The sequence below is a fragment of the Athene noctua genome, chromosome 30 (genome assembly GCF_965140245.1).
Source record: "Athene noctua chromosome 30, bAthNoc1.hap1.1, whole genome shotgun sequence".
Classification (NCBI taxonomy): Eukaryota; Metazoa; Chordata; class Aves; order Strigiformes; family Strigidae; genus Athene; species Athene noctua.
This window is the reverse complement of record NC_134066.1, coordinates 3,097,944-3,368,325: the sequence shown is the minus strand read 5'-3', so window position 1 is coordinate 3,368,325 and position 270,382 is coordinate 3,097,944. Positions and strand designations below refer to the sequence as shown.

At 61.1% G+C, this 270,382-nt stretch overlaps 13 protein-coding genes across 27 annotated transcripts; 6 read left to right on the top strand and 7 right to left on the bottom strand.

Annotated features, from left to right (window-relative positions):
• Nucleotides 1-6,839: 6,839 nt before the first annotated feature.
• Nucleotides 6,840-27,109, bottom strand: GLI1 (GLI family zinc finger 1). The gene is made up of 12 exons (XM_074929532.1): nt 26,928-27,109; nt 15,268-15,434; nt 14,993-15,088; nt 13,551-13,746; nt 13,165-13,327; nt 12,978-13,079; nt 12,710-12,850; nt 11,939-12,088; nt 11,274-11,438; nt 10,580-10,828; nt 10,149-10,428; nt 6,840-9,779 (listed from the first exon to the last, which is right to left on the bottom strand). Exons 2-12 carry the CDS (start codon nt 15,362-15,364, stop codon nt 7,531-7,533), a joined length of 3,888 nt encoding a protein of 1,295 aa, XP_074785633.1. The 5' UTR covers nt 15,365-15,434; nt 26,928-27,109; the 3' UTR covers nt 6,840-7,530.
• Nucleotides 27,110-33,897: 6,788 nt separating this feature from the next.
• Nucleotides 33,898-35,802, bottom strand: LOC141971967 (inhibin beta C chain-like). Its single transcript, XM_074929664.1, has 2 exons — nt 35,514-35,802; nt 33,898-34,681 (listed from the first exon to the last, which is right to left on the bottom strand). Exons 1-2 carry the CDS (start codon nt 35,800-35,802, stop codon nt 33,921-33,923), a joined length of 1,050 nt encoding a protein of 349 aa, XP_074785765.1. The 3' UTR covers nt 33,898-33,920.
• A 6,758-nt stretch (nt 35,803-42,560) lies between these two features.
• Nucleotides 42,561-46,448, bottom strand: LOC141971918 (inhibin beta C chain-like). Its single transcript, XM_074929580.1, has 2 exons — nt 45,517-46,448; nt 42,561-43,933 (listed from the first exon to the last, which is right to left on the bottom strand). The coding sequence occupies exons 1-2, from the start codon at nt 45,860-45,862 to the stop codon at nt 43,191-43,193; spliced, it is 1,089 nt and encodes a 362-aa protein (XP_074785681.1). The 5' UTR covers nt 45,863-46,448; the 3' UTR covers nt 42,561-43,190.
• Nucleotides 46,449-47,656: 1,208 nt separating this feature from the next.
• R3HDM2 (R3H domain containing 2) lies at nt 47,657-108,805 on the top strand. 3 transcript variants are annotated; one of them, XM_074929785.1, is made up of 24 exons: nt 47,657-47,765; nt 81,767-81,965; nt 83,077-83,118; nt 84,807-84,893; nt 86,484-86,610; nt 87,694-87,772; nt 88,535-88,594; nt 89,252-89,392; nt 89,788-89,896; nt 91,097-91,174; nt 92,696-92,727; nt 95,243-95,475; nt 98,368-98,585; nt 101,152-101,241; nt 101,849-102,091; nt 102,718-102,844; nt 103,272-103,507; nt 103,927-104,081; nt 104,395-104,495; nt 105,249-105,418; nt 105,600-105,744; nt 105,832-105,932; nt 106,431-106,515; nt 108,102-108,805. In XM_074929785.1, exons 1-24 carry the CDS (start codon nt 47,761-47,763, stop codon nt 108,440-108,442), a joined length of 3,204 nt encoding a protein of 1,067 aa, XP_074785886.1. In that variant the 5' UTR covers nt 47,657-47,760; the 3' UTR covers nt 108,443-108,805. The 3 variants fall into 3 exon arrangements, with proteins under 3 accessions (XP_074785886.1, XP_074785885.1, XP_074785887.1); XM_074929784.1 differs by having other exon boundaries at nt 47,658-47,765; nt 91,079-91,174; XM_074929786.1 differs by having other exon boundaries at nt 47,662-47,765; nt 91,079-91,174; nt 98,401-98,585.
• Nucleotides 108,806-108,831: 26 nt separating this feature from the next.
• On the top strand, nt 108,832-114,243 carry STAC3 (SH3 and cysteine rich domain 3). Of its 2 annotated transcripts, none has more exons than XM_074929788.1 (12): nt 108,832-109,315; nt 110,775-110,841; nt 111,243-111,501; nt 111,648-111,745; nt 112,017-112,092; nt 112,166-112,263; nt 112,368-112,434; nt 112,730-112,779; nt 112,923-113,026; nt 113,544-113,595; nt 113,812-113,949; nt 114,112-114,243. In XM_074929788.1, the coding sequence occupies exons 2-12, from the start codon at nt 110,776-110,778 to the stop codon at nt 114,208-114,210; spliced, it is 1,107 nt and encodes a 368-aa protein (XP_074785889.1). In that variant the 5' UTR covers nt 108,832-109,315; nt 110,775; the 3' UTR covers nt 114,211-114,243. The 2 variants fall into 2 exon arrangements, with proteins under 2 accessions (XP_074785889.1, XP_074785888.1); XM_074929787.1 differs by having other exon boundaries at nt 108,835-109,315; nt 112,169-112,263.
• A 12,805-nt stretch (nt 114,244-127,048) lies between these two features.
• NDUFA4L2 (NDUFA4 mitochondrial complex associated like 2) lies at nt 127,049-133,575 on the top strand. 2 transcript variants are annotated; one of them, XM_074929652.1, is made up of 4 exons: nt 127,049-127,153; nt 131,077-131,165; nt 132,939-132,999; nt 133,236-133,575. In XM_074929652.1, exons 1-4 carry the CDS (start codon nt 127,097-127,099, stop codon nt 133,290-133,292), a joined length of 264 nt encoding a protein of 87 aa, XP_074785753.1. In that variant the 5' UTR covers nt 127,049-127,096; the 3' UTR covers nt 133,293-133,575. The 2 variants fall into 2 exon arrangements, with proteins under 2 accessions (XP_074785753.1, XP_074785752.1); XM_074929651.1 differs by lacking the exon at nt 132,939-132,999.
• Nucleotides 133,576-134,347: 772 nt separating this feature from the next.
• SHMT2 (serine hydroxymethyltransferase 2) lies at nt 134,348-138,950 on the bottom strand. The gene is made up of 12 exons (XM_074929645.1): nt 138,842-138,950; nt 137,570-137,767; nt 137,388-137,467; nt 137,017-137,217; nt 136,859-136,940; nt 136,490-136,612; nt 136,225-136,364; nt 135,848-136,013; nt 135,676-135,775; nt 135,287-135,442; nt 134,911-135,018; nt 134,348-134,764 (listed from the first exon to the last, which is right to left on the bottom strand). Exons 1-12 carry the CDS (start codon nt 138,863-138,865, stop codon nt 134,637-134,639), a joined length of 1,506 nt encoding a protein of 501 aa, XP_074785746.1. The 5' UTR covers nt 138,866-138,950; the 3' UTR covers nt 134,348-134,636.
• A 223-nt stretch (nt 138,951-139,173) lies between these two features.
• Nucleotides 139,174-153,782, bottom strand: NXPH4 (neurexophilin 4). The gene is made up of 2 exons (XM_074929647.1): nt 153,687-153,782; nt 139,174-140,738 (listed from the first exon to the last, which is right to left on the bottom strand). Exons 1-2 carry the CDS (start codon nt 153,732-153,734, stop codon nt 139,977-139,979), a joined length of 810 nt encoding a protein of 269 aa, XP_074785748.1. The 5' UTR covers nt 153,735-153,782; the 3' UTR covers nt 139,174-139,976.
• Nucleotides 153,783-157,122: 3,340 nt separating this feature from the next.
• On the bottom strand, nt 157,123-237,299 carry LRP1 (LDL receptor related protein 1). Of its 4 annotated transcripts, none has more exons than XM_074929648.1 (89): nt 237,154-237,292; nt 221,181-221,303; nt 215,064-215,201; nt 212,730-212,849; nt 211,754-211,882; nt 211,248-211,511; nt 198,390-198,552; nt 197,984-198,206; nt 197,484-197,673; nt 196,176-196,319; nt 195,647-195,883; nt 194,887-195,067; nt 194,447-194,669; nt 194,022-194,211; nt 193,742-193,867; nt 193,425-193,565; nt 192,985-193,110; nt 192,617-192,733; nt 192,399-192,479; nt 190,169-190,336; nt 189,693-189,875; nt 189,317-189,517; nt 188,986-189,231; nt 188,531-188,728; nt 187,850-188,054; nt 187,531-187,695; nt 186,911-187,155; nt 186,489-186,620; nt 186,151-186,378; nt 185,817-185,991; nt 185,254-185,348; nt 184,955-185,104; nt 184,573-184,713; nt 184,245-184,373; nt 182,611-182,742; nt 182,225-182,359; nt 182,011-182,140; nt 181,300-181,426; nt 180,886-181,037; nt 180,603-180,727; nt 179,981-180,352; nt 178,572-178,761; nt 177,975-178,179; nt 177,569-177,761; nt 177,044-177,169; nt 176,813-176,941; nt 176,260-176,379; nt 175,493-175,606; nt 174,884-175,033; nt 174,479-174,613; nt 173,847-173,963; nt 173,498-173,626; nt 172,956-173,078; nt 172,450-172,590; nt 172,184-172,371; nt 171,735-171,918; nt 171,425-171,510; nt 170,976-171,095; nt 170,426-170,613; nt 169,967-170,172; nt 169,560-169,748; nt 169,204-169,352; nt 168,814-168,907; nt 168,308-168,424; nt 168,082-168,201; nt 167,475-167,597; nt 166,989-167,114; nt 166,632-166,748; nt 164,809-164,915; nt 164,509-164,641; nt 164,232-164,351; nt 163,672-163,794; nt 163,308-163,451; nt 163,082-163,216; nt 162,710-162,829; nt 162,182-162,453; nt 161,913-162,091; nt 161,540-161,646; nt 161,216-161,332; nt 160,672-160,848; nt 160,198-160,338; nt 159,944-160,117; nt 159,689-159,850; nt 159,366-159,540; nt 158,921-159,025; nt 158,656-158,720; nt 158,350-158,437; nt 158,061-158,205; nt 157,123-157,762 (listed from the first exon to the last, which is right to left on the bottom strand). In XM_074929648.1, exons 1-89 carry the CDS (start codon nt 237,224-237,226, stop codon nt 157,622-157,624), a joined length of 13,632 nt encoding a protein of 4,543 aa, XP_074785749.1. In that variant the 5' UTR covers nt 237,227-237,292; the 3' UTR covers nt 157,123-157,621. The 4 variants fall into 4 exon arrangements, 3 of the variants coding, with proteins under 3 accessions (XP_074785749.1, XP_074785750.1, XP_074785751.1); XM_074929649.1 differs by having other exon boundaries at nt 174,491-174,613; nt 237,154-237,291; XM_074929650.1 differs by lacking the exon at nt 221,181-221,303.
• Nucleotides 237,300-243,297: 5,998 nt separating this feature from the next.
• Nucleotides 243,298-251,974, top strand: STAT6 (signal transducer and activator of transcription 6). 2 transcript variants are annotated; one of them, XM_074929390.1, is made up of 22 exons: nt 243,298-243,499; nt 243,647-243,777; nt 244,605-244,743; nt 246,480-246,563; nt 246,647-246,764; nt 246,895-246,938; nt 247,099-247,247; nt 247,378-247,509; nt 247,614-247,802; nt 247,882-247,969; nt 248,115-248,237; nt 248,336-248,428; nt 248,578-248,784; nt 248,860-248,954; nt 249,070-249,206; nt 249,296-249,442; nt 249,630-249,696; nt 249,948-250,073; nt 250,181-250,285; nt 250,380-250,460; nt 250,716-250,838; nt 250,921-251,974. In XM_074929390.1, the coding sequence occupies exons 2-22, from the start codon at nt 243,662-243,664 to the stop codon at nt 251,114-251,116; spliced, it is 2,559 nt and encodes an 852-aa protein (XP_074785491.1). In that variant the 5' UTR covers nt 243,298-243,499; nt 243,647-243,661; the 3' UTR covers nt 251,117-251,974. The 2 variants fall into 2 exon arrangements, with proteins under 2 accessions (XP_074785491.1, XP_074785490.1); XM_074929389.1 differs by having other exon boundaries at nt 249,627-249,696; nt 250,921-251,973.
• A 553-nt stretch (nt 251,975-252,527) lies between these two features.
• On the bottom strand, nt 252,528-255,995 carry NAB2 (NGFI-A binding protein 2). Of its 2 annotated transcripts, XM_074929397.1 has the most exons (7): nt 255,677-255,995; nt 254,351-255,155; nt 253,990-254,123; nt 253,454-253,505; nt 253,175-253,307; nt 252,890-253,090; nt 252,528-252,767 (listed from the first exon to the last, which is right to left on the bottom strand). In XM_074929397.1, exons 2-7 carry the CDS (start codon nt 255,146-255,148, stop codon nt 252,673-252,675), a joined length of 1,413 nt encoding a protein of 470 aa, XP_074785498.1. In that variant the 5' UTR covers nt 255,149-255,155; nt 255,677-255,995; the 3' UTR covers nt 252,528-252,672. The 2 variants fall into 2 exon arrangements, with proteins under 2 accessions (XP_074785498.1, XP_074785499.1); XM_074929398.1 differs by lacking the exons at nt 252,890-253,090; nt 255,677-255,995 and having other exon boundaries at nt 254,351-255,448.
• A 1,754-nt stretch (nt 255,996-257,749) lies between these two features.
• Nucleotides 257,750-261,821, top strand: NEMP1 (nuclear envelope integral membrane protein 1). 5 transcript variants are annotated; one of them, XR_012635325.1, is made up of 11 exons: nt 257,750-257,968; nt 258,416-258,537; nt 258,646-258,856; nt 259,122-259,194; nt 259,321-259,414; nt 259,589-259,703; nt 259,869-260,094; nt 260,219-260,392; nt 260,652-260,863; nt 260,967-261,143; nt 261,291-261,821. XR_012635325.1 is itself a non-coding variant. In XM_074929396.1 (10 exons), exons 1-9 carry the CDS (start codon nt 257,896-257,898, stop codon nt 260,836-260,838), a joined length of 1,167 nt encoding a protein of 388 aa, XP_074785497.1. In that variant the 5' UTR covers nt 257,750-257,895; the 3' UTR covers nt 260,839-260,863; nt 261,161-261,821. The 5 variants fall into 5 exon arrangements, 4 of the variants coding, with proteins under 4 accessions (XP_074785497.1, XP_074785496.1, XP_074785495.1 ...); XM_074929396.1 differs by lacking the exon at nt 260,967-261,143 and having other exon boundaries at nt 258,754-258,856; nt 261,161-261,821; XM_074929395.1 differs by lacking the exon at nt 260,967-261,143.
• Nucleotides 261,822-263,437: 1,616 nt separating this feature from the next.
• Nucleotides 263,438-270,185, top strand: MYO1A (myosin IA). 2 transcript variants are annotated; one of them, XM_074929387.1, is made up of 28 exons: nt 263,438-263,560; nt 263,715-263,830; nt 264,031-264,125; nt 264,220-264,324; nt 264,414-264,460; nt 264,613-264,676; nt 264,747-264,845; nt 264,929-265,032; nt 265,128-265,275; nt 265,363-265,481; nt 265,565-265,651; nt 265,759-265,824; nt 265,945-266,049; nt 266,364-266,426; nt 266,574-266,774; nt 266,966-267,192; nt 267,268-267,468; nt 267,560-267,653; nt 267,853-268,002; nt 268,099-268,167; nt 268,346-268,432; nt 268,672-268,746; nt 268,843-268,977; nt 269,060-269,166; nt 269,238-269,370; nt 269,442-269,594; nt 269,667-269,794; nt 269,971-270,185. In XM_074929387.1, exons 1-28 carry the CDS (start codon nt 263,438-263,440, stop codon nt 270,092-270,094), a joined length of 3,225 nt encoding a protein of 1,074 aa, XP_074785488.1. In that variant the 3' UTR covers nt 270,095-270,185. The 2 variants fall into 2 exon arrangements, with proteins under 2 accessions (XP_074785488.1, XP_074785489.1); XM_074929388.1 differs by lacking the exon at nt 268,346-268,432.
• Nucleotides 270,186-270,382: the final 197 nt, after the last annotated feature.

Here is a 270,382-nt window from a genome sequence, read left to right as displayed (position 1 = left end):
CGCCAGCCCCGGCCCCCGCCCCGCCCCACCAGCACATGCAAGAAGCACCCCACCCCCCCCCGCCAGCCCCACCCGCAGCGCCTGGGGGGACGGAGGTGGTCAGGGGGTGTCCCCACGCGGGGGGAAGTCCCCGTGTGCCCCCCGACCCGCCAGCCCCGGGGACACGGTTCTAGAGGGACCCAGCCCCATCATATTCCATAAGGACCAGGGGGGCCGGGCAGCCCCACAGGGACCCCCAACCCCACAGTCACCCCACCCCTACAGCCCCCAATCCCCTACAGGCGCCCCTACAGCCCCCCCATCCTCTATAGGCCCGCCACAGCCCCCCAGCCCCTATAGGTGCCCTGCCCCAAGGACCCACAGTGACCCTAACCTTAACCCTAGGTCCTAAACATAAACACAGGCCCTAACCCTAACATTAATTTCACCCTAAACCTAAACCTTACCCTAAACCTAACCCTAACACTACATCCTAACCCTAAACCTAACCCTAAGCCTAACCCGAAACCTAGAATTAACCCTAAACCTAGGCCCTAACCCTTACATTAATTTCACCTTAACCCTAAACCTTACCCTAACACTAACCCTAACCCTAACACTACGTCCTAACCCTAAACCTAGGCCCTAACCCTTACACTAATTTCACCCTAACCCTAGGTCCTAACCCTAAACCAAACCCTAAGCCTAACACTAATTGTGCCCTAAACCTAATCCTAAACCTAAACCCAACCCTAATGGCACCCTAACCCTAAACCTAACCCTAATCCTAACCGTAAACCTAGGCCCTAACCCTAATTGCACCCTACCCGTAACCATAACTCTAACCATAAACCTAACCGTAAACATAGACCCTAAGCCTAAACCTAACCCTAATTTCACCCTAACCCTAATGGCACCCTAACCCTAAATGCACCCTAAACCTAACAGTAAACATAGGCCCAAATCCTAACCCTAATCCTAACCCTACAACTAATTTCACCCTAACCCTAACCCTAGCCCTAACCTAAACCTAGGCCCTAAGCCTAACCCTAACACTAATTTCCCCCAACCCTAAACCTTATCCTAACCCTAAACCTAACGCTAACTATAACCATAACCCTAACCCCTAACCCTAAACCTTACCCTAACCCTAAGCCTAACCCTAATTGCACCCTAAGCCTAACATTAAACCTATCCCTAACCCTAAACCTAGGCCCTAACCCTATCCCTACTCCTAACCCTAAAACTAATTTCACCCTAAACCTAAACCTTGCCCTAACCCTAAGCCTAGGCTCTAATCCTAATTGCACCCTAACCCTAATTCTAACCCTTACCCTAACCCTAATTGCACCCTAACTGTAACCCTAACCCTAAACCTACCCCTAACCCTGATCCTAACTTTAACACTAATTTCACCATAACCCTAAACCTTACCCTAACACTAACTCTAACCCTAATGGCACCCTAATCCTAAACATAAACCTAACCCTAACCGCATCCTAACCCTAACCCTAACATTAACCCTAACACTAATTGTACCCTAACACTAATCCTAACCTTAAACCTAACCCTAATGGCACACTAACCTTAAACCTAACCCTAATGGCGCCCTAATCCTAAACCTAACCCTAATGGCACCCTAACCCTAAACCTAGGCCCTAATCCTAACACTAATTGCACCCTAAACCTAATACTAATGGTGCCCTAATCCTAACCCTAACACTAATTTCACCCTAACACTAAACCTTGCCCCTACCCTAACCCTAATTGCACCCTAAACCTAGGCCCTAACCCTCACACTAATTTCACCCTAACAGTAAACCTTAGCCTAACCCTAACACTAATTGCACCTTAACGCTAAATCTAACCCTAATCCTAACCCTGACACTAATTTCACCCTAAACCTTAGCCTAACCATAAACCTAGGCCCTAACCCTAACCATAACACTAATTGCAACCTAACCTTAACCTTAAATCTAACCTTAATGTCGCCCTAACTCTAACCCTAACCTTTATGGTGCCCTAACCCTAATTGCACCCAAAACCTAACCCTAAACCTAACGGTAAATGTGCGCTAACCCTAACCGTAACCCTAATCCTAACCCTAACACTAGGCCCTAAACCAAACCCTAGGCAATAACCCTAACCTTAACCATAATGGCTCCCTAATCCTAACCCTAAAACCTAACCCTAATTGTGCCCTAACCCTAATCCTAACCCTAGGCCCTAACCCTAAACATAACCCTAATGGCAACCTAAACCTAGCCCTAACCCTAATTGTGCCCTAACCCTAAACCTAACCCTAAGCCTTACCTTAACCCTAACCCTAATTGTGCCCTAACCCTAACCCCAACCCTAACACTAAACATAATGGTGCTCTAATCCTAACCCTAACCCTAGGCCCTAACCGTAACCCTAACCCTAAACATAACCCTAATGGCGCCCTAAACCTAACCCTAACCCTAACTCTAACCCTAACCCTAATTGCCCCCCAACCCACAGCACAAAGGTGGCCTTGGGAAGGGTCCAAGGAGACTGACATGGTCCAAGGAGAGCGAGAGGGGCAGAAGAAAGCTCTGGGACACAATGAGGGGTGCAGGAGGGGTTGGGATTTCATCGGAGTGGTCATGAAAGGACCATGCATGCAGGAAAAGGCTCACAAGGATCAATGGGACCTCAGGACAGCTTCTGTGTACAGCACAGGTGTCCTAGAGGACCTCAAAAACCAAAGGAGGGGCGATCCAAGATGGAATAGAAGGCCCAGAGTCTTTTAGGTGATTTTTGGGGTCCCTCAGCAGTTGCGGTGCTCTCCACATTTCCCTGAGAACATTTCCCTGCACTTCACTGACAGAGCAGTTCTGCACTGTCCCCTCCTGCTACCGCCTGTCAAAGCAGACCGAAATGTAAATTTACGCTGAGCTTTTGCTGTTTATTGGGAATATAATATCATGAAGAAGCGCTGAGGATAAGTCGCACCTTATCTTTAGGTTGACACACTTTTATACATTCAGACTTTAGGTAAAGGAAAAATCACTACGGGACTAGAATCTAGACCAGTAACTTAAGGATATAGTTCAGGGATAGAGGGATGGAAAGAGCTGAATGGGGAACAGGACAGAGGGAGAGAGAAAAGGACAACAGGAAGAAGGAAGGAGAGAGAGAAAGACTGGGAGAGGGAGAAGAAGATACAGACAAAGAATAAGTACAGGGAACAAGTCCGAGAGACTGAGAAAAGGTGATGCGGATCAGGACAGCGATGAAGAAGAAAAAAGCAACAGGCTGTGGCAGTGAGATGGACGAAGAGAAAAAGGTCTGAGGAGCAGGACAGAGGATAAAAGATATAGCTGACTGGATGTGCCACCACTGGTCAGTTGCAGCGCCTGTGAGGAAAGGGCCTGGCATTTACCTCCTTGCATTTCATTAACCAAATAGCCCACCAGTACAACAGAACACACTCTCTGAACCCAAATCGACATGCTGACGACTTCCCTGACAGCCACCCTATCCTGCAACTTCTTCTACCCCTGCTCCTTGCCTCTGCCCTGTGCCCTCCCCATTATTTACTCTTTCCTTCATATACTATTCATGAGCATTATTTGCTTCCACAGCTGGAACCCTACAGGCAAGACAAACCCAGACCAGGAAGAAAAAACAACAAAAATCACAAAGCAGCATAGGAACATCCCTGAAAAAACACTGTCTGTGCTAGATTCAGGAACAGGCCATCAGAAGCACACAATAAGCACAGAAGAGAACACCAGCCAGAAAACCCATACAACATACCACTGTGTAGCACAGGTATCCTGCTGGAAAAGAAAGGCCAAAGAATGCTGAGTGTTAGAAAATTGTCAGCCGTACTGACACAGCAAGATGGATAACCCATGAGACCTAGGCCACGAAGATCGCAATGCAGATGGCACAACATGAGCACAACTAGGCAAGATGGATCGGTAAGTACTTCCCACTGGAGAAAGGCCAGCAGAGCTGAGAGGGCGGTCATCAAGATGACCAGACAAACAGAAGACACACCTGATGTGTGCAAGCTCTGGGTTGCTCTGACAGGCACGCTGAGGGCTCTGGGGCACGTGGAAAAGCACGCTGAAGGCCACAGAAAGCACGCCCCTGCCCCCATGCAAAGAAGAGCTAGCAAACCTGACACAACCGGAGCCGAGACAGCTGACAAGAAAAACCTATGACACAGGAACACCGCAACAAAACACTCACTGCTTCAGCATAGAGAGCGAGACATCTGATCCATTCAGAACGCACTGGCGATTTCAGCTAGTGCTCACACAGTAACCGTTGCAGTGGCACAACGATGCACTTACCGTGCATTTCAAGCCGCAGGAATAATGCAAGTAAGAGCTTGGAAGTCAGAAACCCCATAGGCGAGACAGATGATGCCCGATGGGCACCACAGATGGCAAAGAGGAACAAAGAAAGGCCAGAGCCTTCCTGTCAGGCCTACGCTCCCCACCTACCTCCCAACCTCTCTCTCTCCACCTCACTTAGAGTTCATATAAAACTATACTGAACATGTCCCCAGAAGGTACTCCCAATAACTGTCTTCTTTCACCCACCCACCCACGGCTCTGCCTCCATAACGTCTCCAGAGCCTCCCCAGTGACCGCAGCCTTCCTGTCTGCAACCCACCAGTATTCCTCCGCTGCACATCCACTACCCTGCTGCCCGTGTCACCAAACGTTAGACTTGTTCAGCCCCACTGAGCGTGCTGACAGCGCTTGCTTTGCTCTGCTGCTGAGCCTCACAATCCTCATCACAGGTGCTTCATTACTGAGGGGAGACCTGGTGACAAGGCTACATCAGCTCTACTGTAAGCACTGTAGTAGCAGGAAGGAAAAACCAGGGTGCCACTATGAAGGGATCTGGCCACGAACACAACACACTCCCCCTGCTCCCTCCATCCCCTAGGCCATTTCATTCATTGATGTGTATCAGACCACGATCACAAACTCTGCTCTTCTTGCAAACGTTGCTTGGTTGTTTTTTTGTATTACAGTTCCAGATCAGAGAATCCTGTGTTTCGTCCCTTCTCAAGAACAGTAAACCTAGAGCAACCCGTGAAAATTCTCTTATCCCTTTCCTAAAAAGGAAAAGGATCACTTTTATTTATTAGCGGCAGCTAATAAACGAGACCTGCCTCCCATTTCAGGCTTATGGACCTCTGCTTGCCCCCAGCAGAGCCCCCCACCCAGGTACAACGACCCCCCCGCCCCCGGCACAGATAAGCCACATCGCCTCCGCCACTACGGGAACCCGGCACCGCCGCGGTGAGGCACGGCCCGAGCCGCCCCGCCCGCGGGACCAGCTCTGCCCCGGGCGCGGCAGGGCGGCCCCTCCCCGCGCCGCGCCGCCCCAGGGCGGGGCCCAGGCCCAGCACCGGGCCGCGCGCGGCGGCCCCTCCCCCACCCGGCGCACGCGAGGACGCGCCTGCGCAGGGCGCTGCGGCGCACGCGCCAGGGTCCCGCGGCGCGGGAGGTCCCGGCCGCACGGGGGGGGCGGGGCTTCCCTGGCCCGCTTACGCCGGCCGCGAGCTACGGGCTGGCGCCGAGCCGTCCCCATGGAAACAGGCCCGGGAAGGAGCGCGGGGACCCTGGTCACCGCCCGGAGAACAGACCCGCAGGGCACGGGGGAGGAGCGGGAGCAAGCTCTGGAGACCCTGAACGGTTGTCGCGGGTCTGAGGTGCAGGCCTGCCGGGTGGGACGGCCCTCGGGGCCCTGAGGAAGCCCTCGTAGTCGGGAAAGACCCGGAGCCTGCAGCCCCTGGGGACCCACCCCGGCAGTAGAGACCCCGCAGCACCTGGAACATCCCAGAAAACCCCCGTGACTCTGGCAGGACACCTTCAGACCCTGAAAGAAGACCAGTAGGTCTGAGAACAGGCCCAGGGACCGGGAAAGATGCTCTTGAGCACAACTTGGAGGTTCTGGAAAAGCTCAGAGAATATTCAGGAGCCTTGGAATAAAAGGGAATGCCCCAGCACACCTACAGCAACTCAAGCAGCACAAAGACATCGGCTCAGAGACCTGGAGAACAGCCCCCACCAATGTACTAACAGCCTGAAAACAACCCTAAAGCATCCCCAAAGACACCAGGATGGCCTGAAACACCCAATTTATAAGCTTTTCATGCCCAGTGCTGCCCTGAAGGCACCGAGTGTGCCCTTAGGGTCCTTGGGAAGCCTATCCGTCTTGCAGAAGCGGCAAGGCAGCCCTCGGAAAGAACGCTGGAAAACACATAGCAGCTCAGAGCCATCAAAAAGCGACTCAAGACCCCAGAAAAGCCGCAAACACACCTAGAAAGTCCCAGAGATCCTACAAGAGGCCCCAGCACTCAGAGCAGCCCTGGAGATGCCAAGGTGGCACCTCAGTGCCTAAGGCAGAGCCCAGAATAGCCCCCAGAGATGCCAAGATGGTCTGAAGAAAAAGCTTCAGACCTAGGCATAGCCACAGAGGCACTGAGCCATACCTTGAGATTATGCCTTCAAGTGTACGTGGGTCTCACTGTGCCTTTGCTGGTGCTTTTGTTTAATGCTGCAAGGTCTGCAACACGGGGGCAGCACTGCCCTTCCCCCGCCACCCCACCCCACCCCACCCCCCCGCAGTGGGAATCAGTGTGTGGTTGGCCTGTGTGGCACATGCTATGGCTGGATCCCCAATCCAAAGGAAGGGGATGATTCTGTAGGGCTGGGCACAGGTGGCTCTTGGTCCCAAATGAGGGAAAGAGGGAGGGGGTCAGGCTCTACAGCACCTAGCACAGGGATCCTGCTTGAAGCCCATCTGCAGGGATAAAAAAAAAAAAAAAGCGCACAGCTCACACTCCCCTGAGAAAGGGTTTAATGGGGCAGGGAGGCACTGCTGTTTCTTTCCAACAGAAGAAAGGCCGGGGTAACACCCAGAGAAGAGACAGATACATAGGCACACTATGTACAGAGCAACACAGGCAGTGCCAGGCACTCCAAGCCCCCTACCACCATCGTCCTGGTGGTGAATTCCCTCCCCCTTCTCCCTCCTTGAGCAAGATGGAAGGGAGGGGGCAGAGGGCTTGCCAAGCAAGGAGTGATTGCAGTCCTGACAAAGACTGGGATATAAGGGGGGGGGGGTGTCGGGGGTCGCAAGCAGGGTGCAGTGGGAACATAGGAATGGGGCCTGCCCACAGGGTCGGGGAGGGTGGAACTCTTTGGTTTCAACATTAAGACCATGCAGGGCCACCTCCAGAGGGCTGAAGGAAGCAGAGAAAGGTTCCAGGCACTGGAATGGAAGGGCTCAGTAAAACCAGTTCCCCCCACAAGAGGTGACCTGAAACACCTGATCGGGGTCGCAGCTATGTCTGGGACCCAGCAACATCCCTCCCCCTGAAAGAGCCTGACACTTACAGACTGGAGAAGGGGAGACACCAGGGGTGTTTCTCCCCTCTTCCTCATCACACCAGGCATAAATCTGCACGTGAGGAGGGCTTTCACGCCTCTGCCCAAATGTGGTTTAGGCCTCCTTGGTTGCAGACGTGCCCACCTGATGGCTGGTACCTACTAGTTAGGACAGGGTGTTGAGGAAATGGCTCTCTCCTGCCAGAGTGCTCAACATGGAGCTCATGTCACCCACAGCCATGTTAGGACCACCAGATGCAGGAAGCAAGAGGCCACCAGCAGGGCTCGGGGGCCCAGGCAGCAGTTCAGGTGTCTCTTGATCTTCCACAATGGCATCAAAGTCAAGGTGCGTATTCTCCAGGTCCAGGGAATCCAGGCTGTTGGCCACCTGCTCTCCTGAATCCAGGCAGTAATATGAGCTGCCTTTGAGTCCTTCCAAGCTCCCGTCATAATGCCCAGGACCCCCACAGCTTGATGCCGTTTGGCTCAGCAGCTTATGCCCTTTTCCCACATGTGTGTCCTGGCCTGGGTAATACAGCAGGGCATTACTGGGCCCCTCGGGTGTGGGACAGGCAGGGGGCAAACGAAGCACACGCCGGGAGCTGGCTTCCACTCCCCCGTAGGAATGACTAGGCTGAGCCAGGTTGCCAGCATAGTTGAGACTGTTTTGGTGACCGGGTGGTTTAGGGCCACCAGGTGGGTGCGGCACCATCTCTGGGTTGAAGCATGGGACATTTAGGAGGTGTTGGGTCTCTGCCAGACTCTGCAGGTGATCTGGTTTGGCTTGGTAACCAGAGTACTTTGGGCTGAGGTACAGTGGTGCTTCCATGGCTTGGCACTGCCCAGGTTCACTGCCCAGCCCCATGCCCGGCTCCCCTCCCTTGGAGACTAGTTGCTCTCCCCACATCAAAGCCTGCTGAGCCTGGACATAGCTACGGACCATCACTTCTTTGGTCTGCGTGGTGGGGGTCTGGGTTCTTCTAGCACCTGGGCTCAACGTGCCCATGTAACTGACAGGTGCCTGTTCCTCAGACTGGTAACCACCAGGCCCTGCATTCATGGCTTGGCCAAATGATGCAGGAAGCTGCATGGGCCCAGCAAGCTTGGGGTTCTGGCAGGGAACAAGTGCTGGGGCAGGTGCTGGGTAGCACTGCTCAGATTTGATCTGTAGTCGATTAAGCCGGTGCGCCCCAGAAAATGCGCTGTCCTGGCATGAGCTCACAAGTTTGGGTTGTTGCCCACAAGAACTGGCTAGCGCGTACTCAGTACTTTGATGGTGACAGTGTGGCCCAGACATGGCAGCAGCAGAAACGCTGACACTTGACCGCCTGGAACTCATCTCCATATTGCCTTGGAGAGGTTCATCCCAAGGAGCCGGCACAGTCCCATTGCCAGCATGCTGGTTCATCTGGCACTGAGGGAGGGAGAACTCAGACTGAAGCAACCCCTGCTCCGTGTCCCCGTGCCCTCCCAGGTTCAGTTGCATACCCCCCGTGGTCCGGTGAGAGTTGCTGTAGAGGCCTTCGCACTGGAGCTCCACACCTGTCCCCTGGCATGGGAAGCTTTCCTCAGGGTAGTTCAAGTACTGTTCCATCTCTAGCAAGCCAGGCTCCATGCCTGGGTCAGGGCCTTCTATGCTCACGCTCTCCAGAAAGACATTTTCACTGATGCTAGGTGGGCGTGGAGAGAAGACATGGCGCTGAAGGTTGGCATCAGAACCACCCAAGGGCTGCAGAACAGTTCTGCCCACTCCTGGCACATTTACGTTACCCATGCTCTTAATACGATGCACCTTGGGCACAGCACGAGGGTCAGTCACGGTCCGGGCAGGGTCACTGGCCCGCCGCACACCATTCCGAGGCACCAGGTGAGGGAGAACGCTGCCTGAATAACTGGCATAGTCATTGGAACTGTGCCTTCGCAACAAACCGTTTGCAAGGAAGCGGGGTTCGGACAGCCCAAGGTAGTCCCCGGATAAGCTGCTGTGGCCACCCATGCCCACCTGCTCCACACTGGGCAGTGGGGTTGGGGGTGGGCCACCTGTGGCTGCAGCATATTTAGCCTTGAGACGGTAACGCTGGGCCGGGGTAAGGCTGCCCACACCTGGCAGCCCTCCACAGTGGCTGGCATCACTGGAGCGTCGCGACTCATCCGGAGAGATGGGGTCATAGCCACCTGCCAGGCCTGCCCTGCCAGGCACCGTCCCTGCCTCGCCACCCAGACATGGCCCAGCCAGGTACGGGGACACCAGGGATGAGCGCCGGCTCACTGTGTAGGCTGAGCTTACGGTACTGGTGCCACTGCTCCGGCGCTCATTCAGTGGCATGCCCATCTCTGCTGCCGACAGCTCTGCAATGCGCCGGTGCGAGGCAGCTGGCGGCAGCACGGAGATCCCGGGCACGTCCCCAGGCAGGCCTGAGGAAAGAAAAGGAGGAGTTACACCAGGGCACTCGGAACACAGGAGGGCACCAGTGGTCAGAGAAGGAACAGGCAGCCACCTCCAGTACCAGGATGTGGCCTCTCCCATGGTCAGTGCCTGCCAGGAGACAAAACAGATTCAAGTGGTGGCAACAAAGAGAGGGCAGAAGATCATTTAGAATAATTTAGATTGGAAAAAAACCTTTAAGATCATCGACTCCAAAGATGGGGCACAGCCCAGATGTGGGGGTCCACCACTAGTGAAAGGAAGGTGTGGAATCCTCTCTGGCTGCAAACCAGACCTCGCTCGACACAGTGCCCATGGGACCAGCACCACATCCGGGTGGGAGGGAACCACAGTCTCACCGGCTCCAGGGATGGCTGGCAAATTCAGGCCCTTGGTAGCTGACGGCTTCCTCATCTGCTTCAGTTTGTCAATGCGAAGATTTTCTAGCTTGTGGAGGGCCATGAGTCCTGAGGGGCCCATAGGCTCACCAGGCATCACATCCTCCAGCGTGGACAGATCCTCGTAGCTCCCGCCGGCGTTGCCCGCCATCTCCACCCCACTGTCGTTGTTGGTGGTGCTGCCGAGTGGGGAGTGGTCACTGCTGCACGATGACTGCCCACCTGGGCTGGGCTGTGGCTTCTAAAACATTAACCGAGGAAAAAGGGGTCATCCACTACACCTGCAAGCCTGCACCCTGCCAGATGTGGAGATGACTCCCCTACCGTGCAGACTGACGCCTCCAACAGGCCTGGCCAGGCCTCCCTCCATCATCACACCCCCAGCTCCTTACCAAGGCCAAGTCAGGCACCAAGAGCTTGCTGTCATCCTTCCGGGCCTCAGTGGGGCCATTTGTGTCTTTCTCCTGCTTCATGTCTGGGGGGCCACTGGGAGTGGGCAGTGCCCGGCCTGGCACCACATCCCCTCGGTGCTTCTTGGTGACATGGGCATCAGGGCCATGCACCGTCTTCACGTGTTTGCGCAGGGAACTGGGGTCTGTGTAGCGCTTGGTGCAGCCTGGAATCTTGCACACGTAGGGCTTCTGTCAGGGAAAAAAGGCAGGCACGGTAGAGGGAGAGCGTTAGCTCCGACCAGAGACCCCTCCCAACAAAGAACCAGCAGGGCATGAAATAAATCCCCTCTCCTCCCTCTTGAGTAGGCCCAAGAACTGAGGGAACTGAGGGTGGGAAGGGATCAAAGAGGCCAAGTCTCCTCGGAGGGGGCATCTCAGGTGCTACAGCAAGGCCTTGGAGGACATCATAGGGAGCCAGAGGAAGAACGTAAGGACAGCGCTCCACAGGCGTGGGTAGGGTGTAAAGGGACTCTGGTGGAAACGCAGGGGGCCATACTTGTATTAGAGCAGGCAAGGAAGGAGTTGGGGCACACAGACCAAAAAAAAAAATGCAGGGAGTTTTCAGAGTATAGGACCAATCAGGAGGCATATGGGGAGCCCAAAGGGGTGCAAAGAGCCTCAGATGGGTCTGTACCTCATTGGAGTGAGTGCGGTTTTGATGCTTGGCCCGGTCAGAAGCATTGGAGAAGGCCTTGTTGCAACCCTCGTGTTCACACACATACGGTTTTTCACCCGTATGTGAGCGCAGATGCGTCTTGAGGTTCTCCAGGCGTGAATAGGCTTTGTTACAGCCCTCGAACTGTGCAGACAGGTAGGGTGAAACATGCCACACACCTTCAACAGACCTTACTGCATCGCCCCCACACTACATACCCAGGGCACATCTGCCACAGACATGCATCGTTCCTCCCAGTCAACACACAACACACTGGCCCTCTTTCAGGTGCATGTCCTCACACCGCTGCACAGCCCTTTACTCTTCTGGCCTACGTCACGCCACCTTGCCATGCACTGGCCACACGGCCATGCTGTACCCAGCCCGCTACGTACCTCTTTACCTCATGTGCATCTCTGCCATGCCAGTGATCACACAGGCTCTGGCCTGCCACATGTGGACCCCACTCTATCATGCACTACCACGTTCCTGACCACACTGTCTGTCCCACCTCCTTTTCCCCACCACATGTCCCCCTTCAATTCCATATACCAGACGGGCCAGCTCGCACTCTGCCCTGAGCTCTGTCTGGCTCAAGGCATCACAGCTTAGCTGAGTCTTTGCAAAGGCTCGTGCCAGCTCACCGTGCATTTGTGAGGTTTCTCGCCCGTGTGACGTCGCATGTGCACCACCAACATGTACTGAGCCTTGAAGGGCCTCTGCTCCCGGGAACATGCTGCCCAGTGGCACACAAACTCCTTCTTCTCCCCATGGATATGCTCATTGTTGATGTGCTGAGGAGAGAGGGGCATCACTGGTGGCATTGGGGAGGGTACCGAGGCTCAGGGAGATGCAGGTGTCAAGAATATCATGGGAAAATGGACACAGAGGAACTGGGATGGCAGGTGGAAACAGCAGACGTTAGGGAGAAGCAGAGTGGACAGATGGTGTCTAGAGGAGGCAGGGGATACAGGACATAGCTGAGGGCAATTTTGGGATGACCAAGAGAAGACATAGGGGTCAAGGTGGTCTGAGGGGTGGTCAAGGGGATATAGGAGTTGGAGTGTCTGGAGGGAGACAAAGAGCTAAGGAGGAAGTCTGGATGCACCAGTGGTTCAAGAGAGCTGCCCTTGGGGTGAGGAAGGCCAGACTGGGTGTTCCCCCTAGGGACGTGGTATGGGAGGGTCATGAAGAACGTGCCCGCAAAAAGTGGAGAATGCAGGTCCCTCCCTTCCTAGAGGCAACTTCCAACATTGTGCACCTGTGCGGTGAGCTCCCAGGGCTGGGGCGGGAGGGGAGCGGCCCAGTATAGGACAACCTTAGAGTCAGAGTCGTGGGTTGACACAGGGGGACGTCAGCCATCAGCCTGAGGACAGGTTCTGGGACTGGGTATACCCAGGCAGGACCTAACTCACATGCACCAGCTGCTCCTGTGTATCAAACTCCTTGGCACAGCTGTCCCAGTAGCAATTGGTTTCATACACGGTTTCAGACTCAGGTTTCCCATCCTCCTTCTCCAGATCTTCCCGAACATCGAGCATCCCCAGCAAGGGGTCCTGGGGGAGCACAGCCGGATGAGCACACCCAGGAATGACCCTCTGTGCTCCCTATTACTGGGAGTAGTGCCAGAGAGAAGCACAGAGCCCTGGGGAAGTGAGGGGTGTCTCAAGGCCTGGGGATTACCTGGGTGCCTGTGGAAGCTGGACTGGAGATGTCACCCTCGGATCTCTCCTCTGGGTATTTGACAGCCAGAGGGCTGCTCAGGCTCCACTCCAACTTTAGCTGCTACCGGGGCAGGGGGAAGGTGGAAAGCAGTCAGCACTGAGATGTCCGCCGGTCCACCACCTATATGGGTGAAAAGCCCCCTTACCTGGCAGTGTTTGAGGGTCCCACGAGCTGGGGCATGGTGCAGGAGCCCTGGGCGAGTGGACATGTATTCATGGGAGCTACAAGGTGGGGGGTGGGGGGTGTGGTTGTACAGGTGGCCTTGGCCCTTCTGCTGACCCGGTGGACTCTGGTACGCCAGTGATGGACTGCAAAGAGCAAGAAGGATGAGCAGATGACACCATCAAAGGACAGATATTTAGATCTTCTGAGGTAGGGATCCCAGGCCACTCTGTCCCTAAACCACCACCCCACTCTGCTCCCACCTTCCCTAGCCCTTACCCCAGGCACTCCCCAAGTTGGAAATTGCCATTCAGGCTCCCACACTGACAGACTGCATCCATGCCAGCGGAGCTGAAGTCTGGTGCCCACCTGATGGTGCTGATGGAGAGGTGGCCATAGGACCCACTGGCAGAGGCGCAGCGGGAGTTGATGAATGCAACGAGGGAGTTGGGTGAAGTGCGGATTACCGTCTGCAGGTCAATGCTAGAGTCTGACAGGGGTGAGATGGACAGTGCGCGCTTCTTGCCCAGTTTGCCCGCACCACGGGGTGTTGAGAACCGTGAACCTGGGATGGCAGCAGAGAGTGGGGGGCACTCCTGTCAGCGTGGGTCCTAGGAGGCTGAAGAACCCCCCAAGGACACAAGCCACCAGGCTTTGGAGCCTGGAGGAGTACCCTGAGTGTGCCAGTTATCTTCTGATGATTAGAGTAGAAATAGGAATAGAATAGAATAGAATAGAATAGAATAGAATAGAATAGAATAGAATAGAATAGAATAGAATAGAAATCTTTCCGTTGGAAGGGACCTACAATGATCATCTAGTCCAACTGCCCAACCAATTTGGGGCTGACCAAAAGTTATTGAGGGCAATTGTCTGAATACCTCTTAAACACCAACAGACTTGGGCCATCAGCCACCTCTCTAGGAAGTCTATTCCACTGTTTGGAAATACTTCCTAATGTCCAGCCTAAACCTCCCCGGACACATCTCTGAACCACTCCCATGTGTCCTGTCACTGGATACCAGGGAGATCAGCACCTCCCTCTCCCCTTCCCCTCCTCAGGAAGTTGTAGAGAGCAATGAGATCACCCCTCAGCCTCCTTTTCTCCAAACTAGACAGACCTAAAGTCCTCAGCCACTCCTCACAGGCTGTGCCTTCCAGCTCTGTCACCCTTCTCTGGACACATTCAAATACCTTCACATCCTTCTTAAATGGTGGGCCCGGCACTACACACAGTACTCAAGGTGAGGCTGCACCAAGGCCAAATACGGCGGGATAATCGCCTCTTTTGACCAGCTGGTTATGCTGTGTTTGATGCGCCGCAGGATGCGGTTTGCCTTCTTGGCTGCCGGGGCATGCTGGTGACTCCTGTTGAGCCTGCTGCTAACCAGCACCCCCAGATCCCTTTCTGAAGGGCTGCTCTCCATCTACTCAGGCTCCAATTTATGTATGTTGCTGGCTTTGGACTGTGGCATGGCTCAGAAGTGTACCACTCTCCCTATCACAGCCATCAATGTCCATAGGGGGTACCTGAATCCCTTGACACACGTACTCCCTGCCACAGCTGATCCCAAGAAAAGTGCCTGATCCCCTTGGACACAGACAACACAAATCCTCCTGTTCCATCACTGTTCCAGGAAAGATACCCGAGGCCCCAGCAGCCTCCTCCCTCATCGCAGGTGTTACTGTCCCCAACACTGCCAGACCCCCCCACCCCCACTCCTGACATAATCGACACATTCCCCAGAGGGTGCCTAAACCTCCCGTAGAACCCTCACCTGCCCCATGGCCTCCCAAGACTGGAGACTTACCATCGCCACCGCCTGGGTGCTCGGTTCTTGGCACCAACCCATAACCACGGTGACTGCTCATGAGGTTTGACTGATGGCATAAGGGGAAGTCAAGTCCTAGCAGAGGGGAGGAGAAAGACAGGAAGATGTATCAGGGTGGGTGGCACAAGGGGGAGAGGAAATCCCCAGAGCATCCCCAAACCAAGGGACTGAACCTGAAGTCCGCGCCCCTCGCGCCCGCACCCGGCAACTGCTCGGGCCCAGGCACTGGCCAGGACGAGGGGGCCATGACCGACCTTCTGGCCCTGGGGCGCCCGAGGCTGGTCCATGAGGCGGGCGCAGGCAGCAATGCTCGGCACAGGCGGTGGCCGGGGGGCTGGCGGGGTTGAACATGTCGCGGCAGGGCCTGCCCGGGCTCAGGAGCGCATCTGGTCCTCGCCGGGGCGCGGGAGCCGGCCGGGGCCTGCGGAGGACAAGGGTGCGCTGGCTCCGCGCCCGCCAGGGGGCGCCGCGGCGCAGCGCGGCCGCGGGCAGCGGGACCGCGGGGTCGCACCCGCTCCCCCCGCGGCGGGAGGCACGGCCCGGTGGGGGGAAGGGGGGGCATCCCCCCTTTTTTAAACTTTTTTAAGCTCCCGCTCCCGCCCCGTGCCCACCCCGCCCTGCCCACGGCCTGGTACCTCCCGCCGAGGCCCCGCGCCCCCCTGCCCAGGGCGCAGCACCCTCTATGTGGCCACCTCTGTGCTGCTGCTTCACGGCAGCCCCGGCACAGGCCTGTGCCCCGACCCCACGGCAAAGCGGAGTCCCGGGGGCACGGCCTAGGTGGAAAGGGCAGGTGACTGTGGGGGAACATGAACAACGAGGGTCCTAGGCAGAGGAACTGGGCTCGAGGACATCCGACTCAGCAGCAACCACTGATGAACGTCTCCGCATACCGAAGAACTCTGCAGACGCCCGCCGTGCCATGGTGGCCCCTGGTGTTCTCCCCTTCCCCCCCACATATACACATCCTGGCACTCCCTTCCCACCAGGGTGCCCACCCTCTCCTTCCCTAGGGGCTTCCACTTTCTCCCTGGAGCTGGGGGCCATTTCCCACCTGGGGCACAAGCCTGTATCTACCTCGAAGGGAGAGGGGGCTGGTAAAAAAGGAGATGTCTGTGGGGCCAGGATGCAGCCCCCCACATCCCTCTCCTTGCTCGCTGGCACTGCAGAGACATAAACCATGTGGAAAATGCATGCCTCCGACAGGCTGGGTGGGCACAAGACGTACAAGCCATGGCAGCTCTGTGTCACAACAGCCACCCCCTCCAAAGCAAATATGTCTGTCCCCATGCCCGGCAGGCCCCCTGTGGCACCAGCACAGGGGAGTTAACATACCCTAAGAACCGCAGTACAGATCAGAGCACTGCTCAGTTCAAGACCACCTCTGATTGCTTGGCACAAGCAGCGACACTGCTGCAGGGCACCCTGTGGTCATCCATCACGAGCATCCCTGGATACTGACTTAGCAAGATGCCCTCGTGCTTGGCACTGTACTAAGAGGGTCCTGTCCCTCTCAGTCCCAAGAGTCCTGAGCCCACTGCAGTGTCTGTTGCAGGAGTAATGAAATACACACGTGTGCACCCAGACACCCACATAAACATCCACACTCAAGTATACACACACATAGGTAAAAACTGCGAGCCTTAACTGCCAAAAAGGGAAACTAAGGCACAGATGGTTAGAAACATACTTGGTCAAAGACCTGAGCTGGCACCCTGCTCCTCCCTCCTCATGGGTCCTTGCAGCACCTGCAGGTCCCACCCAGCCCTGCCCTGCCTTGCCCGTGGGTACCCACCCTGCCTGCAGGTCAAAACCCTGCCCTGTCCCACCCACACATCGCACCCCTGCCCACAGGGCTCAGCCCAGCCCAGCCCACTACCGCATCCCAGCCTGCAGGTTCCTGCCCTGTGTCTGGGTCTCATTTCCACCTGCCGCTCTGCCTGGCCCTGCCCATGGTCAGATCTTCAACCATGGATGTGCCTTTGACCTCTGCACCCAGGTCCTGGCCCCCAACTCCATACCCACCCTTGGTCACTGTCCTGCCCCAAGACCCTTGAGGGCTTACATGAGGGACAGAGGCTCTGGAAGGAGAAACAACCGCAGGGTGAGGGAGAGGCACGTGTGGGTGGTGCTGGAAACAAGGCCTCCTGCCCCCTTAGCCCTCCCCTTTGAGAGACCAAGGGAATCGCCCCAAACAAGGGGTCTGGGGGAGTGGGAGCCCCTCACCCCGCTGGGAAAGTGCTGGGTTGCGTTTGGAGCACGGGGGGGGTGAGGGGGGCAGCAATTCTTCCGCATGAGTTGCCCCTTTGAAAGCTTGTCTCCGGGCTTTGTGAGAGTGTCAGCCAGGAAGAATGGAGCGGGGGGGGCGGGGGGCAGCAGGGCAGGCAAAGGGGGAGGGAGGTACCCAGGAAGGTGGGGGCGCTGGGGGCAGGCAAGGGAAAGAGATGAGGAGGAAACGAGGCGAGGGGGGGGCAGGCAGAGGAGAGGCCTCTTACCTGCCTGCTGGACCTGGGCCTTGCAGCAAAGATTGGGGATTCGCTTCAGGAGAAGCCTCCCATTTGGCCCCTACCCCAGCCACAACACCTAACGAAGAGAGGGTTTGCAAGTCCCTCACAAAAGTTTTCCCAGTTGTGGAGTCAACCACAGCAACACCCCACAGCCCTTTGCGCACACAGCTGTTCACATGTGCACGCACACACACACACGGATGCATGAACATACATTTGCACATATCTGGAGAGGCAGACGTGCTGCTGGGAGATAATGTGGTGTGTTGGAGTTAAGCAAAGACAAAGTCTCTTGTCTCCCCCTCCCGAGAACCGTCACCTGAGCTCCCCCAGGCTGCCCCAACCCCACACTCTTAGCCCACCAGCTCCTTACTCTATACAAAAGCAAGCAGGTCGTTAGTCACCACGCAGTACAGTAACCGTATGTGGCCACCCCAGAAAGCCCACAGGGGAGTGTCCAGACAGGCACACCCACCTGCTGCAGCAGCAAGGGGATGATGGGTGCTGCCCTGGGTCCAGCTGGCCCCCACCAGCCTACAGGTCCCGGCCCCGAACTGCACTGGGGCCTTGCTGCCCTGAGTTCCAAGCAAATGCGGCTCTATCTGTGGGGCATCTACTGCTTTCAAGGAAAGGGTTAATTCTCCCATAGCCTTTGTGATGTCCCCTCTACCTTGCTGTTAGCCCTGTTCACCTCTCTATGCACAGCTGTGCCAGCCCCAGCCATGCTTGCCACCTGCTATATCCTTGCACACACATACACACATGCATTCACAGAGCACGTGTACACACACCTGCAGACCACACAAACTCCATGTGCATGCACACAGCACCTGTCTAACATGCAGTGCACACACATACTTACGCACACCAGAGAATACATATGTCCAGTGGAAAACAAAGCTGCATGTGCATGTGTGCAGCACACATGCACACAACAAATGCATGTGCACAGGTTTACGTAAACATGCATGAAGCACAAGTGGCACAGAGAGCACACATGCATGCACAGCACACCACCACACATGGGGAACACACAGGCATGTAGCAGGAGGCACATTACCCCCCCCTCACAACTCCCCAGCCTTGCACACCACCTCCCTGCCTGGAGGGGGATCCCTTCTATGCCCCCTCCAGCACCTACCATGCAGGCCTGGTGGCACCTCAGTGGGGCCCCGGTCCCCACCATCCCCAGTCCCTGGCCACCCAGGTACAGCAGGAGAGTCAGCGGCCTGCTGTGCCAAGACAGCCTCTCCTTCCTGGGTCCAGGCAGAGGGCAGGAGTTTGGCGAGCAGACCCAGCCTGGCAAAGCCCGTGTGTCCCTGCTGGGGCAGCCTGGAGGCAGGCGGGTGCCAGGCGGGCATGACAGCAGTGGGACGGCTCTCTCCGATCCCACACATTCCCCCTGCTGAGCATCAGCACGGAGGGGTGGCTATACAAGGCAGAAAGTGCCCAGGGCCCAAGGGTACCAGTTGCAGGATGCTCCCCCCCAGCCCATGGGGTCCGCAGGGGCTCCCCAGACCCTGGTGGCCCCCTGAGCAGGGGAAGCCAGAGGGGGCCGGGGATGCAGGGAGCCAATGGGAACTGGCCCACGGCTCCCCCACCGCCGCGCTCGCCTCCCCCGCCTGCTGCACACTACCGCGGCCCACCCAAGTCGCAGCCTATGGGCATAAATTCGAGAGCCAGGCGCAGCCGGGATTGAGGGGAATCTTCCCTTGGTCTCCTCCTGCCAAGAAACTCAAACTGAAACACATTCCTCCTCCTGTCTGCCAAGAAAACAAGGAGCGAAGCCAGCGGCAGCAGCAGTTGAAGCAGGGCTGGCTCCAGACACTGAAACACCGCACAGGAGGGGGTCAAGACTGGCCATCCCCCTCCCCCCCCAGCTCCTTGCCTTTTATTTCCTACAAACACATCTAAAATCTGTCATCTGGCTCCAGTTTCCTGAGGACACTGGGGAATGGGGTGGGGGAAAGGGAAGGAGACAGAGGAGAAGGCACAAAAGGCAGAAAGGGAAAGATGTAGTGAGCTCGTACCGCAGGATGACAGTCAGGATGCCAACACTGATGGGTGGTGGAACAGAGACGGCAGGAAGGAGGGAGAGACACAGACGTAGGCACTGAGAGGGGAACTGCACAACCTTAGGAGACCTGGCTGCAAGAGGAGGAGGAGGCGGCAGGCTGCACCCCACTGCAGCCTGTGACAGGGCAGACCCCCCACCCCAGCTCCCACCTCGCACCAGGAACACTCCCTGCTCCCGACCCGCTCTGACAGCCCTGGGGCCAGCCAGCCCGCAGCAACGAGTGCAGCATGCTGCAGCAGGGTGGCTGCCATCCAGCCCAGCACATAGGGCTTGCGGGGGTCCCTGTCTGCACCTCCGCATTGTCCCCATCATCTCCTGCCCCAGGCCCAGCCCCGGCAGGGTTAACCGCCCTGGAGTCCCACTGCGGAGGAATGTGATGTCAGGGCTGGATTAGCCAGTGCGGCCGAGATCCCAGCCCATACACCAGCAGCGCTGAGCTGTGTGTGGCACAATCCATCAACCCGCCCAGCACAGCCCCCAGCGTGGGGGGCCTGGGGGAGGGCTCTCTGTGTGCATGCGTGGGGGGCATCTGTATTTCCATGAGCATGTGTGTGAATACACAAGTTTGGCCATATGTGTCTGCATGTGTGGAGAGGGGGTTGTGTTTATGTATGAGTACGTTTTGGGGGGGTGCTTGTGTGTATGTACTCACAGATGTATGTGTTTTCATGCATGCTTGTGCATGTCTACACGTGTGGAATGTGCATATGTGCATGTCTGCATGTGCATCTGGGGAGCTACAACAGCAACTAATGGGGAGCTGCTATATGTTTGCAGGCCCCATCACCCCAAACCCTTACTCACTGAGAGAGCAAGGAAGGGCCAGAGCAGAGGGACAAGCCAGAGAGAGAACAGGATCCAGTGGTACGGCACAGGGTCCAGCAGGGTGGGGAGATGCCCCAGAAGGCCACCACTGCATATCCTTATCACCCCTCAGGAGAGGTGGACTCTAGCCCTGGGGCGAACGTCTCCTGAGCCCACCACAGACACAGAGCCCTGCTGACGCCCCTGCAGCCCTCACCTCAGCCGTCTTGCGACCCCCAGTCAGCCACATGCCCGATCGGTTTAACCCCACAGGGCCTGAGGAAAAACATTGAACTGGCTTAAGATCTGCCTTCCCGCACCAGTGCAGCAGTTCAGACAGAGCCACGGCCAGGGCACTTCTGCAGACGCAGAACAGGAACAGGACAGCGGGCCAGGCTGTGCCGCAGCACGTAGGTAAAAGTAGCAAGACTGGAAGAGAGCTACCAGGGAGCCAACGCTCCCTCATGCCAGTTGACAGTCCAGGATCACGGGGACACATCCTAGCTGCCTCCCAGGTTGGGTCTGGCAGTGTCAACATGCTTCTCCCCAAGCTACAATGTCTCCTGCATGCTCGGCAGCCTGACCAGGCCCCACAGCTGGCACGCACTGAGGGTGGGGAAAGGCCATTGATGGTGGTGCAAAGACAGTGAAATTCCCCCCCTAGAAGAAGCCCCTTTTCCCTGCCCTGGGACCAAGTTGGTATCGGGCCAGTCTGCACTGGGGACCTGCTTCCCCTGACCCCTACACGCCTTCTCATCTCTGCCTCCAGTAGAACTGATGGGCAGACCTCCCGCCCAGCTGCCTTGCTATGCATCTGACCCCACTGTTAGGCCAGGCCTTTAGGGTGAGCCCAAGCTCCTCTGCATGGGGCAGCTAATCTGCCCAGGACTGCAGCTGCCACAAAGCACATTGCTTCAGGTTCAGGGGGTCTGAAAGGGGATGATTCAGGGTCATGATCCCATGCTGGTGTGGGCTGCCAAGCTCGTTCCAAGGTGGTCCCTGGCCTGGAAAAGATGAGGCAGAGAAGAACCAGCTCTGGGGGAAGTTTACACATGTGTAAGGAAAGGGGCAGAAGCATCCATGCCAAGAGAGATTCAGGACATCCTGCAGTCCGTTCTCCCTCCCTTCTCCAGCCCTGGCTGCCACCTTCAGAAAACGTAACACATCCTCATTCCCCACTCCATGCCAAAATTCTTCTCTGCCCTTCGGACCACCTCCAGCAAGGACCAGAGGTCCCTCCCCAGCCCACCCATCCCTCCAGCAGCACATGCAAGACACAGTACACCCCCACCCATACACCACATCTCAGCAGGGGGCAAAACAATCCAGCCCCTCTCCCACATGCATCCACACCCACTCACGACCATGCACTGACATGCCTCTAGACATGTTAACACATGCTAACACACGTGTGCTTTGAGAGGAGGGGAAGGTAGGCCAGCCTGGGGCGTAGCCCTGGCTGCCCAGTCTCCAGAGTAACTCAGGGCAGAGACAGCCCACGGAGGAGGGCTGCAGGGTGGGAGCTTGTGGCTCCACGCTCCCTGCCTCTGTTCCCCCTGTAAAGCAGGGTCCACTAGCCCTCAACCACATGCTGAGCCGCTCAGGAAGCCGTGGCAAGCCAGGCAGGAGTGGTGGTGCTTGATAGGTGGTCCCAGGGCAGGCAGGCAATTGTCACAGGCTTGCATGTTGTTTGCTTTGGCCCCCAGTACACCCTACCCCTGAAAACTGCTCACATAAAGCCACTTCCCTGGCCCCTACCTTCATTGGACTGGAGTCTGCGTGTGGGTAAGGTTTTGGGGTGAAGGTAAGGGGGGTGCACACATGGCAGAAGCTTCTATAAGGAATTTTTATGCTTCCACCTTCCTCCCCAGTGCCGGAGGGAAACAGCAAAATTGAACATGTGGGACCCATAAAAGCCCAGCTCTGAGTCACAGCCATGGGAGCCCCTGCCAGGCACTGCTCCTTCCCATGGCATCAAGGCATCACCTCCAACCGAGCATGCTGATGTGTTCCATGGAGGGACACCCTCAGAACAGGGGCTGCAGTGCAGTGCAGGAAATTCTGCTGTCCTGAGGGAGAGAAGGTTAGGACACAGCAGGCAGAGGGCTGCACGGTCATCGGTCCTCCAGCTGCAGTCAAGTTCACACTGAGCCTGTTTCCACCCCAACAGCTCCATCCTGCAGGATTCCCCAGAAGATGGGAACAGAGGATGTGCGGGACCCGATAGGGACTTTAGCAGTCATTAAAGGATTAGATATACAAAAGCAATCCCTTTTAAGCTGTGGAACCACCTGTCTATTGACATACTGAGCACGGAGCAAGGTAAGCACACCACTTGGGGATTTAGGAAGCCTAAATTGCTCCTCCTTTGCGGCAGGAGACCCCTTCTGTCTGCTGAGAGGTGGTGATGGGAGTGCTCTCTGGCTGCTCCCAAAAGTCCCCAGTGATCTCTTGCCTGCTGGGACACATCGGTCTCTCCTGAAGTGTCTGCCACTGGTGGAGGGATGCCTGCTTTCCTGTTCCTTGACTGAAAACCTGCTCTGTCCATACACAGCAATCCCATCGCTTTCAGCCATGTTCTCTGCCAGCGTGGGGGGCTCCAGCCAGGGCTTTGCTCCCCCTAGATCAGGGGTGGGAGTTTGACAGGGGGGTTGCACCACATCTGGAAATATCCCCCCCCCACCCTGCATCAGCCTCAGACCGATACAGCAGAGCTGAAATCTGACTCTTGTTTTTGCTGCTTGTTCCCACTCTGAGGCAGCTATTTTATCAGCTGTTCACCTTGTTATTCTGCAGCTTCTGAAGGGTTTTGATGTGCCATAAGGATTGGGGTAGGTACACTTGCTGTGTTCCTGTGAGGATTTCTGTAGAAGAATCCCCTCAGTCTCATGAGGGACCCATTCAATGGACCTTTTTTATTTATCACATCGCTGGGAATGCTAAACACCAGGAGGTCAAGTGAAACTGAGGCACACAGGCAGAAAGACTCCAGTACCACAGACGCAAGACACCAACCAGGCAGACAACTGTGCAGATGTACATACACACACAAACGGGCCCCTCTGTATACATGTCCATAGATGTGCACGCACATACGTGCTCCTGGGGGATGCTCTGGCTGTAGGAGGATTGGCCCCGCTTCTATCAGACGCTCAAGGTTTCCCTCTTTTAGTATGTCAGTACAGACGGGATGCACTTCTACAGTGACCTGTAGAAGGAAGGAAAGACAGCACTACATCCTTTTGTGAAAGACATGTCACACATGGGTATGTGCAGGTATAGGTGTGTAAGTGTCTGTGCGCATGTGAACATGTGTACATGCAGGTACATGAGGGCGCATGCACATGCAGGTGCAAGGGTGTGCACACTCATACAGTGTGTCGGAGTGGTGGGTAGAGCGTATTCCCAAAGGACTATGAGAGGGGCAGACTCTCCAGCACTGCAGCTGGAGCCCTGAGCTGTGGTACTTCCCTAACAGCATCCCCCAGTTGCGCTGGAAGAAGGCCCTTCGTGACCTCCAGCCCATCCACTCACCCACCCTTCACACATTCTAGACAGTCAAATCCCCCTCCACGCCCGAGCGCAACACCCGCCTCTCCCCTCAGGCTGCCCTGACGCGACAGCACACGTCACAAGGTGTCCACACTGACTCACTCCTCCGGATGGAAACTTCCCTGCTCCAGGGAGATTCTCGAAGTTCCGCAAGCTCCAGCACTGCAAGGGGAATGCAATTCCACTACCTCCCACTAGACCAGCCACAGAGGCTTGGCGATCTTCAGCTCCCAACCAGCTCCTGATTTTTGTGTTTGTGATAAAAAAGACCCTGGAACATGGGGGACATGAGGAATCCCACACCAGCAGCCGGTGACTTGGCTACACGCAGATGCCTGGAGGACCTCACAAGTCCACTCACAAGCATTACTGGGAGCTCATGCATGCACACAGTGACAGCTGGGCTGGCAGACTGCATGAGGGTATGCGCTAGTGGGCTCAGGTCAGTACATGCCAGTCTCTTCAGAAGTGCTGGGATGCTTGGTAGTCAGGGAATTTGGGGGTCCTACCAGGCACAGGGAGTGTGGATGTGCTCCAGGGTCTCAATTTCCAGCTGAACCCCTTGCCCTCAAAGACCCTTGCTGAGTAGCAGTAACCTTCACCGTGCTGGGGAAAGGGTCAAGGAAGGGCATCGACCAACCCAGCTCCCGCTGTGCATTGATAAACCAGCTCCAAACACACACAACAGCATGGAGGGGACACGTAGGTGCCTTTGCCATCCCCTGCCTCCCAGAGAGGCAGCTTCTGCCTCAGCTGGACACAGCACACCTAGACACACTGGTAAGTTTTCCTAGGTCTGAAATTCTGAAGGAGAAGCTTCAACCAGCTGCTTCCTCCTACCTTCCCCCCAACCTGCCTCTGCACCGAAACCCAATGCCCACCCTCAGGATGCTACATCCACCAGCTCAGGTTTGCCACACGTAGCCTAGAGATCAGAGTGGGGGAAAACTCAGATATCTGCGTATCCAGCAGCATCTGCTGGGCCCCCACATCCCTTCCAGGGCTGGGCACAGGACCTTCACTGTGGCTGGAGTACCCACTGGTTTCCCGGACCCCAAACACAGCGTTGCAAATGCCACAGCTATCCAGCCCCACTCAGACCCAGTTGCCTGCCTCTCCATCCTCATAGGAGAGGTGCAGCCCTCAAGCTGTCACTGCAGTGCTGAGTGCTCCCCATTCTGGTTAGGGACCACCTGGACTTCACATATGTGCGTAGGGCCTGGCCCAGGGCACCATGACTCCAGAGAGACGCTTCCTCTGCCTTTAGCCTTCCCGCACTCCTGGCTCACTGAAAGCTTGGTGTAGTTTGGGGGTGCATTGCAGGCATTTCGGGTCAGACCCCAAAAGGGGTGGCCTGTGCCCACATAGGCTCCGTTAGCTCACGCTCAGCTGCAAGCTGGGCTGACAAGGTCTCGCAATGCCCTGCTCAGGGGCTTCTCACGCTGGCAATGACAGTTCCCTCCTGCTCCTCTGTGCCATGCCTGACCCTGCCCAGCCTGCTCTGCCAGCCACAAACTTCTCATGCCAGCCAGGGAGTGACACAGAGCCAACGCCGGAGCCCAACAGCCCTGAAGGGTTTAGAAAGGTGGCCAAAGGGTTGACATCCAGTGGGGCACAGGAGGCACTTGGACCCATCTGCCAGAGAGGTCAAGCCTGGTTACGGTTGTCGGGGGACTCAAGGCTGAGCTCCCTCACCCAACCCGCCTCCCCCCAGCCCCAGCTCTCTGGGGTACTAAAGCCAGAAGCAGTACTCATGCAAGAGTGCAGGCAGACTGACAGACACTGAGAACCAGCACAGGCATGCACCAAGGCACCCCATAACTGATGTGAAAAAGCAGCTCTGCCCTCGCCTCAAAAGCAGTGAGGTTTGATAAACTCCCTTGATAGGGTCCCTCTCCCACAAACAGTTGGACCAGAGGACCTTTCAAGGTCCCTTCCAACCTGGGCTGTTCTATGATTCTTGGTTTCCCAGACACAGGACACTTCTGTGGCAGCCTCTGCTACAGCCCACGTGGCGAGGGAAGAAGCACAGCCCCAGGGCCCCGTGGGATGAGGGCTGGGAAGCCAAGGTGCGCTGGGACCTAGGCACTTCGCCACGGTTTCTGGGAGGCTCCTTGGGGTGCGCAGAATCTCCCTGTACCTCACTCCTGGCAGACTCTTGCCCACATGGCCTGGCAGGCTGACAGGGGAGCAGGGGGACCCACTGTCCCAGCGCCCAACCGTCCTCCCCTCGGAGACTTGCCCAGGGCCTTGGGGACAGCGGGTGCTTGTTGGTGGGGATACAGCCATCCTCTCCGGCTGCGGGGTGCATGGGCTGGGCCTGCCAGCTCTGTGCCCTGCCAAAGCCGCTGGGTGCAGAGGCCCGCGAGGTGGCTGGCGGAGCCCCAAACAGACCACGACTGGCACAGGGTAAGAGGGCCGGGGATGGCCCGAAGCTTGCGCCAGCGGTGCAGGTGGCACTGCTCGCCGTTCATCCTGAGCCCCAGGGCAGTCCTGCAGCTGCCGCGTCACTCGGACCGGGGCAGTAACTTCCACCCGATCGCAGCTACTGGCCCAACACCCCCGCGCTGGGCACCAGCGGAGCTGCCCTGAGCCGGGGCCGCCTCCCCGGGAGCCCGGAGAGCCCTGCAGCGGCGCGGCCGGGGCAGCCGACACACCGGGCGCACGAAGCCGGCGGGAGCGCGAGGGTACGTGACGCGGAGCGCGGCCGGGGTCCCCGCGCGCTGCCCCCGCCCGACCCGGCACGGCCCCGCCGCGCCGCGCGCTCCGCTCCCGCCCCGCCGGGCCCCGCGCTGGGGGCGCCGCGCTGGGAGCCCCGGCCGACGGTCCCCACGGCGCCGACGGGGCGCGGGCGTGGGACGGCCCCGGCGAGGCCCGGCGGAGGCTCGGGTGCCATCCCGGCTCCTCCGGAGAGCGGGGGGCCCCGCGGGCGCCCCGAGCCCCTGTCCGCGGCCCCGACTCGCCCGACGGGTCCTACCTCCGAGCGGCTCCGCGCGGCCCCGAGCGGGACGGCGGGTCCCGCGGCTCCGCGCTCCCCCTTCCCCCGGCTGCGGCTGCAGCTCTGTCCGGGCGAGAAGCGGCACATCCAGGGGGACCCCGGCGGTCGGGGCGGGACGGCGCGGCGGGGCGGGACGGCGCGGCGCCCCCCGCACTTCCCCGACCCAGCCCCGGGCGCTCCGAGAAAGTTGCCGGAGCCCCGCGGGGGCGGCGCGTCCCAGCGCTGGCGGAGGGGCGACGGGTCCCGCTCCGCCAACTTGGGCGGCGGCGCCGCCGAGCGCGCTCGGGACGGAGACCCCGGCCGGGAGCGCCGCCGGCTCCGGCCACTCCGAAAACCCGGGCTGGATCCTGCACGCGCGCCCGCCACGGCCCTGCGAGACGTTTCGGCTTACACACGGCTGCGCACACGTGAACCCGTGTCCACGCACGGGGCGCTGCGCACGCACAGGTCCCGCACACGGGGACCCGCGTGGCTTCGTCTACGCGCGTGCAACATTGGCGCAGGTCGCCCACCCCAAGAGGTGGGCACACGGGCAGCGGGTGCGCACGGAACACCCACCCCCCACACACACACGCGTCTGCGTACACTCGTGCGCAAACCACGCGCACACGCGTTCATGCACGTGTCACCGGGCACGCATGCACCCCCCCACGCCCCGTGCACACCTGTGTGCGGGGCAAAGAGCGGTGCGGGCGCTCGCAGGACGCCAACGCGAAGAACGCCCGGCCCGGCCCCCCCGGGGCAGCGCGGGGACCCGGGCCCCGGCGCCTCCCTCCGCCCCGGCCGGGAGAGGCCGCAGGTCCCTGTGCGGGCGGGCGGAGCGGGGACGTCCCGGGCCGACACCGCCCAGCGCGGGCTCAGCACCTCCGGCAGCCCAGGCACGTCCGGGAGGAGCTGAGTGGGGGCTACCCTCCGGCACCAGGACCACCGCCCGGTCGGAGCGGGCCCGTCGCCCTCAGGAGACCCCGGGCAGGGGTCAAGGGAGCTGCCGGCCTCGGCGGGCCCCGCAAGCCCTGGGCGGGCTGGGGGTCGGGGGGACCTGACGGAAGGGGCGACTGCGATTGACAGGAAGCTCCGCGCGTCGCCCGTGCTCTGGACGGGCCGCCCTGGTCTGGCAGCGGCGCCGCGGGGCGGGATTCTGAACCGGAAAGTGCCGCGTGGGTGCCCGGCTCCCCGCGGGCGCTGCTGCGGCACGCGTGGCCGCGCAGAGAGGTGGCGCCGGCAGCAGCCTCGGCCGCTGGGACCGCGCACCGCCCCGGCCCCCCCCGAGTATCTAGAGCCCACCGCACCCCAACACCCCGGGAGGTCCCGGCCGCTGCGGGGGGGCGGGCTGCTGGTGGTGCCGGCCGCCCGGCGCCGGGACCGGCGGGCCGCGGTGCAGCGCCCCCTGGCGGCGACAGGCAGAGCCGCCTCGCCGCCGGCACCCGTGAGCGCTTGGGACCGCGCCCCATGCCCGGCTGGGCCCTTCCCCAGCGCCGCGGGCATGAGCGCGGTGGGGACATCCCTCTCTTCACCCGACCTTGAACGGATCGGGAGAGGGCAGGATTTCGAGCGCTACCCCCTCGAGAGAGAGCTGGAGCAGGGGGCACCGCTGGCCCCCCAGGGGGCTGGGGAGGGTGCAGGCCCCGGGCTGCTGTGGCCCCTACCTGGAGGTGTACAGTGTTCAGTAAGTGGGGGGGCCGCGGGGCTGGGGGCTCTTCTTCCACCCAGGGACACATCCACCTTCACCCACTCTGTGAGGCCAGTGCTGGGACACTCCCAGGCCTGTGATGCCCCCACACTACCCTGCCTACCAGGGTTCCACTGCAGTGGGGCAGGCAGGTGGAGGTGGGGACCAGGCCTTTCTCCCAAGAGCATCTGCACCCTGTGCATCTGCCCAAAGAATCAGAAGTGCTGGGTTCAAGCTGTGTCCCTAAAGCAGTCTTACCCCAGTGGGCATGCTCTCCAACCTCTTCCTTCCCCTTAAGCTAGCCCTCCCATCCTTGCAGGCGATCCTATTCAGACACTTAAGGAGATGAGGCCCCTCATTTCCACCTGGAAATCCTCCAGCCTCCCCATCCTGCAAGTCGCTGAGATGTCCAGCAAGCCTCCTGGGGCTGCTCTGATGGGTCCCCCAGGTGCATCTTTGTTCGGCCACAATGTCTATGGCTCAAAAAGCCTTCTCCCATCCCAAAAGCTCCCCTGGCTGCTTGCCCCATGGCTCATAGCCTGACTGCTGTCCCAGGAGTTCTCCCAGACATGTCCCAGTGTGGCACCACTGCCCGCAGTTCAACCTCCTACTCACCACTCAGAAATTTCTTTGCTGTATCAACTGTTTCTGGGCTACTGGTGGTGGAGGGCATGAGGGTAACGTACACTGCCGGACCTGAGACCATCTCAAGAGCCTGACAGTGATTGTCAGCTGCATACAGGCTGGTGCCCCATAGCTGCTGCCACAGCTGTACATCCCCATGACAGGGAAGTCAAATCCCATGTTGTGTTTGTGTCACTGCACAGAAGGCAAGCAGAGAGCTGGGGCTGTAGTGGCTCAGGAGGCAGACTGCAGAACATTCTGCTCCCTTCCCCAAATGGGTCCTGTGTCCCAAACAGCCTGCACAGCCAGCCTCTTTTCTCTGAAACAGCCTAGCCTCATCCAGCTCGCAGGGCCTGCAGGTAGCCAGGTCCTGTCACATATGAAGGGAAAGCAGAGAAATGGTGGTACCTGCACCAAGGGAGGCAGAAGACAATGTGGGTGTCTGAGTGAAAGCGGGAAACAGGGCTCGAGAACTCCAGGGATTGGGGGGGAGGGGGTTAGAAGAAAATTAATTTCTCACCTGGCGGTGCTGCTTTTCCTTGTTTGCTTTTACAGTGAAGGTCAGTCCCCCCCATGTGCCACAGTGACTAAATGTAGGGGAAGAGCCCTCGGTACAAGCAGCTATTTCAGGGAAAGTGGCCTTTGCCCACCTGTCCCTAGGCAGAATGTGACAGCATTTGTCAATGCCAGCAGGGCACAGTGGGGAGGCAGGATGACCTCCCCAAGACCTGCTTAGGCCTGGGGACCCTGCTCCTTCCTGAAGCTGTGCCCCCACCCCATCTCTCCTAGTCCTCGCACCCTGACTGCTGGGAAAGTGAGCCCGAAGCTATGAACTCCCTGCCTGGACAGCCCACACTGGAGCTCTGGGCCTGGTGGAGCCTTGCAGCCCGGAGCCAACAGGGCAGCAGGACCACCAGAACTGGGGTGGGCTGGACCAGGAGTGGGGCTTGGCAAAGGACAGTTCCCCGGGGCAGGAGGAAAGCCTGCTAGGAGGGGGCATATGCCATCCCTTGTGTGTGCACAGCTCCCCAGGTGACCCCAGATGCACTTTCCATGAGGGCATGCACATTCTCACCCTGCCTCGGTGCTCAGCTGCTCCCAGCTCCTGTTGGCTCCATCGTGCTCTCTGGGATGATGCTGCCCATGTCTAGTGTGAGCCTCAAAGGTGATGGGAGCTGTGCCACACATCCAGCCTGACCTCAGAGCCTCTTAGCAGGATTACCCCCGCTGTAGGCACTCTGCCTTCCTCGGCCTTAGCCTGTCCTCCCAGTGCCCCTGCATGTCATCACGCACCACAGATGTCCAGTGCACCACAGGAGTAGCTTTATGGCATGACCCATGTGACAGCTCTGGGAAATGCCCTCTCCACTGACTGCATGGGACCCCCGGAGCAGAGAGACAGCGTGGGGATTACAGTATGAGAGAGATTTCAGGACACACCTCAGCTCCCAGCCACGGTCTGCAAAAGACTGCTCCCTGCCTCAGTTTCCCTCCCCACTGTCCTAGCCTGAGATCAGTTCCTTTCCCTGCTTGCCACCCCAACAAAGCGAGAGGTGAGGTGGGGTGTCTCTGCCCCCCAGGGAGGCCCCAGCATGCAGGGGAGGTGTCAATACCTGCACAGGTCCCCCCTTCCTCTGGCATGAGGGGAGAACAGATAGCTGTGTCCCAGGGTGCCCCCAGACTGTTGCAGTAGATTGAGTCCCACAGAATCAGCCCCAAGGCAGGGCCAAGGTGGTGGATGCAGGTGAGAGGGGTTGCCTGCGTGCCCGTTTTGTAATAGGCATAAGCAGCTCAGCAGATTTACTCCTGAGCTGAGCATGACCCTGGCTAAGCTGCCAGGAAAGGCCCGCCCAGGCAGTGGGCACTGTTCAGGGCCAGCCTGGCCACCCACACCACCATGGCCCAGCCAGACCTCCCTCCTGGGGTCTGGGGACTTGCCCCAAGATCATCCACCTCTTCCCAAGGGGCTATCTGCATGGCCAGACAGGCCCAAGTCCGTTTTGCCACCAGCTTTGAGCCCCCTAGGTGGAAACAGAACTTGGGCAGCTCCCCTCGCAGTGGCTCCCAACTGCCAGACCCCAACCCTGCCACATCCCCCACCCCATGGTTAATCTTGGCCTCCTGTTTAGGAAAGTTAAAGCGGCTCAGAGCAGGGCCAGATGATCACCCAGATTAAAGACTTAATGGTACCACCACTGCCAGCTCAGCATCTCAGCTCTGGGCCGGTGGGTCAGTGTGTCAGTGTGTCAGTGAGTCAGCACATCACTCACACGCGTGTGGCCAACCTCCCCCCCCCCCAACATGGAAACACACGTTCACTGTGACAGGGAAGACACTGTGTTGCTGGCAAGGGAAAACATACCTGGCATTTTTGTGGGATGCCTCCCAGGCCGCCCCCACCCCAGTTGCACTGGCTAGAGCAAGAGTGCCAATACAGGGAGGGAGCAGGGAGACTATAAAGACATTGCGCACATCCCCATGCGCTTACCTGAAATCCACACCTGCAACTCTTGGCATGTGTATGGCAGCACACGCTCCTGGGGGCACGAACACTGACAAGGTGCCCTGTTGCTTCAGCAACACACATGCTGGGGCTGTGGGAGTGCCCAGAAGGCTGAGGCATCCTGCAGGTGCAGTTGTCTTTTTCCCACAGACGGAGATTTGGGGAGTGTGGGTGATGGCCCTGATGCCCGGCAGACTTGGGGGATGCCTGCTGCAGCTGGCTGATGAAAGCTGCCCTTTGTCTGCTTACAGGGTGCAGCACAGGGCCAAGCTAGGAAAGCAAGTGTGTTTGCACCCAAATAAAACAAACCCAAACTGAGCTTTGAGCAGACACTTGCACAACAAGGAACCAAGCCAGCCATGTGGGATCTCAGAGGGATGAGCAGGGGGCACCACCCCCCACTCCAGAAGCATCCCACCCCAAATTATGCAGGAGACTCCCCATCACCCACCAGCTTGGGCACTGCCAGACTCTACGACTGGCGTCACTGGGTAGTGTTCAGGGGAGCATGTGAGAGGGGATTGGGAAGGTCAGTGAAACATGATTAGGGTACAATCTCTGTTGTTTGCAGTGGGGGCACAGAATTTGGGAGTGAGCTGTGGCTTGTCATTTGAGGTCACCCCCCTGGGGCCAGAATCTTCAGAAGTGTGGTATCCTGAGCTCCATTCAGGACTGATCCATGTGGAGAACAGCATCTTCAGGTTGGGCTATGCCCCCTAGCAGTACTTGCCCTGCTGGGAAACAGCTTCTTTGATGCTCACGTTACAGGCCGCCACTCTCCAGCCCCCAGCAAGGTGATACCCAGTTCCCAGCCCCTGCCCTACCCCTGGGTCCCCCATCCACTGGGAAGAGACCCTTGCATCACCCTGCTCACACAGGGTCTCAGTGTGCAATACCCCACAGCACCCAGGGAACCCCAGAAGCACCACACCTCCCACCACAACAGCACTGCCCACAGATGCTAAAGGCTCGCAACTCCTGTGTCACTCCAGCACCCAGCATCCTTCCAGCCGGAGCAGGACCTTCCAGCCAAGCAGGATCATTTCCCCCAGCCCATTCATGCAGGTGGTGCCAGGAGAAATCAGTCAGAGCCCCGATGTTGCATTTCCACCCATTTATTGGGGAAGCTGCACCAAAGTATTAAAATAAATTAAATGGCACAGGCCGTGTGGTGCATTGCATACGTATCAGGAAGGCAAAAGCAGAGTGGGATCTTCAGCAGAGAGGTGGGTAGACAGGATGGAGTACCAGGGAGTCCCAACAGCTGCAGAAACCTCTACTGTAAAAGTAATAATAGCTGCAAAACTAGAGGTACAAAAAAAAATCTGTACCTTTAGTACGGTCTTAAAGGCAAAGTCTGAGTCCAACCTCCCTGTAAGGATGCACAGGGCTAGAAGAGTTGAGAAGACTGTTGGGGTGGGCAGCAGGAAAGAAAAGCACAAAACCCAGGGAAATAAAAGAGGAAATACACAGGACCTGGCCAGGAAACAAGGCCATGCTTCACAGCTCCATGCCCTCCTGGGAGCAGAGGACTGCGCCCAGTCATTGCAGTTCTGAGTTCTTGACAAAGTCATACCCTTCATCCTCATCTTCCAGGCCTGTTATTTGTGCCTCATTCCACCTGTCCCCAACAATAGGCCCAAATTTGATGCTGGAAGATTTACTGTAGTAGGGAAGAAAAGTAGGACTGCCTCTTGTCCTCCAGTTTTCCACTTGGAGGAAACAGACGCATATCCCACTCTGCTCTCAAGAAGGCTGAATTCCAAACTGTCACCAGACACTCTGAGTACAACCAAAGCAGAGCCGCCTCACCCCATGCACAGAGGGGAAACACAACAACCGGAAATGTAGGATCAGCTTGGGACCAGAGGGATGCTGCCAGTCAGGGCAAGGATGCCCAGTCACCAACCACCCACAGCTCAGACTCAGGCAGTCTGATGTGGCCTTGGCTCTGTCCAACATGTCCAGAAACCCCTGCCCCAGTTGCTCTCTGGAGATAAGCCCTGTTCGCTCTGATAGGACCCTGTCCCTCCCTCCCAACTTTTCCAAAGGGGTCCACTGCACCACAGTCCGATTTCAGCTCAAGGGAGCTCTCCAGCTCCCCACCCTCCCCCCACCCCACCCCCTCCCGCGACAGTCTTGGAGAAGGTGGGTACCCAGTACAGCTCCCCCAACCCTAGCTACAGCCACAGGCATCAACAATCATGTCAGGGATGTCAGTCTTGACAATGTTGCTATTGCGATCAAAGTAGAGGACAGAGAGTGGCCGGCGTCGCGTGGGCACACAGCAGGAGTGCCCTGATGCCTGGATGTTATTAGCTTTGACAAGGTTGAAGACAGCTGTGTGGAAAGAAGAGGCCATGCCAGGGCTGCCTGCCACATGTAAAGGGCACTGGCCCACACAGTAGTTTATCTGGTAGCCCTCAGGCTTAATGATCCAGTCGTTCCAACCGATGTCACGGAAATCCACGTAGTAGTCCTTGCGGCAACAAAGGTTGGAGTTCTGGCTGCAGCGGAGGCTGCGCTTGGCCACGTGGTGTCCCGGCTCCCACACCTTTGCCTTGGCCACCAAGAAGGGCTGGTAGGACCAGCTGGCATTGACTACTGCTGTGATATCACCCCCGTCCCCGTGGCTTTCCAGTTCCAGTCTCAGGGTCCTGTGCTCTCCCTCAAAGAAGCTCTGCAGGGCAGGCATGAGGGTGAAAGCACGCCAGCCACTGCCCTTAGCACTCAGTCGCCTCTCACTCAGCAACGTGCGATTGCCCCCCACCAAGTCACCGTCCCCACCGGCAAGGAAGATTCTCAGGGTGAGGCTGGCTACCAGGTCTCGGGGAACTCGAAGGTAGAGCCAAAGCTGAGCCTGCAGGATGTGAAGGTCCTGGTCTTGTGTACGGCTGAACTGGAACTGCAGCCCCAAGACAGAGGGAGACGTGGGCTCTGAGGGGAGAAAGGGATGAGGAGGTCAATGCTGCAGGGTCTTATGGAAGGTGAGGCTGCTCATCAAGGCCAATCTCCTTCAGCATCTTCCCAGGAAAGACCTACAATCTTCCCTCCCTTCCCAGGGCCCTCAGTCTGTCCCCCTCTCCTCCTTGGGAACACTACCCAGAGGTGGGCAGTGTTGGAATGGGAGACTGTCCCACACTGCCCAGCAGAACGGACACAGAAGGGGGCAGGGGACACCTGCTCTCCCCTGGCACTTCTGACCCTTCCCCTTTGCTGCACAGCACGAGGCTGGAGAGTTTCCAGTGCCCCCCCCCCCCCAACTAGTCCTTGCAGCTCCCACGTCCAACTGCGGGGAGTCCCACACACCCTGGGTCGCCCGCATCCTTCAGGAAGGGGACAGGCATTGCAGCAACGCAGACACAGGGTCCCAGCTGGCCAACACAGGAGCAAGAGAGGGGCCGTCTCTCCTCCCAGACTGAGCCTTCCTGCATCAGCAGTGCTAGGAGGTCACCAGTGCACAGCAGGTGCTTTAACTTGAATCACAGCCTGCACGGGGCTCCCGGCACCCTCACTGCACCGCGAGGAGGCAGATGGCCAAGACTGCGGCCCCAGCGGGGCAGCAGCACCCCGAGGTTCAGGGACTGCACAACCTCGTGGTCCCTGCCGGCCCAGGGCTGGGAGACCCTGCTCCAGGGGGCGGCCCGGCGGGGACTCACCTAGGGTCTCCCGCGGTCTGGCGCCGGGAGCAGCCCGGCCCTCCAAGCGCCGTCGGGGGCTCCGGCCCACGGGGGCCGCGTGGGCGACCGCGACAGCCGCGCACACCCACCTGGCTCCGCGAAGCTGATGATCTCGTAGCCCTGCTCCTCGTCGTCGGGGCCCCGGCGAGCGCCACCCGCCTGCAGCCGCCGCAGGGCGCGGGCCACGGCAGCGCGGGGCACGGAGTGGGGGAGCCTCGGCCGCTCGCGGAGCCGCAGCTTCTCCAGCAGCTGCCGCTTGGCCGCCTCCTCCAGCAGCCGCCGCTCCGCGCCCGCCGCGCACGACGGGCAGCGTGGCTCCGCCGCCGCGCACAGCACCGCCGCCAGCAGCAGCCACAGGCCCGCGCCTCGCGCCGCCATCGACTCCGACGGGACGGACCGGGACGGCACCGGGAGTGCCGCGGCGCCGCGCGCCCGCTTTGGGCACCTGCGGCCGGGGGCGGGCCCGGCGCCCCCCCGCCATTGGCCGGCTCACCTGCCTGTCCCGTCCCGTCGGCGGTGGCCGGGGCGGGGGATTATCGGGATTAGCCCCCCCCCCGCGGCGGGGGCGGGTGGTGCCCCGCGGTCCCGGGGGAAGGGGCTCCGCGAGCAGCAGGGCCACCCCACCCCCCCCCCCCCCAGCTCCGCGCGAGGGCGTCGGGTCCCCAAGGCAGGGGGGTCCCCCGGGCAGCCACGGGCCCCGAGGGGCGCCGAGCACCTACCCCCGGCCCCGGCCTGGCCCGCGCTGCATCTGTGGAGGGCCCCTCGGGGGCTGGAGACGAGTGAGGGGGCCACGCGGGAGGCTGTGCATGGGGGGTCTCTCACAGGTGCAGAGGTGTGTGACCGAGGGGCTTGCACACCTGCATGCTGGCAGCTCACCCTGGCACCTGCCTGGGGGTGCAGAGGGACCCGGCCAGTCACCCCTCCGAGGGGCACCGAGTGCCGAGCTCCTCTGCCTGGTCCAAAACCTTCAGGAAGTGAGGGCTGGGACAAATCCTGGCCAGGTGGAGGAGTGCGGGTCCTGGAGCAGTGGGTCCTGCCTCGCCTGCCTCACCTGGATCCTGGCCTCACCTGCCTGCCCATGGAGCCTAGGCACCTGCCCTGCACCCACCCCCAGGCACCCCTTAGCCATCCTAGCAGGGCCAGTCTCTTTTATTGCTGACAGCAGGACCCAGCAGGGATCGGGGACAGTTTCCAGGATGACCCTTGCAGCTCCCTGGGGACTGTTTACATCTCCGGGCCTTTGTCACTCCTACCATGTGATGAGTTTGGGGGTCTGAGCCTATCCTTTGGACTGCCTGGTCCAGCTTCACCCCAGGACAGAGCTGGGCAGGGCTAGAAAAGGCGTATACTAATGCCTCCTCCTCCCCACTGATTAAAATGGATGTTTGTATGTACTGAGGGCTCGTAAAGTGGCAGCCAGCGTCACATCAATCTGAAGATGTTCTTCAGATTCTTAGCCCCGGAAGCTGTGCTTAGAGCAGGGTGCACAGCGTGAGCCAGCGCAGGGTCCTGTAGAAGTCTCCCGACAGTGGTGCAAGGTGCTGTGTTGTTGCGGGAGCGGGAGAGCCCAGGGCACTTGTGTCAGATCGGGGAACCTAGAGAGTGCAGTGGGAACCTGAAGCCCAGCCATCCCTTCAGGCATGTCCTGTGCCCACCGTGCCATGTAGCACTGACTCCAAGGTCTTGACCACACAGAGACCCTGCCTCTGGCCAAGCACAGAGGTGACGTGTAAACAGAGTGGGCTGTCTGGGAAAAAGCACCCACCGGAGATGATGCAACCATAGTGCAAGGGGCGAAGTTCTCAGCTGGCTGGGCCTGCTGGCAGCTCCCAGAATAGCCCAGGAATGTCAACAGGGAGGAAAGAGTGGGCATAGCCTGGCCTGGGAGCACGGCTCCCACGAGGCCTGAGAGCCTTGACTGCAGGCAGCAGACGGGTAGCACTGCCTGGGCACCAGCAGCACCGAGCAGATGGCGCTTTCCTCCAGGCACAGGTGCACTGTTCATGCTCATGCATGCTGATGGTGCACACGCGCTCGCTTGTACAGATGCTCAGTGATACATACACATCTGCACACTCCCTTGCAAACACGTGTTCAGTCCCCCATCCCAGATATTTGGATACATGCTCTGTTTGTGGACATGCTCACACGTGCACTGTATGCCCATCTCCCTGCCTTTTATTCCATGTTCCGACACTGGAAGTGGAATGTTTCCTTTCTGGCTCTCAGGGCAGGTTAAATTACCCACAGCCCTCAACCCATGGAGAGAACCAGGTCCTGACACTCTCCCCACATGCAGAAAGCTGGAAGGAGTCCCAGGCTGCATCACTGAGTGGCACTGGCCCGGGTGCCAGGCCAGGAGGACTGTCTGTGAACATCTGTCACCACCACCTCCCAGAAGCCACACCACAGCTTCACACATGCAGGAAAGGGAAACTGAGGCACGATGCAGTGCTGAATTCCCCCTTCCCTGACAGATCCACGGAGCCAGGATCAGGGCTATGGCACAGCATGAAATGGGAGGCGAAGAGCTGTGGCAAAAAGGGCAAATTACTCTCTAACCCATCATCCTTTCCAGGCTGGGCAGAAGGGTCTTCCCCAAAGGGATTAATCCCTTTGAACTTGCCAGGACTCCTCTGCACCGGCCAGTACCCCACGGCTCTTGCCATGAACCCCCATTTCACCTCTGGCTTAGTGAGAGCATCCGACCTGCCTGCCCCCTCTCACCACAGCTGCATGCCCCCCCTATGCACTCTGGCCCACCAGATCTAGGCCAGGGGTCAGCATGGAGCTGTGAGTGGTTCTTGCACCCATTGCATAATTGTGTTGTTGATTAAGCAGTTCCCAGAAAGCAAAGCCCAGGGACCGTCCTGACCAAAATACCACCCCCAGGTCCCCCCAGGCCCAGCACTTGCTGCACACATGGCTTCTGGGCCTCTGACCTCGTGTCCGATGGGGCAAGAGTGGCACCTGGCGACCTGACCTAGACGTGCCAACGGACTGGGTTAAGCAGGGACCCCCCCCAAGAGCTCATGCACAGCGCCTGAGCACGATGCCAGCCAGGCAAGTGCCAAAGCCAGCGGCGACCCTCACCCGGGAGCCACGGCATAGGCCAGGTTCTGGCACCGAGAACCTTCCTCCCCACAGACTCCTCTTCCCTGCAGCACGCACTGGAGGCCGCAGGCTGGGGCAGGACTCGGGAGCAACCGCCGGGGCTGGCGGCACAGCAAGTGCTGGAGCAGGCGCGGAGCCGGGGGGCGCCGCCGATGCCCCCGGGCCGGGGGGCCGGCACGGAGCAGGAGGGGAGGGCAAGAGGCGCTGGGCCGGCCGGGCCGGGCAGGCCGGGGTCCGGCCGTGGGAAGGGAACGAGGCCAGGGCTCCCTGCCAGGGAGGGAATGTCGGCGGCCCGGCACGGGCTCCTCATGCCGCAGCGGCGGGCCGGGCTACCGCCCCCGGCGCCCGCCAAGGGAAGAGAGGTGAGGGGGCGGCTTGTCCCAGTCCTGCGCGGCCAGCTCCGGCCCGGCCCCGCTGCCCCGGCGCTGCCCCGGCCCCGCTCCCGGCCCGTCGCACCTCCTGTGGCCCGCGGGCGCCGCCCGGCGGCGCGGGGCGAGGCCGCTCCCGGTCCCGGGGTTTCCGCCAGGGCTGCCCAGCTCCGCCGCGGGCCCTTCGGGACGGGGCGCCCGGGGCGACGCGCACCGGCGGCTCCGGGAGCTGCCCCGCACGGGAATCAGCACCTCCCACCAGCCGAGCCGAAGGCGCCCGGTGCGGATCGCCGGGTGCCGTCGAGCCGGGGGCTGCTGGCTGGAAACTGCCGGTGAGACGGAAAATTAAAAATTAACCCTTTTCAAGGCAACACCGGGGGCTTTCAGGAATTCCCACCCCTCCCCTGAGAGCCAGGCCCTGCCAAGGGACACCCTGGCACACCGCGCTTGGACCTTTGCTTCGGGGTCTGTTGATATTGGCAAAAGCTCCTTCAGGAGCCACCGGCAGCAGCGGCACATCCCTGTCCCCTCCCGGAGCAGAGGCCGAGGGGACAGCACCTCCTGGAGCCCCGTGTTCCCCTCTGTGCCAGATCTGGCACAGCCCAAGGGCACAGCCCAGGTGCTGGGTCGATGCTGTCTGCACGGCGTCTCCCACGCTGGGCCGGGGTGGGGGCTGCGGGGCGGCCAGGGCGGCAGTATCCCATGGCGGCTGGGCATGCCTGCCTGAGACACCCCCTCCAGAAGCCCCTGAGTGAACAGGGGACCCCAGCAGAAGTGTGGTGTCACAGCAGGAGGAGAGGGGACACCATAATGTGAAAACAGTTCTCATCCCCTCTCTTCTCCTGCCAGCGAAGGAGCAGTGGAGGCCCAGTGGGAAGTTGCACTCCGTTGCTCTCAGGTTTTCTCTTCTGATCCCTGAAGACTCGCACTTGGTAGTCTGCCTTCATGTTTGCACCAAGATTACTTTTGCTGACAGTGGAGAAGCCTTGCAAAATAGCATGCAGCTGTGGTGAAGCCCAGGTAGTCACTTTTCCATGTGCAGTTTGTCAGGGCTATAAATACACAACTCCTGCCTCGGCCACCAGCTATGGGTAAGTGTGCTGGGGGCCCCTGCCTGCCACGGGCCCCTGCCCTGTGCCAGCCCCGTGCAGGCAGGGAGTGGACTGTGTCTGGCTCCAGGGGATCACCCTTTCTTGTCTGCACCCTCCTCACCCTGCAGTGTTCCCCAGCTTGGAGTGCTGCTGTGGGATTCCTGAGCCTTGGTCACCCTAGCCTCATGCTGCTAGTGGGGAAAGTGCTGTAGACTACACCCAGGCATCCTGTTACACGTGGGAGTGGGACAAGCCGTGTGCGTGGAGAGGAAGTCCTGTGTTGCAGGATCCTGGACCCTGCTCATCTGGGGAACTTCTGACCTGAAGGCACCGGAGAAGGCAGGTTTTCAGGCAGTTGGCAAACCCCCAGGACAATGTGTTCTGCCCTAATGTCAAACTGCCAGGGTCAGGGAGGGGCCTCAGAAACTGGGACCCTCTCAGGGGAGCTGCTGCTAACCCAGGCACCCCGAACCAGCCAGGACCTTCATGTCCATTGGGATGTGGTTCCCCTGAGGGGCTTGTGCCAGTTGTACCACAGCCCAGATGACAGAAGTCGATGTGGTGACAACTCTCAGGTCCGGGGAGGTCTAGACCAGGAGATGCCCCCCATCTCTATGCCTGAGGGCAGTGTCACTGCAGGGCTGGCAGGCAGAGCCTGCTCTGTGTCCTGTGGTGTCCAGAGAGCACACGTGCAGCCCAGAAGAGGGCAGAGCTGGGGATGGGGGGGGCAGGTAGTGAGAGGGAGCTGTTTCAGGCAAGGCACCTGTGCCCTGCAGGGGCTGTGCAGCAACAAGAGGCAGCCAGCCCTGCTCTTCTCTGAGCCCCATGGGGAGCGGAAAAGCGCCTGGTAGAAGTGCTGTGGGGGCAAGAAGCGGAACTGGGGGCATCCCAGCCCTGCTCGTGGGCTTGTGACAGATGCCTCGGCTCAGGGTCTCAGACTTGTGCTGCCCTGAGCTGAGGCATCTGGAGGGCCACAGGTGCCAGCCAACAGCTCCCCTGCCCCTTCACTCAGCCCTTTTCCGTCCATGCCTGCTGCAGCCTAGAGAGCTCAGCACAGCACCCCCCGCCCCCACCCCCCACCCCCATTTGTTCAATAAATACAGACAGTGAAAAGAGGCGTTGGAAAAAGAAGGGGAAAAAAAAAAAAAAAAAAAAACAGAAAAAAAAAAAAATCAAACTCTCTTTGGGTTTGCGCAAGTGGCCTTGGGTCCCAGACGGTATTGATCCCCAAGTCTTCCACCCTGCCTGTGCAGCAGCTGGGTCAGTGGGAACCCTTCAGGTCTGAGTCCTGCAGCACCAGGGCCTGGGAGCCTGGATCTCAGTACCATGGCTGCTGCGACCTGATGGGAAGATGGGGGTCCCCACTCCAGCAGGGCTCGGTAGGAGTGCCTGCGTCAGGATGCACTCAACGTGGGCAGACACTGTCTCCTGCTAGTGCTTGTTCCATCCCTGCTCCAGCCGTCACAGATCTACAGGACAATGTGCATCCTGGCCCCCACCCCAGCCAGAGCTGCTCGTGGCTCTGATTACCCCCAGCAGATGCAAAGCCACCCTTCAAGCCAGATGGGGAGAGGGTCTGACATCACCCTCGTCCCTCTGCCAGCCCTCTTCCCACCCAGTTCAGCTCCAGCCTCTGGGGTTGGGGTGGGGTCGTCAGTGCTTGCAGGGTGGACCACAGGACTGCAGTCACGCAACTCCACCCCAGCCAGCTGCATGCGCCTCAGGGAATCACTCCAGGAGCTCCCCTGCAAACCTCCTTCTCCCACCCCAGCACCCTCTCCCTGCTTTCTCAGCCCTCTCACATGGGGGACACGTGGGAAGCTGTGGAGAAACCTTAACAGGAGATTACATAATGGCACTGATGTGTCAGAGCCACCCTTTGCCCCCAGCTCTCACGGCATTGACATGTCCCACTTTGCTGCCAACCAGGCTGGCGAGGGGCAGGGAAGGGGGCAGCTGCTCCAGGCCGTGGGCCAGAGGCATGCTGAGAGGTTGCTCCTCAGTGAGGGAGCCGGCATGGGGTTGTAGGCAAGGGTGTGTGTCCTGGGCACAGTAGCTTCAGCGGTCTTGCCTGGCAGTGGCTGTCCACTTTAAAAGAAGAGTTGCTCAGTTTTGTCATGACTTTGGACAAGAATGGCCAAATACAAATGGTTTTGGTGGAATGGAAAATTTGGCCCAACCGAGGAATGGGGCCTTCCACGGTGGGAATCACAAGCCCCCTGTGTCCAGGGCCTCCCATATCATATCCTGGATCTGGTTGAGACAAGTCAGGGGTTCTGCATCCCCCTGGGAAAGGCAGCCAAGGGGCAGAGAGCATGAGAGCAGCGGGGCCAGCAGCACTGCAGTCTTTGGGCACAGTACTCCCTGGTGGTGGATGCCCAAACCTGCCGCCTGGGTTTTATAACCAAGTAGTTGGTTAGAAGAGGACTGCACGTGGCAGAGTGGGTCAGTTCCGTGCCAGGGCACATCCACCACCTTGCACCCTGGGAGAGGTGGAAGATGTGCGGGCCAATGACAGGGCACACATGTACACATACATATGCACACACTATGGCTGGGAGTCTTTTATTGAATACCAGATAGCTGGGATGCTTGGAGAGGGAGACACTTTCCTCCCACTGGGATCAATTTCCCCTTCTTCACCCCCCTCAATCTCATGTCCAGCTGAGGTGTGGGGTCCTGTGGATGGCCCTCTGCCCTCTGGCCTAGCCATTCCCCAACATCTTTTCAGCTTCTGTCTCCCCCAGCACCCTGAAGTGGCCGCTGCTGGGACCCATTACCTGAAGAGCCCATGTTCATGTTGCAGCACAGGACTGCACCATGGCCTTGGTATGGGACCAGCAGCAGGGTGAGCCAGGGCTGCGCTGAGCTGCCTGGGGGGTCGCGCTCTGCAGAGTCCTGCAGGTAGAAGGGTCTGGTGTCCATCAGGAGCCAGACTCAGAGGCTGTAGCTCATGGACAGAGAGGAATCCACGGGCAGATCTGAAGGGGGAAATGAGCCGTGTAGGAGGTGAGGAAGGAGAGGACTTGCAGATTCAGCATCACCGTTGATGCTTCAGCCTCAGGAGGAGAAAACACCTTGGCAGGGTCTACATCTCTCAGCAGCTCGCCAGGTCTCACACTGCCAGAGGGACGGGGAGGAGGGAAGCCCTGCATAGCATGGGTCCTGCCCTCCTGACTCCTCAGGTAGCTGGTCAGGTACAACCACAGGCATCGACAATCATGTCAGGGATGTCAGTCTTGACAATGTTGCTGTCCCGGTCATAGTAGAGCAGAGAGAGGGGGCGACGCTGCGTGGGCACACAGCAGGAGTCCATGGCTGCGTCCGCATTGTTGGCTTTGATGAGGTTGAGGACAGCCGTGTGGAAGGAGGCAGCAAGGCCCGGGATGCCAGCCATGTGCAGGGGGCAGAGCCCCGCACAGTAGTTCATGTGATATCCCTCTGGCTGGATGATCCAGTCCTCCCAGCCTATCTCCTTGAAGTCCACGAAGAATTCCTGGCGGCAGCACATCCGAGAGTCCCCACTGCAATCAATGCTGCGCCGCTGGATCTGGTGGGGCAGCCTGGCCCGGGCCTGGGCTGCCACAAACGGCCAGTGAGAATCACTGTGGCCAGCCAGGAGGGGAGACCCCCAGTCGTCTGCCACCTCCAGTTCCACAGTGAGCCTCAGGCTGCCTTGGCCAAAGAGGCTCTGGACAGCTTCGCCCACATCCAGCGTGGCCCAGCCGGCCCTCTGCACCTCCAGCCGTGTCTCACTGGCCACAGTCGTGTTCAGCCCCGTTGGGTCTGGCTGCAAGAGTCTCACGGTGACAGGATGTGTCCCAGGGCCGGGGACAGCCCAAAACAGGTAGAGGGTGGCTTGCAGGATCTCTGCACTCCCAGCCAGCTCCTGGGTGAAGCGGAAATGCAGGCGAACGCTGCGGGAGGTGGAGGACCCTGTGCACAGAACCGAAAGCAGAGTCAGGAGGTGAAGGGGGGCGGGGGGGGTGTCCCTGGCTGAGGACCACCGAGTCAGAGCAAATGGGAGGTATGTCCAAACCAGGCAGCAGAGCACAGTACACACAGGCGTCAAGGGGCCACCACTTCCCTGCGCTCCTGCTGCTACCCTTTCTTATGCCGCTCTAAATAAGCAGCATCCGGGCCCAGCGCTGAATGCAGCAACCCAGCCTGGTTCCACCTCTGGCCTGATATCCCCCTCGTCAGTGAAGCTGCCAGAGGATTCTGAAGTAGGTTATCTGGCTGTGTAAACCAGCGTTGGATTTAAGGCAGTCACGCTGATTTGCACCTCTAGCACTACCTGCGCTTTCCATGGCTGGAATCATCACCCGACATTGTTCCAGCATGTCCCACCCTTGCTGCTGCTGAGGCTGTGGAGCTGCCTCTCCTCCTCACAAAGGAAGGGCTGACGGGGACTGTGAGAGCAGTGCTGGGCTCCTTGGCACAGCTCTGCTCATGAGGACACAACCCCCCTTTTCTGTGGTCTGGCACAGCACAGCGGGGTGAGAGACTGGGCTCAGCCCCGTGGCTCACGCCAGCTCTTCTGCTTCCAGAAGACTCTCCACCAGGCCAGGAGACAACTCCCCATTGTCCCTATGTATGGGAACACAATGTACTGCGGAGGAGCGTTGTTCCCAGAGGTCTTTGAGGACACAGCAAGCCCTCGCTATCCCACAGCAGCCATGCAAACCCCACAAAGGCCTGCGAGGGGAGTGTGTGCCCCCACACCTCACAAAGCAGCAGATTGGGATGGGCAAAGTGACAGTGCAGAAGGAAGCTCTGCAGGATGGAGCATCGATTCTGCTTCTTTCCAAAGACGACTGCACTTGCCTGGGAGAAGTGGGGAGAACAGGACCCTGTTTTTACAGTGATACTTGTCAGGACCACTAAGCACATTTTCAGGAGCACTCTTGTCCCCGGAACACAGATGATCTGGAGTGAAACATGGCAGCCCACCACTTTGGGTAGGAAGTGGAGACACAGCTGAGTGCAGGGAGCAGATGAGCTTTGGAGAGCAAGTCCAGACATGGTGAGCTGATGGGGAATCTAGGCTTTAAATCATGTTTTGAAAAACATGGCCATCTGACCCCTCCACTTCTAGCACAAGTGGGGACGGGTCAACACAAATAGACCACAAATTGACATGATACAGCAGTCCAACTTTGCTCTTGCACCCACCCCCTTGCCCCAACATGCCCCATATGTAAATGAGAGGGCCCCAGAGCCTCAGTAGGGCTTCCCCTGCCTGTGGCAAGGGGCAACTGATTGGGGTAAGCTCAGGACATGGATGAGATAGTCCTGGATATAGAGCCTCTCACTGCCAGCACATCCAGCAGCAGCGTGCCCACTGGCCTGCTACACTGCCCGCAGGAGCGTGATGCCCTTGTGCAGAGCTTTTGAAATGCCTGTGCAGAGGAGGAAACCTCTCACCACCTTCCCACAGGCAAGACTTTCCTTCCCTCTGCGCCCCCAGCCTCAGGGCCCATCCCACCATGCCCACGGGATGCAGGGTCTGTACAGACCTGATTCGGCAAAGCTCAAGATCTCGTATTCCTGCAGACCCATCCCAGGATGGAGGTGTGGGGTGCTGCCATCACGGGGCATCCCTGGGGAGACGGCCGTGTCTGTGCGCTGCGCATACATCCTGCGGAGAGCGGTCAGCAAGGCTCCCCTTGGCATGGGCTGAGTGATGTTGGGCCTGTCGGGCAAGCGGAGCTTGGAGAGGATGCTCTGCTTCGCCAGGGCGATGAGCACGTCCCGCTGCGTGGTGGGGGCCAGGGCCGCCAGCCCGCAGGCTGGGCACCACACTCCCCTGGGAGCCGCCATCCGCAGAAGGCTCAGCAGCAGGAAAGCCACCGTGGCTGTCATCTCTGGGAGGTGACGGCCTGGGGGTCTCAGCAAATACCGTCCCTCCAGCTGTCCGGTAAGCCGGAGTCAAACCGGGACAGCAGCGCTGGGGCCAGGAGAGCAGAGCGTGGCGGCGGGACGGCGGCGCTGGACCTCGCAGGGGCAGAGAGCGAGGAAGAGCTCGTTCTCCTGACGTGGCCACAAATATTGGCTGATCCCGGGCAAGATAAACGCCCCTGCGGTCCCACAGGAGCTTCTCCCGGGCACGGGCCAGCAGCGGCGCCGCGCACCCACGGTTAAGGTGGCCCCGGGCGGACGGCGCTCCCGCTCGGGGGGCTCAGCCCCGGGCTGCCCGCTCGGCAGATGCTGCCGGGGGGCTGGGGCTGGGCCCCGGCAACCTGCTCCGGCCAAGGGAGGCCACCCCGGTCCCACGCCGCTGCCCGTCGGGGGCGGGCGCCCAGGAAGGCGGCAGGGCGCCCCGCGTCCGGGGTGGGCCCGGGGGGTGCCCAGGGCGCACCGTGCGGGCCCCCCATGGGGCGGGGCTGGGGCCCCCGGGGGCCGGGGAACCCCCGGGGGCGGCCCCTGGGCAGAGCCGGCACCGCGCGTGCTGCCCGCCGGGGGGCGGGGTCACGGGCTGGCTACGCCCCCGGGGGGGCGGTCGCGTCTCTCTCCCCGCGGCGCCCTCCGCGGCCCCAGAGGGCGCCGTCGCGTTCCGCGCGCCTTCTGCCGCGCCGCGTCCGGCAGGTTGCTACGGCAGCGGGCGCGCGGCGGGCGCGGGATGGTGACGCGGGCGCACGGAGCAGTGACGCACCGCGCGCGCCGCCGGGGGAGGGGCCCGGCGCTTGTCTCCTTTTTTTTTTTTTTTTTTTTTTTTAACCTTCCCCCCCCCCCCCCCCCTCTTCCCCCCCTCTCTTTCTTTCCCCTTTTCTCCCCGCTCCGGCCGCCCCCCGCCCCGTCCCGTTCCCCCATCCGGCCGCCGTCTCCGCCGCCCCGCCCGGGCGGCCCGCGCTGGCCCAGGCCCGGCCCGGGGTGGTGGTGGCGGCGGCGGCGGCCCCGCGGCGCAGGGCCCGGCCCGGCCCGGTAAGTGCGCGCCTCCGCGGGCGAGGGCCGGGCGCGGCGGTGGGCTGGGACTGCGGCTGGAGTCGGAGCCCGAGACGGGCTGGGCCTGGGGCTCGGGGCCGGCGGGGTGGTCGGTGGCGCCCCCGGGCCGAGTGGGGACGTGCAGCCCGCGGGGAGCTCGCCGGCAATGTCCTCCCCGCGTCCCCGCTCATTGCCCCGTCCCCGCAGGGCCGCGGTCCTGGCTCTGGCGTGTCCCCGGGGCTCCTGCCGCCGCGGGCCAGCGTGTCGGCAGGGCGCGCCCGGAGGCGGTGTCCGACTCCCGCGCTGCCCCTCTCGGGGTCGGTGTCCGGCTGGTTCTCCGCCATCTCCGGGCGTTGCTGGCCGGCGGGGCTTGCGGGACTCGCCGCGGTGTCGGTGCGTGGAGGAGTTCGCAGCGGGACGCTTGCCTCGGCAAGTTGGCGGAGCACATGGTAGCTGGGTGCTCCCCTGCAGCGTGCATCTCTGGCTGACCCGGATGCAAGGGGCATCCCTGTGCGATTCGAAATTTGCCTGAGCTTGCTGTGGCTGCCTTGTTTCCCAGCCTTCTGCGTGCAGTGCGGCACTTGGAGAGGCTATGGAGGAAGGGGAGCAACAGGTGGGAGAGGAGGCCTCGTGTCATCCATTCCTGTATCTGGGAAGAGCAGTAAGGTTTTCTGGTATCTTCACAGCGTCTTTGCTTTGAAACTTTCCTGGAAATATTTTTGACTTCTGTGACCCTGCCTTGTCTAACAACAAGAGTAAAACTGCTGGAGAATTGGTTGTCTTCTGTCTTGGTTGGAGAGTATTCAGGAGGGATTTCAGAGAGTCTGAGCAGGCCTCTAATGGGGTAGGTGTGAGGGTTGTCTTGCTACTTGTTGCTCGGTGTTCTCTGCCCTTTGACTCGTTCAAATCCTCAGAGGACTTTCTGGGGTACCTGTAGATGTTTGGACTATCTGCCTGAGTGTCAGTTGCCTCTGACTCCTGCCAGTGCAATATTCTGGCAGCAAGTTTCACAGGTAAGTTGATGTCACTTAAAGTTTTCCTCTATCAGACAATTTAAAACGGATCCGAGGTTGTCCTTCTGAGCACCTTATACAGTGTGTAAATAGATGTAGCTGGTGGGTTGTTACCTCTCTTCTCTCACTGTGTGAATCTTTTTTAATTCCCTTCCCTTAGAATTTGATCTAGATTATCTCCTTCATCGATGACAGCTTTTTATGGTTTTCAGTCATTGGTCTTTCTGCCCTTTTTTGTTTTGAGATGGGTGAGAAAGCTGAGCACAGGCCTAGGCTGCTGCACTGGTCTCTGGTTTTATGAAGGGCTTGATGATGCGCTGTCTTTCACAAACTGCTTGTAGGAGGGTGTTTGCCTTTTAAAAGGCCACTGTAGATCTGGGGTGCAAAGACAGTGCCAGCTCTTTAAATGGTGGACAAGGCTCTAGGCACTTAACTGGCTTACAGAGGGTGGTGTGCAGATCCCGTGGTTTTCTGCTGTCTCTTTCATTATCGATTGTTACGGAGATGAGCAGCTATTCCAGCTCTGTTATGCCACAGAGAATCTGAACTTGTTGGGAAAGTCCTTATTTGCCTCTGTTCTTTCAAGTGTCTGTACTTGTTTCTGCTACAGCAGTGTCCTTTTGACTTACTCCAACTCACTTGACCTGCACAGGGTTTGGTGTAAGATCCCTCTTATTTCATTCTGTCCCAGGATATGCCCTTTTCTGCCATGTCTTCACCTGTTTCCACTGCATCCTCAAGTTTGACTGTTCACTCTAGTGAGTGTGCTACATGTTGGTGAGCCTGGCTGACCTGTACTACAGTTAGCTTATCTATCAAAAGCAATGAAGATCAGTGGTCAGGCTATCAGGGCTGGCTGTACAGGCCCATTCTAGATGTTGCCTTGAATTTTAGTTTGGACATAAGGTTTACACTCTTGTTGTTTTCTGCCCTTCAGCAGTGCTACACACAGTAGCCCCCTGCACTGTGAAGTGTTCCTTGTGAGGCAACTCCCTGCTCCTAATAATTAATAATAATTTTTTTTTTAAGCGGGAAGGAGTGTCACCAGAATCCTTGCTATTTATTCCTGAACTTGTGACTTCCGGGGGAAGTTAAAATGCCCCCACATTGGTTTCCAGTTTTGTATCTTGGGTAAAATGTGGCATGGATGATCATCCCACCTCCCTTGCATTTTGTCTGAGATCTGTCTGCGTTGGTTTCACATAGTGTCACTGTGCCCAGACCCAGGTGTTAGATTTTTCAGAGGGGTGAATTGATTCCTATTCCTGGGAGCTGATTTACCAGCTTGCAGATACTACCAAGCACCCTACTCAGTGCATCTGTCTAATCTGAATGACCTGTTGCTTGTAGGTATCTTCTTAACATCGAGACTGATCAGCTCAGAAATGCATTAGCTTTTCTCCTGAGCTCCTTAAAGCTGAACTCAACTGCTTTAGTTCTGCCAGGTTTTTGTATACTTTTGTGAAGTTTCGGTGCTGACAAAAGATGTCTGGAAAAAGAAGGTGTATTTGTAGCTATATGTGCTGATAATGCAGCTAGGTGTGCCTCAGTAGTGGGAGTGGTAAGGGAACTAGCTTCACTGCAAGCGACACTAAGCAAGCTTCTGGCAGAAGTGCCAAGCTTCCAACTTTCCAGGACAGGCTTTATTTTTCTTAAAGCTCAAGGATGCCACTGTCATTATGAGTACGAGGAAACTTTATTATGGCTTCTGCTGCTTTTGCAGCCTCTGTTCATGCAAAGTGATCCATTAGAATCTGAACCACTCTGATGACGGTTCAGATGCGACATGATCTGGAAATGCAGAGCTGCCGTTAATCCTTCATGAGTTGTTCAGTAGGTGCAAACTGCTGGCTGTCTTCAATTTTGGAGCAAAGTCAGATCTTAGAAAGGGTAAGGAACCCAAAGGGTTGGGGAAGGGAGGTGCTGGAAAGAAAACTTGATCAAGGGAGATAACCTGCTTGGGGAGCTGGAAATAGTGCCAAGCTCTGGGGCCTGTTTATCACCAAACAAAGGGTAGACTGAAGAGTTATGTCCTAACAGTAAGGACCGTGGCGGGGGGGGGGGGGGGGGGGGGGGGACTCTTTGGTATGGTGTTGTGGCTGCTTCTTCAAGCCCCACGCAACATCAGAGCTGTGCTAAGGCTGGCTGGCGTTTCAAAGAACAGATACTCTAGAGGAGAGCACGCTGTAGGCCACAGATACCCCTCATCATTGGTCTGCACAAGATTTTCCTTCCATCTGCATAGGGAGCAGTGAGAGTATCTTGTGGGACCTGGTTTGCTTGTCAGAAAGCAGGTGAACACATGCCTTTTTACAAATCAAACGAGTGCCCTTGTTAATTCTAAATCTCTGTCTCAGTGCTCCTTTTCCTGCTTGCAGCATGCAGGGAAGTTCCACACATGGCTGGTCTTGGTTTGGCTTTCTGTCACTGGTACTTGTTGAGAATCCTGTTTCACCTCTTGCCTTGACCTGTTCTCCATCTCCCTTTAAGAACTGGGACCTGCTTCCTTGTGGTTACTTCAGATAGTTCTGATTCCTTATGCTCCATTATTTTTTATTTCTATCCTGTTTGCTACCTGTAGCCTATTAAGGCTGACTGATGTAACCTCTGGGTCCTTCTCCTTGAACTTGTGCTGGAAATTCTTCACTAAATCGTACAGGGTTGCTGTAATCTTCCTTCCTGATTAAATGGCAATTCAGTAGTTCACAGATGATTTGCTGATTATTTTTTTTTTTTCTGTAGGTGTTCTCCATTCACAGCTCTCTGTGTTTTCAACTAGCTGTTAAATGTATAATGGTAAAGATTTCCCTCTGCTCATTCCTGTTTCTTTGTAATGCAAGGACAGGTTGTATCTGCATAGAAAACTTTGGAAACTTATTCCAGTGTGTGTGTGTATTTACAAATAAAAGGGTTGGTTTGGGTTTTTTTTAATGGAACAAACTAGATGATGAGGAAAGACATTAGACTGATTTTTTTTCTTCTCTGTCCATCAAGATGGCAAAGTGTGGTGTTTGATGGCAGCTTCACTGGATAGTAAACCATTACCCCAGACTCCAGGGATTGCACAAGTGAGGATGGATCTCAACAGGTTGTTTGCAGTGATGATGCTTTGCTGGATACAGCCACCTGGTCTTTGAGGAGCTGGATTAAGACTCCCAAATCAACTCCTGCCAGTTGTGGAGGAGAAACACCCCTTGGATATGGTCCATTCTCTTATCTCTTCCCTCTGCTCATGTGTGTGGACTGACTGGGGACTGGTGCCCTAGAGGTGAGTAGGATATGGAGTCAATTGACCCTTTAGTTACCAGGCATTGCTGTTTTTCTGAGTGGTTCCTAAGGGGCAGTTTGAGCTACCTGCATAGCATGAACGAGGTGAAACCCTGAGTGATTTAACAATACTGGACAGTGGTTCATAGCATTGTCCTCCTCTTTGGCTGAGTCATGGTAGCTTTGTTTGCTTAAACCATTCTAGGATCTAAACTGAGACGTTATAGTCTGTGGTGTAGCTGCATGTCTCTCCATTCAGAAATATATAATGCTAGTTAGTCAAGTGCTGCTTTGAGCTGCAGCCATGTGACCTGTGAGGGTCAAGTCACTAGGCTGGTAGTCCATTCAGCAGAGTGGAACTAAAGGAACTAGTTAGTTTTCTCTCAGATTTCTTCTCAGGTGTCTTCGCTGGTTGTTGCTGTTTGGGGACCTGATCTGTGGTCTCCCCTGGAAGAAGCAGATACTTCTAAATCTAGCTGTCCAGCTTGCCAGAGCATAATGAATCTGTGGCCTCTTAGATCCTGTGAGTTGCAGTGTTAGAATTTGTTAGATACCTGTGGATTGTCTCTTGCCGAGATGCCAGAGGAAGCTGTTCTATTCGTGTACCGCTCATACGGTGATGCTTCTTGGGGTCCCAGACACAATCTGATTTACCCAGGCACCATGCTTGCATAAAACTAGCTCTGTTTTTCTGGTTCCAGCTTTACCTAGAGCCTTTCTCAGCAGCCTGCTGTATGATGTGCAGAACTGTGTGCTAGCTGACAGTTGAAGTTAATCCCTTATGGGGGCAAATACAATATTTCTTTCTCTGTCTGAAAAGTTGCTTCTGGCTCCCTACAGACTTACTGCTAGGTGACTATTTTAGAAGTCGTTTTGCTGGGCTTAAGTTTTTGAGTTTTCCTTATGGCTAAGAGCATTGACAGGGTGTTTTGACTGCACTGCTCTGCATCACATCTAACTAGAAACGTGATGTAGCTGGTTTAAACATCATGGTGCTGCATATATTTTTTTTGCTTGTGTGAAAAGTGTGAGGTAAACCCAGCAAACAAGGTTTAGCATGGTGTACTATATATGTCCAAAGCTGTACTGACTTGACTAATATCAGGTTTAATGCTATCCCTGGAGTTACATCACTGCATCTTTGCATTCCTTGTTCTAGTTAAGTAAAAGTTAAGGCCTGAGAGTAAGCTAACACCTTCCTAAGTAAGATGGATGTATAAGTAAGCAAGTCCCAGAGAACTTACCAAACTACATGTGGCTGCTATCTCTGTGACTGGAAAACTGTTGCATAAGGACCCAGGACTATGCTATAGCCTGCCGTAGCTAGTGTTGGGAGAAGGGGTGGCAGCATTTCACAGAAACTGAAGAAATGTTTGTTGTTCTTGCCTGTCCCTGTTGTAGCTGTCACAGGTTGTCTGTAGCAGGCTTTAAAAAGGATTGGAGGGAATAGAGAGGCCTGGTCAACTGAATTAAAGGGGATGGAAACTGCTGTACTGATGGCAAAGAATTGTCTGTGGGAGAAACAGACCCTCTTATTCAGTGCTGGCCCGTGGATCAGAGCAGTGGGTAAATGTGCATGTCAAATCCCTTCTTCCAGCTGTTCTACAGTACCTCTTGTTTTGCCTGTGATACCCTATCTTCTCATCAGAGCACAGATGCATCAAGTTCCCCTTATAGTAGTGATGCCATTTGTGTTGCTAAATTTAAGATTGTGTCAGTTCTGCTATTCTAAAACCCCATTTTCAAGGTGAAGGTTTAGAAATCGCACATTAAAAAAAAAAAAAAAAGCGTATTTGTCTGTAGGACTGGTCCCAGGCTTAGCTTCCTTTCAGTGCTTAAGTTCTTTTAGAATCACAGAATGGTTTGGGCTGCAAGGGACCTTTTTAAAGATCATCACATCCACCTGCCTGCCATGGGCAGGGACATCTTTTGCTAGATCAGGTTGCTCAAAGCCCCATCCAACCTGACTTTGAACGCTTTCAGGGATGGGGCATCCACAGCTTCTCTGGACAACCTGTTCCAGTGTCTCACCACCCTCATCATAAAAGAATTTCTTATATCCAATCTAAATCTGCTTTCTATCTTTCAGTTTAAGACACTTGTCCTGTCACTACAGGCTGTGATAGAAAAGTCTTTCTTCATCTTTCTTATAAGCCCCCTTTAATTATCGAAAGGCCACTATAGGGTCTTCCCAGAGCCTTCTCCTCTCCAGGCTGAACCCCAACTCTCTCAGCCTTTCTTCAGGTGTTGTCTTCACCTCCACCACTCTACCCTCCAATTATTTGTAAATGCGATGTGTGAACGTAAGCTTTCTCTGATTGCAGTGGCGTCTGGATTTTTCCCACTGTCTTCCAGAGTCCCAATCTATCTATTTTAACTTTTGTTTCTTGTCTTCCTTCATATGGTAGATGCTGATGGATGAAGAAGAGAGTGAGTGTATTGGAGAAATGATAACTATAAGTAACTTTGTCCTTGTATAGTGCCTACCTAGAATCAGGTGAAGGGACAGAGTTTCATGTCAAAATGGACTGCGTTGTATGAAAACCGTGAAGAACGCGTGCAGATAGTCCCAGCACCGACATTTGCAAGTGTATATATGCGTGTATGCAGTGTACTTAATCTCATTTTACTGTTTAATAGTAAACTTCAACTAGATCGGTACTCATTTTAAGAACTTGATTGGTTGGTTGGTTGGGTTTTTTTACGGAGAAGGTGGCTGCCAAAGAAGCTATACAGCAGATTATGTATCGAAACTTTCAGAATACGTTTTGAGGCTGCCTTCCTCCTCCCTGCCCGCCCCCCCCCCCAAGTCACTCCTCAAGTACAGCAGGTTTTGGGTCACTCAACAAACTACTGTTTTCTGAGTAATTCAAAGCAGGAAGACCGTTGTAATGGTGCAGTGAGAGGCAGGAAATGCAGCTTGGCACCTGAGTGCTGAAGACTTTTCAAAGGGCTATTATTTGGCTAAAGTCTTAGTAAAATGATCTTGCCAATATTCCGTGCCTCTGGTACTTCCTCTGCATGCCTGTGCCGAGTTGTGTTTCTTGCCTTCATTTCTTCACAAACATACTTTTGTGGCCTGATCCAAAGGCCCCAGCAGAGATTGAAACCCACATCAATGTGACTTGATGGCTGTTGTTATGATGAACCCACTCACTACAGGGTGAGAAAACTTTTAACTTGTTCTTCCGCCCCTAAAGTAAATAAAAGGCAGAAAACATTTGTGTCTTTGCTTGTTGATGTAGCCCAGGTAGGGAAGTGTAATGTTGGGAGGAAATAAGCCCTGTGGGCCAGGTGAGTTTAACTTTTACCTTGGTCTGAATCGTTTTTTTAATTACATATTTTGGAAGTGCCCAGAGCTGCAGCTGTAGGTGACGGTGTATCTTAAAGACTTGGAGAGGTCAGAGAAATAAGTGGCAGTGCTGATTAACGCTGTTGGGTCTGTGACAAGGGAAGGCCGCGCTTCAGCTGATGCTGCATTTGCATCTCACTAACTGAGGCGAAAGCATCAGCCTTAAATATGTAGAATAGTTAGTTTGGGGTTTGGATGCTGCTTCCATCTTATGTCAATACTAGTTTATAATAATAACAACCCACTGTCCTCCTGATTTCTTTCATCTGCGGATCTCAGTTCCTTAGGAACATCAGTTGCCCTGGGGGTTGATGACACTTCTGTACTGTTAAGGAGCTCATAGCATGGCATGGCAGCAGCTGGGCTTGAATAGAGCCCAGAGTCAGGACCTTCGATCGCCACCTCTGTCAGAATGAACTGTTATCAAGGCTGCCTCTTTCTGGTCTCAGATATGACTTGAAAGGCTGACTTTGCCTCTCTAGTGCCTTTTTTTACATGACTGTTGCTGGATTTTAAAGTGTAAATTTCTGGAAGTTAATGCTAGCAAAATAGGTACTGCTCTGTTTAGAATTATTAGATTATTTGGTTGCTGTATGTTTGTGGTTTATTGCAGAGGTGCTAAAATATTTAGGTGCTTCATGTTTGGATGCTGTTTGTTTTGATCGACTTTGCAAACGGATGCATCATCTTTGCACCTCCAGCTGGTGGTGGCATGGTCTCCTCACTCCTGCTAGAGAACATTGCTCTGGGAAGAAGGCATGGTGGTGGAAAGCAGTTAAAGCTCGTATAATTTGTGGGGTACTTTCCTCTTTTCAGTGGAATACAAAAAGAGTTGATGACCAGGTAGACTCTGTTTCCAGCAAGCAGCTGGGTTTATGTCAATGCATTCACCTTTAATTCTTGTTGATCCTTCCCAGCACTTCAAATAAGGTAAAAAAGGGTGTTTGTAATGTCTCTTCTTTTGGTTTGGTTTTTGTTGGTTGGGGGTTTTTTTGTTTGTTTGTTTGTTTGTTTTTTAAACTAGCCTAAAGGCTTGTTCTCTGGCTTATCTGTGGGATGATTTGGCTCTGAATTAGAGGTAATTAGTGCCACCTGTTAACTTCCTCTAGCAAGAAATTTTGCTTTGTATCTCTGTCCATTAAGATACCCCAGCTCTGAAGACCAAGCATGGTGACTCTATGGAAAACCAGCCAAGAGACTTACTATTACCTCTATGTTCAGCAGTCATCAGGCACTCAGAATACATTTGACTTGCTTAATGTGCGAAAGTGCTGGCAAAAGAGACGCTGCTGTTCACCCGGTGTTGTGGAATGATGCTAGTTACAACGTCCCAAATGCTGTTGCTTTCCCCACCTGCTCTGACACCATTGCAGAGACCTGGCCAAGTTCCTGAAGGGTCTTGTAATTTGGTTCATTGATGCTTAAATCCGTCAATGATCTAGTGTATATCTTGTTTATTTTTATCTTCTGGATAACTGCTTTAGGTTCACTGAGAAATTAGCTGCCTGGCAACACGAAGGTGCAGATACCTAAATGAGCTGCATGCTTTTCAACTGGTTCCATAAATGTAGCCCAAGTACGGTGGCAACACAGATCTCTGGAGACTTTAGTGAGAGTAGAGACAGGTACTATCCAGTCTCCCCAAGCAGTGGAGAGAGTTCGCCTCCAATAAACTCTTGTGTCTGCTGCCCAGCTGGCTTTGTTAAATCCAAGTTCAACACAAAAGCATAACAATCTATGTGTCTGTTCCCAGTGCAAGCTTCCCAACAGCTTGGTTTCAAGTGACAGGTTGAATTGATGACTCAGTGTAATGTCTTCCTTCTGAATCATGTCACAAGAACTTTACAGCTGGGACCTTCCTGCCTTCCGTTCCTTGTCTGTGAAAAGTAGGTGTGGAGCTGTCCAGGCCTCTAGAAGAAATTGCTTTGGGGGTGGGGGAGGGAAGCTTTGAGATCCTTTAAAGAGAGGGGCTGTGTAAGCAGAGGATGAGGTGTGTATGATAATGGAAACCAAAATTTACTCTTAATGGGTAACATCTTCAGAAGCATCCCAAACCCATTTTCAGCTGATGCTGAATTTGAATTTGGCATCTTGGCCTCTTTTGGAAACAAAGACCTTGGAGATCATCCTGCAGGTAACAGGTCCCTAAGTGAATCTTCTTGGAAACCTTTTTGGAATCCCGCTGACTGCCCTTATCAAGGAGGGCTCTTGTTAGTCTGGCCTAAATGCGAATGCTTTTGGAAAGCTATAACCAAAGTGACTCCTCACAGTGAGCACTTGCACAGACCCTATCGCTGCCATAGATGCTACAGGATTATACCCATCACTTCATAAATCTTCTCACATACATCCATTTGGAGAAATATAATGTCAGGAAGTACAGGCAGAACGTGGAACAGCGATGGACAAAATAAACAGGATGTAGTAATGCGTGGTGAGGCCAGAACCCTGCCAGAGGAGGCACATCTTTTCTAGATCTCTCTCCTCTTATAGCTGCTGCTTTAGACCTGTCTAAAAATACAGCCGTCCCTGGAACTTGAATGGTGGCATCAGGTGGATTTGGTGGGGAAAACGGAAATGAGGTCAAAATGACTGTTAGCATTTGCCAAGCAGCTGTGTGGCAGTGAGTTAAGCTGAGTCTGCTAGGCTTTGTAGCTCAGAAGAGACTGGAAGCTCGAGGAGCAGAACCAAGTTCTGGCAACTCAGGCACTAGGTGGGCTCAGGACAGAAAGGTGGCTCCCTCACGAGAGTCAGTGGGGCAGCAAGAGGGCTTTTATTGAAGACTTCTCTCCTTCTCCCAGTGTCAGCACTTGAAGTTAAATGACTTCATATGGAGTGTGCATGTATGGGGAAAAAATCGTGAGTAGAGGGCATATACCCACTGTGTTACACAAAGTAAGATTTATGTGTGGGCAATCCAGAGAGAAGCCTGTTGCGTCACAGCAGCTTCTCCAGCCTGTGTGTTCTCTGTTCTGGAGCACAAGACAAGTGCCTGTAAAGACAAGGAAGCCTGTTGAGACCCAAAGAGCTTTGGTGGCTGAAGCTGCTTGGAGAGGCCATTGGGACACAGAAATGGAATGCAGCAAAGTTCAGGGAGGCCTTCCCTGTCACTGCCACAGAGGGGGCTAATAATAAAGCTGTTTTGGTCCTACCCTCTTGTCCCATCCTATCCCTGCCTGTGACTGTGTATTGAGGGATTTAGAAAGAGGGTTTGCAGCAGTAATGTTTTCATCCTTTCTACCCCAGCGTGAGCATGTAATCCCTGTTTTACAGGTGGATGATTTGAAGACAGGGAGAAGAAATTATTTAGCTGAGATAGCATCAAAAGGCAGAGCTGAGCTAGGGTAAGAACCCAGGAGTCCTGCACTTTCCTGGCTCACAGGCTGGTGCCCTTCTGTGAACAGGTAGAAGGGTTTATAACTCAGATGTGTGGTGCTGCTAAAGTCCTGATTCCACAGGACAAGTTTTTTTATTTGCTGAGTCGCCTTCTCTATCAGTTAGTTTTGATAGGAGCTACTGGTTGCTCTGAGAAAAAGGCTGAGGGTGCCTGAATGAAGGAGTCATTCTGGAGGCCAGCACAGATAAGAAATGTATTTTTTAAGTGATGTGACAGCAAGAGTATGGGAGCAAACAGTACAGTCTGTAAGAAAGCTCTATGTTTCTTGTGGCTATTGGGCAGGAGGTGAGCTGCAGTAATTGTATACCTTGAGGTTTTTACTGGAAGTATGATTAATCCATTCACACAATGAAGCAGTTTAATAAAACCGTGCATATATTTCTCTTTTTTTCCTTTTTTTTTCTTCAGAGCTGAAGGTGACATTTGAAAGGATAGTGGGATGTAGTTGAGGACCAGAGTTAGTTTCCCTCCCCCTTCAAATATAGCGCACTCTCCTCCATCTTTTTTTGAACCTTGCCTTGATTCCTGAGCGCTAGTAAACCCACCTGGAAGACAACAGGACCTACTTCCTGGACTGAAGCAAAGGTGAGGTGTGCGTCTGCAGAGATGTTTTGGTGTCTGAGTGTGGGCAGCAGCAAGAGGAAGGGGCTGATGATTCCCCGTCTATCTGTCAGTGCTGGGATTCCCCTGCATGTGTGTTGTCAGTGGGGCACATGCGAATTTATGATTTTGTATAAAGCCCAGTTTCATTATGTATTGGGAGCACAAGCTGTCTTTGTGTACCGCAGGCTGAGTCACTGCTGACTCCCAGTGAATTTTGGTGATGATTATTGAGTGTGGGCAGATGCAGCCTACTCTTTATAGCATCTCGCTTGTATTTTTTTAATGAAGTTTTAAAATTTTTATATTGCTTTGACATCCTTTCCTTTGAGAAGCTAATTTCTCCTGAGCTGAGTTTAGACACAAGAGCCACTTTATTACAGAAGGTGTTTGCTGTATCTCAGAAACTGACCTCTTCTGGGAGGCTTTAGGCATACTATCTATTACGAAATAGGATTCTGTCCTGCTGCTTCCCCATGTTCAAATCAAAATAAACAGGTGCTCTGAGCCCCATCCTTGTGAGGGAGAGGGGAGAGCATGAACAGAAAAGAGAAAGAAGATGCGGAATGTGGGTGGAAAGCAGAGAGGTGCTTGTGTTCTGCTTCCACAACTGGGTGGGGTTGCTCCAACCTCAAATCTGCTTTCTCCCTTTTCAGCCCAAAAGCAGAGATGCTGTCCTTCCCCACATCTCCCCCAGATCAGTTTCAAACCAAGGCTGGGACTGCGGTTATTTGGCTTGATTTAAACAGGGACATGGGGTTTACAGAGGCAGTGTGCCTTGTTGTCACCAGCTGGATGTACGTGAAACCCTCTCTGTTGGGTGCATTTCAGACGTGGTCTTGCAAGAGCGTAGCTCCCTGATACTGGGAAAGGGGTACTGGCAAAAATCTCAACTTTCACATATGTGTGATGTATCCGTGGGACCTTAGCAGCCTAAGCAGGGAGGCTTTGCTGTGCTGGTACAGTAAAAGCAGTTCAGCCCTTTTGCCTGATGCTGTTTGTATTGGTGTAAGTGTTCTTCGTCTGTTACAGCTGCTGCTTCTGGGAACAAGCTACTTGGATAATGAAACCTCTGGCCTGTAACTGACTCTGTGCTGAGGGTTGTACCAACATAATTATATGAATAAATGCGCTGTTTGGTGAGAGGCAGAACTGGTGAGCCTGGCTTCTTAACTATCAGTGTCTTGTGGCTGGATTCTGTGCTAAGGATTGATCTCATGATTCTGCCTTGCCACTAGTGGGAGCATTAACAGGCTCTTTTCTCTCTGCTCACTTATGGGAAGGTTTTCTTGAGGTGTTAACTGTTCTGTCAGAGTACTCTCCACAGTGACTGCTGTCTTGAAATGTGAGTTGGACAAGAGATGCACACAAATTAGGTCAGCACAATTGCATAGGCCCTGATTATTTTTTATTTTATGTACCATGCACATACTCCACCCCACACCCCCCCAAAAGGATCCTGATAACAGCATGTCTCTATGTGATCAAGTCAACCTTGGCTGAGGAGCCTCCAGTACAAACATAGCATGTGTCCAGAGTTAAAAACTTCCCAGAACTGAAACGTAGAGCACTGCCGTGCCCTCTGTCTTGATAAGCCACAGTTGGTTTCTTAAGCCTACTCTCTATGATAATTTTAAGTTTGTATCCAGTTGACTAGTAAAATGCAGAGTGATTTTTGGAGAGGAAGCATCTTTGTGACAACTTGTTCAGCAGTAGTGTAGCTGGGTATTGTAGAAAGAGACCCTTGAGTAATATTGGTGGCTAAAAGTAATCCAGGAAAATTCTCCATTGGGGGTGCAGGAGCCGGACTGGGAGGAGAACTTGCTACCTGCTGGGACCTCAAGCAAACAATACTCTAATCAGGGGCTGGGACATAAATGGCTTTTTAACATGTGGAAGTCCATTCATTGTTCATGGGATTGACTTCAGATGTCAATTATGAGCTTTTCAATATTTTAAATGTACAAAACTTTGAAATTAGAAATTCTGAGGCTGTTGGGAGATTTATTATTTTCATATTCTGCAATTTTCATATTACAGAATATTCATATTCAATTATTTTCATATTGTAATTCTGATAATGTATATAAAATTACTAGGTCCCAAGGCAGTGTTTGGACTACTTTCATTACACCTTCCTTTAGTACTGTAAAGTAACATTACATGCTTTCCAGAAATAGTAACTGGCTGTAAGACAACATCACCCACTCTGGATAACTCAGGGCCACTCAATGCCAGGCTTGCAAGTTCTGTTTACTCAACAGTGTCCAGTAACAGACACCAGCTCGTGTGTGTGACCCCTGCTTGTAGAACATGTAAATAGGACTGCGAAAACCTCAACTTTGAGGCAAGGGAGGGAAAATCCTAAAATTTGACCTAATGTGGCAGTTGTGGGTTGGCTTTGTAAATACAGTGCGTGTTCTGCAGTGACACGGGCTCTTCCTGGCTGCCTGCGGTGAAGGAGGCAGGAAGTTTTGCAGGATGCCCAGTGCTCGTTCCTCCTCTCAACTTCCTCAGGTGGGAGCCTCCTCACAGAGAAGCTGGTCAATTGAAGCATGGGCTTTTCAGCTATAGCACAAGTTTGTGTTTCTATTTCTTCTCCCTTTAAAGCCTCTTTTCAGCATCTTCTGAGCAGCAGTTCGCATTTCAGGCTGAATGTGATCGTGTAGTTAAGTTTACCTTAGTAGTTGAATGAGGTAGGAGGACCGCGTGAAAACTCAGGAAGGCAACATACTCAGTTTCAGGCAAGATTTCCATTAAAATTGCCCTTCAGAGAAGCAGACAGATGTTGCCTTGCAGTGCTCCAGTGATTAAGACTGAGTAACACAGTTTTATCCACTGTTGCTCAAATTTATGGCAAAATACATTTTGGGAGATCATTGCTGAAACCAAAGGAGCCACTTGTTTATGACTTTCTCTTTACAACTGAGGTTCCTTGCAAGCAGGCATCAGGACTGTGTATTGAACTTCCTCTGTGTGGTCTTTTACTTTCTTTTTTTTCTTTGCTTTTATTCTCTTACATCTTCAATAACTTTGTTTTATATTGGGGGGGATGCCCCAAAATATTTATGAAAAGCTGCTTCTGTGTACAGATTTATTTGGTTTTGAATTAATTGTACACGATAGTATTTTATTTTTCCTCATCAAAAAATTACTCTGTATTTTCTTATTAATGGGAGATTACAAGTACTTGGGAAACTGGTATCATGCTTCTTCAAGAGGAAGCAGGGAGAGATTGGTGCCTTTCTGGTGGTGGTTGTTGGTTTTTTTTAAACTGTGAGGGGGGGGAAAAAAGCAGCCATCTACCAAAAGTATTTTTCACAGGTTCTTCAAAAGCTAGAGAGACCATCCTTTTCTTTAGAGCAGCCCAATGGCCAACTGGGATAAAGGGGCTGTATCTTCATAATTAATAGTAAATGTGAAATGTATTAGTCTCTACAGCTAAAAGGAGGAACCCTTGGAATCTGAACCCTTGGAACTGATAATACCCTTTGTAACCTTACTTACTTACTTCTGCTGTATTGCAGACTTGTTCAGAATATTTTTGGTTACCGCCAACTTTTTGTTTTGTGTTGTTTTGGTTTTTTTAACATGCAGTTTTGAATGCAGGAAGGGCAATGCAGTCTAGAGAGAAGAGTTTTCTGAGCTCTTTGTGCTTGTTGCTTAACAGGGTGGTGATGTTTCTATAGTATATTTATATTTTTTTGTGTATTACATATATCTTGTTGGATATAAATGTTGGGACAGTTGGCCAGCAACTGATGTTACAAATGATGAGCACAAGTGTTTGAATTTAAGGTAGCTGGATTTAGAAGAGAACAGCTGAATAGAGAAAAAGGCTCTAACTTCCCTATTAGAAACAGCGGGCACTCATTTCACCTTCACCCCCCCCCAGATTGTACCAAATAAGTTCTCAAAACTTGGCCTCCATTTTCTGAGCTTTATGTGCACTCCCCACCTGAGCGGGACGCAGAGGTCACGGGGTTTCCTGTCCCTGGTCACCGGGCAGCTGGTGCCCAAACTGCTGCAGAGTCGCTGCCGCACTTGCAGGGAGGGTGGGCAGTCTGCGCTCACTCTACGTTCTCCCACCCATGTGCTTCCTGCAGGCTCTTCAGCGTGGAGGCTCTTTCTCTTTTTTTGGGTGTATGCCTTGCTGCAGGGCTCTGATCCAGAAGAGATAGCCCTGGTTGCTGTTGCCATGTTAATAATAATAATAGTAAGTTTAGATTCCCAATTTAAAGGGTAAGCAAATAAATATCTGCTGGGATCAACATGTAGAGCTAGGTTGCTGCAGCATCCATGAGCTGCCTGGTTTGTTGACACCCATGCTTTAGTTCATGCCACCTCTCTCTGCTTTTCTCTGCTTCCCCTCCATTCTGGCATCGGCGCATGTTCTATTTTTAAACCGTGCTGTGCTCTGTATTGCGGCATTTCTCTTCCTGAATTATTTATCAGTGTTTGGAGCTGAATGGAGTGTGCTACACTTTTTCCACCGCTCATTACTGCCCACGTGTCTGTCTTGAGCCATTGACAGATTTGGTTCATGTCAAATCGCGCTAGCCTCAGCTCGGAGAGGGGCTGGAGGGGATGAGGGGGCTTGGTCACAGCCTGTGCCAGTGCAGGATCATTCAGATCTGTGTGTTTGATACGCTCCTTGCTGGGGCAGACAGGGAGGGGATGGTTGCCATGATAACACATCCTCAGATGAGCCATATTTGAATGGAAGGTCCCTTTTTTAAAAAGAAAATAAAATAAAAATTCTTTTCTACTGCCCGGAGACTGGCTTCAGCCTAGGAAGAAGATGCCTCTGTGCACGTGTGTGTGCTCGCACATGCAGAGGAGAAGACCGCGTCATAGACTGTGGGCATGGCTGAGGTTGGCTCAGAGCTCCTTGGGGGTGTGTGTTTAATTTTCACTTAATAGAAAATGTTATTTTCTGTTGCATTCAAAACTCAACTCTGTTCTACCCTGCCACATCTAGTGCAGGCACCCTTATCCATCAGAGATGGCAGCACAGCCTTTAAAGGTGTGGGTGGGCAAGATGTTTCATTTCTGAAGGATTTTTCCTTTTACTCACTAAACTTAATTTGCCCTTCTTCCTTGAGTGTCTATCAGCATTTATCTTTTCTCCTGCTATCCCTTTCTTTATTTTTCCCCTCTTCTCCTGGCTATTGCCTTTATTTTGTCCCTCTGAGCTGATGGATTTAGCTACTCTGCATCCCTGTTGTTTCTGGACTTTCTTCCTATTGGAGCTGGGGAGACTGCTGTCCTTTCAGTCAGACGGGAGGTGGGAGAGGTCTGGCTGGAGGAGAGAGCAGCCCTGTGGCTTTCCTGCTAGGGGAGGTGTCAGGGAGAGTAGAGGTGGCAGTTCTGCCTGCCTCCCTTCCCTTGCAGAGCCAGTCCAGAAACATCTGCAACTAGAAAATTCTTTCAATGCCATGTTCAGCTCCCACACTGGGAATGTCTCGCTGGCATGGAGCAAGTGTGTACTTTCCTGTGCGCTGACTCATTAGTGACATGAGGTTTTCTATGCCTTTTGTGTCTTTAGCACAAAGTGGGGGGAGGGCTGAAGAGGGGTAGAATATGGAGGGTGAGGTGGTCCCGGTAACATTCGAGCAAGAGACTGGGCAGTGTGTGTTTTTTGAATGCCAAAGTGCAGTAGATGCAGCTTGCTATGAGCACTGTAGCTTTGAGCAGCCGACCAGTGTGATGTTCTACAGTGCCCTATGAAAACACAGCTGTGATTACTGCTAAGCTAAACACTTTAGTCCAGTGAAACCCAGAACTAGGGCAGTGTGCTTTTTTTTTTTTCTGCTAGGCTCCAAAGTGATGTACTAATCCTGCCTGACAATATAATTTCCAAATTATTCTTTCTTAGGCTAAGTAACCTTCTTCAAGGGTTCTTGTATCATTTCTCTTAGTTTCAGGAGCCCCACCCCTGTCATCACACTGGTTTTAGGTCCCAGGTGTGTAAGAATAGCAGGTGCCTTTATTTTGTGTGTGTTCATGCAGCACTTGGAGTGACACTGATTCCCAGCAGCAGGGTGAGCTGAGGACAGGGTGGGCCAGGGCTTGACTCTTGGATCTTGCTTCTTTGGACAAAAGCCAAATTTGTGTCTCTTCTGATAGTAGAAGTCATTTGGACAGAAGTCTTGATGGCCTGGATTTCTCTGTCCTCATCAGAATGTTGTCCTCCTCACAACTCTGACTTGTGACTTTTGAGAGTGAAGTCTCCACTGTACAGGTACTTTCTTTTCTTCAATTCTCTTGTTCCTTTATTATGGCCTCTTCTGAGGAGAGATCTCGGGCCTGATACAAAACCATGCTGATTGTAGGACTTAGGTGGAGAGATCTTTCAGGTGGCCCTCTTTCCTGTTTGTGTGCCCCATGGAAAAGGATGAGTAAGACCAAAACATCCTTTCTTCAGCCCCAGCTGTGGGGATTCTGCTGGTCTCCTGCTTTCAGCTTTTCCATGAGTGCCTGCTTTGGTTCTGGATGTTCATGGAGCTGTTTTCACAGGACACGGTAGAATAGGTAGTTCCCAGCAGCAATGTGCTGCAGTTTGCATCCTTCCCCCTTCTTGACTCCAAACACGAAGAAGTATTTCTGCTGCATCCGCACTCCTGCAAAACAAAACAAAACAAGCCTATGGCCTGGAGGACTTAGGAAAGATCTTTGGCTTGCCATGTTTGGTAGTTATTATAGTGTCTGCCTAAGAGTGTGCCCTGTCCAAGCTGATCCCTTAGCTCAGATGCTTGGTGTATATCAGACAGTACCCTGAAGTTGAGTCACTTGAAGCAGCCAGCTCTCCACATCTCTCCTGTAGTCTGCATGCTCATAATGTCCTTGGAAGTGTATGCTGTCTGGAGAGTGTGTTTCTACCTATGCACTTTAGTAATTAATGACAGCTTGCAGCCTGCTGCTGGATGCGGTGAGCAAGATCAGTTCCAACCTAAAGAACAGTCCATGATACAGTTCTCCAGCTGCTTGAGAATCGCTTTCTCTCCCTCCTCCCCATGGCGCTGTGGTGGCTGAGGCTGGCAGAAGTGAAAGCGCTGGTGTTTGACATGCCTACAATGAGGAGTCAGTCCCAGGCTCTCTAGTATTTTTTCCCCTTTTCTAAGGGGAGAGGGAGTTTTCTGGTCTGGGCGGATAAATGAATGTGTTTTTAAGTCCATTGGAAATGCCCTTCTCCCTTTCCAGCTGCTGTAGGTGTCTGATGCAGGCTGCCTGGTACGTGTCTGTCACACGGGGGAGCCCAGTCCCTGAGCTGATGGTGGGGGTTTGCACCAGTGCCATCCCACCAGTTTGGTGTCACCAGCCTTGACTATTTTTTTTCCCCTTCTGATGGGAGTATATCCACTACCTAATTGCCATGTCTTCTCTCAAGAGAAGCTGGTCTGGCAAATTAGAGCCTAGGCTCGTTTGATACATATCTGCCAGAGAGGGAGGAAACCTGTCTTGTTGCTTTTTTCTTTGTTTGCCCTGCAATACTACTTACTATGTTAGGCATAGGCAGGTTTCCTGCAAGCTGGGAGCACAGACAATACCTAGAGCTGCTGCATCTTTTCTGTGCCCCGCTTCCACTGACCTAGTTTCATGGTGTGTGTGCATGCACACACACACACAAACACGCATGCAGTACCTCAGCAAATGGCTCTCAGGTGTGAAAGGCAGGAGCCCTCTCTGTAGGGCTTTGTCCAGGCTGCTGGTGGGGCTGACTCACTCTTCCTTCTCCTCCTCCTCCCACCCAGGATACACTGTCTCCCCATCTAAGGAGAAGGATGCAGCTTAGGAAATCCTCTCACATACATTTGCTTCATGAAAATGAAATGCTGCCGACTCATAGTGGTCATGGGCAGTGGTTTCTGAAAGAGCTGGACAAGCCTGCAGGAGGCTGCATCTGTGCTGTCTAGCGCAGGTGCTCATGTCCTAGGGCTGGAAGGCTTTCTCACTCAGAAATCTGTCCTTGCTGAGCCATCTGCCAGGCATATAAGTGCTAGAGATCAGGTTTGCAGGCTCAGGTTATGGAGCTTTTCTTTCTGTTTTAATGTCAATATTAAGAACTGACAGTGGGGTTTCAACGGAGGGTCCTAAAATGATTTTATGTTCTTGTTTGCTTAACATGCTCTGTCAGCTGGGTGTTTCTGAAAACAGGAAGACCTGGCAGAAGGGAAGAACAAGACCCAAAGTTCCTTCCTTATAGTACTAATCTTGTCACTGCGGGGCTCTTGGAATAGAGGGCACCAGCAACTGTCCTTAATGATCCCGAGTCGAAGTGCAGCAGACCACAGATGTTCCTTAGCAAAACAAAGCTCTGTTAGTTTTACTAGGTTCTGTGGAGATTTTAAGGCTCTGGAGCAAGCCTGGGCAAGGCATGCAGGAGCACTGCTCCTGGACTTGAACTCCTCTGTCCCTTTCTGTTTGTTCTTCATTTACAAAGTAGCTGCTGGAGCTGCTTTAGGGCTCAGAACTCCAGGTCTGAAACTCCAGGGGCCTGCCTGGATGCTAGGTGACAGGAATAAACAAACACAAAATAGATGAGTTAAAAAACGGGGGCAAACCCTGATGCTGAGTTGTTAACCTAATCTGCCTGAATTTTGCAGTTTTGCTGGGTTCAGCTGCCACAGGGAGTCACTCTGAGCCCATGTTTTCTGCCCGGGGGACATGAATGTCCAGAGTGACTTTCTGCTGAGCAATCCACCGAGCTGTTGCAAACGCAGTCACTTGCTACCTCTTGGGGCTCACTGCGCCGCAGACTAAGAAACTGTCCCAGCAGAGCCCGGGAGCTCAGCTGCAGGCCTTCATCCTACAGGCCTGCACTGCTGAGACAGTAGTGACTGTTTCTCAAAGAGCTTGGGAGATCATGGTTCAGTTTCCTTGGACAGGCACCTTCATTTTAAAAGTTCTTTGCAGAATTGGGAGGAAAGAACTTGAAGTGGCCATAAATAGGAGGCATAAAAGGAACTTTAATCCTTTGGATCTGTCTTCCTTGCACCTTCTAGTGGGGAAATCTCATATAACATCTATGGAGCCTTTGCCCCAGCCAGTGTGGGGGTCGATTAATTGTGGCCCTCCACTGGAAAATACTGGTATAGCATTGTAAGTGACTTTCATCTTATTACCCGCTGTCTGCCTTGCACCTCTGTCATTCCTTTCTTTGCGGTTCTCTAGCCCTGGGAACCCCCTCTTCAGATGTCAGTATTGCTGTGGGCAGAAGCAAGGAGCTGTTGACTAGCCAGGATCACAGCAGTTTCAGCAGGAAGAGGTGGACAGCTGGCCAGGAACTTGCTGCTTTTTGCATGGGCATGGCAGCCTTGATTCAGAAGGCTTTGAAGTGGATTAAGACAGAAGGTCATGCATACATTTAAACTTAAGTCCTTTGCAGAGCAGGGCTGCTTTACAAACTTGAACCTCAGTTTGTCATGGAGCTGAAATGTACGAGCTGTTGTTTGTTTCTTGGTTTTTTAAAAGCTTTATTGGACTGTTTCTTTGGCTGTAGCAGGGGATCATTTAGAAGAAGCTGCATTAACTAAAGGCAAGTCCCGAAGAGGCTTTACCAGCACAGCACTACTCTATTTGAAATGGACGCTGTCAGTTAAAGCTGTGCATCTCAACCTTTTTGCAAAAGTCTCTCCATCTCCCTGAGCCCAAAGCTGGTCCTGCCTTCTCATCTTCATCTCTTTTCTCAACAAAGTTTTGTCTTTAGCTGCCCTGTGAGCCCTGCTGCCCCTTTCTCTGCTGCCAGTTCCAGCACTGCCAGAGCTCAGCCTGAGCAAGGAGCCTCCTCGAGACCAGCTGCTGACTGAGCTGATTGTGTTTGAAGTCAGCACTGGCCCCGCAAGAGTGCCTTCTCTTCAGGTCTGGCCACACCTTGCCCAGGATGGGCTCCTGCCTGGCAAGAGCCGTTGACGCAGAAGAATGACACCTGCCTGCTGTTGACCAGTGTTTAGAGCTGTAGTCGGAAGATCTCTGTAATCCAGCAAGAAGCAACTTCTGAGCCTGGCAAGGGACAGGATGTGCTTGTGATCCATCACGGAGTCTGCCTGTGCACGACACTCATCAAGGCTGCCCTGTGCGCTTGAGCGTAAGCTTTAGAATACGGGGAGGAGACTTGATCGCAGCCTGTGTGCCTGTGGAGTCACCAGGTCTGGGATGGAAAACCCTTTCTAGGGAAAATTTAAGCAAGTGAGAGGTTTAAAGCCTCTCTAGAGCTATTTGCATTTCTTGTTTCCTGTCTCTATTTAATCACTAATAAAAGAGCAAGAAAAAAATAGCTGAATTGAAATGAAGCCATTAACAAACTCACCCCTTGGAAATGTTATGGCAGCAATGATAGGAGTGAAGCAAGGCTGCCTGTAACCTACCCCGGCATGTGTAGGGTGTTCTGCGAAGTGTAGTCCGTGCACTTGAATTCTTCTGGAAGATGCTGATATTTACTGTGGTATCTCTTCTTTGCTTCTGCACTTACACTCGTGTTGCTCCAGTGCCTGGCAGGGGAAGGATGCTGTGTCTTTAAAGCCTTCTCAGGGCTATGCGGAGGCAGTTCCATTGAAGTATTTGAATGAGAACAGGAGGGGGGTGTGCATGTGGCTATTGGCAGAGCTCTCTATGACATCCCTCCGAACAGCTGGGCTCTGCTTTGCTTCAGAGCTGCTTGTCAGAGCAATTAGCTTGCTGTAGCAGCAGCAAAGATCGCTAGCATTTTATCCAGGGTGGAGAGCTGGCGGGGGCTTCTAAGAAGCAATATTATCTTGGCAAAATTCCTCTTGAACTGGTTGTGGCAATGAAGTCTCCGTTGAAATCAGGAAACAGATGACCTGCTGAGAGTGCAAAACCACCACGGTGAGTTATTTTTAGAATAAGTCTTCAGTTATTTTGGGCTTGAGAAAGATTGACCAGAGACTTTTCTTTTCCTCTCCCTGTACCCTCACCATGCAAAATACAGTATAAATGCAAGCGAGTGTTTCAGGGATGGGGACCTGACATCATCCATCTCTGGTAAGTAAGTGACAGGATTTCTGCTCCTTAATGGGGTTAATTTAAAATGGTGCTGTACTAAAATGAATATGTGGCTCTGTGATTCCATTCAAGACTTGACAGTGTGAGATGAGCTTTCTCCTTCCTCTTTTTGTGATGGTGGGGATGCACCTACAGGAGCCGGGGGAATCCCCGATAAGCATACTGTACTCTTCCATGTCATTAAGGAGTTCCCTGTGACAGTCTCATGGGTTCTCCTTGTGTCTTAGCTTGGTGTTTATGCCACTTGTTCCTGGGTAGTTTCTGTTCATTTTGCAGACTTCCTGCTCTTCTGCTGGGTAATACATTGAAGGATTTACTTGTTTGAAGCTGGCTAGTTGATGAGAAATGTTGACTAGTTAATTGCTTATGTGCCATATGATATTTTCAGGTTAGCTTAAGCAGTTTGGTGTTCTGTAGGACTGTATTTGTGTCCACATATATATTAACCTCATTTTTTAATTACTTTAAACCTACTGCTGAATTGGGTTTGGTTTTAGTGGAATCAAGAGTTTGGATTGCCTTTAGCTCCTTCTCACACATGTTCAACATCCAGTCTTGCCTTAAAAACAAGATACTGGAAATGATGCTCCCTTCATTTGAGATTTAATGCTAGTAGCTGCTTTTCTTGGGCTTGAGGTATTAGCCAGTTACTGTACTGCAGGATCTTTGCTCAGGTGCATTGGACCTATTTTCTTTCCTTTCATGTCTTTAAAATGCTTATTTAAACTGGAAGCATCGCCTGTGGCTTGAGGATCTGCAAACAGCAGCAACAGCTGCTGCTGCGGATGGTGAAGGCTGAGTTTGTCTTGCTGAAGGCTGTGGGAAGGGGAATACCTTACCCACCCTTCAGACTCGCCCTTCACTGTCAAATCCAACTTTTGCAGCTGGCAGCCAAAAGATGGAGTTGATTTTTTTTTTTTTTTTCTTTTAAGCATCACTCCCCAATTTGTTCAACGATCAAATAAATTTCTGGACCCCACCTGAAAAACAGCCACAGTTTTGTATTTGCTCTGTATTCTTTGGCTACTTAGTGTGTCAAGTGACTCAGTATCCTCTGCCAGCGTGGTGAGAAGCAGGAGCATCAGCCTTGAAAACAGAAAGCGGGATGCAGATAGCAGCCCTACTCTTTGCCTCCCTCCCAAGGAGGTTTGCCAAGAGCTGTAATGCCTTGGGCCCAATTAGGAGAGTCTGAGGATTTGCTCTGCCAGACCAGGTCAGGTCAGGAACAGCAAGCTGAACCGGGGAATACCTTGTTCCTTCAGCCAGCTTTTTAATGTTTGTGCTTATGCTTCTGACTGGTGCAGACACAGCGCAAGAGAGTGTGCCAGCAAGAGGAGAAGAGCTATTTTAACGTTGTGCATTTTTCCTGAGCCTGGTTGCTACCTCCATATCTGCAGGTGTCTTGTACCCGATGTGGGATTTCTTTATGGGTGGGTTCAGGTGGAAGGAATTTTTTCCTTGGGGGTTTCTGAAAGAACTGGAACACGTATCAGTGGGAACTGTGCCAGGGTTTTCCTCTGAGCCATGGAAGGGTTAACAGAAATTCCTGTTCAATGCTGGCCTGTTACATCTTGACACTGTAGAAAGTAGGTGGATGATTCCTTGTTAGCTTTTCAGGAAACCCCTGTGGTGGACAGCCCTCATTAATTGTTGCTGGGAAACTGCTTTGACGTCACAGAGAGCAGTTCCCTGGTCTTCAGATGAATACAGGAATAGCTCGTGATGGGGAAAGAAAAACTGGTGTGGAATGGAGAAGGGAGCTCTCTGATGGGGAGATTCTCATCTCAGATTTAGCTTTTCTTTTTCCCATTGTTCTGCCTAGGGGCCCTCAGAAGGACTGTCCACAAAAATTTACAGCATTGTTTAGACAGAACTTAAGCCCTGTCTTCACAAGAACTGTTCACACTGATGCCTTCCATGATACTTTCACTTTTTAACTATTGACTGGGTGTTTGGTTTTTTCCCCCACATTTTGTAAGCAAGGGGTGAGAGAGTTCTTGCTTGGCTTCACTGCAGCTCCCAAAATAAAAGGAAAAGAGAACAGCAGCATCACTGTTTTGGTTTGTTTGGTTTTAACATCAAACAAATAATACTGTCTTAGACTAACAGAGGGGAGAGCAGAAGGACTGAAGATGGCTGCTGTTGCTGTGAACTTACAGGCTAAGAGTACTTTTAAGACTGAGACCGTTTAAACCCACTTCCTTCAGTATCATCTGAACTTTCTTTGCAAACCCTGCTGTGGTGTTTGTGCAGTAGGTTCCTTTCTTCCAGTGTTGTCCTATCTGTCCAACCTGTCAGCTTCTGGGAGGCATGTAGAGCTGTGGGCATCTAATGACTATGGCAGGAATTCTCTGTATCTCCTTTTCCATGCCTGAAAAATAGATATAAGCAAAGTTTACCCATCCAGTTCAAAGTGCTTAAGAGATTTCTGTACCCAGAATTGCTGTAGAGCAGCAAAGAATGTACTGGGTTGCTGATTGACTCTGGTGTTTCCAGCTAGGGCACTAGAGGGCTTGGAATGCAAGTAAACTGTCTTGCAAAGAGCTGGTATCAAGGTGCATCAGTGGTGAGATGGATGAGGCAACACTGTCGATATATTGAGCTGGCACTGCAAACGGAACTCCGTTCTCCTTTTATTGTCAGGTCACTTGAACATAAAAGCTATTCCAGTGCATGGTGCTGTAACAGTCAATACAGATGCATTATTTTAAACTGATTTCTAATGATTTGTCATGGTTGCTCACTTGCATCTTCATGTGATACCTCCTTCCACACACCATTTTCTCCTCTCAATGCATATAAAAAGGAAACATGCATCAACAGTCGGGGTGGGGAGGAGGCTTTCAGTGGGATTTGGGGATCTTTACAGCCTCTGACTTTGGTGCTGAACTGAATTATCTTCCCCAGGAGATCTCCAGCATGCCCGAATCCAATGATTGCCTTCTTTCTGTGTCGTCAACTTTTTGCAGCAGAAATGAGATGGGAGTTCTGATCTTGCATAGCATATAGGCTGCTTTGGGAGTAAAACGAAAGGACCTGAATATGCATGCAACCAAGCTGGATTCTCTGAACACATCGGTCAACTCTGCATTGAAGTTTCCTGTCAGGCATATGGCAACTCTTCCTGCTGCTACTACACCCCACCAGCAGTTTCCATGTATAGGGAAAAGACCCAGCACGCTCTTTGTCCTTTTACTATTTTCCTTTCGTTGTGAGCCCTTGAGTCCCTCAGCTGAGTCAGCGATGGCAGCTGACTGGATGGTGCAGTGGACATTGCCACCTTTGTATTACTGACAGATGAACAGAATCTGTGTTGCTTCGCTGATGTGTCATTTGTCCCCTCCATGTTGATTCATGGGGCAAGGATGTTTCTGAGCATTACGTGTGGGGGTGGCAGGACATGCTGGGTATGCTGGGATACCCTCTTAACTGTGTAGTAGGGAATCTGTCCTTGGTTTGAGACTTGCTTTGATATGTTCTGAAGGATCAGGACTCTGTTATGAATGGAAGTTACCTCCTTTGCTACTGAAATTCAGCCACCTCTGACAAGAAAGCTAGCAAAGCTACCGTACCCTGGGCTGCACCCAGAGCAGTGTGGGCAGCAGGTCGAGGAAGGGGATTCTGCCCCTCTGCTCTGGTGAGACACCCCCCCTGCAGTGCTGGGTCCAGCTCTGGGGGCACCAACATCAGAAGGACACAGACCTGCTCGAGTGGGCCCAGAGGAGGCCACAAGGATCCTTGAGGGGCTGGAGCACCCCCTGTGAGGACAGGCTGGGAGAGTTGGGGGGTTCAGCTGGAGAAGAGAAGGCTCCGGGGAGACCTTAGAGCGGCCCCCCAGGGCTGAAAGGGGCTGCAGGAAAGGGGGGAGGGACTCGTCATCAGGGGGGAGGGATAGGACGAGGGGTGATGGTTTTAAACTGATAAAGGGTAGATTTAGATTAGACATAAGGAAGAAATTCTTTAATGTGAGGGTGGTGAGGCCCTGGCACAGGCTGCCCAGAGAAGCTGTGGCTGCCCCCTCCCTGGAAGAGTTCAAGGCCAGGTTGGACGGGGCTTTGGGCAACCTGGGCTAGTGGAAGGTGTCCCTGCCCATGGCAGGGTGGTGGAACTAGATGCTCTTTAAGAGCCCTTCCAACCCAAACCATTTTGTGATTCTATGAATTCAATTTGCACAAAAAGAACAGTGTGGCCTTTGGGGCAAGAAGCAAAGACCTATTTTGAGTGGAAACATCTAGAATCTGGAGGTGGAAAGAAATTAATTTTTCTGCTTTGAATTTTTCTATCCTGAGATAAGTGCAAAGGGTTCTGCCGTGAGCTTTTCCTTCCACAAGAGGCTGAATCTACACAACAGTCACCAGGTTACAAAGTGCAGAATCCCCTGCAGAGTACATGGAGGCATTGGGTAGGTGGTTGGACGCATTCGTGTTTCAGACATGGTTCAACAGCATCTTCTGTTTCCTTCCCTCACAGGGAAGAACGAACACCTCTTCCACTCCTACAAGGACTTCTGCCTTCTGCCCAGGGCACTGTGTTGCTTACCTTACAAGATCTGATGAAGTTTCTGTCTTAGGCCCAGACATCACATCCTGTACGAGGGCCTTGTTTTCGTGTTAATGATGAAATGAAAAGCAACCATGACTTGACTTGCAGTGGCATTTTCCTGATTGTTTCATGCAATGGAACTCGTGTGGTGGAACCCTTCTCCTGCCTGGAGCTTGTCTGTGTGGCAGGCAATTACCTCTGCTGTGTGCTCCCTTCACAACAGCTGCTCTGCCTCGTGTGTTTTCATTTAAGTGGTGCTTTTTGTTTTATCTCCTGCTGAAATAGTCATTTTCAGTGAAAACTACTCCATTGTGTCTAGGCAAGATGTGTTGTTTTAATAGCAACTATCAGGCTGCAGTAATGTAGATGTTTACCCATCCCCAGGGTGACATGGTCCCAAAGGCTTCAGCAAGGGCGGCTCTGCTGCATTCTTATTGCTTCCACGCCTGCCTAGGGACTCTGGTGTGCCTGTTATTGTGATGAACTAAGATCCCTAGGCAGAGCAGGTAATTCACTTAAGTGAACCTGCCCTGGGGAGGTGCCAGCCTGCTCCTGAGAATGCCATTTGTCAAACATGCAATGAGTCTTCAGCGTCAATGCCTCTTTCCAGAGGCAGTGCTGGAAAGGCCCTGGTGCTACAGCATGTGTCCTGCTGGCTGCCTTCAAGGGCCCAGACTCGTCTGTGACAGCAGCATTCTGGATAGAAACCCTGAGTTGCATCCAGGTGGAAATGGAAGGCTATTAAAGTTTGGCTTTTTGAAGCCCATGGGCGAAGCATGCTGTATCTTTTTGTTTCTCTTTCCTCAGATGCCAGTGCACCTTTGTTGTTTTGGCACGTTTGATTCCTGTGTATCACATGAAGATGATTTTGGCAGTCCTGATGCCAGTTGTGTCATGCTCTTGCAGTACAGTAATAGCAAGTTGACACCTATCCTGATGTTAGTGCTTGCATTGATTGAAGGAGGTAACAAAATAACTGATTTTTTTTTTTTCCCCCTGAAATTGTATTGTAGTTTGAGATGTTCCACATAATGAAATCCATGCACATACTGAATAACTGAAAGCTACTGCCATGGTGATAATTCAGATGTTTCCCATAACACACCTACTGGCTATTGTGCCATTTAACAGGGCTGACTGCACCTGTACTAGTGAACAGCCCTTTTAAAGGTATTTGAAATGAAGAGCAGCTCTGGGATTACATCTCTTCTCCAGACTCCAATTCCTACATTCAGCCAGAGATGCAGAGGCAAACCACGGCCACCACAGCTAGGCTGTTGCAGACACTGGCCTCTTCCTTGGGGTTACAGTTGGTAGAACAGGCCCGGTAGCCCCTGAGTTTGAGCCCCTCAAAACCAAGTGGGCAGTAGCTCTGCTGAGGTGCAGAGATGGGTCCCTCTTAAGTGATTCTCCCGTAGTAGCCTGGCCTTACAGAACAGATGTTAGGTGAACAGCCAGGAGAGCCGTTAGCACCTGAAGCAGCTGCAGCAATTTGCTCAGCAAATGTGGAAGCAGAGCTTGATATGGGGGCTTCCTTCAGCTGTGGGTGAAGGCAGTTTAACTAATGTTGTCTTACCCTCCTTGCAATTAGTGGGAGGGACATGTTGGAGACCTGCTGATGTTATGGAGAGCTAACTTCGAGGGCTTTCTCTCTCACCTGCATTTCCTGTCTCCTTGTTTGTATAAGGTTATTTCCCCGTTTTCCACCTGAAGTCAAACCCTTCCGTCTGCATCGTAATTTTCACCTCTTTGATGTAATGTGGGGGTGGAGATTAAGATTTAAAGCAATGACTAAGCACTGGGAGCCTGTGCACTGTGCAGTCAAATACTTCTGGCCTCCTGTTGTGTTTTGGGTTGGGGTTTTTTTTTTGCTGGGTTTTGTAGGAACTGTATGGTAGTGAGGAATTAAATCCCTCTCTTCAACTGATAATAAAAAAAGCAATGGAAATAATTTGGGAAAGATTGCTTCATTGGCTGAGACAGTTGCAGTTTACAGGTGTTCCCAAGTAAGTTTTCAGGGTTTTCTCACTGAACCAGGTGCTTGTTCTAGCTAGAGGTGTTACCTCTGATAGGGAGCTGGTCTCTCCAACAGGAGGGAAAGGGAGTGTGCTTGAAAGGCTCTTTACCTCTTTGTTTTCAAGCTTTTTATGGGATGCTGGGGATGCCCCAGCCAGCAGTGTTGGTGCAGGTAGCTTACATTTTGCAGAGCAGACTGGGAGCCCAAATGGAGCCTAGGAGGGCCATGTTTCAGGAGCTATGTGGCCCGTGTTGGTCCTGCTAGCAAAGCCTTTCATTACAGCTTCTTGCTACATCTGGTAGGTGTACTTTAATACAGCAAAAATCTTACCAGTTGCTGTGTCTTGGCAGAAAAGGAGAAGACAAAAAGCCTCTCTGAAGATATTTCAGTGCAGAGAGGGAGCACTGTGCGGCCTGACTTAGTCAGTAGAACTGAGGAGGCTTTAATGTCTTGAATTTGCAGCACCCTCTCCACCTCACCGCCTCCACTTTTTCCTGTGAAAACCTTTTTCTACAGCAGACGCTGTGCTCGAGGAGGGGGAATCTAAATCACCCCCCAGACTTGTCTGGTTGCTCCTAGTGATAGAGCCTGTTGCCATGGAGCTGCGATTCCGATTGGCTGACCTGGAAGCCAATGAGCAAATTGTTTGTCAGAGCATCATCATTTAACCTTGCAGGAGGTACTTACTCTGTGATATATGATGTTAATACTAAAGTCTTACACAGAGGGGTGAAGTGACACACTCAGATGCTGGAAAAAAGGCCACTGCTTTCCCCCTTCCCTGTTACAGGCTGGATTGTTAGTTTTAATTACCAGTTGTAGCAGCAAACCTCCCTTGGGCTGGGCCAGCTCTTCCTGCCTCATTCTTTTCCTGGTGCTCAGAATTGACTTCACTGTCCACTGGAGCAATGTGGTGGGGACTGTCCTGCCCACCAGTGAGTTGCCAGCCTCGGGATGTATATTCCTGAGCCCTCAGAGCACTTTAACTCTGCTTAGCGTGTGATTGGATGTATTTTGTTTCTAAGTATGCTTTCTTTATATTTTAAAACCAGCCTGAGGATGAAGAAAGCTGCTGTTGTTACGGCTATGCAGGGTTTCTTTTTGGCAGTGAGGGTCCACAGCCTTCTCTGTAGTGAAAACTCTTCTGTTATCACTGATGACCTGGGCTGAGTCTGATAAGGTTTTTAATCCGCCCTGTTGAATGCCCTTTTAGAGTGAGTCTTGGAAAGAAAAAAAATAATTGGTTAATAACCAAGGGAGGAGATGAAGTGAGTCAAGGTTCTTGTCTTTGAAACAAATTGTGAAGCCTGGTCAAGAAGGCTGTAAGCATGCACAGTTGCTCCTGTGGTTGTTGCTTGGACCGGAACTGAGAAAGTGGAGCTCACTCACACTCGTTTCCTTTCCCCCTGAAAACTGAGAGGTAGTTTGGCTGTCTTACGTGGTGGGATGAGCTACCTCAGATACTTCTATCCTGTTGCAACACAGGAGCGTGCGTGTAGGCGGCTACAGCCAAGCATCCATATGTCTCCTTTGCACCCTCATTTAGCTCACAGGAGCGTGTCTGTGCTCTGCGAAACGAGGCCACGAAGAGAGTGTATTCAGCAGTAGGCTTCGTGCCTTTCCTACATTTGCTTCTGGATCCATCCTAACTGTAAATGCAGAAGTTCCTTGCTTTTATTCCCTGCCTAACCAGGAGCAGCTGCTGCCTGCATTGTCATGGCTCGGCAGCTGCGAATTCCATGTGGCAAGAAGGCAGCAGAGGTGGAATTCAATGTTCCTCTTCAGGGTGAAGAGAAGGATGTCAATCTGCCCCAGCTACTTCTTCACCTGGCCCTTGGCCAGCGCGCACAAAGCATTCACACTGTCACTGCTTTGACTGCCCTGTTTACTTTGCCAGCCTCCAGACCCAACCCAAAAAGTCAGTGGTGGCTCACCCACCTTCTGTTGCTCTGTTGTTCTCTTTTCTGACACAGATTTTGTGGCTTCCCTAATGTTGCCTCTATGTAATCTTTTCGTCTCCCTGACAAGGCACAGCTCAGTCCCACCCACCCCAAGTCCTCTGAACTTCCACTTTCTCTGCAAGCCACTGTCTGTCACAGCAGATCATGTCTGCCACCCCCTCACTGCATCCCACGTCTGTCCTGGGGGAGCAGGGCTGATTCATTCATACAGAAAGGAAACCTCCTCTCGGAAGCATCGCTGTTGATAATGTGCACCACCAGTGCTTCTCTTCTTTTATGTGCAGGGAAATATCCTGAAGGACTGCTGTCAGATATGGAAGCTGGGGTGGGTGGGTGGGGGGGAGCAGCCAAAAATGTCATTTCAGTGGCTCTAAGTCATCTTTTCTGGAAGAGGAGAGGGAAATCTGATGATATTCCCCTTGTTGTGATGCTGAAGTTACATTGCAGTATGACAAGAAAAGGTCCTGTTACCCTTCTCAAATTTGACTGAGGTGTGTGGCTTGGGAGTAAAAACTTGTTATAGGGGGACTGATGAGCAAAGAGAGTAAGCTGTACAAAACCTGCTCCTTTATTTTAGTGCAGAAAGTCCCCCTTTAGTTCTGAGGTGTGTGTGCTGTTCAGGTGCCTCATTCTGCCTCCCTTCCCCAAATCTGCTACTGATCCTCCTGGCTTGTTTACAAGCCAGGCCCCTGGCCCGGACATGAGGCTGGAGCAGTTTTCTAAAGTGTGGAACGTGTTGGGGAGGGGGTAAGCAGAGTTTACCAGCCTCACCCCCTGCATAATCTGGACTCCCACTAAGGAGGCTGGCGTGCAAATCAAGCAAGTGCTTCCTTTTTCTTTTCTAACCTAGTTCCTGCCAGAGGCATCGCAGCAGAGCACAACTCCCTCGTGTGGGAGCTCACCATCCCGTGCAGCATGCGTGCTATAAACCTGGGAGCTCCACTGCCGTTCCTGTTGGCAACTGCTGGATACCCAGTCTGATGGGATGAGAAACAGACCCTTGCAGCTGGAGGATGGATGGTGCCTCAGTGGTTCCCGAGGGAAGCTGCTTCCTGCAGGGGTGCTTCAGGAGACGCCTGCCAATGCCATCGTCTGTGGTGCTGCACGCTGCCCTGTGGGACTGTGCCAGGAAGGGGTGGGGAGCTGCAAGTGATCTGTGCGGTGCAAGGATCTGCACTGAGCAGCATTCAGAATAGCAGAGGGGCTCTCGCCGTCTCCTCCACCTGGTATTTGAGGCCACATACATGCTTGGAAATTGTTAGCAGCCAGAAGGGAGAGGTTCCACGGAATCGTCTTGCAGGGCTAATGTCAACAGCTGACTGCTCTCTGGTTCCTTTCCTGTAACAAGCTATCAATGGCAGCTCTTTTCTGCCAGAAGCCACCAATTTGGTTATGAGACAGCCTGCTTGGTACAGTGTGACAGTGCTGGGCTGAAGGAGCCTGACTCAGCACTGCAGCAGGCATGAGGATCTTGACCACTTGTGTTGGTTCAATATTGCCCCTCAGGCGAAAAGTAGCCTTCTGGCCCCTTGTGTCCCCATCCGAACCCTTTCAAGTGGGCTACATAGGAAGTTGCTTGTGGAATTAACAGTGGGGTTTCTTGTAAGCTTCCTGCTCCAGAATGAACACGCATGAACAGTGGCTGGGATCTTCCAGCAGTTCTCTAGTGAGAAATGCCTTGTTTTCGTACAGTGCTGGGATGTATCTGCTTGCCTCTTATCAACCCATAGCATCCACAGTCACTCCCCTGCAGATACATGCATCTGCCTTGAAAGGGACTGACTCCTGTGCATAAACTAGACAGTGCAGCACTGTCAGCTTCATCTGCACCAGTTTTTTTTGCTTTCACTGTACCCTTTTTCTGTGAACTTTCTGGAGTCAATGGGTGTATTTCCCACACAATTTCAAGGTGCCACTTACTCATCAAGGCCTTGGGTTAAGTGACTTTTTCCTTTTCTGGTTCTCCCATCTGTGATTTTTGAAGTGACAGTAGTGAGTCTTATTGGTGGGGGAAAGCTCACCATAAGTTTAGAACAGGAGGTGGTAGGTGTGCAGGAAAGCTAAGGTGAGCACAGCTTCCTCCTTTTGTCAGTAAGTGTCCTCTCCCCGTCTCTCGCTTGGATCCCGTGCAGTGCTGACGTCTCCCAGGCACGCTCGCTGCATGGTGCTGTGGTTCTCTGGCTGCAGTCTGCCGCAGGGATTCACCTGTAATACACAGCGTTTTCCATTCACAACAGCGCATCTGCCCTGGACGTCTTAACAAGTTTGTTGTAAATCCCTGTAAGAATCCATGAACTAGAAGCGGTTGATTGCGCTCTCTTGCTTTCAGTATCTGGAACTGATTCTAGTAGCTGCAGTAGTAGTCAAATACATGTTTTATGTTCAGCAGACCCACAGTTAAAGAGGAGTGAGGTTGAATTAGTTAATGAATACTAGCAGTTCCCATGCAGAGCCAAGAGCTGATAAATCTCTGTGAGATCTGACTCTTTTTTCAGCCATGTACTGCCAAAGTAATTAATAAAACAAGTTGTTAAACATCAGCTGTGTTTTCCAATGCCCAGGCCTTTTGTCTGAGCCTCTCTCAGATTTAGGCTTCCCCTTTTCTTTTTGGAAACTTGTCTCAATAGGCCTGCCTTTATCCAGCCTCCTCATCTGTCATCAGGACAAACGTCGGGTTCTGCACAGGCAGTCTCTGCAGTAGTGTTTCTCAGTACCAGAATCCCTCTGCAGTCCTACGTAAGCTTGTTTAACCCTCACTCAAGCGCAGAGAGGTCTGCTTTGAGTTACCTGAGAGGGCTGACATTTCCATTCTAGACGATCAGTTTGGAATTAACATTGAATTTGATGGACGCATGTGTGACATGTTCATTGCTCCTGTTTAAGACTGTCAGCAGACTGAGGCATATGTTGCTGCCCTGTCTAGATTCCACTCTAATTCAGACATGGTTTCAGGGGCTCTTTGGGCTGCCTGCATTCGTGCTAATCAAAAGGAAGCAATTAAACACAACTTTGTCAGGAAGCATTACTTTTTCCTCTTGATCTGTAATGTGACTTATTGTTTGACTCCCATTTTTCCTGAAGTATCTAACCATAGGCAGCTGGAGAGAAGATACCAGGCTTTTTACCTTATTTCACAGGAAGAACCAGAGCAATGTCTTAGGTACAAGGCTCAAGATTTGAGTAATAGCAATTGCTGAAGATTTGACTAATTGCAAGGACTGGGCTGGGGAAGAATGCAGATTTTTTGTTGTTTGTCCTGGGGCAGAGCACACCTCCTCTGGTTGCTTGAGTTTATTTCACCTACCGAATTCCCTGCCTCTGGGTGGTTGCTCGCATTAGGACTACACTCAGTTCCTGCCTCCCATCGAAGAAGGTAGAGGGCAGGGTGCCTGTACTGGGGACCTCTGTATATCTCAGAGGCTTTGTTCAGCCTTGCTAGTGTCTCCAGAGTCCTGCTGAGAATCACAGAGCTCCTGCAAGGTCCCCTCGAGCCAGGGGCTGCATCCAAGGGGATGAGTGGGTGGGCTGTCATTGGAGTGCTTGGTTTGGAGTCTTTGTACACAAGATGAGTTACAAGGAAGTTACAACTTACATGTGCAAGAGTTTGTGTTCCAGACAGAAACTCTCTCCACCTCCTGACTCCCTTCTATCCATTCTGTCACGTCTTCTGGCAGGTGCCCACTTTTACGCTGTAGGGCTCTGAAGATGTCAAACAGCAGCACAACACAGGAGTCTCTGGAAATAATGAAGGAGTCTGAAAAAAAGGTGGTTGAGGAATCTGTGAACAGAACCAAATATGTATCCAGGTCACCCAGCAAGGAGGAGGTGGAGAAGGATGGAGGGGAGGAGGTCAGCATGCGCCAGGAATCTCAGGTAAGTGTGCAGACAAGTGAGAAGTCCCTTCCGCCAGCTTGCAGAGCTGGGCCCTCCCCTTCTACTCGGCAAACACGAACTAGTTGCTGTCCCTTCTGAAAGGGGCCTAAGCCTGTGCTACCACCTCCCGAAGGGATGCCACGCAGTGCAGACTGTGTTGTTCACAGGCTGCTCTCTTTCTCTTTAGCTGAATCCATTCTCCTGTGAGTGGAATACTTTGAATATTCTTTGAGCCCAGGAGAAAATGAGACTGGTGTGCTCCTGGAGGCACTTGTGCTCAGTCCCCAGGTTCTAGTCCCATAGCTGTTACCTCCGTCTTACTCCTTTCTTTGACCTAAGGATCAGTTAATGATTTAACGTGAAGTGAAGGCATCCCAGGGAGATCTTGGAGTGGTGCTTGGCCATTGCTTTGCTGCTCTTAAAAATGCCCAAATAGGAAGTGAATGTTTCAAGATTTTGTTTCAGCAAGGAAAAAAAGCCATTTGGAGGGTGCTAGGACTCATTCCTGCTGCTCTGCTCTCTTGCCACATGTGCTTTTGACTTAGTGTTTAGCTTGAAGAAATGCCAACCCTCAACAACCTGCTGAATGCTTCTGCATTTAAAGCTGGTGGCTGGCACCAGGTTTGTTCAACCACTGTGTGGGCAGACACCACTGTTGCTCAAAAGGAGCCTGACTCTGGTCACTTTGTAATGTGGAATGGGGAAAGGTTTCTTAGAAGGTCAGGATAACAGATGACTCAGTGCCTCTTAAATCAGAGCAGCAGCATGTGTCTCTCATGATCCACTGTGCTAGAACCCTCTTCATGTCCCAGGAATGGTGGAAGACTATTTTCCCGCTTAGAAGTGTGTCATGCCCTGTGATCCCACGGTTGTGCTGGTTCTGTCAGAAACAGAGGAACTGGTTCTAATCCATGTGAAGTTTTTAAGCAGTTTCTGCCTACCTGAGGCCTGACAGGACAGCTCTCCAGGTGTTCCTATTTGCACATGCTTCCATTGCTGTCAGGTAGAGATTTTCTTCAGAGTCATTTTACATGCTCAGTGCTGTGCTGCCTTGCATGGAAAATACCATTTACAGATTAAGCGTCTTGCCTTCTCTTTTCTTTCTCCACAGAGGCGAACTTCAAGTCATGGACATGCCAGAAAAAGAGCCAAGGTATGACCTCTTCTGATGTCCCGTTCTTTTGGCTGCTCTGAGCCGTGATCCCAGCCTTACTCTCAATGTCTCCAGAAGCAACATGCAGCATGTGGCGGTTCAGGACAGTAACTTCCCATGCACTGAAGCACGAGTGATCCTTTTTAACACACGCTTACCCGTGAAGGAACTCTTTGCTGCTATTAACTGCCACACCTGTGCCTTCCCCAGAGCCCAAAATACCAGAATGAAATTCAGAGGTGTCAATGGAGGAACAGGGCAGCACACTCCAGTTTTTTAACTCTGAAAAAAAGAGAGTTAAGCATAACTGCCTGGTTTCACATAAGATCGCTCTTCTTCAGGGAATACCACATTTGCTCCCGTAACAATGGTACATGCATGTTAGTGAATCCAGAACTCTTGCAATAATAAGCACCAGGACACAGCTGTTCTAGAATGTTGTTTGTAGGCAAAATCCCAGGGTAAAATGTGGCCATTATGTGATTTTTTTTTTTTTTCTTTTTTTTTGTACCTTTATTAGCCTTAGCCTCAGACTTTCTTTGCAAAATCTGATATTAACTACTGAACCAGTTTATCAAGAGTTGCCATGGATTTTCCAGGCTTGGCAGTTGTAGAAACATAGCATAATTCAGGAGTCCAGCTCATTTAGTCCAGCCTCCTATTCAAAACAGGGTCAGCTATGACATCTGACTAGGTTATTCAGAGCTTGATTTTAAAACCGTGATTGGGAGGGTGAAGGTCTCTTCCCCCCACCCCCTTTTTTTTTTTTTTTTTTTTTTTATCTTTCACAAAAGTTCAAATCCAAATGAAGACAGTTTCTGCCCTGAGGCATGGGAGGGAGGGGAGACCAGTTAAATTTGTAACAGGGGTGCCGTCTGCGTTTATTTTTGATGAAAGTAACGTGTGAAAGAGATTTGTTCTTATGACCTACAGAGTCATTTTCTTTCAGAAAAAATATTCTAATGGTTCTGTTTGTTTGTAAAAGCCAGGACTTTGTGCAGTACCCGCACAGGCTGATTCCAGTTCCTGCCCTGTCTATACCTAGGACAGAATGTGTCTGTGCACCTCAAGCCTTTCTCCATATTGTTGATCCTGCCTGGGATCTCATGTGACTGGTTGATATATTTTTTTCCTATTTGTCACCCAAGTGAGTCGACTTGCCAAGAGTCCTGAAGTACAGGTTTTATTTTAAGCGTTTTCTCTAAGGATTACTACATTACCCAAAATAACCAAAGTCATCAGGTCAGACAGGCAAGGTGTAAATGGGATGACAGCCTTTTACTTAAGAATAGTAACAATCTTGGCATATTAAAAAACAAAATAGTTGGTTTCAGCTGTATCCTTTGTTAATGGTTTTAATTCTTGACAGGTGAGGAGGGGAGAGGCTGGAATTGCTCTGGCTGAAGAGGTCAAAGAGTGCATGAATTAAGCAGTGATCTTTCTCACCTAAAATTTGGTTGGTTCAAATCCTAATCAATGACTGAAAGAAGAAAATAACTGATGTGCTCTAGAACTCCAAGCCTTTTTATATTCCTGTTTGTTGCAAGAAGCTGGTTTGGTAGTCCCTCTTTTTTAGCAGTTTAATTAACAATGACTGCATGAGTGGCTTGGTAATGCAGCAGCATGAGCTCTAGTGTGTGTGTTTTGACTGAGGTATCTTAACTATACTCTTTTTTTTCCTTCCCCAGTCTAATTCAAAGCTTAAACTGGTCAGGAGTTTGGCTGTATGTGAAGAATCGTCTAGCCCTTTTGTAGATGGGCTGCTGGAGTCCCAGGTAGGCCTAAAATGAGACAAGCTGTGGAGTGTGGAAGCCCAGAAAATCCACGTTTTGCTAGAAGTGATGTCCTATCCTGGGCTTGTTCCTCTTGGAAGACAACAATTTTCCACAAGAGGCTGCTTTCGAAGGAAGCGGTCATGCCTGTGAGCACTGCTCGTATGTGTACAGTCACAACCCTTCTCTTAGGAGGAATCATCTGCCTTAGCTCACTGGGCACCCACAACTATTCAAGTTGTGCAAGTTTATGCCCCTGAAAATAGAATGACACTTGGCCTTCACAAAGCCCCTGGGGTTTTTGTCATGGAAAGGAAGTATTTATGCAAGCCCTTTCCTTGCAGCTTAGGCTGCAGTGGCTGAAAGCAGCCAGCTCGCAGAGAAGTGGTATGCGGTGTTCTGCAGAGATGGTCCCCATCTGTGGTCACTGTGGGCAGTGACAGAGAAGCTGAAGCTTGAAGGTGAGCAGCAGTCAGGGAGGCACTGAGAACCTGTCAGCCCTGGCAAGAGCAGATGGGTTGAGCTGTCTCTGCCCACACGGGCTTTGGAAGCACAGGATGGCGCAGCATGTGGAGGTCGGCTGGCTCCCTGTAGATCAGGTTGTGGGTAGCCCATCTTCGTTGTGCTGATGTAGTAGCACAGTGCACAGAATCACCAGATGAGGTCTGTGGCACTAGATCAGAGACCTCTACGCTACTTTCCCCTGACAGGGACAAACCTGGCCTGTGCCAGGGCTAAGCGCTGCCCAGACCACCTCACCCTTGTGGTTCATGGGCTGCTTGGCCTCTGAGCCTTCCTTGTGTTGAGGCTCCCAGCTCCAGAGGCAGCTTCCCTGTCTTTTGTTTGGGTTTCACTTAGAACTGTAGGGTCACTAGGGGAGGACTTTTAAAGGAACTGGTGCCAGGGGACTGCACTAGCGTAAAGGCAGAAAGACAGGGGAAGATTAATTGGCACAAAAGATAGTGGGTTTTTAGTCAGTTTTAAATTGAATTTGAGCAGTGCATCATCTGACTTTGCCTTTGACAGTCCCACTGGTGTTTAACATTTCTTCCCATGGAGCAGGGTGAATCCTCAGGCCATGCTGGGCAGTTGCAACTCCAAAGAGGAGGTGAAAGGAAATATCAGAAAGTCCCATGTGACACAAGGACCACTCATCACACCACATATGCTTTTTGCTGTGTATTCTGTTTTGCACTCGTGCCCTTTCTCTTTCCAGGTTAGACAGTAGAGTCTTACCGAAACAGTGCAGGACCTACCTCACCTTAGGCACCCCTGAGTCCAAAATGCAATAGCATTTTATCAGCTTCGAATAGGGAAGTGTGTGACTGAGATGCTGAGGTGATGTGGGCAAGGCAGGTTTTCAACAGTGACAAATGCCGTTTAGAGTCCCTGTCAGAGCCTGCCGAAGGCTTGTTGTTGGGAGGAGGGTGGGGGAGCTCTTGGAACAGGGCCTTTTATGAAATGTCTCAGGTCTGCAACCTGAATCCGCTGCCTTTCTGTGATGCCTTTCTCAGCTGCCAACATCTCCAGCTATGGCAGTGATTCCAGGGAGTATCCAAGTGACTCAGACCAGCCTGGTTTGTTTTGTTCTAGGACATCATTCAGTTGCACGTTAGCTGCCCCTCTGACAAGGAAGAGGAAAAGTCCACGAAAGATGGGGCTGAGAAAGAAGAAAAAGACAAGAATAAAGAAAAGGCGCCAAGGAAAATGCTGTCTCGAGGTCAGGTGCTCATTTGAACAGGGCAGGTCCTGTGTTACCTGCTTTGAGGATTCTGCTGGCCAGTGGTGCAGTTGTTGGAAGCAGAGCAAGTTACCTCTGCTGATGACTGTACAGGAGTGTATTTTTTTTATCCTTTCTGGAGCAAAGCATGGGGAAGGAGGGAGAGGGTTTCTCTAGACTGGCATGTACCCCAACAGACATGCAGGCTTCCTGCATAGTTCATAGTGATCTGGTGGCTTTTCAAATGTGCAGATGCAAACCCAAGAGGACCCACCGTGCTTTCAGGTTAGATTTGATTTTATAAAACCTGCCACTGGTGGCAAGGAGGTGAGCTAAGGTCCTGCTGTATGATCCAGTATGTATGATTTTCAGGCTAAAAGATACACATTTAGTCCGGTGAGCAAACTGCACCTGAAATCCTTGTACAGACAGCAACTCTGCACTGGTGCAGACTCAGTTTCACTTACTGCTTTTGCTGCGATTACTTTTCAATTAAAAATGGTGGGAGGAGAGGGGAAGAACAACGCCAGCAGGGCTTTCCAGTTAAATAGCTTGTGGGATCAAAGGTGCAGAAGTGGCTTGTACAAAGGTATGGTGTACTACACTTGCAGGGGCCTCCTGTGACAGCGTGGAATATCCTGAGTGCACTCCAGGTGGTTGGTTTTAGGGGCAAGGTTTCCTTTCGTGAACTGCTCTGATCTCCCTCTCTCTGGCATCCTCCTAACGGGGCTTGCGCTCCTGGTGCCTTGTCTGTAGCACTCTGGTCCTGCTGCTGCCCAGGGGGCAAAGGGTCCCTGTTCTGCAGACTGGAAAACTTGACCTAGAGGTTGCAGTCAGAGCCTGTGCTAGAACTGGACTTGACCCCAGGTGATATGGGTCCCAACCTGTGCAGTTTGTAACGAGGTGGGCTTTTCTTCCTCTCTTCTTGTTGTGAATAGTCAATGCTGAGGATGAGGCTGAATTTCCTCCAGCAGCAATGTGGGGACATCATGCTCATGCATGTAGTGAGACGCACACCTCTTCCCTTCAGTCTGTTCTATTGCAGTGCTTTGTTAATTTGTTCTGCTGCTGTTGTTGTTTCAGATTCCAGCCAGGAATATACAGACTCCACTGGAATAGATTTGCATGAATTTTTAGTAAATACACTGAAAAAAAACCCACGGTAGGTCCCTAGTCAGTAAAACAACTTGCTGATGGAGTGAAGGGAGGGAGTACCTGGCATCCAAGGCTTCTTTGATTGGCTCTTAAACCCGTGGTGTTTGTGTGCATGTGTGTATATGTATGTATATATTCATGTGTCTTGGGAGGAGGGGGGACTTCAGAAAGTACCTGAAAGTGTGCTTTACTTTTTGGAATTCAGAGAGCGTTACTAGAAGCTGGGGCAGTGTAGAAACAAAAAGCACGACTGTAATTTTACATGCTGCAGTCAATCAAAACATCTAATTGTATATTACAGAGAGACAGAAAGAGGAAAAATCATTTGTTTGAATGCAAGCAGGAAGGAATCTTGATTGCTTTAAAACCCTTTCTATAAATGATTGTCAAATACCAGCCTCTAAAGGAACTGCTGCTGTGTCAGTAATAAATGTAATCAAGCCAAACGCTGGCATAGGAGTAGCAAAGCTGGAGTCTCTACCAGTGGAGCTTCCAGCAGAGCAGAGATTCAGTATTACCAGAAGCCAAGTACTGTTAGCAAAACAACAACTTTAAACTGAAAAAATCTGGCAATTAATGTACTATGTATGAAAAAAATGTGGAGTTCTTTAGTTCATTCCTGTGGAGGATGTCTGAAGCCTGGTTAATAGTGTTGCTTGCTCCAGATATCTGTGACTTTCCTCTGTTGCAGGGAGGGGGGTTACCAAGCAGAGAAAGCTGTGTTTCACTGTCTCTAAAGGCAGCCTTTTGCTTTTTCTTTTCTTGACAGGGATAGAATGATGCTACTAAAGTTAGAACAGGAGATTCTGGAATTTATTAGTGACAACAAGTAAGTTATCATCAATTTGTGTCAAGCAAAAGAGTTTTGTAACTTACAGTTTAGGGGTTTGGGCACCCAGGGGAGAAGGGAGTGTCTTTTGAACGCACCGTTTAGGAGTCCTGTTCTCTTGTACATCCTCCACCTCCTTTTGTCCATACACAAGGTTTCTGAGTATCCTATTGATTTGGTCTCAGTTGCCTTGACACCATATCCACTGTGAAGGAGGTTAGTGCCATTGTGCATCTCTTCCTAGCATAAATTGGGGGTAGAGAAACCAGGGGCAGGATTCACATCCCAGAACGTGAGCTAGAATTGGTGTCTGCAGCAGAGCTTGCAAACTTCATCTAATAGGATCAGAGAAGTTGCAGTGTAAGTTTTCTGGCTCCTGTTCCTGCTTAGAAACAAACGTGCACTTCTGCACAAACTGGTCTTGTTTCAGGAAAGGCCTATTCAACTTGAGCCCTTGAATCAGCCCAGCTCTTGTCTGGCAAAGCAGTGCCCATGCTCATGCTCAGCATAAGAAGCAGCACTTGAGTCATGACTAACTGCTTGGAATAGGTCGTGTGGTCTGATCTGGGGTCTGATCTCTGGCCTTGATCTTGCTTTTGGTGTCAGATTATCTTTCTCTGTTTCAAGACCTTCTAATGCTTTCTCCCCTCTTCTCAGCAATCAGTTTAAGAAGTTCCCTCAGATGACCTCATACCATCGGATGCTGCTGCACCGGGTAGCTGCCTACTTCGGCATGGACCATAACGTTGACCAAACGGGGAAGGCAGTCATTATCAACAAGACCAGTAACACACGAATGTAAGGGGGAGGGAGGGAGGGAGAACTGGGCTGGCATCCACTTCCCTTCCTTGCATGGTGCTACTGATCTGCAGACACAGAGCCCTGGCATGGTCCAGAGCAGGATGGATTCCACACCACATTTTTTTTTCCTCCATAAGAAGGGCAGGTCCCCTCTGTAGAAGAAAAGAATCCTTCATTTCCAGTCCTAAGCGTATGTATTTGTAAGCCTTTCCTAGCTCTCTTTAGTTGTCAGAGAATGGGCAGGAGCTCTTGTTGCCAGACAAGAAGAGGAGAGAGGAGACATTTAACAAACAAACATCTTTGCACACCCCCTCACTCCCTACAAAGCAGCAGTTTTATGAAGAGAGTTATATGACTATTTTTGCCCTTCTAACAGCTGGTTCTTCTTGCAGCCCTGAGCAGAGGTTCTCTGAGCACATCAAAGATGAGAAGAATGCAGAGTTCCCACAGAGGTTTATCCTAAAACGAGATGATACCAGCATGGACCGAGATGATAATCAGGTAAGGGGTGGCAATGGAGTATATGCATACTTTATGAAAGTCCAGTGCAACTTCTCTAAGATGAGAACAACTCCTAAATTTCTCTTGGGTTTCCTGCGGTTTCCTACCTTCTTTAATAGAAGCTTCCACCCCACCCAAGCAGCAGCATCTAGATATATCATGAAAACTTGACAAAATACTGTGGATATGCATGAAGAATTTGTGTGGATTCGATGGGGGGTACTTTTCTGTACCCTGAATATCGCAGGTGGCTGGGCCAGGCTTTAAGGTGAAGCCTTTTGCTAAGGTTTCCTTGGAAATGCCCCAGAGCTGAGTGTTGACAAGCATCTCTCCCATCTCTCCCTGGGGCTTGCAGCGAGTCAAGCTGTGAAGTCATCAGGACCTCGCAGTGCTGCTGGAAGGAAACCATCGGCAAAATGAAACACTTTGAGCTCAGCAGCATTGCCAGTCATCGGAGCTAAAAACCCTCCTGAATCTCTGGCTGCCTTCATACTGCCACAGGTGGCACCACACCCGTAAAGCAGAGCTAGCTTGTTCATCTGTGGCTGTTTTCCCAGCCTGTGTCAGACAGAATCTTGAACATCAAAAATGGGGCAAGAGACAGGAGACCTCTTCACCAGGGATCTCATGCTCTTTGCTCTTGTAGCTCCTATCTTTACATCACCCCAGCATACCACTGTCCCTTGCTTTGGGTCGTGTTTCTGAACTTAAGTCGTCGGGATGGGAAGCTGGTCATTTCAATCAGTATCAGTTTCTGGTTTCCCCATGGTGGCACTCTGCAGGTGATGCAGCTACCCATGAAGCACAGAATCCATGACTGAGCAGGAGTTTGCTGTGTTGGCATGTGCTCCAAAGAGTGGCCTTTAGCTTTTGACCCCTGGGAACAGACTGTCTTTCAGAAGCACATGGTGATCTGTCCTTTCTAAATCAGGCAGAGTTCAGGCAGAGTGGTTGTGCTTGATCCAGGAGGTTGAGTGCATTGAGACCTCCAGGATGTTCATCCCTAGACGTAGGTGTCCAGAAGGTAGGTTCAAAGGCAGAGGCTGTGTCATTACATCGAGGCATCATGCACACACTCCGTAATCCACATCCACGTACACTGCTACGTAAAAATAGCAGCTGACTGCGCCCCCTGCTCCCATTGGCAACTGCTGACCCGCTGAGATGTGTTTGTCCCTTCAGATCAGACTCCCCTTGCAGGATGGGAGAAGGAGCAAATCTATAGAAGAGCGAGAGGAAGAGTATCAGCGGGTCAGGGAGCGGATATTTGCACGAGAGGTAAGCTTGGATGACTCACTTGCCAGGTACCCACCTGGAACTTTGTGGCAGAAGGTGTCCTTGAGTGTACTAAGAGGTCAGGTCTCGTCATTGCCTTTTCTACAAATTTCCCAGTGTTCTTGGTATCTACCATTGAATTCCAACTCTTAACAAAGATGTCTGAGACACTGAGATAGAGGAGCCACACCTCCACTCCTCAGTCTGCTCCTTCCCTGAATTGCCTGTTTCAGGGGGCAATAGATGTGTGGGGACTGACAGAGGAGGCAGTTTTGCTCCTTGCTGCCCAGCAAGATTATAAGCTTATGCAGTGGCATTTCTGGGATGACTAGAAAATCAGTTGATGAACCCGAAAGGAGCAGCAGCTGTCTCCCCCAGCTTCTCTCCAGTGCTGCAGGTTCGACCTCCTGACCAAGCAGTGCTGCCCTTGGAGTACCAGGCAGGGCTCTGTGCCTTTACAGGATGAATCTGGCCAGTACGTTTATTGTCCTTCTTACCAAGTGTCCAGCTTGGTTGTTGCTTCCTTGAGATCTCCACTCCCTGTGTGGAACTCCTCTAAGCTGGAGCTGTGTTCCTTGCTCACGTCTGGCTCAGAGAGGCTGCTGTGCTCTGCTGTGTTGAGTACTGTCTGCCAGCTGGAGGCAGCTCTCCAGGCTGTGCCAAGTGGCAAATGATGGAATCAGGGACGATTCCAAGGGCCCATCTGCCATGGATCATGTTCAAAGTCCAGCTCCTTGCCTGCTGCTTTTGAGCGTCTTGGGGACAATGCCTGTCATTTGTCCTAATGGGAATTGCCATGTGCCTGCCCAAGGAGGATATTAAGGCAACCACTGTGCTGACTCCCTAGCCAAGTCACCAAGCTTCAGCTGATGACTCTCCAGCCAGTTGTGATCATGGACTTGTCTTACATGCACAGGCCCAAAGCCATCCAGACACGTTAGTAAGCAGCTCTGCCTGTAGTCCTAGACTAGAGCAGGTGCTGTCCCACGTTAGCACAACACTGGGTGGGCATGGACTTACCCTCACTCTGTGTTCATGGGCTGAGCCAGTGCTTTGCATCTGACTTCCAGAGGCAGGGGTGACTATTGCACGGCGGGCTGGGCTCAGCCCTCTGCCTTTTTTTCATGGCTCTGATAATTGTACCTGCATTTAGCAAATTAGGATCATTGTATTTCTGGCCTCGATTGTTCTGTTGACAAAGCTACCATCAAAGCTGCCGTAGAGCAATGGAGTAGGGAGTGGAGGACTCAGATTTGCAAACCCTTGAGGGATCTCAGGGTTGCAGGTATCAGGAAAGGTTCCTAATGGACCTGGATGGAGAGCCAAATGGGACTGGTGTGCAGAAGGATCAGGAAGATTCCTGAGTGAATATGTAACTGGTGCACAAGACAAACTGTGTCTGAGTCCTGTATTGTTAATGCTTTGCTCTTCTTTGCTTTGAAATTTCCTGGGTTTGTTGCTTTCGAAGTTATTAAGTCTCTCTTTTCTTTCCTTTCCATCTCCATGTCTTTTCCGTGCTTCCAGACTGGCCAGAATGGATATCTCACTGACAGCAGGTTAGTACTGTTTAGCAGACACTATTTGTATCTCTGGCTTTCTCTACAGAGGACTGCATGACTCTATAATGATGCTTTTTTCTGATGTCAACCGACAGAATCTCCAAAGAAGGCTTTTCTTCTAGTTCTCACAAACGGAGGCAGATTTTTAGGTATCTCTGTGTGACTTACTTTGTACATTGTCCTGCTGAGTAAGTTTACCCCATGCATGGCTGCTTGTGAAGTTCTTCAAGTTGTATTTTTTGCAACATCAATTTCTGAGTCCTTTTTTGCTGATTCATCAATTAAAATGGAGGGGTGGAAGGTGGGAATGGCAGGGAGGAGTGGGGAAGCCAGAGGATTCCAGCAGTTTTCAAACTATTCTGCCTCTTGTTTCCCAAAATGATAGGAAAACCCCTGCTCTTACAGTGACAGGATCAGCATCCAGAGAAGGTGGAATTGTCCCTAACCCCTGATTATAAAGGCTGGATTACTTCATGGTGTCAATGAAGTGTCTCAGGCTTCCATTTCAACCAGAGTGTGCTGCAGAGGGCACTGGGAACATGTTTGAGCAGCATTTTGTTATTAAGTAGTTTTCCTGTGGATGAAAGGGCTGGAAGGATGGACTTAGCCTGATGAGTCACCTTGCACTGGCCCCTGCTGCAGAAAGCTGCAGGAGGTGTGAGGATAAAGAACAGGATGAAAATGGAGAGACCCTCATGCCTGCTTCCTCTTGTTTGACAGCCAAAGCTCTAGAGATGAAGCATCTCTGTGTATGAAGAGGACAGGAGGATCTAAGCAAGTGTAGGAACAGCTTTGCCCCTCTCCTCAGTTCGTGATATGGCCCAGGCTGTCCTTGGAGGGACGCTGTCCTTGAAAACCAAGATTCCTCAGCACAGTTACAGGGACTGTGTCCTGGACTCTGTGTGTGGCAGTGGTGTTAAGGCAGGAGGTATAGTTTTCAGATCAGCCACGGGGCTGTAGTAAAACTCACACAGCAAGTGGCAAAAAACCCCATTGCTGCTGTGATTGCTGCTGTGATTTAGGAGCTCAGCTGCAGCCAGAGCTGCACTAGGAGCTTTTCTGACTGTTGTGCCTGATCCCAACAGAGCTTGGCTAACCTGCTGTCTTTGTTTTGTGGTTCCCATAGTGGGGAGAGGGAGAATACATGGGCCTCAGGACTATTTTGAGCTGTGGACAAATAGACAAGCTCTTAAGGAGATTGGGGTTCCCTCAGTGGTGGTGCTGGAGATGACGTCTGTGTGAACTCCAGAGACAGAGACTTACCGTTCTCAAGGCCCAGCATTCAGCGCAGTACAGCTGCCTTTCAGTCACCTGGAAGTGCTGTATGAATGCTGCTGAAGCACAGGTATGATTGCAGAGAGCTCTCTGCTGGTGGACACGTTTGGAAACAGGCTGATGGAGAGAAAGGCACGGCTGAAGCTGCTAGGGCAGTTCTCTCAGAAAGCAAGGGTGTAGCAGAACTGTTAACGCTGCTGGGATAGAAGTAATCAGCTTGAGAGGGCTCTGGGTTCTCAGGGAACCAGAGTTTGCAGCTGTGTCAGAGCAGAAGCCATGACATGCCCCTTCCCTGCACATGCACAAACATGAACATCCCCAGGAACAGCCTTCAGAGTTTAGGTTGTAGAGGCCCCAAGAGCTTGACAGTGGTGTTTGTTAGGCCAGCTGTAATTTAGGGTTTAAGGCTGTGCAGTCCAATTCCTTGACTTCTTTAGGGATACAACCATTGTACTGGTTTTCCAATAGACGTATTTTCTTTGGCTCTCTTGTGCTCCCAGCAGCTGAGGACATCACCTCAGAAGTTGCTTCCAAGCCGATATTTTCCCCTCCACAACTGTGTGTGGAGCAGCTGCCAGGCTCAGCCTGAAGTGTTATATGAGCTACTTCTTCCTCACCGCTCCTCCCCAGTGAGGGCCCAGAAACCCATTACTGTGCTTGTGATCCTTAGCTGGGCTGATAAACCAGGCTCATGGCTTGGGGTGTTTTGCTGATGCTCCATAAGGTCCTGCTGTGGCCAGACCTGGCCTGAGGCTAAGGGAGGGTGATCAGTGGGAGCACAGATCTGAGCGTAGCAATATCCCAGCATGTAGCTGCTCCAGCTGGCAGAAGGCCTTACCAGGGCTGGTGTGGAAAGTGGTCTTGCACGATCTTGATCAGCCTTGTCTCAAGGCCTCTGTTAAAAGCTCCCTGTTCTGGAACAAGGAGGGCTTTAGCAAGGGATCATGCTCTGACCCTGCTGGCGTCTCTTACAGGCTGGGATCTGGCATGGGAAAAGGGCCAAGAGCCAGCTCTCAACACACAGCAAGGAAGATCAGCAGTGTCTGGGTCTTCACAGTGCATGCCCAAGAAAGCTGTGACCCAGGGTGTTTGTTTGCTGTCAGATCCCTGTGCAGAGTGCCAACATGCTGTGTCACAGAGCCGGCTGCCAACTGGGCTCACCACCCCGGTGTGGCAGGTCCTGCTGCTGCTGCCCCTTTCCGCTGGAGGTGCGGTCTAACTCCTCTGGTCTCTGCAGGGGCAACCGGGACAGTTTGAACCGGGCCTCAGGCAGCCGCCAGAGCAGCACAGAGAGTGAGATAAAGTCGCTGGAGCCTCGGCCGTGGAGCAGCACCGACTCAGATGGCTCCATCCGCAGCCTGCGACCGCCTGTTACCAAAGCCAGCAGCTTCAGCGGCATCTCCATCCTGACGCGGGGGGACAGCATCGGGAGCAGCAAGGGCAGCGCTGCCAGCAGAACGTCCCGGGCAGGTACTGTACTGTTTCCCCTCCACACCTTCTGCCAGAGGGCACCCAGCAGACATAGCCTTCAGGCTGCGGAGTGGCGCCTCCTGGTGCTCTGCTCAGAGGCTGCTTGGAATGGGACGTGGCTGGTGTCACCTGAACGTGTTCATTGCCTGGGCAGGAATGTGCCAGGTGGTTCATCTGGTTTTTCAATACTCGCTATCAGATCTTCCTTCTCTTTAGCAGAGTTGTCTAGGACAAAGGACATTGTTTAATGCCATACCCTGGAACTCAAGCTACTAGTTTTCTGTTGTTTTCTCTCCCCTGCTGTGCTGCAAGTTCTGTTGCCATTCCTTTCTGCTCCCCAGAATCCCTCACAGCCCTAAGGAGACTTAGTCAGGGTGAACCATCTGGCACTTTTCCTTGCTTTCCAACAAAGGAGGTCCAGGAAGAGTGTCACCAATTAGTCTATCTCATCAGACACACAGTCTGTCTCATAAGACAAAGGCTGTGTTAATTTGTATCTGCCTACGATGTTCTCTCAAAATGATTCACTATACTCCTGAGAGCAAACATAACAGCAGGCAGCTAGGCCTGCAGCTCTTCCAGAGCTCGAATACACCTGAAGGTTTCAGGAGCACCAAAGGGAATTAGGATCACAAGTCTCTTGGCTTGCTTCAGGTCAGTTCTTCCTTCTCCATCTAGGTAGCACGAAGGTTAGCCCATGCATGGCAAATGTTACTGTGGGGTATCACTGGTGATCTGTTACTGACAGCAGCTTCCTGAGAGGATGTGTGCTGCACTTGGCAGGGCACCAGCCCTTCTATTAGTGGGGAGCAGAGTCCTTTATTTTCAACTGACTGCTTGTGAAAGGCATTTGTGGAAGAGGCAGCACAGGTCTTTGCTCTTATTTTAATGGTCCAGTGATAACTGAGGAGCCATGTGGTAGCTGGTTACAATTACTGTGAAATATCAATGAGCAAAATTCAGTGTTGTCTCACTGTCTAGCTTCCTCCATTCTTATTGGTAGGCAGCAGGTCCCCAAATACTTGAGAGCTGTCATTTTGCTGGGGAGGGCAGGCAGATTGGTGCTTGTGGGTGATTAGACTGCTCCACAAGAATCCTTTCAAATAAAAAGGGATGGATCTAAAAGGCAGCCAGGCTGCTGTTCTAGCATCCAGGCTGGCTTTGAAAACCACACATTCATCTTGCAGTTTGAAGGTGCCTGCATCATCTCTTGGGACCCTGTTTCCATTGTGCTCAGGGCTGCACTTATTCTGATTATTGCAACCACCTCCAGGACTGATTCATCAACTGATGGGAGCAGTTATTTGAAGATCTGTCCCAGCCGTGTGCAAAGCAGAGCAAGAGAGGATCTGCTTTGTTGCTCTTTCTGTATTTTTCCTCCAGGTCTCCCCTGGGAACAGAAGCCACTTGCTCTCCAGGCTTTACATAATGGGGAGTGATTAGAAATGTTGGGGTGGGGGGAGCAAAGGAATTTTCACTTGGAGGGGGGCGGGGGGGGGAATAAACCAACACCTTCCATATCCTCATGTAGGAGGAAGTGTTTAGGTCTCTGGGGCTCTTTTCCCATCTCAGCATTTAGGCCCTGGGCAACTCTCAGCAAAATATTTCCTTCTTTGCACCATGTGGCTGATGATACAGACCTCCTTAGCAGAATGCCTGAAGATTAGCTGTTGAAATACAGTAGATCAGAGGCAGAATTAGTTAAATAGCAGCTACTGAGCAGCAAGCAATAGTCTCACAGCCCTTTTATTTCTGGAAATAAGACTGAATACTGAGGAGGGCACTTCCCAGGTGGGTGCCCTGCAGCATGTATCACACTCCTTCCTAACAATTTTTCCTACCATGGGAAGAAATTGCTTTCAGCCTACCATCCCTTAGCCTTGCACTCAAAAGATGTGCATGTGCTGGGTCTGTGTGGCTATAAAATAGGATTGCCTCACTCCCATCTCTGTTCTGGACAAGCAATCTAGCAGATCATGACCATGCCTTAGTGTCCAGGTGGGGGCCGTGCCTAGCTGCAGAACTGTGACTGGGAACAGCTCTCCAGCTTCTTTCCAGGGACTGGTTTATGGTGCTGAGCTGACATGAGTATATCCAGCAGCTCCCTCTTTTAGGAATCTCTGCCTCATGCTGGGGTGGAGAGCCCTCCACCAGGCAGGTGCTGCTGTTAACAGCCAGATTCCTCTTCCCAGCAGAAGGTCCATGCCTTTTATAGAAGGCCCTGACATGTGCCTGGTGCTTTCCAGGCAAGACAGAGAGCGTGTCCCTCCAAAGAATCAGTTGCAACAGAGATGGTTTTCACTACCCTGTGCCAATCCTGCCAGCACCTGCACCAGACATATATTGTCCTGTGGGCAGAGGCCAGATAGATTCATCATATGGGCCTGGCACTGGCCTTTTCATTTCCTGCAGCTCTGAGTAATATTGACAGCAACTGCCTGAGAATTGTGGATGGAGTCTGCTGTGTAGGCTGTCCGCGTGGAGTGAGGGTGCTAGGTTGGGGTCAGGGAAGAGAACATGCTCTTGGGAATAACAGCTGTACAATCCATGGCTATAGTCTGCAACAGGAATTGCATCCTGGTCTTCCCTGTGTGGAGCAGGGCATGCGTGGGGCAGGGGGAGAAGAAGATGCTGTGACCAGCTGTGGAGGGTCAGTGTGTGTGTGTGTGGACATGGAGAGGAAAGAGGTACAATCACCTGGAGTCCTGGGGGTGTCAACACCTTGCTTTGCTGTGAAGCAAACTAGTGACTTAGCCTGCAGCTGCTCACCCTGTCCCCCGTGGAAGCTCCCACATGGACAGCAGAGAATGCAAGCTGGGTGCAGTACAGGAAGCAGTGACAGGATCCACCCCCTGCCTTCCCCGTCAATGAATCGATGCTTTTCTCTCCCAGGTACCAACCCTGCCATGCCTTTCTCTGTTCAAGGTTTGGTACTAGGTGCCCCTGAAGCATGCAGCCAGTCCCCTTCTTCACAGCCCAGCCGTGGCCTCCTCCCCTGCACAGCCCAGCAGCCTCAAGCGCAGCCACCCCAACAGCCCCCACCGCAGCCCCAAGGACTCCCGCCGGCGGCCCAGCAGCAGCCAGCCCTGAGTAACCACATGATATCCCAGGTGAGTTGCTGCTCAGCATCCAGGGCTCCATAAGCTCCTTGGGCACACAGGTGGGGGTGGAAGCAGAGCCAGCATACATCGAGGGTGCTCTGGCCTCACACTTGCCCAGTGGTTTTGGCTGTCCTCACACTTGCTGCCTGTTTGGGAGTGACAGTCCCTCTGTGCTATTGGCAGAGAGCAGGAGAAGGTCCAGGGCCTTGCTGTGCCTGAATACGATGCTGTGTGATGTCTCAGCTGGCCAGCCTCTTCTGTATCTGCTTGGGCCAGCAGCCCTCCTGGCGAGGGGTCTGTAGCCCTTGCTGAGCGTCAGAGTTATGTTCCGGAACAAGCTGCCCTCCTGGTGAGGGACTGTCACAGTGGTAGTTGGGTTTGAGCTTCCCAATACCGAAATCCCATGGCTGGTCACCAGATGTCCTGGGGAGACAGACCTGGAACTGTGCCGGGGTGTATTCTCCAGACTCTCCCCAAGTTAAACCCGAGTGATGTTCCACAGCCTGCAGGGCTATTTCTGAGGATGGAGCCCTCTGGAAAGCACTTGGGGCTGTCATTCCTACATACTTGATTCTGCTCTGGAGGCTGTAAAAAAACACAGCACAAGAGCTGCCCTTGTACCACTGCAGGGCTGGGGAAGAGGTGGGAGCCAGCTCTGGTGGGCACGTTTGGAGAGCAAAGCTGTCTCGTATTCAGCAGGTGCAGAGCTGGGTGGTGTGCGTGGGGAGGACCCTCAGTCCCTGCCCATCCTGCCTCATTCAGAGCAGCAGGTCAGAGCTGACCTCAGCCTGCCTATGAGTTTTATAGGGATCCTTTTTGGTGCATCATCTCATACTTACGATGTCTCCTACAGCAAAGAACTAGAAGTTACACTGGAGGTTTTCAAGATGCAATTGGACAGGGAGGGTGCTAGATAATCTTATCTAGGTTCCCTTTCCCATGAAAGGTTGGACCAGATGATCTTCCGAGGTCCCTTCCAACCTGGGCTGTTCTGTGATTCTGAGTGTTTTCAGTGGGCTGGGAAGGGAGGAGGAAACAAGCCTCCTCAAAGAGCTTTTGCCGCAGACAACGTGAACAGTTGCTGTCTGTATGAGGGTGGGGGGAACTTGTAGTTCCTGGGTCCTGGACTGGCTCCAGGGTTGTGGCTCTGTTTGCAGAGGATACTGAGACTCAAGAGAAACATCTCAGTTCTACAAATGAGGTGTCTCCCTGAGCTAGCCTGGGTCCAGCACTAAGACCAGCAGGAGTATGTCTGAAGCTGTAGCGTGGCATGGGACAGAGTACAGTGCCCAGAGTGGGAGGTTTGAACACACAGCAGACTTCTGGGCTTGTACAGGATTGCTCTGTCTTGTTGAGGTTTTATTTTGTATCTTGTACTGTTTGGCAGTTCTAATGGTTTAGATCACAGAATCACAGAATGGTTTGGGTTGGAATGGACCTTAAAGATTGTCCAGTCCCACCACCGTGCCACAGGCCAGGACACCTTCCACTAGCCCAGGTTGCCCAAAGCCCCGTCCAACCTGGCCTTGAACCCTTCTAGGGAGGGGGCAGCCACAGCTTCTCTGGGTAGCCTGTGCCAGGGCCTCACCACCCTCATATTAAAGAATTTCTTCCTTATGTCTAATCTAAATCTACCCTTTATCAGTTTAAAACCATCACCCCTCGTCCTATCCCTCCCCCCTGATGACGAGTCCCTCCCCCCTTTCCTGCAGCCCCTTTCAGCCCTGGGGGGCCGCTCTAAGGTCTCCCCGGAGCCTTCTCTTCTCCAGCTGAACCCCCCAACTCTCCCAGCCTGTCTTCACAGGGGGGTGCTCCAGCCCCCTGAGCATCTTTGTGGCCTCCTCTGGACTCTCTCCAGCAGATCTATGTCCTTGTTTGTCCAGGAAAACCTTTTTTCATGTGTTTGACTGTTGGTGAAAGGTCTGAAAATGCACTGTCCCTCATGTGCGTGCACCTTCTGACTAAAGGTCAAACCAAATAATGAAAAAAACAATCCAGTGCTGACCATTACAGGTTCAGTGCCCAAAGCACAGTATGTGGTGCTTGAGTTAGATGTTGTCTTAAACAGGCATCAGCAGGTCCTCCCAGTGACAAAGTGAGAGGGGCCCCTACAGAAGGTGAGGGTGAAGGAAGGACATTACCAGCAGGAAAGGCCAAGAAGCCCTGCAGAGAGAGCTGGGAGTCAGTGCCATGCACAAGTGGGCAGGGGAGGGGGAGAGACACAAAGGTTGTGCTGGGGGGAAGTGACTCTTCTGCTGCTGTTGGCCGTAGCTGGCCTTTGTGAACTCGTGTCACTGTTCGTGCCAGGCAAGAGCTGCTTTGCGGACATGGTCAGCCTCCCCAGCCTCCGCAAAGCAACTGGCCAGGCTGTGTGTCTTCACAGAGAGATGAATGCTCCCCCATTCTGGTCTCTGTGCTTTCCAGTCCTCTGCAATGCCCTGCTCTGTGTGTTTGCAGTTGGCTCAGTTGACTAACCTTGTTGTTCCTTCTTTCTCTCCTTCCTCCTACCCTTCCTCCCCCCACTCCTTTTCCCACCTGAATCTCTCTCCTCTGCTCCCTTCGCTGCTGGTCTTAGCCGGTCCCAGCGCTGCAGCCTGTTCAGTATTCTCCAAGCTCCTGCCCCCAAGTCCTCTTGCCAGTCTCTCCACCCCAGCAGTACAACTTGGTATAAACCCCATTTCCTCTTCTGCACTGTCTCTGTTGTACTCCTGTAGTGTGTTTGTATTGTATGAGCTTTTGCTGATCATGTATGTTGTGGACGCTGCACCCAGTGGGTTTGGGAATCATAGAGGCTCTGCGCTGCAGTGGGGCCAAGGCAGTGGGATGCCTGAGACTGGGGGACCCACCAGGGCCAGGCACTGCTGGAGTGGCTGATCTTGGGAAGAGCCTGGGGAGGAGCGAGAGCCAAGCCCAGAGCTCCACCAGATAGCGATGCTTGTGCCCAGCACTGGGGTCTGGGGGCCGTGGCTGCCCTGTGGTCTCAGTCAGCCCCCATGTTGTCTCCACCAGGTCTTTTGGGAACAATGAGCCCCGTAGGAAACCCCTGCCTTTGTGGGGCCCCACACATCACCTGTGTCCACTGAGTATTTGGGCCCCCCCAGCAGCTCGCATGACCCTACCCCCTGTCCTGCAGAATGCTTTTGGTCTGTGGCTCATTTCTGGGGACCCTTCTTGGGCGAGCTCCTCCACAAAGTAGGGAGAAGGGGTCTGCAATCCACTCATCAGAGCTATGTCCTACATGCTGTCTGCCTCCATCCTCCCCACTTACACAGGCCGACGAACTCAGCAACCCCTTTGGGCAGATCAGCCTCAGCCGACAGGGCTCTACGGAAGCACCGGATCCTTCCTCGGCGATGTTCCAGTCATCCCTCATCTCCCAGCATCCTCAGCAGACAGGATTCATCATGGCAACCCCTGGGCAGCCTATCCCCACCTCCAACTACTCCGCCTCAGGGCACACGGCCCCCCCACAGCAGGTGCTGCAGCCCCAGGGCTACATTCAGCCTCCCCAGCAAGTAAGGACATGCGCGAGCCTGGAGGGGTTGTGCCCCTCGGCCCAGAGCTGTCAGGCGAGGGGCTGCTGGGGAGCACTCCAGAGAACAGTTCCTTGACAGTGGGTCCTCTCTTTTTCTGCTGCTCATTTGTGACAGACCAAAATACAGGGGTCCGGGCTCTGGGTTGGCACACAGCCTTGCTAAGTGCAGGATCATCTCTGCCCCCTTGGCCCTCTGAGCTCACAAGGCCCTTATCTCAGGACCCCTCTGACCATTCCTGGCTCATAGTGTTGGGAAAGAGACAGTGACCAGCTTCAGGGCTGATGGCTCTAAGCTCTCTTTGGGGTCCTGGAGGGCATTATGACCTCTGGGATTGTTCCCTTGAGCTGTGATGAGAGTTGTGCCTACTGTGTTCTTGCACTACTGTGCTGGGAAAGGCTTGGATGTGGAGGCTGGGAGGAGTGGGAAGGGCTGCGGTTCCCTGAGGAGCTATTTCATCTGGCCAGAGCCAAAGAAAACCAACCAGGTGTTGGTTTCCTTCAGCAGAAGCCGGGCCAGGTGAGATAGAAAACTGGTCCTGGGGGACCAGCTTTCTTGGTCCCACTCTCTCTTGTGTTCTCATCACTGTGTTTTCTTGTTTCTGATAGATTCAGGTTTCTTACTACCCTCCTGGGCAGTACCCGAACTCCAGCCAGCAATACCGATCTCTCAGTCACACAGTGGCCTACAGTTCCCAGCGCACTCAGCAGCTCCCCCAGCAGTCTCAGCAGCCTGGTAAGGGGGTGTAGAAGTGGGGAGGGGGCATCTTTCCCTTTCCTGCTGCTCTTGTTGGCTCTTAAAGATCTTCCATTCACTGTCTGGGGCCAGGCTGCTCTTCCCTGTCTCCCACTCTTTGCTGGACTTGCTGACTGTAGAGTGCCTCTTGACTGTGCAAAGGAAAGTTGAAACTTGGCCTGGCTGCAAAAGCTGTTTTAGTCTTTTCCCTCCTGCACAGCATGTAGCATGCACTGAGGTGCTGCAAGGTGGATTTAAAGCCAGGAGCTTCCTTCAAGTCTTTTTACATCTGCCATAAGGGAAGGCCTTTTCCAACTCTTTAGAAAGAGATGGGGGCAAAGCAGGATCTGAGCCTTCATATGCCAAGTCTTAGGCTGTCTCCTGTGGCCAGCTGGGAAGCTGCTCCATTTAAACACTGTTTCGACAGGTTTACAGCCAATGATGTCCAACCAGCAGCAAACATACCAAGGTGTAATGGGAGTGCAGCAGGCACAGCCCCCCGGGCTCCTCAACAGCCAGAGGAACAGCATGGGGGGCCAGATGCAGAGTATGATGGGAGTGCAGCAGGCACAGCCCCCTGGCCTTCTCGGCAGCCAAAGGAGCAGTATGGGGAGCCAGATGCAAGGCCTGATGGTCCAGTACACTCCACTGCCTTCGTACCAGGTAGGCATCGGTTGCTCTCTGATGAGGGGCTGCAGGGGAGGGGGCCTCAGCCGTGCAGGCCTTGCAGGAAGTTCCCCATTCCTGTGCCTGAGTGATGGAGCCAAAGGTGGAAACTTACTCGCCTTGAGAAGATGGTGCATGCTTGACAGCTTGGGGAGGGCTTGTCCACATTTGAATCTGTGTGGGACATGCCTTGAGAAGGAGAACTGAGTGCGGCTGGTCCCTCTGCCGTTCTGCTCACAGAAGAGCTGGGAGGATCTGCCCTTGCCTGCACAAGATTGCTCTGGGCTGCCGCAGACAATCATCTGGCATTTTTACCTTGTATGGATCTTGCTGGTGTCTCTTTGGGGCCAGTTCTCCCTGCTACTGGTCTGTGTTACCTGGCATTCCACAGGACTCCTTCTTTCCTCCCTGTTCAGGTTCCTGTGGCCAATGAGTCCCAGAGTGTGGTCCAGCAGCCCTTCCAGCAGCCAGTGCTTGTACCAGCCAGCCAGTCTGTTCAGGGGGGACTGCAGGCTGGAGGGGTGCCCATCTACTACAGCGTCATCCCCACTGCCCAGCAGAATGGCACCAGGTAAAGCTGCTGTCTCTCGGGCCTCCCGTGGGGAGGAGGGGTCCTACTGTCCTGCTGCAAGGACACAGCGTCCTGCTGCTGCAGCTAGAGGAGATGGCAGGGCACCACAGATGCTGCCCATCTTTTGAGCTTGCCCAGTCCTAGCTCCCACAGTCAGCGCTTCCTTGGACACAGCTGTCCTGCAGCACACGGCACTTCCCGTGCCCCTCCAGAGGCAGCTCAAATACTGAGGAAGCTGGTGGTTGCCCGCACGGGTGGGAAGGCTATTTCTCCCCATCCCCAACACCTCACCAGAGCACTCTCTGCTTCACAGCCCTTCGGTGGGGTTCCTTCATCCGCCTGGCTCTGAACAGTATCAGATGCCACAGTCCCCGTCACCCTGCAGCCCGCCACAGATGCAGCAGCAGTATTCAGGTATGAGGGGCCAGCAGTCAAGGTTGGAACTGATTCTGCACAGTTTGGATCAGGTTTTATAGGGCCTGCAGTGAACAGAGCTGCCAATTAAGAGCCAAGTCAGGCAGCTTCTGTGCAGTGGGTTTGTTAGTCTTATCCATCCCATGGCCCGCTGGGCGTTATCAGGACGTGGCACAGCGGCTTTGCTCCGGGCTGCATCTCCTTGCCACGGTGGGCAGGGTGGGAGCGGGTGGCAGGAGCCGCTGTGGGCTGCGGCCTCCCTCTGCTGGCAACGCGGCTTAGTGTCACCAGGGCAGCTCATGGGACAAGAGGAGCATCAGGATTCCTGCATCCTGTCCCAGCTGCAGGGAAATGAGCTGGGGCCTGGTGAATCGGTGCGAGAGCTGGAACCAGGATACTTGAGCTCTGCGCCCAGCTGTGTGATTAGATCCTCTGCCTGAAGTTTTGCTGTGATGCTCAGAGGAGTCACCCAAGTTGCCTTCAACGTGTCCCCTCTGCTTGCGTTTCTCCTAGATTAAAAGTCATCACTCTGATGTCAGCTGTGATATCAGAGAGGGATCCCGACCAGGTCTTGGTGGGGCCTTTTTTCCACCTACCTGGGCAGGCAGGAGTGGCGGAGGAGAGAGCACAGAGCGGGTGTTGCAGGGCAGAGTGCAGAGTTGCACAGACAGGCAGGCTGCCTCTTGTCCCACAGCAAGTAGCAGCAGAAGTGCACAGAACCTGGGCAATATTGCTGCTGTCGTCTCTCCCCAGGGGTGTCTCCATCAGGCCCTGGTGTGGTTGTGATGCAGCTGAATGTACCCAATGGCCCCCAGGCCCCCCAGAATCCCCCTGTGGTGCAGTGGAGCCACTGTAAGTACTACAGCCTGGACCAGCGGGGGCAGAAGCCAGGAGACCTGTACAACCCAGACACCAGTGCTCAGGTATTGGGAGGGCTGGGAAGAAGGCAGCTCATCTTTTGGGAGCAGCCTGGCGGGAGAGAGAACCCCAGCATCCGTGCTGTCTGGATGGTCTGGGAGATGGGGTGGTGTCATCCCTTGGTGGTGAGGCAGGTATGGGACTGGTCACAAGTGCTGGGGCTGTCTAATGCTCTCCCTCCCCCAGGCCAGCACCCAGCTGAACAGTCCCATCACGTCCCCCACCCAATCCCCGACACCGTCTCCTGTCACCAACCTCAACAGTGTCTGCACAGGGCTGAGCCCCCTCCCTGTCCTCACACAGTTTCCCCGGCCCATGGGCCCAGCACAAGGTAAGGGGAAGGAGTGGGGACCGCACAGGGCTAGGTCTTCCCTGTGGTTTCTTCAGACCCCTAAAACATTTTTTTCCTTTTTTGCAGGTGATGGGCGCTACTCGTTGCTGGGCCAGCCACTGCAGTATAACCTGTCTATCTGTCCCCCACCGCTGCTCCACAACCAGCCCAACTACAGTGCACACCAGGTAAAACTCGGCTAAACTCCCACCCACCCTTTCACTGTCCTGGGAGCAGAGCAAGACCACCCCCTCCCAACCCCCTGGACAACCCTCCTCTGGGCAGTTAGGAAGTGAGTCTCACACCGAGCCCTGTGCTTGGACACCCCTTGATGAGGTGGCAGACTGCCTGCCCCATGCTCTTGCCATCCATCCAGCTGAGCTGCCATTGTAAATGGATTTCCCTAGAGCCTGGCACAAATATCATCCTGCTCCCAGCTTTGTCCAGAAGCTGTGTCAGCCCCAAGTCCTTTGAGTGTCTGGAACCGTGGCTGTGCCTTGATCTCATCTAACTTACCCAAGCGTGATGTCACCTCAAAGGTGCCAGGGGGTGCAAGGTTCAGCCAGGTGTCTTCATTCCCTTTCACAACCATGGCCTAGTCCAGTCTGGTCTTGCTCCCTGCTCCAGGGATGCTCTGTGGGCACAGCATCTCCTCCGGTGACACACTACTGTTTTTATTCTTTAAGGGGCAGACTGGAATGAAACACGGAAACCGGAGCAAGAGACAGGCCCTCAAGTCAGCATCCACTGACCTTGGGACAAGTGATGTAGGCAAGTGACTCCCTGTGTCCTTTGACTGGTCCCCACTGGCATGGGCATAGCTGGCAGTGGCCAAGGCTTCAAACGCCACCTCTGCCCACACCAGTAGTACCTCACAGAACCCACTGCTGGAGGTGGTTGTGGAAAGCAGTTGCTGCCTGCCACTGACTCCCCTACGCACACAGACGCGCACCCCCCGCAGCCCACATGAGGCCTGGCTAGGGCTCAGAGATGCAGCAGAGCCAGTCCCAGGCAGCTGTGCCCGTCAGGATGGGGAGGACAGGTTGCTCACAAACCCAGTAAACGCTGCCTGCACTGAGCAAAGCTTTTGAGGAAGAGCAGGGAGAAACTGGAGAGTCGGTGATGAGCACCAGGACCCCTGGGCCCTATTCCTGCTCCTGTGAGGGTTGAAATGATGGAGCGGGTGGAACGGGCAGAACTCCTAGGATTTTATTCCTTTTTGTCAGCAGAAAGTGAGTGTCCAGATGCCTGAGGTCTTGTTCCCACCATTGCCTCCCCAAGCGACCCTTCCCTCTCGTGTTTCCGTTTCCCAGTGGGGCTAGGAGCCACAGAGCCTGTGTCTTCGTAGAGGGCTTTGAGATCTTCCAGGGGTAGCTGTGAGGGCTGAAATCCCCAGTGGATCATTTCTCTCCAAAGGGGAAGGGACTCCCTATTCCTCACCCTGGGACGTCTCCACTTGGTCATCGGCAGGGAAGGAGAGGCACATGCAATTACAAGACTTGCTAGTTGGTCCTGAGCCAGACAGCCTGGAAGGAAGGCAGGCTTCACTGACTCTCTGGAGTCTTCAGACTTGTCCCCCTTGTCACCTCCATGTCACCGCCACCAACAGCAGCTGGTTGCAGGGGGCCCTTTAAGAGCTGCGTGCTGGAGAGCTGCCCCCCTCCCTGCAGCTGGCATGTTCATTACATGCCACGTTAATATTAGCAAAGAATCCTTTCAGCCAGCCCCTCCACTAAGCCCAAAAGCCAGGGCTGGAGCCAGGAGCAGCAGAAGTGTTTGGGTACCACAGAGCAGAGGCGAAGAGGTGACACTGGGCTGGGCACAAAAGGGGATCCTCCCCTCAGGTGAAGCACACAAGGCAGCATCACATTCAGGTGCCGCACATGTCAACGTCTTTCTCCTTTCCAGGGACAGAGGGCAGGAGAACTGGGTTAGCTCCCAGTCCTGGTACCCGAGGATCAGGATAGGAAGATGGGCAGAGCACCTGGGAAAGCCCTAACTGAAAAGCCAAGCCCAGCCAAAGGAAGCAGGGAGGACTTGGTGTTGCTGGAGCAAATGGGAAATGCCGGTGTCCTCTTGGCACAGGCCACGTGGGGACCAGGATATGGGCATCAGAAAGGGCCAGGGTGTGGCACTCTAGGGAGCAGAATGGTAGGGGCAGTTTTGAAGGGGAAGAAGTGACTGGCTTAAAAAAATACATTCCTAATGTGGGGGAAGTTTAGCAAAGCGCTGCTTTCATGAGCAGAGGTGACTGCTCCGACCCCAGAGCTGCTGAGGAGCCCACACGTCAGCTCTCATTGGGCTGTTGCCACTCAGGAACCTGCTGCTGCTGACAAGTGCTGTCTTTTCCACTGCAGTGCTGGGCCGGGTGCTGGAGGTGACGGACCTGCCCGAGGGCATCACGCGGACAGAGGCTGACAAGCTCTTCACCCAGCTTGCCATGGCTGGTGCCAAAATCCAGTGGCTGAAAGAGACTCAGGGGCGCCGCGGAGATGGAGGCGGTGGGGACAACGGGACTCCAGAGAACGGCAGGCACAGTGACCTCGCTGCCTTATATACCATCGTGGCCGTGTTCCCCAGCCCACTGGCTGCCCAGAATGCCTCCCTCCGCCTCAACAACTCCCTCAGCCGCTTCAAGCTGCGTGTGGCCAAAAAGAACTATGACTTGCGGGTGCTGGAGCGTGCCAGCTCACAGTAGGGCTCACGCATGGGCACAGAGCACACTGGACTGCGGGCACTTCCCTCTGCCTTCTCTTTTCCTTTCTGCCCTCCCTTCCTCTCGCCTTCCTTCCTGGATATATTTATATGGACATAATTAAGAGACAAGAAATTGATTTTTTTTATTATTATTATTATTATTATTTTTGGAGTGATGCCCGTGCCCGCCCACCTTACCCTGTGTATATTGTTTTGTTAAGCACTGTGTTGAACCGCACATACAGGTGTTGACTGGTATGTTCACTGCACATTTTATTTAATCTGATTATTATTTGGGGGGTAATTTTGGTTTTATTTTATTTGGGGGGTTGTTTTTAAATATAAAAAGAAAACTTGTCCATCACTTTAACGCTGCTTTCCCATTCTCTGCCAGTACCAGTGCTAGGGGCTGTCTCTGCTGCCTCTTCACAGTGAGATGACAGCCAAGGAGCAGAAGGGGCACTCACAGGAGGATGCGTTCCTGCCCGGGTCCTGTCCCACACTTGGCACATACAAGGGCTGTGAGCCCGTGGCTTGCCAAGCCTGGGAGCTGAGACTGAGAGAGGAGCACTGAGCACTTTGACCTCGTGCTGGTCCCCCCGTCAGATACTCATAACCTCTTTTTCCAGCTGCTGGCCCCGTGCAAGAATGGGGGCGTGGGGTGTTCCCAGCTGTATCCACTGCCAGGAAGCAGCATACTCCTGGTGAGAGGGGAGCAGCCCTTGAGCTGACAGGTGCAGGTATCCCTGTGTCCTCCTGCCCTGCGGGTGCCAGAGTTGGGCTGGCACCACCCTCACCGTGGCATTGCATACAGCAGCTGGAGCCTCTTGGCAGCATCTGGATGTTACTTCCAAGAGCAGGTGCAAGCGGAGAGGTGAGAGCTGCGTGGAAGGGGTGGGCTCCAACCCCAGGCTTGGTGCAAACTGCTACCCCACTGCCACCCGCAGCCTGGCAGGGACATAGGTGCAGGGACTGGCACTGGGGTGCCTGTCCAGCTCCAGGGATTGGCACCCACTGCAGGGCAGCATGACAGCAGCGGGGTCCCCAGCTCTCTCCTCCGTGGCAGCTCTGTCTCAGTGGAGAGTGGACCAGCAGGATTTTCTGCCAAAGGGTATGGGACAGCCAGGAGAGCTGCCCCATGAGAGACCCCACTGCTGCCACCCTTTTCCCCTCCCAGCTGCAGGGGCCTCAACCGCAAGAGCAAATGAGACATCAAGGCTGGAGCTCTTGGTGTGCCCTGCTCTGCTGCTGCCCCATGCCAGGGGGTGGGTGGGCCTCTGGCACGCCCAGCAACCCACTAACGCAAATAGCCAGTGGCTCCTCTCCGCCCCGCTCCCCTCCTGGTTCACGCACGGGCTCCAATTTCTCGGCGTCAGCCGCCGCCAGCACTCAGCTGTCGGTTCCCCTCTGGCCTGTCACTCCCGCTCTCTACGGGACTGGGGCGGCTGCCCCCCTCCCTGCGCGCCCGGCACAGAGGGCTGGGGGCTCTGCAGGCAACGGGGTCCCAGCATCGGCCACTCTTTGTGGGGTTTTTCATCGCAGGACGAGAGCTCCAAACACAGTGTAAGTGTGTTTCCGTGTGCGGCTCCCCCTCATTGTGGCCACTGACCCCTGCAGGCCCCTGCTCCACGCATGGGGCTGCAAGACCCTGGGGCTCTTTGCCTCTGTAGCACCCCTTTCTCCAGGACTCCCCAGTCCCCATCACTGTCTCCCTGATGGTCACCCTGGCTGGTTTCCACGGGAGCATGGGGGGGCCTTCTGTTAGGCATCACGAAAATAGTGATGTGTGGCTGGAAGGACTGTGGGGATGGTTGACAGTGAGAGGTGGAATCGGACATGTTTTGGGGGATGCAGGAGCAGATCCTGCCCCCGTGGCAGCACGGGGCTTCTGTGGAGATGCAAGCAGGGCTGTGCAGTGATGTCAGACAGCATCATAGGCATGCTTGTCCTAGGGGGCCACGAGTGGCACCGTTAGCAGTGTAATTGTGGGATGAAGATGTCTAGACAGAGATGGACATGTGCAGGTAGCCCAGGGTCTGGCCCAGAGTGCTTGGCACCATGCCCACCAAGGAAGCAGCAGTGCTGTGCATGCTGGACTGGGAGCCTGCTGCTCTCCAGTCCATGCAGCAGGGCCCAGCAGTACCCCAGGGCCCTGAGACTGGCCCTTGCTGGCACAGGACCCGCAGGCAGGGGGGCAGGAGGTGCTGCTGCTGGGGTACTGGGAGGCACTGGCTTGGGAGATGCTTCCCATCCAGCAAGATCTGGTGGTTCCTGCCCCCACCTGCAGTACAAACAGCCCCAGCCAATGTGGTGTCTCTCTTTTCCCCTTATAGCATGACAGAGAAGGAAGTGCCAGAGCCACCAGCTTCACCTGCTTCAGGTGGGAAACCCAAGAGCCAGGTAAGTGGGTGCCCATCAGGCATCTTGGGTGGGTGGGGGAAGCCACCTTCTTAGCATCGTCTCTGCCCCAGCCCCAGGAGTCTTTGTGGGGCCAGGGATGCCTGGTGGGGTCCTGATCTAGCAGGGCAGGGGGTGGCCATTTCCCAGCCTGAATCTTTCCCAGAGTGCCCACATCCACATGGTGATCAGGAGCCAGTTTGTCCTTTTGTGGGGACCTCACGGGGCCAGGAGAAATGTCCCTGTCCTCACAGCTTTTCTGTCCCAGGATGCCTGGGGTCTCTTCCCCCTTGGGGAAGAAGGAGTCTCTAGATCAGAGCAAAGAGGCGGGGAGCTAGGCACCAGCTTGCCTGCCTCACCCCACATGCCTGCAGTGTGCAATGCATCCTCTCCTGCCCCAGCAGCTACGGAAGCTGAAGCAACTTTTCCAGCGAAAGCCCAAGGAGGAGAGAGTGCCAGAGCCGCAGCCCAACGGGGAGCTGGTCAGCCCCTCGGGGGGACCCATCTACTACATCTATGAGGAGGAGGAAGAGGAGGAAGAGGAGGAGGAACCTGAGCCCCCTCCAGAGCCCCAGAAACTCGTCAATGACAAACCCCACAAGTTCAAAGATCATTACTTCAAAAAGCCCAAGTTTTGTGACGTTTGTGCGCGCATGATTGTCCGTGAGTCCTGAGGGGGCTGGGGCTGGGGGCCGTGGTCAGGGGGAGGGCTGGGGGCCAAGACTGGTGAGGGCTCCCACCCAGGCGTCCCTACAGCTGCAGTGTCACATTGCCTCTCCTTTCCACCCCTCTGCCCCTGTCCCTGCTAGTCAACAACAAATTTGGCCTGAGGTGCAAGAACTGCAAAACCAACATCCACCACCACTGCCAGTCCTATGTGGAGATGCAGCGCTGCTTCGGCAAAATCGTGAGTGTTCCCACCAGCCCTGGGCATGCGGCAGCCCCTCACAGGGAAGACCAAAGCGCTGTGGCAGGGAACGGCCGGCTCGGTCCCTGCGGGCATGCCCCAGGCGCCAGGGCCCACCTCTGCTCCCGATGCCAAGGGCTGGGTCCAGCATCACGCTTTGCTGGGTGCTGACCCTCTGGGTGCCCAGCATCCCCCCGCTCCCCCACCCAGCTCTCACGGGAGGGCCTACGGGTCTGGGTGCTGGGTGATGCTCTGACCTTTTTCCTTCCAGCCCCCAGGGTTTCGCCGGGCATACAGCTCCCCCCTCTACAGTGACCAGCAATATGCCTGCACCAAGGAGCTGCTCTGTAAGTACCGTCCCCACTGCCCCATCTCCTCGTGTCCCGTAGCTGAACTACTCTCACTGTCCCTGTGCCCCAGCAGCAGCCAACAGGAGCGACCCTGTGTTCGAGACCCTGCGGACAGGCGTCATCATGGCCAACAAGGAGCGCAAGAAAGGGCAGGATGACAAGAAAAACGTGAGTGTGGGCTCAGCCTGTGTCTCCAAATGCCCAAGGGGTCCTGGCACCACAGCCTGCACCCCATTGCCACCCCCACCCCCTGATAGCTCTTTGTCTTGCAGCCTTTGGCTGCTATGATGGATGAGGAGCCGGAGGCCACAAAGCCAGAAGGAGGCAAAACTGAGGGTGGTGAGTGCTGCAACTGCAGCAGGCTCGCTGCACGGGGAGGGGTGGCAAGGAACTGGGGGGGGGACAAGGAACTGGGGGGGCCAAGCTCCAGCCACAGGGCAGGGAAGGAGACTGTATTTGGGAGGCCCACTGGGGTGGGTTTTACCCTGCAGCAAGAGGGTCTTTAGGTCTCCACCCTGGGGTACTCTCTGCTTCCCCTTGTTGACCTGGGCACAGTAAATCCTTGAGAGGAGGCTGGTTCCCAGGTCAGGAGGCAGGACCAGGAGAGATGTAACCATACTCCTCCCATTTCTAGGCACCTCTGAAGGGGACAAGAAGACCGAGAAAAGCCCAACAGATGACAAGGTAGCCGTCATACTCACATACACCCCAAAGGCCCCTGGGCTTGGAGCAGCGTGGACAGAGGCTGTAGGGATCTCCCTGCTGGGCTCCGCAGGGCTGTCCTCAGCCTCTCTGGGGCCCCAAACCCCTCTTTCCTCCTCCCCCAGAACAAGAAGCCACAGCCAGGGATTCGTGGTGGCTATCTGCAGTCCCATTACTTCGTGGCACTTTATCGCTTCAAAGCCCTAGAGAAAGATGACCTGGATTTCCCGTAAGTTCCCAGCCACACAGTGGGCCCAGGGGTGTGATGAGGGGAAGGACATGGGGTGTCCAGTGGGGAGGGAGAGAAGTCTTCACCTCAACAATGAGGCTCTACGGCCCAGAGGGGTCTGTGAATGAATGAGTGAGGGCAGAAATTAGAGCTGTGCTGGCTGTGGTTTGGGTTTTGTGGCTTTTCTGCCAGCCCCAATGGGCCACACATCAAGCAGGGGCCCTGGCTCCTGCTGGGCCAGCTCTCCCAGCTCCCAGGTTTTGGGCACAAGCCTTATCTCCAAGGCTGCTGGTTTGTCTTGATGTGGTTTCACTGATTTCCTGCACCCCAGACTTGAGGCTGAGCTGCTCACGCACAGGATCTGTCTGTTCCTGTGCGTGTTCCTTGACCTCACCTGACACAGGGCACTGGGAGCTGGTGCTGTGGGAAGAGCAATTTTCGCTGCCAACCTCAGAGTCTCCCATGGCAGGGGGTCCCTGCCCCCTCCTCACGCTTGACCCCTTCCTTCCCTTCACAGGCCAGGGGAGAAGATCACAGTGGTCGATGACTCCAATGAGGAGTGGTGGCGGGTAAGGCTGGTGTGCAGAGGGGAGAGATGTGGAGCTTAAAGCTAAGGGTGAGGTCAGCTGGGAGTGGAACTGCACTCTAAGGGTGGACAAAGCCCCTTAAACCTGCTGTGCCCTCATGCCAACCCACAGCCTGCAGGCTGGTTGTCACAGGGGAATTGGGGGTCATACAGATTGGCTCCAACACCCCCCTCGCACCCATCCGCCGACCTTTTTCAGGGGAAGATTGGTGAAAAAATTGGCTACTTCCCTCCAAACTTCATCATCCGGGTGCGGGCAGGCGAGCGGGTGCACAAGGTGACGCGCTCCTTTGTGGGCAACCGGGAGATCGGGCAGATCACGCTCAAGAAGGATCAGGTGAGGTGGGACTCGGGTGGTCACAGCCCGCGGCCACGCTGCCCCCCAGGCCCTGGGACAAAACCCGCTCTGCCCAGCCCACACCCCTCTCCCTGGGGGTTGCCGCCTTCCCCCTGCCTGGTGGGGCCCCGGCAGCCTCACCCGCACCCCTGTCACCCCTAGATCGTGGTGCAGAAGGGCGAGGAGGTGAATGGGTACGTGAAGGTCTACACCGGCCGCAAAGTGGGGCTCTTCCCCGTGGACTTCCTGCAGGAGATCTGAACCAGGCGGTGTCCTGGGGACCCCGGTGGGGAGGCAGAGGGGGCCTGGCTGCGGGGAGCTGCTGGAGCCGGGCAGGGGTGGGGACGGGGGTGCCAAGCACTCCCATCCCTGATGCCCGCAGCAGTGGGGTCTCCGGTGGGGGCCCTCTCTGCCAGGACCGGAGCAGGCCGGGGTGTGGGAGGTGCCTCTCGGGCTGTTTCCCCTGCGGGGTTTTTGGTGCCTTCAGAGATAGAGGGTGCGAGGAGGGGCACCCCCATACTCGCTCTGGAGGCCGCCCAGCCCCCCCTGCCTGCAGTGCTGGGTGCTGGGTGCCCCGGGGGTGTCGGGGCTGTCCTGTCCCGCCGCTCAGGGCTGTGTGATCCTGTGGTTTGGCAATACACGTCTGCTCCCCCCCCCCTCCCGAGCTCTCCCTGGTTTGGATTTCCTTGGGGGGGGGGGGGGGGGGGGCCGGTACAGCCCCCACCCCAGCGCGGCACCAGGATCCCGCGCGGGGTCCCCGCACCCCAAGGCTGCTCCCAGCGGCCGGGTTTCGGCGGGGCGCGGGCGGCACGAGGGGAAGGGGCCGGGAGCCCCCCCCGGCCCGCACCCCCGCCGCAAGGGCCCGGCCGCTGGCGCGGGGCCCGGCGGAGCCCGAATAGGGGCCGCGGGCGACAGGTGACGGAGCCGGGGCAGGACGAGTCCTTGGACGGGGCCGCGCCAGGAACAGGTGCCCGGGCAGGGGCGGCCCGTGACGTCCCGGAGCCGTGACGGCGGCGGTAACCACGGCGACCGGGGCCGGTACCGCGCGCCGCCCGTCGCCATGGTGACAGGCAGCCGTGGGGGGGCGCGAGCCGGGGGCGGGCGACCGGCCGGGCGGGGGCGCTGCTGACGCGCCAGGCGGCCTCCCTGTATGCAAAGATATGCAAAGATATGCAAATGAGCCGGCTGGCGCGGGGGAGGCCGCGGCGACCCCGGGCGGGCGGCTCGCGGGGCCGCCCCCCCCCCCCCAGCACCGGCCGCTGGCCCCGTCTCTGCCGCCGCTATCAACATCTAGCGCTGCCAGGGTGGGGAGAGGAGAGGGGGCCCAAGGGCAAAGCAGCCCCCCCCCGAGCCCAGCCCCTCTGGGAGGGCGCCGCCGGCTCCGCAGCCCTGCCCCGGGGGTCGGGAGGGGTCCCGATGCTCCCCCCGCCTGCAGAATAACCGGGAGATGGAAACGCATCGAGGGGCCGGGACGCGCCTCCGCGGGAGCGAAGTGGCGGTGGGAGTGACGCCGGGGCGGGGGCGTGGAGGCGGCTCCGGCCCCCCCCCCGGGGCCGGGGGGCTCCGGCTGGCACCGCTGCCGGCCGAAGGAGCTGTGCGGGGACTGCTGGTGCCCCGGAGCAGCTCCCGGTGACGCGCCGGGCACCGCCGGTCTCTGCACTCCGGAGTTCGCCGCCAGCCGACGGGGGAAGTTGGTGGCCCTCGGTCCCGGCTGGTCCTGACCCGCCTGGCGTGGCGGAGGGGGGCGCAGGGGGGCACGGGCACAGGTGCCTGGTCTCCGCACTGGGGTCCCCCCTGGTCCCAGCATCTCAGGCACCAGCTGGGAGATGAGCGGCGCCGGGGCAGCCGAGAATAACGGCAACGGGGGAGTGAGGGCCTGGGGGCGATACGCAGCTCCCGGGACTGTTTCCTCCCTGCTCGCTCATGTCCCTGCCTCCTGTCAGACAGCTTTTAAATGCCGAACCATTAAAATTTTCCACCTCATTTGCAGCTCCTCATATGGTTAATTTTACAGGGACTGTCTATTTATTTATTTGCAGAGCCCTGCGGGGGGGCGGGGGGAAGGGGGCTGGAAGCTGATTTGCTGCATCTGACAAGTAGGGAGGGGAAGGGGGGGAACCACCCGGGGAAGGGGAGAGTGCTCCAGCTAATTTAACAGCTGAAGAGAACAACTTAATTAGAGTCATCTGGAAAATTGGGTAAAACCCTTTCATCAGCCTCCCATCCCCAGACCCCTTCCCTGCCAGCACTCGGGGCCTTCTCTCAGGATAGCACATGCTTTGGGGTGGGATGGGAGTGCTGGGGCCCAGCCCTACCAAGCAGATGGCCTTCATTACATGCAGGATCTAATTGGATTGATCAGCAGTTAACGGAAAATTAAGAGGTGAATCCCTTCCCCCCTCCCAGCTCCGCCATGTGTATCCTGGCTGCCCTGGTGCTCTGCGCAGCCTCTGCGGCCGGGTGCAGCCCAGTCCCCTGCCGCCCTCCTCCTTCCCCAGAGGGGTGCAGCTTCATGGCAAGTGAGGTGTGAGGGGCAAGAGTCATCTGAGCCCGATGGGCAAATAGTTGCGAGTGGCACGGCCCTGGTGCGTGGGGGAGGATGGGCTCTGCTGGTGGATGTGCCTGCCTCTGCAGCCAGGAGGGCCCACGCTCCCGCTGGGGACACGGCTGCCTGTGTTCCAGAGGCACTCCGATGTGCACCCATCAGTATGGCTGCTGAGCAGAAGTTTAGGGTTTGGTTTTGCTTATGTTTTTCCCATTCCTGGTGCCCGCAGCCTAGCATTTCCCTGCGAAACCCTCTGCAGCTGGTTTATGCAAAGCGTCTGCCACTCACCCCAGCCCATGTAACACAGGGAATGTCAGAGTGGAGGAGCCACCCTGACCTGCCAGATTAATCACCTCAATTTCTCTCCGCATCTTGTGAAAGGTCAGGAGTCTTTGCAAGGCCCAGAAATTAATTGAAATACCACTGGTCCTGTGCTGGATCCATACATCATCCCAGGAGAGCGGTGCTGGTGTGGAGGGGATGGGGGCTCCTGCACACATGAAGTGAGCCCCAGGGAGTGCGGTGGAGGTGAAGATGTCTGGGTGCTGCACCCCACAGCCTGCCCACCTTTTGTCCCCCCAGGTGAGGCCCCGGGGTGCTCCCACCTGCGTGGCACTGCTGGAATCATCTCCTCTGTTTTAGCAGATGCAGTGCTGGGAGATTGTTCTCCATCTCAAGGCAGGGAAATAAATGTATTAAAATAAACTAAACCGTCTCTGCTCCCCACCTGCCCCCCCAGCCATAAATCAGCATAAATGCAATTTACATATTCATGGTATTTATCCAATAACTGTCCTGTCCCAGATTAAACGTGCCCTGGGGATCGCCGGAGCTCCTTATCTGTGCCAGGATGCTCCCAGGAAGGAGCAGCTCTGCTTGGGGATTCGGGGGGAGGGGGAAGCTGTGCTCATCATCATCCTCCATCTCTTCTGCTCCAGGTGTGTCCTGGGAGAGGAACTTGGAGGGGAAAATCCAGGCAGGGCTCGGCAGCAGTCCTGTCCCACAGCCCTGCCCTCCTGCCCAGAGCTCCCTCCCACCCTGGTCAGTGGTCACTGTCGCCCACCTGGCCCAACGCCTCTCTGCCCAGGGCTCCCTGCCTCTCTCCTTGTGCCCCTTCCCTCCTTCCCTGGTCTCCCTTTGGCCACAGCAGTGCTGCCAGTGGAGCCCCAGGGTCCCCACAGAGCTCCCTGTGCCCTGAATCTCACCCCATCCTCAAACAGCAGCGTGAGCAAGGATAGGGAGCCCATCCTGCACTGGCACCCAGAGGGGGTCACACTGACCTTCCTGCTTGGCTTGGAGGGAAGGGCCTGAGGAGACTTGGCAAGGTTTTGGGGTCGCTGTCCCCAGCTCTGTGGTGCTCCCCTGCCGTGTGCCCCACTGGCTGTGCTGTGCATGGGGGAACACACACACACACACACCACACCTCCCACTTTGACAGGTCCTTGTCAGCAGTAATGACCAGCTCTGGGTCCAGCGGGGCCCCAGGGCTCAGTGCTGAGCTCGTTAGGGGGGATTTAATGAGGGCAGGAGGCAGGCACTGCCTCTGGCTGTTTGTCACTGTCTCTGGCCTCACAGCCTGCCTAGTCCCTGAGCCGTGCTGCAGGTCCCCCATGGCCTAGCAGAGCATGGTGCCCTCCATAGCTCCCAGCTCAGCCCCTGATTCTTTCTGCCCTTGGGTACAGCTGGGGGGGCTGGGACTGCAGGCTCTTGCTCTGGCACCCACACAGCTCAGTGAGAGCTGGTGGGACCAGCATCCTGCCTCTGGGGCTGTCCCCACCTCCAGGCTGCACCCCTGGGAGACAGGGACCCACTCAGGGGTCATCTACATTCCTTTCCCCCACGCAGGGACTGGCATACCCGACCTTCCAGTGCTGTGAACAGCCAACTCAGCCAAAGATGGGGGTGGACGACGACGACGACAACGACGACGGACAGCTGGGCAGTGCCCTCCCACCTCCTGCCCCTGCTCTAGGCCTCTCTGGTGCTGCAGAGGAGGAACAGTGTTGCTCAGGGATGCTGATGGACTCACACAGAGGAGTTGGGGCCCTTGAGCTGTGCGGTGGAAGTGAGAGGCACTGGGAAAGCCGGATTTCAGGGGGCAGGAGAGCCAGGGGCAAAGGGGGCTGCAGCCAGGGCATGAGAGCCTGACACAGGGGGATGGTGCTGGTGTCTGTCCCACCCACAGAAGCAGGGGGGTGGGGGGGGGGGGGGGGGGGGGGGGTGTTTCTCCCAGGGCCGAGCCACCAGCCGCCCAGCATGCATGTCCCCCAGATCCTGGTGGCTGCGTCATGCTCATGGGACAGGGCTGGTCTCAGATGTGGGCTGTGCAGCACTGGGAACGGGGGGGGGGGCATGCAGGGCTGTGCACAGGGTGCCAGTGCTGGGGGGGCTTGGTCGCAGGCAGCAGTGGGGAGAGCCCAGGTGCTCCAGCCTTTCTGGGGGGGGTTCAGCTTTGTGCCTGGGGGTCCCGGCTGCAGTTTGCACTGTCTTTGCTCTGAGGCAGCCAGGAGGCCTTCTTGGCTCGACAACAAGCTGCGTAAACAGGAGCCTGCGGGCAGCATTAATTAGTTAAATATTTGGCAAAGGAGGCGGCACAGGCAGAATCTGAAAGAGCTGGGGGGGGGCTGTGCTGTCACCTGCCCCACCACAGAGCAAGGCAGACCCTAGGCAGCCGAGAATGGTCACATCCTGCTGGGTGCTGCTGGCCTGTCCCAGCTGGGCTAGAGCTGGGACCACTGCGCTCCCCAGCGCACGGCAGCGCAGCCTCCAGACCAGACCTCCATCTACATTTTAAAGGCTGATGGTGAAGAGGGGCCCCCCGGGACCCCCCCCGCCACCGCCTGTCACTGCCTCACTCTGAGCTGTGCAATGCTCCTCGCTCCAGCCCCCGAAGGGCCCAAGTCCCTGGGTGGCGAGATCCCCCTCTCCCTGGCACCCCGTATGTGCCCCCTCAGCTTTGTTCATTACCTCTGTGGCCCGGCAATATCCCCCATGGGCATTAATCAGGGGCAGCGTTAATCGGGGGCAGCGCTAAATTCTCGGGTCTGGGAGGGGCAGATTTGGCTCCAGCATGGGGGGGGGGGGGGGGGGGGGGGGGGAGGCCCCAGTGAGGGGTGAGGGAGGGGCCAGCTGGCACAGGGATCCTGGGCGGGGCCTGGGCGTTGCAGAGGGACCAGGCGTTTTGGAGCAATCCCCACTGCACCTGCTGCCCCCACCCTGACTCCTGACCTCCAGACTGTGGGGTCCGCCCTGCCAAATCATTAACTGAGGATGAAACACCCCAAAGCCTGGCTGGGAAGTGACGACCGTGTGCAGCGTCTGTCCCCACAGCCCCTGTGGTGTGAACTAAATCCATCCTAATTAGCACTGATTTGCATGGGGAAATGAAAATTAATCTAGCCTGGGTTCACTGGAATTAGTGATTCTAGTTGGGCAGATCGGAAGGTGGCAGACGTCCGGGAAGGCAGGACGTGGTGTGGCAGAAAGCTGTATGCCCCCGCCTCTCCCTGCCCAGCCCTGTTCTGGGGGCCCTTGCTCAGCACCACCTGCCCCCCATTCATTGGTGTGGCCGCACTGTAGAGCCCTGGGGCTGCCAGGGACCGTCCGCTGGGACTGGGCTCGGACCCCTGAGTTCTGCCCTTCCTGGGTGGCATAGGGACGTGGGTCTGCCCCGTGCCCCCCCACCCCCGGGTGTCCCTGGTTGTGGGATATGGAAAAGAGCACCTTGCTGACCCTGTTGCCCCATCCCACAGGTTGTTTCTGGGCACGGCAGGAAGAGAGCGAAGGGCGGGGAAGACACTGGCTCTGGCACCTCCAGGGTGGGAGATGCTGCAAAGCTCCCAGGCTGTCAGGTTGCTGTGGGGGCAGGTGTGACGTGCACACGCGTGTACGTCTATTCGCGTGCCTCCACGCACCCATCTCTGTGCCTGTGTTTCCACTGGAGCATCTGTGTGTGTCCCTGAAAGCCCATTCCCGCGCATCCTCCCCTGCGTGTCGGTACATGTGTCCCCCCGTGCACACCCCGTGTGTGTGTGTTCCCTCGCAGGAGCACATTCTCATTCTGGAGGCAGGGGCCCACCAGGGAATGGGCACAGTGGGGCGAGACCTGGCTGTGCCCCCTTTGGAGACCTCTGGCCCTGGCTCTCTCCCAACGCGGGTGCTGCCTGGCCCAGGGGTAGCACCATGGCTCATTGTTATGGGGTCCGTGGCAATGCGGTGAGCAGAATTATCATCGTGCTCATGAAAAATTAACAAGGAGCAAACAGCTGGGCAGGAGCTTTGTCTGCCAGGGCTGGGGGTGGCACAGTGTAGGCCCGTTGGTGTTGGCCACAGGATAGAGTATGGTGCCTGTCACTTCTTCACAGATCACCCCTCCTTGGTGTGATCCTTCCAGACCCAAAACCTGCCCATCCCTCTGGGATCGTGTCTCCCCACCGGGCAGGAGGACCCAGACCTTGGGAAGGTTTGTCCCCGTGCCCCATCACCACCTCCAGGACACGTCTGGATGTAGTGGACCACCCCCCACCCCCCCACCCCCCCCCCCTTGGGCTGGCCCCGGAGATTTCAGACTGGCTGACAGGAGCAAGACCTCCAGCTCCTGCAGATGCATTTGCAAGTCAACCAGAAGCTCAAGGGCTGCCGGTGGTGATGGTGGCAGGGGCCACCTGTCCTGTCTACCTGGGGACAGGGACGAGGACACCCTGGGGAGGGGCCGAGGACAGAGCAAATGGAGGGAGCTGTACTCTCCCCCGAGTCTTCTCTGGCTGGGGTGGGGGGGTTGCTTTTCTGTAGAGCTGTTGTTGCCCACCCCGGGCTGTAAACACTCAATTAAGCACGAGCGCATGGTCCTGCCTTCCCTGTCGCTGCTGGTAATTATGTAGGTTTTTCGGTGTCAGGCGCTGCGGGGAAGCGCGATTACAGCTAATTGGAGCGGCTCTCCCCAGCCCAGGCCCTTCTGCAGCTGCTGGAGCTGCCGCGTGACAGCGGCTCCGAGCCCCCCGGAGTGCGCGCCCGCAGGTGCCGGGGTCCTGCCCACCCGTGCACCCCATCCTTTGGTGCTGCGGGTCTGGGCGAGGAGCTGCTGGGGGCCTTCCAGCCCCACTCGGATCCGTGACGGGTATGGGCCCCCCCCCCCCGCGACGTTGCAGGGACCCGTTTGGGCCCCCCGGGCCCCCCCCGCCACCTCGGGGGCTGCAGCAGGATGGGACCAGCCAGCGCTTCTGGCTGGGGCAGGGGGGTCTGCGCTGCGGGCGGGGAGTAGCAAGGCCCTGCGCGACAGCGAGGGGCTGCGCGGGCCTCTGCGGAGCCGGGGAAGGGTCTGCAGGCGAGAAGGGGGCTGCGCTGCAGCCTGGGCCCCCCCACCAGACCGGGGTGGGTCTGCTGAGGGAGCCCGGGATCTGGGGGGCGCTGGGGGCGGAGCGCGAGGACCTGCCGCCGCCTGTCCCCGGGGAGATGCGTCAGGAGAGCAGCGCCTGCCATTGATTTCTTCTTATGGAGTTCAGCAAGAAAAATGAGGCGCTGGGGCTGCGGAGCAGCAGCCGTGATTTGTCGCCTTCTCGCCGTGTCCTGGCGGGGATGGGAATTGATTTTGGAGTCTCTGGCATCAGTCAGCAGGCCTGGGGGTGGGAGATGGGGAGCAGGCGAGGGGGCGGCTGCCGGGGCTCGGCGCAGGCACCCGCGCTGGGGGAGACAGGACCCGCGCCTGGCGCCGAGGCAGCTCCCCGGCGCCAGGGCCCCACTCCCGGCCCGGAGCCGCGGGGGCCTCCCGGGAGGGGTCGAGGCCCCTCTGGGCGGGGGTCGCGGCTCGGGGCCGGGCCGGCTCGCGGGGACCTGCCGGTTCTGCCTGAGGCGCCTCCGGCCCGGGCCCGGGCCCCGCCGCGGCCACGAGAGGGCGCACCGGGACTCCCGGAGGCCCCGGGGCGGCCCCACGCGGGACGGAGGCGGGGGGGGCGCCCGGCCACGAGCCCGCGCGGCCCCGCCGGGGCGGCCCTGCGTGTCCCAGCCCCGTGCGCGCGTGTCCACGCGTGTCCCAGCCGTGCGCGTGTCTCAGCCATGTGCACGTGTGTCCATGCGTGTCCCAGCCGTGGGCGTTTCTCAGCCATGTGCACGCGTGTCCATGCGTGTCCCAGCCGTGCGCGTTTCTCAGCCATGTGCACGCGTGTCCATGTGTGTCCCAGTCGTGTGCGTGTCCCAGCCATGTGCACGTGTGTCCATGCGTGTCCCAGCCGTGCGCGTATCTCAGCCATGTGCACGCGTGTCCATGCGTGTCCCAGCCGTGTGCGTGTCTCAGCCATGTGTACGTGTGTCCCCAGCTCCGTGCACGCGTGTCCCAGCTGTGCGCGTGTCTCAGCCATGTGCACGCATGTCCCAGCCGCGTGTTCCCCTGCTCGGCGCTCTCCATACCCACCAGTGTCTCTGTCACAATGAAGGAAGAGCCTATTATGTTTATTAAATTGTATCAAGGCAGCATTACAGCAATTGGCAGCTGGTGACCCCGGTTATTTATAAAACAGGCTTTGGAAATCGCAGCTCTGGGCTTGGGCTTTTCTTCAGAGAATTATAGAAAAAAAAAAATCAATATTGCGGGACGGGGCCAAGCCGGTGGTTAATTGTGGGGTCGGTTCCAGAAAATGCCTCCTGGTGCGACGGCAGCCGTGGAAGAGCTGACGTCCCCCTGCACCCCCGGCCCCAGCCAGGGCTCCTGCCCTGCAACCCCCACCCTCTGCAGTGGCTGCAGGGGGGACACCCCCTCTTTCCCAGCACCCGGGCACTGCCCAGGCTGGCGGCTCTGGGGCCAGGAAAGGCTGAGGGAGAGCGAGTGGCGCTGGGTCCCCGGGCTGGCGGGGACAGGGCAGGGAGGGGCAGCTCCTCCACCCTTTGCAGTGCTCCCGGGGTGTCAGCGTCTCGGTGTGTCGGGCTGGGGTATTCCCCTCCCACCCTGCAGCAGCTGTGGGTCAGAGAGCGGCTCTCCTGGTGCTCATCACACAGCGCCCCGTGATTAATGGGGGGAATTAGGATGATAATAGGCCTTTAAATGAAGGTGCCAGTTACAAATGACATGTGCCCGTGCTCTGTGATGGATGGTGCCAGGGTGCTGGCAGGCAGGCGTGCGCAGAGGCACATTATGGCCAGGGCAGAAGCAAGGAGGGGACTGTGATGTCAGAGAGATGGGTGACATCATGGGGTGGGCATGACATCACAGCTCAAAGTGAGGGGACGTGGGACAAGCCCAGCGCTGTGCACTCACGGTGGTCTGGCAGGGAAGAAGGGCAGTGGTTTTGCCACCATTATGTGTCTGTGCAAGTCATCATGACATGTCACGATAGTGCTGGCACTGGCTCTCCATGGAGCTGCTGGTGCTGCCCAGCCTTGCCAGCCCCCTCAGGGCCACTCGCGCCCTCCGGCGCGGCTCTGCTGGGGCCTGGGCGAGGGGTCCCAGGCCCAGTCCCCTCCTCAGGATCCAGCTCCTTCTCCCCGTGCTGGGGCTCGTCCTGCAGCGTGGCTCTGTGGGGCTGTGAAATATATCCCGTTAATTCACCATTTAATTATTGGCTGTTTGTTTATTGTTTGTTTGCTTTAGTTGGTATGAATTTTTTATGATGGTTTCCATTGCACCCCGCCAAAAGCCGGTGAGATTTACAGCTTCAGCATGAGCAGAGCCTTAACGAGGGAAAGGTCCCCGTTAGCAGCAAGGGATGACCCCGTGTCACCATCAGAGCAGGGTTTGCAGTGGCTCCCTCCAGGGCTGGGGGGGGTGCAACCAGTGGGTGCCAGCTGTGGGGCCAGGGAGGCTGGGGGGGGGGGCTATGAACTGCGGGGCAGCGGCCCCGGCACCGGGGGCTGTGCGGAGCAGGGAGGGTGGTTGCGGGGCTGGGGGGGCTGCGTGGGGACGGGGTCTGAGTGCTAGGGCTGGGAGCCAGAGGAAACAGTGTGCTCAGGTGCAGGCACGTTCAGCCCCGAGCCGCAGCATCTCCCATTAATGAAGCACTTCATCACCGCGGCGTTGCGGGGGGGGGGGGGCACCCAATTCGGAATGATAAATTCCCCGCGACGGCCCTGTGCTCGCTCGCAGCAGCCGTGATTCTCCTTCATCTTGAATAATATTTTTGGAGTGGTTGTAAAATAACCCGCCACAGCAGCTGCGCGTGGAGACACCAAGGCCCAGCGGCTCTCTCCAGCCCCCCACCCCATTTGTCTTCGCAGCTCCCCACCCTGCGGGGGCAGCTCCCCACAGCCCTTGTGTGCGGGGACCTGCCCACACGTGTGGGCACATGCCTGAGTGTGCACCTAGACACACGTGTTTGTGTGCATGCACGTGTGCAAGCTTGTGTCTGCTTGTAAAGGTGCGTGTGTCCATGTGTCCATGGGCATCTGCTGGGGGGGGGGTGGGGGGGGGGGGTGTACAGGTGTGCGCACAGGGTGTCTGTGCACATGTCTGTGCAGGTGTGTGTGACCGTACGGGCAGGTCTGCGTCTGTGCACACGTCTGTGCAGGTGTGTGTGACCGTACGGGCAGGTCTGCGTCTGTGCACACGCGTGTGTGCGCACCTCCCTGTAGTGCTGCGTTTGCAGGTGAGTGTCCACACATGTGTGCGCTTCCCGAGGGCTGCTGCTCTAATTCTTTTCTCTCCAGGAAGTACCCGTGGGTGTCTTGTTCCTCCCAGGAGCACCGACCCCCCCTGCTCTGTGTGCAGGCAGGGGCAGCCGTGAAGGAGAAGAAGCGTCTCTTCGCTGGTGTTGGTTGTGTCCCCCTCGGGGCAGGGGATGGGCAGCACTGGAGCCCCCCAGCACGCTGCAGGCTGAGACCCTCGCAGCGGCCGCAGCCCACCCAGGAGGGCTCGGGAGCAGTGGGACACACGCTGTAGTCACCACAGAAGAGGCAAGCACCGCACAGAATTAAACTATCTCTTAATTACAGTCATTAATGAGCATGGAGGCAGCTGGGCTTTGTGGGCAGGCAATCCTGCTGCATCTCCAGGGGAAGGCCAGGACTCGTTCTCAGGGAGCCGGAGCAGGGCAGGGTGCTCTGAAGCAGAGCTGGCTGTGGTGGCACTGGGACACCCTGGGCTCTCGATGCTGCTGGACGCACCTGCGGGATCCCTGCTCAGCGCGTCGGTGCTCCGAAGGGGATGTGGCACTGCACGAGTCCCACCTCTTACCCATGGCCTCCTCCCGCACACCTCTGCCGTGAGCCCACTCCTGCAGCCCTGCGCTGCTGTCCCCGTGCCGCAGCAACCGCTGGCAGAGAACACGGCGAAGGACACGCGCGTGCCTGTGCTGAGGGCAGGATGCACTCTGTCTTGGGGAGTGGCACTTAATCAATCCCATTTCAAAACTCTAATTATATCAACAAAGGCCTCAACACGGCGCGGCTGGCTGAAATTCAGGTCTTGTTTATTTATTTCCACACACTCCAGAGAAGTTTCTCCCCTTTGTCCTTTCATACTTCGCTGAAAGAAGTGAGGTTCAGGAGGAGTGGCACTGACGGGGCTGTGCTGTGCCGGGCAGAGGGTGCTGGGGTGGGGAGGGCGGCTGGACTGCTGGGCTGGGGGAGCAGCAGTGGGCTCTGGGGGTGTGTGGGAGAGCGGAGACTCCCTGGGGTGCTCCAAGCCAAAAATGCAAAGTGGGGGGCTTACAGGTCAGCGGTAGAAAGAATTGCCAGAGCTCTTGTGAGCGTGCACACACGCGCAGGGGTGTTCCTGTGCAAGCGCCTGCTGCCGTGTCAGTGTGTGTGTCGCCTCCCTGTGCACCCGCATGAGCAAAAGCTGGTCTCCAGGGAGGCCACTGGCTTTTGGCCGCCAGCCCTCGGTGGAAGGGGACTGGCCTGTGCCGGTCAGGCGGGTGACACTGCCGCCATCAGCACCGTGCTCTGCCCCCACCTGCCCCCAGACACGAGCTGCACTGGCTTCTGCCACTGCCAGAGCATGAACAACACCCCCTTGGTGAGGGCACGGGAGGCCCAGTCCCTGCTCAGTTCCAGCCTGCTGCTGTCGGCTGCCCACTCTGTCCATCTCCCCAGTCTTTTGTTAAGAGCCAGTGGATACAAATAGCTGGTTTCCATATGCACAGCAGCATCTGTTACTGCCAGGGAGATTTGCATTGCTAAATGTAAATTGGGTGTTATATCATTTATCATAAATGGGAGGGTGGAGGGGGGCGCTGAGGGGAGGCAGCAAACATCAGTGAAGTTGTCATAACAAATCACAGGACTCATCGTTCGCCCTGGCAGGAAGGTGCGGAGCACTCTGTGAAGGATCCGCATGTGGCAGGAAGGGACTGGCCCCTTGGACAGAGAGAGACAACAAGGCACGAATGCGCTCTGGGGTGCATCAGCATGTGGGGAGCTCAGGCAGCTAAAGCTCGTCATTGCTCCAGTGATTGGGACTCGCTATGGGAGAGGCTGGGAGGGGCAGGGGCTCAGGACCTGGTCCTCAGCCTCCCTCTCCCAGCTTGCAGTGTCCCTGGGCCGGGATCCCCATCCTGTCCCGCCCCGTCCCTCCCAGCCCTGCTGCAGACGCCTCCCTTGCGTCTCCTGCCCAGCCTTCGTCCTCCGACGGCACTCGGGGACCTGCCATCGCAGCCGGACCTTCCTCACATCCTCGCCATGAAGGGCCCCCTTCTCGGACCCATGTTCTCCCGGCACGTCAAGCGGCACCCCGGAGTGAGTCCCCTACACCCTCTCTCTCCAGGGCCACCCCCCTGGTTCCTCTCCATCCTTCTGCGTCCCTCTGCCCCTCTCCAATTCCCAGGGACATCCCGCAGCCTCCGTCCCTCCTTCCCACCCTCCCCATTCCTCCTGCCCTCCTCTGCCCTTTGTGCTCTTTGCGAGCTCCCTCTTCCACTCCTCAAACCCCTTCCCAGCCTCCTGGTCCAGCTGCTCTGCCCTCCCCGTGCCCTCCCAGCCTGTCCCTTCTCTCCAGCTTCCCCTTCACACCGTCCTCCTGGCTCTCACAGCATCCTCCAGGTAAGCCGGGGGATCCTGGCGGTCCCCAGCCCTCCTTCACCAAGGAGAGGTGGGACCACCCTGCTGACCCACTCCCTCCATCCAGTGCTGCCGAGGGGCCAGGGCTCCTTCGCTGAGCCGGGCTGGGCTTTGAGCACATCGACCCTTACTTACCCTGACAGACACGCCTGTGGCAGCTGGTGCAGAGTGCAGGGTGCTGCTCCGTGTCCTCTCCCCATGCTACAGCCTGCTCCGGGGGCATCTTGGAGGGTGGGAGAGTGGAAATCAAGCCCTCTCCCCACTCGCCCTGGCAGCCCCGGGTTTGAAGTGCCAAGTCCCATCCTTCCAGCCCTGATCTGTCCCTGTCCCCTGCCATCAAAATTTCAAGCTGATGGTTTTGTGTACAAAGATGCTTAAACCCTCATCAACTACAGACCCCCGAGGCAGCGGCAGCCGGGCCAGTGCCCCCGCCTTGCCAGGACGGGCCTCTTGCTGCCGGGCTGGGTCCCCTCCTGCAGCAGAGACCTGGCTCTTGTCAGAAGGTCTCCAGCCCCTGTCCCATCCCCATCCCTGTCCTCATCCCTGCTGCCTAGTGCCCTTCCTGGAGACCTGGCAGTAGCTGGTGGCCTGGGGAGGGTTTACGAGCTGCAGGCGCCGGGCTGAAAGTCACGTAAGCTGTTGGCAGTTGGGTTTGGGGCGGGTAGAGCAGCCAGGCTGGAAAGGATGATGAGCCATGGCTGCGTGTCCGACGCCTGGCTCGCCGGCACGCTGGGGCAGGGGAGGGGAGACCAGGGCTGGAGCAGGAGGCACTTCCAGGGGAAGGCAAGTGCCTGCGCGCTGCCAGCACCGCGGGCACAGGCAGCCAGCATGCCTGGGTGCTTTTCCCATCCTTGGAGAGAGCGGATGATGGACAGCACAGGCCAGGGCTCCTGCGCTATCTTCACTGATGTGTGTTTCTGTGTGGAGAATGGGGAGATTTGGGTCTTTTCTGTTCATGACTGTGTATGACCTGGGGGGCACAGAGAGGCCTCCAGACAGTACGTGTAAAGGCGGGTTGGTCCTGGGTGCCAGCACTGAAGTGCCTGGCATGCGCCCAGTGCCGTTAAGGGGGATTACTGGTGGCAGAGGTTGCTGGGGCAATTTTTGACATGTCATCCATTACACGTGATCAGCTGCAGCTCGTGCTGGTCAGGTACATCAGCACTTTCACCTGGCAATAGACTCTCCCACCACAGCATGCCCGGCTGCCTGCCCGCCTGGCAGTGATTAATGTCCCAGGCACGCCGGTGGAGCACTGGGGTGGTGAAGCGCAGGAGGACGCAAACCTGCCTGGCGCATCAGTCCAAGGGCTGCACAGCTCAACAGGTGCCTTTTGGGCACTGGGCAGAGCCTGGCACTGTGTCCCACCATCCTCTTGCCTCGGCACGTGGTCCTGCCGCTGGAGGGGAAGCTGGCTTGAGGCACTCATCCTACCTGGTCCAGGCACGGGGCACCTGCCTCACCCAGCAACTGCACATGTGTGTTTTCTCCTTCCTATTTCTGTAGCCGCAGCGGTAGGAATGGGACCGGATCCCCACTCCAGCAGAGCTGGCGCTGGCTCACTGCTGGGTCACTTGGAAGTGCTGGGTGGTGGCTGGGGCTGCAGCCAGCCTGCGGCAGGGACCGGCTGTGCCTGGCCAGGGGGCTCGGCCCCACTGCTGGCAGAGACGGGGTCCTGGGGAGCAGGATGACATCTGCCTCGCTCCAACAGGTCCCCACCATCAGGGTTAAAGGGCAAACGCTGCACGTACACGAGCAGCATTTTAATTCTCCATATGCTTAAGGTCAATCTCTCAGCACATCTTGTTTATTTCTGTGTGTGTCTCAGGAGGGATCGGGCCCTGCTGCCTGCACCTGCAGCTCTGGAGACCCTTGCCTGCTGCATGAGCAGTCCCCCAGCTCCCCCTTACCCTTAATTCTTCCCAGGCATTAATTACCCAGAAGGTGTCAGCAGCAGATGGTGAGATGAACCCGTCGCCCCGAATCTCCTCCAACAGACACCGCAATTCCCGGCACTGTGGAGTTCGTCTTGATTAGCCGGCGCAGTTGGGTAGCGGCTACTGCCAGATCCTCTTGGCACCCAGCCGCACACGGCGCAAAAGATCATTATCTGCTGATGCCTCCGACCTCCCGACTTGGCGCTGGCATCTGCCGGGCATTTGATCACCCGGCGCAGACGCAGAGCGCTGCTTGGCTTGGGCACGGGCGCTGCTGGGCTGTGCTGGGGGCACTGGGAGAGGATGGGGGGGGGCTCTAGCTGGGCACTGATGGCTGGGCAGGGAGCACTTGGGAGGGGGACACATCTGGCTGCCTGCGTGTCGACCACCTCCCCATGCAGGTCATGGAGGTGCTTGGCAGAGAGCAGAGAGGTTTGGACAGGCCCTTTCCTTCATGTTTTAGAGTCATGTCTCCCCCGGTCTCATCCAAGTGGGGAAACTGAGTCACCATGCGGTGGGTGGTCGGGTGGGGGTTCGGAGACACTTGCTAAGAGCTCAAGCTGCCAAGCAGAACTACAAATATAACCGAGGCGCTCAGGTGCTGGTAACGCAAACTGCGCGGCGCGCATGGCACTCGCAGCTCCACCGGCCCCCGCTCCCTGCTCGCGCTAATGGGCACTGCGCGGCGCCGGCCATGTTTGCCTTCCCAGGGGCGCAGGTTGGAGGGAGGTTCATTACGCTCAGACAGTCTTCCCTGGTGCAGGGGCCGCAGCAATTTGGGGGAGGTCAAAGCAGCCTCGTCTCGGCTCCAATTGAGGCCACGTCCCCCTGGGCACTGGGGGATTGGCAGCGCGAGTGGAGGGGGGGAGCGGAGATGAGAAGATGGAGCTGGTTGCCCTGCAAAGGCTCGATGAAAGCCCCTGTGTGCACAGAGCGGGGCAAAGGGACCTCCCGCCCACTGCGGGGCTGAGGCAGCTCCGGGGGGGGGAGGGGAGGGGGGTGTGTGTGCTGAGCACCCCCCCCCATGCTGTGCTGTCACCGCGTCCCCAGGACCTGCTCGGGACCCAGCTGCTCGGCCACCCACGTGATGCCTGGCCCCAGTGTGTCCCAGTCCATCTCTGCTGCAGGCACAGGGGAAGATGAACTGAACCCTCTTCATCTCATGCTTCACCAGGAGATGGTGTGGAAGGGGTGAAGGGCCTGGCAGGGGGGGCAGCTGCAGGGGGACAGAGAGACTGCCCGAGCAGGGCAGTGGGGCTCCCAAACCCTGCCCAGGCTCGAGTCTCTCGAGGAGGAAACGTTAGCCAGGGCTCAGCAGCTGACTGGGGGCACCACACACGCCAAGAACGGGGCCCCTGGGCCCTCACCCGTGGCCACACCAGGCAGTGCCAGCACCGGGCATCAGCAGGTGGAGGGGAAGTGATTTTTCATTCCAAATCCAATTCCTCTCCAACACGAGCCGATTTTTCTCTCCCTCTTTTAATTCAGTCACTCAAGCTGACAGCTACACTGTGTACTGCAGCCCAGCTACAGGATTGCTCTGCCATATTTCCCCTGTAAATCTCCCAGTGTGTCAGCTCTCCCTTTCACTCTCCAGTCGGCCTGATAAATATTCATTTTATTGGGGTATTTTTCATTTCTCTCTCTCTCTCTCTCTCTCTGCAGCTCATTCCCCTCATTGGCTTCATCAGTGTGGGCCTGGGCAGCGCTGTCCTGTACTTGCTGAGGCTGGCCCTGTACAGCCCGGACGTCAGGTACGGGCGGGGTGGCCCCGGGCCCTCCCTGGCACTTGCCCCGCGCCCCCCGGGGGCTGAGGGGCGGACGCCCCCCGGGTGGGGGTGGGCGCTGGGGTGCACAAGGCGCCTGAACACACTCTGACACCTTCATGGCAAGGGGGGGCAAACCCGGGTGCTGTGGTGCCCAGAGGGGGTGAGGGAAGCGGGGGCCCCATCCGCCTTCTCCATGCTCAGGGGTGGGGGGGACGAGGGCCCCCTCAACCTGCTGCTCTGGGCCCTGCACCAGCTGCTGTGAACCCAGCAGCGGGTGGGAGAGAACCGCAGTGAGGTTACGGGGACGGCGGAGGGAGCGGGATGGAGGGTGGATGACGAGGCAGATAAAAGCAGTATGTGACTGACGAGAGAGGGAAAGACTGTGGGGAGGGAGATTGACAGAGGAATGGGAAACCAGTGGGATGGAAGGTTGAAGAAGGAATGGGGAGAGAGGAAGAGTGGGAGGGATGGACAGACATAAAAACAGTGTGCAAGGATGAATGGAGAGGGAGAGAAGGGAGAGGGAGAGAAGGTGTGAGGCTGGATTGATGAGGAGCAGAGGGCGGATGGATTGGCACAGGACAGACAGGAACGCTGTGGCGCATGAGGCTGTTTTTTCTTTTTCCCTTGTAGCTCAGTGGCCCACGGTCCCTGCAGCCCCACGCTGTCTAATGCCTATCTAATATTTGTTTGCTCCCGGTAAAACGCTCATTGATTTAATTTGACGCCAGCTGCCCAGGGTACTTAGCTCAGCAATTAGCAGATCCAGGCACCTTGTCTTTGATGGTGGAAGCGCAGGGGTGTGCTGTGCATGTGTGTGTGTGGGGGGGATAAAACAACAGCAGAATCCCCACAGCACATTAATGCTATTAAACAGCTCCAGGGGTCTGCATTTACAGCACAGCCCCCCCTCCAGCCCCCAACGTGCACGCACACACACACACTGGCGCGTCTTCCCAGATGGAAAATGCTGCTCTTGGCCAACACCAGCAGATTGCAGGGGAACCGGAGAGGGGGAGCCATGAGCCGCTCTCCAGGGACCCATCCCACGGCTTTGCTGGCCTTCCACAACCTCTCCCGGGGCCGGATGGGACGGCTCTGCTCCGGGAAGGGTTCACCCGACCAGCACCAGCCCCCGTGCCGCCGCCTCGCACACTCACCAGCACTGCGTGCTCCGGGGGGCTGCCCGGGGCTGCCCACGGGGCCCCCCACGGCAGGAGGGCACCAGCCTCCCCGCCGAACTGGGAGCAAAGGCCCCGGGCTTGCAGGGGGCTGGGGAGGCCTTTGGGAGAGGGAAGGGGGGCAGAGCAGGCGAGGCCAGAGGGCAGCCTGTCCCGGGGGGGGCGCGGCGGGGCTGTGTGTGCAGAGGAGCGGGCTGGGGGAGCAGGGGGGGCAGGCAGACGTGCACCGCTGCACACACGACCGACAACGCGGCTCGTGGCTGGCCCCGCGCGGGGCGGCAGCCAGGTTGTGGTTTGGGTGAGTCCGGCCATGGCCCTGGCACAAGCCTGGGCAGGGATGCTCCAGCCTAGCCCCCCCACCCCGCTCCTCAGCCCAGGGGGCTTGGAGGGACCCGGTCAGAGCCTCCCAGCCTGCCCCCCCCCCCCAGCAGAACAGGGGAGCGCAGTTATGGCAGCATCTGGGATTATTTCTGCAGAAAGGGCTGGGGGCATCCACAGGGGTAAGATTGGGGGGGAGGGGGGGGGCTGTCTCCCCCACCTTCCTTACAGGTGCTGATGGCCCCATCACCCCTTGCAGCTGGGATCGAAAAAATAATCCTGAACCCTGGAATAAGCTGAGCCCCACGGACCAGTATAAAGTGAGCACTGGGTGAACCAGGGGCCTGGCACACTCTGGGGTGGGGGAACGGCCACGTTTAGGGCAAGACATGGCGTTTTCCTGGGGGAAAGGGGAGAGGTGGCATCCGCCCCGGGACAGAGGTGCATGAGCCCTCCAGCTCCTTGTGTTCAGGTTTGGGGAGGGGAGCGCTGTACCCCCACCCACAGTGACGGCCACAGGGGACACAATCCCCTCTCATGTCCCTCCCTTCTCCAGTTTCTGGCAGTTTCCACCGACTACAAGAGCCTCAAGAAAGATCGTCCCAGTTTCTGAGCTGACCCCAGGATGTGCTGGGGCAGGGGAGCGCACACCCACCCCCCAGCAGCACCGCCATGGCCCCCACCAGCCCCCCCCGGCTCTCGCCTGTCCCCCAGCTCTGCAACAGTCACTGCGCACACAGGTCCAGCCGCTTCCCCAGCACCCCCGAGCCCCGGGGCCGTGCCCCCTGCCATAAACCACATCGCTCTGGAGGAACACGCCCGCTGAGGCCAGTGCCCTCCGCCTGGCACAGGCTTTGGCACCGTCTCACCTACATGAAACGCAAAGGACAGTAATAAATTACTGGGGGCAGGGAAGCAGTGACGTAGATGATGTGTGCGGTTCCCAAGCCCATAAACAGCCGCCCCCCCCCCCGTGAAGGCTGGGGTGGGGGCTCCGGTCCCACTGGAAGCAGCAGTTCACGGCCCCCAGGCACGGCGTTTCCTCTCTCCCACGCTCCAGGGCCCCGGGGAATGCCCAGGGTCCCAACCCAGCCCCTCCAAGGGGGAAGGAGCAGGTGGGGGGGCCACACAAACACACACGCACAGGGGTGCATGCGCGCGTCCTGCACCCATGCTCAGCTCCTGCTGCTCCAGGGCTACGTGCCACGGGGCAGCGGCCTGGCTGGAGGCTGAGGCATCCCGCCTGCCCCTGTTTGGTTTGGCCAAGGCCATAGCAGGGAACTCGCGGCCACAAAATCCGGAGCAGATGACCCAGGACAAGGGGACGCGCCAGGGAACAGGCCTGGCAGGGGCGCTGGGGGGTCACCCCACAGGAGCAGGGCAGCAGGGAGGGCAGCCTGGGCCACAGCCCCCCACTGTACCCATCCTATTCCAGGGTTCAGCATGACCCCCCCGCTTCTCCCCCACCCTCAGAGCAGCCGAGTGAAGCAGCAGGGAGGAGGAGAAGTGGTGGGGACACTGAGGCACAACAGCGGTCAGCAAGGCCCAGGAGTCTGTGCCCCAGACCCACCACAGCACCCTGCCACGGTCTGAGGGGCGCCAGGGCCCTGTCCCCCACGACGTCTCATCACCAATCTCTCCTTCCCCAGCTCAGCACCCACACACCTCTGAGCTGGCAGGCTTTGCCCCCACTTTTATTAGCAATGCTCCCCCTCATAGAAAAGTGCAATACTTGCTTGGACAGAGGGGACAAGGCTGGAGCAAGGACTGGTCCCTGCCCCCAGCGGGTCAAGGGGGGGATCTCTGTACCCCAACACTGAGAGCAGGGGTGGGTCACCCCCACCCGAAAGGTGCTGGTGGGTATGGAGGAGAGTAGGGAAGGGAATGCAGAGGGTGGTTTTAAGCCTCCCCTCAGCCCAGGTAGCCCTGGCCTGGCAGGAGGGGCGAGAGCCCCTGCTCAGTGGTCACTGAAGCCGGGCATGGGGAAGGCACGAGCAAAGGTCTCCACGCGCTGGCGCAGGTCAGCCAAGCGCTGCTGGGTCTCCGTGTCCTGCAGCAAGAAAGTCTTGAACTCCTGGAGCTTGCCTGGGGGTGCACAGGGAGCCAGTGAGAAGGGCGGGGGGTGTTACAGCAGCCCTGTCCCTGCCCAGGCAAGGGGGGAGGCTGCCAGTAGCCAGAGAGGTGCTGACTGGCACCCAGGAGGGGGGGAGACGGGAGTCCCCCTCACTCACTGGTTTTGCTTTTGACATCCAGGGCCAGTGCGATGCCCTCGTCGATGAAAGCCACAACTTTCTGGAAATCCTCCTCGCAGAAGTGGCGGGAGGTCAGCGCGGGGGCACCTGAGGGACAGAGCCCATCAGGGCCGGGAGCTGCTGGGGGGCACCCTCTGCACAAGCCAATCCCACCAAGGGGGTCCCCAAGTCCCAGCCCCCGTGGGGACCTGTGCCCCTCTCCGAGACAGAAACCGGCTCCAAATTCCCAGGCGATGTCCTCAGAGAGGGACGGAACAGAGCGGGGATGCTCCAGTGTGAAAGCCTGGGCATCCCTGCCCAGGGGAGGGGCTGGGTGGAGGCAGGAAGACCCCCCCGAGCAGGGCCCGTCCCTCACCCAGGCGCAGCCCCCCTGGTGTCAGCGCGCTCTTGTCCCCCGGGCAAGTGTTCTTGTTGGCAGTGATGGAGACGAGCTCCAGCACCCGCTCAGCCCGCGCCCCATCGATGCCCTTGGGCCGCAGGTCCACCAGCACCAGGTGGTTGTCGGTGCCGCCTGGGGAGGAAGGGAGAGGGGTGAGGAGCGCCAGCCCCGAGCACCCTAGCCACCCCCCTCCTCACTGCCACGTCCCCGTGCTGCAGCGCTGCCCCTGTTCCCCCTCGCAGCCCCCCTCTGCCCCCCAACCCGCCCACGCTCGCCCCTGCTGCCTCGGGGTGCTGAGACCGGGCAGTGCCACTGTCCCCTGCCACCTCGCCCCTCCTCGTCCTGGGCAGGGAGGGAGGGGTTACCTGACACCAGGGTGTACCCGCGTTGCAGCAGGGCCTGCGCCATGGCTTTGGCGTTCTTCAGCACCTGCTGGCAGTACTGGCGGAAAGCCGGCGAGCTGGCCTGGGAGAGGAGGCCGTGTCAGCGTGGGGCCTGGGCCGCCCGCAGCCCCGAGCCTGCCGCCCTGGCACAGACCTGTTTGAGGGCCACAGCCACAGCAGCAATGGCGTGGTTGTGGGGCCCCCCTTGCAGGGAGGGGAAGACAGCGAAGTTGATCCTGTCTTCCAGGTCATAGAGCGTCTCCTTGCCCGTCTTCTTGTCCACGGAGCGCACGCCCTTGCGGTAGAAGATCAGTCCCGACCTGGCAGCGAGAGTGAGCTGGTACCGCTCCTCCCGCCCGCCTGCCACTCTCCCCACGCCACGGGAGGTGCCGACACGGCGGCCGCCATCCCACGGGTCCTTCCCTGGCCCCCGCCAGAGCACAAAACACCACCTCAGCCTCATGTGCCCCAGCCGTGCCACGGGCGGACCCTCACCCTCACGGGGGAGGGGGTGGCAGGACGCAGCCTCACCTGGCGCCGCGCAGGGTCTTGTGTGTGGTGCTGGTGACCAGGTCGGCATGCTCGAAGGGCGAGGGGATGACCTTGGCTGCCACCAGCCCACTGATGTGCGCCATGTCTGCCAGCAGGTACGCCTTCACCTCCTCGCACACCTGGGGACATGGGACTCGCGGGCTGCCCATCCCCGTGGCCACGAGGGGTGCGACCACCCTCGAGCTGCCACAGGCGCCAGAGCTCCCATCATCTGTCACCTGGGACGGAGCCCGCCGCCACGTACCTTCTTCATGCGAGCGTAGTCAATGAGGCGGGCATACGCGCTGGTGCCGGCGATGACGAGACGAGGACGGAAGAGCCGCGCCGTCACCTCCAGCTGGTCATAGTCAATCAGCCCCGTGGCTGGCTGCGGGGGACAGACAGACAGACAGCTCGCACGTGCACCACCCCTGTCCCCAGCTCAGAGCACAGCACGTCTGGCTGAAGCGCAGGCAGCTCCCGAGCGCCCCACGGCACCGGGGCGCGCTTGGGACGCGGGGAGGGTGGGGCAGGGGGTGGCAGAGCAACTCGGGAGCTGCCCGGACACCCCTGGGATTGACAGCTTGGGCAGCAGACGCCCCCTTCCCCCAGGAACCTGCACCCCTTGGCTCACGTCAAGTTTGTAAGGCATCGACTCAAAGAAGATGGAAGTTGCTGAGATTCTCTTGACGTCCGACATGTACCCATGCGTGAGGCTGGAGGGGAATGCAGAGGTGGGGGATCAGGCTGGGCCCCCCAGCAGGCTCCAGGCAGCCCCACCCCACTACGTACTGTCCCCCGTCGGGCAGGTCGAGCCCCATCAGGCGGTCGTGCGGCTGCAGCAGGGCCGTGTAGGCGGCGAAGTTGGCTGGAGACCCCGAGTAGGGCTGGACGTTGACACCCCAGTGGGCAGGATCCAGGTCAAACGCCTCCAGCGCCCGCTGCTCGCACAGCAGCTCGATCTGGTCCACCACCTCAGCCCCCCCGTAGTACCTGGGGGAGAAGGGAGGTGGTTATGGGGGGCCTTCCCCCTACCTGCGCACAGCAGACCAGGGTGGAGGGGTCGGTCCCTCCCCGAGGCTCCCCTTAACCCTTCCTGCGCCCCAACCCCCAATGCCGTTGGTGCCCTCGCACCCCCTGAGGAGCCTGCCCCCCGCCCCTACCTCTTGCCAGGGTACCCCTCCGAGTACTTGTTGTTGAGGCAGGAGCCCAGGGCCTCCAGTGCTGCCCGGCTGCAGAAATTCTGGGGGAAAAAGGGGGTCAGAAACGGGGCAGCAGAGCTCCCACCTGAGCAGGGGTCCCCCAGGACTGCCACCACCCCTCGCCCCGAGCACCCCGCACCCACCTCGGAGGCGATGAGCTCCAGCCCCCGGCACTGCCGATCCTTCTCCTTCTGGACCAGGGTCCACATCTCAGGGTCGCTCTCAGCCAGACTCTCCTGCCCTGTCCAGCCAGGCACGTGCCCGGTGGCAGCTGCCGCGGCGGTGCCGCGCTGTGCCCGCTGGCTGCCAGTGGCCACCCGGCCGCCACATCGTTGCAGGGCCTGCGCAGGAGAGGGGGGGCTGACAGGCTGTGACCCCACGCAGTGGGTGCCGGCCCCCCTACCAGCAGGTGACAGTGCCAGGAGCAAGACACTGGTGTTCTGCCTCCAGCCACCCCCAGGGAGGGCACGTGGGGACCCCCAAGGTCCTCACAATGCACACGGGGACCCCCCAGAAGGTCCCGGTGCCCTGGGCGGGGGCTGGAGCATCTCGCTTCCGCCAAGAGCCAGCGCGGAAGCAGCAGGAAGGGCCGAACCCGCTGCGGGCGCGCAGCACGTGCTTAGCAGAGCTGCACACGCGTGTGCATGTGCGCGAGCGTGCATGTGCGTGAGTGTGTCTGAGCCTGTTTGTCTGTCCGTGCACATCCCCGCGGGCCCCCGCGGGTCACACCGACCCTCCACCGCCCTGCCGGCCCCCCCCGCTGTGCCCGGTGCTGCGGGGGGGTTCGTGTTCGGGTTCTCACCCCCCGCACGCAGCCCCGGGCACAACGGGGGGGGTGGGGGGGGTGTCCCACTGCTCCCCGCGGCGCGCTGAAGAGGCACCGACCCCTCCCGCCGGGTGATGTAACCGCCGCCGCCCCGTTGCATCACCCGCGGGGCCGCGGTCAAGGCCGGTGGCGGCGGCTGCCCCGGCCCCGGGACTTTGGGACGGATGCAAAGTCCGCGGTGGCGGGGCCGGGGGGGGGCACTGCCCAGCCCGGGGCGAGGGCGGGACCGGGCACCGCTGCCCCGACACCCACCGGGCAGGAGCGGAGCCCCCCGACTGCAAAGGGGCGGGCGGGGGACCGGGAAAAACGGGCACACAGGGAGCGAACCCCCGCGCACCGGGAACCCCCAACAGGTACCGGGACCCCCCCCGTGCACCAGACCACGCCAGGGACCGGGACCCCTGCGGGCACCGGGACCCCCACAAGCACTGGGACTTCCCCGTTCACCGGGACCCCCCCGGGCATCGGGGACACCTGCGGGCAGCGGCACTGCCCGGGCACCGGGACCCCCCCGGCACCGGGACGCCCCCCCGCCGGGCACCGAGACCCCCTCCCCGGGCACCGGGACCCCCCCAGCTCCGGGACTCACCCTGCCCAGGCGGAGCGGCCACATCGCGCTCCGCGCTCCAGGCGGGTCCCGGCCGGGTCCCGGCCCCGGCCCCGGTCCCTGCCCGGCCCCGCCCCGCCCGGTCCTGCGCGAGCGCTGCCGGGGCGGGGCGGGGCCAAGGGGCTGCCGGCACCGCGGGGCCCGACGGGAAACTGGAGGTCCAGCACCCCTCCCCCCCTTCCCCGCGCTGGGGTACCCCCATCCCTGTCCCCCCCGTCCCTCCACCCCGGGGGCAGCGGGAGGACCGTGGGCTCCGCCGCGGCGGTATGAGATCAGCACACTCTACCACTTCTCCTTTTTTTTTCCTTCCCCAATGTTTTTCTTTATTTTCCACTTTTTTTCCATTTTAATTTTCTTAAAAAAATATGAAGAAGTCCCTGCCCGGAGCCAGGGTGGGGCAGCCCGCAGCGAGGGCCGGGCGGGCGGGGGGACGGGGACCCCCGGGCGCTTCTTCACGGCGGGGCGGCGGGTGGCGGCGGATCTGGGCAGGGTCCTCCGCGGCGGGGGGCGCGCCGTGGGGCACCCGGGCTTGGTTCGGAGCCCCAAAGCCGCCGCAGCCTGGGCGGCCGGGGGGGGACACGGCTCCAGATACCTGGAGAGGTGCCCTGGCACATGCAGAGGCCGGTGTGCGCACACGTGTCCTGTCCGCATATGCTGCTCATCTCCCGCGGCTGCAGACAGACAAACCCCCCCCCGCAAACAGGGTGAAGCCCGAGCTCCGCATCCTCGGCTCCGCACCCCCCGCCCCTGCCCACCCCAGAGCTGACACGTGCCCAGCTGATGCCATCGCATGCGGCTCTACCCCCCCGACTCGCCCACAGGCTGCCGGGGACCCCAGCCCAGACCCCGGCGTGTGGTGGGGGGCCCGTGCCCGTGCCTGCACCCCCGGCCCAGCGGCGGGGATGGGAGCGCAGCGGGCGGTGGGGCTGGGACCCCTGTGCCGGTTGTGCCCCGAGGGTGCTGGCCCTGGCCCTGTGCCCCACGGCGGTGCTGCAGGGATGAAGGTGGGGGCCGGTGCGGGGGCGATGGGGGGCACTGTGCAGCCAGGACAGGGTGCAGGAGCCCCTGGCCCCCATCTGCCTCCAGCTCCAGCACCAGCCGCCCCTTCCCACGGCCGTCAGCCAAAGTAGGGGTTGTCGTGCTGGAAGTTGTAGTCAGGGCAGACCTTCTGGACCAGCTTGTAGTCGATGCTGAGGAAGGAGATGAAGATGCAGATGACCTTGAAGGGCTTGGCGCAGAGCCAGGCAGCATGGCTCTGCGTGTGCTCGGTGAAGCACACCTTGGAGGGGTCGTACAGACAGGGCTTGTTCTTCCGCGCCCGGTTGGTCTTCTCATACTCCACGTGGCAGTTGAGGGCCTTGGCCGGGCGGCCCTCGGGCAGGGTGCTCTGCTGGGGGGGTGGCAGGGGGAGCGGCGGGGGGGCTGGCACCAGCACCTCGAAGCCCACCGCCTTGGAGGGGGGCACAATGCTGACCGAGACGTTGCCCAGGCTGGAGGAGTTGTGGCGGAAGTAGACACTGAAGGTCCCGTTGATGTGGTCGACAATCTTCCCCGTCACCAGGAGGCTGAACTTCAGCGTCTTGATGTTGAAGTAGAAGTCACCCCAGCCGAAGATCTTCTTGGTGCGGCCGGACTTGAGCGAGGGCTTGCGCCGGGTGCGGGGGCTCGGCAGCTCCCCAGCCGTCTGGTTCTTCTGCCAGTCCCAGGGGCTCTGCACAGAGGGCATCCCTGCGCCCTGGGGGGGCTCAGCTGGAATCAGCCGCCCAGGGTTGAGCACTGGGGGCTTCAGGGAGCCATACGGGACATCCTTGAGGAGGCCGGAGGTGCCCAGCTCCAGGTACCCCAGGGTCTTGGCGATGTGGCCCCCCGCACACACCGTCTGGGGGAAAGAGGGCAGAGACTGCATGAGCTGTGCCTGCCACCCCCTCGCTCATCCTCCTGCCTGTCCCCATGCACCCTTCTGTGTCCGCGTACCCCCCCTGCACCCCTTCTGTGGCCATGCACCCTTCGGCACCGTGTCCCCAGCCCTCCCGGAGCCAAGCAAAGCTGCACTCTGCCCATGCCACCCCCGAGCCTGCTCAGCCTCGCACAGGCCTGTCCCAGACACACCCCAGCAGCTGACGCCGCTTCTCCAGCATCACCCCAGTGCCTGAGGCAGGACGAAGCAGGATGCCAGACCACTCATAACTGGCTGCCCCACCACAGCTGAGGCCTATTAAAATGCGTGGAGGTGGCGGGCAGCAACTTGCACAGAGACGGGGAGGCATCAGAGCCCCGCACTGCCTGCCAGGGAAGCCTAATTGCATTACCCAGCGCCTCTGATCTGCCGCTGAAATTACAGAGACCCCCGCCAGGCTGCACGGCAGCCGCTCCGCCCTCCGTGATAATTGCACTGGGCGGACACGGCTGAAGAGTGGGGTGCACTGTGTGCGGGGGTGGCACTGTGTGCGGGGGGCACACGAGGAATGAGAAAGGGGACCCCTCGCTTTGCGCGGGGGTGGGGCCTGGGTTCATTTTCTGCATCCTGACGAGGGAGGGAATTTGCAGCAAAAGCAGAACAGACAGGCAGCGGAGGGGAGGAAACGCCAGCCAGCTGCAAGGCCTCTGCACTGGCACAGGGACACCCCCTCGTCCAGCCCAGGGCCAGGGGCCCTTTGCAAGGGCTCTCACAGCGTGGGGAGAGGCAGCTCCTCTCCTGGTGGGGCAAACCAGGGCAGGGATGCGATCGAGACCAGCTGCCTGGTCTCTCCAACATCGGTGAGCCGCCAGCCCAGTTAAGGAGGCGCCAACAGGCACTGGCACACCAGGACCCCAGAGGTGCAGTCAGTGCTGGGGTGTCACGTGGCAGCTCCCAGCCATGCCAGTCGTGAAAGGAACCCCCCACACCGAGGGGGCTGGGATGCCCTGGATGGGACTCCCCCCCACCCCTGACAGGCACCAGCTGGGATGGGACTGGTGGCCCCTTCCTGGGGTTTGCCCAGGTTCTGCGTGTCCGGCTGCCGGCACCAACATCGCACAGCTCAGTGGTGGTGAGCAGAGCCAGCCGGCACCTTGTCAGCCCTGGGACCCCGGCTCTGACATGTCCCATGTCCCTCTCCCTTGCCTCCCCCCCTGCTTCCCCGTCCCTCAGCCTGGCTGCTGCTGGCTCCACACCCCGGTGCCCCTGCCTGCCCTGCCAGCTGCTCCCGGTGTGCAGGATGCTGCTCCGGCGCCCCGGCCTCGTCAATCACTGTCGCCCGTGAGCTGGCAGGTGCTCGGGCTGCTCTGGCAGTTTTTGCTCTAGACAACCTGTTTCCCGAGGGGGATGCGGGGAGGAGGGGAGCAGGGAAGGAGGGCAGCGAGCAGAAGCACCAGCTGGAAGGGCCTGGGGGGAGCGGGGGGACTGTGCTCCCATAGGAAACTGAGGCACGCCTCGGCACTGAATGCGGCCAGCGGGGCTGGAGGGAGGGCAGAGGTGCCGGGGACGGCTCCTACCTGCCCTTGCTGGGGTCTCAGACTGGCACCAGCCCCCCTGCAGCACCGTCAGAACAGTCCATGCTGCTTCCCCCTCGGAGTGCAGTGTCCTCATGACCCCCATCAGGGAGGGGTGACACCCCGCAGCCCTCCTCCGCGGCCAGGCCGCTCTGTGTGCGGGGACGAGTCTCTGCTGGGCACCCACCAGGGCTGGAGCAGCACCTCGGCCGTCCTGCTCCGCGCTGGGGGGGGGTCTGCTGCCTTATCCCCGCTCTGCATGTGCCAGGCTGAGCCATAAATCTGCTCCGGCCTGTGCAGAGGAGGCAGCGCGGGCAGGAGCGAGCAGGAGCAGGCAGGAGCGGGCATCCCTGCCTGCTGCTGCCGGCACTGGCCACTCTGGGCGGGCTCTGCCTCTGCCCAAGGAACTGGCCAGTCCAGGCAGGGCTGCCTGTCCCGGGCCTGTGGGCAGGGGAGGAGGATTTATGGGGTCTCAGTCCAGCCCGGGGAGGGGGCACAGGGGCTGTGCAGTGCGAAGCTGCGGCTGAGCACCCCCGCAGCCCCCCGCTCCGGTCTGGCCGTCCCCCGGCTCCCTCCCGTCTCTCTTTGAGCACGGCGGCTGCCTTCGCCCTTATCTATATTTCAACGCAGCTTCAAAGCCGGGTGCCTTCACCAGGCAGAGAGGGAGCAAGCGCGGCAGGACCGCGAGATGGAGAGATAAATGGGGGAGGGGGAGAAGGGCAGCCCCCCAGCACCCCCCCTCCAGCCAGGAGACCGGCGTTTTGCAGGGGGTGGGGTGCGGACGGTGGCCCCAGCGACACAGGCACTTGCCCTCCACCCTGGCTGCGCTCCATCATCAACCCCTCGTGCATATTCACAAGCCAGGGAGCCCCCGTGACCCACCGTGGGGGCAGTGGGAGACAGGCGGGTGAGGGGCACTGGTCACCCTGCAGCTGGGGCGGGGGTAGCCCCCCAAACCCACCTGCACCCACGGAGCGGGGCCAGGGAGCAGCATGGAGGCTGCAGCCCACGGGAGAACACACACACAAGCCCCCACCAGCCCGGGAACGACTTCTGGGGGCTTCTCAGCTCTGTGCTGGCTTCCCACCTCAGCTGGGGCTGCAGGCCAGGACAACTGGGTCCCCCAGCAGGGCTACATGAGCCACATGGGCCTCCTCCCCCTGCCTCAGTTTCCCCCAACTCACCCCCCTTCCATGATCCCCTGCTAGCAGTGAGGGGGATCCAGAGGAGATGGGGATGTGATGGGAACGGGGCTGTGATGGGGAACTGATGGAGACAGAGGCAGCAGGGACAGGGCAGTTCCAGGGACGGGCACGCACTGGTGAAGGAGGTACTGGCACCAGGTCTCTCCATGACCGAGGCCTGTGGGTCCCCAGGCCAGGCCAGTGGGGCACGGGCAGGGCACTCCCACGGGAGAGAGGCCCCTGTCCCTGTGTGGGGAGAGGTGCCCCCCAGCCCCTCAGGGCGAGGGGCCGGGCTGGCAGCCTTCCCCCACTCGCAGGTCCCTCCCCAGGAGCTGCTGGGGAGCGGGGGATGAAAGGGAATTGCAGAGCAGGGCAGCGACTGCCAGCGCAGCCGGGGCTATTGATTGCGGCGGCTGGACCACGGGCAGCGCGGGGGCATGCGGGAGACCCTCACCACCGCAGCCCCTGCTGCAGCCCCAGGATGGCTTCCCCTGCCCGGCTGGGGGTCTTGGGGCCTGTGGGCAAGGGGCACAGTGGAGCAGGGCCCTGGCAAATGCCGAGGGGAGCCAAGGTCACCCCCCTGCACCCTGCCAGCACTGTCAGCATTCAGGGCAGGTCCCACTCACACCTCGCGTTAAATATTAATGTTTCTGCTTGTGAGTGATCGGGGTGCAGCACGCACACACGTGCACGTGAATGTCTCAGACACGCTTCATGGGCGCACATGGGGGTCCCAGAGCCTCCCGACCCTGCACGGGTGTGTGCAGAGTCCCCACCCTCCGTGGCTGCACCAGCACAGTCCCCCATGCCAGAGGCGACCGTGCCCTGGCCCTGCGGCGCTCCGGGCTCCGCCGTGATGCACCAGTCGTGTGTCTGGTATGCTTGTTTTTTACTGTTACACATGCATGCGCTGCTACATCCACGCATTACTCCAAGACAACAATATATGGTTTTGCTGCTCTCAAGACCCTTGTACACTTTTTTTGTGCGCATGTGGAGCCGTGCAGGGCTGCCAGGCGTCTGCAGGCACCCGCGTGTCGCTCCACATGTCCACAAGCAGCAGGCAAGGATGCAGGAAGGGCTGCGGGTGGCTGTGGAGGGACTGGGAAGGCTCTCGGTGCCGGCATCAATTTGGCTTGTCAGGACCAGCAGTGATGGCTACTCACATCCCATTTGCTGGCAGGGCCAAGCGCCGTCAGCTGCTCCCCCGAGACCCACGGTCACCTTGGCAGAGGTGAGCAGATCAGCGCGGAGAGGGACAGGGTGGACTGGCTGCCCTGGTGCAGGCTGTGATGAGCTCCCAGCACCCCGAGAACAGGCTGAGGCTGATGGGGTACCACCTCAAGGCTAAACAGCCCCTGCCTGCGCTGGGAGCAGAGCACGTGCCACAACCCTCCCCAAAAGCCTCGTTCCTGCAGCCAGCCTGCCCCTGCGCCTGGCTCTGAGCCATCCCCCCTCCTTGCTGCGGGCTGAACAGGCGTCGATCTGCTGATTGGGGTCTCCAGCTCTCCCCATGGGCGCAGGGTCAAGCTGGTCTCTTCCCTGTCACCCCGCTGCCTTCGTTAGTGCAAGGAGATTAATTGGAGGTGGTGAGCGACAATCCCCGTGGGCCTGCTCCCCCCCCCCCGGCGCAGCGCAGCCCGGGGCGCTGTGGCATTTCCAAAGGTTAGCAGCAAACAAGGTGCCTCTGACAGCTCCCATTTATCTCGCTGGCGCCGTGCGGGTGCTAATGCGGTGGCAGGGTGACGCGGTGCGGCGGTGGGCTCTGCTGGGCCGCGGGGAGGGACCCGAGCGCATGCCCGAGCACACCGAGGCGTGTGATACACGTCTGAGCGACTGCATGTGGGCGAGAGCACACGGTGAGCTCCGAGTGCGCGTGCTCCCGTGTCTGCGTGAGCTGCGCCCAGACCACCCAGTGCCTGCCCGGCCCAGTGTGCACCTGCAGCAAGTGTGCAGGTGAACGCAGCAAATGAACAAATGCCTGCGGTTCCTTGCGCACACAGGTGCTGCTCTGTGTGCAGCCGAATGCCTTCACGCTTCCCTGCGAGCACGTCTGTGTGCACACGTGCACAATTACACATGCATGTACCAACGGTGCCTCTGCACGTGCCTTTCTGGGGAGCCCCCACTCCTCGGTGTGTCTGTGCACCCCAGGATGACACGTCCCTGTGCTGCCGGTGCACCTGCCCCAGCGCGTGTCAGGGTATGGCCACGCACCCGCCTCTGCCATGGCCACTGCTGCTGCCGCGCTGGGCACAAGCAGCTGCTTGGCTCGGCAGGTGCGGATGGGGCTGGTGAGTGGCAGGCTGCTAATGAAAGTCCCCGTGAGGCAAAAGCACTGTGATGATTCCTTGGTGCCAGGGCAACGACTTAACCTGCTGTTGGGCACATCTGGGCTGGGCCCAGGGAGCTGGTGGGGCCGGGATGAGCCCAGGGGCTGCAGACCAGAAGCGCAGGGCGAGACCCAGCCTGGCTGCCCATCCCTGCCTGGGGAGGCTGCGGCCGAGGGTGCTGCTCTTCCAGCAGCGAGGACTCGAGGGCAGATGGACAGGGACACAGGACAGGGAGCGGGGCAGGTGAGGGGGCCCGGGATGGCAGCAGCGTGCAGCCCGGCAGGGCGATCGGGGAGGGCTGCAGGCAGGCATGGGGTGTCGCAGGCCGGGGCTGCAGGGATGGGGTGCAGGACCGTGTCGGGAGGAGGGGCAGAGGCCCCCATCTCAGCCTCTCAAGGGCAAGAGGAGAAACCCATTTGGCTGTCCCAGCAGTCACCCCTGTGCCCCACTGACTCCTAGCCTGAAGATGGTTGAAAGCCTGTCCCCAGCCCACAGCTCCAGGGTCAGGACACCCGGGGGGGGCAGCTCTGCTCAGTGCTCCCCCCCGACGCTGGCACAGCCAGCACCGGCCCTGCCATGCATGGCACACTGCCCCCCTGCATCTGTGCAGGCAGCAGCCTGCCCCACAGCCTGTCCCCTCCTCATCTTGCAGCCCCCCCTGGCGTCCCTCAGCGCCCTCCTCCTGCCCCCACCCAGCCACGGGCAGCAGCTTCAGCTGCCCCCTCACCCCAGCACCATGGGGCGGGATGGACACGGGGGGGTGAAAGGGCGTCGTGCTCCAGTGGATGCTGAACCTGCCCCAGTCCCAGGCACCAAGGGGTCGAGCGGGTGACAGGTGGGGACACGTCGGGATGTGCTCAGGCACGGCCACCCTGCCACGCCACGGCCGGACAAGTCCTGCCCCGGAGGTGAGCTCAGCCTGACCACCCAAAGGCCTCGTGGTCTCTCCTCAGCCTCTGCCGTGCTGGCGCAGTGGCCCGCACACACCCCGGCACCGTGGTCAGGCACCGGCAGAGCCCCAACACCGGGATGGGCAAACCCAGCACCAGCATGTCCTCAGCAGGGGGAGCCCGGACGCGCTGGCCAAAGTCACCCTGGGGTCATTCTGGTGCCACGGTGCTGCCGGCACCCACCCTGGGCACGCCGGGGTCCCGCTCTGGTGACACCCCTGCCCAAAGCAACGCTCGCGCAAGGGCTGGTGTCACCTCGTGCAGGAGCGTGACCTGCACAGGGCTGGGAGAAACTGGCTCCCTACAGGCGCGTTTGCCTTCACCCCCTAAACAGACACCTCGCTCCTCACAGACGGAAAAAATATGCAAATGCTGAGGCTTTATTAACGCGCTCGGCACGCGCTGGCTAATAAATATTTCATAGCCCGAGTAGGACTTTTTTTTTCCTTCTTCTTTCTTTCGTTTTGGTTCCTTTTCCCTGTCACTCGTTTCCTGCCTTTCTTTTCTCAGCCATTGTTTTATTTATTTATTACTTTTAAGGGTTTCATGGTGAGACAGGAGCTGGTAGGTGGCTGCGGGGGGAGCAGGGAAAAATGTACATCCCCAGTCTCTCCCCCCACGGGTGAAAAAGAAAAGTGCTGTTAAGAGCAAAGGAAAAAATATAATAGAAGGGAGGAGACAGCACCAGGCAAAGGATTCAGGGCTTGTGTGACTCATTGGACTCAAGGAAGAAAAGAGAATGAATGAGAAAATGAGGAGATAAACGGAGCGGGAAGGGGGAGAGGGCTGTGCAGGCGTGTGTGTGCAAGCCAGCGGCGAGGGGGCACGGGGTGGCTGGAGGGACAGGGACACGTGGGCTGGTGGGCTCGGAGGAAATTGAATCCTGCTCACCCAGGCAGCGCGTCGCCAGGCTCCCCCACAGCCAGCCAGAGCCCACCCTGCCCCGAAGGCCCAGCTCTGCTCGGCCGGTGGGACCTGGCACCATGTGGGGACAGGGCAGAAGGGGCTGGGGGTCACTGGGGAGAGGGGTTGCTCCCCTCCCGCGTGCTGCCAGGCCCGCGGCTCCCTCGGCTGAGCCCCCTCGCGCACAGGAACAGGCAGACACGGGCAGCTCACACGGATGGCGTGTGGGGAAACGGAGGCAGAACCGGCAGGGACTAATCTCAGGTCACTCCTGCATCTCCAGCAGCCAGGGGTGCCCAGCCAGGACGCCCCTGTTCCCCCTCCTCAGCCCTTGCAGCTCTGCCTCAGTTTCCTCACCGTGGAGCAGGCTGTGCCCAGGGCTCCCTCGGCCCTTCCGGAGCTGCCTCAGCTCTTCAGCACGCGAGGTCTTTCCTGGGGGTGTAGAGAGCTGGCAGCGTCCCCTGAGCCCCCCCAGACCAGAGGGACCCCAGGCCCTGAGGGACACAGCCCCCCCACCTTCTGCCCAGCTGCCTCTCCTCCCCCTCAGCCTGCCCCCACCCCCTCGCCTCACCATTTCACTTTATTATTGCAATAAATGTAGCCATAAAAGTGGCAGGTATCGGCGTGTGAGGAGATCGCTTCTCCTGAGCTATGGAAATGTAATTTCGAGTGTGCCCGGGAAATTTTATAAGATCGTATCAGGCGGGATCATAAATTGCATTTCCAGCCCCCCCTCCCCCCTGCACCACTGCCACCCCTCTCCGATGAGGCAGGGCTGGTGCGAAGGTCACCACGGAGAGAGGCAAACACGGGGCTGACCCCTCAGTGGGGACCCTGTCCCCTTACCCCCCCTCCAGCTCTGCATCGCAGCCGCTGCCCCCATCTGCCCCCCAGCACATTCCCAGGGCCAGCCGGGGTCTATTCTCCCCGGGAGGGGAAGGAAGGGAGGAGCAGCGGCAGGGACACAGCTGTCCCCCGCCCCCCCCGGCAGCAGAAGCTGATCAAGAGCCTCCAAAGGACCCAGGGGCGCAGGGGACCCTCAAGGGCATCGCTGGGGCCGCAGGTCCTCTGGGGCTGCTGTCCTGGGGTGACAAGGACCGTGCCCCACCTCAGCCAGGCAGCGGCTCCGGCCAGGAGCAGGGGGTGAGGGGTCCCTGCAGCCCGATGTCCTCCGGGACCCCCCTCGTGACCCCCAGCCGAGGACAGAGGCTCGCTGCCCAGTGCTGTCGGGGGGACAGGAGGAGGAACAAGAGGGTCTTTGCCCCCCGTGACCCCTGCCAAGGCCAGCCCAGCTGCTGGGACAGCTGCGGGGTTGGAGGGGTCTGTGCCGCCGGCACCCGTGTGTCTGGGTTACAGCAGCCAGCCCCCATCCCAGCAAGAGAGGCTGATGGGGATTTATTTGGGGAGGGAAAAATTAATCCCACGGCGAGCGCAGGGCCCTGCAGGCTCTTTGCAGCTGATCATTTCTGCAGGCTGGGCGCTCATTTCCACAATGACTTTCCTTTTGCAACAGCGATCAGGAAAAAAGGCGGGGAGGGGGGAACACGGGCACAGGGACGTGATTATTTCTTTAGTAGCAATCCAAGCGGCTGGAGAGGAAGCTTCATCTTTCCTGGGCCATTTACCTTCAGCGCCCAAGCGCGAAGGCTGAGCCAGGCACCTCTTCAGAGATGCTGGAGCTTGGCCAGGGCAGGCAGGGGGGTGGGAGCTTTCAGCTGCCGGGATCTCAGTGCGGCATCACCCCACTGTTGGCCACTGGCTGCCGGGACCTTGGCTCCCTGAGAGGAGGAGCTGTGGATGCAGGGAGGGGGGACAAAAGTCATTAATCTGGGACTGTTAATTGGCACAGGTGTGCTTAGCAGTGGGGCTGAGGGGCGCTCGGCTCGGGGCTGCTGTCGCAGAGGGAAGCGCCCGCTTGGCCGCTGCCTCACTGTCCTAGCTCTGGCCACCCCCTCGCAGCCCCCCTGCGAGCACCCGGCAGAAAACCGAGAATTAAAAACAAGAGAGGGGGGGGAAAAGCAATAAAGCAGGCCCTGGATTTCAGCCGGAGCAACACAGTGGAAGAGCAGAAACGGGTCTGGCCGCGGGGCACCCCTGGGTGCCCCCCCCCTCCCCAGCCACTGCCCCCCCCCAGTGGGAGGCTGAGCCACGCTCCAGGCTCCAGCCTTATTGAATCTCCCAGCTCAGGGTGCAAAGGGCACCACAGGGAAGAGTTATTAAAAAAAGGGAAATGAGTCGCTTGGAAACCTTCTTTCGGAATAACAGCGTGTGTTTGTTTGGCGATAGATTAGCTCAGCCATGCTGAGCACACAGCACCCGCCGCAACCACGGTCAGCTCGGGAGATCCACAGGAGCTGGGAGCGGGGGGACGCACGGAGCTGTCTCCCCAGCCCCGGCCGTCCGGGCACCATCCTGCTGGGACCGGTCCCTGCAGCTCTGAGCCTAGAGGGACCCTGGGCCAAACGGGGGCTGCAGAGCAGCACTGCCACCCAAATCCCATTTACCCTCCCCTGGCCCCAAACGGGGTACATGTCTCTGAGCCAAGAAACTGTTAAATTCTCCCCACTAATGGGAGCCGGGGGGGTGGGTGAATAGGGGTGTCCTTGCACCAAAAGGGCTGGCAGCATCTGCTTAAGAGCAAAGCCATCTGTCAGCCAACAACCCAGCAGACGTGTGACAGCTCTTGGGTGACAGCAAGGGAAAGGGAATGAAGCGGGGTGAGTTTCCCAGAGGCTGGCGTCCCACGCCACTAGTCTTCTGCTGGCACGGCCACCAGCATTGCAAGGCAGGATTTTCCTGGGAAGGGTTAATCCAGGAAGGAAAACCTGCCAGCAACACTCCAGGTGCTTCACAGACACCCGCTATCTCACCTCCCCACCCGCCGGGAAGGAGGGAAACCGAGGCATGGTGCCGGGGAGGCACGTTCCTGCGAAGGCACAGGCAGGCAGCGGGGCCGGAGTGGGGGCGAGGAAGGACACCCGGTGTCCCAGCTCCAGCCCCACTGCTGCCCAGCCAGCACACGCTGCTCTCCGCCTGGGCAGCCTGACTACACCTGCCTGCTCCTGCCTGCGCCACGTGCCTGGTCTGGATCCCGCCGCCACCCGGGCATCGGGAAGCGGGGCTGAGGCTGGCATCAGCCTCCCGGGCAGGATCGGAAGCTGCTGGGTGGGAACTGCCCTTGCTCTGCAGAATTACAGCTGCCCCTCGAGCCCAGGGATGGCTGCAGGCAGCACCCAGGAGCTACACCCGGCCTGCCCCAGATGTGGGTCTCTGCTGTTGCTCCCAGTTGCCCCTGGGGGGCTGGACGGGACCCAAACCAGCGCTACCCTGAAGGACCCCCAAGTTTAATGCTCAATGCACAGAAAAAAATCTAATGCATAACCATAAACCAGCAGCCTGAGGAAGGCTGAGGCAGGGAGATCACCCGTGGGGAGCGCCGGGCAGCGTCTCTGCCGCCTGCCCAAGTGTTGCCATCCTGAGCCCAGGCGCAGGGAGGGAGAAGCGGCAGCCGTGGAGGGTGGGGGGCCCGGGGGAGGCGATGTGCACACACAGAGCGGAGCCGGGCGCCCGCTGGGCTGGGAGAGCTTGTCCATCGCAGCAGGGAGAGCACAGCCGCACACAGACCCAGCAGGGACAATCAGCAAACACACAGCTCGGCGGGAGGGGGGGGCACCGCGGGGGTCTGTCCTCCCTGCAGCAGGAATGCTCTCGCAAACACTCCCCAGGTGCTGGCCCGGGGGGGGCAGCCACATCTGCCTCCTTGCCCACCGCCATCACCACAAGCCCGGCTCCGGGCACTGGGTGCCCAGGTCCAGCGCAGTGACTGGGGCGCAGGGGAGCCGGCGGGGGCCCCCCACCTGCCAGGCCCCCCTCTCCAGTTCCCCGAGCGGGGGCCCGGAAAGTTTCTCCCCACCAGGCCCAGAGGCTGAGGGGGCAGGAGCGTCTCCAGCTCCCTTCCCCTGCGGCCTGGCCGGGCAGCCCCCGACCGCTGTCCCCCCCGACGCAGAGGCTGGGGCTCGCTGCCCCCGCCGGCACCTCCCGGGTTATTCCACCGCACATGGGGGAACCCCACACCCACATGCCTGCCCGGCTCGCCTGGGTGTGCCCGCTCCCCTCAGCTGCCAGCCCCCACCTCCCGCACCCCGCTGCTGCCTGTGCGGGCAGGGGGGGACAGGGGCAGCGCCCTGCTCCTGATTTCATCAAAACAAAACCATTTGTCTTGAAGCGGCTCCAGCACCGACAGATGCTCTGCGTTAGATGGACACGGGGAGGGGGGGTCATGCAGAGCCACCCCCACGCACAGACACACACACATCTCTCCATCTCTACACAGAGCGGAGCTGCCAGAGAGACAAGTTGCAAGAGCCTTCGCCTGGGGGGTAGGGTTGTGCAGGGGGGGGGGTGTGTGGGGTGTCCCTGATGTGCATCCAATTCCCGAGAGGGAATTGACTCGTTTGATTTTATTCATGAAACACAGAAAGTAAAAATGGAGTGTCAGGAAATCAGATCTGCTGGGTGATGAGCCCGGCCCCCCCGGCAGGGCCGGGGGGGGCACAAATCCCCCCATTCATGACCACCACAGACGCTGGCGCCAGATGCAGCTGTAGCCCCCAGACCCGGCGGCTCCCGCCGGGGGGGAAAAGCCTCGCTGGGCTCCAAGAGGACATGGCAGAGGGGGGACACGCAGGGGTGAGTGGCTTGGGAAGCGTTTGGGGTCTGTGCCCGGGGACGTGGCGGGGGGGGCTCTGCGGGCCGGGCGGGTGTCTGGGCGTCTGCAGCCTCTCCTCCACCCCCACAGCCAGGAGAAGGGACAGGAACGGGCACAGCCCCCCGCCCGCCTCAGCCAGGCCAAGCCTGTCCCCGGAGCAAACGCCCAGCGCAGCAACCCCCCAGCTGAGGGGCGCCCCGGCGAGATGGGGGCCGAAGCTGGGCGGGAGATGCCCCCCCGGGCAGAGGCAAAGGCCACGGCAGTGCTGGAGCTGAGCCCGCACCAAGTCAGGACAGCAGTGAGGCATCACCTCTGCAGGTGGTTTCAGTGCTCACACCCTCGGCGGAGCCGGGGAAGCCTCGGCTGCCCCAGCTCTGCTTCGGGGTGCAGAGGCCCCCCCGCGCTCCCCGGCACAGCAGACCGGGGGGACTCACCCTGCTCCCTCCCGCCGCAGGCCCGGGCCCGCCGCTCCCACCCGCAGGTGCGGTGCGGGTGCGGGACAAGAGCACCCCCGGGCGCGGGAGGCCACGGCCCCCCCCGCTGCGCCCCCCCGGCACAGGGACCGACCGGCCCACGCGGGGCCGCCCCCACGCTCACACGCGGCTCCGTCTCGCGGGTCCCCCCCCCGTCCCCCCCGCACCTGCCAGACGGCGCCTTCCGCGCTCTGCAGCGGAGGGGGCTGCTCGCAGCCGGGGGGTGTTCGGGGGCTGCATCAGCGGCGGGACCCGCCGCCGCCCCCCCGCCCCGGCCCCAACTGCGCCCGGTGTCCGAGCCCGGCTCCCCGCGACCCCGCGCAGAGTCCGGGACAGCCCCGAGCCCTCGCCAACTTGGGGCGAGCAGGACCCCCCCTCCGCCGTGCGAGCCCTGCCCGGCGCCCCCCCCCCCCCGCCACACAACTCTCCCGTTCACCTCCCCGCAAACGCCGCCGCCCCCCCCCCCCCCGTGACTGCACGACCCCCTCCCTCAGGACTGCACAAGCCCCCCGGTTGCCCGCTACCTCCGGGACTGAGCCCCCGCGCGATGGCACGACACCACCCCCGCCACCGCACGTCTCCCCAGAAGCCGCACGTCCCCCCCCCTCCACTGCACGTCCCCCACGCGGAACGGCGTGGACCCCCGCGATTGTGTCCCCCTCCCAACAACTGCACGACCACCCCCCCAGGAACCGCAACCCCCCGGTAACTGCGCGCCCCCCCGAGCCGCGCACCCCCCCGGCGGCAGCAGCAACTTTGCCGCCCGCGGGCGGGTGCGGGCGGGGCGCGCCCGGCCCCCCCGTACCTGCAGCAGCAGCCAGGGCCCGAGCAGGGGCAGGCGGCGGCGGAGCATCGCGGAGCTCCGCGGGGCTCCCGGGCTGGCGGGAGCGCGGCAGGGCGGGCGGCGGCGGGAGGCGGCGGCGAGGGGAGGCAGGAAGAAAGTTGGAGACTTGCTGGGGCCGGGCGGCGCCTCCGCCGAGCCCCGCCAATCCCGGCCCGCCGCCCCCGCGGGGGGGGCACCGGGCACCGGGCACCGGGCGGCGGCGGGGGCGGCTCCGGGGGGCGCCCGGGGACCCGTACCCCGGGCCCTGCCCGCACCTCGGGGCGGCCCCGGGCCAGCCCGGTGCCCGGGGAGGGGCCAGAGCCGCGGCTGCCCCCCTCTTCACGGAGACCCCGGCACCCCCCCGGTTCTGCCCCCCTCTCCCGGGAGACCCCGAGAACCCCCCGGTTCTGCTGCCCTTTTCCAGGACACCCTGGAACCCCCCCGGTCTTTCCCCCTCTTCCAGGAGACCCCGGCAGTCCCCCGCTCCTGCCCCCCTCTTCCAGGAGACCCCAGGACGCCCCCAGTCCTGCTCCTGTCTGGGGGGGGGGGGTGTTAGCATCCAAGGGGGATGCTCCTGCCCACCCCCATCCTGCCCAGCTGGGGGGGGAGAGGGTCCCCTGCTGCTGCGACCCCCGAAGACTCTGGCAGAACCACCCAACGGGAGGGTCTTTGGGGGGGGGGGGGGGGTATTCCCCAGGCTCCCTGCCCACACCGAGGGTGCCCACACACCCTGTGTCTCAGACTGGACACGCGACCCTCGTCGCCTGCATGTACACACGTGTGCACGCACATGCACACGCATGTGCTCGTCCCCCCAGCCCAGTGCCGGGCCCCTCTCCGAGGGGTCTGCCAGGTGTTCTCGCCCCCACCCAGCAGGGATCCCTCCCCAGCACTGACCCTTCATTGTTAACACTATTATTGTTCCTGTTATTACTATTATTATCTAGGCGCCTTCCCCAGGAAGCTGCCAGCAGGGGCTGGGGGCAAGCACAGGACGGGGGGGGAGCACTGCAGAACCAGGCGAACGTGTGAGACGGAATGAATAAAAGGTAAAGGAGAAATAAGCAACAGAAGGGAAGAGGGAGAGAAATGAAGGGAAACGAAGAGAAAAGAAGGGGAGAGGAGAGGGCAGAGCCGAGGTGGAGCAGGGGGATCCAGGCGTCCTGGCACCGTGGGGCCCCAGACAGCCCCATGCCAGCGCCACACAAACGCCCAGCAGCCCCCAGAAGCCCCCCAGCATCTCCCAGCAGCCCCCAGCATCCTCCAGCAGCCTCCCCAGTAGCCTCGGGCAGCGCAGGCCTGGCCTGTGCCAGCTCCTGGCCGCAGCACCTCGCTGGCACATGGCCCTTTGTGCTCGGGGTCTGCAGCCGGGGTGCGGGGACCCCTCACTCCAGGGAAGGGCCCCCCAGCCCCCCGCTCGGGGCTGGTGCTGCTCTCCCGGACGGTGCAAGAGCTGCTGCCAGCCCACGGCCCGCGCTCCGCTCCCCACACAGCCGGGATCCCCCGACACCCCCCCCCACCCCAGTGCTGCATTGACCCCGTTTGCCCCCGGGCTGCGGCCGAACCCCGGCTGGGGGCTGTGTGGGGCCACCCTCGCCCGCACGGGACCCGGGGGGTCCTGGGGTCCGCCACGGTCTCACCGTGGGAGGTCCGGGGGGGTCGGGCGGACCCCTCCCACACAATTAACAGCCCAGGGGCCTAAGATCGGGGAGGGCAGAGCACTGCGAGGGGAAACAAGTAAAGGTTTAAAATAATAAAAATGATTGAAGGAAAAAGAAAAGGGGGGGTGGGGAGGGAGAGGGGAAAGGGAAGAAAAAAACCTCTAGAGGAGATATAAGAAACCGATAAGTGAACAAAGAGCCGGTATTGAAATAGATCTGAGGGCCGCGCCGGATCCCTTTGCTGAGGGTTTGGGGCTTTTCAAAGGAGCGGCCGCGCCCTCGGCTCCGCACCGGCGGGAGGCGTGGTGGTGGTACGGGGGGGCTGCTGCGGGGGGGGTGCGGGGGGCTGCTGCGGGGCTGAGGGTCCGGCGCGGGGGGGGGGGTGCCAGGGGACCCGCTGCGGCCCTGCGCCCCCCCCGCAGCCCGCACCGGACGCTGCTGCCGCGGCCCGGGCGCACGGCGGGGCCGGGAGGGGCCGCCGGCCCGAGAGCCCTACACCCCGAGTCCCGGCCGGCCCGGCCCGGCCCCCCCGCCGCCGCCCGGGCGGCCCCTGCCGAGGCCCCCGCGGCAGCAGGTCCCGGTGCTGCCCCGGCCACCCCGCCCGGCCGCAGCCCGGTGTCCGGGGCCGTGCGGCACCGGCCGGTGCTCCCGGGGCACCCGCGGGCGACCCCCCCGCCCCGTTCTCGGGGGCGGCGGCGCCACCTGGTGGCGACTCCCGGGACCGCGCGCGCCGCCGCTGTCCGGTGCCGGTGCCCGGGGTCGGTGTTCGGGGTCGGTGCCTGGGGTCGGTGCCCGGTGCCGGTTGCCGGTGCTCAGGGCGTTCCTGCTCCCCGCAGCGCAGGGGAAGGCGCCGCTGTCGAGGCCGCGGCAGCAGCTTGGGCCACGGGAGCCCCGGGAGGTGCCACCAGCAGTGGGGAGCATCCGCACACACGCGTGTGCACACACATCACCCCGAGGGCGCACGCACCGGCACGGGCACCGCGCCCCGGTGAGCACCCAGGCTGCACGACGCGCACAAGCACGCTCAGCCTCGCACGAGAGCGCTCAGGCTCACACAAGCTCACAAGCACGCTCAGGCTCACAAGCACGCTCAGGCTCGCACAAGCATGATCAGCTCTCCCTTCCCTCCACGCTCCCCACCCGGGGTCTGTGAGGAAAACCCGGTGCCCCCCGTGCACCCCGTGCACAAGAGGCCCCGTGGGACCCTCCCACCTTACACCCCCTGCCTGTGACCCCCTCTCACCACTCTCGGCCTCCCCGGCATGTGCCTTCCCACCAACCAGGAGCCTGCACATCAATTTTTAAAAATTTTATTTATAACAATATCTGTTTTGTTTAGTTGTAAAGTAATCCAGCAAAAATTATTAAAACATTTCCCCCCAATAAAAGGATGGGGTCGCCCCCCGCCCTCCCCCCACATGCGTTTATTTATTTCTACTATAAAAGCTAGGTCATTTCCATGTTTGTTTTTTTTCCTGTTAAAAAATGTGCATGTTGGAGAGCGGGCACAGTGCAGGTGACAAGCCGGAGTGAGGGGCTGCGGGGCCGGGCCCGCTGGGGCTGGGGACCCTCCTCACCGCAGTGGGGCTGGGGGCAGCGGTGGGGACCCTCGTCCCTGTCCCCTGTAACAGTCGGGCAGAGCCGAGAACGGCAGGGAGAGAGGAGGGGGATTGGTGGAGGGAAAGGCGGGAGGGAGGGGACCAGGGGGGGGCCGAGGGAGGTTTGCAGAGGCCAAGCCGCAGAACGGGGGGACCCGGGGAGCAGCTGATTTGCGGGGGAAAGAAACAGGGCCCTGGAGAGGGGAGCTGCAGGGGCCGGGGGGGATGGAGCCGAGAGCCGGGGAGCACGCAGCCCCCGCCCTGCCTCCCCCTGCCTGCGCCCCACGCAGGCGTGACCCCGCGTCTCCCCACAGCCCTGGCCGCGGCGGCCCCGGCAAGCTCACGCCGGCACGCCGACCCCGGCGACATCCCTGCTCCAAAACGCTGGCGTGTCCCACGGCGGGGAGGGGGAGGGAGGGGGGCCCCAACGTAAGGAGATTTAAAATAAACCAAAGCCGGATCTGGCAATGAGAGGCGCCGAGGCCTGGTACCGGGGAATATACAGGTAATAATACTGCTCACATAGAAAAGTAATAATCCTTCATTTGTACATTTATACAGTGGCTCTTGGCTCCCCCGGCCCCCGCCCGCCTCCTGCAATGGGTCTGTGCCGGGCCCGGGCACCGTGGCCCAGCGGCCCTTCGCCCCCGTCCTGCCCTTATGCCAGGGGGTCCACCAGGTCATCGTCCGCACCCCGTGACAGCAGCTCCCGCTTCTCATCCGTGCTGGCCAGCGAGTTGCGGCTGTTGTGGGCACCCATGTACAGCGTGGCGTAGACGGGGTTGGTGAAGTTGGTGGGCTGCAGGGAGGGGGGGAGCCGGTGGGAGGGGGCATGGACACCCACCTCCCCAGAGGAGCCGTCCTGTGCTCCGTGGTGCCTCGGCAAGAGCCCCCCCCATCACCCTGTGGCTGCTGCCATCCCCTCTGGCCCCAAAGCCTCCGCAACCCCTCTGAGCCCCCCCAGCCTCCTCTGCACAGAGAGTGGCCTCAGGGAGCCCTGACACTGCTGCAGCAACGTGCCCCTGCCACACCCCCCGAGCCGGGCTGGACCCCCTGTGCCCACGGTCCCTCTGTGCCACGGTGGCGCCGCTCCGCACCTTGTCAGGGTCCAGGGCGAAGTCAGCGTCCAGCAGCTCCCCCACGTCATCGTCGGGCTCCCCCTCGTACATTTTGTAGGTGGGATTCCCGATCTCCACGTTCATGGCACCGTTCGTCATCCGCTGGTGCTGGAAGCCCTTGGCGCTGGGGAGGGTGAGACAGAGGGTCAGCGGCAGCAACATGGGGTGCAGTGAGTGGGGACCACCCCCCCCCCCATGCAGCCGTCCTGCTTGTTTGCCCCCACAGTCGAGGCAATGCTCCCTCCCGGTCCCAGCAGCCCGGGCTCACCCTTTAATCCTCCACTTGTACCAGACAAAAGCCACCACGGTGAGGAGGACGAGGAGCAGCAGGATGGGGATGACGATGGAGGCCGTTCCTGCGGAGGAGAGGCCCAGGCACAGTCAGAGCGCGTGGGGGGCGGCACCGCATGCCCGGGAAAGGACCTGCCCCCCCTCCAGTGAAGAACAGGGTTCAGGAGTCACGGGGCGGCACCAGGCAACCCTGGCTTCACAGGCAAAGGGGGTCCCCCGACCCCCCTGGTTTGGCACCTGGCCCCGCAGTGCCCTGGGGCGGGGCTGCCCCCCCCACACATACGGTTGCTCTGCTGCTCGCTGACGATGAAATCCTCACAGCGCGTCCCCGTCATCCCCACTGGGCACCTGAGAGCGCGGGGAGAGCACCGGGGTTAGCTGGGGGAGGACGGCATGCAGGGGGGGCAGGGAGAGGTGGGGCACAGACCTGGGGATCTGGGGGGGGGGACACACACAGATCGGGCCTGTCAGTCACATGCTCACGCTGCTTGGAGGGGCAAGAAGCCCACCTGCAGACCCCCTGCCCCTCCAGCCCCCGCCCCGCTTACAGGCACTCGGGCAGCTGTGTCTTGTCGCTGATGGAGCAGGTGCCACCGTGCAGGCAGTAACCGTCGCAGGTCAGGCAGCTGGGCGCTATCTTGCCGTCCGGGCAGCTGCGGGGCAGAGGATCAGGCACACGTGTACCCCCTGCCTGCCCCGGACCCCCAGCACCCCGGGCTCTGCTTGCTGGAGGCTGTTGGCTCATCCCTCCGTCACGGCTCATGGCCGTGCCACCCCGACGGCTGCTGGGATGTCAGGAGGGGCTTGGGGGAGAGACCCCCCATTGCCCCCTCAGAGGCCCCGAGGTCTCCCAGCCGCCCTGAATTATCCACCCAGCACCTCAGTTGTGGCCGATCCCTGAGCATCTGGCCAGAGGGACACAGGGTTTTTTCTTGGGTCCTCGTGCCGACCCTCCCCTCTCGCTCCCTCGAGTGCGATGGCCCCGGCACCTACATGCAGGACACTTCTCCGCTCTGCTTGTTGATGCTGCACTTGCCCTCCTGGCAGCGGGAGCATTTGTTGTCCTGGCACTGGGCACCCTCAAACTGCGGGGGGCAGCGGCACTGCTTGGCACCGCTGGCCGTCATCTGGCAGATGCCCTCGTTCTCGCAGTAGTCAAAGCACTGTCCTGGGGGGACGGGGGGGTCAGGGCAGGCAGCCCCACGCCGGCCCCTCCGCAGGGCCCCCGTGGAGCAGCACGCCATGCTGGGTCCCCCGGGAGCATCACCCACGAGGGGGGCCCGGCTGCCCAGCGCCCCCAGCCTCCCGGCACTCACGGTACTGGCAGCGGTCCCCGATGAAGGTGGGCAGGCAGCGGCAGTTGGGCTGGTTGCCCTGGTTGACAGTGCAGCTGCCGTTGTTCAGGCAGTAGTCGGTGCACACTTGCTGATTGCAGCGGGGCCCCGTGAAGCCAGTGGGGCAGCGGCAGGTCGGCATACCTGCGGGCGAGAGGCGACAGCGGGAGGCTCCCCCTCGTTCTGTCCGTCCGCCCGGCACCAGCCCCCACCCCCAGCTCGGCCCGGCAGCCTCACCCGAGGGGGAAGCAGCGCAGGTGCCCCCGTTCTGGCAGTAGTCCCAGCACTGGTCGATCTGGCACTTCTCCCCGTTGTAGCGCGGCTGGCAGCGGCACTTGGCCTGTTTGCGGGCATTGAGGAAGCAGCTGCCACCATTCAGGCAGACCAGGTCGCAGGTGTCGGTGGTGGGCACTAGGAGGGAGGATGGAGGTGAGCGGGACTGCACCGGGCAGGACACCCCCCTGCCTCCTCCTCCTCCCCGGAGCACCTACCGACGGGGGAGATGGTGGGCGAGGGGATGATGACGCAGGTGCCGTTGTCCAGGCGCTTGCCGTTGGGGCAGGTGCAGACGGGGCCGCTGGGGCTGAGCAGGCAGAGCCACTCGCACTTCTTGCGGTCACAGGGGTTGGTCACTGCCGAAGGGGGACAATGCAGGGTGAGGACGGGGGAGCGGGGTGACCCACAGCCCTCCTGGCGAACAGCCCCCGCGGCCCTACAGCCACCCCATGCCCGTCCCCGATGCCCTGGGGCCGCCAGCTGACAGCCATTGCCCCTGGCCTCCCCCAGTTCCACCCCCCACTAACTCCCTCTGCTCTCCCCACCCAGATGCCCCCCACGTCAGGCAGGGAGGGTGGGTGGCTGAGGCCCCTCCTGTCCTCGTCCCCTGGCACCCTGTCTAGGAGATCAGGCCTCCGGTGCCCCCCGCCCACTCCGGGAGCAGGGGGGGGGACTGGCCCAGCACACACCCTCCGGCTGCTTGTACTGGTGGTAGAGCACGACATCGGTGGCATGGTTGAGGCCGGACGTCAGGTTGGTGACAGCCTTGTGCCCGAACTTGTGGATCTTGAAGATGCGGTTGTTGATGTAGGTGACACCGTAGATGTAGTCTTCGAAGATGTCAATGCTGAAAGGGTGGCTCAGCCCTGGGGAAGCGAAGAGGGGACAGTGCAGGCAGAGGCGGCACAGCCAGCGGCTCCCTGCCTCGGGCGAGGCTGATCAGGGATTCTGGACGGACCCGAGGCCTGGGCCTCCCGCCCTGCACAAGGGGGCCGGCGCTGGGAGGACGCCAGTGCCAGCAGGCCCTGGTCCTGCTGCGGAGCATCTCGTGAGGAAACCCCACCTGCTGCCATCCACCGAGCACCCCTTGCTCACCGCTGGCATCTGTGCTGCAGCACGGCCCAGGCCAGGGGCCCCGGGGAGCCAGGGCTGCACTATGCCCCCAGCCCAGGGACATCCCTCCCCAGCAGGTCCCGCTCCTTCCTGCTGCTCCGGGTCTCGGGCGCCACTTACCCTTCTTGTTGTCAATGGCCACGACGGGGTCGGTGCCGTTGAGCCGGATGCTGCCGATGACGGAGAGCTTGGCATCGGCCCAGTAGAGCCGCTCGTTGTGGTAGTCCACGGCCAGGCCTGAGTGGGGACACGGTCCCTGGTGAGCTACAGGCCCCCAGCCCACCCCACTCCCAGCAGAGTAGCCCCCCACCGGCCCCACTGCCCCTACACACTCCTGCCACGGGGCTCAGAGCTCCCAGGCAGAGCATCCCCACCATGAGCGGGTTGTACTCCTGTCAAGGCTTTCACCACCCCTTGTGCCCTCCTGGGACCATCTTTGTTCACCTGTTGGCCACTGGATGTTGTCCTGCACCAGGGTCTCGCGCAGTGTCCCATCCATAGCGGCCGTCTCGATCTTGGGGTGATTGCCCCAGTCTGACCAGTACATCGTCCTGTGGAGGACACAAGCAGGTCACTCCTGGCAGGGGAGCGAGGAGGGGAAGAGCGTCCTGACACCCCACTGGCAGCGAAACCCTCCCACGTTCCCCCGTAGTGTCCTACAGCCACTGACGTGACCCCCGCAGCCTGCTGACACCACGGCTGACGTAGAGGGTGACACCGGGGCACGGGGAGCTCCCACCACAGATGGGCTGGGTGGTGAGAGGGGCCGGGGCAAGGGCTGGGCTGAGGGAAGGGAGAAAGGGCTCGAGCCTCTCACCCCCTAAGCGGGTCAACTACGATGGCGTGGGGCTCATCGATCATCCCCGAGATCAGCGTCTTGCGGTTCTCGCCCTTCATCTGTGCCACCTCAATGACATCCCGCCCCGAGTCGGTCCAGTAGATGTTCCCAGCAACCCAGTCGATGGCGATTCCCCGTGGCATCTTCAGCCCCGAGATCTGCAGAGGGCAGGAAGTGGGGGCAGGTGAGGGAAGAGGACGCCAGCAGCCCGGCTCCGGTGCCTCACACCATGCCCCTGGCAGACTCACGTTCAGGTGGGTGACGCCACCGTCGATCTGGCGCCGGTTGCGGTTGGAGGCGGTGGAGGCAGAGGAAGAGGCAGGCAGCTCCCGGTACGAGATCCTGCCAGTGTGCCAGTTGGTCCAGTAGATCTTGTTGCCCTTGACGTAGATGTCCATGGCATCGATGCGCACGTTCTCGTCGCCCTGGAAGGCCGGCTCATAGGCCGAGTTGGGGTTGAAGGGGTACATGCTCCGGATCTTGTTGTCATCCGCGATGTAGAGGATCTGGTGCTCAGAGCCTGCAAAGGAGGAGGGGGGTCAGCCCAGCTCCCTGGGGCAGGGAACGGGGTGGCTGGGAGCTTGGCGCCCTCCTGGGGCTCGCTCTGCCAGGGAAGGACAGACTGACGGGGAAGGAACGACAAACTGACGGGACCGGCAGAGCCCTGCACCTGCCCTCAGCAGCAGGGGCAGGAGGAGGAGGAGCGGGGAGGGGAGAGTGGCTGGGTCCTGCCCACAGACCCACGGGGCCTGAGCCCATCCCCGATCCCCCCTGACCTTCCGCCTTGCACATGTTGTCTGTCTTCATGAAGTTCTTGGCGCAGCTGCAGATGTGGGAGCCCTTGGTGTTGTTGCAGAGCTGGGAGCAGGTCCCGAAGCGCAGGCACTCGTTGACGTCTGGGCCGCAGGAAACAGGAGTCAGGGGGGAGACTGGGAGGGTGCCCCCACGCACCCGGCCAGGGCCAGCCCCTTGCTGGCGGCTGCTTGGCACTACCCAGCGCTCAGAGGCCCCGTCTCTCCCCGCTCCCTGCACCTGTGCCCCAAGGACACCGACTCTGATGCTCCGGCCACTCCATGAGTGTGAAGACACATCTCACGGCAAAAACCAACTGTAACCCCCGAGCCCTCCCTGGCAGCGATGGGAGGTACCTTGGCAGGAATTCTTGTCTGGCACCTTCTGAAAGCCTCTGCGGCACGTGCAGTACATGGTGGACTGTGACTGGATGCACTGGGCCTCGTCTCCACACATGGTGATGTTGGTCATGCAGTCGTACGACTTGTGGTCTGGGGTGGGATGCGCCGTCAGCCCCCACTGCCTCCGCGGCCCCCCCAGTGCCTGCCCTCAGCCCCCCCGACACTCCAGCTTGGCACCCACCATGGGAGCAGGACTGCTCGTCAGAGCCATCGCCACAGTCGTCAAAGAAGTTGCAGCGGAGGTTGGCGCTGATGCACTTCTTGTTCTCGCACAGGAACTCGTTCTTGTCCTGGCTGCAGCTCTTGGGCTTGGCCGTGGGTGACTCTGCGGGAGCGCGGGCAGCGGCTGTGAGGCTCCGTGTCACCCGGCCCCACGGGACGCGAGTGGCACAGGCAGGGACCAGGCAGGGACCCAGGACGCCTGCACCCGGCTTTGGGAGGAAGGAGCGGGCGAAGCAAACCCCAACGCCTGGGCTGAACCCAGGGCTCTGTGAGGATCCGTCCGCGCCGGGTGCGGAGCAGTGCCCGCGGGCAGCCCCACTCACCGCAGTCCTTCTCATCTGTGTTGTCTCCACAGTTGTCAATGCCGTCGCACTGTCGACCGATCCACAGACATACCCGGTCGTTCTTGCAGCGGAACGGTCTGTTGGGGGGACACTGGAATTTCACTGCACCAGCAAACAGAAACAAACGGTGACGGTGAAAGGAGACGCCATAGCCAGGCTGTCACACTTGATGAGCTGCTGCTTGGCCTCTGCCCGCTCTCCGGGGAGGCCTGTCAAAGAGACTGAAGCAGACAACCACCCGGTTGCCAGCCCAGATGCAGGAGGGTCACCCCCTGCCCACCCAGCCCCTGCTCCCCACTGCCCGCCCCGCAGCCAGCTCGGCTCATCCGCCACGCCGCTCTCTCGATGGCTGCCGCCTCCTGCCCCCCCTGGCCCCACCCTGAGGGGACCCATCCAGAGGGGCCGTGCGGAGCTGCCGAAGGTACCAACAGCCCCCCCTGGGCACCCGCAGAGGTGTCACCCCTCCCCGCACGGGTGCTCAGGGCAGGCTGCTGCCCCCACGGGCCAGGAGTGGGGAGAGGCAACGAGGCGTCACTCACAGCACTCCTCGGGGTTTTCATCCGAGTTATCCCCACAGTCATCCTCCCCATCGCACTTCCAGGCCAAGGGCTTGCACAGAGTGTTGTTGCACTGGAACTCATCGAGGGGGCACGTGCGAACTGCGACGGCATGGGCAGGAGGAGAGATGTTACCCAGGGCTGCCACGGAGGGGTGTCCGTGCCGGCACCCGCACACGGGAGGGCTCCCACCCACAGCAGGGACACGGGAGACATGGGGGCACGGTGGGGAGAGGGAGCCAGGCAGAGCTGCCATTACCCCCAGTGCCGCAGTTCTCCTCGTCGGTGCCATCCATGCAGTCGGCATCGGCGTCGCAGCGCCAGCGCATGGGGATGCAGTGCCCGTTCTTGCACTGGAACTGGTCGAACTCGCAGCGCGGCGTGCAGTGCTTCTGCAGGGGAAGGGGAGGGACAGCGGTCAGCAGCGCCAGCCCCAGCCCCAGCAGCTCCCGCCCAGGGACTGCACCCAGGACTGGGCTCAGCCCTGCCGGGTGACAGGGGACCATGGCCGGGGCAGACAGGGTGGGGTGCGTCCCTGTTCCCAGGCGCGGTGCCACACCTCATCAGAGCCATCCGCGCAGTCGTGGTCCCCGTCACACTTCCACCTGCCGGCGATGCAGCGGCCGTTGGCGCAGGAGAACTCGCTCTCCGAGCAGGGCCGGGGTGCTGGGGACAGAGCACAGAGCATCCCCCTGAGCGTGGGCTGTGGGCAGGGCTTGAGGGCAGGGGATGTCCCCAGCGTGGGGGGCACAGGCTGACACAGACACATCCCGTGGCACTGGGGACAGGGTGGGGTGCAAGCGGAGCCGGGGGAACTGCCGGAGAGGGGCACGGCTGATTCCACCTCCCAGCCCCTTCCCATCCCGTTCCGGGGCGCCCAGCTCCCTGCGGGGAAATGGGGCATCCAGGGGATACTACGGCCACAACTCGCTGCTGGCAGCTCCCAGCTGCACGTGTCCCCCAGGTCATTCTCCACTGAAGGTAGCTGCGGGCAGGAGGACAGGCAGCGGTGCCCTGGCCAGGCCTGGCAGAGCCCACGCACCTGTCCCCGCCTTGCAGGGCACGGGGACAGACTCCCCCCTCGCAGCCGAGTGCACTCGGCGGGCGGCAACCAGCACAGTCGGTGCCAAACCCTCTGCGGGAGGAGGCCCCGCAACCCTCAACAGCTCCGGGGACCCTTCCCGTCCCCGCTGCCCCGGGTGGCCACGGGCATAGGACGTGTCAGGGCAGGCGGCTCCGGGGCCACGGCGCAGAAGCTGACAGGTCTGTAGGGAAGGGGGAGGCAGGGGGTGTCCAGCCAGAGCAGGGAGAGCCAAGGTGGGGACGGATTTTGGAGACAAGGATGAGCCATGCACGGGCCCCAGCAGTGGAGGCAGCAGTGTGGGACCCTCCCTGACTGCGGCTCCAGTGGGGGGAGATGCTGGCGCTGATGCTCAGTAAATCCACCTGGGTTGTCCAGTCCCGACCTCTCTGCCCTCACCTAGAATTTACTGTCTTCATTTATTTTAGAGAGACTGTACATGGGATTAAAAGATTTTGGCAGGAACCTACCTCTGAGCGCCCCATAACGACAGTGTGAAAATGGAGAAAAACATAAGATGAAGTGAAATGGCACAAACTCAAAAACACGACGTGAAATCCAACAGAAAAGAAAAAAAAGTTGCACCCTAAAGAGCTGCAGGGAGACAGAGGGACCCGGGGTGGGCACTGCATGGCGGGAGGAGGGCCTGGCTCTGGCCGGGCCCCGCAGCTGGCAGCAGACCCTGGTGCCATCCCACGGGCAGCCTGGGCCCCTCCGGAGGGGCAGGACTGGGCTCCCGCCCGCAGCAGAGCCTCAGGAACTCGCCCCCACGGGCGGTGCTGGCACAGCTCTGCTAACAAGCCGTAGCTCACTAAAGGGCAGCACCTTCATCACCCACCAGGGCATCTGGGGACCAGCCGCCTGCCTGCACGCTGGCCCGGGTCCAGCTTTGCGACCTGGGTGCCGGCGGTTCCACGGCTCCCCAAGGCTCGGTGCGTCCCCACCACCTTCCCCAGCCAAACCACTCCCATGGGCACTGCCTGCTGAGCCGAGGCCGCAGCACAGGGCAAGGGTCAACGCGGAGCCGCTGCACCGCGAGCGGGACGAGGCGCCCACGGCCCAGCACGGCCATGCAGGGCCCAGGCGCTGCCTGCGGGGAGGGTGGCGGGGTCCCCTCCTCCCTTTTACCTGTCCCCCCCGGGCCTGTGGGACCCGGTCGGTCAGACCCTGGCCGAGCCCCCCCCCAGCCATCAGCCCAACCTGGTCCCCCTGCCGCAGGGAGCACAGGCAGGCAGAGGGGCTGGGGGGACCTGAACTGCTCCCCTCCCAACTGCACAGCAAAGGCTCAAAGCAGCACGTACTGCAGCTCTCCTCATCCGAGTTGTCCCCACAGTCGTTGTCGTAGTCGCACTGCCAGCGACCTGGCACGCAGCGGTTGTTCTTGCAGCGGAACTGGTACGGCTCACAGGTGCGTTCGTCTGCCAGGGACGAGACCGGACAGGCATCAGCTCTTGCCAGCCAGCTGAGTGGGCTCTGCTGCTCTTGGCCAGCCCCCTCCGACCCAGCCTTGCCCACGGGGTTGAGAAAAGGAGCAGCAAAAACTTCCCCCAGCCCCAGGCCCAGCAGGGAGGCGGAGGGGACTGCACAGGGCAGCCTGAGCCTCGGGGAAGGGGGGGCACAAGATACCCTCTGGGCTTGTCCCCCCAGCCCCTGCTCACCGCATTCCTCCTTGGGCTCGTCGGAGCCGTCCCCGCAGTCGTCCTCTCCGTCGCACTTCCAGCGCGCTGGGATGCACCGACCCGAGTCCTTGCAGCGGAACTCGTCCACCCCACATGTCATTTGTGCTGGCGGGGAGAAATGAGATGGCAGGGATGTGGGGAGGGGCGGTGGGGTGTGTTGGGAGGCACATTTCTTCCTCCGCTGGGCTGAGGAACACCCTGTGCCAGCAGCCTGGAGCTGACTGCAGCACCCCTGCCTGGAACAGGGCGGGCAAGCTCCCCCCATTCAAGCGGTTCTTCGGGGAGAAGTCAGAGAGGAGGATCCCAGCGGTACAGACCCAGGCGGAGCCACCACCACCACTGCCCGCTGCCCGCAGGGACTGGGCAGGGACCCGCTGCCCCGCAGACACATGGACGTGACCAGCTGTGGGGCAGCTCCTGGGTTCGGTGTGTGCAGACCCACCCCCTCCCCGCGAGGCTCCTTACTGCAGTTGGCAGGTTCGTCGGAGCCATCCACGCAGTCGTTGTCCCGGTCGCACACCCAGACGCGGGGAATGCAGCGCTTGGTGATCGCACACTGGAACTGGTTGGGGGCACAAGTCACCTCCGCTGCAGGAGGGAGAAGCAGAGTCAGGAGAGGCATCGGAGTGGGCAGGGGTCTGCCGGCCACCACCCCACAGAACCGCCCCCCAGCGCCAAGAGGCATCGCAGGAGCCTGGGCAGGGCAGCACCTGCATGAGGGCAGCGGAGCAGAGCCCGGCGCTGAGGGGAGGCTCGACCAGCTGCAGGGAGACAAGGCACAGGCCACGAGATCCCTCAGCCATGTGACAGGTGCAGGGCAAACCCGCGGCAAATACTGAACCTGCCACGCGGCGGGATTTGAGGATTTTGTTTCCACTAGGAAACAAGCGCCTGCAGGGCAGCAGGGTGATGGCAGACAGAGGCTCTGCGAGGGAGGAAGCCCCACACCCAGGGGCAGGAGCCAGCCTGCGGAGAAGCCGATACCCAAGGATACGGATCCGACGCAGCGCCGCGCCCCGCAGCCCCAACCGCCTGTACTCCCTGTCCCCAAGGCACAGCGCTCCCCGCTTACGGCAATCCTTCTCATCCTCGCCATCCCCGCAGTTGTCCTGACCGTTGCAGCGGAAAATGCCGGGGATGCAGCGGTTGGTGTTGGTGCATTTGAACTGGCTGGGCAGACAGACGTGGATATCTGGGAAGGGGGTGGCACGGTCACAGGCTGACAGAAGCCGCATCGCCGCTCTTCCGGGACGCTGCAGCCCCGTGGCAGGCGGAGGGTCGCAGGGTGGGGCACCTACCACAGTTGGCTTCATCCGAGTTGTCCTGGCAGTCGTTGTCTCCATCACAGATGAAGGCTGGGTTGGTGCAGATCCCAGTGGAGCACTGGAACTGCCCCGGCCTGCACTTGAACTCAGCTGTGGGGAAAGCAAGATGGGGTGAGACATTTGCCCTGGGGAACATTTTCAGGGCAAACATTCACCTTCCACCTTCCCCTCCGGTGTCCTCAGCAGGGACAGGGCAGCCAGCCCCAGCCCTGGGCTGCGGTGCAGAGAGGGGGCAGCTCCGTCCCCAGAGCAGCCGCTGGCTCTCGTCCTCCACGGGGCAACATCCCGTGCAGGGACAGCATTGTCCCCCTGATCTCTGAGCCCTGCTCACGGGCAGCAGAGCGGGGAGCGGCGGTGCCGTCCTGCAGCCAGAGCAGTGCCAGGGCTCCGGGGACCCGCGGTGCCAGGCTGGGGCAGGCAGCACACGGGCGCTCGGGGCTGGCGAGATCTGGGCAGCAGGGCCGGGCGCTGGCACTCACGGCAGTCCTCCGGCTCGTCCGAACGGTCCCCGCAGTCGTCCTCGGTGTCGCATTTCCACCAGAAAGGGATGCACTTGTCGTTCTTGCAGACAAACTGCAACGGAGACAGGAGCTTGTGAGGAGGGCGGCTCGGAATGGGGACAGAGGACCCCAGAAGGCTTTGTCCCCCGGGGACTCTGCCAAGGGCACCCATCTCCGTGCTGGCCTTTCCCAGACACCCCCAGGTCCTGACCTGAGCCCACCCTACCCAGCCTCTGGGATTGGAGGGAGGGAGGGGGACAGGCAGAAGGCCATTGCAGAGCCGGAGTGTCTCTGGCTCCACAGGACACCCCCAAATGACGGCAGTTTGTACGTGCTGGGAGGTGCAGGCAGGGGCAGGCAGACTGTTACCTGGCTGGCCGTGCAGTTGGAGACACAGGTTTTCCCATCACCACCCAGGTAGAAGTTGGTGGGACAAGCACACTTGTGCCCCCCGCCCGGCGAGAGGAGGCAGAGGTTGCTGCAGCCGGCGTTGTTGGTCTTGCAGGGATGGTTGGGAACTAGGGAGAGCAGGGAGACAACCGCGTCTCAGACCAAAGCGAGGGACCCTCAGGGTGGCACGTGAACCCCCAGCTGCGAGACCCTCCTCACCGCGCACCCCCGTCCTGCCCCCCCTGCCCGAGCTGATGCCCAGCCCCAACCTCCCACCCGGCGCCGCTCCGCAGCCCCCAGGCCAGCCCAGCCCTCGGCGCTGGCCCGCGGCTCACCGTCAGGCTGGCGGTAGGGGTGGTAGATGTGGATGTCCATGGGCCGGTGCAGCGTGCTGATCAGCAGCGTCTTGTTGGCTCCCGTAGTCTTGTGGGCCCGGTTGATGGACTTGGTCTCCCAGTCAGTCCAGTAAATGAAATCCTCGAAGAGGGTGAGGGCGAAGATGTGCGGGATGTCCTGGCTCAGCACTGCAAGGGAAAGTGGGCAGCTCAGCCACGGGCTGCACCCCCCATGCCACCCCCCTGCGAAGCCCTTCCCCAGGGACAGCTCAGCCCGGGAACAAACCTCTTCCCCTGGCCAGAGGCACCGAGGAGCCACCGGGGCTGGGGCTGCACCCAGCGGCCAGGGCTCCTGCTCCCACACCCCACACAGGCCTGGCAGCACCCGGCAGCCCCAGCGCTCTCACCCGTGTGCCGGTTGGAGCCGTCCAGGCTGGCAAACTCGATGTAGTCCTCGCGCGCATCAGCCCAGTAGATCCGGCTGTTGATGTAGTCGAGGGTGAGGCCGTTGGGCCAAGTTATCTTGGTGTCAACGATGACGCTGCGGTTGGTGCCATCCATGCCGATCTTCCCGATCAGGGAGTGGTCCCCCCAGTCCGTCCAGTAGAGGTAACTGTGGACGAAACAGAAGAGCAGAGGGAGGCTGAGTCCGGCCCAAGCCACAGCAGCGGCCGCACTCTGCCTGTTGTGTGGCTAAACCAAGGCGCTTGGGCACGTGGGTGCAGGGCAGGGGGAAGCAGCCAGGTGTCCCAGCAGGGAGGAGGGAAAGGCTTGTCCCACCTCCCAGCCTCCAGGACTACTGCAGGATGGCAGAGGGACCACCAGCCCCCTCCCTGCATAGAGGGGAAGGTCCCTGGGGCTCTCACCCATTCTGCACATCCACCACCAGCGCCCGGGGCTCGCGCAGGCCTGAGTTCACCAGCACGGTACGGTAGGCGCCGTTGAGCTTTGACACTTCGATGGTGTCCCGGCCTTTGTCGCACCAGTACAGGTTGCCTCCCACCCAGTCCACAGCCAGCCCGTCGGGGTTGCTGAGGCCAGTGCGGTGAAGAACCTGGTGGGAGAAAAGAGAGGTTGGGGCTTCACAGAGAGAACCAGACCCCGTCCCGGTCCCTCGGGGATGACGACACCCCCCTTCCCCGGCACATCACTCCTGCAGACGGTCCTGCCCAGCTTCTCTTCCTTGCTCCCTTCCCCCATCCCTCCCTGCCCACGGCTCCGGGGCACTTGGAGCTGCCTCTGACAGGGATGGTGCTGCAGAACATCCCCAGCGCAGCCTGAGCCCAGAACTGATCCTGCACCAGGGCTTGTGCCCTCCTCCCCAGCGGCCCTGGTGCCAGCCGGGGCCCCCCCGGCAGCCTCCCTGCAGGGGGTGGGTGAGGACCGGGGGGCCCAGGGGCTGCCTCTGTCCCCCACCTGCACGTTGCTTCCGTTGATGTGCATGCGGCGGATCATGCTGCCCTGCGTGGTGACATCTGTCCAGTAGATCATCTGCTCCCGATAGTCAAAATCCAGAGCCACTGCGTTGTTCAGCCCCTGGAGGGAAGGGAGAAGCGTTGGATCAGCCTCACCTCAGCACAGGGTCACGGGGGCTTTACAAAGACCAGGGAGCCCCCCCGCCCCAACTCCTGTCTCTGCAGCAGAGTACAGCAAACATCGTGCAGTAGTTGCTACCCAAGAGCTACTCTTTACACGAGAGCCCCTGTATGCTCCTCGTGAGAGCTGTTGTTTGTACAGGATCTACTGTCCACCCGGGAAGCCAAGAGCCCGGGCTCCCAGGCTGGCTGCTTGTGCCCCGCAGGGCCCCTCTCCAACCCCCAACGCGTGGGGCCGGTGCCTCCTCCTGCTCCCAGCTACCCCTGTACCTGCTTGAGCAGTGTGTAGTTGGAGCCATCCAGGTTGAGCTTCCTCAGGTAGTACCGGTTGGCAAAGATGAGGAAGGGCTCTTCATCTGCACAGGGAAACCACGAGACACATCAGGGAAGCGCCGCTGGGATGCGGGTAAATCCCCTGCGGACCTGCCGCCCTCCTCGCCCTGCTGCTCCCCAGCTCTCCCGCGCGTGAGTCAGGAGCAGCCCTGCTGCCCCCCGGGGCACCGTGATCCACTCCAACACCGGCAGCATCACAGGGGTGCCAGAAGAGCATCCCTGCCTCCGAGCGCCCCCCAGCTCTCACCTGTGACGGCTTTGCAGCTGGTGGGGTTGTCAGGTTTGAGCTTGTAGCCCTCTATGCAGAGGCACTTGTAGCTCCCCAGAGTGTTGATGCACTTCTGGCTGCAGGGATAGGTGGTGGAGCACTCGTCGATGTCGATGCACGTCTTCCCATCGTCCTTCAGCCGGAACCCAGGACGGCATCTGCACTGCAGGAGGCAACCGGGAGCTGTGAGAGGCAGCCAGGGCTGGCAGGCTGGGAGCCGACAGGCAGTGCCACGGGACGTGTGGGCTCAGGCACGGAGCGCTCGCAGCCCAAGAGCAGCACAGGCGAGCGTGGGCCAGAGGTGCCCGTGGGTGCAACCCTTGGCCAGCTGGCGAGGACGGAGCAACCCTCACGCGCAGAGCGCCTGTGGGGAGGAAGGCAGCGGGAGAGCGTCCCTCCAGCCGACCCGTCAGTCTGCTGGCCCCTACCTTGTATCCGATCTTGAGGTCCTCGCACTCCTGGGAGCAGCCACTCAGCTTCTTGTTGAGACACTCGTTGATGAAGCAGTTGAGCTCGTCCGAGCCGTCCGTGCAGTCGTTGTTGTTGTCACAGAGCAGTGCCTCCGGGATGCACTTCCCGTTCTTGCAGAGGAAGAAGGAGTCGTTGCACTTGTTCTCTGCGGCAGGGCGGAGGCGGCAGCGGTCAGCGTGAGGCAGCCGGGCAGCCCCGCTCCCCCCGCGGCCCCCGCAGGTACCTGGGCTGCTGCAGCGCGCGTTCTTGGGCGCCTCGTCCGAGTGGTCATGGCAGTCGAACTCGCCGTCGCACTCCCACTGTCTGTTGCTGAGGCAGCGGCCGTTGGCGCAGCGGAACTCGTGGGGGCCACAGGTGGGGTACTCTGAGGGAGGGTTGGGGGTCAGGCGGCCGCCCACCCTCCCGAGCTGGTGGCAGCGACGGGGGCACCGCAGAGCTGCAGGTGCCCAAACCTCCCTGCAGCCCAACTCGGGGCGGGGCTGCACCCCGGCGGCCAAGCAGGCGGCAAACGGGTGGTGTTGGGTCTCCCCAGGACTGCTCTGCGCCAGGGCAGATGCTCTGCTTGGCTCTCCAGCACCAAACCCCTCCTGCTCCGGCTCCCCCCTCACCCTGCCCTCATGCCAAACCCCTTCCAGACGATTAACATCTCTCCAGGAGAGCCCGCATGGCTGCCAGAGCCAGCGCTGCGGAGATGTGGCCCTCATTGCACCCCGGTCCCCGGACACCCACCACACTCCGGGGACTCGTCCGAGCCGTCGCCACAGTCGTCATCGTGGTCACAGACGAAGTGCTTGGGAATGCACTGGCGGTTCCCACACATGAACTCCCGCTCATCGCAGGTGTTGTTGTACACTGCAATGAGGCATTGCTGTCAGACCCCGCCGGACCCCGCGCCCTCCTGCCTGCCCCCAAGCCCTTCGTCTCGTGGCGCTGGGGACAGGAGCTGAGGCACAGCCCACTCCTTCGCCCCCAGCCTGAGCCCGGGCCCGCGCTTCATCCTGTGGCTGTGACCAGTGCCCGGGCAACGCGGTGCCTCTGGCTGTGGCTCCACAGGGACGCTTCTCTCCCTCAGTCAGGGAAAGGCACCCAAACGGCCCCATGGCCAGGTCTGCTGCGACCACAGCCCTGCCATTTCCTCCTGCAAGCCTGGCCAGCATGACGGATCCCGTCTGCTACTGACAGGGACCCCGGGGTGTGGGGTGACCCCCCCGGCACTTCACCCAGCTCCTCGCCATCCCCAGGCCCCGCCTCGCACCCCCCCATGCACTCACAGCAGCCGGCAGCAAGAGTCTCATCAGCTCCATCCGCACAGTCCTTGTCCCCGTCGCAGAGCCAGCGCTCCGGCACGCAGACGTAGGTGCCCGGGCACTGGAAGGATCCTGTGCTGCAGGTGGTCAGTCCTGCGGAGGGGACGCAGAGAGGAGGCCGGTCACCCCCCCCACCGGGGAACTGGCACTCTTGGGCTACACACCCCCACGTCTCAGGGAGGCCCCTGGATATGGAACCAGGAGAGCAGCGAGGAGCAGGGCAGAGCAAGGGAGGGTGGGAGGAGGGATGGGGACACCCAGGGGTGGAGCAGCAGCACGGGCAGGGACAGAGGGCAGGGGCTGGAGCACTCACGGCAGCGGCTGTCCTCGTCAGAGCCATCCCCGCAGTCGTCTGCCCCGTCACACACCCAGAGCTTGGAGATGCAGCGGTGGTTGTTGCACTCGAACTGCACAGGGTAGCAGAACTTGTCTGGGAGGGGGGAGGAGGGGGTCAGAGTGAGGGCAATGCTGCCTGAAGGACACAGCAGCAGAGGCAGCCAGGCTGGGCCAGCTGGGCTTGGGGGCCACAGCCCAGGGTGATGCTGGGGCTACTGCTCGCCCAGACCCAGCCGTGCCCACACGCCATGGGGACAGGCACTGCAGCTGTAGGACTGCTGTGGGATTCCCCACTCTGGAGCTGGGGAGGTTCCCCACTTCCTGAGCACTGCTTGGGGTTTGTTCAGGGAGATTGGAACTAAAAAAATAACTCAAGTGAGCCACAACTGGCCACCGTCAATGACCGCGGACAGTCGTGCATGTGCTGAGCAAACAAACGCACAAGGACATTTGCGTCGGCCAGTCAAAAAGCCAAAGCCTGTGGACTAAAACCACAGAGGGGGAAGAATCTGGCGTCTGGTCCTCAGCAAAAGGATGTCAGAGAGAGGAGGGTCCTGCCTCCCTCCAGCACGCGTGCGCTGTCCCCCCCGAGTCCCCAGCTCTCCCCACCCTGCCGCTCACTGCAGTGCGTCTCGTCTTCCCCGTTCTCGCAGTCGTCCTCTTTGTCACAGGTCCAAGTCATGGGGATGCACCTCCCGCTCGGGCAGGCGAAGTAATTGGCTGGACACTTGGGCTTCCTCCCGCCTGGTTTGAGAAGAAACACCGGTAAGGGTGGAGGGCATCCTGCCTCCTCCCCCCCCTGCGCTCCCTGCTGGGGGGCTCCCCCCCAGAAGCTCTTGGGGGTCCCGCGCTACCAGCACCCACAGCCGCCCTGGGCAGGAGCTGCAGGGGCCAAGGACGATGGTCCCGGCCACCACCCAAACGGAGCCCAGAGGGCAGCACCCGGGCAGAGCGCTGCCGTGACACCCCCCGGCGCCCCCCAGGCCCCAGCACCGCTTCCTGCCCCACTCTCACCCGGGCAGTTCCGCTCATCCGAGTAGTCTCCGCAGTCGTTCGCCCCGTCGCACACCCAGCTCGGGGCGTAGCACAGGGATGTGTGTTCGCACTTCTGGAACGTGGTTCCCTTGACCCCCAGCTTGAAATAGCTGCTGCAGTCGGTGGCAGCTGCAAGGAACCACAGCAGGGCCCCGGGTGACCAGTGCTGCAGCTCCTGCTGCGCAGCAACAGCCCGCGCCCCGCTCCCGACAGCCCCTCCCTCGCCCGAGCACCGAGATGACGCTGCCCAGAGCCGCTGCTGCCCCAGAGCTGTCACTGCCCCAGAGCCGTCACTGCCCCAGAGCCGTCGCTGCCCCAGAGCCGTCGCTGCCCCAGAGCCGTCGCTGCCCCAGAGCCACCGCTGCCCCAGAGCCGCCGCTGCCCCAGAGTCGCCGCTGCCCCAGAGCCGCTGTCACCACACCAGGCGCTTCCAATGGGCTGGGGTGGGGAGGTGCCACGCAGGCGGCTGCAGCGATGGGCACGGGCTGACCTGGGCTGGCCCCGCTGACGGGAGGGGCAGGAGTGCAGAGGGCAGGAGCATCCCCAGAGCTACAGCGGGGCAGGGCTGGGGGCAGCGGGGACACTCACTGCAGTTCATTTCATCCGAAGCATCCTCGCAGTCGATGAACTGGTTACAGCGGCTCGAGTTCCCGATGCAGCTCCCATCGCGGCAGCGGAACTCGGTGGCAGCGCAGCTGGTTTCTGCAAGGGGGAGGCTGCGGGTGAGTCTGGGCTGGGCACCCAGCGCGTTCAGCCCCGCCACAGCCCCGCTGGCATGGCAGACGTGCACGCACACCCCACCGCTCAGCACAGCTCTCGACCTGCGCTCCCAGCCCCGGTCCCGGAGCCCCAGTCCCCTCCCGGCCGAAAGCTGGTGCCTCCCACGCTCGCTCTGCCGGGCAGCCCAAGCTCCTCTCCCCACCGGCCTGTCACTGGCGGGCCTGGATGGGCTCAGGGAAGCTCCTGACCTTCCCCACCAGTTCTGAACCGAGCAGACAGGGTGCTGCCCTTGGGGACGCTCAGGGGCCCTTTCCTCAGGAGCACGGGAGCCGTGAGGAGCAGCGACACTGTGCCGCGCCATCGCCCCATGTTCCTCCTGGGTGTCCAACCACTGGCCCGGGGATGCTACATCACCGTGCTCGGGAGTTCCTCCTCCCAGCTGCCAGGACTGAGCTTTACAAAGTCAAATGCCACAAGCAGCACAAGTAGGATTTAGACCTTGACTCTCCGCTCAGCCCTGGCTCTGCTCTGATCCTGTCAAGCTGAAGGTAACTCCCTCCCTCAGCCTCTGTCCCCATCCCAGACAGCTGCTGAGCCCTGGCAAGGGCTGGCCGGGAGCCAGCCAGCCGGCTTACTGTTACAGGGCACTTCATCCGAGTTGTCCCCACAGTCATCCACGCCGTTGCACCAGTAGCGGCTGGCAATGCAGCGCCCGTTCATGCAGTGCAGGAAGCCCTTCTTGCACTTGCGGCTGCCTGCAAGGGAGAGGAGCGGCTGAGGGTGAGGGGAGGGCTGGCACCCCCGGGTGTTCCAGCTCCTCCGGACCGGTCACCAGGGGAAGGAGCCACACAGGCAGGGTTAGGAACAAGCTCCCTCGTGCTGGCGACATCGCCTTTGCCTGGCAGAGACCGCCTGAGGAGCGAGGGTTGTGTTAGAGGGAGGGTGCTGCAGCCCCCACTGGGCCAGCCGCCAGCCTGCCCCCCAAGACTGGAAATGGTCTGAAGCCCTTAAAGCCTGGCTGGGCCCAACTCTGGGAGGGCAAGGGGGACTGTGAGCACTTGAGGGGCACGAGAAGACTCCCAGGAGTCCCGGCTGCCTGTATCAGAGCTGGCAGCTCAAGCAGGGTGGCTGCATGTGCCAGGGAGTGCGGGGGGTGCGTGAGCAAAGCAGCAAGAGGAGGAACCTTACTGCAGTAGGACTGCTTCTCGTCTGACTTGTCCTTGCAGTGGACCACACCATCGCAGGTCCGGCTGAAGTCAATGCAGTCGCCGTTCCCACACTCAAACTCGTCATGCATGTTGCAGGTGGAATTCAGGGCTGGGGAGGGCACGGGGAGTGTCAGCTCTGCCAGGCTGAGACCAGCCCCTCCTGCTCCCAGTCCCACCCCCACCAGCTCCCACTCCCACCCCTCTCCACCACCTTTGCAGGTGAAATCCTCCTGCAGGACACGCTCGCCGCGGCAGGAGCAGTTGACGTGCCCTTTGGGTGTGAGCAGGCAGAGATCCTGGCAGCCGCCGTTGTTCACCCTGCACAGCGACAGCTCACCTGGGGGAGGAGGAGCGTGGTCACACCAGGGACAGCTCAGCGCTCCCTGCCCTTGCCCTCGCCGTCGGGGAGAGCGGTTGTAGAGGTCCCTCCCCCAGCTCTTCAGACGGGGCTATGGGGGATGCAAGGGGCTGGGGGCATCCAGCCTCCCCGTATCCCGCAAGGAGGATGCCCTGGGAGGAGCAGAAATGGGGCAAATTCTCTCCTCGGCCCTCGCAGGGTTACGGAGATGGATGGGCTTTGGTGCGAGGGTGCCAAAGGGGCAGCGACTGCCTGGGAGGATGGTGGGACAGGTTCCCCCCTCCCCGGGGTGGAAGAGCCGCGCTGTCTGGCGGCGGGGGGAGTCAGGGCCTGCAGCAGTGGGGCGAGGGGTGACGGGGGGGCGTGGAGCGTCCTTACAGCTGTCGGTGTCGTTGGCCACGGCAATGATGCCCATGGGCTGCTGCGGGATGTCGACGCGCAGAAGCTTCATGTCGGTGCCCACATACTTGTTGGCGCGCTGCACGGCCCTGCGCACCCAGTCTGTCCAGAAGATGTAATCGCCGTAGACGGCCAGGCCGAAGGGGTGCACGGGCTCCGCTTTCAGGATCACCTGCCGGGCATCGGCAAAGCCTGAGTGCGAGGGAGCCTGCCCATGGGGCACAGCCCCCAGCACCACCTCGAAGGCAGCGTGTCCCCGTCTGTCTGCCCCTGGGGAGGGCCCAGCCCCCCCGTGCCCCAGGAACTGCTCTGCCTCCCCCCAACAATGCGCCAGCCCCCGTTTCTCTGCTCTCCTCCCCCTGGAGGGGGCCAGGCCTGGACTCACGTGGCGATGGGAGCCATCGTATTCACAGCGTTCAATTTTGTCCAGCGTGGCATCAGAGAAGTAGATCTTCTCAGCCTTGTGGTCAATGGCCAGCCCGTTGGGTGTCCGTATGTCCTGGTCAATGATGATGAGGACGTTGGCACCGGAGAGGGTGGCACGCATGATGCTGGGGTGCTGCTCATTCCAGTTGGTCCAGAACATCAGGCTGGAAGGGGATAGACACGCGATGCCTTTGCAGCCCCATGCACGTGTTGGCTCAGCCCCCCCTCTGCTGCTGTGGGGCTTGCAGGGACTTTGGGATGGATGGGACATTGTCCCCATGCCAGAAGGGGTGGGAGGGGGACAAACGAGGCCACTGCAGCCAGCTGGCAGACGTGGCACCCCGTGGTACCAGAGACGGGGATGGGATGGGGTTTCTCTCTGGGCTTCGGGGTGCTGCTGGACGTGTGGGGAGCAGGGGCACAGGGCCCCTCCTCCCCAGTATTCTGTGCTGGGAGCCAGCGCTCCCTCCCCAGCGGAGGGGTGTCCGCCTGGACATCGGCCCTGGGACCACACGGGCCCCTGCCTGGGCTGGCTGGGCCACTGACGGCCACTCACTTCTGGCACTCATCCAGCACGAAGGCCCGGGGGTGATCATCCCCCGACATGGTGATCACCGTCTCCCTCTCGAAAGCCCCCAGACGACTCTGGTCCACGGTGTGGCGGGTGATGGTGGAGGTGGTGTAGCTGGTCCAGTACAGCGTGTCCCAGCCGCGGTGGTACGCCAGCCCCTCCACTGAGCCCACGTCTGCCGGGGGGAGGACAGGCAAGGGTCATGTCCAGCCCCTGCTCCTGCTCGCTCTGCACAGCCAGTGCTGACTGTGACACCTGGACATGGCCACTTTGGCAGCCTGAAGTTACTGCTTTTAATTACACCCCAAAAAATCCCTCAGGGGCTCTGGCTGGCTGCTGACACGGGGCCAACGCGGCAGAGCCTGAGGGGACTCAGCGGGGCTGGGCTGGGTCTATGCTAAAGGGTGAGCTGAGACCCCGGGAGCCTTCCGGGGCCTCCTGGGCAGATCTCTGCCACCGGCCAGGTAACGGCACGTCCTTGCAGGATGGCTGAGTGACTGTCACCTACGATGAAACGAGGACTTGAACTTGGCTTTCAAGCTGGTGCTCTCATCATCTCCTCTGTGCTGCGGGTGCTTCTGACCCACAGCAGCGGTACTGGGAAGGGAGGGGTCTCCCTCTGCCAGGGAAGAGCTGAGGCAGAGTGACAAGACGAAGACTTGTGGCCTACCAGGGAGACCTTCCCTCCAGCTCCCGGGCCAGGAGCTCGCACTGTACACCCATCCTTCCTCCCTCGTTAATGATCAGCAGAAGGTTTAATGAACCGGCTACGAGAGATGGGCCCTGCTCTCCTGATCTCAGTGATAACAGCTATCCCAAGCGCCAAATGTAAATACACTCATTAGCAAGCACATCTACAGCCCTTGCTGGAGGTGCTCCCTAGCGACACAGAAGTGCAGACGAAGTCCCTTCCACTGCTGCAGGAGCCAGTAAAACCAACCAAGTGCAAATCGAGGGCAGGAGGTGAAGACAGGGCCAGGCATGGCAAGGTTTGCTCAGGCTCAACGGGTCTGTCTTGGAAGTCAAATGCAAACACAGAGCAGATCCCAAGTTTGCTGCAGTGCCTTGTTTCTAGAGCAGTGCGTGCCCACGTGCATGCCTCAGCCTTGTGATACACTCTCCTTGCCAGCACAAGCTCTGCAGACTCCTCCTGACACTTGCGTCCTCTACCACAGGCTGCTGCCTCTTCCAGAGAGGTAGAAAGCTCACAGCTGAACCCTTAACAGCTGCCACTCAAAACACCTCTCGAAAATACCAGAAAACGTTAGTTAACTGAGGATCAGAAAAAAAGCCCTCGGGCAAGGAACGAGGGAGTTCAGGAAGGGGTGGTGGGGCAGGAGGGAAAAGAGGGGTCTGAGGGCAGACGCACGCGCAGGGAGCCCCGCGACACTCACTCTCCACGATGGTCTTGCGCCCCGTGCCGTCATCGTTGATCTGCTGGATGTTGCCGAAGTGGATGTCACTGTAGAATATGCGGTTGCTGCCCTTGGAGCCGTAGCGGTAGTCGAAGGCCAGGGCGATGACGTTCTTCATGTGCTCCGCGTCCTCGAAGGGCTTGATGGGCGCGTTGAGGTTGTTCTCGTCCGAGAGGTGGATGCTCTTGAGGATGGTGCGCTCCGAGTACAGCAGGTAGCCGTCGTAGTCACGGCAGCTCACGCCGTCCTCAGCCAGCATGCCGTGGGCGCAGGCGCACGTCCTCTGCCCGCTGCCCCGGAACAAGCAGAGCTGCTGGCAGCCCCCATTGCTCTGGGCACAGATGTTGGTGCCTGGCGAGGAAAGGGGATTGTCTGAGGGCTGGGCAGGCTCTGTGCAGGAGGATGCTCCCGCTCGGCCGCTTTTCACCTCTCCCCACTCCAGGGGCTCAGCCCATGGCACGACAACAGTTCTTCGTGGAGGACACAGTGGCCGTTTGTTTCCATCCCCCTCCCCACATCTGCCGGCTGAGGGAGCCCGGCCCGGGTGGCCGCCAGCGCTCAGCAGCGCTGCACAGGGGCAGCACCCCACGCCCGCACTCACCCTTCTGCCGGGCCCGGTTGAAGACTTTGATGTCCTTGAGCTGCACGCCAATCCCTGTCCTCAGGGACACTGACTCGGTGGCGTTGTCCTTGTTGCCTCTTTTGATGGAGCCGTTCGCATGAGTCCTAAGGAAGGACAGAGCCGCTGAGCGACCGGCATGGGGCGCACCCCAGCAGCACCCTGCCGTGGGACCCAGCGCCGCCACCTGCCCCACGGCACCCCCAGCTCCCCCACAGCCGGTGCCCAGGGCACCCCCAGCACTGCCAGGCCCTCGGCACCGCACCTATCGCTCCAGTAAATGTACTCCTCGAAGACCGACACCGAGAACATGTCCATGTTGTTGCTGGACAGGACAACTTCTCTGTTTTCACCCGTCTCCAAGTCAATTCGTTCGATCTTGTCTGTCCGGGCATCGCACCAGTAAAGTTTCCCTTCCTGCGGCAACAAGAGGGTCCCCGTCAGCAATGGCACCGCGCTCCGGTGTGCCACCCAGGCACTGTCCACACCTCCCACCCTGTCTGGCCCAAGGGGGTCCCTGGGTTCAGAAGACAACCACCCTGGAGAGCCCCCCCTGCAGAGGAGACGTCAGGCCCTGGGTTGGGCAGCCGTGGCCCCAAGACCCCCAAAGCAGCCCCGAGTGACCGGCACGCTCCTGCCAGGCCCCAGGGCAGCCCCATGCCCCCGCCAGCGCCTGTACCTCGTAGTCAACCGAGATCCCGTTGGGCCAACTGATGCTGACGTTCACCAGCACCATCCGCTCAGTCCCGTCCAGGCGCGACCGCTCGATGCGGGGGTACTGCCCCCACTCCGTCCAGAACAGGTACCTGTAGGGGACAGCAGGGCCGTGACCACGGGCCTGGCCAGCAGCAGCACCTTGGGCCATTTGGCCGCTGGAGTAGAGGACAAACACGTCTTCCCCTTCTGCCCCGACAGCGGGGCCTCCGTGCAGACCCCGGAGACTCACCGGCCCCCTGTGCCGCGTTCCCAGAGCCCACGGGAGCACCGCGCTGCAGCTGGGAGCAGCCCAGACACCAGCCCCTGTGCCAGGCATGTCAGGGGCGTCCTCCATCTCCCCTGGGCCCCAACAACGCTCCTCCCTCCAAGGGCCCCAACAACGCTCCTCCCTCCAACACTGGAGCCAGTCTGGGGAGGCTCCACTTGGATTTCCCGGGGTGCTGGCACCCACGAAGTCACGGGGCACGCCCAGGACGCGCAGCCCATCAGCGACGGGGCAGTTAAACCCGACTGGGTGGGAAACCAGGGGCCTGTCCCTGGGGGTGCAGGAGACCTGTGAGTCCTTCACTGCGGGCAAACCACAGGGCTCTGCCGGGAGGCTGCGGGGGTCTCTGCGACGTGCCCACCCCCTGCAGCTGACAGCCCTCCCCGGCAGCTTTGTGCAGGGTCTCACCCCTTCTCTGGATGGACTGTGATGGCCCGCGGCTTGTCCAGCCCCTGCGAGATGACCACATAGCGGAAGGACCCGTTCAGCCTGGCCACCTCGATGACATCGAAGCCCTGGTCCGTCCAGTAGATATTTCCTGCCGAGGGGACGGTGAGCATCGGCGTGAGCCCCACTCCCCCAGTGCCCTCCCGCTCCTCCCTGCTCCGCAGCCCCATCTCACCAGCGATCCAGTCCACGGCGATGCCCTCCACACGGCCGATTCCATTGGTGACCACGTCCTCCCGCCACGTCTGGTCCCGCTTGGCCCGGCTGATGGTGCTCAGGCCCATGTCAACCCAGTAGATTGTGTCGTTCTCTGAGAGGGGCCAGACGGGAGAGCGGGCGTTAGGGAGGGCCTCTGGGTCGCCCCAAGGGTGGGAGGGACCGGGGTGAGCCGACCCCCCCAGGCCCCAACGGGGGTACCTGAAACCCTCCCTCGCCCAGGGCTGTCAAGGGGAGACGTTCGGGGGCAGAGCACGGACAAAGGGGGTCTGGGGATGGTCCCCCCGGCATTCCCCCTCCCCAGCCTCTCCAGCCCCACTGTCCTGCTGCCAGCGCCCACGTCACCTGCGTGGAAGTCAATCCCCACGGCCAGGGAGGTCCCCGACACGGGCACGAGGGCATCTGACTTGTCGTTGGGGTCCAGGGGAATGCCACGGATCCCCTCATGGACTGAATACAGGAGGAAGGAGCCAACGCCTGCGACACAGATGCGGGACAGTCAGATGCATCCCACAGCCCACACAGTCCCTCCACGGGCAGCCAGACTTGTGGAAAACCGTGACAGCAGCTCCATGAAGGGGCATGAGCCTGGCAGGGCCAGGGGGAGGCACGTCCCTGCCACGACAGCAGCTCCTCGAGTCCACGGAGAGCGCAGAGACAGGCAGGGCAGGGTAGAGTGGTTCTGCCTGGACCTGCCGGCAGGCTGTGCCCGAAGCGTCTCCGCGCTGGCAACCCCTACGCACACCCCTCGGCAGACTCCGAGGCTGACGCAGGTGAGACGTGGGCTGGCAGCGCGAGCGGCTGCTCCGCAGGCAGCTGGGGGGCGGCGGGGGTGGCCGGACACCGAGTGCCTGGTCCTGCCCACGGTGCTGCGGTCGGGGGGTGACGTGTCTGCATGGGCAGTGTGAAGGTGACATGCTCAAAAGCTTTGCAGCACCGTGGATCCTCGCAGAGGGAGGGATGCACCTGCTTCACTGGGGTCCCCGCGCAAGAGGGGACTAACTACAAACGTGAGGAGAAAACTCCTCCGTGATCAGGATGGGGTGGCTTTCACTGCCACTCTGGGCAGGGGGAGGAACAGCAAACCTTGGGGGAAGAGGGCAGGGAACAACCCTCTCTGAAACAAGCACAGACTGAGGCAGGGATGAGGTTTGTGACGGCTGGGGCAGGAACCCAGGGAACAGCCCTTCCCCACTCAGCTGTGCAAGGGGCTGCGCTCCAGCGGGCCCTTCCCCGACCTCCCTGGAGGCTGCAAACCGCGGTGTAGCCCGTTTGAGGGGTCCTGACCCACACCGGGGCACGGGGGAGGCACGAGCGAGGCCTCTTCCCAGAGCCGCCTCCGCCCCCGAGCGCTGGCAGAGGCTCCGCACGGCATCTGGGTCAGGGCAGCGCTTGTTATTCAGTCCCTGCCCTGACCCAGATGGTGCGGCAGCTCTGCCAGCCCCCTCCAAAAACACCAAGAACACTTTGCACAAAAACAGCCTTTGAGAGGCCCTGGCAGTGACCGGGGAGTGGGGGGGGCTCGTCCCTCCTGAGGGAGACGGTGGTAAACCAGACAGGGGCTGGGGATCTGCAGAGCAAACGCTGCACCAGCTGCTCAGGCCCGTTCCCAGTGACCGCAGCGAGTCAGGGACCAAACCGCTGCGACTGCAGGTTTTCATGTCTCCTCAGGGCTCCCACCACGCAGTCCTGCCCCCTCCTCCCACCAAACCCGAGCCCCCGGCGCCCGGGCAGCCTGTCGCAGGGACAGCCCAGGCAAGGGTCTCGCTGCAGCCCGAACCCCTCCTGACCCCCCCAGCAGCGCTGCTGGGTGCAGGGAGGTGCAGGGCAGCAGGGAGGAGCCCGCATGGGCCGGAGCAAGCGGTCACCAGCCCCCCCGCGCCACACACGCCTCGCTGGGCTGCACAGCACCGTGTGGCAGCAGCCGGGGGTCTCTGCGTGGGGGGGCATTGCAGGCAAGAGGCCGGGCACGCGCTCACCTTCGCAGGACTGCTGTCCGCTCTTCAGGCTGTAGCCCGCGGTGCACATGCAGGCCCGGGAGGTCTCAGAGGTGGGGAGGCAGAGCTGCGAGCAGTCGCCGTTATTCAGGCTGCAGGGGTTGGTTCCAGCTGCCGCAGGGAGAAGGGGCGTGAGGGGCAGCCGGGGGCCAGGGCACCCCGTGGGGGCTGCGGGCGCCTGGGGCACCCCGCGAGGGTGAGGGCCAGGCTGGGGCCAGCAAGAAGGGACAGGGTCAGCCAGCCATATGGCCACCGTGGGCAAGGCTGCGGCCAGCCCAGCGGAGCGGGGTCTCCAGGGCCACCCGCTCACCTTGCTGGATGGTCTCGTCGTACACCTTCATGTGCATCACCAGTGTCGTGCTGTTGCGCAGCACCGTCACCTCTGTCCCGTCCTTCTTGTTGCAGGTGCCCATCCTCTCGGAGGCCTGGTCAGCCCACCACAGCTTGTTGCCTGGGAGGAGAAGGCAGGGACATGCAGCAACTCCCCCCATTCCCTCCCGCCCCCACAACAAAGAGCAGTGGCTCCGCACAGATTTACACGCAGTGGCCTGGAAAAAGGGGCCTCATCTCAGCCTTCGGGGGAGAAGCATCCCCTCCCCAGCCGCTAGAGGTGGCCGAGAGCAGTCTCCCTTGGGCAGGGCCGGGAGAACGGGAAAGGGCTGGGGAACTACCCCACCCCTGCCAGCACTCACCCATGATGGCCAGGGCGGTCGCCTTGCTCAGCTGAGCCTTCACGGACTCGATCACCTCCAGGTTGCTGCCATCCAGGTCACATCTGTTGATGGTGCCGTTGCCGGAGCTGATCCAGTACAGTTTGCTCTCTGGGTAGTCGATGGCCAGGCCTGGGAAGGGAGGGACCATCAGTGCCCAGGTGGCACATGGGGGAGATTGGGGGGACCGGCGGAGCCGGGGGGCTGAGGCAGGGAACAGGCGCAGGGCCTCGAGGCTCTCAGGGCCAGCAGAGGTGCAGCAGGGCGGGGTGGTACCGTACCGACGGGGCCCTTCTGGTTGCTGAAGAGGAGAGTGCGGTTGCTGCCGTCCATGTTGGCCACGCTGATGTTGTCCCCGTCTGTCCAGTACAGCTTCCTGCGCCGGGGGGGGTACGCTGAGCACAGCGGCTCCGAAGGCCCCAAGGAGATGGCCCCCACGAGCCCGCCTGGCCCCTCTCCCTGCCTGCTGCACCACCCGGGCAGCCCGACAGCTCCTGGCCCCGGTGCCAGGACGGGGCATTGGTGTTCACACACCCCTGCCCGGCAAAGCCCCGCGCACGCCCCATGCGTGGACACACACTGATCCGCAGCCCGTTCCCCCCCCGCGCACGGATGGACGGAAACACTGCTTTGCGTGTGTCGACAGACGCCCCCCTGAGCTGCGGCCCTGGCTCCTCTCGCACACCTCCTACACGCGCTGACACATCGGGAGCACAGCCTGTTCTCTCCTCCATGGCACACGTGTGCTGTCACGCGCACACACACGTGTGCCTGCCCCTTCTCCTCCTTCGACGCTCCTGGCCTGACCCCAAGCCCCCGGCACCGCGTCCCACCAGAGACTTACCCCCGGAGGGGGTGAACCACCAGGCAGTGAGGCTTGTCCAGCCCCTGGATCACCGCGTTCTTGAAGGAGCCGTCCAGCCGGGCCACGTTGATCTGCTTCTTGTTGGCGTCATAGCTGGTCCAGAAGAGGTTTCTGGAAACCCAGTCCACCGAGAGGCCGTGAGCGTTGGGCAGGTCTGACAGGGAACAGAGACGGGAGACTCGTTAATTGTGAGAGGTGGGCTGGGATGGTGCTCAGATGGAGAGGAAGGGCCGATCCCATGGAGCTGAGGCCTTGAGAAGGCTGGTGGGACCCGAGGGAGCAGCCGTGCGGGGCGATGCTCCCTCAAACCCACCCGCAGAGACGACAGTCTCCACGCCGGTGCCGTTGATGAAGGCTCTCTTGATGGTCTGGGTGCGGACATCAGACCAGTAGATGCGCTGCTCCAGGGCGTCATAGTCCACCACTGTGACATTGTCAATGTCGGGCACCGTGAAGGAGATGATGTAGTTGTAGTAGGGGTTGTCAATGTCCACGCCCCGGATCTCCATCTGCCGCGCGTACAGCAGGAACTTCTTAAACTCTGGGGAGGAGGATGAGAGAGGCAGTTGTGGGACCCCAGCCTGGTCTGCGGTGCCGGCTCCGAAGCACCGTTCGTCCCCCTGCACCGGGGCGGCCCGGGCAGATCCCTACCGTAGCAGGTCGTGTTGTCCTTGTCCAGCTTCATGAGGTGGGGGCAGGCACAGGACAACGTGCGGTTGTAGTTGATGAGGCAGAGGTGGGAGCACGGCCCTTTGCCCCCGTTGGCTTCACAGGGGTTAGAAGCTGCAAAGGGATAAGGCTCAGCGACATCCCTGTTCCAGGGGACCCACCCGGGAGGCCCCAGAGCAGCCCGGCCTCGGTCGGCCCCGTGCAGGAGCTCTGAGCCATCCGCCGCATCGCCCCAGACGCGTCCTCACTGGGTGACTGGGGCCACGGCGGAGCCTCCAGCCCAGCGCGGGGGCAGCGGCAGGCCGGGGGCAGCTCCCAGGTGATGCTTCGGGCACACGAGCCCCAGCACCACCCCCCCGCGCTCCTCCCACCCGTTCCCGCCGCTTCCGCTCCCCCAGCCTCACCCAGGGGCTGCCGTGAGGGGTGATAGACCTGCAGGTCGAAAGGCTGCGTGTTGGTCCTCTGCACCACTGTCACGTTGTGCCCAGTCCACTTGTTGGCCTTGGCCAGTGTGTTGGTGCGCCAGTCGGTCCAGTAGACCTCGCCCCCGTACAGGGTGACGGCGAAGGGATGCGACAGGTACTCGTGTCCCCGCAGCACCTCGATGTGCCCCGTCCCGTCGTACAGGGCTGAGTAGATGGCGTCTGACCTGTGCGCGGCAAAACGCGGGGTGAGGGCGAGCAGGGGGCTGGGTGAGGGCTCCCAGGCACCCACAAAGGTCGGGTCTTGAACCCAGCGGCAACCACGCACCCACAGCTCTCAGCAGCCGCCTCCCCTGCTCTGCTTAATGCTGCAGAGGAGGACGACTCCTGATGTACACCAGGGATCAGAGCCCCTCAGAGAACACCCAGAGCAGAGGATGGAATGTGCTGCAGACAGACAGACCCCACAGAGCAAAGCGGCAGGTGCCAGAGCTGGGGGGACCAGGGGGGACGGGGAGGGACAGGGCACAGAGGGGCAGGACAGGGCGCAGAGGAGATGGCGACCGGGTGGCACAGGGCAGAGATGGGTGTCCTGGTCCCACCTGGCGTCAATCCAGAGGATGCGCTTCTCCAGGTAGTCGACGGTGAGCCCGTTGGGCCACCCCCCCGAGCCTGTCTCCTTGTGGATGGTGCGCCGGCCCGCGCCGCTCATGGAGGCGGCCTCGATGCGGGGCAGGCTGGCATCCCAGTCAGTCCAGAAGAGGATCCTGTGGGGACAGCGACCGGGGACGGTCGTCATGGGCACCCCGAGCTCCACCTCCCAAACCGGTGCTGGGGCGCGTGCCCCAACAGGAGCACGTGCCCTGGCCCCGCATGATCCCAGTGGTGTCGCCGTGTCCCAGTGACCCCCTCCTGCCTCACCCGTAGCGGGGGTCCAGGGCGATGGCGCGGGGATGCTCGATGTCCCCTGCCAGCAGCGTGGTGCGCATGGTGCCGTCCAGCTTGGCTACCTCGATCTGGTCCAGGTTGCTCTCCACCCAGTAGATGTTGCCAGCGATCCAGTCCACGGCCAGTCCCTCGGGGGTGGCCAGCCCGTACTGTATCACCACCTCGAAGCTGGTCAGGGCTGCAGGGCACAGCGCCGGGAGGGGACAGCTCAGGACGGTGCCTCTTCCCCAGCGTCACCGCGCCCATCCCAAACAGCCCCACCCAGCCTGACTGGGGCTGATGGTGGGGGGGATGCATCATCCCCTGCCGGAGCCCAAACCCCAAAGGGCTCAGCCCCACGTCCGCGGTGCCAGCGCTGGGCTCGCGCTGTGCCCCTGTGGTGCCCCCTCCCACGGCCCTGCAGACTGATGGGGAGGGGGCCTGGCTTTGTGCTCCCAGCTGCCAGGCTGTAATTACCATTAGGGAAGTGATGGGAATGCTAATTAATTCCTACATAATGAGCAACTCTGGAGAGCAGAACAGGATCGCTACAGGGGCTGTGGACTCTGGGGGGTGCCAGGGAGTCACAGCCGGCACCCCCCATCCCAGAACTACGCCCCAGCTTTCCCACCCACTGGCCTCCCCAGCCTGCTCCGCGCCCTCAGGGCTACGCACCCCCATTCTCGAGCAGCTTCCCCCTGTAGATTTTATCCTCCACCACATCAGTCCAGTAGAGCGAGCTCTGGTTGAGGTGGAAGTCCAAGGCGATGGTGTTGCGCAGCCCGGGGACCAGGACGCTGTAGTCACCCCGGTGCAGGTCGATGCGGCGGATTTCGTGGCGGTTGGAGAATATGATGAAGGGCTTGAAGGGGTCTGCGGAAGGCAGGGTGGGATCAGATGGGGGGCACAGCCGGGGCAGGGGGAAGGGTCCCGGGCTCCTGGCCCCAGCCCCAGCACGGGCACACCCACACCCCTGCACCGGACAGAGCCGCTTGTGCTGGGTGGGGACAGCGAGGGCTCCGCTGCCTGGCGGATCCCCGGGCACCCGGCCGTGCCTGGCAGCACCATCCTCAGCGGTGGGAGGGCGACCCCCGTCACGAGCAGCAGCCCCGCAGCCCACCCGCACGCACCCATGCTGCGGCAGCTCTCGCCATCGGGCTCCAACATCCATCCCTCGTAGCAGGAGCACTTGACGTTGTACTTGTCCTGCTCGCACTTCTGGCTGCACTTGAGGTGCTTGGCACAGTAGCTCTGGATCTGGCAGGTCTTGTTGTCAGAGCCCAGCTCCATCCCCAGCGGGCAGGAGCAGATGATGCCCTCGCCGGGGGCCACGGTGCAGTTGTGGCTGCAGCCGCCGTTGTTCAGGGAGCACTGGTCTGTGGGGAGAGGACGGGCCCGTCAGGTCCTCGCCAGCTCCCGGCCGTGGGAGGCCCCGAGTCCCGCGCCCCGCGCCGCGCTCACCACAGAGCTCGCCCTCATCAGAGCCGTCCCCGCAGTCGTCAGAGCCGTCGCAGAGCTTCTCGGGGGGGAGGCAGATGGAGGTGTTGTTGGCGCAGGTGTGGGAGGGAGGTTTGCACACCAGCGACTCACAGTTCTCCTCGTCCGAGTTGTCCTCACAGTCGCTGTCCCCGTCGCAGACCCAAGCCTTGCTGATGCAGCGGGCTGCCGAGGGGAGCCGGGGCAGAGGCAGAGGCGATGTTATTCCAGGCACTGGGGGTCCCAGCTGCCCAGGGGCTGGTGTCCCCCTGCCTGCTGTCCCTGTGCCCTCCGAGCCGAGGCGGGTCCCAGCCCCTCCTCTGGGGCAGGGGGCAGAGGCTCCCCCCTCCTCTGATCTCACCTGAGTCCTTGCAGCCAAACTTGACATTTGGGTCGCAGACATGGGTGACGCCCTCGCAGTTCTTCTCGTCGCTGGAGTCCATGCAGTCCGTGTCGCCGTCGCAGCGCCAGCGCATGGGGATGCAGAGCCCATCCAGCCGGCACTGGAACTCGTCAGTGTGGCAGCCCCCGGGCGGGCGTGTGGCTGGGGGGGCACATGCACCCACTCAGCGCCTCTGCCCCGAGGAGTGAGGAGCCGGGGTGGGGGAGGTCTGGGCACTCAGCCCGCAGGGAACAGGCCGGGGCCACCCAGAGGTGCAGGAGGGGGCACCAGTGGGGGCAGAGGATGCTGCAGGATTCCCTGCCTGGAAGGGAGGGGCTCTGCTCCGCTGGGGGGCTTTTGGCTCTCCAGGGGGGGCGGCAGCGGAGCTGGTGCCCAGGGGGGTCCGTTGCCACTTGCTCCCTCCCAGCCGGGGCAGGGCTGCGGCCAGGGCTCACCCTGGTTGGTGCAGTTGGCGTGAGTCTCGTCGCTGTAGTCCCCACAGTCGTTGTCCCCATCGCAGGTCCAGTGCACGGGGATGCAGCGCCCGCTGTTGCACTTGAACTGGTTGCTGGAGCAGGAGTGGCTGCAGCCCGCCTCGTCGCTGTTGTCCCCGCAGTCGTTGTCTGGAAAGGGAAGGGCAGCGGGAGGGGGCTCAGAGGGTGCCCAGCCGGCCAGCGGGAGGCCTGGAGACGCGGCAGGAGGGAGGAAGGCAGAGACCCCCCTGCCAGAGGAGACGGCCGGGGAAGCGGGGACCAACGGGGATCACACGGACCAGGCCGGCAGACAGGACGTGGGGCGATGGGCAGCCCCTCGGCGCTGGCAGCGGGACCCCCGTTGGAGGGCCCGGGCTGAAGGAAGAGCCCCCGGCCCTCCCACCCCCCGACACGCTCACGGGGGCAGCCACAGCACCAGCAGCGCACAAAGAAAATGAAACACAGAAACTGCATAGATCAGCCATGTACCTGGGGGGGCCGGGAGGGCGCCCGGCACCACGGGGGCCGCTCTGCTCTGTGGAGGAGCAGAGCTGGGGGACGGTGCCCTACTTTACGGGGCACATCCATGGGGAGGGGGGCTGGTATGGCCAATTGGGGGGTGTCAGCTTGCCTGGAGAGAAACCCCATCGACCGCCAACAGGCAGAGCGAGCTTTAGTCTGACGGTGCTGGGACACTGGCAATGCAGCCCCTTGCCCGCCCCACTGGCACGGGGCACAGGGCTGGCCCGGCTTGCTGGAGCCGCCCCAGGGCTCTGCTCTGCTGCGGACGCCCTGCCTGAGCTCGGCAACGGGCCTTTGCCTGCCCGTGCCTCTGTCTCCCCTCACACAGATGAGCCCACAATGGGCCCAGGGACAACGGCACCGACGGCTGCCGTGGAGCTTCACCAGTGGCCCAGCTCCTGCAGCTGCAGACCCCAACTTCTCTGGGAACCCACTGCCAGGAGCTTCCCGAGCTCGGTGAGCTGGGGGGGGACGGCACCCGGCACGTCCCCCCCACTGCTGGAGCGCGGGGGCACTGCCTGAGAGTAGGGGGCATTGCCAGCGTCTGGAGGAGCAGCCCACGGGGCTCCCAGCATTCTGTAGGGGGCACGTTTGGGGGGTGTGTTGGGCCAGGTTTGAGGGTCTGGTGCATGTTGATCTATGCACTAACCGGTAGGTTTTGGACAGTTCTTTTCGTCAGAGCCATCCCCACAATCTTTTTCTGAAACACAGAACCAACCAGACAGGAGAGTGGGCACAATGACAAACAAAACAACACAACACGGCACACGCACGGAGGGTGGCACAAAAACACGCTGACGCCAGGACGTGGACACTGACAGGGAGAGGGGCGCAGAGGCGGCGCAGGGACACCGAGCGGCCCGGGAGGCGAGACCAGAGGCAGTGGAGGGTGCTGGGGGGGGCCTGGGGCGGATGGGCTGGGCTGGGGGCCCCTTGTCGCTGCGGCTCCTGCCCGCAGGCGCCTGGCTAGGCTCTTGGCTGCTCCACACCAAGGCCGCGGCTTTTGTGAGCTGCCAGCACCGGAGGATCCCCAGGAGAAGAGGCCACCCCTTGGCGGGGCAGCTCAGAGCAGGGCCTGCCCCAGGAGAAAGAGGCCATTTGCTCAGAAGAGCCCAGGGAAGGAGACCTGTGCCCACAGCTCTGGACGTGCCTCGCCTGCTCTGAAGCCACTAATTAAACCCAACAATGCAGAGCTGCTAGGAAGACTGAAATAAACCTGTGGGGAAGGAAAGCAGCCTTGGGGCAAACCTTCTCTCCCAGGCCTGGCCCTGGAAAGAGATCTGAGGCCAGAGGTGAGCTCGCCGGGAGACCTCTCCTGCCTTTCCCGGGGCTATGGGACCTGGCGAGGCCCCGCCAGCAGCACTGGTCACTCCACGCCCATCTCCAGCACCGGGGCAGAGATTTGGCCACCTTGTGAAGAACGCCAAGGTCTGCTGAAATGATCCCCGCCAGGCTGTTCCCGCAACACACCAGGGGCAGCCAAGGAAAACGTGGGAATCGGTGTTGTGGGATGCGCTTACAGCTTCAGGTAACGCCGCCTCCGCTCAGGGCCCGGGCTCTGCCCCTCGCGCAGTGACCCTGGTGAGTGACCCTGGCAGGATCGGGCACCCCCACCGCCGGGCACCCCTGCGTCTGGTCTCGCCGTCCCCTGCTGTGCCCCCCTGGGCGGGCGCGCGGCTGTGGTCCTTACCGTTGTCACACCGCCAGTTGATGTTTATGCAGCGCCCGTTGTTGCAGGTGAACTGTGTCAGGGGAAAGCAGGTCGGGTACGCTGCAGAGGAGGCAGAGGCATCGTCAGTGTCGAGGAGACACCCCGCACCCCAGTCCTTGGCCCGGCCCCGCGGTGGGGCGAGCAGCAGGGCTCCCCGGAAGGGCCCGGCGCTCCCGGCGCTCCCCGCCCCAGCTCACCGCAGGAGGCGGACTCGTCGGAGCGGTCCCCGCAGTCGTCGTCCAGGTCACACGTCCAGGAGATGGGGATGCAGCGCCCGCTGGCACAGGAGAACTGGTTGGGAGAGCAGGTCCGGGCTGGCGCGGGGAGAGACAGACAGAGCTTTAGCAGCTGGCGGTGCCTGGCTTTGCTGGGAGAGAGGCCGGGAACAAACCCCTGGGGCTCCTGCGAGGCACCGGCACAGAAGCCAAAGCGGCTGCAAGGTGGGCGGCAGGGGCACGCCAGGCCCCGGCCCCTCGGCCTCCGCCCCGCAGCGCGCAGGGAGCAGCGAAGGCTGCAGCTCGGGGAGCAGTGTGAGCCCTCCCCGACCCCATCGCAGGCTCCTCACCCGAGCAGGTGGAGTTGGACTCGTCCTCGTTGTTCCCGCAGTCATTATCCCCATCGCAAAGCCAGCGGTTGGGGATGCAGCGGTTGTTCTTGCACTTGAAACGGTCCGAGGGGCAGGTGTGCTGGTCTGCGGGGGAGACACGGCTCAGGACCTGCCCTCCCCACCCAGCGCCCCCATCCCTCCTCCACGCCTGGCAGGGTGAAAAGCTGAGACAGAAAAGGGCAGTTTGTCCTCAGACAAACAGGGGATCCACAAGCTTCATCACCACTTCCCCCCTCAACCACGCATGCCCGCTGCCCTCCTAAGAGCTGGGGAGGGGACACAGGGGTCCCGGGTGCCCAACCCCGGTCCCAGGCGCTGGCCCTACATCTGAGGGAAGCTTCGCCCGAATCCCGCTGCCCCAGGAGCACGTCACCGCAGCGCAGGAGGCGGCTACGCACGGCAGAGCTCCGGGGCTTCGTCGCTGTTGTCCAGGCAGTCGTTGTCGCCGTCGCATTTCCAGCGCTCCTGGATGCAGCGGTTGTTCTTGCAGGCGAACTCTCCCGGCTGGCACTGTGGGGGTGGGATGTAGGACGGGTTGGCTGGCAAGGGAAAAGCAAAGGGGGGGATGATTTTAATCAAGTGACCAAGAGCAGGGCAGTGGCGATGACAGTCCTGTGTCCCCAGGCCAATGTGCCAGAGACGCTGCAGACCCCGTGTCCCCCCCATCCCCGGGGGAAAGGGGTCCCCCCCGGGTCCAGGCCCCCAGGCAGCCTACCCTGGCAGGTGACGGAGTCCAACCCCAGGATCTGGTCCTCAGCGCAGGCGCACTGACGGCCCCGGGGGGTGGCCAGGCACAAGCTGCTGCAGCCACCGTTGTTTACACGGCACTTGTTGGAGCCCACTGCGGAGGCAAGGTGGGGGTGAGGAGGAGGGGACCTCGGCACGCAGGGAACTCTGCAGGGTTCATGGTTGGAGCCCCCACCCCCAGTCCCATCCCTATCGCTCCCTCATGCAGGGCAGGTCCCCGCGGTGCCGGGCAGGGGTGGCCCCAGCACCTTGCTGCTGCTGCGCGTCGTACATCCGGATCTCGAAGATGGGCGGGCGCTCGTTCCGCAGCAGCGTCACCACCTTGGAGGCCTGGTCCAGGCGGTAGATGCTGCCGCTGCGGTACTCGGTCCAGAAGAGGAAGCTGCTGTAGTGGCATAGCCCGAAGGCGTGGTTCAGCTCGGGTCCCTCGTACACGATCTGCGGATGCGAGGAGACTCATGGTCAGCTGGGACGGGTGCACGGGGAGGCCCCACAGGGCAGGACAGAGCAAGGGACGTTGGAAGGGAGAGGGGACAGCCGCAGGGGAGCGTGGCTGAACGTGGCCAGTCACCCATTGGGCAGAACCGCAGCGGATGAGCTGCCAGTGGGACAAAGGCTCAGCTGTCCCCAGGCCCAGCCTGGGCGACTGAGAGCCTGCGGGGCCTCCACTTGCCTTCCGCTCGGTGCCGTTCAGGTAGACCATCTCGATGCGGTCATAGAAAGCATCCACCCAGTAGAGGATCTTGGCCGGGATGTCCAGGCTCAGCCCGTTGGGCCACAGGACGGTCTTGGAGGTGATGAAGATGTTGCGGTTGGAACCGTCCATCCAGGCTCTCTCGATCTTGCCCCTCTTGCTGTCCTTGGGATCCTCCTCCCAGTCCGTCCAGTACATCCACCTGCCACAGACACGAAGCTGTTGCAGATGCAGAGGAGCTGCGCCCGGAGCCCACCCCGACGTCCTGCTGCCCCGTGCCTACAGCCAAGGCCCAGCCCAGCGCAGCGTGGAGCCGCCACCATCACCACAGCTGGAGCCGCTGCCCAGTCCCACGGTCACAGCTCAGAGGCGGTGACTGGGCCCCCCCGAGCCAGGCCTGCCCGCCCAGGCACCCGCACCCGTTCAGGGGGTCCACCACAATTGCCCGGGGGTGCGTCATCTTCCCCTCGATCAGCGTCTTCCGCGTCTGGGCAGCCTTCTCCAGCCGAGCCACGCTGATGGTCTTTTTGGGGCCGTCATCTGTCCAGTAGAGGTTGTTCCCCATCCAGTCCACAGCGATCCCCTCCACGTTGTGGATGCCTTTGGGGAGAAGCAGGAGCAGGTCACCGGGACTGCGAGGCAGCGGGAAGCAGAAGCGACAGCCCCGTGTGATTCACGGTGCGTTCGGCACCACCTGAGCCCAACTCAAACCGACAGGGATGACAGGTCCCCCCAGCCCCGGCACGGGCAGCAACCCCAGAGCCTGGGCTGGAAAAAGCCAAATTCAGGAGCGTCCTTGGCTGGTTCACCCGGAGGCAACAAAATGAACTTGGTTGGCAGCGTGGGGATGGATCGGCCGCCACGCGGAGCCTTGGGACCCTCTGACTGAGGGACCCCCATCCCTCCCTCCTCCTCCTCCCATCTGAGCAGATCAGGAGGGGGACATCCAGGGACAGGGGACCCTCCTCTGCTGTGGCACGTGCTCTGTACCTGTCTCTCAACAGCAGTCTACAGATAACCCCAACAGCAGCTTCAAACCTTAAGTTTTAAGGGTCAAAGACACGAGGGAGAGGACGGAAGCGCTGCCTTTACACAAGGAAACGCACTGATGGCTGCGGTGGCTGGCTCCCAGGGGCTGCCCGCGCTGGGCAGGGCCAGGCTGGGCCCTTGGCCACTCACCGTCCTTCAGGATGGTCTCTCGCTCCGTCCCGTCAATCTTCTGGCGCCCGATGAGGTAGCTGGTGGTGTCGGCGAAGTAGATGAAGCCAGTCTCGGCGTGGAAGTCCAGTGCTCGGGGGTTCATGAGGTTCTCGATGGGGATCATGTGCTCATCCGGCACCTTGGCCCCCATGTCCATCCCACGGATGATGCCTGGACGCCCCTTCCCGTACACCAGGAACAGCTCGTGCTCGGGCTCTGCAGAGAGACGGGGAGAGCCGTTGCCCCCAGCCAGGCCAGGGCAGCGCAGGGGGGGACGGCCCCGGCGGGTCGTGGGTGCGAGACAGGGACGGCAGAGCCCCGCGGGCAGCCCACGGCTCGGGCTGGGGCGGGAAGGGGTGTCTGCAGACAGGAGGGAAGGAACTGGAAAGCTCTGCTTGCCCCTGGGCCCACATGCTCCCAAATGTCTGGCACAAGCGCCTCTGCCCCACCAGGTCCCGTGCCGGCCCCCTCACACCCCACCAGCTCTGCAGCTTGGGCCAGGACTCACTTTTGCAGGACTTCCCGTCACTGCCCAGGCTGAACCCGGAGCGGCACCGGCAGGTTCGGGTCTTGTGGCTGTTCCCCAGGAGGCAGATGTCGGAGCAGCCCCCGGGCTTGCCGAACTGGTCGGGCTCGCAGGCGTGGCTCCTCACTGCAACACAGCGCGGGCTGAGCGGCTGGAGCGGCACGGACACGTCCTGCCCCCACGGGCACCCACTGGCCCGCAGCCACAGGGAGGCCAAGACGGCCTCATGGGTGCTGCTCCGTTTGGGGCCTGGGGGGCCCCTTCCCCCCCGAGCTGCTGGCTGCCAGCCAGGGCCCGAGCAGTGTGTGGACACCGCAGAGGCGGGGAAGGGCCTGCCCAGACCAAGGATCTCTGCGGAGCAGAAACCAGCACGGCGTGTGCCAGCGCATCGCCCCAGCCGTGGGGCCAGGCTGCCGCCGTCCTGCCAGCCCAGCGCTCACGGCCCACCCAAGGACAGCGCTGGCAGGATAAGTCCCTGCCTGGGGCCAGCACCAGCCCGCAGAGCCCCACTAACCACACTCCTCCACCGCTCGAAAATCTCCTGATTAGTTTTATATTCTGGAAAATGCCAAGCAGGCTGCAGACGCCAAGAGGATTTTAAACGAGTAAATTGATTAACCGCAGGAAGGTGCTGGGGGTGGAGCAGGCAGGCAGGGATGGATGCAGGGAGGGGACGGCGCCTTTCAACTCCCTTGAAATCCCTGGGTGCGCGAGAATGCGCAGCCTGGGTCGAAGGGCAAACACGCCAGCAGCGGGGACCGGAAGTGTGTGGGCACCGCCAAGGGAGCCATTAATATTTCAAGATGCTGCATCTGCTCCAACGTCCCTGCGTTCTCCAGCGAGATGTGATCGATCAACCACGTGGTGCAGCTGCCCAGCCCATGGGGACGGCTGCCACGTCCCTCGCAGGAGGAGACAGAGCGATAGTGGGGGCCAGGGGCACCCTGGGGTGCATGGCAGCCCGGCAAGAGCCAGCACCCGGCTGCCGGGGGAGCAAGTTTCCCAGCCCGTCCTGGCCCCTCCGGCACTCGGCACCCCTGGGCAGGCTCCGGCAGCGCCCCCCACTCTGCTGCCCCCTGCCCAGGCACCCACAGCTCGTGGGGATGGCGGGAGCTGGGGCCAGGCCTGGGCTGAGCGCGGCTCCTCAGGGCCACAGGGTGACAGTGACAGAGGCTCCAGGGCAAGCGAACCCCTCCTGGGCCCCCTGAGGAGAGGGAATTCGGAGGGTGCAGCCCATCCCCGCCAGCCTTTGGGGTCCCAGAAGCTGCTTCTCGCAGGCCGGGGTCCCACCTGTGGGCTGGCGCCGCTGGTGGTAGATGTGCAGTGCCCCTCCCTTGTCCACCCGCGTCACCACCTGGTACTCGGTGCTGTTGAAGCGGTTGACCCGGATGACGCTGGTTTTCTGCTGGGCGTTGGCGTTGTCGGAGTTGGTGGCGTAGAGGTAGTTCTCAAAGACGGTCAGCCCGTAGAGGTGCTCAATCTGGAAGGCACCGCGTGGGGGTCCACCAGGAATGTAGGAGGAGACATGAGAACTGCGAGCAGCTCCGAGGCGTGCGAGGCCCCCAATCCCCAACCCTCATCCCGCCCTACGGCTCTCGCCCCCCCCTCGTTTAGGACACGAGACTGAGCTCAGCCGGCGGGTGCCGCAGGACCGGCTGGTGCTCAGCACCTTGCGCCTTCGCTGGACCAGCAAAGCCAAGCCTGTGGACCAGTGGCCCCAGCAGCCCAGCTAGGACATGCCTCCAGCCCACACCGCTGTAAGGCCCCGGCCCCGCTCTGGCCCCACTCACCAGGATGCCCTGGATGATGGTGTGTCTGTTCTTGCCCTCGTAGTCCACCACCTCGATGTAGTCCAGGTAGGCGTCAGCCCAATACACCAGCCGGTTCACCAGGTCCAGGGTGATGCCATGGGGGAAGACGATCTTGCTGTCCACCAGCTTGGTGCGGTTCTGCCCGTCCATGTCGCAGCGCTCCACCTTGGGGATCTGCCCGTAGTCGGTGAAGAACACCTTGCTGCGGGAGAAGGGCAGACGCAGGAGCTCAGAGCCTGGCAGCGGGAGGGCGCAGACGGATGGACAGGGCAAGCTCCGGCAGCATCCTGGTGACCCTGGACCCTCCTGGCTCGCTCCCCCTCCCCACATCCCAGGTGCAGGTCCAGACAGAGATGCTGAGCCCCCCCCCCCCGGCAGGACTTACCCCATAGCTGGGTCCAGCGCTATCCCCTTGGGGTTGTACAGCTCCAGGTCCAGCAGTGTGACACAGGTGACTCCGTTCTTGTTGCAGACAAAGATCCTGTCATCGATGTCATCCACAAAGTAGAAGTTGCCCGTGAGCCAGTCGATTGCCATCTGCTCCACGTCTAGGCCAGGGGAGAGGGGGGTGAGGAGAGGTCGGGCAGGGCAGGAGGGAGGGAGGCGGGGGCCCCGCACGTGCCTCTGCACGGGGTCTCTGGCCCCCTCCCAGCCCACTGGGCACCTCGGGCAGGGACGCAGCCGAGGAGCGAGGCTGTGAGGCGCAAAGGAGCTGCCATCCGCCCCACGCCGTGGCCTGGGCCCTGGTCACCCCACACCCTTCGGCCCAGCGAACCATCCTCTCGTGCCGCGGGCGATGGGACCCGCCACCGCCCTGGCCCACCAGCCGCCAGCAGCAGCACGGCCTGGAAGGCACCTCCCGGGAGCAGCAATCTGAGCAGGGGAAGGCTCCGCACGGCGGGCGCTGCAGCAGGGAGGAGGCGAAGCAGCACAGAAGGGGAAGAGGCTCAAACCGCAGCATCGGGACAGCAGACGCTGCCGAGGCTGCGCTCGCAGCAGCACAGGGGGGAGTGCAGCAGCCGGCGGCCGCAGGCAGGGCCCCCGCAGGCCAGGCAGCCGGGGCAGCCTAATCGCAAGCAGCAGGGATGCCCCAAGCCCCCAGCAGGTGAGAGACGGCATCTGGCACGCAGCGTTTAAGTATTTAATTAAACCACTGAAAGCCTGTTAAATCGGATAAACCTGATGCACCCACATTCCTTCCCTGCAAACAGGTCACAGCCCCCCCACCCACCCGCCCCAGGCCAAAGGCGGGGGTGAGGGGCTGCAGCTCCCAGAACTGAGGGGCCATCAGTGCCCCCCGAGAGCCCGTCTCGCCCTAGCGCCGGAGCAGGCCGGGAGCAGCAGCACCCCCACAGCCCCACCAGCCCGAGGACAGCGGTACCAGACAGCCCCAGCGGAGACGGGCCAGACACTGCTGAATTATTGACCAGCACAGAAGCTCGGGAGCGCAGAGGGAGGGAAAACATGAATCAAGCCAGGACGTTTTGAAACGTCCCGCACTCCCCCTGCTCGCAGAGTTCAGCCTGACGATGTCAAGCCCTTCCCTGCTGCAGCACTGCGAAGCGCTGCCTGGATTTTGATGAGACCCAGAGTTTGGGTGCCCTGTTCGAGCAGCAACCCGAGTCCCTGGGCCACCCAGGCCAGCTCGTCGTCTCCGCAGAGCATCTCGTGTCGAGGCCGTGGCCCCGGGGACAGAGCCGTGCTGCCGGCGGATGCCCAGCTGGTGACCAACCGCTCTCCCCTCCGGAAGGGCGAGGCCACGGCGCCCGCAGCCACCACCCAGCGTGATGCATCTTGTAAAAACAAGTGGAAACAGCCAGAGGCAAGGATTTATCATCAAACCGAGGCGAAGGCCCATGCAGGGCTCCTGCTGCACTGCCCAACGTGCCAGAGCCAGCGGTGGGCCCGGGGCAAAGTCGGGTCCGGCCAGGGCCCCCACACACCCTGATCTAGCTCCTGGGTGCCCAATGGCAACAGAGGTTTCGTGCTGAGCAAGAAAGTGCACGGGGGTGGCGGGGGGGTGGTGTGGGGCAGGCGAGGGCTGCGCTCTGCCTCTGGGATGGGGCTGCCTGAGTCACACTGCCTGTGGCAGCGCCCGCCCCCCCCCCGCCCCCCCAGCCCTGATTCACCCCCTGACAAGGGGAGGGGGCGGCAGAGCCATGCGCACGCACAGCCCTCCTTGGGCGAGAAACGCTTCAGCAAAGGGATGTGCAAGAATTCCCCAAAAAAGCAGGTCTTGGCTGGCGCCTGCGTGGCTGAGTCAGAGTCACAGGACCGGGGGAACGATCCAGGCTGGGGCGGACAGGAGCGCCCGGCGGGACGGTGCGGAGGCCCTCACCCCCCGCCCGGGGCCACAGACTCCCCCGGCCGCAGGCTTTGGCTTTTCCTTGCTGCCTTCCTCCCGGGGAGGGCCCAGCCGTCGCTGCCCTGTCCCCAGCACTTCCCCGCACCTTGATCCTCCTCTTCCAAAGCCCCCGGTGTCACAGGGCTGCTGCCACCTCACCAGCCACGTCCCACTGAGCCGGAGCCGCATCCGACCCATCTACCAACGCGGCGCTTGGAGGCTGCACAGGACTCAGGAGGGAACGTGGTCAAAAGAAGCTGTAGGTTTCCAGCCACTCGGTTCCTGGGGCCTGCAGCTTCCCTCCCGCCATTTCTGCCACAGTCGCCTCTCCCCGTCAGAACGGAGGGTCCCAGCCCTCCCGGGGGTCTCCCGGCCGGGCCCCAGCTCCGAGCGGGGCAGCGCTGGGCTGGGGAGCTGGGGCTGACGCAAGCACTTGCTCTTCTCTCAGGCTGTATTTTTGCAGCTGGAAAGCATTACCCTCCTCAAAGGCTTTTGTTTTTCAGCTTGCTCCTTCTCTCCTTGCCCGCCATCCTCCCCCCCTCCTTCACAGGAATCAGTTTTTATTATTATTATTATTATTTTCAGCTCTTTCTTGTAGCCTCAGCTAAACCTGGATTTCCTCTTGAACTTTCAGTGGAAGCTAATTTAGCAAATGTCTATTTTTAACCCCTCGTGTTAGCCTGCAGACAGCTCTCCCCCCATTCACTATTTGGCTTTGGGAGAGGGGAGGAGTGAGGGACACAGCCCCCCCGGTGCCACGTGTCCCCCCGGCAGGACAGTGGGTGCCTGGGGAGGCCGTGCCACGGCCACCCACAGCCAGCAAGACATGCCCAGCCCAGGGGCATCAGCAGGGACCAGCCTGTTCCTGGCATTGGAGGGGTCCTGGGAACAACCTTCATGGAAGGAAGAAGCTGGGGGCAGTGACCACCCCCCTCCTCCTGCCCACAGCCACCAGCAGCAGCAGAGTGGGGCTGGCGAGTGCATCCCCCCCCCCCCCCCCCCAATTCCCATCCCAGAGTCAAGTCTTCCTCCTTGCTCAACCATGGCTGGGCGTTGCAAGCAATTGCAACATGCAAAACTAATTTCCCAAGATTTATTTACTTGCTAGCATTTGAAAATGAGCTTGTGGGGGCAGAGAACAGGGAATGTCAACTTTAAAGGCTCTTCCTGGAAGAAGTGGACCAACCTCGCCCGGCCAGCGAGTCGCCGTCCACGCCAGCCAGCCCCGCAGAGGCACCGGCCAGGAGCACCAGTGCCTGACACGGGCTTTGACTGTTGCCCTCCTTGGGAAAGGGCAGACGAAGGGAGGACAGAGGGGAGAGGGAGAATCAAGAAGTTCATCAGTGCACAAATGGCACGTTGCTCAACAAGGGCGGGCTGGCAACTTCAGCAAACTCTGAAACCCACCCTGCACAGATGTTTCCTGGTTTCACACTCAACATGAACCGAGTGATTCTGACCAAGCTTTTGCTGAAGCCCCTGCCACAAAATAATCCACATCACACTGTGCTTGGATCTTCCCTACTCCTTCTCATGGACATCAGCTGAAGCAGCCTCCAGGGCCAAGCAGCCCTGAGGAGCCACCGCAGGGGCCAGCGGGCCGGAGGAGAGGGCTCCCACGTGCCCCTTCCAGCCCAGACTCCTCTGACACTGGGCTGAGACCTGTCGTGGTACAACCAGGGCACGCTCAGGGACAGTGACTGCCCCAGGAGGCAGCAGAAGTGTCTAGCCTCCACCCAAGAAGTTCTTGGCCCCATCAACTCCTACAAGCCTTCCCAGGCACTCTCAGCAATAACCTTCCCTGTCCCCAGTCCCAATTTCACTCTCTGCTCAATGGGGCTGGGAGCGTCTTGTCCTGCTCTAAGAGCTCCGTGACACAAGGGGTCAACACCTCAAGGGCCGTCTGCGGGTGCTCCCTCCCTTAACCTGAGCCACAGAGCATCTGATTTACCCCACGACCATTCAAGCACCGCAAGGCTGTGGGTTTTTTGGGGAACGAGCTTTGCTGACCCAGCGCATAACTTTCCTCTGCATGAATCAGTTGTTGTGCAGTCTGCAAATACATCAATTGTGGCCTGACACAAGGAGGAAGGAAACGCGCAATCTTCTCTCAGACTAAAACATGGATTTCGACACAGTTCTGAAACAGCTGCAATTAAGATGTGAGCAACTCAGCAGCTTGCCTGTGCACACTTAAGCACAGAAGAGAAGCCACCTATAGTGGAGAAGGTGCAAAGAGCGGAAGAGCACTTGGAAATAAGTGCCCGGTGCTGCAGCGGTCTGGAACGATCCCACCTCTCAAGGAGTCCCGAAGGACACTCTTGCCGTGGGGCGTCTGGAGCAGGGCGGGACGGGGATGCTGCTCAGGAGAAGTCCCACTCTGCTGCAACCCCCCTGAAATCATCGCCATTCCCAGGGCCAGGCACAGAGCTCTGGCACCAACGGTCCTCGCCCCCATTCTGCTGAGGTGCATTTTCACCCTTGCCCCAGCACGTGGGATCGATAAGGGCTGGACCGAGCCCTGCTGCTGACATTTGCGTGTTGTTTTAAGTAAAAAAATATTTACGTCCAAGCGCACCTACTAAGCACAACCCACACTTTTTGCTTCGGCTACGGTGGGTCAGACCTAACATGAGCTCCAGCAGGACACAAGCGCCTGAGGCAACTGGGGTGCAGCAGTGAGGGATCAGGCGCAGCCGCGGCACGGGCAGAGCGCGCCAGAACCGCCCAGAGAGCAGCCCTGGGGCGCTGCCTCCTCCTGCTCCCAGCAAAACCCACCCGAGCCAGAGCCCGCGGGGCGAGGGGGGGCCGTGTCCAACTCGCCACCCAGCAAGACGCGCCGGCGGGCAGCCGCGCCCCGCGGCACTGGGCACCGGCAGAGCCAACAACACGTGGCTCCTGCCGAAAAGGGCTTGGAAAAGTGGCCGAATGTTTCGGTTCAAAAATGCCTCCAGAAGAGGAATGGAGGCTCGTCAGGAATGCAGTCCCCAGGGCTTCTCAAATACATTGGTTTCCTACTTTCCTTTTTATAGGGAATGATCCATTTGATACATTTACATAATACCATAATCTGGAGGAATTTCTGTCTCTTCCCTCCACAGACATCCTCTCCCCCAGAGAACAAGACTGTTTCTGTAATGGCAACGTACTCCATGGATAAACACTGCTCCTGGGGACAATTTTCCTTAATTAGAAGTATGTTAACAGGACAGGCACGAAGACAAACTCCAGCCCCGAAGGGCGCTGGCCATGGGACGGACGGGCACCCCGCAGCCCCCAGGGGTCCAGCGCAGCCCCCCCCGCCCCGGCGCCCGGGAACAGACCCCTCCTTGTGCGAGGAGCCGCCACCTCGAGCCATGCTGGCAGCTCCAAGATGGGGTGGAGGGGACTACGGACGGGACAGACACCGGCACACGCAGCCACCGCCATCACGTCAGCCTTGTTGCCTTAGAAAACCAGGCTAAAAAATAAATAAATTTAAAATCCCCTCTGTTGAGCTGCTCAGCTCAGCGGAGGAACCGCTGGGTGGAAGCCGGTGGCCCACGTCCAGGACGTCTGACTCGGTGCTCAGAAGGATCCTCGCAGCCTTGGTGCACGCGCCCGCACAAGCCAAATGCTGCTGGGGGGTAACACCGGCCCCCCTCGGCCGCTGGGCACTGTGGGAGGAAAGTCCCTGGCCAGACGACCCCGGGGACAGGCAGAGCGACCGCCACTCAGGGAAAGGTCAGAGCATCGCCCGTCCTGGGGAGCCCCAGCTTGCCCCCACCCCCATCTTGCCCCCACCCTCCAAGTCCCAGACCCCCCCGCCATGTCCCCTCGGGCCGGGCACAGCCCCAGGCTGACACAGGCTCCAGCGTCCCAGCGGGGACATCCCAGGCAGCATTTTGTCACCCTCCTGCCAGACAGTTTGTGCCTCGGCCTGGCCCCAGACCTGCCCTCTCCCCACGCAGGGCTCAGCCTGCAGCATCCCCGCGCCAGCCCTGCTGCAGCGCTGGAGGTGGGAAGAGCAGGAACAGAGATGGAGCAAGCTCCGTCTCAGCTGCATGGAGGGCAGCCAAGGGACCGCTAATTACTCTGCCTTAATGAGGCCATTCCACGGACAAAAATATTCAGCAGAGGCCGACGGAGGGACAGGGCGCTTGGCGTTCTTCTGGGTGAGAGGAGAGAGACACAGACTCGACAGGAACCCAGGGAACTGTCATCGGGATGGTTCTGAGGGGTGGGGGGGACAAGAAAGAGAAAATGGGGCCGGTCCGGGCAGAGACAACCCCAGCAGGGCTCACAGTGAACCCAGCATGAGCGTGGCAGGCGGCGGGGTGGGACAGATGGACAGATGCGTGCTGGGATAAACACGCTCCTGTCCATCTGAAATCAAACCTGTCCCTGTGCACAAGCGGATCCCAATTACTCGGGACATTAATTTTGCCCTTTTGTCTCCAGCTACGTGGGAATGAAGCTCACCCCACACCTGACACCTCAAGACTGGCCAGAGGGAGACGGAGGGGAGCAGCACTCGCCACGGGGCAGGGGGGAACCACACGGGGCTTCTCCACCCTGGGAAGGGGGAGGCAGAGGAGACCCTTCCACGCTCCACCACCACAGCCCAGGAGATCGGGGTGGCCACGAGGAAGGGAGACCCCAGCTCGGGCAGCAGGCCCGGCCAAGCCCGAGCACCACGGAGCCATCCCCTCCGGCACGGGGACGCTGCCGCCCTCGGACTCTCCAGCAAACCTCAGCGAGAAACAGAACCCACCCAGCCCGGGGGGTCTTTGTTCCGCCAGGGGCTTTGTCTCCATCCCACACGTGGGGAAACACCGAGGGGGTAACTGAAGTCAGGGGTGCTGCGGCAGATCGGCCTCCAGGCTGCACAGAGCCCGGCAGGCGCCTGGTTAACAGACTGATTAAAACGTTTGTGGCTGTTGTCCCCTCCAACACAAAGAGCTGACGTGCTGGCGTGAGCACACTGTCCCCAGACACTGCACCCAGCCCCTGCTCTCATGCATCGCTGCTACGAGAACAGTCATAAACAGTTAAAAAAAAAAAAAGGAATCAGCAGATGAAATTACCAATCATCCTGCTTTCTTGCCAAGTAAGTTCACATCGGAGCCTCTTTCTTGGCTAGCATGAGGCAGCAAGGAAGAAAAATAGCTTTCCATGCAAAGTGGGGAAAGAAATGTACTTGGATTCCTCTGCAGAGCAACATCTCCCTGAAATCAATTTGTCCCAAACCCTACAGCTCTTCTGCTTATTGGCAACAGGACAGGTCATTACGAGTAACAGGGCTGAAATGGAGTCAATGAAAACAACCTCCTAGACATGCTTGTTTAGATAGATGCTGCCCGGGAAGGTATTTTAATAATGGCCAGATTGCTATCGTTTAGGGTTTATAATGCACTTGGGATCAAATGTCCTGATATTTCAAACCCCTTCCTGGGGGCTTGTTTTATAAAAGAAAAAGAAAACAACAAACCTTAAAACAAGAAATAATAAATCAAGGAACCTCCATGGCCCTTTCCCAGCAGCCCTGGACACGTCCCGCCCGCTCGGCCTGGGGTCCCCCACAGCAGCCCCGGGGCGAGGCCAGTGCAGCCCCAGCTCCGTCGCCCTGTGCAGGGGGAGAACCAAAGCGGCAGCACCTGGGCTTGGGGGTGTGAATCAGCAGCGCTGGCACCAGCGACCTTCCAGCACAATAAACGCATTGAGCAGAACAAACCCTGGCACCGCAGAGCTGCCGCTCTGACCGCGCAGTCACGAGTCGGCTGGGAAAGGGGAAGAAGAGGAAGAGCAGGGGCACGGGAGCTGCCAGGGGACCCCTGAGAAACCCAGGTTTCGGTCCCCTGACACAGGTTCTCCAGTATTTTTCCATAGCAGAAGCAAGAACTCCTGCCTTCTCCTGAACACCAAGTATCACTCGACCCCGCGGCGCTGGAGCCACGGCTTGAACGCCACCCTCGCAACGCTCACAGATGCCACAGCGGCGGCTGGCGGCCAGCACGGGGTCAGGCCCTGACGGCTGATGGTGTCTGATGAGGGGGGCTCCTCGCAGGGCCACACGCCTCCACGGGAGGGGTCACCACCGGGGGGAAACGGGCACAAACCCAATCTAAGGCCGCACAGATCTGACTGCAGGCCGGAGCGCTGCGTCCCTCACCCCACCCTGCCCAGCCCCGGGCCGAGGCAGAGCTCAGGGGCTCCCCCGAGAACCCGCAGCTGGGCCACGTGCTCCCCGGCCCCGGGACAAGGGGGGACAGTTCAAGCTGGGGGCGAGGGGAGCCGGGGGAGCGGGGGGTCTCCGCCCAGGCCAGGGGCAGCAGCGAGATTTCTGCGCCTGTTCATCCTGGCAGAAACGGCGGCAGGGAAGTTACAGTCGAGGCAACGGCCGCCCCGGCCAGGACCCGCCGCCCCCCCGGGACTGGCCGGCGTCCAGGCAGGACCCCCCCACACCCTGCCCCAGCCCCGCACCCCTGGCAGGGGGGAGGCAGCTCCGGCTTCCAGGCTGAGGAGCACAAGGGCCTGGAAGCAGATTTTTTTTTTTTTTTTCTGGTGTGTTGTTTTGCTTTGAAATTCTTTGGAAGCCCAGCTCCAAACAAACGAGGACATTGTCTTGGCAAACACGTGGAGGCTGGAATCTGGTTGAGAAAGCCCACGGGATCAGAAAGTCCCCAGAGGTCAGGGATTACCCTCTGGGCCAGGTGGGTCCGTGGGGACCGGCCACAGCCCCTGCCAGGAGCAGGCAGGGCGCCGGCAGCTCCTCTCCTTCGCGCCTGCACGCGAGTGCTGCTGCTGCCGAGCAAAACCCACCGCGGCCCCCAGCCGCCACCAGCCCCGTGGGCTGGGTCTGGAGGGGCCCGGACTGGCGGGGCCGGGGGGTGACGGGGAACCCCTCCTCTCGAGCGGTGACGCTCGGCTGGTCCGAGCAGGCGCCGGGTGCCGGTGGAGCGAAGCCTGGAGAGCGGCTCTGCCCTGCGCAGGCACGCGCCTCCCTGTCCTTGAGCGCGAGCGGACGTGCAGCGCCTGCCAGGATCCTCCCGGACAGAAACAGCGCTGGATTTTCACACAGAGCAGAGGAGAGGGAGAGGGAGGGAGAGCGGAAAGGAAGGAAGGACCAGACAAGTTCTCTTTGTTGCAATTCAGCACAGGCAGGAAGGACGAGCCCCCCCCCCCCCGCACCGCTCCCGCGCCATCGCACGCATGCTCATGCCCCATCCTCGTGCCCGGAGGGTGCTGGGCGGGTGCTGAGCACCCAGGGAGCATCCCCAAGGGAAGCTGAGCCCCAGGGGCTAGGCAGTAAAAGTGCCATCTCCAAGCTCCTCACAGCGATGGGCACAGACTGGACCCCTGCCCAGCGAAGGGCTGCACTGCCCCCACCACGGCCACCGGCACTGAGCCCCACGATCCCTGTCCCCTCCATGTCCCCTCCACACCGGAGAGGGGCCCAGGGCTTCCCAGACACCGCAGTCGACTCCGAGTGATGGCAGGGAGAAATAATTCAATTCCAACGTGAGGTGGTTTGGTTTTCTTTTTTTCTGTAAGAGAAATAGATGGAAGACTTCACCAGCCTCTGATTTTTAGTGTGTCCCTGGAAAAAGACCTGGGGGTAGGGGACTGGCCAGCTCAGATCAACTGAGAAAATCACTGCCTGTGAAGAATGTCCACAGGCATCGGGAACCAAGAGACAGGGACCATGAAAAAGTGCATCGGTACTCAAGACTGCGGATAGAAAAAAGGGTTTAGCAGTGCAAGGAGCAGGGGAAGAGCAAAGCTTCAGGGCACAGTGGGTCTTGCCAAGGCCTGTTAATAGCGTTCATTTAACACATCTCCCACAACACAAGTGACACTAATCTCTCTGCAGGAAGGGAGCGGGGACAGAGAGGCCGGGACGCGGGGCCGCTATCAGAGCTGGGCTGTGACATCTCACCAGCCCAGTCCGACCCCCGACAGCTGGGGGCTGCTAATTTCCAGCCCTTCAGCACCAGCCTCCCCCCATCAGATGCCAGCTCAAGCCCCATTAGCAGCAGGCACCGGGGAGGCCGGACTCCTGCTGTCAGCAGATAATGCCATAAAGAAGCGAATAAAGAGGGAAACCACTAATTGGCTCACAGGTCTCCCCAGTGTCCTGACAGAGGGAAGCAGGTGAGTGACATTATCTCCTCATCACAACCCCCGGCTTTGGACCCAGGGCTGGGGGAAATTTTCTCCAACTACTTTGTGCTCATGAACAAACCTGCCCCGGCAGGACGTTTCCCCGCACGTCGCCAACCCACGGCGGCCTGGGTGAGGCCACACCAGCACCAGCGCAGCCCCACGCCGGCAGCCGCCCGCACAGCGAAACCGTGCAAGGACCATTCCCTCGGGAAATCGGAATAAAAAGCAACCGGTGCCCACGTAGCCAACGAGCAGCTCGGGACAGCCCCGCTTCCACCCCCTCTGCGCCCCAACAGCACCCGCCGAGGTGCATCCCTGCTGCGGGCCCCAGGGGGGCAGAGGCAGCAGCTCAGAGCCCGTGAGTGGGGGGGGATAACGGAGGCCCCTCATCTCCCCTCCCCGGCAGGAGGAAGGTCTGACAGGAGACCCGCAGGAGCCGCGTTCTCGCTGGATTGTTTCTGCTCCTGCGGCATTTCCAGACGGCAGCGCTGGCCCCGCAGCACGCACCCGCCCCAGCGCAGTCTGCAGGCAGGTGGCTACCGGCACCACCACGCCACAAGCCCATGTCTGGGGCTGAGAATCAGAGCCACAGCGCGTGGTTGTGCTCCGCAGCCCAAACCCGAGGTCGCTTCACACCTCACCCCGGAGGAGGGGCCCTTCGCGGCTCCTCCGCACGCAGCCACCCCCCAAGAGGAGCTGCTGCTCCCCCAGCCCGCGGCCAGGGCAGGCGCTTTCCCCCCCAGGGCACTGAGTCCCCACCCTGAGGTATCGCACCCATCAGGAGGCCAAGCAAAGCAAGGCACCTTTTCTTGTTGGGACTCGAACATGCTCTTGTTATGAGCTCCCTTCCCCTCCTGACCATAATTAAAAGGTCACATCTCAGATTAACTTCTTGGACACCAGCACCCCGAGAGCTGCCGGGCCGAGTGCCCAGCCTGGACCCGGCGGCCGGGCAGTGGCCAGGGCTGCAGCTCCCGGTGCCACGCTCACAGCTCCCGCCACGGACAGGGAGGTCGCTCCTGCAGCCACCGCCCGGCTCGCGCGTGGGTCACCGATCCCAGCTGCTGCCGCACCCGCAGCCACATGCTGCCCGCATCCAAGTCAGGACACCCCAGCGGCTGGGGACTCTCCCAGAGTGGGGACCGAGCTGCGGAAAGGCACCAGGAACACCCCGAAGCCTCCCACAGAAATCCCAGCGGTCCTGTTGCCCAGGGCCAACCCACAGCTCACGGTTCACGTGCCATCACGAACTGCAGCGCCCAGCTGCAGGGAGTTAAACCTGACCTCGATGGGAAGCAGAAATGTGCAGCCAGGGCTTTACCCGGACGCTGCCGTCTGCCCCTCCAGGGAACCACGGGGAGAGCAGCCTGAGCCTGAGGAAGCCATAAGAGAGGAGCCATCGGGACCCCGTGAGAGCAGGGACATCCCTAGGCCACGGCAGGGAGCGGAGAGCAGAGCTGAGCCCTGGCCTGTCTAACTTGAGGCTATCGCCTGCGTGAGCGAAGGGTGAGGCCTCTCCCTAAAAATACACACTTCCCTAAAAATAAACAGCGCAAGCCCGCATCACGCGTGCTGCACACACCCTGGGCAGGGCGCCGCGGCCAGGGCTGGCCGAGCCCCAGCGCAGCCCAAGGGGCTGCAGGACCCCGTGTCCTGCCCCACGCTTCAGCCAGGGCCCCCCCTCGGCAGCTGGGCACCGCCACGCTGCCCCCGGCACAGAAACGCCCTTGGCTCTGAGACCCACCCCAGGACTTTACTCATTTGCAAAGATCCGTTCGTACACGTTCATCCAATTTGCCAGGTCAGCCATTGCTCATCACGTAACAGCACCCCTGTCTCTACGGAAGAAGGGGATCCCTCCTGCATCAGTCCCCCCAGCACCACCCCAGTGTCAGGAGGCCAAAGACAGCGGCAGATGGTGCCGGGGAAGCTGAGCGCTGCAAACCTGACAGAGATGCACTGCAAACCCCAGACACCCCCAGTCCCGCCCTGACTGACTTGGTCTCTGGTTTCAAAGGATCAAACCAGTGACAGTGCAACACCAGGAGCAGTTTCCCACGTCTTGGCTCAGGGCTACCGCATGCACCCACCGCCCCTCCCGGGGGCCCTGCCAACCCCACGGCCCTGCCCCCGTGAGGGCCCACGGGAAGGCGCCTGGAAGCCCATGGCTTCTGTCAGGGGCCCTCATGGGCGGAGGGTCTCGGGAGAGCCGGAGAGTCAGAGCGCGCTGAAATCCCAGCCAGTCACTGTCCTCCCCGTTCTGACTGCTGAACCGGGACCAGCAAGCCCGAACAGGAGACGGAGCTGTAACCACACTCCTCACGGCCCAGAAGGCACAAGCAGAATGAAACCACCATCTGCCACTCACGGTGGTGACTCACGGCCGCCTGGCAGGAGGCACTTTTCGGTCAGGATTTTGCCCTCGGTTGCTCCCTGGGGTGGGGAGCAACACCTGCTTTCGCCAGGGGTAAAAACCAGGAGGAAGCAACAAGAACTGCTATCCCGGACCCGCCATGCAGGTACCATCTCCTCTCCTCACTGGATCATTCCTCCTCATACTTACACAAAGAAACCACAAAGCTTGCTAGAAATAAGGAAGGAAAAGGAAAGCCAAAAGCTACGTCTGTGCTGAAGCCTTGGTGCCCGGCCCCGTGGAAAGCTGCCTCCTGCCGAAACCCGCCCCTGCTTCACCCACCCCTGGCTGGGGATGCTCAGGCTGCGCGGGGGAGCGAGGCTGGGGGGAGCAGCACTCACGGTGCAGGCTGAGGGAGATGTTGATGGAGCGCTCCTCCACAAAGCCCTTCAGGTTGGGGATCTTGGCACACTTGAGGATGGTCTGGGAGGCGCTGTCGCCCACATGGACCCAGCACACCGTGTCTTCAATGTAGTTGAAGTCCATGGCCGTGGTCTGCTTGGCGCTGGTGGGGGTGATGTTGGGCACCGGGGCGCCGCTCAGGTACGTGGCCAGGATGTTCTGGGAGTTGGCGATGAGCAGCACGGGAGGGCGGTCCACGGGCTCTGGAGGGGAAGGGAGGCAAGAGGGGCTGTCAGGGCAGAGCAGCGAGGCTCGTGGCTACAAAGCTGTGTCAGCCCACAGCCCAGACGAGACGGTGACAGGCAGCCCAGCACGGGTGAGGGTGGCAGCACAGGACGGAGCCCAGGGAAGGGCCCCCTCAGTGAAGAACCAGAGATGTGCGGCAGGAGGCCGGGGTCTGCAGAGCTGCCCCGACGCAACGCGCCCCTCCTGCCGTGGATCTCACCGTTCTTGGCTTTGCAGGATCTGTTGTCGGGCTGCAGCAGGTACCCCTCGACACAGCTGCACGTGTAGGAGCCCTCCGTGTTGGTGCATGTCTGGCTGCAGGTCCCGTAGATGGTGCATTCATCAAAGTCTGGCAAAGAAGGCAAAACCCTCTAGGTTTGGATGAGCAAACATCTCTCCTCAGCTGCCCCAAGAAGCCACAAAGGTTCCCCCTCTCCTCCGAGGCAGAGCTGCAGGGGAAGGGCCCCCCCCACGGCTCCGCGGCCTCCCCATGGCCAGTGTCACCCTGCGATACCTGCAGCAGCCCCCAGCACCTGCTCTGGCATTGGCGGCAAAAGGACGATCCCTGCCTCGGAGCGGAGCCTCTCCAAGGCCTAATTATCCACTGCCCCTCCCCCCGACTCTGCAAAATCTGCACCTAAATTTCCAGACTGAATTTCTCTAATCTTCAGCTCCCAAAGCCCTGCCTTGCATGCTGCTCTTTCTTCTGCTAGATGAAAGAGCAATCTCCACCAGAGAGCTCTTGCCCCAGAGGTGCGTGCGGGAGCTGATAAAGGTCCCTTTCACCTCCGCTCAGATAAATGAAAGAGACGGAGCCGCTGCAATCTCTCTCTTCCAGACTCGTTTCCAGGCATCGCACTGATCTGATCACTCCTTGCTGACCCTCTCCTATTCTCCAGCATCCTCTCCGAGGCAAGACACCGGGAGCACGGACGAGCCCAGCGATGGCCCCTGACTCCGCACACAAAGGCAAAGCCCCTTCCTCACTCCCTCCCAATATTCCCGCCTCGGGCGTTCGGGAGCCGCAGCCCCTCGGCAGCAGGGAGGCAGAGTCCCGCCCCGGCAGCCCGTGCTCCCCACTGAGGGTCAGGGGCTGCCAAGCCCCAGGTCCCTTCAGCCGCATGGCCAAGCCCCGGCACCGCTGCCGAGACATCGGCACTGTGCCGGGGGGGCATGGCTCTGCCCCCGCCACCGACCTTTGCAGCTCCTCCTGTCCTCGGCCAGCTGGAAGGAGTTGTTGCAGTAGCAGGCTGGTCCGCTCAACGTCGGCACGCAGTGGTGCTGGCAGGCCAGGGCCGTGCAGTTCGCCAGTTGTTCTAAGAAGACAGGGAAGATGCAGGAGAGAGGATGTCACCAGTGTGCGAGCAGGGACAGGATGGACGCCCAGGCCCCAGTGCTGGGCGAAGGGGACCCCCAGTCACCCCACCAGGCTTTGCCAGGGGCCTCCACACTCCTGGGTGGGGAGGGAAGGACTGAGACTCTCTGCAGAGGAGGGGGAGGCGGCTCCACAGGAGGGTCTGAGCAGCCCCAACCGCCCCCCAGAGCTCAGCACTCTGCTGGGAGCCACCGCGCGGGACTCGGCTCTGGGGGATCCTGGGGGATCCCAGGGAGACTTCAGGGCAAACTCATCCGCCACGTCCTCTCCGCAGCAACCTAAGCAGGGCTGCAGGGGGCCCGGGGGCTGCTCCCTGCCAGACACACCGGAGAGCCTGGAGCTGGCCGCCGCACCCCCCCCTGCAGAGGGGGACCGGCACCCCAGCGCCGCGGTCAGGGTCACAGTTGGGGTCACTGTCAGGGTCGGGTGGCCCCGGGGCAAAGCTGGGGACACATTTCCATTAGTGGCCATCACAGACACCGGTGAAGCCCCCACCTGCCCAGCGCTGCCCGCGGGCCCGGCAAGGCCAGGGACGCTCTCCCTCTGCTGAGAAACACCAGCAGCTTCTGACCATCAAAATCATTCACCAAGGGGCCGCCTCAGCCCGCTGCGAGGGGTGTGCCCGGGGGTTACGCTGGGTTTTGTTTCCTCTCCTCGCCCCATTTGCTGGGTCTCAGCAAATCTGCCAGCGGAGGGAAACAACGGCCGCCCAGCCATGAGCCTCTGCAAACCAAAACCGCCTGGCCCTTCCCACACCCCCTCTGCAGCGGGGCTGGAGGGGGGAGCAGCACCCAGCTGCAAAAATCCTGCCCTCGCACGTGGGACTGCTCAATGAGCCAGGCAGGGCCCGCCAGGCTGTTCACAAGGTTGAAGGGCTTTGGCAGGCCCAGCTCTTCCCTTCGGATTCTTCTCTGTCAGCGGAAGCACCCCATCACCCAAAGAAAAGACAAACCCCGCCGAGTGCTGAGTCCGCAGGAGGGGGGTGGAGGCTCCAATGGCATTTTCCCCCGTGAATGTCCACAGAGGCCGTCGAGGCTCCCCAGCATGTCCCCGCATCTCCCTGCTGCAGCGGAAGCAAGCGGCCCCGGGCGGGGGGGCATCGGGACGGGGCAGCGTGAGGCAGCCCGGAGCGGGGTCACAGCTCGGCCCCCCCAAGCCTGGGACAGAGGCAGGATGGGGCTCGCCACCAGCTGGGAGGAAATGCCTCCCTGGGGCGGCACCAGCAGCCACCCCCCACCCGCCGGCGGGCAGGGGGGACCCAGGCATCCGGCACAAGCTCCGCGAGCGCTCACGTCCCTGACGTGCCCAAACCCGCGAGCGGCAACTGTCCGGACACGGGGCCGGCCCGCACCCAGCCCTCGCCTCGTGCGCGCTGGTCACGTGCTGCCCAACTGCCAAAAATCAGATCCCGCTTAAGTAATGAGAACGATTAGTGAAATATTAATTGTCAGCTCGGGCACAGCTGCGGCAGCCGCCCCGGGCTCCTCCCAGGGGAGCCGGGACACAGGCAGGACCCGGTGGGCAGGAGGGAGGGAGGGAGGGAGCCCTTCGGGGCAGGGAGAGCCGGGCAGGAGCCCTCAACCCCAGGCAGGGGAAAGGCTGGGGGGAAAAGCGCTGCTGCTCGCCCGGAGCTTGCAGAGACCCAGCTCCCGGGGTCAGCCCAGGACACGCGTTTCTGAGCGACTAATCTGCGCACCAGCGAGCCGCACACACTGATTTAGGGAGAGTTTTCCAGCAGGATTAGCAACCGGGGACAGGACAGGAGGGGGGACAAAGCTCCTGGAAATTAGGAAAAGAACATACTGGTATCTCTTATCTGAAGCAGAACCCCAGCCCTCCAAGCTTTTAAACCCAGGAGACAATGCAGCTATTTAATGGCCTGCAGGCTCAGGAATGACGGGCATTTCACTTGCAATCGGCTCTGGCTAATCTCTGGATCTGCTACCGGCCAGCCCGGTGCCGCAAGGGGAGCAGGAGTGCGGCGGCCGCTAAACAAAACCAACGTGGGGCTCAGGCCGTGAGCCAGAAACCGGGACAAACGGGGACCTCGTGACTGTTACCGCGGCAGAGGAGGACGGGAGGCAAAGGCAGGATCTCGCGGGGCAACCCCATGCCCACGGCCCCCTCTCTGACCGCCGTCCCCCCAGACACCTACCCCGGCAGTGCGGCCCCTCGTCGGAGCCGTCGAAGCAGTCGTGGAGCCCGTTGCAGAGTTTGCTCATGTGAATGCACAGCTCCGTGCCCAGGCAGTTGTGCTCATTGGGCTGGCATCGAGACACCTTGCTCTGAGGACCTGCGAGACAGCAAAAGGCAGAACTGTCACCAAAGGAGGAGCCTGACAGCTCCGCAACCCTGGAGGAAACACCCAAAACCTGGAGGGAACTCTTGGCCCCCGCACGCTGCTCCGCCAGGGCTCCCCAGCAGTGACCATCACCCGGCCTCACACAGCGAGATTCCGAGTAAAAGCTCTTCAGGCAGACGCAGGCGTTCAGGGAACGCCACGTTCCCCAGGATGTTCCTGGAAACGTTCCTGCAGTAGCCAAGAGCAGGCTGGTGGCTGGCGGCCGCTGGGCTGGTGGCAAGTGTATGAAGGCACTTTGATTCCCTCTGCCCAGACTCACGCCAAATCCTCCTTGATCTGGATTCCTCTGCCCTGCATGCGTCCTGGGACAAAAGCAGCACCCACCTAGCAAGGCCAGTCCCAAATCCTCTTGGCTCCCGTGGCAGCTCCAGCTCAAGGCCAGAAAAGGCCACCAGAGAAGGCTCAGAGCAGGCCCTGCTGCTGCAGCAGCCCCAGGAAGCTCATTCACAGACCCCGGATCTCCCTTTCGCAGGCGCCGGGACGCTGCGTGCGGAGGAACAGCGTGACCCCTCGGGGTGAACCTTCCCTTCTCTGTTGCCTCCCAGCATGTGGCCCAAGCGGGACCATCGGACGAGCAGGACAGAGGCCTGGAGCAGCCAGGGGGTACAGGGACCCCCCGCCCAGCCCCAGAGACCTGTCAGCGAGCCAGGCTGGCAGTTGGGGTGCCAGGGGAAGGTCACCCCAGACCTCGGCAGCCCTAGGCTCCCCATTTTGAGCTCCCACAGGTCACGTCCACTCCGGGCTGCCCAGGCACACGGCTTGGGGCTCCCCTCGCCGCTGGGGGCACGCGGGGTCAGGCTGTGCCGAGCACCCCCAGCACAGCCGCCCCGGCTCCCCCTGTGGGTGCCCACACGCTCCTTGTTAAGAAGCACTTTGCAGGCAGGCTTGCGGGGGGTCGTTAAGAACCAGGGCTGCGCAACACGAGGAGACTTAATCTCCATTATTAACTAGAAAAATTACAAAGGAAACAAAGCTTTATTTTTAAGCTTCTCTGAAAAGAAGCATGGCATTGAGACAAACAACAAAATACACCATAAATCGATTAACATCCTGAAACCCCGTTAAAAACTCCACCAACGTTCTGGCTCCCGCGCTGGCACAGCGCGGGCTCAGCGTCAGCGGCCCACTGGCATGGCTCTGCAAAGCCCAACTCCCCCCACGGGCTCCCCTCACCTCCCTGGCTCCGCTTTGGGGCTGAACACTCGCTGCAGCCACCGATGCGCCTCTGCCGAGTCAATGGCACACACAAGCAGAAGCTGAAGTGCCATTTTACGGGGAGACAGTGGCTGTTTGTGCCTTGCCTCCTCCTCGGCAGGGCAGGCAGCATGTCAGCCCTGCCGGTGGCGGGGACGGCAGCAGAAATAGCTGCCCGAGGTCCCCACGGACCACCTTGTCCTTGGCAGCAGGCGACACGGCAGGTGAGCACCGAGAAGGGCACACGCCGAGCACTTTGTCCAGGCACGGTCCCGTTTTAGACACCTACTGAGACCAGCGGTCACCTTCAGCTAAGACTCCACCGGTGGAGTTTGGCCTAAATAAGCTCAAACCCTCCTTGGAGAGCAGCGTTACATCACGCGCAGCTCGCAGGGTCCAGCCCAGCGCTGCGTGTGCCAGCACAGCCCGGCCAGACCCGCTCCTGCCCCGGCCGGCAAGGGCTCCGCTTCGCTCCCCGTGACCCCGACTGCCTGACCCACGCTTGACCTCAACGCTCGGGCTCCCGGCGGGTCCCGCTCCAGCCGGGTCAAGGCTCTCGGCAGCACCCGCGGCCATGGAAGGGGCAGCGCAAACCCCGGGAGCGCCGCGGGGCTGGTGGGGGTGGACGGGACCTGCCAGCTCCCACCCCGCGGTTCTCCTGACCCTGCACCAGACCCCTCAGTGCGCCCCAGGCAGACGCCCTGGCACCCCCAACCCCCGTCTGCCCACCTATAGAACAGCAAATTGCTGCTGGAGGAGCAGACGGAGCAGGCTGAGTCTCTCCTCTGGCCTTCCCAAACACACCAACGCCTCTGAAGAACTAAAGTCCATCAGGAAATCCCCCAGGAGCCCCCCAGCACGCTGCTGCTCCTGCACAGATGGGCAGGAGGTTCCCACGGCAGGAGCAGCCCAGGGAAGCCCCCACTATGGGCACACAACCACTGCACCTCGCGGAAAGGTTCCCCAGCCCGCTGTGGTGAAAACTTCACCCCGTTCCCCTCACCCGTTTTGTATGAAGTGACTAACTCCGGGTGCTGACACATGCGTGTCCCTTCTTGCACAAGAGGTGTCCGAAGAACAGAAACCTGACGGGCTCCAGATGCCAGATCAGTCCCCCCCACACAGGCTGCATGTCAAACATGTTCCAGTACATTTCCAGTTAGCCGACTGGCCTGGTACTGGGGTTATGGGCTCCTCCAAGATGGTGACACGGAGCTCAGGACACCCGGGCTCCATCGCAGCCATGGGGGACGGGGGTTCCTCCTGTTTCCCAGCCCCAATCCAGGACACTCAGCAGACAGTTCCCAGGAGAATTTCTCACCAGGTGCTGCTTTGTGGCTTTTGTTTTTCACAGAGGGCTGGACAACAGTGCTATCTGGGCACCGAGCAATTGCAAATTAAGGGTTAATTAAGTAGTATCAATATATGGGCCAAAAGAATGAAGGCATCGAGATAAAGTGCAGTTCATCAGTCAAAACTGATCTGCCATGTCCATTATTCCCCTGCAAAGAGCCTGGATCAAACTACTTATCACAAACAGGGCAGGATTAATCTACAAGCCACTTTGTTTGCTTTTGACTGTGTTGGCGCACTAATAAATGAGCCAATTTATTACATGTGACAAGCTTGTGGTACACCCCAAGGAGCTGAATTAGACAGGAATTTTTAACCTCTAAAAATCACTCAAAAAAAGAGGAAATAAGAAAAGGGATTTTTCCTCCTGTAAATGCAGCCCGTAGTTGATCTGGCAACAGCCCAAGGAGACACAGAGGTGGGGAACACGAGGGAGCAGGAGGAGCTGGGAGCAGGACGGTCCCGCTCCCCTGCCAGGACGAGGAGAGCGGAGGCTTCGCAGGCAACGGGCTCGCTCGGGGCGCCCCGAAGCCGAGCAGAGCCCCCGCGCCGGCAGATCCCGCGCCAGCCCAGGGCGGCGAGATGAGGGATTTGAGCATCCTGAACCTCTGGACTGACGAACCGTCTGATGCCGAATCCTTGCAAACACGCAGGCCGCGGGCGGCGGCTCGTCTGTCCCACACACAGGCAAACCCCAGCCGGGCCGGGCAGCCTGCTGAGCCCGCGGAGCTCCAGGCACGAGGCCAGGCAACGGCCACAGCTCAGCCACGACAAATTCATTTCTCAGAGCCCCTCATCACCTTTGATCTGCAAGAAGATGGAGGCTCTTGTCCAAGCTTTTTCCCCCAGGAAAGCTCCAGAGCGAAAAAACAACTGACTGGGCAAGAACCAGGTATGAGCCACTCAGACAGACAGGAGCACAGTACCAAGTTCGGAAAGGGAACTCTTCCTGTGCTCAGCTAACACGTGAGCAAAGCCAGCGAGTACTTAAAAGGATTCCCCGGGGAGGAAAACCTCGCACATAATAGACAGCACTTCAAGAGACTCTGACATGAGTACATTAGTGCAATGTAAATAACCCTGCCACGCTGCCAGGGCATGAAAGGGTGCGCCAAGCAGCATGCGAGAGCTGCGTATGCAGCCTGGGCCTAAAAAAAGAGATTAAATAATAGTAATAAAAGTCATTCTGTCCCTGCCAAAGAGATAAGGAGGATGAGAGCCTGCCGGAAGCCCCGGTGCCGAAGTGGCGTGAGAACAGCTTGCCTGGCAGTCCCAGAGATACCGGGCTCCACGCCCTGCGTGTGCCAACAGGTCGGGCTCCACTCGCGTGAGCCTGGGCAGGAGCAGGCAGGCAGCAGGCAGCAGCCTCCCTTCACACCCCGTGCCCATGCGAAAGGCACGGGTGGAGGCACCAGCACCGTGCCGAGCGCTGCCCGACTGCTGCCGGCCGCTGACCCCGACCCCCGCATCCCGGAGGGCGCGGGGTGCCCTGGCTCCCTCCCGGGGGTAACGCAGCCTTGGGGCCTAAAGCAGGAAACTGGGGAGGGGCCGCAGTGTCTCTCAGACAGGTCAAACCCCCAGGACCCCAAACCCCAGCAGTCGCCTCTGTAGCTGGGGAGGGAACTGCTCCCCTCGAAAAGACCGTTCCAAAGTCTGGGGTCTGCGGTGGGAACTCCTGGGCTCTGTCCCGCACACGCCGGGAGGGCGAGGAGAGGAAACGCTGGGCTTTGCTCTGCGCCTCGCAGGAGGCTCCCGCTGGCCCGTCCTGGAAGCCCCGAGCACGTCCCAAGGGGCAGACGGGGAGCCGAGGTCCCGCACCCCCCAGGGAACACAGGGAGCTGCAGGAGCTCGAGGCCTCGGGACTCTCAGCAAACCTAAGAGCATCTTCTGACCCCCCGAGGCCACAAGTGCCGCACAGGCGGACACAGGCGCGTCCACACAGCAGCCGGACGCTGCTCCCGGACCGGGCACCTCAATGGCACCGGGGGACGCTCAGCCCCGCTGCAAGGACACCGACACCTGCCAGCTCCCCCCAGGGCCACGGGTTCGGCTCTGCCAGCCGCCACCAGTGGTGGGATGAAGAGGAAGGTGAAAGAGGGAAAAACATCTGAGGGAAAAACATCCGAGGGGTCCGTTCTCCGTTCACCTGCCGGTAGGGATGGGGGGCGGTGGAGCAAGCGCAGATGCGCAGTGAGCAGAATACGTCAGTCAGGACGGATTTCTTCCAGCTGGGGAAGGGCCTCAGAGTCCTCCCACAGTAATTTTCCAGGGCTGCTGACTGACTGGAGCCAGACAGCCCATCCCAGCCCCCTCATCCGTCCCACGGAGGGGACAGTTGCATCATTTTGCCTTAAGAAATAAATAACCCCGGTGCTGAACCAGAAACTGCTTTGGAGACCTTTATGCCTGAGGCAGGAGTCTGGGAGGGATCTCTGGGCTGCAGGACGAGAGGATTTTGCTGGTCGCTGGTGGGCAGTGGCAGGGATGAACCCAGCCGTGGCCGTCCTGCCGGCCCAGAGCCTCGGGGCTGCTTTCCTGGCACAGTAACACGACCAGACGAGGCTGCTCCTGAGGGGCGACACAGGCAGCAGGGCCTCGAGCACCCAGGCCACGGGGAGAGGCGGTTCCTCGCTCCAGCCCAGCCGGAGCAGAGCCCACGGCCCTGGCTCGCTCCCCCGCGCAGACACCCCCCACCTCGGCCCTGGGCCCCACCTCTCCCAGCGGGTTCCCGTTTGCTTCTGGAGACCTGAGTGCCCCCCCTGAGGCAGGAGCATCCCTGGGGCCACCGGCACCACCGTGGCAGAGCCTCCAGCAGCCCAGCACAAACCCAGTAAAACCAACACAGCGTCCCAATCCAAACCCATGTGGTGCTGCTTTTCCTGCTGCCCAGGACTCCCAGCGATCTCCTCCCTGCCCCCAGCCCAGCCTCACCCCAAGCACCCGTTCGGTGCCGGGCACCGGCGGCGCAGCCGCAGCCCTGCCCAGCGCCCGGCTCGCGCGTCCTCGCCTCCAGGGCTCTGCCTTCCTCATGCAAACCGGTTGGGATGGAAACAAAAAATAAATCAGAGACACCCCGCTCCCAGGAGACTGTTTTGTTCGGATGGATCACGGCCCCAGAGCCAGCGGCCCCGGGAGCAGCGGCTGGGGAGATAAAGGGGGGACGGACAGATGGACGGTTTGGGCTCCTGCCCCGAGTGTTCCCACCCCCCGGTGCTGCGGACTCCTGGTACTACGGGAGAAACAGGAGCTGAGGTAGAGCAGTTGTGCGATGTCGCCTGTTCGGGACCCTGGAAGGACTGTGCAATGAGAGAATGGATGAAATAAAACCAAAAGCACATTATTAGGAAGGAAAGGCATACATACATATATCGGGTGATTCATCCGAGCCATCCGGACAATCCTTTTCCCCGTCACAGCGCCAGCCTTTAGATATGCACGTAATCTGATCTTTGCATGCAAACTGTTTAGGGCTACATGTCTTCGGTGCTGGATGAGAAAAGAAATAATGATAATAAACAAAATCAGTTTCTTCCCAAAGACAAGTAATTTAAAAAAAAAAAAAAAAAGATTTAAATTAAGGACTAGATTGCTTTTAGTTTCATTTCGTTCTAATGGCTCAGCAAAAGTTTTAGCCTGGCATCAGATCCATCAACCTTGCCCCTAAGGAAAGGAGAAAATTTAAACTGAAGCATTAATTACACTGGCGAGAAAACAGGAACTGAGATCCATGATGCACTAACAGATTTTAAAGATCATTTAACTTGGATGAATTAGCTCCTGGGAGCCAAAGGCGGTTTATTTTCTATGGTAGACAGTAAAAAAGACAGGAAAAAAATAAGAAAACCCAAATGAGAACAAATTAAAAAGTAACATTTTTAAATCACAAAGACAGCACCCGCAGCAGGACGAGTTCCACATCCACCCTGCGCCCAGGAAACACATACGTGCACGGCCAGGACGGCGCTGGGGGGGGGGTCAGCGACCCCGGCACCACCCTCCCGGGACAGGCAGAAATGAACCAAAGGCTGAACAAAAACCAGCAGGAAAACCTGAATCACAGAACCGGCCTGAGCCTGGGCACGGGAGCAGCGCTGGGAAGAGCCCCAGTGCCTCAGCCCCGTGCAGCTGAGGGGGCTGCGATGGGGGGTCACTGCACCCCCCGGCACGGGTGGCACGACCCCCCCATCCCGAGGGGTCGAGGTCAGAAGGGAAGGCAGAGACCCTCGCCCGCCCCGGCACTGCCGGGCTGCAGGCACTGAGGGGGCCAACCTCGGGGCCAAACTCTTGGTCAACGCACAGCAGCAGGGGAAGCACCAAATGTGAAAAAGATGGAGAGGCATCTCTCTCTCCATACACGTAAGACACGCGGGGCGGCAGAGCCAGCGGCTCGAGGCGGTGCCACGGCTGGCCTGGCCGCAGTCGAGGCCGGAGCTGCAGCGGGGAAGGGTCGGAACACGGTGACGCCGTCCCAGCTCCCAACTGGCTGCACCGGGGGCTGCCAGGCGAGGGCCACTGCCCTGGCCCACGCAGAGTCCGGCAGCTCAAGCTGTCTCCTCGATCTTCCAGCCCTTCCCTTCCCTCCCAGGGCTCAGCTCTCTTCAGCGAATGCTCCCGCGAGCGCAGCTTTAGCTCCCAACGGCCCGAGACCTTGGGAAGGCAGAAACTCTTGGAAACCTGACGAAACGCAACTGCGAATGTTTGTTAAAAGCAAAGGCACTCAAGCACATGCAATTCCCTAAACATTTATCTTGTGTCATCCCCAGTCTTCTGCTAAATTTCCTGCTCCAAGGATCCGCTTAACTTCCTGCTCAGCCACGGAAGGCTGCATCTGCCTGGCTGCAGCCGTGCCGCGCGGGCAGGAGCCGCTGCAGCTCATTTCATGCGTTCCGTGCCCCAGCTTGCCCTCAGGCTCCTGGCAGGCAGAGAAGGTGCCTGATTCCTCTCCAGCTCCTGCCATGTGATGGAAAAGCCGCAGCCAGGTCCAGGCAGCTTCTGTCCGGCCTGCAGCAGGGATGCTGTGAGGGAAGAGGAGGGGGAAGGTCCAGTCCCCACTCCAAACCCTGGTTCCTAAAGGGTGGGAGGAGACTCTCCCCACCGTGTAATGACACTAATTATTCCTCAGACCTGAAAAGGGGCTTTGTTTGATGTCACTTGGTTTGATTGAAGAGTACCACCTCCTACAAACCTTGCTTCCCTTCTGTCTTTAAAGCATCAGCACCGGTAGCGTTGGAGCTGCTGCTTAGAGGGAAAGGCTCGACACCACGACAGGGAGTCGGTGCAATCAAGATGGAGACCGGACACATCAAAATGGATGAAACACACGTTGGAGATGACTTGGAGAACAAGCCTGTCCCCTTCCCCCTGCAAGACGTAGCCGCACAGGGCTGGGAGCTCGGGGACAGGCGCCTCCAGCAACGAGCTCCCCTCCGGAGCCGGCGCTGCCGCCCCCTCTTCCTGGAGGAGCTCATCTTCCGCCTTCATCTCCCAGCCACAAGCGTACCAAATGCAAGAATCATTAAGAAAACCACAGCAAAGGACCGACACTCCCTTGGATTTCCTGCTCTCCCTCATCCTCCCAGGTCTCCAGCAGCCACAAAGTGACCCGTGGCTGCCGCAACCGCCCAGCTGACCGCAGCCAGTACCCGGGAGCCCAGCGGGCCACAGCGGCTGGCATCTCCACACCCGTCGGGCTCAACTCTGGGTTCTTCCCCGCCTCCTGCCCCCGAGGGGAGCGGGCAGACCTACAAGGAGAGGGAAAACCCCTGGCAAGTGGTTCCCAGCCCACTGCCCCATCCCAGCCGCTTACAGCCATGAGGGGCTGCATCGACATGGGAGAAGAAACCAGAGACAGGAAAGGATCCTGATTTGCCCTGGAGCCACGGGTCCTTCAGCAGGGAACACTGGCCCCTCGCTCGAAGGTGTCATCCCCAGGAACCAGCACCGACACCTCGCAGAGCCCCGTGGCCGGTGCTGGCCACGCTCCGACAGGAGCTGAGCAGGTTCTCCTGCGCTGGCAGCAGCTCCCCCCAGCAGGAGAGAACACATGGGGGTTCTTTAAAGCACTGAAACATGGTTCGCACACTTTGTCAGGCTGCATGTGTCAGGCAGGACACACACCCTGCTCACCCCTCGCCACCCCAGGGCACGGCTCAAACCACTCAAACGCTCAGGCGGCTTCGGCAGCGCGAGGCCTCGCGTCTCCTCGAGCGGCTGCGCCTCTGCGCGGGGGGAAGGACATCGCTGCCCCGCTCTGCAGCGGCTCTCCAGGCTCCTCGGCAACCCCACGCACTTTCTGTTCTTGCACAGCGTGTTCCCAGTGAGCTAAATGGCCTCAGGGTAAGTGTTGAGATGCCTCAGCGCCAGGTGGACAATTAGAGAAGGTATCTGTTAATGCATCCTTCACACGGAGCCAAATTTCTTTGGGAAAGGCCGGCGGCCACCCAGCAGAAGTGGCGATGGCAGCGGAGAGCAGAGCTCCAGCGCCGGCCCAGGAATAAAGGCGCCTTCATGCAGCACAATGGGCAGCTCAGCGCGGGGCCAGGACAGCTGCGAGAGCCGCCCGCGGAAAACACGTCCCTCCTTGGCAGCCCGGGGAGAGATCCCCGCTTGAAAGTAATTCAACAGAGGCCACAAAATGGTACTCAAAAAATGGCCAAAAAATGGCTATTTGGGTGCAAGAAAGGGGATCCTTCTTCTCCAGTCAGGGGTGGGAGCAAACCCCCGGCTGCGGCGCGGAGCTGCCACGTCCCTGAGATGGGACCCTCAGCCCGGCTGCAGCTCCTGCCCTCCCACGGCAGCCGGAGGCTTCACCTTGTCCTGGAGCAGGTCGGGGAAAAGGGCTGTTAAAGAAACACAACAAAACACATTTCATTTCTGCCTAAAGCAAGAAATCAACACTTCCATTTAAAGGGACTTTTGGAGGCTGGTACGCAGGAGGTCTTCACCTTGCGCCGAAGCCGAATTACCTTCAGCGCTCAGATGAGTACAGTGTAAAAATGCAGATAGACTGGAAGCAAACCACAAAAATATTAAAGAAATCCTTCCCTGCGCAAGCTGCACTTTCCTCCTCAGCCCAACTCGTCTCCTCCTCGGGAGGAGGTGACCGGCTACTGCTTTCCAAAGGAAACGGCGCTGGCCATAAATACGGGCTGGAATGAGCGTGATTTGCAAAACAGATGTTCTGGGGGGAGAAGAAAGCTCGAGAGGGAGAAAAATAAACCCACTCCGCATTCCTCCCAGGTCTCCATCCCCAGCTCCTGCCTCCCCTCCCCACTCGCACACCTCACCTCGCACGGCGTGGAGCCTGCCAGAGCCCCCCCGCGCCACACAGGCCACGTGCTGGGGCGTGGGGACCCCAAGAACCCGTCTGGCCCCGCGGCTCGGCCCCACCGCCCGCGGCTCCACGCCCTGCACCGCCCAGGACGACGCGGCAGCCAGGTCTGAGGGGCCGCCGGTGGCCCGCGGAGCCCTGGCTGGGTGCCCTGGGGCAGCTGGAGCACCGCGTGTGCAAGAGAAATCTGCCGGGTGGTTCTGGAGGGCAACAGCCGGGCAGGAAACCATCGGACTCCGGCACGGGGGGACAGCAAAGCCCTGGCGAGCAAAGGTGGATCCACCGAGCTCCTGCCCCGCCGAGCTCACACCATCCCGCGCGTGTCGGCGCAGCATGAGCGTCGGCACACGCCAAGGAGGCTTCACGCCCGCCAAGGCACCAGGGAAGCTGCTGCCACGAGCTGTCCCCAGTTACCGTTCTGGCCACTTTTGGCCAGTTGCCTTTCTCAGGGGAGCCCCTCCTGTCAGCCAGCTGAACACCACATCCTCACCCACCGTCCCTCCCTCTGGACTCGGCTCTTAAGCCATCACTGGGCCCGCGCACACCCCAGCCCCAAGGCCACTGTCCCCAGGAACAGCCGAGCCCGCGTCCCCTGCGGGACCCCCGAGGCGCTGGCGCAGTCAGGGCACCAAGCTGGAGGATCGTCCAAGTCGCCCAATGAACCAAACACAAAAATCAGGGTCACCTTACACTTCTTTCATTTTTCTCCCCCACATCGTCCACGCTTTGTCTTTGAAATTTAAGGAAAAACATCATTTGTTCCTTTTCTGTGCCTTTAGGACTCGAGAGATCCCAGAGTTTCTCTGCAGCCACGGGACAGACGCCAGGAAAGGGCACACAAGCCCCTCGGCTCTGGGGTACAGAAGTCATGAGCTAAAACCCCGAATCCCTGCAGGGACACGGCCCAGTGCAGAAATCTGTGCAGAATTTGCAGCTGAGGACTAATGCAAATTTGCCAGGTCCTTTGGCTCCAAAAAGCCAGACAGGGTAATAGAGACATTTAAAATAACAAAACGTAGCGTTTGTAGGCACATTTTTTCAAGGGGAAGAGGAGAGGAAGGCTTATTTGTTTGTTTTGCGTTTAAATACAAGATCTCTAAACAGTTCAAATGCATTTTTGTAATTCTTCCATCCGGCCCCCTTGAAGGGGAAGATTCAAACCAGACCCCGGCCAGGACTGAGCTGCCCGGCCGCAGGTATGCGCTGGGCCGGGGGAGGGGCCCGTCCGATTGCTAAGTAAATATTGACTCTAAAAGACTTTTTTTTTTTTTCCCCTTTTCCTTTCAAGTCTGCCTATTGCATCTAAATCACGAGGCATTAACCTTAAAAAAAAAAAGACAATTTTGAGAAGTAAAGCCTCCGCTTCGCCAGAGACATCTGAACCGCAGCAAAACGCCGCTCACGGGAAAGGCTCCGGCTGGAAAAGCTCCGAGGACGAGGATGAGGGCGGTCGGGAGGCTCCTGCACGGGTTTGCTGTGACTCCCCTGATTTTTAGAAACACCGAGGAGGCAAGTTGGAAGAAACAACAGCAAAAATCCAGCTGAAGCGAAGTGCCAGCAGAACCCCCAGCCACCACTCTGGGCCCTGACCCGGCGCCCCGCCGCGCCCCGGCGCCTTCCCTGGTTTTCCATCTCTGGCTCCTGCTCGTCACCCGCGGCCTGACGGGGGGATGCTCCTGGGAAGCCGCTGGACGCTCCCGTCCCATCTGCCCCAGCCCCATCCCGTCACCCCACGCGTCAGGCCCCGGTGCCGGGCGGGACGGGCCCATCCACCCGCTGCCCAGAGCTGCCGGATCCGCTGTGACACCGCTCGAGGCTGCACCTTGGGGCGCTCACCAGGAGCCCTCGACGGTCCCCAGAGCCCGAACGCATCCCGTCCACACTCCACACACCCCCATCACCCGCCTGGGTGCTCCCCGCAGACTGGACAAACTGGGTCCCTGCACCGGGCACCCCAGGGTGCGCCAGGGACAGGGAGCCCGGGACCCCGACAGCCCCCTCGGCTCCTGGCTCCCTCCAGGCAGCAGAGTCCCCGTGGCCGGGAAGGGTGACACCACACCAGGGTGCAGGGGAGCAGCGCTGGGGTCTGTCCTCGGCACCCGCCCAGCGCAGCCCCCCGACACTCCAGCACACGGGACGGGGTTGCAGCGGCTGTGGGAGCTGCCGGCACAGCCCCCCCGAACCCAGACAAAGGAGGAGAGGTGGGGGGCAAGGCCGAAGGGTGGGAGCTGTGCCCCCAGGGGAATGGGGAGGATGGGGGCTGCCCAAGAGCATCCCTCCCGCGGGGAAGGGGAATAAAATGATATTGTGGCTCCCAAGGGCCGCTTTCATCCCCGACAGCACAGCGGCCACCTGACTTCAAACAGATCCAGGGGGAGACGATTTAAATGCGAACACGCATCAGGAAATCTGGACACGCTGGGAGGAATGCACTCCCCCCCCCCCCCCCCCCCCCCCAGCCCCTTCCCCTCCCGCTCCCGGGGCTCCGGCAGCTCTGCCGTCTTCAGATGAAATGCATTTAAAAAAAAAATAAAATAGAAGGGGGGCAGAAAGATTTGCATTTTAAACCAAATTCAGAAGCTGGGAGATTGGCGCTGGAGTGTGATCCCCCTCGTCCCCCTCCTGTCTCCGGCCCCTTGGAGAGGTCCGCAGAAGAATGAGCTGAAAAATGGCAGGAGATGGAACCAGATGAAACGAATCCACAGCATTTTCAGAACTGGAAAAAAAAAAGAGCTTGATCACACAAAACGTGGTGGGGAGGGGCAGAAGGGGCAGGCTCCAGCCACGCAGTGGAGGGTGTTTCAAGGAAGAATCATGCTTTTTTGATTTCTTTCTCCTTTTGCAGCTTATCTGCAATTTAAATGAAAAAAAAGAAAAAAAGAAAAAAAGGAAAAAGAAAAAAGCATTTGCAGCCAAGAGAAAGCGGCTTAAGTCCTCTCGGTGCAGTTGGCCGGGCTGAGCCGTCCCTGGCCAGCGGCCATCCCCGCTGGGGGATGCCCCGCTCCCCCCCAACATCGGCCCCTCTCCTTCCCCAGACCAGGGGCGGGAGGGGCAGCAGCTGCGCAGGAGACACCCCCCTCCCCAGCATCCTCTACCTGCTCAGAGGTTTTATTCCCTTTATTTATTCTAGCAATAAGAAGCGGGATGTTTATACCCACGACAGTTGGGAACCCAAACAGAATGGAGTGTTCTGCACTGGAGGCCGTTATTTATGGCTTGTGGCTAAAGCTGATAACGCTCCCTCCAGAGACCGGCCTGCGTTGTGCAATAAAGCAATTGCAGTTATAGATTAATAGGCATTTCATCTGGACGGCTGAGCCGGGGGGCAGGACGCTGCCGGAGCTCCGCGGCCCAGCCCGGGGCCGCACGCGGCCCGCGGGGGCTCTGCCGGAGCGGGAGGTGCTGCGCTTCCTCCTGCCCGGGACGGGCATCAGCTCGCCAAGGCTTTCAAAGTGCTGGAGCCGGGCCAAAACCATTGGCCTTAATTCATTAGTCAACTCAATTTCGCTGGCTTCGCAAATAAGGACTTTGTCTGAGATGGGGAAACGGAGCAGAGCAGCTATTGTGCCCCAGAAGCGGGCAGAAAGGGCCCTTTGAGAGGACACTCTGCCGGAATAAAAGTCACTTTTATCCCAGAATAATTAGCGTGCTCTGAGTACACTAATTATTCCAGCATAAAGGGACTTTTATTCCCGAGCAGCGCGTCCGCGCAGAGAGCTGCTCTGGATTCTGGTCCACCTGCCTGTGTGAACGCAGCCCCCACGCCAGGGACGGCCCCGCCAGCCCCCACCCGCGGATGTGGGGACCCACCAGCCACCTCAGGGCGGGCACCCCACAGGTCCCAGGCAGGGTGCACACGGGAGTCCCACCCCAGCCAAGGCAGGGGGGAGCCACCCCCCTCGCTCGCCCATCCTGCCCCCCAGGAGACGTGGGGGGCTCCAGGAGGCCGTGGGCAGCAAGCGGGGGGACAAGGACCTGCAGGCCCATCCCCATCTCTTGGCACCAGGTCCCCTCCCACGTCCCCTGGGGAGCATCTCCCGGCTCTGGGGGGGACAAGGTCACAGAGCCCCTGGGCCACCCGCCACCATCTCTTACTATTTCAAGGTCTCCCCAGGAGAAAAATCAACCCAGAGCAGCGCCACGGCCCTTCCCTGCTCCTGCCAGAGCTCCTGCCCGCACAGGGCTTTCAGCCATCACCTGCTCCCACCCCGGTCCCCCAACGCAAACCTGACTGGCCCGCGAGGACCCAGCCCCCGCAGCCGCCCGCTCCCAGGAAGGGCTGTCGGGCCGTCGCGCCTGCGGAGGCCACGCCGGCACCTCCCGGGCACAGGCCACGCGGCAGCTCCTGCGGCGAGGCGGTGGCGGGACGGGGCAGGTCTGGGGTTTCCCCGACAGCGCCCCAGGAAGCCACATCCTGCGGTGGTTTCGCAGAGCTGCACCCGCGGCACCTCAGCATCCTCGGGTGCTGCACCGCGCTGGAGCTCGCCCCTGCTCCGCTCCCCGGCCCCACGCTGGCCCTCCCGCCCCGGACCTCGCCCAGCAGCTCCAAACTGGAGTCGGGGGCTGACATCAGAGCAAACCCTGAAGCCACGTGCGGGGCCACCACACGACGCCTGGGCTTGTCACCGCCACGGCTGCTGGGATCGGCTGCGCAAACCGCAGCAAGGCCCCGCCGCATCCCGCCGGCACCAGGTCTGCACGGCAGCGCCTGCTCCCAGCCCCGCTCAGCTCTGAGAGGTAAAGGGAAAAAAAAAATCCCTGGCATGGTGAAATGTCCCATCTGTTTATAACTGGTAAAAATTATTAAAGAGGAAACCGGTACGGTTACGTCTGCTCTGATGCTGCATCTCAGACGCTACCCTACCCCTTGGCATCTCCGCCAGCCTGGCTCAGCTACGCCAGCGACGAACCACTCCCCCACCATGGCCCAGATGCCCCAGGGTGGTTCCTGCAGGCCAGGGATCCTGCTTTGCCTGGTTTTACCTTCTGCAAGCTGCGGAAAAAGAAGCTTTAAGATTTTATGCAGCCAAAAGGGTCAAAAAGGGCCAAAAGGAGCTGGGCCAGGCAGGCTTTGAGGGACAATGGCACTGGAGCAGCTGCGGAGGAGAAGACCAAGCTGGTGAGCAAGCACGGTGCAGGCTCCAAACCCGTTGGTCCCGGGGGAAAACATGCTCTGGGCCGCGAGAGGAGACGCTGAGCGAGCCCACCTGGAACGGCCAGGGGCTGTGTTGGGAAGCACGGGCACAGACCCAGGGATGCTGAGCCAGCCACGGGCCACGGGCCCTGCCAGGAGCAGCCCCTGGAGCAGGCAGGGACGTGTCCACGGCACTGACGAGGCCAGGGGCCTGCAGACACTTTGGCTGTTGTTCTCAGGATCGGGGGAGGAAATTTCTCGCCTTGGAAATAACCTGGGAATCGCAAGTCCCCGCTCAAGGGCAAAGGCAGCAGCCGGCCCCACGACGGAGGCACAGGCACAGCCCGACTCTCCACGCGGCGTTTGCCCCCGGTGCCCCGCAGCATCCGCCCAGACCGCAGGGACAGCCGCCGCCGCGGGAAGTATTAAACCCAAGTGTTTCCTTTTCCAAACAATAAAAGGCACAACAACACCGTGGCACCGAGCGCTGGGAGGAAGCTTTTCACAGCCCTCTCCCAGCTCCCCTCCGCACACCGGCTGCCCCAAGGGACAGGTCCGGCACCGAGCCGGCACCCGCGGCCACGAGCGCTGGCGCTCCAGGATCCTGCTGCTCCCCAGGTCGGAGCCGCCAGGTACGGCCAAGGGGCACCGATGGCGGCGGCTGGGGATGGGCAACGTGCTTGTCCCAGGACGAGGCCACCCCGAGCAGGCACAGGGGTGTGCAGAGACGGACCTGGCGGAGCGGAGAGGGGCAGGGGAGTGCCCCGCTGCTCCCTGGTGCCGCAGCATTGCGCTCGTGGCACGAGCGTCTGCGTCCCCGCGCAATCCTTGAGGCCACGACATTCAAATTCTGAGCACAGCACGAAGAGAAAATCACCAGGCACGTCCGCAGGGCGCCAGCGCGTGCCGCTGCGGATCGAGGGGCTCTGCCCCCCCCCGGGCTGCAGGAGAGCAGACAGGGAGAGCAGGAGGGACCCGGCCCCGAGAGCTGACACGGGGTGCAGCGCCCCGGCGCAGCCCAACTCGCCGGTGGCACGAGCAGCGGCGACGCTCGACTGTTCACAGCTACAATGAGCCGCTGTGTGAATCTGGGACCCAGCGAGCGCTTGGTCCCCGCGCTCAGGCGGCTGCGGCGGCGCCTGCAAACAAAGAGCTGCACCATATTAAGTAAATGGACTAGATTGATGCGTTTCAAAGCTCTCAGCAGATTAAAATAACAATTTGCCTGGCAGCCCACAGCAAACAAAACCCAGCCACCCCCAGCAAGGCCAGGGCAGGGGAGGAGCCACGTGACGGCTCAGAAAACCTTCATCCCCCCCAGATGAAATCCTCCTCCTCAGTTCGGTCGCCAAGGGATGGACACCAGCCCAAAACCAGCAATTACTTCCCTCGCCCCCCCTCGCCAGCAGCCCCGTTATTCAGCAAGTGAAGCGCACGCTGGGGGTTCACCTTGCCCTTCGCCTGCCCGTCACCACGACCATCAGTGCCCGCCCATCCTTGCCACGGTCTCATTTGGAGAAACAGCATCTTGCAAGAGGCTAATTAGTCCACTCAATTAAAGATGCAACTTCCAACTCAATTAGACTCCCTCCCAGCCATCTGCAATTCCCAATGATGCCTCAGTCCACACTTTTCGGACATTGCAGACCTGCTCTCACCTTCCCTGCAGGCTGATGCTCCCTGGAGCTGCCGTTGCTGCTCCTGTCCCTCCTCCCCTCAGTCGCACCGGAGAAGCTCCGAGATGGCACAAGGTCATTATCCAACACTTCAGTTGTCAGCCCCACCAGCTCTTTGCTTTCAAGCAGTGCTGGGACCAACTCTGATCCTGCAAAGCATCTGCATGATTGCAGCTCCAGCCCGCTCCCTTCCCCTGGCTGAGAGAGGACACTGTGAGTCTATATTTAGCCCTAGAAATAGCTGGACTGCACTGGGGAAAGCAACCTCACACAACAGAATAACATCCAGCAAAACACTCCTCACGGCCCACCCAGTACTTTTCCTTCTTAAAATAAGAGACACAGAGTGAAGAAAACAAGAAGTTTGAGCTGAATTAGAAAATGCTGAAAATATTTGCTGCTGTTGCCGCTGGCAGGTCGGCTGCCAAGGTACATTAAATGGAAGTGACTGAAAAGTTAAGTCAACAGCAAAACCGGGTCTGTAAATAGCTCGAGTCGGCCTTGCACTGGCTTGCAAAATCCGAAGGGGGGGAAACGCGTCCCCTCGACAAGAGGCCGTGGCGCGACGGAGCTGACGCTCTGCCTGGCAGAGCCAGCAGCAGACAGTGCTGGACACGAAACCCCCCCAGGTGCCACCAGCCACCGCGGCCACTCACGGGTCCTACACGGGGCGCAGCAGCCGTGCCCCCTGCCCCTGAGACAGGGCCACCCCCCCGGCGCGCACCGCACTGGGCCCAGCACCAACGGCACCAGCTGCTCCCCCGGCACAAGATAAACCCCGTTGGCCTCGGCCGGTTCTTCTGCAAAACGGGGCCCAGTGCGGTGCCCGCGCCCACCCCCCCGTCCTGGGGAGCAGCACCCCCACAGCAGCGGCAGAGGGGGACGGAGGGACCCCAGCCCGCGGCTCAGAGGGACGCCCGGGGAGCGCGGCCAGACACCCCCTCCGGGAGGGGACAGATAAAGCTCAGCCCAAGCACAAGGGGGGGTCTTGTCCGCCCGGCGGAGCAGGGACCACAGGACGGAAACAGGCGACGCACCCACCGCTCGCCGGCTGAGTCAGCCGCATGCCGCCGCCGCCATGAGCCAGCCCAATCTCCGAGGAGCCCATTTCCCAGCCCCGGGACCGCCGGACCCACGGGGGCGTTTCAGCCCAGCCCCGCGACTCGCTGGGATGCGCCGGGAGCAGAAGGACTTTGCGCTTGGCTGAGGCACTGCGGGCTGGGCGGGGGGTCGGCCAGGGGGTCTGGGGGGCACGGGGCAAGAATATTATCTGCAAGGTCGGCACAAAGAAGGTGCTCAGCTACGATCTGGGAACTGAAACCATTTCAGCGCCTGGAAGAGGAACCTCCTGCCCCATGCCAGCGCGGCGGCCTTGCCTCCTGGTTACCACCGCACTGACAGTGCCGACTCAGCAGGACCGCGGCACAGCCTGTCCCGCCCTGGGCACTCGATGGCTCCCGAGGGCCCGGCAGTGGCCGCCCCTCCCCAGGCTGTCCCACAGCTTTGGGAAGCACCCCCGTGCCCCCCCGCAGGGCAAAGGGCACCCACAGAGGCACGTGCTCCCTGTGCTGTTTTGGAGAGGCTCCTTGGGGCCCAAGGCCACCCCTGGGGAGCAGGGGAAGTCACCCCAAAGCACAGCCAAAACCCCAGGGGACCGCCGGCGGCCACAGACACAGGCTCAGCCCCTCCTGCCTCCCCGGCCACAAAACCCCCCGCTGAGGGTGCCCGTCCCCGCGGGGAAGGTGTCTGGGACGGGGGCGGTGGGAGCACGCGGGCAGCCCCGCTCCCTGCGGAGCATCCCCAGCGCTCGCGAGATGGTGGCGAGGCCTCGGCAGCAGGATCCACCTGACAGCCAGAGCAGCTCCCTCCTCCCCGCCACCGGCTGCCGGCGCCGCCGCGCAGGAACGAGCTGCGCAGGAACCCGCCGGCGGAAGCACGGTGCCGGGCAGCCCACGGCGCACGTGAGCGCGGCCCCGCAGACCCTCGCGCGCTCAACGGCCCGGCCCGGCCACCGCCATCACCTCGGTCAATGGCAACAATGCTCCCGGTTCCCAGGCGGGCGACCGGCCCTCCCCACCAGGGAGCCGGCCACAGCGGGCAGCCACCGGCCCAGCACGGGCTGGCGGTGAAGAGGAACCGATTGACGCCGAAGCAGGGTCGGCTCCTCCAGAGAGGAGGTGCCGGGGGCCAAGGCCTTTGAGGAGCAGGGGGACCAGGGTGGTTTCGCTCCCCATCAGCCCGATGGGTACTCGACGCCAGAGGAAAAGCGTCATGGGCTGGAGGGCTCGAGCAGCCCCCGCTCCTGCCCGGTCCGCAGGCTGCCACGGAGCACATGGTAATGGCACGGAGAGAAGACGAGGGGTGAGTGGTGGGGCTGAGAGACCCAAGACGAGGGGGACGCCAGAGCTGCTCCCACCTCCGCACCACCCACGATGCCTCGAAACAGCTCTGCAAGCGGGGAGACGGCAACGCCCTGGTTTCACCCCAAAACAGGCAGCGCCGCCCCGCTGCGCCAGGGACACTGCCCCGCACTCGCACGTCACCCAAGGGGAAGCACGCGGGACGGGGCCCGGCCCTCCCCTCCGGACGCTGCAGCAGCACCGGGACACGCTGGCATGCCGTGGCACAGCACCTCCCGTGCAGGGGCAAGGCCCCGCGGGGCTCCCGGGAACGCCAAGCTGGGCCAAGGGTCTCCCTGGGATGCTCCACACGAGGATGCCGGGCGCCCTCCCCTCCCCACCAGCACATGGAAGAGCCCCCAGCCAGAAACCTTCTGCTGTGTCCCCCCCCAGAAGCGCCCCAACACTCCCTCTCCACCTCCGTTGAACCCAGCGCAGCTCCGGGCGCATCCACATGCGCCCAGGGAAGCAGCACACGCACACATGCGCACGCACACGTGTGCACACACGGGCACGGGTGCTTCCCCTCGCGCACGACGCTCCAGACCACCGTGGCGGTGAGAGGGAAGGGCTGCCCCCGAACGCAGCCCCCCCAGCCGCAGGTATTTCCCAACCAGAGGCAGGACGACCCCCGCCTGCCCTCGCCCCTCTCCCGATGGCCGCCCAGCGCTGCCCCACGGCGCTGGGGCCGGGGAAGATTTGCTCAGGCAGACGGGAGCCCCACGCCGGCGCCCTTTGTCCCCCTGGCAGAGCTTCCCCCCTTCACCACCCCCCACCACCAGCCCCCCCGGACTTTGCCTCCCTCTTCTCCTGCAGCCAGAGCCAGGAGCAAACAAACAGCCCCCAGAGCTGCCAAGGAAGGCAGTCGGCGGGGGGGGGGGGGGGTCGGGCCTCTGTCAAGGACGGGGACCCTGTGCCCCACTCCCGGGGCACCCAGGCAGCACCGGCCCTGCCATGGCTCCCCCCAGCCCCCCCCCGCACCCCGCTGGGGGTGAGACCTTCAGCCGGGGAACCAGAGCCCGGCCAGGCCCGGGCGCCAGCCCAGGTGCCACCTCCTGCTTCCCGGCCAGCCCCACCGGCGCGGGGGGCTCCGAGAGCCCCTCCGCATCCTCCCCCCCACAGAGCCCCCCACTCCGTCCCCAGCTCTCCCGAGGAGCCCTCTCCCTGCTCAGCCGCCCAGGGCTGCACGGGGTGGGATGGCCCTCGCCCCCAGCATCGCCCCAAGGGGAGCCCCTCAGTGAGGGGGGGGGCATCTCTGCACCGGGTTTTGCCCCGCTCCAGCTGTCGGGGCGGCGAAGAGGATGAACTTCCTCCCGCACATCATCGCGCTGCAGCCCGGTTTCCAAAGGCAACGCAGCTTATGCAACGAGCGGTGCCCGTCCCTCCCGCCCCCACGAACTTCTGGATCTGCCACCGCATGGGGACGACGCGTCCCAGACCCGGGGTCCCCGGGGCCGGGGGGTGACCCCGGCGGGCTCGGCCGCCCCCCGCCGCCCCGTCGAGCCGCTGCCGGTGCCCACGGGCCGATAACGGGCGTCCCTGGGCAGGGGCGGCTGCGAGGTGCCACCGGCGGCTCCGCTCCTGCCACCCCCCTGCAAGGGACACGAGTAAAGCGCCCGAGCCCGGGGGGGCGAGGAGGGGCCGGGGCGATGGAAACCGCAGGCTCCAGCCTCCTGCGGCCCCAGACACTGATCTGGGGCAGGGATCTGGCGCTCGCCCGGACCTCTGCCTCCTCCTCCTCCTCCTCCTCCTCCATCCCTCCGGCCTGGGGACGGCTCAGGCGCTGCCACGACACCAACCTTTGCCTGGTTGCCCCAAGGTGGGCGAAGAAAGGGGCAGCAAAACCCTCCCGGAAACCCCCTCCCCAGGCCGTCGCTCCCGGCTCGGGCCTTCGCCAGCCCGTCCCCACGGGACAGAGGGAACCCGCCGGGGGAGGCAGAGCCCCGGCTCCGGGCCCCCGTCCCGGGGCGTTGCGGGGATCCAGCCCCTGCCCCGCGCGTCGGGGGAAGTTGGCCGCCGCCGCCCCCGGCTCGCTCCGGCGCCAAGAGCGGCCCCGGCCCGGGGAGCCCCGGGGACCCGTTACCGAAGGGATCGGTGCGGGCCGGGAACGAGACGTGCGCAGCCTGGAAAAAAGCGCCTGGCAGGAGCGGCCGGACAAACAGACATGGGGACAGACATACAGGGGGACAGACAGGCACCCCCAGCGCTGGGTAAACATTTTCCCAGTGCCACCAGTCCAGCCGCGGCCAAACTCCGCAGCCGGGCTGCGGCGGCTCCGGGAGCTGAAGCGGCCCCGGTTATGCAAGAGCGGGAGCGCGGGGCGAGGCCGGGCTGTCACGGCGGCCCCGGGGAGCGGGGGGGGCCCAGGGACCCCCGGCCCCCAGGGAGCCCCGGCCCCGGCGGCGCCAACTTTCCTGCTTGGCTGCGGGGAAAACTTCGGATTCCCGAGGAAAACGGGGGGGGGGTGGCGGGCTGAGAGGCACCAGAAACCGGCCGAGGGGGAGAAAACGGGGCGAGCGGGCGGGCGAGCACCCGCGGCTGCGGCGGGGGGACGGGGCGGGGGGCGCAGCCCGGCGCTGCGGCGCGGCCGAGGCCGCGGGGAGGGACGCGCCGCCCGAGCCCGGTGCCCCCCGGTACCCCCGGCGCCCCCCTCCCTCCCGCGGCGCGGCGGGGCCCGCTCTGCTTTGTCACGGCGGCGCTGCCCGCCGCCTCCCGCCCCCTCCCCGGCCCGGCCGGGCGCCGCCGCTCCCCGCGGGGGGGGGGGGACACGCGGGGGGCCGGGACCCCCCGGACTCACCGTCGAGGGCGCGGGCGGCGGGCGCGGCCAGCAGGGCCAGCAGGCACCCGGCGAGGGCCAGCAGCGGCCCCATGCCGGCGGCGCGGCGGCGGCTCCTCACCGGCTCCTCACGCCGCGGTGCCCGCGGGGCGGCGCGTCCCGGGCCCGCGCACCGACATCCGCGGGGGGGCGGGCGGGGGCGGGCGGGGGAGGGACGGGACGGGGCGGGCGGACCCTCCGGGCTGGGCGGCGGCGGCGGCGGCGGGAGGGGGGGGGCGAGGGGCTGCGCGCCGCCGCGGCGGGGGGAGGGGGGAGGGGGAGGGAGCGCGCGCCGCCGCCCGCTGACGTCACCGGGAGGAGGGGAGATGGGGGAGGGGAGGGGAGATGGGAGGGGGGAGATGGGGGTGCCGGGGGGGGGGGGTGTCACACGCGGCGGCCGCGCGTGCGCGTGGGGAGCGGGGTCTGAGCCCCCCCGGGGGGCTGGGGCAAGGCACGGCGCGGGGCGGTGTAAGGTGGTGTAAACCGGTGTGAAAGGATGGAGAGGTGGTGTAGGGCTGGTGTAAAATGGTGTAAAACGGCGTAGAAACGGGATAAACCGGTGTAAAATGGTGTAGAAACGGGATGAACCGGAGTAAAACGGTGTAGAAACGGGATAAACTGGTGTAAAAGGTGTAGAAACGGGATGAACCGGAGTAAAACCTTGTAGAAACGGGATGAACCGGTGTAAAACGGTGTAGAAATGGATGAACCGGTGTAAAATGGTGTAGAAACGGGATAAACCGGTGTAAAACGGTGTAGAAACGGGATGAACCGGAGTAAAACCTTGTAGAAACGGGATGAACCGGTGTAAAACGGTGTAGAAATGGATGAACCGGTGTAAAATGGTGTAGAAACGGGATAAACCGGTGTAAAACGGTGTAAAACCGGGATAAACCGGTGTAAAACGGTGTAGAAACGGGATGAACCGGAGTAAAACGGTGTAGAAACGGGATGAACCGGTGTAAACCGGTGTAGAAATGGATAAACCGGTGTAAAACGGTGTAGAAACGGGATGAACCGGAGTAAAATGGTGTAGAAATGGATAAACCGGTGTAAAACGGTGTAGAAATTGATAAACTGGTGTAAAACGGTGTAGAAACGGGATAAACCCGTGTAAAACGGTGTAGAAATGGGATGAACCGGAGTAAAACCTTGTAGAAACGGGATGAACCGGTGTAAAAGGTGTAGAAACGGGATGAACCGGAGTAAAACGGTGTAGAAATGGATAAACCGGTGTAAAATGGTGTAGAAACGGGATAAACCGGTGTAAAACGGTGTAAAACCGGGATAAACCGGTGTAAAACGGTGTAGAAACGGGATGAACCGGTGTAAACCGGTGTAGAAACGGGATAAACCGGTGTAAAACGGTGTAGAAATGGATAAACCGGTGTAAAACGGTGTAGAAACGGGATAAACCGGTGTAAAATGGTGTAGAAATGGTGTAGAGATGGGGCAGAAATGTTGTAAAAACGGTGTAGAACTGGTGTAAAAACGTTGCAAAAAGGTGTAGAGGTGGTGTAAAATGGTGTAGCAATAGTGTAGAGATGGTAGAGAAGTGGCGTAGAGGTAAAGTGCTGTAGAAATGGTGTAAACTGGTGTAAACTGGTGTCGAGCTGGTGCAGGGGAGCGCCGGGGACGGGCGGGGCTGCCCGCGCCCTCGGTGCCCCTCCAGGTGCCCCCCCCGGCACTGCCCCTCTGCCGTGACGTCAGAGCCGTGACGTCAGGGACGGGGCCGTGACGTCACTCGTGTGCCACAGCCCCGCGCGCTGAGGGGGGCCGGCAGGAGCGGGGGGGGGGGGGCGGGGGGTCGCGCCGCTGCTGCGCCAGATGTTCGGGAGGAAGCTCCAGATGTTCGGGGGGGGCACAGCCAGGGGATGCTCCGGGGACGCGGGGGGGTCCGCAGGGCGGCTCCGTGCCCCCCCCCCGCGCCAGAGGCCCCGGAGGTTGCGCAAGGCCCGCGGGGGGGGCGGGGGGCGCGGCTCGCCACGGCTCTCCCACGCGGGGCCCCCCCGAGCTGCCGGGACAAGGGACATTGTCGCCCCCCGGAGCCTCGCGGGGGGGGCGGCTGGGGAGGAGGGTCCCGCTCCAAAGCGCCCCCCGGGCCAACGCGCGGCCAGAGCCCGGCCCGGCCCGGAGCACCGGGGAGCGGGGGGGGCTGTGACGGGGTCCCCCGGCCGCAGCCCCCAGCCGGGATCGGGGCGGGGGGGGCGCTGAGCGGGGCCGAGAAGCCTCGTCCCAGCCCGGGGGGGCCGCGCTCACGGGGGAGGCCGCGGCCCCGGACGCGCCTGATGCTCGTAACGGGCACGGACCGGCGCGACGGGACCGCGGGGACCCGCCCCCCCCGGCGTCACCGGCGGTGCGGCAGCGCCCCCTGGCGGCCCCGGCAGTGCGGGCCCCCCCGCCCCGGCGAGGGGTGTCGGAGCGGCCTCAGGAGCCCCCCGGCGCGGGCAACGGGCCCGTCCGACCCCCGCGGGGGCACCCCCGGCGCAACGGCCCCCCCGCCCCGGTGCAGCGGACACCCCCTAAAGCACCGCGCGCCCCCCTCCCGGGACCCCCCTCTGCCGGGCGGGAGGGGGCGCAGCCCGGCACCGCCTGCGGGCTCAGCCCCCCCAAAACGGGGCCGGGGGGGTTGGGGGCGCCCGGCACGGGGCCCGGGGGGGGGTGGGGGGGACACGGCTGGGGCGGCCCCGGAGCCCCCCCGCGGGGTGCAGACGCCCGGGCGGGGCGAGGGGCGCCCGGTCTAGGACGGGAGCAGGGACCGAGCGGGGGTTCGGGGCGGGGGGGGCTGATGAGGGCAGGTCAGGCGGCGGGGGGGGTGTGGGGCGGGCGCGGGGCCGTGGGAGGGTCTGGGGAGGCCCCTGGTGCCGCGGCCGGTCCCGGGGAACCGCCGAGGCCGCTCCGGTGCCCCCCCGCCCCGCCGCGCGTCTCCTCCCCCTTCCTGGCCCCGGCGCTTTCCGCCGGAGCGGGGCAGCCGCGGGAGCCGGAACCGGCCCGGCCCCGCCGCCATGGAGTGAGGGCCCGAGCGGCCCGGCCCGGCCGCCCCCCGCCGCCGGCGGCTCCGCCAGGTAACGGCGGGGCGGGGGCGCGGGGCCGGTACCGGGGCCCCTCTCCGCGGGGCGGCGGCGGCCGCTGGCGCGGGGGGTGCGGGAAGGGCCCGGCCGCGGCAGCGCCCCCGGGGGGGTGGGGGGGTGCTCGCGGGCCCCCCGGGCCTCGCCCGCGGGGAAGGGGCGCGGGGCCCGGGCCGGGGGGACGCGGTGACAGGGGGGTGGGGGCTGCGGGCGGGGCGGGCAGTGCCCCGGGGATGAGCCGGGGCCCCGGGGGGCGGAGCTGTGCCCTGGCCGCGGCGTTTCGGGCGGCGCTGGCCAAGGGCCCGCGGGCGGGGGGGGGGGCTGGCGGCCGTCGGGGCCCCGCGGCCGGTGGAGGCCCGGCCCGGGCGGGCGCTCGCCCGGGGCTGCCGGGCCCAAAGTCCAACGCGCGCGGCTGCCTGGGGGTGCGGGCGCGGGCACCCCGCGGTCCCGGGGCGAGGCGAACCCGCCCGCCCCGTCCCCGCGGGGGGACCCCGCGACAGCGGCGGCGAGCTGCCGGGAGGGGTGGAGGGAGCCTGGACTCCCCGCGCCGTGAGTCACGGGCCCGCGGGGAAGGCCCCGCTCCTCTTCCTCCGAGTCGGAAGAGCTTTCGCCGACGGTGTGGCGGGTGTCCCCCCCGCAGCGTCCCGCCGGCGGGGACGGGGGCGTCCCCTGGTTCCCTGCCCTCGCCTTGGCCTCGGGAACCAAACCGGCGACCGGGGCGTCTCGCGGGGCGGCGGGTCTGGGGGCTGCAGAGCAGCGCCCGGTGTCAGCGCTGCGGAACCCCCGAGGGCGCCCCGCGGGAATCTCTGCTCGCCCCCGTGTGCCCGCGGGCTGCCGGCCCCAGCGCCCCCCCCCGCCCGCCCGGCCAGTCGCCAAGAGCGGGGGGAGCCGGCCGGGAGCGGGGTCCCGGCCCCCCCGGCGCGGCGGGGAGCTGGCCCCGAGGCGGGGGGCTGCGGTGCTCTGCCGGGAAGTGCGGGCGGTCGGCGAGTGGCGCCGCGGGGGGAGCGGCAGCTCCGGGCTCGGACCCCGTTTCCCGCGGGGGAAGCGAGCGGGAAGCCCGTGCTGGGGGCGGGGGGGTGGCGGAGCCCCCCCCGCGCCCCGGCTCCTCCTGCCCGACCGCCGGGCCCGGGCGGCGGGGGGAAGTGAAAGCGGCTATGCCGGGAGGGCTTGGGGGGGGGAGCGGCTGCTCCCCCCGCCCCGGGCGCCATATCCTGCCCCGCCATCGAGCCCCGGGGTTTCCCCGGGCGGCAGCTCCGGGCCTGGGTGCGAGCAGCCGCCCCCCGCCGCCGTCCGGGAGCTCGGCCTCCCCCCCCCACCGTGTCTCGCCTCGCCGTGCCGGGGGGCCTGGACCCTTGCTCGGTGCCCGGGGGGGTCTCCGAGCCCCGCGGCGGCGGGGCCTTGGCGTGCAGCGGCGGAGCGTGAGTCCGCGGCCGGCGGAGCCGCGCGGGCCGGAGGCTGCCCCGGGGCCGGGGTCCCGCCGGGGGGGGCAGCTCGGTCGCCCGGCCGGGGTCCCTGTCACTGCCCCCCGGCCGTTCTCCCTCGCCCGCAGCCGCAAACCCGGGGGGCCCGATCCTGCGGCGGGGCAGGAAGGCGGCGCGGGGCGCGGGGGCCCCCGGCCGGGGCGTCGTGCCCGGGGCTGGCGGAGAGGCCGTCCGGCAGCGGGAGCCGAGGGGGGAGACGTGGAAATCGGGGTGGGGAGGGACCGGGCCCGGCTGGGCTGAGGGAGCTGCGGTGACGGGCGCCAGGAGGGGACGGGCCTGTCCCCCCGCCCCCCCCGAGCCCTTGTCCCCGGGGCTGGCGCGGGGAGGAGCGCGGCCTCTCCTCCAGACTCCTGGCGGATTCGGGCTTGCCCAGAGGTTCTTCCCGGGGCTGAGCAGAAATACAGGTTTTAACGGGGGAGGAGGACGGGGGCTGCACCCCGAGATGACGAGACGGGAACCTGTTTTCCCTCCCGTCTCAGCTCCCTGCACCCGCGGCTACGGCCCGGCCGTGGGGCGGGGGGGCAGCCTCCCGCTGCGCACTGGCCCCCCCGGAGTGAGCGCGGCCCCGGGCTTCGCGCTGCGGAAGATCCCGGGGTCTGCTGGCTCTGCCCGGCCGAGCAGAGCCGGGGCTGCCGCGGCTCTTGGCGTTCCCGGGGCCGGGCCTCGGCCGCCGCCCCGGTTCCTCCGCGGGGCCGCCCTGGCCCCGCCGGGTCCCGCGGGCAGCGGAGCGCCCCGGGCCCTCCCCGCCGGCCCCGGGCCCAGCGGCCGAGGGGCGCGGGCCCCGCCGCGGCTGTTTTGCGCTCTCGGCGGCGTTGCCCCGGCGACGCTGGCTTCCTTCCCCTCGCATGGTTTCTGAGTCTCCGGCAGCTCCACCTCCGCCCTGCGCCTCGTCTCTGGCGACGCGGCCGGGACCCGCGGGGACCGCGCTGCCCGCCGGGACACGTGAGGCGCCTCCCGCCCGCTGTTCGCTCTCGGGGCCGGGAAGCCAACGGCCTGGCCGGGGTCCCGGAGCCGCCCTGGCCCCGCGTCTGGGCGACCGGCAGCAGGATCCGGCCTCTGCCCCGGCCGGGTCCGGGGGAGCCGTCAGCGAGGTGCGTCTGGGCCGCGCGGCGCAGTGCCCCCCCCTCGCCCGCGGGGCCCCCCAGGGCCGCCCGGGGGGGGACCAGGCTCCCGGTGGGGACCGGGGGGCGTGAGCGTGGCGGCGGGGAGGAAGGGGATGAGCCGCCGGGAAGAGGCACGGCGCGGGCAGGACGGAGCAGGCAGGCTGCGGGCACCGCGGGGGGGCCGGGGCGGGGCGGAGGGACTCTCGGGGTGGCATTGCCCGGCTCGGGGGCGGCGGAGAACCCGCCGTCCAGGCTGGGCCGTGACCCCCCCGCCCGGGCCCCCGCTGCAGCGTTTCCCATCCAGCGCCTCGTGCCACCCGTCTCACGCTTCCTACGAGCTCTGGAGCCCCCCGGGGGGGTGGGGGCTGGGGCATGGCTGAGGAAGGTGACGTCTTCCTCGGGGGGCGCCTGGGGAGGTTTTGGGGAGCAGCCTCCCTGAGCCCTGGGGTTTCACACTCCTCCTGTTCCCGGCAGCTCTCCCAGCCCTGCTGGAGTGCCCGTCCCTCCCTGTCCCCCGCCCAGGGCAGGGGGTGCGGGGATCACCCAGAGGTGCGGGAAACTGAGGCACGAGTGGGCTGCCTGCCTGCCCGGGATTGCCCAAGAGGCCGATCCTGGATCCGGCTTCCTGCTCCTCCTCCTCCTCCTCCTTGCCAGCAGCCCCAGCCCAGCCAAGCAGGTTCAGACATGGGAGGGACGGGCGACAGCTCTCGCCCGGCCCCCCCGCAGCCGGGCAGGGGGCTGGGGGCTCGGGGCACTGCAGCCGCCCGCGGTGCCCGAGCTGCGCTGCTCCCCGCTCACGTCCCCTCTCGCTCCCCCCCCCCAGGTGACTGTTCCCAAGATGTCCCTCTGGAGCATCGTCTCCCACATGCCGCCGGAGGAGTTCGGCGGCCTCTTCGCGGAGTTTCCCCGCAGCCTGCGCTGCCTCCTGGCCGACTGGCTGGAGAACCAGCCCTGGTGAGTCCCCACGCGCCCGCGATCAGCCCGGGCAGCATCTGGGGGGGCCCGGCCCGGGCGGCACCTGACCCTCAGGTCAGAGTGAGTGGGTGCTGGTGACGGGCCCTGTCCACAGCCCCCGGCAAGGTGGGTGAGGAGACCGGGGTCTGCACGGGGCTCCCGCTCGGGAGCGAAAGGAGCCGGAGGCAGGGCTGCAGGCAGGGCCGAGGCAGAGCCAGGCGAACTCGCGGCGTGGCCTCAGAAAGGCCTCGGGGCCCCGAGCTAGACACGAGGGAGCCCCTGGCCCCGCGGGCAGAGGGAGCAGCCCTCCGGGTGAGGCTGGTCGGGGTCTGTTCATGCCCGTGGGGTCTGAGCTGCTGCAGCTCAGCGGCAACGACCATGGGCGCCGTCTGGGCAGGATCCCCTTTCGTGCCCAGGAAACGGTGACAGCGATGATGGATTATCCCTTGCGGGCTCACGCAGCCTCCCGAGGGGCTTCTCCTTCGCGTGGCACGAGGGCCAGGACGCGGGCAGGCAGGGGAGCCCCGGCCAGGGCGCGGGGCACAGGGCCACATCGCAGCGGTGGGCGAGGGGGCTGGTCCCTGGCACAAGGTTGTGGGACCCACGGCCACTCCTGGACGTGGGGTGACGCTGCAGGGCCGAGGCGTGGTGGGGGCGGGCGGGGGGACGTGTGGGAGAGGTTGCGGGAGGTCACGTCCTCCGGGGAACCTCCTCGTCCTGCCCAGAGCCGTTCACCCGTGTTCGTGCAGCAAATCCAGCTGGCACGGGGTGACTGTCCAGGGCAGGGGGGGATTCGTGCTGGCCCACCCAATGCTTTCCCCCCCCAGGGAGTTCATCAATGGCTCGGACGCGTTCTGCACCAGCGTGGCGGGCGCGATGCTCTCGGCCATGCTGGAGAAGCTCCGCGGCGCAGCCGGCAGCGACGGGCAGCAGTGCCAGATCCTCCAGCAAATCAGCGGCATCGAGGTGCGCGGGGACCCTGGGGGATGCGACGGGCTGCCAGGGCAGATAATTTGATTATTTTGTGCTTCGGATTCGCGGGTCCAAGCACCGCTGGAAGGGGCCAATGCCACGAGCCGGCCCCCCCTTGACGCCCGTTTTGAGGCCCGTGAGCTTCTGCAGACTCGGCGACTGGGGATTTTGGGGCGCTTCAGGGGGACGGAGGGAGGTTGTCTGCGTCCCGGGGCTGACCCCCGGCTCGCCGCAGCGCTCGGGCTGTCACGGCCGCAGCCGTGGTTCCCCTTGGCTCCCCGCCCGCCCCCCCCCCCAGGATTTCCCGCTTCCCCTCGCTGCCGCGTTCCTGCAGCCCCTCCGGTGACCGGTGGCGCCGGGGAGCTGCTCGCCGTGGCCTCGTCCTCCTGGGCCCCGCGCCGGACCCCGACCCCCCTGGGGGAGCCTCCCCAGCGCCTCGGCCCCCCCGCGGCTCCGCTTGCCCCCGGCCGCCAGCACCCGGGCAGCCGCCTCGCCAGATGTTCCCCATTTTCTGCTTGAGCGTTTGATTTCTCCTTCCGTGCCGTGTGTTGTGCTGCGTTTCCTCCTGCCCTGTGCGTGCTGGGTTTCTTTTTCTGGGCTGTTTCTCTTTATCGAGGTCTGTTTGAATTGCTCTGTCTCTCTTCCCCCCTCTGTGATTGCAGATTTAACCCTTGCACTGTCTCTCCTGCCTGCGAAGCTCTTAGCGTAAGGGCTGAGTGGTGCTCGCTCCCAGAGCCCCGTTCTGGTTGAAAGCCCTGCTTTTTTGGTAACAGACATTTTTAATATACAACATTTGGGAAGGGGTCAGCTTTAGTCATAACTTCTGGGGAACAGGGGAACGTTCCAAAACAAGACTGTTGCTTATTGAAATTGCAGCAAAACGCGCAGATGTTTCAGCTTACGTTTTTTTTATTTAAAATGCTCAAGAGCCGCTCTCCCATGTTCCCCCCTCCCACCGCCCCCCACCCCCCAACAGCCACCTCCTTTCCCCCGACCCCTCCGAGCCCGGACGGTGCTGCCGTGCGCGCTGTGGGAGCCGGGTGCTCGCCCACCAGATGGGCAAACGCTGAGGGGGGAACGGGGTGGGAAGGGGCTGCTGGGAGGCCAAACCTCGGCCTTTTGTCCCCTGAACCCGGGACTGGCCGTGTTTGCCCCGGCAGAGCCCCCCGGGGCCGCTGGGGCTGCGAGGGGACGTGGGGCGGGGTCCGGGGGGTCGGTCACGGAGCAGCCACCGGGCACGTTGTCCGGCCGTCTGTCCAGCCGTTTGGTTTTGCTCTGCTGCTGTTTTGGGAAGTAGCTAATTTGAGAAATGCGCAAAGGCCGGAGGAGCTGGCGCAGGGTGCCGGGAGCCAGAGCCAGCAGGGAAATTCCTCTCCTTGTTTTCAGTGGAAAGCGTCGATCTACCCGGGCAGGGCAGCTGGGGGGATCGTCACCGGTGTCAGGCTGGCGGGTCTCGAGGAGACGCGTGCAGAAATAGAAAATGTACTTTGGTTTGGTGTTTGGTTTTTTTTTTAAATTGGTGCATATTTTTTTTACACGCGTTTTGAAGTGGTTTAAAGCTGGAAATTAGCTCCGTCAGGACAGCGGCGAGCTGGGGTCTGTCCCCACGACTGAGTTAGCAGGGTGCGGTGTGGGAAGGGGCCCCGAAACGCAGGAGTGGGGTGGGAGGGGGCCGGGGCTGGGCTGGGCGAGTCCTGCCCCCCCAGCGCCCGGGCTCGGCTCCCCTGCAGAGTGCGTACCGGCGGGACCCGCTGCGCCTGGTGGCCGTCCTGAAAGCCATCCTGGAGGGCGAGAAGGCCGCAGTGATGAAGAGGGTGCGTAGTCCCTGCCTCCCCGGGGCGCCCCGAGGCGCGGGCTCGGCTCCGGGCCCCGCTGAGCCCTCTCTGCTCTGCCCCAGGACCGTCACCTGCCCCTCAGCTTCCACCGGCGGCAGGAGGAGCTCAAGTTCAGCCTGGGGCTGCAGCGGCTGCAGCACCGCGTCCGCGAGATCCAGGCGCTGCGGGACGGCCCCGCGGGTGAGGGGCTGGGGCGGGACGGGCCCCGCTGGGCTGGGGGCTGCCGCGGGGCGCGGCGGTGCCCCCCGGGCGTGGGCAGGGCAGAGCCAGCTCCCAGCACTGACAGGGACCCCCCGTCCTTCCTCCGCAGCCTCTCTGCAGCTGAACACGGCAGAAGCGAAACCCCCAGAGAGCGTGAGTGGGGTCGGGGGGAGCCCTGCGGGCCGCGGGGGTGCAGAGCGGTGCTAGGGCACGGCCGGGCCCGGGGCCTCGGAGGCCCCGAGGGGGGCCGGTGCAGGGCTGCGGGTCTCTGCTGGGCGCCCTGCGGAGCCCCACGGCCGGTGCTGCCCCCCAGGAGCTGCCCACCCTGATCCTGGAGGCCGTGAAGGAGCTGGAGGTGGCCAAGCAGCAGGTGCTGAAGAGGATCCAGATCTGGAAGAGGCAGCAGCAGCTGGCGGGGAACGGGGCCCTCTTCGAGGAGAACCTGGCCCCGCTGCAGAAGAGGTGAGGGGGCGGCCCCAGGGCACCCCCCGGCCCCCCGGAGCAGGGAGCGCAGCGGCCCGCGGGCTGCGGCGGAGCCGTGGCCGGGCTCTGCTCCGGCTGAGGCTGCCGCTTTCCCCACGGCTCCTGGCAGGTGCGAGAGCCTGGTCGAGGTTTACTTCCAGCTGCACCAGCAGGTGATGGCGGCCAGCGCAGAGCTGGGGGCCGAGCTGCTGCCCCGGCTCCTGGAGCGGTTCAACGAGGTGTTGTCCAGCCTGGTCAAGAGGTAACAGCCGGGGGGGCCGGGGGGGCGAGGAGGGGCCGCAGGGGTCGGTGGCAGAGTGGGCGAGGGTGCTGTGCCGGGCACCAGCATCCCCCCTGTCCCCCCAGCTCCTTCCTGGTGGAGAAGCAGCCCCCGCAGGTGCTGAAGACCCAGACCAAGTTCCAGGCAGGCGTCCGGTTCCTGCTGGGCCCGCAGCTGCTGAAGGCCTCGGCCAAGCCCTACATGGTGCGAGCCGACATGGTGACGGAGAAGCAGGCACGGGAGCTGGCGCTCAGCGCCTACAGCAACGCCCTCAGGTGAGCGGGCGGGCGGCCGGCGCGGGGGGCGAGGGGCGGCCACGCCGCCGTGCCCTCCCTGACCGCCTCCTCCGCCCAGCGAGAGCACGGGTGAGATCATGCACAACGTGGTGGCCCTGGAGACCAACCCCACCAGCGGGACCTGCTGCGCCAACTTCAAGAACGTGGTGAGTGCCCCCAGCGAGGGGCCGTGGGGGGGACTGGGGGCTCCGCTGGGCTGGGGGAGGCCCTGGGGAGGGGCGGCTGGGGGTGGGCTGGGGGCCCCGGGGCTGGTGCCCACCCAGGGACGACGCTCCGCTCTCCCCTCCCCAGCTGCTGAAGAAGATCAAGCGCTGCGAGCGGAAGGGGTCGGAGTCGGTGACGGAGGAGAAGTGTGCCGTCCTCTTCAGCACCACCGTGGCCCTGAGCCCCAGCAACCTCTCCGTCCACCTCCAGGTACCGGCCGCTCTCTGCCGGGACAGCGCTGGGCGCCGCTGAGCCCCCCCCTCCCCGGGGCCGCCGTGGGGCTGAGCGGGTGCTGCTCTCTGCCCCAGGTCCTGTCTCTGCCCATCGTGGTCATTGTCCACGGGAACCAGGACAATAACGCCAAAGCCACCGTGCTCTGGGATAACGCGTTCTCCGAGATCGTGAGTGCCGCCGCCGAGGGGAGGGCCGGGACGCCGCGGGCATCCGGCTCTGGGCTGGGAACCCCCGTCAGGCTGGAGCAGGGGACCCGGCACACGGGCGGGACGCGACGGGGCCGAGCCGCCGCCTGACGCACCCGGCCCTGCCGCAGGACCGGGTGCCCTTCGTGGTGGCCGAACGGGTGCCCTGGGAGAAGATGTGCGATACGCTGAACCTGAAGTTCATGGCCGAGGTGCAGACCACCAAGGGGCTTCTCAAGGAGCACTACTTCTTTCTGGCCCAGAAGATCTTTAACGACCACAGTGCCAGCCCCGAGGACTTCCAGAGCCGCAGCGTCTCCTGGGCCCAGTTCAACAAGGTCACTGGGAGGGCTGGCCAGGGTGGGCAGGGGCTGGGGGGCTCTGGGGGGCCTCACACCCTCTCTCTGCCCCAGGAGATCCTGCCTGGTCGGGGATTCACCTTCTGGCAGTGGTTTGATGGCGTTCTCGACCTCACCAAGAGATGCCTCAAGAGTTACTGGTCAGACAGGTGGGTGCCCCGGGGCCGAGCAGGTTCTCACGGCTGCTCCGGGGCCAGTCCTGGGGCCCCCTGGTCCCCCCCCAGCCCTGGCGCTGGCCCACGGTCTCTCTGCCCTCCCCTTCAGGCTCATCATTGGCTTCATCAGCAAGCAGTACGTCTGCAAGCTCCTGAGCACGGAGCCGGATGGGACCTTCCTGCTGCGCTTCAGCGACTCGGAGATCGGGGGCGTCACTATCGCTCACGTCATCCGGGGCAAGGACGGTGAGCGGAGGGCGGCAGTGCCGCCGGGGGGGGTGTCCCCGCGCCCGGGGGCCGTCGGGCGCTGCAGCCCCATGCCGTGTCTCCCCCAGGATCCAGCCAGGTGGAGAACATCCAGCCCTTCTCTGCCAAGGACCTGTCCATCCGCTCCCTCGGTGACCGCATCCGCGACCTGGGGCAGCTCCGCAACCTCTACCCCAACACCCCCAAGGACCAGGCGTTCGGGAGCCACTACAACAGTGCGTGGGGGGGCGGGGGGTCCGGGGCTTCCCGCCGGCCTCCCGGGTGATGCTGGGGGAGCAGGAGGGGGCATCCCACCCGGGTCCCGCGGCCCCTGGAGCTCACAGGGGCGGTTGGTGCAGGCGGGGGGGCGGCGCAGGCCTGCGCCGGGGTGGGGGTTCAGGGACACTTCTCCCCGGGCAGAAGAGCAGACGGGCAAGGACGGCCGCGGCTACGTCTCCACCGCCATCAAGATGACAGTGGAAAGCGAAAGGTGGGCGTGCGAGGCCGCGGCCATGCCGCCGGCGTGTGCCCTCCGTGGCGTCGCGCTGCACCGGGACGGCCCGCGCTTCGCTGTGGGGGGGCTTCTGGCAGGGCTGGGTGGGGCTGAGCCAGGACCCCCCCGCGGGTCCCCCCTGAGCTGCAGCCGAGCGCGTCTGCGGGCACACCCCCCCTCTGACTTGCAGAAGTGCCTCTTGGGAGGCCAGACCCCGCTGTGCTGATGGGGATGATGCGTGTTTGCAGGAACCAGCAGGCCCAGAGCGCTGTGGGGGCCCCCCCCGAGGCCCCCCAGGCTCAGATGCTGAGCCTGCCCATGCTGCAGCCCGAGCTGCACCCGGAGAGCCTGTCCTCGGTCCTCGGCCCCATCTGGTGAGCGCCCGGCGTGGGGCTGACACGGCCTGGGCAGAGGCAGCTCCGCTCTGCCGGGCCGGGGCTGGGGAACGCTCCGTGCTGACCCCCCCGGTCTGTGTTTGCAGCCCCCCCGGTCCCTTCTGCCCCCAGCCCGTCCCCACGGGCTACCCTGCGAGCGAGAGCAACATCGGCATGATGGTCTCCGAGAGCCTCGGCTCCTCCTTCCCCAGGTAGGAGCGGTGCCGGTGCCGGTGCCGGTGCCGGGTGGGGGGTAGGGGCCCCCCCGCGGTTTCCCCCACCCCAAGTGCTCCCACTCTCCCGCAGCCCGTCGCCGATGCTCTCGCCGTCCCTGGTGATGGACCCCGCGCTGCCCCGCTGCCCGGACCTCGCCTTCAGGAACCCCTTGTAAGACCCAGCACGCGGCGGGGGGGGGGCACCCGACCCTGCCCCCCCTTCCCCCCCCCACCCCATGGGCTGAGCAGACCCGGGGGGACCTTCCTCAGCTGACCAGTGCTCCCAGCGTGCCGTGCTACTGGTGCTGCCTCCAAGGAGATGCCCCCAGCCCCCCCAAACCAAGCACTTCCCCCCTCTGCCTTGGGTCTAGCAAGCACCCCAGGGGCGGGAGGTACCCCACGCCCCCCCCACTCTTTGCACCCCCAGGCCCTTCATGCCCAACCAGTACATGCCGGGGGAGGCCCCGTCCGAGCCTCAGGACGCGGAGATGCCCGAGCTGCCCCCGGTCACGCTGATGGTGGACGCGCCACTGCAGAGCTCCCCAAGGTGGTAAGCGCGAGGGGGGGGGGGGGTCAGCGGGGGGGCCAGGGGGAGCTGCCCCGAGTCACCCCTCCCCTGCCTCTCCCCCCAGGATGCCGCCCAGCATGGACCCGCTGCCCAGCTCGGAGTTCGAGCAGTTCCTGCAGGAGATGTCGCTGGAGGGCCCTGCGCTGGGCCCCCCCTTCACACCCCCCCTGCAGCGCAGCGGGTACCCCGGCCCCAGCGCCTCTTGCTGGGGGCCGGGGGAGTCTCGGTGGGACGACAGCGTCCGGCCAGGGCACGTGTGAGGGGGCTGCGGAGCTGTGGGGGGGGACGTCGGACGGGGCCCCCCCCTCCCAGCCCTGTCTGGGTTTGTGGACTTGGCGTGATTTGTGCTGGGGTGGAAACTCTGGCGGGGGAGGGGGGGATTTTCCCGGGGGGGTGAGGGGGAGTACTTTGGGTGACACCCTCCCCCCCCACCGCGTATACGCCGCACTTCGGGGTCCTGAGCTGCCGCCTGCCCCCGCCGGGGTCTGCGGTCCCGGGGGCCCGCGGGCGCACGCCGTGCCCCCAGCCCACGCCGCCGGGCTCGGCCCCGCGGGGGCCGCGGTGAATCAGCGGCGGGGGCGGGAGGCAGCAGCGGGAACCGCGCCGGGGTGGAGGTGCCAGCCCGGGGCGCGACGGGGCCCCCCCCAACCCGGCCGGGGCCCCCCCGGGACCGACCCTTCGCACACCCGGTCAGCGCTTGCTTTGGGAGCTGCCCCCCACACGCACCCCCCCAGCCTGGAGTGGGGCCACAGCAGGGAGAGGGAGCCTGGGGGCGTGGGGGCAGGAAGATAAGCCATAAAATAAAGTTTTATTCCAAAATAACAAAATAAATAATCTACTGTACACGTTACAAAGGAAGAGTCGCTAATGCTCTAAAAAGACACCACACAGTCCTAAGGGGGGGCGGGGGGGGGGACGACCCCGGGGCTGGGCATGGCTCATGGAAACGGGGGGGGGGGCAGGAGGGACCCCGAGGGGGGGCAGCACCACCCCAGCGCCCATCAAACAGCGGCTGCTGCGCGCGGGGAGGGGGCACACACGCGTGACGCCCCACGGCACGTGTGACACCCCGCGGCACCGGCACCGTGCACGGCGGCGCACGCAGGTGATCTGGGGGGGGGGGATATGCAAGCTGGGGGGGGGGGGGGATGCGGGGCGCTGCAGGCGTGCGGTGGGGGGGGGGGGGGGGCGGTTGCTGTCGCTGCGCCGGGGTTGCTGCGGGGGGTATTTACAGCCGAAACGCTGCGCAGGCAGCGGGGTGCTGGGGGGGCGCGACGCGTGTGCACGATGCGCTCGAACGTGCGCGCTGCGGGGGGGGCCGGCGGGGGAGGCCGCGGGGGTGGGCGCTGGCAGCGGGTGCCCGCGGGGGCGGCAGCGCTGACGTGGGAGCACGCGGTGCCGCACGCGGCTCGTGTCCCGCTCGGTGACCGGGCCCGGGCCTGCGGCTCGCTCGCCTGAAGCGGCCCCGGGGAGGGCCGGGGGGGGGGGACGACACACGGTCAGCACGAGGGGTGAGCCAACGGGGGGGGCAGGAGGGTCTGTACAGTGGGCTCGAGTCCATCAGGAGCTTCCCAGCCCCGGGGGGCGGCGGGGGCCCGGAGCCTGGCAGGGACGAGGGTATTGCTGCTGCGGGGAGGCTCGTCCCGCCGCGGCTGAGGTAACCAGAGCGTCGGTGCGGGAGGGGACGGGGACGGGGGGGCTGTGGCCGAGCCCCCACCGGCCCCCCCCACCCAGAGCACCACCGCTGCTGCGCCGCCGGCGCCTGTCCCCCAGCACGTTATTGCTTCGTTAATGGCGGTGGGGGGCTGCGGGGGCCTCACTGCCGGCTGGTCTCCTGCTCCACCTTGATGGTGCCGCGGGGGGGCTCTGGGGGGGCCGGAGGACCCCGTTCTGCCAGCCCGTCCTCGAACTCTGCGGGGAGAGGGGGGAGACGGTTTCAGGGCACCGCTTCCGCAGGCAGAAGGCAGCCGTGGCGTCTGGGCCCCCCCATGCCCCTGCCACGGCAACCCCCCCCGCACCCCGCGGGCGCTCACCTGGTCCCGGGGGCTTCCCCGGCAGGCAGGGGCTGAGCCGCCCCACGCGCTCGTGCGAGACCAGCCGGGCCAGGCGCAGCCCCTCGTCCATCAGCGTCTGCTGGAGAATGTGGCGGCTCCAGAGCCCGTGGGGGGGGAGGCCGAGGGGCACGTCGGGGGCCGCGCCGGGCGGCGGCGTCAGGCGGGGACAGGCCCCCACCGCTGCGGGGAGAGGGGCGAGAGTCAGCGCCGAGGGGCCGGGGGGGCCCCACCGGCACCCCGGGAAGGGAAGGGGCCCCCACTCACCCTGCAAGTGGCCGTCGAGGCTCTCCCCGGAGAGGCTGCCCGCGTCCTCCTCCAGGCTGGCTCGGTACGCGGCCCCGGGGGGCTCCGGCCCCACCGCCAGCGCCAGCAGCTCGGGGCGACTCTGCTCTCCCGCCTGCCGGCAGCGCGCCGTGAGCGCGGGCACCGCGCCGGGCCCGTCCCGCCCCGCGACACCCACGGCTGCACCCCCGGCCCCGCGGCCCCCCCTCCCCGCGTGGGGAGCGCCTGCCCACGCTCGCAGGTGTGCAAACCCGCACCCACCTCCTGCTTGAGCCGCTTGGCCACGGGGGCTCCGCTCTCCTCGGGGTGTGCCCTGCGCGGGGGGGAGAAGGGGTCGCGTCAGGCTCCGCGGCCGGCACGGCCACCGGCCACGCTGCGGGCGGGGGCGAGCGCCCAGGCAGGGCGGTGCCGCGGGACGCGAGCGGGGCTCTGGCACAGATGGAGCCGGGGGCGGCAGGAGGGGGGAGCAGCTGGAGAGAGAAGGGGGGAGGCAGCCCGGCCACGGCTCCCGGCGGGCGGGGGCTGCAGGGGAGGGGGGCGAGGGATGGGGCATCCCCAGCAGCACCCCCCACCCTGTGCCGGGCATCCCCCCCACCCCCCCCCGCCAGCCATCCAGCCGTGTGTCCCCCCCCCGCGAGGTCAGGCAGAAAACACCCACGTCAGGGAAAGGGGAACTTGGGGCCGCGGGTCCCGTCCCCGCCCGCAGCACCGGGTCGTGCTGCAGCTCCCGGGGCGCAGGAGGGGAGGGCCAGGCCCCCCCGGCCTTCGGGGAGGGGGTTTGCCAGCTCCCGGCTCACCTGGCGACCTTGAGCGAGGACAGGTAGGTGCTCTCCCGGGCCACCTGCCGCGAGAGCGAGAAGAGCTCGACGCGCCGCAGCAGCAGCGAGTTGTCCCGGAGGCAGAACTGGGCGGCCGCCTCGTTGATGATGAGCTGGGGGCAGAGACGGTGTGTGAGCGGGCACGGGGACGGCGGCGCCCGCGGGACCCCTCGGCAAAGGCCACGGCTGCTCCAGGCTGGCAGATGCCGCCGGGGCAGGAACAGACCCCAGGGCCACCCCCTCCGTGCTGGAGCCCCCACCCCAACCTCCTCCCCAGGCCGGAGCCGCCCCGGCCCCTCAGCCCCGGGACCCCCGAGCGCCGCCCCCGCCGTGCACCCACCTCGTGCAGGGTGAGCTGCTTGCCCTCGCGGCGCCGGGCCTCGCCGCGGCCGTAGATCGCGCTGTGCCGGCGGATCTCCTCCTCCTTGTGCCGGTCGCCGTCCTCCATCTGGAAGATGTGCCCCACGGCCTTGGCCAGCTTCTTGTTGAGCTTCATCAGCGCCCGCAGCTCGGCCTCGCCGCCCCGGGGGCAGCTCTGCAGCAGCCGCTCCACGCTCTCCGCCACCGTCCGCGCCAGCTCCGGCTCCAGCACCTCCGCGCCCGCCGGCTGCTCGCCGCCGCTCCCACCCGGGGAGAAGGGGGGACCCCCCGGCTCCTCGTCCCCGCCGCCCTCCGACTCGGGGGTGCTCCTCCCCGGCCACGGCGGGGCCGCCGACGGCGACAGCTTCTCCCCGGGCTCCGTGGGGCTGCGGGCCGGGGGCGTCCCGCCGCTGCCGCCCCCCTTGCCCGCGGCCTCGCCGGGGCTGGCGTGCCCGTTGCTCAGCGCCTTGCGCCCGCCGGCCTCGGAGAGCTTGAAGAGGGGGATGCTGCTGACGGGCACGGCCGAGACGGGCTGGCTGAAGAGCCCCGGGTTGGAGGCCCACTCGCGCAGGGCCTTCTGGAGGCGGCGGACGTGGAGGGGCTTGGTGGCCATGCCCACCAGCGCCATGATCTCCAGGAACTCCTCCTCGCCCGCCTCGCAGAGCTGCTGCACGTCGTCCCCCCCTTGCTGGATGAAGGTCTCGTAGTAGCCCAGCAGGTTGGCGCGTTGCAGCACCCGGTACAGCTGCAGCTCCCCCAGCGTGCGGGGCAGGGCCATGGCGGGCCTGCGGGACGGACGCGTCACGGCGCGGGCGGACGGACGGGCCGGCGGGAGAAGCCCCCTCCCCACCCTTTGGCCCCGGGGGTACGGGGGTGGGGGGCGCACCCCGGGGGATGGGCTGGCACGGCGTCTCTCGGGGTGCCCAAACCCCACGGGGCGCCCAGACCCCCCCCCCGGGGACGGGACGGACCCCGCGGCCGCAGCTCCCCGGGACGCGACACAGACACGCGTGGGTCCCCCTCCCCTCCCCCCCCGCTCCCGGGGCCGTGCCCAGCCCCCGCGCCCCCCTGCAGCCCCCCGAGCCCCCCGCGCGGGGCCGGACACGGTCCCGGGGCCGCCCCAGCCCGCCCCAGCCCCGACGGCGCGGCACCGGTGCTGTGCCGGTGGCCCGGTCCCGCCGGCGCCATCCGCCCCCCGGGCTCCCCGCCCTGCTCGGGGCTTCCCGGTGCCTCGGACCCATCCGGTGCCCCGGATCCCCCCTCCCCGGACCCCCCGGACCCTCCCGCCGCCCCCCCGGTCGCTCACCGCCGGCTGGAGCCGCCTCCGGCCGCTACTCCCGCCCCGTGCGCGGCCGCCGTGCGCTCGGGAGGGAGAAGGGGGGAGGGGGGGGAGCGGCGGCGGAGGCTCCGGGGACGGCGGACCGGGGGTCCGAGGGGTCCCGGGGCTCGGGGGGGGTCCCGCGGCCGGGCCGGTCGCGCTCGCTCCGCCGCGCCGCGCCGCTTCTGCGCGCCGCCCACACGGGCGGTACCGTGAAATAGCAGCGGCCCCGGCTGCGCCGCGGCGTGGGAGGCCCCGGGGGCGGATCCCGCGGCTGCCGCCCCCGCCGAGCGCAGCGCGGGCGGCCGCGGCGGGGGGGGCAGCGGGCGGAGGCGGCGGCACCGGCACCCCCCATCCCCCCTTCGGGCGGGAGGCGCAGCGGCACCGGGAGCGGTTGGGGGGGGGGGGGAGCGGGGACCGGCGCCCTGCACGGCGGCACCGGGGGTCCCTCAGCCCGGGCAGCCCCCGCCGCGGGGGGCAGCGGGGAACCGGGCCGGTGTCCTGGGCGGGGGGAGCGCGGCGGGCGCGCGAGGCACCGGGGGGGGCGTGGGGGCAGGCGGGAGCCCCCCGGAGGCGGCGCCGGAAGGGGGGACACGGGTCCGGGGGGGTCCCGCCGCCCGCGCAGCCCCCGGGCCCGGGGTGGACCCGCGGCGCCCGGTGCTCGCAGGGGGGACCCAGCACCCCGGGCCGTGCCCGCGGGACCCTCGCGGTCCCCAGAGGGTGCAGCCCCGCCCCCCCCCCCGGCCGGGGTCCCGCGGGGCCGCGCTCGCAGCATCCCCGGTTCCTGCAGCAACCGGGCAGGGCGCGGAGACACGCCCGCCGCCACCGTTGCCCCCGCGCTGTCCCGGGGCCCCCCCAACCCCGTTGCCGGGGTGCCGGAGCCCCTCGCGGCCGGCTGGCACTTTGTGCCGCGGCCCCCCCGGTCACTCGACAGACTCAGGCTGACATCGATAGGCTTCAGGGTGAACACCCGCACGGCGCAAAGAGCCGCGAGCCATGGAGGGGAGGGAGGAGGTTTCTGGGGTGGGGGACGCTGAAGCCCCCCACCAGCAGCCCCGCGAGGGTCACGGTCCCCACCCGCTCCCCGGCCCCGCGTGGCTCGGCGCTATTTATACCGCGGCCGGGCGCCTGGCGGGGGTCCAGCCGCCCCCACGCGCTCCTGCCCGGGGGGGGCCGTGGCGGGGCCCGGGGCTCATCCCCGGGGCTGGCGGGGGGCCGCCGGAGCTCCCCCCCCCGCCCCGCGGGGGTCCTGCCCCAGCCCTCCCCGCTCCCCCCCGGCCGGCCGCCCCCCTCCCACGCGCCCCCCCCCGCGCCCAGGCGTCCGGCGCGGCGGGACCGTTCCCAGGCCCGGCGCTGCCCCCGGCTGACGCACATCCTCCGCCCACGGCCCCGCCGCTTCCCGGCTCCGCCGCCCACGGCCCGGGGGGGGCGGGGGGCCGCCCGATCCACCTCCCCGCCCACGGGCGGCCGCCGCACCCGGCGTCCTGGCGCCCGCCGCCCCACGGGGAGGGACCGGCGGGGAGGGGAGGGGGGGGGCACCCCCGTTCGCGGGGCCGGGGGAGCCCCGCACCCCCCCGCACCCTCCCGCGCCGGCGCAGGGACGCGCCGTGCCCCGGGGAGGGCCGGGGCGCGGGGCCGGCACGGAGCCCCCCGCGATTCGCCCGCGGGCTGCAGGGCCCCCCCGGCCCGAACGGCTCCGTGTCCCGGGGCGCTGGGGGCGGGACCTGCGCCTGCCCCACGCGTGACCCCCGCACGAAAACAACGCCAGGCCGCTCCTTGATAGGACGAAGCTCCTGTCAATCAGATGGGGTCTAAGAGGGGGCGGGAGGGCGTGGCGAGCCGGGACCGTGCTCTGAGAGGCCGAGCGGCGTGCCTGTCACAGCCGTTACTAGGGCGGGGCTGGCCGTTGCCGCGGGCCGGGCGCGTCTCGGGATTGAATGGGGCGCCCGTTGGTCACCGTGGTAACGGAGGGCGGGACCGTGCCCTGTTGCCGCCCGACCTACGCTGATAGGCTGCAGTCTCTGTCAGTCAGCGAGGCAGGCCTTGTGGGGCGGGTGCGCGCGAGGCCGCGGCGGCCTTCTGATAGGTTGGTTTAGCCGTCACTCGGCGGTGACGCCGCGCGAGACCCCGCGCTCGTTGGCTGCCGCCCGCCCCCGGCGGCCGTTGCGGCGGAAGCGGAACTCGGCGGCGCGGCCGCGGCGGGAGCGATGAAACCGGCTCCGGGGCGGCGGCGGCGGCTGCTGGGGGCGCTGCTGCTGCTGCTGCTGGGGGGGGGCGCAGGTGGGGGCGCGGCCGCGTCACGGCGGGGCTCGGGCCGGGGGCGTCACGTGTCCGCGGCGGCGGGAGGGGCCGGGGGGCTCCGGGCCGGGGGCGGCGGGATGGAAACGGCGGCGCTGCCCCGGCAGCTCCCGCCCGCTCCTCGCGGGAAGCCGCCGGTTGTGGCCGTTGCGCGCCGGGAGCCGCTCTCCCGTCGGCCGGGGGGAGGCCGCTGCGCCCCCGCGGACCCCCAGGGCGCTTCCCCCGGGCGCTGGGGCGGCCCGGTGCTGCGGCGGCGGGGGCTGGAGGGGGTCGGGAGCCTCCTGCACCCGGGGGGGTCCCTGCAGATTCAGTTACCGCTGAGGGGGGGCGGCCCAGGGTCGGTGCTGCCCCGGGCAGTGCCGGGGTTATCCCGGGAAAGGACCCGCGGGACGAGGGTCCCGGTGCTCGCTGACCCCCCCGTGTCCGCAGAAGCCGGGCAGTCGGTCATCCCGCTCCACGAGGGCCACGTCTCCCATCACTCGGCCCCGCACCACTTCTGCTACACCAACACGCGCGTCCCGCGGTGGCACGACGTATGGACGAGGATGCAGGTGAGGGGGGGGCGGAACCCCCGGGACCCCCCCCTCCCGGCTCCGGCTGGGCCAGGACCCTCCGGCAGCAGCGGCCGTGCCCCCCCCTCTGCTTCGCTCCCTGCGCAGATCCGGGTCAACAGCAGCCGGATGATCCGCGTGACACAGGTGGGCAGCGAGGAGGAGCTGGAGGGCTCCAGCGTCTGGAACATCGTTTTCTCCTTCCTGAGGGAGAAGCTGAACGACACCAGCATCGACGTGGATCTCTACAGCAACAAAACCTGCCTCAAGGTCGAGCTGCTGGAGGCCGGCACCACGTACTGCGTCGTCCTCTTCCGACGTGCGTCTCCTCAGGGGGCTCCTGGGCTGGGCGGGGGGTCTGGCTCTGCCGGTAGGGCCCGTGGGGCTGATCCTTGGGCAGAGAAGGGGCCCGCTGGGGGGAGCGTGTCTGCCCGGGGGGGGCGCGACGGGGGAGCTGAGGGCACCTGTCGGGGGTTTGCCTGCGGTGCTGCCCCTTCCCGCTCCTCGTGGGCGCCTGTCGGGGGGAGCTCGACCCGGGGGACACCACGCCAGGGTTCCGCAGCCCGGACTCGCTCTCCTTCCAGGCTTTGACCCGAAGCTGTTCCTGGTTTTCTTCCTGGGCCTGCTGTTGTTCTTCTGCGGGGACATGCTGAGCAGGTGAGTCTCGTCCTTCGCCCCGACGCCACAAGGGCCGGGTGGGCAGCGCCCGCTGCCAGCGGGTGTGTTTGTGCCCAGGCATCTGTGAGCTGCCAAACACCTTGTGCGCGCGTGTGTTCTCCGCAGGAGCCAACTCTTCTACTACTCGGCTGGGATTAGTTTTGGCTTGCTGGCCTCGCTGCTCATCCTCGTCTACATGATGTCCAAGGTCATGCCCAGGGTGGGTGTCAGGCTGCCTGGGGGCTCGCAGCAAGAGCCCTTTCTGCACGGCGCACGGCCTCGGGGTGCTGGGTTGTGGGTCTGGCCTGGGTGGAGCAGGGCTCAGCCCCTTGGGGAGGTGGCCGTGGCTGCCTGTCCCCCCCAGCCTGCCCCAATCTCCCGTCTCCTTCCCTAGAAGAGTCCCGTTTACATCCTGCTGGCGGGGGGCTGGTCCTTCTCCCTGTACCTGCTTCAGCTCATCTTCAAGAACCTGCGGGAGATCTGCAAGTCCTACTGGCAGTACCTGCTGGGTAGGTGTGAGCCGCTCCGACCCGCTGCCGCGTCGTGCTGGTGGGAAACGGTTGAGGCTTCCCGAGCCCTCGTGCTCCTGGGGGGGCCAGGTGGGCTCCGAGGCGCCGCTTGGCCGGGCTGAGCCCCCCGGTCCATGCCTGCCCGATGCCTCCGCTCTCCCGCAGGCTACCTGCTGCTCGTGGGCTTCGTCAGCTTCGGCGTGTGCTACCGGTACGGGCCGCTGGAGAACGAGCGCAGCATCAGCCTCCTCTCCTGGGCCCTGCAGCTCCTCGGCCTCCTGCTGATGTACTCGGGCATCCAGATCCATCCCGTCGCCCTGGCCTTGGTGGTCATCGCCGTCTGCACCAAGAACCTGGACTACCCCCTGCAATGGGCCTTCGCTGCCTACAGGTGAGCCCCGGGGGCACCGGGGGGGTCGTGTCAATTTCTCCCTGGTGTTGGCGCAGGACAGTGCCCCCTCCTCCCGCGGGGGCCGGGGCCAGGCGGGTGGTAACGGGAGCTGCTCTGCCGGCAGGAGGGTGCAGAGCGCCAGGCTGGGGCCGAGCCCTCCCTGCCTGCTGACAGAGGAGGAGTACCGGCTCCAGGGCGAGGTGGAGACGCGCAGGGCCCTCGAGGAGCTTCGGAACTACTGCAGGAGCCCAGATTTCTCTGCCTGGACCACGGTGTCCCGCATCCAGTCTCCCAAGAGGTAACGTCCGCAGGGGGTGCCTGTCCTGCACCCCCTTCCAAGAGCCTGGGAGTGCTCTGAGCCACCACCTCTGGCGTTGGGGGGAGGGAGGTGGAGGCACCAAAGGTCGTGGGGTGCAGAAGCAGGGTGTGACCCGGGGGAGGGACAGATAACACCCCGTCTGATGCCACGGGGCTTCACCCCGGCTCCCGGTGTGCCAGGGCCTGGTGGGAGGCCCAGGCCTGTGTGTGCAACACGCTGCCCTGTGGCTTCTTCCCAGGTTTGCTGACTTTGTGGGTGGCGCCTGTCACGTCACCCCAAACGAGGTCTCTGTCCACGAGCGGGAGTACAGCCTGGGCGACATCTTCGAGGATGAGCTCTCTGAGGAGGAGGAGAAAGATCATGACTCCCTTGTTGGGGCCCACACATGTTGCCCCCTGAGCCACAACCACCTGGATGCTGACTGAGACCAGCTGCCTCGGCCCCGTGGAGGTGAGGGGCTGCCTGTTCCCCGCTGCCCTGGTGCCTGCGGAGCAGGAATCCACAGCTGAGCCCACTGGGAGGATGAGGAAGGCCAATGCCCTCATCTTCCCAGGCAGCCCTGCCAGGAAAAAGCACGAAAGCTTCTGGGTGTCAGAAGGGGAGAAGCAGGGAGCTTGTCCCGCCTGGGACTGTGGGGCCGGCGAGGTCTGTGCTGCTCCTGAGGGTGGACTGGAGCCACCCTGGCTCAGCCCAGGGCGTCGCTGCTGGCCGGGCAGGGACAAAGGGAAAGGTCTGTCTTGTGCGCAGGTGCCTGCGCAGGGGACGTGCATGAGAGGAACTTTGGACCCGTCCCAGCAGTACCCGTGTGCCGGCTGTGGGGAGGGAGCGGATAGCAGGTGACCTGCTCCTGCTCTTCCCCTTCTTCCTCTTACCAAAGATGCCCGAGGGCTCCGGCGGCTCCTGCTCTGCCTTGGCTGAAATCGCGTGTGGATACCAAAAACCCCCGGCGCCTCCCCCACGTCGCTGAGCTTGGGCCAAGGCAGCCCTGAAGCCTCCGTGCCCCTCGCCCCCCTTCCCCTGCCCTCCCTCTGCCAGGGCTTCCCGGGCTGAGGATGAGTGTGGATGTGCTTCCTCCTCCTGCCTTGCCTGTGCTGAGGTGCCAGCATCTCCCTGTCCCCTCCCCACCTGGGGTGGGGGCCCTGCCCGTGGTCCCGCTCCCTGCGCTGGGGAGGGGGCTCTGCTTAGTGCCGACGGTCCTCGGGCACAGAGGTGGGGGGGCGCCCCCATCTATGCAACTTCCCAAGCAATAAACCTGCCACGCGTCCCCCCCCATTTGAAAACGCCTCCACCCCCCCCCCCCCCCAGCTTTTGCCACTGGTTTCTCTCTGTCCCTGCTCTGCTCCCCGGTTCCTGCTGCGCTTCCCCCCCCCCCCCCCTGCTCTGCCCTTTCCCTCCCTGCTGCCTGGTTAAAGACTCTATTTTCAATAAAGATGTATTTTGTAGGTAAGGACCCTCTGTCTGTCCCGGGCTGACCCCAGGCCTCGTCCTGGGCTCTGTCTGGGCTGCGAGCGCTGCTCAGGGCCGGGGGCACAACGACCAGGCCCTGGGCGAGGGGCTCCCCGCAGCACCCCAGCGCTGACCCCGGCCGCTGCTCTCGCTGTGCCTCGGGAGCACCGGCCCCCCGCCCGCTCCCCGCGCCCCCGGGAGGAAGCTCCTTTGTTTCTCGGTCACCACCGATTTTCTCGGTTTGTTCCTGCTCGGAGCGGCCGGGGCGGGAGGGGAGCGGCGGCCGTCAGACCGGGCTGGGACCCGGCGTGGGTGCGTGTCGTGCCTCAGTTTCCCCGTCTGGGAGCGGGCGTGGTGCCGGGGGAGGGACCTGCTGCCCTCCGCCCCCCCGAGGGCCGGCACTGGGCACTGGCCTGGGCTGAGCCCCACCGGCAGCCCCAGCTGGAGCCGCCGCAGCAGCTGCTGCTCTGCGCCCCCCAGGAGGTGAGTGCGGGCCCCTCCGCTCCCGGACACCGGCCTCCAGCACCCGAACCCCCCCTGCCCCCGGGGCTGGCCGGGGACACCCCGTCCCCACAGCCCCCACCCCACGGGGGCAGCCCCGGGACCCGGCGTCGGCTGCGGCGAGTCCGGGGCTGCCCTGGAGCTGGGGGGGGGGCTCCTGCTCTGGGCCCCACCCGAGGGTGCTTACCGTGGGCCCCACACCCAGCAGCGCGGGGGGCGCGGTGCAGGCCCCTGCCCGGGGGGGCTCGCAGGGCCCCGTCGCCGGCTCCGCCGTCTCTCCCGTGGCTGCTGCTGGCGGAGCCGCGGCCGTCGCCCCGTTTGCCCCGTCCCCCCCACCTCCCCCATCGGGAACTTTCCCCGGGCGGGGTTGGATTTACAGCCCCGCGCCCGGGCTGTAAAGTGGGGGTGAAGGTCACGGGGGGGAAGTGGCTGCGCGCTCAGGCGAGGGACGAGCGGAGGGGGGGGAAGCAGCAGGTCTCTGGTGGGAGCCCCTGGGTGCTGCCGCGCTGTCGGGGGGGCCTGGGCTCCCCCCGCCCCGAGCTGGTTCCCCCCGCCAGGAAGGAGGGAGGAAGCGGAGGCTGAATTTGTCCCTGCCCCAAGAATAGGATCCAGGTGTCCGTGTTTCCTGACCGGGCCCCCGCTTCCCCGCAGCGGTGGGCAGGAGCCCAGCGTCCTGCCCCCCCCCCGGCCCCCCGAGCCCCCATCCCCGCTACGGGGTCCTGGGCACCGGGGTGCCCCCGGAACGAGCCCTCTGTGCCGCTGCGGGTGGGTGGCTGCCCCGTCCCCTGTCCCCGGGGGTGTCTGGGGGGGCCGGACAGGAGGGTCAGGGAGCAGCCGAGGTCCAGCTGCACCGCGCTGGCCGAGGGCCGCATCCTGCCCCGCGCCGGGCTCAGCCGGTGCCTTGGGCCTCGCCACACGTCCCGGCGGGTCCATGTCCCGGTGCTGGGGTCTCTGCTCCCCCCGGGCCTCCTCAGGTGCCGCTGAGGACTGGGGGAGTGTTTTGTGGAAGGGACTGCGTGTCCCTGCCTGCAGCCCCTGCCTCCCCGCTCTGCCCCAGCTGCCCCGGAGCCACCGGTCATGGAAGCCACCAACGCGCGGCTAGACGCGGCGGCCGTCGGGGACCTGGTGCTGCTGGACCCCCTCACCGAGGAGTCGCTGCTCCAGACGCTGCAGGAACGGTTCCGCCGCAGCCACATCTATGTGGGCACCGGGCCAGGGGCAGGGGGGCTGCGGGGGGGAGAGGGAGAGGGGGTGTTGGGGGGGGGCAGTGTCCGGGCTCTGGAGCGGGGAGCACCAGGATCCGGGCTGGGCCCTCCCAGCCCCGCACCCACCGCGGCCGTCCCGCTCCCCCCAGACGTACATCGGGAACGTGGTGATCTCGGTGAACCCGTACCGGCCCCTGCCCATCTACACCCCCGAGAAGGTGCAGGAGTACCGCAACTGCAACTTCTTCGCTGTGACGCCCCACATGTGAGCGCGGGGAGCCCGGCAGCCCTGGGGCGCCCTCGGTCCCCCTGGATCCTGCCAAGGGCTTCGCCCAGGGGCGAGCCCGAGGCCTCCGGGTCTGGGGGAGTCGGCTCAGGGCGGCCTCGCAGCCACAGCGGGGGCTCAGGGCACTTCCTGAGGCCCCCGGACTGCTCCAGCCCCTTCTGACACCCCCTTGCCCCCAGCTACGCCATCGCCGACGATGCCTACCGCTCGCTGCGGGACCGGGACCGGGACCAGTGCATCCTCATCACTGGTGAAAGCGGCGCCGGCAAGACGGGTAGAGCCGGGGCTGCCGCCGGGCGCTGGGGGGGCTGCGGGGGGCTGGCGGGACGGGCGGGCACAGCCCCAGCACCCACGGCCCCCACCCGCAGAGGCCAGCAAGCTGGTGATGTCCTACGTGGCGGCTGTGTGCAGCAGAGGGGAGGAGGTGGACAAGGTGAAGGAGCAGCTCCTGCAGTCCAACCCCGTGCTGGAGGGTGAGCGCCCGCGCCCCGCACCCTGCGCCCGGCCCAGGGCTCGGCACAGCCCCCCCGGACCGCGCCCTAACCCCGTCCTCTCCCCACAGCCTTTGGAAACGCCAAGACTGTCCGCAACGACAACTCCTCCCGATTCGTGAGTGACCAGGGAACCGGGGTGGTGGAGCCACGTGTCCCCCCGGGGCCACGCTGGCCCTGACAGGGCTGGGTCATGGCAGGGGCCGAGGGTGGGGACACGGAGCCACCCCCCCCCCGACCTCATGCCCTGATCCCTGCCCCGTCCCTCAGGGCAAGTACATGGACGTGGCGTTCGACTTCAAGGGGGAACCCCTGGGAGGGGTCATCAGCAACTGTGAGTACCGATCGCCCATGGGGGGGGGTCCTGCGTCGCACGCCCCGGTGACGCTGACCCCCGCCCGCAGACCTGCTGGAGAAATCCCGCATCGTCCAGCACGTGAAGGGCGAGAGGAACTTCCACATCTTCTACCAGCTCCTGGCCGGGGGCTCGGCACAGCTGCTCCGTAGGTCCAGGCACCCCAGCACGGGGGTCGGGGGGGGGACCGGGGGCCTGGGGGGGCCGTGGCTGAGCCGCCTCCCCCCCCAGAGCAGCTGAAGCTCCGCCAGGACTGTTGGCACTACGGCTACCTGAACCATGAGAGCGCCGGCCTGCCCGGCGTGGACGACGCAGCCAACTTCCGCGCCACGCAGGTACCGCCGGCCTGGGGGGCTGGGGAGCCACGACCCCCCCCCCCAAACACCCTGGGGCCGACCCCGTCCCCCTGAGCTGCCTGTGCCCGTTCCAGGACGCCATGAGGGTCATCGGCTTCTCGCCCGCCGAGGTGACAGCGCTGCTGGAGGTGACGGCCGTGGTGCTCAAGCTGGGCAACGTGCAGCTGAGCAGCAGCCACCGGGCCAGCGGGATGGAGGCCTGCAGCGTCGCGGAGCCGCAGGGTAGGGGCAGGGATGGGCGCGGGGCAGGTGGGGGACCCCCCGCTCAGCCCCCCCACTCGGCCCCAGCCCCGCTGCCTCCCCGCGCAGAGCTGCAGGAGATCTGCGACCTGATCGGGCTGGACCCCGGCACGCTGGAGCGGGCGCTCTGCTCCCGCACGGTGAAGGCACGGGACGAGACCGTGCTCACCACCCTCAGCGTCCCCCAGGTGAGCGGAACCGTCCCCCGCCGCGGGGGTGACGCCCGGCAGCCCCCCAGGAGCCAACAGGAGCCCCTCGCCCCTCTCCCCAGGGGTACTACGGCCGGGACGCGCTGGCCAAGAACATCTACAGCCGCCTCTTTGACTGGCTGGTGAATCGCATCAACACCAGCATCCAGGTGAGCGCCCGGGGCGATGGGCACCGGCCCCCCCATCCCGGACGGGGCCCTGGACCCCCACCCCACATGGGGCCGGGACACAGCCCAGCACCCCGCGCTCTCCCCAGGTGAAGCCGGGCAAGCAGCGGAAGGTGATGGGCGTCCTGGACATCTACGGCTTCGAGATCTTCCAGGTGGGTGCGGGGCCCACCCGGCCCCATCCTGCCGCTGGGGGGGCCGGGGGCGGCGGGTGGGACATGGGACAGGGCCAGGGGCTTGGGCACAACTTGCCAAGCAGGACCCTTCTCTTGCAGGACAACGGCTTTGAGCAGTTCATCATCAACTACTGCAATGAGAAGCTGCAGCAGATCTTCATCTTGATGACCCTTAAGGAGGAGCAGGAGGAATATGTCCGAGAGGTACCCCGGCCCCTCCTGCTCGGGCTGGATGCGGCCCCTCTGCCTGTGCCAGAGCGCGGCCCGAGGAGCCGTGGCCCCCCAGGGACGGGGAAGTGCCGGAGACAGCTCCGCCGCGCGCCCCTCCCTCGCCCCGCTCCCTGCCGGGAGCTGATTCAATAGCAGGAAGGCAGGGAGGGATCCGGGACCCCCGTCCCCGTGGCCGGATGTCCGGTTCCTGCCCCCCATCAGCTGGGGGGTGTCCGTGGGGCAGGGCCCAGGTGGCCCGTGCGCCCTGTGGCCGGGGGTCTGTGTGTCTGACCCCCGTCTGCTCCCAGGGCATCCGGTGGACCCCGGTGGAGTTTTTCGACAACAGCATCATCTGCAACTTGATCGAGAACGTGAGTTGCCCCCCGGTGCCGGGGTCCCAGTGGGGTGTCCCTGTCCCGTCCCCCCCCCCGTCACACCTGGCAGAGCCCGGAGCAGCCACGGTTCGATGGAGCCACCGCCCGGGGCCAGTTTGGGGTGACGCTGTCGGTGTGGCACAGAGCAAGGGCGGGGTCCTGGCCATGCTGGACGAGGAGTGCCTGCGGCCCGGCGTGGTCAACGAGGACACGTTCCTCACCAAGCTGAACCAGCTCTTCGCCGGCCACAAGCACTACGAGAGCAAGGAGACGCAGAACGCGCGGCGGGTGATGGACGCCAGCCTGCCACCGCGGTGCTTCCGCATCCACCACTACGCCGGCAAGGTCCGGCGGCAGCCGTGGTGCTGCAGCCCAGCGGGGGCCGCCGGGACCCCCCGCGCCATTTCCCAGCTTTGCACGGGGGCTGCGGGGCCGGACTGGGAAGGGGGATGGAGACCCTGAACCACGGTCTCTCCCCTCTCCCTTCCCGAGCGCGGCCCCCCGAGCGCCCCGCTGAGCGCCGACCCCGCCCCCAGGTGACCTACAACGTGACGGGCTTCATCGAGAAGAACAACGACCTGCTCTTCCGCGACCTCTCGCAGGCCATGTGGGCCGCCCGGCACACGCTGCTGCGCTCCCTCTTCCCCGAGGGAGACCCCCAGAAGGTCTCCCTCAAGCTGCCCCCCACCGCCGGCTTCCAGTTCAAGGCCTCAGTGGCGACGCTGATGAAGAACCTTTACTCCAAGAACCCCAACTACATCAGGTACCGGCCACGGGGGAGCCCCGACGCCCGCGCTGGAGCCAGCGGGACCCCCCGCCCACCGCTGTCCCCCCCCAGGTGCATCAAGCCCAACGAGACCAAGGCGGCGATGCGCTTCACGCCAGAGCTGGTGCTGGCGCAGATCCGGTACCTGGGGCTGATGGAGAACGTGCGGGTGCGGCGGGTGGGCTACGCCTTCCGCCAGCTCTACGGCCCCTTCCTGCAGCGCTACAAGATGCTCAGCCCCCGGACCTGGCCCCGCTGGGCCGGCAGCGAGAGGTACGGGGCTGGGCCGGACCGCGGGCACCCCCGGGGCCCCCCTGCCGCGGCCCGGGGGCTCTGACCGGCGCCGTCTCCCGCCGCGGCGCAGGCAGGGGGCCGAGGTGCTGCTGGCGGAGCTGGCGTTCCCCGCCGAGGAGCTGGCGTTCGGCCACACCAAGATCTTCATCCGCTCCCCGCGCACCGTGAGTCCGGGCACCGGGGGAGCGGGGGGGACCCCGCTACGGGGCAGTCACGCTGCTGGGGGGGAGCAGGACCTCACCCAGAGCGGGTGCAGCCCCACGGGGCCCTGAGCCCCGCTGGTGGCCCCGAGCCCATCCCGGGGGCTCCCGGCCGGGGTCCCCGGCCCCGCCCGGCCCCAGCGCTGGCCCTGGCTGTCCCCAGCTCTTCGACCTGGAGCGGCGGCGCCAGGAGCGCGTGGCCGAACTCGCCACCCTCATCCAGAAGATATTTCGGGGCTGGCGGTGCCGGACCCGGTACCAGCTGATGCGCAAGAGCCAGATCATCATCTCCGCCTGGTTCCGGGGCCACATGGTGAGGAACCACCTTCCCCTGCCCATCCCTCACCCCACGGCAGGGCCCCCCGGCTCTCCCGAGCCCCCCGGCTCACCCCACCTCTCTCCGTCGCAGCAAAAGAACAAGTACGAGCGGATGAAGCGCTCGGCGCTGGTCATCCAGGCGTACGCGCGGGGCTGGCAGGTGAGACCCGGGCGCCGCGGGGGGGGGCGTGTGGTGGGGAGGGTCTGGAGGCTCAGGGCGACCCGTGGTGGGACCAGACTCATCTCCTCTCCCCATCCTCCGTCCTCCTGCCTCTCCCCCGCCTCCCGCGCTCGCTCCCCTACTGCCTGGGGCTCCCCCCGGGCTCTGCGCCCCGCAGTCTCGGCGGCTCCTGCGGGAGCTGAAGCTCCAGTCCCGGCGTCACGCAGCCGCCGCCACCATCGCTGCCTACTGGAGAGGGCACCAGGTAACCGCGGGGCTGCCCGCCCGCCCGCCGCCTCCGTCCTGCCGCTGTCTGTCTGTCTGTCTGTCTGTCTGTCTCCCTTCCCCACCCCGGCTCCTGCCCACCCTGTCGGGTCGGAGCCGCTGTCCTCTCCTCTGGGGCCGAGCGGGGACGGGGTGGGGGACAGACCCGTGTCCGGGGGGACTGGCAGCAGGAAGGTGGCGAGGCCCCGCGTCCCCACCGCTGCCGCCGTCCCCCGGCAGGTCCGCAGGGCGTACCGGAGGTATTTCCGCTCCGAGGCCAGCGCCCGCCTGGGCAACTTCATCTACCGGCGGCTGGTGAGCGGGGCCCGGGGGAGAGGGGCACGGCACCTCCCCAGCCCCTGGGGCTGCGCCGGGGACCCTCCCGACCCCCCGCCGCTTTGCCGCCCCCAGGTGCAGAAGTTCCTGGTGGGGCTGGGGAGGAACCTCCCGCCGCTGTCGGTGCCGGACCGGACCTGGCCTCCCGCCCCGTACAAGTTCCTGGCCGACGCCAACCAGGAGCTGAGGAGCATCTTCTACCGCTGGAAGGTGGGAGCGGGGAGGGGGAGCTGGGGGGGCTCCGGGTGGGACCTTGTGTCCCTCGGCGCCGAATCGCCCCCTCCCTCGGCAGTGCAAGAAGTACCGGGAGCAGCTGACGCCGCAGCGCAGGGCCCTGCTGCGGGCCAAGCTCTGCGCCAGCGAACTCTTCAAGGACAAGAAGACGCTTTACCCCAAAAGGTGCCGGGGCTGGGGGCTGGCGGGAGGGGGGGGCGCGGAGGGGCGGCTCCGGCTGACGGCCCCGTCCCCAGCCTGCAGGAGCCCTTCCGGGGCGAGTACCTGGGGCTGACGCAGAACCCCAAGTACCAGAAGCTGCACGCGGTGGCCAAGGACAAGCTGGTGATGGCCGACACCGTGAGGAAGGTGAACAGGGCCAGCGGCAAGGTGAGCCCCGGCCCCGGCCCCGGCGCAGCGGGAGGGCGTGGGGGGCCGCGCTGACCCCCCCCTGCCCGCAGACGGTCCCGCGCCTGCTGCTGCTGACCACCGAGCACCTGGTCCTGGCCGACCCCAAGGCCGCCCAACCCAAGACCGTGCTCAGCCTGAGCGACATCCACAGCGTCTCCGTCACCCGCTTCTCCGACGGCTTCCTGGCCCTGCACCTCAAGGAGGTATCCGGGGAGGGGGGTCCCTGGGGGCTCGGGGGGACCCCGACGGGACTGACACCCCCCCCCTCCCCACAGACCTCCACCGGGGGGGCCAAGGGCGACTTCTTGCTCGTCAGTGACCACCTCATCGAGCTCGTCACCCGCCTGCACCAGACCCTCATGGACGCCACCGCCCAGGCCCTGTCCCTGCACATCGCCGACCAGTATGGGCGGGGCGGGGGGGCTACAGAGGGGGGGGGCACAGCTTGGGGGAGTGGGGGGGCACAGCGTGTGGCATCACCTGGAGGGGCCCGACTGGGGTGGATGCGGCTCATTTTGGGAGGAGGTGGGACGGATGGGGGGGTGCTGGGCCCCATCCCACCCCCCCGGCCCCCCGCAGGTTCTCCACCCGCTTCCAGAAGGGCAACGTGGCCGTCACCGTGGTGGAGTCGGCCAAGGCGGGCAGCGACGTCCCCGTCTGCAGGAAGCGGGGCAGCCACAAGATGGAGGTTCTGGTCCACTGAGGGGAGCCCCGTCCCCCACCGGGACCCCCGCCCACCCCCCTGCGTCATCCCCCCGCCTCGCCGGGTCCTGCACCGCCCGGGAATTGCTGCAAACCCATTAAACAGATGCTCTGGTGCCGGTGCCCGGGCAGTGTCGCGGTGGGTGCCCCCCGTCACAGGCGGGGCGGGGGGGGCCCCGTCGTGCCGGAGCCCCAGGACGCGGCACCGCGGTGCTGGAGCAGGGCGGGGGCAGAGCCCGGCCCGGGGATGGAGCCCCCCCTCCGCCCCGGCCCCCCGCCTTTCCTGCCG

Bases quoted from the DNA above. Each gene is read 5' to 3' on its own strand.
- MYO1A (XM_074929387.1), top strand. From the start codon at position 263,438: ATGGAAGCCACCAACGCGCGGCTAGACGCGGCGGCCGTCGGGGACCTG. The intron at 265,652-265,758 runs GTGAGCGCCCGG...CGCTCTCCCCAG, and splicing joins GCATCAACACCAGCATCCAG to GTGAAGCCGGGCAAGCAGCG. The intron at 269,167-269,237 runs GTGCCGGGGCTG...CCCCGTCCCCAG, and splicing joins AAGACGCTTTACCCCAAAAG to CCTGCAGGAGCCCTTCCGGG.
- LOC141971967 (XM_074929664.1), bottom strand. From the start codon at position 35,802: ATGGCGGCGCGAGGCGCGGGCCTGTGGCTGCTGCTGGCGGCGGTGCTG. The intron at 34,682-35,513 runs GTGGGTGTGCGC...TTCTCCCCTCAG, and splicing joins CATCAGCTTCGCGGAGCCAG to AGCCCACGTCTCCCTCTGTC.
- LOC141971918 (XM_074929580.1), bottom strand. From the start codon at position 45,862: ATGACAGCCACGGTGGCTTTCCTGCTGCTGAGCCTTCTGCGGATGGCG. The intron at 43,934-45,516 runs GTCTGTACAGAC...TTCTGTGCACAG, and splicing joins CTTGAGCTTTGCCGAATCAG to GGTCCTCCACCTCCCGCAGC.
- NXPH4 (XM_074929647.1), bottom strand. From the start codon at position 153,734: ATGCTCCGCCGCCGCCTGCCCCTGCTCGGGCCCTGGCTGCTGCTGCAG. The intron at 140,739-153,686 runs GTACGGGGGGGC...TCTTTCCCCCAG, and splicing joins GGCCCTGGCTGCTGCTGCAG to ACGGTGTGTGCGGGGGGCCA.
- NEMP1 (XM_074929395.1), top strand. From the start codon at position 257,896: ATGAAACCGGCTCCGGGGCGGCGGCGGCGGCTGCTGGGGGCGCTGCTG. The intron at 257,969-258,415 runs GTGGGGGCGCGG...CCGTGTCCGCAG, and splicing joins GCTGCTGGGGGGGGGCGCAG to AAGCCGGGCAGTCGGTCATC. The intron at 260,393-260,651 runs GTAACGTCCGCA...GCTTCTTCCCAG, and splicing joins CGCATCCAGTCTCCCAAGAG to GTTTGCTGACTTTGTGGGTG.
- STAC3 (XM_074929788.1), top strand. From the start codon at position 110,776: ATGACAGAGAAGGAAGTGCCAGAGCCACCAGCTTCACCTGCTTCAGGT. The intron at 111,502-111,647 runs GTGAGTCCTGAG...TGTCCCTGCTAG, and splicing joins TTGTGCGCGCATGATTGTCC to TCAACAACAAATTTGGCCTG. The intron at 112,780-112,922 runs GTAGCCGTCATA...CTCCTCCCCCAG, and splicing joins AAAGCCCAACAGATGACAAG to AACAAGAAGCCACAGCCAGG.
- NDUFA4L2 (XM_074929651.1), top strand. From the start codon at position 127,097: ATGAAGGGCCCCCTTCTCGGACCCATGTTCTCCCGGCACGTCAAGCGG. The intron at 127,154-131,076 runs GTGAGTCCCCTA...CTCTCTCTGCAG, and splicing joins ACGTCAAGCGGCACCCCGGA to CTCATTCCCCTCATTGGCTT. The intron at 131,166-133,235 runs GTACGGGCGGGG...TCCCTTCTCCAG, and splicing joins CTGTACAGCCCGGACGTCAG to TTTCTGGCAGTTTCCACCGA.
- NAB2 (XM_074929397.1), bottom strand. From the start codon at position 255,148: ATGGCCCTGCCCCGCACGCTGGGGGAGCTGCAGCTGTACCGGGTGCTG. The intron at 254,124-254,350 runs GTGGGTGCACGG...CTCTGCCCCCAG, and splicing joins AGCAGCTCACCCTGCACGAG to CTCATCATCAACGAGGCGGC. The intron at 252,768-252,889 runs GTGAGCGCCCGC...CTCTCCCCGCAG, and splicing joins GGGGAAGCCCCCGGGACCAG to AGTTCGAGGACGGGCTGGCA.
- GLI1 (XM_074929532.1), bottom strand. From the start codon at position 15,364: ATGTTCAACCCCGCCAGCCCCCCGGCCACCGCCTGTGCCGAGCATTGC. The intron at 13,080-13,164 runs GTAAGGGGGCTT...CTGCCCCGGTAG, and splicing joins GGACCCTCAAACACTGCCAG to CAGCTAAAGTTGGAGTGGAG. The intron at 10,429-10,579 runs GTAAGGAGCTGG...TTAATGTTTTAG, and splicing joins TGGTGCCTGACTTGGCCTTG to AAGCCACAGCCCAGCCCAGG.
- SHMT2 (XM_074929645.1), bottom strand. From the start codon at position 138,865: ATGTGGCCGCTCCGCCTGGGCAGG. The intron at 137,768-138,841 runs GTGAGTCCCGGA...TCTCCTGCGCAG, and splicing joins GGCCGCTCCGCCTGGGCAGG to GCCCTGCAACGATGTGGCGG. The intron at 136,014-136,224 runs GTGAGGCTGCGT...TCTCGCTGCCAG, and splicing joins AAGACCCTGCGCGGCGCCAG to GTCGGGACTGATCTTCTACC.
- R3HDM2 (XM_074929784.1), top strand. The intron at 89,393-89,787 runs GTAAGGGGGAGG...TTCTTCTTGCAG, and splicing joins AAGACCAGTAACACACGAAT to CCCTGAGCAGAGGTTCTCTG. The intron at 104,496-105,248 runs GTATGAGGGGCC...GTCTCTCCCCAG, and splicing joins GATGCAGCAGCAGTATTCAG to GGGTGTCTCCATCAGGCCCT.
- LRP1 (XM_074929648.1), bottom strand. From the start codon at position 237,226: ATGGGGCCGCTGCTGGCCCTCGCCGGGTGCCTGCTGGCCCTGCTGGCC. The intron at 194,212-194,446 runs GCAAGTGGAGGC...TCGCATCCGCAG, and splicing joins TGAACGGCACCGAGCGGAAG to ATCGTGTACGAGGGACCCGA. The intron at 193,111-193,424 runs GTGCGTAGCCGC...TCTCCCCCGCAG, and splicing joins CGAAGCCCCGGAGCTCTGCC to ACCAGCACACCTGCCCCTCG.
- STAT6 (XM_074929389.1), top strand. From the start codon at position 243,662: ATGTCCCTCTGGAGCATCGTCTCCCACATGCCGCCGGAGGAGTTCGGC. The intron at 248,238-248,335 runs GTACCGGCCGCT...TCTCTGCCCCAG, and splicing joins ACCTCTCCGTCCACCTCCAG to GTCCTGTCTCTGCCCATCGT. The intron at 250,286-250,379 runs GTAGGAGCGGTG...ACTCTCCCGCAG, and splicing joins CTCGGCTCCTCCTTCCCCAG to CCCGTCGCCGATGCTCTCGC.